Genomic DNA, 278491 nt, shown 5'->3' with positions numbered 1-278491 from the left:
TTGGTGCTCAGGTGAAGATGAAGGTCCTTGTATTCAGATGAAGATGAAGACAAGGGTCCTGGTGTTCAGATGAAGATGAAGACAAGAGTCTTAGTGTTCAAGTGAAGATAAGAGTCCTGGTCTTCAGATGAAGATAAAGACAAGAATCTTGGTGTTCAAGTGAAGATAAAGGTCCTGTTATTCAGATGAAGATGAGAGTCCTGGTCTTCAGATGAAGATGAGGATCCTGGTCTTCAGATGAAGATGAACAGGAAGACGAGAGTCCTGGTGTTCAGGTGAAGATGAACATGAGAGTCCTGGTGTTCAGATTAAGACGAGGGTCCTGGTGTTCAGATGAAGATAAAGAAAAGAGTCTTGGTGTTCAAGTGAAGGTGAAGGTCCTGGTGTTCAGATGAAGACGAGGGTCCTGGTCTTCAGATGAAGATGAGAGTCCTGGTCTTCAGATGAAGATCCTGATCTTCAGATGAAAATCGGGTTCCTGGTCTTCAGATGAAGATGAGAATCCTGGTCTTCAGATGAAGATAAAGACAAGAGTCTTGGTGTTCAAGTGAAGATGAAGGTCCTGGTATTCAGATGAAGACGAGGGTCCTGGTCTTCAGATGAAGTTGAGAGTCCTGGTCTTCAGATGAAGATGAGAGTCCTGGTCTTCAGATGACGATGAAGATCCTGGTCTTCAGATGAAGATCGGGTTCCTGGTCTTCAGATGAAGATGAAGAGGAGAATCCTGGACTTCAGATGACGATGAGAGTCCTGGTCTTCAGAGGAAGATGAAGATCCTGGTCTTCAGATGAAGATGAAGACAAGAGTCTTGGTGTACAAGTGAAGATGAAGGTCCTGATATTCAGATGAAGACGATGTTCCTGGTCTTCAGATGAAGACGAGAGTCCTGGTCTTCAGATGAAGACGAGGGTCCTGGTCTTCAGATGAAGACGAGGGTCCTGGTGTTCAGATTAAGATGAACACAAGAGTCTTGGTGTTCAAGTGAAGATGAAGGTCCTGGTATTCAGATGACGACGGGGGTCCTGGTCTTCAGATGAAGATGAAGATCCCGGTGTTAAGATGAAGATGAAGACAAGAGTCTTGGTGTTCAAGTGAAGATGAAGGTCCTGGTATTCAGATGGAGACGAGGGTCCTGGTCTTCAGATGAAGATGAAGATCCTGGTGTTCACATGAAGATGAAGATCCTGGTCTTCAGATGAAGATGAACATGAAGACGAGAGTCTTGGTGTTCAGGTGAAGATGAAGGTCCTGGTATTCAGATGAAGATGAAGACGAGGGTCCTGGTGTTCAGATGAAGATGAAGACGAGAGTCTTGGTGTTCAAGTGAAGATAAGAGTCCTGGTCTTCAGATGAAGATAAAGACAAGAGTCTTGCTGTTCAAGTGAAGATGAAGATCCTGGTATTCAGATGAAGATGAGAGTCCTTGTCTTCAGATGAAGATGAGGATCCTACTCTTCAGATGAAGATGAAAAGGAAGACGAGAGTCCTGGTGTTCAGGTGAAGATGAAGACGAGAGTCCTGGTCTTCAGATGAAGACGAGGGTCCTGGTGTTCAGATGAAGACAAGAGTCTTGGTGTTCAAGTGAAGATGAAGGTCCTGGTATTCAGATGAAGATGAGGGTCCTGGTATTCAGATGAAGATGAGAGTCCTGGTCTTCAGATGAAGATGAGGATCCTGGTCTTCAGATGAAGATGAACAGGAAGACGAGAGTCCTGGTGTTCAGGTGAAGATGACGATGAAGACAAGAGTTTTGGTGTTCAAGTGAAGATGAAGGTCCTGGTCTTCAGATGAAGATGAAGACGAGGGTCCTGGTGTTCAGATGAAGACAAGAGTCTTGTTGTTTAAGTGAGGATGAAGGTCCTGGTATTCAGATGAAGATGAGGGTCCTGGTCTTCAGATGAAGACGAGGGTCCTGGTCTTCAGATGAAGACGAGAGTCCTGGTGTTCATATGAAGATGAAGACAAGAGTCTTGGTGTTCAAGTGAAGATGAAGGTCCTGGTATTCAGATGAAGATGAGAGTCCTGGTCTTCAGATGAAGATGAGGATCCTGGTCTTCAGATGAAGATGAACAGGAAGACGAGAGTCCTGGTGTTCAGGTGAAGATGAAGACGAGAGTCCTGGTCTTCAGATGAAGACGAGAGTCCTGGTGTTCAGATGAAGATGATGATGAAGACAAGAGTCTTGGTGTTCAAGTGAAGATGAAGGTCCTGGTATTCAGATGAAGACGAGGGTCCTGGTGTTCAGATGAAGACAAGAGTCTTGGTGTTTAAGTGAAGATGAAGGTCCTGGTATTCAGATGAAGATGAGGGTCCTGGTCTTCAGATGAAGATGAGAGTCCTGGTCTTCAGATGAAGACGAGGGTCCTGGTCTTCAGTGAAGATGCGAGTCCTGGTCTTCAGATGAAGATGAAGATGAGAGTCCTGGTCTTCAGTGAAGATGAGAGGCCTGGTCTTCAGATGAAGATGAAGATCCTGGTCTTCAGATGAAGATGAACATGAAGACGAGGGTCCTGTTGGTCAGGTGAAGATGAAGACGAGAGTCCTGGTCTTCAGATGAAGACGTGAGTCCTGGTGTTCATATGAAGATGAAGACAAGAGTCTTGGTGTTCAAGTGAAGATGAAGGTCCTGGTATTCAGATGAAGATGAGAGTCCTGGTCTTCAGATGAAGATGAGGATCCTGGTCTTCAGATGAAGATGAAGAGGAAGACGAGAGTCCTGGTGTTCAGGTGAAGATGAAGACGAGAGTCCTGGTCTTCAGATGAAGACGAGAGTCCTGGTGTTCAGATGAAGATGACGATGAAGACAAGAGTCTTGGTGTTCAAGTGAAGATGAAGGTCCTGGTATTAACATGAAGACGAGGGTCCTGGTCTTAGGATGAAGATGAAAATGAGAGTCCTGGTCTTCAGATGAAGACGAGGGTCCTGGTGTTCAGATGAAGAAAAGAGTCTTGGTGTTCAAGTGAAGATGAAGGTCCTGGTATTAAGATGAAGATGAAGACGAGGGTCCTGGTGTTCAGATGAAGATGAAGACGAGAGTCCTGGTCTTCAGATGAAGATGAGAGTCCTGGTCTTCAGATGAAGATGAAGACAAGAGTCTTGGTGTTCAAGTGAAGATGAAGGTCCTGGTATTAAGATGAAGATGAGAGTCCTGGTCTTCAGATGAAGATGAGAGTCCTGGTCTTCAGATGAAGATGAAGATCCTGGTCTTCAGATGAAGATGAACATGAAGACGAGAGTCTTGGTGTTCAGGTGAAGATGAAGGTGCTGGTATTCAGATGAAGATGAAGACGAGGGTCCTGGTGTTCAGATGAAGATGAAGACGAGAGTCCTGGTCTTCAGATGAAAATAAGAGTATTGGTCTTTGGATGAAGATGAAGATCCTGGTCTTCAGATGAAGATGAAGACGAGAGTCTTGGTTTTCAGGTGAAGATGAAGGTCCTGGTATTCAGATGAAGATTAAGACGAGGATCCTGGTGTTCAGATGAAGACAAGAGTCTTGGTGCTCAAGTGAAGATAAGAGTCCTGGTCTTCAGATGAAGATAAAGACAAGAGTCTTGGTGTTCAAGTGAAGATGAAGGTCCTGGTATTCAGATGAAGACGAGGGTCCTGATCTTCAGATGAAGATGAGAGTCCTGGTCTTCAGATGAAGATGAAGATCCTGGTCTTCAGATGAAGATAAAGACAAGAGTCTTGGTGTTCAAGTGAAGATGAAGGTCCTGGTATTCAGATGAAGACGAGGGTCCTGGTGTTCAGATGAAGATGAAGACGAGAGTCCTGGTCTTCAGATGAAGACGAGGGTCCTGGTGTTCAGATGAAAAAAAGAGTCTTGGTGTTCAAGTGAAGATGAAGGTCCTGGTATTCAGATGAAGACGAGGGTCCTGGTGTTCAGATGAAGATGAAGACGAGAGTCCTGGTCTTCAGATGAAGACGAGGGTCCTGGTGTTCAGATGAAAAAAAGAGTCTTGGTGTTCAAGTGAAGATGAAGGTCCTGGCATTCAGATGAAGACGAGGGTCCTGGTCTTCAGATGAAGACGAGAGTCCTGGTCTTCAGATGACGACGAGAGTCCTGGTGTTCAGATGAAGATGAAGACAAGAGTCTTGGTGTTCAAGTGAAGATGAAGGTCCTGGTATTCAGATGAAGACGAGAGTCCTGGTCTTCAGATGAAGATGAGGATCCTGGTCTTCAGATGAAGATAAACAGGAAGACGAGAGTCCTGGTGTTCAGGTGAAGAAGAAGACGAGAGTCCTGGTCTTCAGATGAAGATGAAGACAAGAGTCTTGGTGTTCAAGTGAAGATGAAGGTCCTGGTATTCAGATGAAGACTGGGGTCCTGGTCTTCAGATGAAGATTGTGGTGTTCAGATGAAGATGAAGACAAGAGTCTTGGTGTTCAAGTGAAGATGAAGGTCCTGGTATTTAGATGGAGACGAGGGTCCTGGTCTTCAGATGAAGATGAAGATCCTGGTGTTCACATGAAGATGAAGATCCTGGTCTTCAGATGAAGATGAACATGAAGACGAGAGTCTTGGTGTTCAGGTGAAGATGAAGGTCCTGGTATTCAGATGAAGATGAAGATGAGGGTCCTGGTGTTCAGATGAAGATGAAGACAAGAGTCTTGGTGTTCAAATGAAGATAAGAGTCCTGGTCTTCAGATGAAGATGAAGACAAGAGTCTTGGTGTTCAAGTGAAGATGAAGGTCCTGGTATTCAGATGAAGACGAGGGTCCTGGTCTTCAGCTGAAGACGAGAGTCCTGGTCTTCAGATGACGACGAGAGTCCTGGTGTTCAGATGAAGATGAAGACGAGTCTTGGTGTTCAAGTGAAGATGAAGGTCCTGGTATTCAGATGAAGATGAGAGTCCTGTCTTCAGATGAAGACGAGGGTCCTGGTCTTCAGATGAAGACGAGAGTCCTGGTCTTCAGATGACGACGAGAGTCCTGGTGTTCAGATGAAGATGAAGACAAGAGTCTTGGTGTTCAAGTGAAGATGAAGGTCCTGGTATTCAGATGAAGATGAGAGTCCTGGTCTTCAGATGAAGATGAGGATCCTGGTCTTCAGATGAAGATAAACAGGAAGACGAGAGTCCTGGCGTTCAGGTGAAGAAGAAGACGAGAGTCCTGGTCTTCAGATGAAGATGAAGACAAGAGTCTTGGTGTTCAAGTGAAGATGAAGGTCCTGGTATTCAGATGAAGACGGGGGTCCTGGTCTTCAGATGAAGATTGTGGTGTTCAGATGAAGATGAAGACAAGAGTCTTGGTGTTCAAGTGAAGATGAAGGTCCTGGTATTCAGATGAAGATGAGAGTCCTGTCTTCAGATGAAGATGAGGATTCTGGTCTTCAGATGAAGATGAAGAAAAGTGTCATGGTGTTCAAGTGAAGATGAAAGTCCTGGTATTCAGATGAAGACGAGGGTCCTGGTCTTCAGATGAAGACGAGAGTCCTGGTCTTCAGATGAAGAAGAGGGTCCTGGTGTTCAGATGAAGACAAGAGTCTTGGTGTTCAAGTGAAGATGAAGGTCCTGGTCCTGGTCTTCAGATGAAGATCCTGGTGTTCAGATGAAGATGAAGATGAAGACAAGAGTCTTGGTGTTCAAGTGAAGATGAAGGTCCTGGTATTAAGATGAAGACGAGGGTCCTGGTCTTCAGATGAAGATGAGGATCCTGGTCTTCAGATGAAGATGAACAGGAAGACGAGAGTCCTGGTGTTCAGGTGAAGATGAAGACGAGAGTCCTGGTCTTCAGATGAAGACGAGAGTCCTGGTGTTCAGATGAAGAAAAGAGTCTTGGTGTTCAAGTGAAGATGAAGGTCCTGGTATTCAGATGAAGATGAGAGTCCTGGTCTTCAGATGAAGATGAGGATCCTGGTCTTCAGATGAAGATAAACAGGAAGACGAGAGTCCTGGTGTTCAGGTGAAGAAGAAGACGAGAGTCCTGGTCTTCAGATGAAGATGAAGACAAGAGTCTTGGTGTTCAAGTGAAGATGAAGGTCCTGGTATTCAGATGAAGACGGGGTTCCTGGTCTTCAGATGAAGATTGTGGTGTTCAGATGAAGACAAGAGTCTTGGTGTTCAAGTGAAGATGAAGGTCCTGGTATTCAGATGGAGACGAGGGTCCTGGTCTTCAGATGAAGATGAAGATCCTGGTGTTCACATGAAAATGAAGATCCTGGTCTTCAGATGAAGATGAACATGAAGACGAGAGTCTTGGTGTTCAGGTGAAGATGAAGGTCCTGGTATTCAGATGAAGATGAAGACGACGGTCCTGGTGTTCAGATGAAGATGAAGACAAGAGTCTTGGTGTTCAGGTGAAGATGAAGGTGCTGGTATTCAGATGAAGATGAAGACGAGGGTCCTGGTGTTCAGATGAAGATGAAGACGAGAGTCCTGGTCTTCAGATGAAGATGAGAGTATTGGTCTTTGGATGAAGATGAAGATCCTGGTCTTCAGATGAAGATGAAGACGAGAGTCTTGGTTTACAGGTGAAGATGAAAGTCCTGGTATTCAGATGAAGATGAAGACGAGGGTCCTGGTGTTCAAATGAAGACAAGAGTCTTGGTGTTCAAGTGAAGATAAGAGTCCTGGTCTTCAGATGAAGATAAAGACAAGAGTCTTGGTGTTCAAGTGAAGATGAAGGTCCTGTTATTCAGATGAAGATGAGAGTCCTGGTCTTGAGATGAAGATGAGGATCCTGGTCTTCAGATGAAGACGAGGGTCCTGGTGTTCAGATGAAAAAAAGAGTCTTGGTGTTCAAGTGAAGATGAAGGTCCTGGTATTCAGATGAAGACGAGGGTCCTGGTGTTCAGATGAAGATGAAGACGAGAGTCCTGGTCTTCAGATGAAGACGAGGGTCCTGGTGTTCAGATGAAAAAAAGAGTCTTGGTGTTCAAGTGAAGATGAAGGTCCTGGTATTCAGATGAAGACGAGGGTCCTGGTGTTCAGATGAAGATGAAGACGAGAGTCCTGGTCTTCAGATGAAGACGAGGGTCCTGGTGTTCAGATGAAAAAAAGAGTCTTGGTGTTCAAGTGAAGATGAAGGTCCTGGCATTCAGATGAAGACGAGGGTCCTGGTCTTCAGATGAAGACGAGAGTCCTGGTCTTCAGATGACGACGAGAGTCCTGGTGTTCAGATGAAGATGAAGACAAGAGTCTTGGTGTTCAAGTGAAGATGAAGGTCCTGGTATTCAGATGAAGACGAGAGTCCTGGTCTTCAGATGAAGATGAGGATCCTGGTCTTCAGATGAAGATAAACAGGAAGACGAGAGTCCTGGTGTTCAGGTGAAGAAGAAGACGAGAGTCCTGGTCTTCAGATGAAGATGAAGACAAGAGTCTTGGTGTTCAAGTGAAGATGAAGGTCCTGGTATTCAGATGAAGACTGGGGTCCTGGTCTTCAGATGAAGATTGTGGTGTTCAGATGAAGATGAAGACAAGAGTCTTGGTGTTCAAGTGAAGATGAAGGTCCTGGTATTTAGATGGAGACGAGGGTCCTGGTCTTCAGATGAAGATGAAGATCCTGGTGTTCACATGAAGATGAAGATCCTGGTCTTCAGATGAAGATGAACATGAAGACGAGAGTCTTGGTGTTCAGGTGAAGATGAAGGTCCTGGTATTCAGATGAAGATGAAGACGAGGGTCCTGGTGTTCAGATGAAGATGAAGACAAGAGTCTTGGTGTTCAAATGAAGATAAGAGTCCTGGTCTTCAGATGAAGATGAAGACAAGAGTCTTGGTGTTCAAGTGAAGATGAAGGTCCTGGTATTCAGATGAAGACGAGGGTCCTGGTCTTCAGCTGAAGACGAGAGTCCTGGTCTTCAGATGACGACGAGAGTCCTGGTGTTCAGATGAAGATGAAGACGAGTCTTGGTGTTCAAGTGAAGATGAAGGTCCTGGTATTCAGATGAAGATGAGAGTCCTGTCTTCAGATGAAGACGAGGGTCCTGGTCTTCAGATGAAGACGAGAGTCCTGGTCTTCAGATGACGACGAGAGTCCTGGTGTTCAGATGAAGATGAAGACAAGAGTCTTGGTGTTCAAGTGAAGATTAAGGTCCTGGTATTCAGATGAAGATGAGAGTCCTGGTCTTCAGATGAAGATGAGGATCCTGGTCTTCAGATGAAGATAAACAGGAAGACGAGAGTCCTGGCGTTCAGGTGAAGAAGAAGACGAGAGTCCTGGTCTTCAGATGAAGATGAAGACAAGAGTCTTGGTGTTCAAGTGAAGATGAAGGTCCTGGTATTGAGATGAAGACGGGGGTCCTGGTCTTCAGATGAAGATTGTGGTGTTCAGATGAAGATGAAGACAAGAGTCTTGGTGTTCAAGTGAAGATGAAGGTCCTGGTATTCAGATGAAGATGAGAGTCCTGTCTTCAGATGAAGATGAGGATTCTGGTCTTCAGATGAAGATGAAGAAAAGTGTCATGGTGTTCAAGTGAAGATGAAAGTCCTGGTATTCAGATGAAGACGAGGGTCCTGGTCTTCAGATGAAGACGAGAGTCCTGGTCTTCAGATGAAGAAGAGGGTCCTGGTGTTCAGATGAAGACAAGAGTCTTGGTGTTCAAGTGAAGATGAAGGTCCTGGTCCTGGTCTTCAGATGAAGATCCTGGTGTTCAGATGAAGATGAAGATGAAGACAAGAGTCTTGGTGTTCAAGTGAAGATGAAGGTCCTGGTATTAAGATGAAGACGAGGGTCCTGGTCTTCAGATGAAGATGAGGATCCTGGTCTTCAGATGAAGATGAACAGGAAGACGAGAGTCCTGGTGTTCAGGTGAAGATGAAGACGAGAGTCCTGGTCTTCAGATGAAGACGAGAGTCCTGGTGTTCAGATGAAGAAAAGAGTCTTGGTGTTCAAGTGAAGATGAAGGTCCTGGTATTCAGATGAAGATGAGAGTCCTGGTCTTCAGATGAAGATGAGGATCCTGGTCTTCAGATGAAGATAAACAGGAAGACGAGAGTCCTGGTGTTCAGGTGAAGAAGAAGACGAGAGTCCTGGTCTTCAGATGAAGATGAAGACAAGAGTCTTGGTGTTCAAGTGAAGATGAAGGTCCTGGTATTCAGATGAAGACGGGGTTCCTGGTCTTCAGATGAAGATTGTGGTGTTCAGATGAAGACAAGAGTCTTGGTGTTCAAGTGAAGATGAAGGTCCTGGTATTCAGATGGAGACGAGGGTCCTGGTCTTCAGATGAAGATGAAGATCCTGGTGTTCACATGAAAATGAAGATCCTGGTCTTCAGATGAAGATGAACATGAAGACGAGAGTCTTGGTGTTCAGGTGAAGATGAAGGTCCTGGTATTCAGATGAAGATGAAGACGACGGTCCTGGTGTTCAGATGAAGATGAAGACAAGAGTCTTGGTGTTCAGGTGAAGATGAAGGTGCTGGTATTCAGATGAAGATGAAGACGAGGGTCCTGGTGTTCAGATGAAGATGAAGACGAGAGTCCTGGTCTTCAGATGAAGATGAGAGTATTGGTCTTTGGATGAAGATGAAGATCCTGGTCTTCAGATGAAGATGAAGACGAGAGTCTTGGTTTACAGGTGAAGATGAAAGTCCTGGTATTCAGATGAAGATGAAGACGAGGGTCCTGGTGTTCAAATGAAGACAAGAGTCTTGGTGTTCAAGTGAAGATAAGAGTCTTGGTCTTCAGATGAAGATAAAGACAAGAGTCTTGGTGTTCAAGTGAAGATGAAGGTCCTGTTATTCAGATGAAGATGAGAGTCCTGGTCTTGAGATGAAGATGAGGATCCTGGTCTTCAGATGAAGAAAAGAGTCTTGGTGTTCAAGTGAAGATGAAGGTCCTGGTATTCAGATGAAGACGAGGGTCCTGGTCTTCAGATGAAGATGAAGAAAAGAGTCTTGGTGTTCAAGTGAAGATGAAGGTCCTGGTATTCAGATGAAGACGAGGGTCCTGATCTTCAGATGAAGATGAGAGTCCTGGTCTTCAGATGGAGATGAAGATCCTGCTCTTCAGATGAAGATGGGGTTCCTGGTCTTCAGATGAAGATGAAGATGAGAATCCTGGTCTTCAGATGAAGATAAAGACAAGAGTCTTGGTGTTCAAGTGAAGATGAAGGTCCTGGTATTCAGATGAAGATGAAGACGAGGGTCCTGGTGTTCAGATGAAGATGAAGACGAGAGTACTGGTCTTCAGATGAAGACAAGAGTCTTGGTGTTCAAGTGAAGATGAAGGTCCTGGTATTCAGATGAAGATGAGAGTCCTGGTGTTCAGATGAAGATGAGGATCCTGGTCTTCAGATGAAGATGAACAGGAAGACGAGAATCCTGGTGTTCAGGTGAAGATGAAGACGAAAGTCCTGGTCTTCAGATGAAGACGAGGGTCCTGGTGTTCAGATGAAGATAAAGACAAGAGTCTTGGTGTTCAAGTGAAGATGAAGGTCCTGGTATTAAGATGAAGACGAGGGTCCTGGTCTTCAGATGAAGATGAGAGTCCTGGTCTTCAGATGAAGATGAGGATCCTGGTCTTCAGATGAAGATAAACAGGAAGACGAGAGTCCTGGTGTTCAGGTGAAGAAGAAGACGAGAGTCCTGGTCTTCAGATGAAGATGAAGACAAGAGTCTTGGTGTTCAAGTGAAGATGAAGGTCCTGGTATTCAGATGAAGACGGGGGTCCTGGTCTTCAGATGAAGATTGTGGTGTTCAGATGAAGATGAAGACAAGAGTCTTGGTGTTCAAGTGAAGATGAAGGTCCTGGTATTCAGATGGAGACGAGGGTCCTGGTCCTCAGATGAAGATGAAGATCCTGGTCTTCAGATGAAGACGAACATGAAGACGAGAGTCTTGGTGTTCAGGTGAAGATGAAGGTGCTGGTATTCAGATGAAGATGAAGACGAGGGTCCTGGTGTTCAGATGAAGATGAAGACGAGAGTCCTGGTCTTCAGATGAAGATGAGAGTATTGGTCTTTGGATGAAGATGAAGATTCTGGTCTTCAGATGAAGACGAGAGTCTTGGTTTTCAGGTGAAGATGAAGGTCCTGGTATTCAGATGAAGATGAAGACGAGGGTCCTGGTGTTCAGATGAAGATGAAGACAAGAGTCTTGGTGTTCAAGTGAAGATAAGAGTCCTGGTCTTCAGATGAAGATAAAGACAAGAGTCTTGGTCTTCAAGTGAAGATGAAGGTCCTGTTATTCAGATGAAGATGAGGATCCTGGTCTTCAGATGAAGAAAAGAGTCTTGGTGTTCAAGTGAAGATGAAGGTGCTGGTATTCAGGTGAAGACGAGGGTCCTGGTGTTCAGATGAAGATGAAGAAAAGAGTCTTGGTGTTCAAGTGAAGATGAAGGTCCTGGTATTCAGATGAAGACGAGGGTCCTGATCTTCAGATGAAGATGAGAGTCCTGGTCTTCAGATGAAGATCCTGGTCTTCAGATGAAGATGGCGTTCCTGGTCTTCAGATGAAGATGAAGATGAGAATCCTGGTCTTCAGATGAAGATAAAGACAAGAGTCTTGGTGTTCAAGTGAAGATGAAGGTCCTGGTATTCAGATGAAGATGAAGACGAGGGTCCTGGTGTTCAGATGAAGATGAAGACGAGAGTACTGGTCTTCAGATGAAGATGAAGACAAGAGTCTTGGTGTTCAAGTGAAGATGAAGGTCCTGGTATTCAGATGAAGATGAGAGTCCTGGTGTTCAGATGAAGATGAGGATCCTGGTCTTCAGATGAAGATGAACAGGAAGACAAGAATCCTGGTGTTCAGGTGAAGATGAAGACGAAAGTCCTGGTCTTCAGATGAAGACGAGGGTCCTGGTGTTCAGATGAAGATAAAGACAAGAGTCTTGGTGTTCAAGTGAAGATGAAGGTCCTGGTAGTAAGATGAAGACGAGGGTCCTGGTCTTCAGATGAAGATGAGAGTCCTGGTCTTCAGATGAAGATGAGGATCCTGGTCTTCAGATGAAGATAAACAGGAAGACGAGAGTCCTGGTGTTCAGGTGAAGAAGAAGACGAGAGTCCTGGTCTTCAGATGAAGATGAAGACAAGAGTCTTGGTGTTCAAGTGAAGATGAAGGTCCTGATATTCAGATGAAGACGGGGGTCCTGGTCTTCAGATGAAGATTGTGGTGTTCAGATGAAGATGAAGACAAGAGTCTTGGTGTTCAAGTGAAGATGAAGGTCCTGGTATTCAGATGGAGACGAGGGTCCTGGTCTTCAGATGAAGATGAAGATCCTGGTGTTCACATGAAGATGAAGATCCTGGTCTTCAGATGAAGATGAACATGAAGACGAGAGTCTTGGTGTTCAGGTGAAGATGAAGGTCCTGGTATTCAGATGAAGATGAAGACGAGGGTCCTGGTGTTCAGATGAAGATGAAGACAAGTGTCTTGGTGTTCAAGTGAAGATAAGAGTCCAGGTCTTCAGATGAAGATAAAGACAAGCGTCTTGGTGTTCAAGTGAAGATGAAGGTCCTGGTATTCAGATGAAGATGAGGATCCTGGTCTTCAGATGAAGATGAACAGGAAGACGACAAACCTGGTGTTCAGGTGAAGATGAAGACGAGAGTCCTGGTCTTCAGATGAAGACGAGGGTCCTGGTGTTCAGATGAAGATAAAGACAAGAGTCTTGGTGTTCAAGTGAAGATGAAGGTCCTGGTATTAAGATGAAGACGAGGGTCCTGGTCTTCAGATGAAGATGAGGATCCTGGTCTTCAGATGAAGATGAGGATCCTGGTCTTCAGATGAAGATAAACAGGAAGACGAGAGTCCTGGTGTTCAGGTGAAGAAGAAGACGAGAGTCCTGGTCTTCAGATGAAGATGAAAACAAGAGTCTTGGTGTTCAAGTGAAGATGAAGGTCCTGGTATTCAGATGAAGACGGGGGTCCTGGTCTTAAGATGAAGATTGTGGTGTTCAGATGAAGATGAAGACAAGAGTCTTGGTGTTCAAGTGAAGATGAAGGTCCTGGTATTCAGATGGAGACGAGGGTCCTGGTCTTCAGATGAAGATGAAGATCCTGGTGTTCACATGAAGATGAAGATCCTGGTCTTCAGATGAAGATGAACATGAAGACGAGAGTCTTGGTGTTCAGGTGAAGATGAAGGTCCTGGTATTCAGATGAAGATGAAGACAAGAGTCTTGGTGTTCAAGTGAAGATAAGAGTCCAGGTCTTCAGATGAAGATAAAGACAAGCGTCTTGGTGTTCAAGTGAAGATGAAGGTCCTGGTATTCAGATGAAGATGAGAGTCCTGGTCTTCAGATGAAGATGAGGATCCTGGTCTTCAGATGAAGATGAACAAGAAGACGAGAGTCCTGGTGTTCAGGTGAAGACGAGAGCCCTGGTCTTCAGATGAAGACGAGGGTCCTGGTGTTCAGATGAAGACAAGAGTCTTGGTGTTCAAGTGAAGATGAAGGCCTTGGTCCTGGTCTTCAGATGAAGATCCTGGTGTTCAGATGAAGATGAAGACAAGAGTCTTGGTTTTCAAGTGAAGATGAAGGTCCTGGTATTAAGATGAAGACGAGGGTCCTGGTCTTCAGATGAAGATGAGGATCCTGGTCTTCAGATGAAGATGAACAAGAAGACGAGAGTCCTGGTGTTCAGGTGAAGATGAAGACGAGAGTCCTGGTCTTCAGATGAAGACGAGGGTCCTGGTGTTCAGATGAAGATAAAGACAAGAGTCTTGGTGTTCAAGTGAAGATGAAGGTCCTGGTATTAAGATGAAGACGAGGGTCCTGGTCTTCAGATGAAGATGAAGATGAGAGTCCTGGTCTTCAGATGAAGATGAGAGTCCTGGTCTTCAGATGAAGATGAAGATCCTGGTCTTCAGATGAAGATGAACATGAAGATGAGAGTCTTGGTGTTCAGGTGAAGATGAAGGTGCTGGAATTCAGATGAAGATGAAGACGAGGTTCCTGGTGTTCAGATGAAGATGAAGACGAGAGTCCTGGTCTTCAGATGAAGATGAGAGTATTGGTCTTTGGATGAAGATGAAGACGAGAGTCCTGGTCTTCAGATGAAGATGAGAGTATTGGTCTTTGGATGAAGATGAAGATGAAGATCCTGGTCTTCAGATGAAGATGAAGACAAGAGTCTTGGTGTTCAAGTGAAGATGAAGGTCCTGGTATTAAGATGAAGACGAGGGTCCTGGTCTTCAGACGAAGATGAGAGTCCTGGTCTTCAGATGAAGATGAGGATCCTGGTCTTCAGATGAAGATAAACAGGAAGACGAGACTCCTGGTGTTCAGGTGAAGAAGAAGACGAGAGTCCTGGTCTTCAGATGAAGATGAAGACAAGAGTCTTGGTGTTCAAGTGAAGATGAAGGTCCTGGTATTCAGATGAAGACGGGGGTCCTGGTCTTCAGATGAAAATTGTGGTGTTCAGATGAAGATGAAGACAAGAGTCTTGGTGTTCAAGTGAAGATGAAGGTCCTGGTATTCAGATGGAGATGAGGGTCCTGGTCTTCAGATGAAGATGAAGATCCTGGTGTTCACGTGAAGATGAAGATCCTGGTCTTCAGATGAAGATGAACATGAAGACGAGAGTCTTGGTGTTCAGGTGAAGATGAAGGTCCTGGTATTCAGATGAGGATGAAGATGAGGGTCCTGGTGTTCAGATGAAGATGAAGACAAGAGTCTTGGTGTTCAAGTGAAGATAAGAGTCCAGGTCTTCAGATGAAGATAAAGACAAGCGTCTTGGTGTTCAAGTGAAGATGAAGGTCCTGGTATTCAGATGAAGATGAGAGTCCTGGTCTTCAGATGAAGATGAGGATCCTGGTCTTCAGATGAAGATGAACAAGAAGACGAGAGTCCTTGTGTTCAGGTGAAGATGAAGACGAGAGCCCTGGTCTTCAGATGAAGACGAGGGTCCTGGTGTTCAGATGAAGAAAAGTTTCTTGGTGTTCAAGTGAAGATAAAGGTCCTGGTATTAAGATGAAGACGAGGGTCCTGGTCTTCAGATGAAGACGAGAGTCCTGGTCTTCAGATGAAGACGAGGGTCCTGGTGTTCAGATGAAAACAAGAGTCTTGGTGTTCAAGTGAAGATGAAGGTCCTGGTCCTGGTCTTCAGATGAAGATCCTGGTGTTCAGATGAAGATGAAGACAAGAGACTTGGTGTTCAAGTGAAGATGAAGGTCCTGGTATTAAGATGAAGACGAGGGTCCTGGTCTTCAGATGAAGATGAGGATCCTGGTCTTCAGATGAAGACGAGGGTCCTGGTGTTCAGATGAAGAAAAGAGTCTTGGTGTTCAAGTGAAGATGAAGGTCCTGGTATTAAGATGAAGACGAGGGTCCTGGTATTCAGATGAAGATGAGAGTCCTGGTCTTCAGATGAAGATGAGAGTCCTGGTCTTCAGATGAAGATGAAGACAAGAGTCTTGGTGTTCAAGTGAAGATGAAGGTCCTGGTATTCAGATGAAGACGGGGGTCCTGGTCTTAAGATGAAGATTGTGGTGTTCAAATGAAGATGAAGACAAGAGTCTTGGTGTTCAAGTGAAGATGAAGGTCCTGGTCTTCAGATGAAGAGGAGAGTCCTGGTCTTCAGATGAAGATCCTGGTCTTCAGATGAAGATAAAGACAAGAGTCTTGGTGTTCAAGTGAAGATGAAGTTCCTGGTATTCAGATGAAGACGAGGGTCCTGGTCTTCAGATGAAGATGAGAGTCCTGGTCTTCAGATGAAGATGAGAGTCCTGGTCTTCAGATGAAGATGAAGATCCTGGTCTTCAGATGAAGATGAACATGAAGACGAGAGTCTTGGTGTTCAGGTGAAGATGAAGGTCCTGGTATTCAGATGAAGATGAAGACAAGAGTCTTGGTGTTCAAGTGAAGATGAAGGTCCTGGTATTCAGATGAAGACGAGAGTCCTGGTCTTCAGATGAAGATGAGAGTCCTGGTCTTCAGATGAAGATGAAGATCCTGGTCTTCAGATGAAGATGAACATGAAGACGAGTGTCTTGGTGTTCAGGTGAAGATGAAGGTCTTGGTATTCAGATGAACATGAAGACGAGGGTCCTGGTGTTCAGATGAAGATGAAGACGAGAGTCCTGGTGTTCAGATGAAGATGAAGACGAGAGTCCTGGTGTTCAGATGAAGATGAGGGTCCTGGTCTTCAGATGAAGATGAGAGTCCTGGTCTTCAGATGAAGACGACGATCCTGGTCTTCAGATGAAGATCGGGTTCCTGGTCTTCAGATGAAGATGAGAATCCTGGTCTTCAGATGAAGATAAAGACAAGAGTCTTGGTGTTCAAGTGAAGATGAAGGTTCTGGTATTCAGATGAAGATGAGGGTCCTGGTCTTCAGATGAAGATGAGAGTCCTGGTCTTCAGATGAAGATGAAGATCCTGGTCTTCAGATGAAGATAAAGACAAGAGTCTTGGTGTTCAAGTGAAGATGAAGGTCCTGGTATTCAGATGAAGACGAGGGTCCTGGTCTTCAGATGAAGATAAAGACAAGAGTCTTGGTGTTCAAGTGAAGATGAAGGTCCTGGTATTCAGATGAAGACGAGGGTCCTGGTCTTCAGATGAAGATGCCAGTTCTGGTCTTCAGATGAAGATGAGAGTCCTGATCTTCAGATGGAGATGAAGACAAGAGTCTTGGTGTTCAAGTGAAGATGAAGGTCCTGGTATTCAGATGAAGATGAGAGTCCTGGTCTTCAGATGAAGATGAGGATCCTGGTCTTCAGATGAAGATGAATAAGAAGACGAGAGTCCTTGTGTTCAGGTGAAGATGAAGACGAGAGCCCTGGTCTTCAGATGAAGACGAGGGTCCTGGTGTTCAGATGAAGAAAAGTTTCTTGGTGTTCAAGTGAAGATGAAGGTCCTGGTATTCAGATGAAGACGAGGGTCCTGGTCTTCAGATGAAGACGAGAGTCCTGGTCTTCAGATGAAGACAAGAGTCTTGGTGTTCAAGTGAAGATGAAGGTCCTGGTCCTGGTCTTCAGATGAAGATCCTGGTGTTCAGATGAAGATGAAGACAAGAGTCTTGGTGTTCAAGTGAAGATGAAGGTCCTGGTATTAAGATGAAGACGAGGGTCCTGGTCTTCAGATGAAGATGAGGATCCTGGTCTTCAGATGAAGACGAGGGTCCTGGTGTTCAGATGAAGAAAAGAGTCTTGATGTTCAAGTGAAGATGAAGGTCCTGGTATTAAGATGAAGACGAGGGTCCTGGTATTCAGATGAAGATGAGAGTCCTGGTCTTCAGATGAAGATGAGAGTCCTGGTCTTCAGATGAAGATGAAGACAAGAGTCTTGGTGTTCAAGTGAAGATGAAGGTCCTGGTATTCAGATGAAGACGGGGGTCCTGGTCTTAAGATGAAGATTGTGGTGTTCAGATGAAGATGAAGACAAGAGTCTTGGTGTTCAAGTGAAGATGAAGGTCCTGGTCTTCAGATGAAGAGGAGAGTCCTGGTCTTCAGATGAAGATCCTGGTCTTCAGATGAAGATAGAGACAAGAGTCTTGGTGTTCAAGTGAAGATGAAGTTCCTGGTATTCAGATGAAGACGAGGGTCCTGGTCTTCAGATGAAGATGAAGACGAGAGTCCTGGTCTTCAGATGAAGATGAGAGTCCTGGTCTTCAGATGAAGATGAAGATCCTGGTCTTCAGATGAAGATGAACATGAAGACGAGTGTCTTGGTGTTCAGGTGAAGATGAAGGTCTTGGTATTCAGATGAACATGAAGACGAGGGTCCTGGTGTTCAGATGAAGATGAAGACGAGAGTCCTGGTGTTCAGATGAAGATGAAGACGAGAGTCCTGGTGTTCAGATGAAGATGAGGGTCCTGGTCTTCAGATGAAGATGAGAGTCCTGGTCTTCAGATGAAGACGACGATCCTGGTCTTCAGATGAAGATCGGGTTCCTGGTCTTCAGATGAAGATGAGAATCCTGGTCTTCAGATGAAGATAAAGACAAGAGTCTTGGTGTTCAAGTGAAGATGAAGGTTCTGGTATTCAGATGAAGATGAGGGTCCTGGTCTTCAGATGAAGATGAGAGTCCTGGTCTTCAGATGAAGATGAAGATCCTGGTCTTCAGATGAAGATAAAGACAAGAGTCTTGGTGTTCAAGTGAAGATGAAGGACCTGGTATTCAGATGAAGACGAGGGTCCTGGTCTTCAGATGAAGATAAAGACAAGAGTCTTGGTGTTCAAGTGAAGATGAAGGTCCTGGTATTCAGATGAAGACGAGGGTCCTGGTCTTCAGATGAAGATGCCAGTTCTGGTCTTCAGATGAAGATGAGAGTCCTGATCTTCAGATGGAGATGAAGACAAGAGTCTTGGTGTTCAAGTGAAGATGAGAGTCCTGGTCTTCAGATGAAGATAAAGACAAGCGTCTTGGTGTTCAAGTGAAGATGAAGGTCCTGGTATTAAGATGAAGATGAGAGTCCTGGTCTTCAGATGAAGATGAGGATCCTGGTCTTCAGATGAAGATGAACAAGAAGACGAGAGTCCTGGTGTTCAGGTGAAGATGAAGACGAGAGCTCTGGTCTTCAGATGAAGACGAGGGTCCTGGTGTTCAGATGAAGATAAGTTTCTTGGTGTTCAAGTGAAGATGAAGGTCCTGGTATTCAGATGAAGACGAGGGTCCTGGTCTTCAGATGAAGACAAGAGTCCTGGTCTTCAGATGAAGACGAGGGTCCTGGTGTTCAGATGAAGACAAGAGTTTTGGTGTTCAAGTGAAGATGAAGGTCCTGGTATTCAGATGAAGATGAGAGTCCTGGTCTTCAGACGAAGATGAGGATCCTGGTCTTCAGATGAAGATGAACAGGAAGACGAGAGTCCTGGTGTTCAGGTGAAGATGAAGACGAGAGTCCTGGTCTTCAGATGAAGACGAGGGTCCTGGTGTTCAGATGAAGATAAAGACAAGAGTCTTGGTGTTCAAGTGAAGATGAAGGTCCTGGTATTAAGATGAAGACGAGGGTCCTGGTCTTCAGATGAAGATGAGAATCCTGGTCTTCAGATGAAGATGAACATGAAGACGAGAGTCTTGGTGTTCAGGTGAGGATGAAGGTGCTGGTATTCAGATGAAGACGAGGGTCCTGGTCTTTGGATGAAGATGAAGATGAGAGTCCTGGTCTTCAGATGAAGATGAGAGTATTGGTCTTTGGATGAAGATCCTGGTCTTCAGATGAAGATGAAGACAAGAGTCTTGGTTTTCAGGTGAAGATGAAGGTCCTGGTATTCAGATGAAGATGAAGATGAGGGTCCTGGTGTTCAGATGAAGACAAGAGTCTTGGTGTTCAAGTGAAGATAAGAGTCCTGGTCTTCAGATGAACATAAAGACAAGAGTCTTGGTGTTCAAGTGAAGATGAATGTCCTGTCATTCAGATGAAGATGAGAGTCCCGGTCTTGAGATGAAGACGAGGGTCCTGGTGTTCAGATGAAGAAAAGAGTCTTGGTGTTCAAGTGAAGATGAAGGTCCTGGTATTCAGATGAAGACGAGGGTCCTGGTCTTCAGATGAAGACGAGAGTCCTGGTCTTCAGATGACGACGAGAGTCCTGGTGTTCAGATGAAGATGAAGACAAGAGTCTTGGTGTTCAAGTGAAGATGAAGGTCCTGGTATTCAGATGAAGATGAGAGTCCTGGTCTTCAGATGAAGATGAGGATCCTGGTCTTCAGATGAAGATGAAGACAAGAGTCTTGGTGTTCAAGTGAAGATGAAGGTCCTGGTATTCAGATGAAGACGGGGGTCCTGGTCTTCAGATGAAGATTGTGGTGTTCAGATGAAGATGAAGACAAGAGTCTTGGTGTTCAAGTGAAGATGAAGGTCCTGGTATTCAGATGGAGACGAGGGTCCTGGTCTTCAGATGAAGATGAAGATCCTGGTCTTCAGATGAAGATGAACAGGAAGACGAGAATCCTGGTGTTCAGGTGAAGATGAAGACGAGAGTCCTGGTCTTCAGATGAAGACGAGGGTCCTGGTGTTCAGATGAAGATGAACATGAAGACGAGAGTCTTGGTGTTCAGGTGAAGATGAAGGTCCTGGTATTCAGATGAAGATGAAGACGAGGGTCCTGGTGTTGAGATGAAGATGAAGACGAGAGTCCTGGTCTTCAGATGAAGATGAGAGTCCTGGTCTTCAGATGAAGATCAAGACAAGAGTCTTGGTGTTCAAGTGAAGATGAAGGTCCTGGTATTAAGATGAAGACGAGGGTCCTGGTCTTCAGATGAAGATGAGAGTCCTGGTCTTCAGATGAAGATGAACATGAAGACGAGAGTCTTGGTGTTCAGGTGAAGATGAAGGTCCTGGTATTCAGATGAAGATGAAGACGAGGGTCCTGGTGTTGAGATGAAGATGAAGACGAGAGTCCTGGTCTTCAGATGAAGATGAGAGTCCTGGTCTTCAGATGAAGATCAAGACAAGAGTCTTGGTGTTCAAGTGAAGATGAAGGTCCTGGTATTCAGATGAAGATGAGAGTCCTGGTCTTCAGATGAAGATGAAGATCCTGGTCTTCAGATGAAGATAAACAGGAAGACGAGAGTCCTGGTGTTCAGGTGAAGAAGAAGACGAGAGTCCTGGTCTCCAGATGAAGATGAAGACAAGAGTCTTGGTGTTCAAGTGAAGATGAAGGTCCTGGTATTCAGATGAAGACGGGGGTCCTGGTCTTCAGATGAAGATTGTGGTGTTCAGATGAAGATGAAGACAAGAGTCTTGGTGTTCAAGTGAAGATGAAGGTCCTGGTCTTCAGATGAAGAGGAGAGTCCTGGTCTTCAGATGAAGATGAAGAACCTGGTCTTCAGAAGAAGATCGGGTTCCTGGTCTTCAGATGAAGATGAGAATCCTGGTCTTCAGATGAAGATAAAGACAAGTGTCTTGGTGTTCAAGTGAAGATGAAGTTCCTGGTATTCAGATGAAGACGAGGGTCCTGGTCTTCAGATGAAGATGAAGATGAGAGTCCTGGTCTTCAGATGAAGATGAGAGTCCTGGTCTTCAGATGAAGATGAACATCAAGACGAGATTCTTGGTGTTCAGGTGAAGATGAAGGTCCTGGTATTCAGATGAAGATGAAGACGAGGGTCCTGGTGTTCAGATGAAGATGAAGACGAGAGTCCTGGTCTTCAGATGAAGATGAGAGTCCTGGTCTTCAGATGAAGATGAAGATCCTGGTCTTCAGATGAAGATGAACATGAAGACGAGAGTCTTGGTGTTCAGGTGAAGATGAAGGTCCTGGTATTCAGATGAAGACGAGGGTCCTGGTGTTCAGATGAAGATGAGAGTCCTGGTCTTCAGATGAAGATGAAGATCCTGGTCTTCAGATGCAGATTGGGTTCCTGGTCTTCAGATCAAGATGAAGATGAGAATCCTGGTCTTCAGATGAAGATGAGAGTCCTGGTCTTCAGATGAAGATGAGGATCCTGGTCTTCAGATGAAGATGAACAAGAAGACGAGAGTCCTGGTCTTCAGATGAAGATGAAGACGAGAGTCCTGGTCTTCAGATGAAGATCAAGACAAGAGTCTTGGTGTTCAAGTGAAGATGAAGGTCCTGGTATTCAGATGAAGATGAGAGTCCTGGTCTTCAGATGAAGATGAAGATCCTGGTCTTCAGATGAAGATAAACAGGAAGACGAGAGTCCTGGTGTTCAGGTGAAGAAGAAGACGAGAGTCCTGGTCTCCAGATGAAGATGAAGACAAGAGTCTTGGTGTTCAAGTGAAGATGAAGGTCCTGGTATTCAGATGAAGACGGGGGTCCTGGTCTTCAGATGAAGATTGTGGTGTTCAGATGAAGATGAAGACAAGAGTCTTGGTGTTCAAGTGAAGATGAAGGTCCTGGTCTTCAGATGAAGAGGAGAGTCCTGGTCTTCAGATGAAGATGAAGAACCTGGTCTTCAGATGAAGATCGGGTTCCTGGTCTTCAGATGAAGATGAGAATCCTGGTCTTCAGATGAAGATAAAGACAAGTGTCTTGGTGTTCAAGTGAAGATGAAGTTCCTGGTATTCAGATGAAGACGAGGGTCCTGGTCTTCAGATGAAGATGAAGATGAGAGTCCTGGTCTTCAGATGAAGATGAGAGTCCTGGTCTTCAGATGAAGATGAACATCAAGACGAGATTCTTGGTGTTCAGGTGAAGATGAAGGTCCTGGTATTCAGATGAAGATGAAGACGAGGGTCCTGGTGTTCAGATGAAGATGAAGACGAGAGTCCTGGTCTTCAGATGAAGATGAGAGTCCTGGTCTTCAGATGAAGATGAAGATCCTGGTCTTCAGATGAAGATGAACATGAAGACGAGAGTCTTGGTGTTCAGGTGAAGATGAAGGTCCTGGTATTCAGATGAAGACGAGGGTCCTGGTGTTCAGATGAAGATGAGAGTCCTGGTCTTCAGATGAAGATGAAGATCCTGGTCTTCAGATGCAGATTGGGTTCCTGGTCTTCAGATCAAGATGAAGATGAGAATCCTGGTCTTCAGATGAAGATGAGAGTCCTGGTCTTCAGATGAAGATGAGGATCCTGGTCTTCAGATGAAGATGAACAAGAAGACGAGAGTCCTGGTCTTCAGATGAAGATGAAGACGAGAGTCCTGGTCTTCAGATGAAGATGAGGGTCCTGGTGTTCAGATGAAGGTGAAGACAAGAGTCTTGGTGTTCAAGTGAAGATGAAGGTCCTGGTATTCAGATGAAGACGAGGGTCCTGGTCTTCAGATGAAGATGAGAGTCCTGGTCTTCAGATGAAGACGACGATCCTGGTCTTCAGATGAAGATCGGGTTCCTGGTCTTCAGATGAAGATGAGAATCCTGGTCTTCAGATGAAGATAAAGAAAAGAGTCTTGGTGTTCAAGTGAAGATGAAGGTCCTGGTATTCAGATGAAGATGAGGGTCCTGGTCTTCAGATGAAGATGAGAGTCCTGGTCTTCAGATGAAGATGAAGATCCTGGTCTTCAGATGAAGATGAACATGAAGACGAGAGTCTTGGTGTTCAGGTGAAGATGAAGGTCCTGGTATTCAGATGAAGATGAGGGTCCTGGTGTTCAGATGAAGATGAAGACGAGAGTCCTGGTCTTCAGATGAAGATGAGAGTCCTGGTCTTCAGATGAAGATGAAGATCCTGGTCTTCAGATGAAGATGAACATGAAGACGAGAGTCTTGGTGTTCAGGTGAAGATGAAGGTCCTGGTATTCAGATGAAGATGAAGACGAGGGTCCTGGTGTTCAGATGAAGATGAAGACGAGAGTCCTGGTCTTCAGATGAAGATGAGGGTCCTGGTGTTCAGATGAAGATGAAGACAAGAGTCTTGGTGTTCAAGTGAAGATGAAGGTCCTGGTATTCAGATGAAGACGAGGGTCCTGGTCTTCAGATGAAGATGAGAGTCCTGGTCTTCAGATGAAGATCGGGTTCCTGGTCTTCAGATGAAGATGAGAATCCTGGTCTTCAGATGAAGATAAAGACAAGAGTCTTGGTGTTCAAGTGAAGATGAAGGTCCTGGTATTCAGATGAAGACGAGGGTCCTGGTCTTCAGATGAAGATGAGAGTCCTGGTCTTCAGATGAAGATGACAGTCCTGGTCTTCAGATGAAGATGAAGATCCTGGTCTTCAGATGAAGATGAACATGAAGACGAGAGTCTTGGTGTTCAGGTGAAGATGAAGGTCCTGGTATTCAGATGAAGATGAAGACAAGAGTCTTGGTGTTCAAGTGAAGATGAAGGTCCTGGTATTCAGATGAAGATGAGAGTCCTGGTCTTCAGATGATGATGAGGATCCTGGTCTTCAGATGAAGATGAACAGGAAGACGAGAGTCCTGGTGTTCAGGTGAAGATGAAGACGAGAGACCTGGTCTTCAGATGAAGACGAGAGTCCTAGTGTTCAGATGAAGATGAAGACAAGAGTCTTGGTGTTCAATTGAAGATGAAGGTCCTGGTATTCAGATGAAGATGAGAGTCCTGGTCTTCAGATGAAGATAAGGATCCTGGTCTTCAGATGAAGATGAACAGGAAGACAAGAGTCCTGGTGTTCAGGTGAAGATGAAGACGAGAGTCCTGGTCTTCAGATGAAGACGAGAGTCCTGGTGTTCAGATGAAGATGAAGACAAGAGTCTTGGTGTTCAAGTGAAGATGAAGGTCCTGGTATTCAGATGAAGATGAGAGTCCTGGTCTTCAGATGAAGATGAGGATCCTGGTCTTCAGATGAAGATGAACAGGAAGACGAGAGTCCTGGTGTTCAGGTGAAGATGAAGACGAGAGACCTGGTCTTCAGATGAAGACCAGAGTCCTGGTCTTCAGATGAAGACAAGAGTCTTGGTGTTCAAGTGAAGATGAAGGTCCTGGTATTCAGATGAAGATGAAGTCGAGGGTCCTGGTGTTCAGATGAAGATAAAGACAAGAGTCTTGGTGTTCAAGTGAAGATGAAGGTCCTGGTATTCAGATGAAGACAAGGGTCCTTGTCTTCAGATGAAGATGAGAGTCCTGATCTTCAGATGGAGATGAAGACAAGAGTCTTGGTGTTCAAGTGAAGATGAAGGTCCTGGTATTCAGATGAAGATGAGAGTCCTGGTCTTCAGATGAAGATGAGGATCCTGGTCTTCAGATGAAGATGAACAGGAAGACGAGAGTCCTGGTGTTCAGGTGAAGATGAAGACGAGAGTCCTGGTCTTCAGATGAAGACGAAGGTCCTGGTGTTCAGATAAAGATGAAAATGAGGGTCCTGGCATTCAGATAATGATGAAGATGAAGATGAGGGTCCTGTTATTCAGATAAAGATGAGGGTCCTGGTATTCAGATAAAGACAAGATGAGGGTCCTGGTATTCAGATGAAGTTGAGGGTCCTGGGATTCAGATGAAGATAAAGATGAAGATGAGGGTCCTGGTGTTCAGACAAAGATGAAGATGAGGGTCCTGGTGTTCAGATAAAGATGAAGATGAGGGTCCTGGTATTCAGTTTAAGACGAAGATGAGGGTCCTGGTATTCAGATGAAGTTGAGGGTCCTGGGATTCAGATAAAGATGAAAATGAGGGTCCTGCCATTCAGGTAATGATGAAGATGAAGATGAGGGTCCTGTTATTCAGATAAAGATGAAGATGAGGGTCCTGGTGTTCAGATGAAGATAAAGATGAGGGTCCTGGTATTCAGATGAAGACGAGGGTCCTGGTGTTCAGATGAAGATGAGGGTCCTGGTTTTCAGATGAAGATGAGGGTCCTGGTGTTCAGATCAAGATGAAGATGAGGGTCCTGGTGTCCAGATAAGAAAAAGAGATAAAGATAAAGAGACTTTGTTGTAATTGTGCCGAAGTACAATGAAATTTGTTAGGAAGAACACGACAATTAGCAGCAGTGCAAATCGGAGTAAAAAGAGATAAAAACACAAAAAAAAAGTAAAAAATAGAATCAAACAAGGTACTTGTGCAAAGTAAATGAAGATGAAGACAAGGGTTCTGGTGTTCAGATGAAGATGAAGACAAGGGTTCTGGTGTTCAGATGAAGACAAGGGTTCTGGTGTTCAGATGAAGATGAAGACAAGGGTTCTGGTGTTCAGATGAAGATGAGGGTTCTGGTGTTCAGAACTTCAGATCTTCCTACAGGACCCTCGTCTTCATCTTGATCTTGACATTCTCATCTTGATTGTGACAACTGTCGAACCCATGGAACTTCTGTCTGTCCTTCAAGGAAGAGTTTGGGATTTTTGAACCTTGGCTGTATTTAGGGTTGTCCTGGGGTGAAACTGAATGATTGGAACCAAAATCAGGCAGATCCATGCTGTATTCACCGAGTTTCATTTTTGCCTGAAACCATAAGTAAGTTTGAACGGGGAATTCATAGTTTATTTCTGAAGACATGGCTGAATATTTAGACGATTCTGAATACTTTGATGTAGTATTTGAATTTGATTTGTGGATTCTCTCCATAATGTTGTCAAATACTTAAAACACTATGAGTAACAAAAACTCCTGAGTATCACAACAGCATGGCTGGCTGAAACTCTGCAGCCTGTTGCCCCTCTCCCTGTCCCTCAGAGAGTAATATAAACCACCTTTTGTCAAATTTTGACAGGTCCCAATCAGAAGCTGCCACGTCACAAAGTCCCGCCCACCACGCCCCCAACCGCTGTTTTTTAACCGGAAGTCCCGCCTTCCCACGCCCCCCAATGGCTGTTTTTACCGGAAGTCCCGCCTTCCCGTACCCTAATCTGCGTAGCAACCCTAATCTGCGTAGCAACCCTAACCAACTGGAAGTCCCTCCCTCTTTAACCGACAGAACCTTATCTCAACGGAGCAGACGTCTCCCTACCCCTCCCTTTTGTCCTATGACAGAGCGTTTTAACGGTCTTTGAGAGAAACCCGGGAAATTTGAAGTATAAAAGTTGTGTCTAGCATTATCTGCAGCTTTTTCTCTAGCTTTTTCTCCTTTCTCTCTCCATTTTGCATCCTCTGAACCAAAATGCTACTGTCCAGTATTTCTCCCCACACCTCTCACCGGGACCAGAGGTGTCCATGTAAACACAAGAACCCTCTTCCTCTTTACCTCTCCCTCCCACCGGAAGTCCCTCCTTAACTGACAGAGGTTTATCTAAGCAGAACCAGAGGTGTCCATGTGAACAAAATGATGCTGTCCAGCTTTCCTCCCCTCCCTTCGTCCTCTGAACAAAAAAAAAAACAATGCTACTGTCCAGTGTTTCTCCCCCCATCCCCACACCTCTCACCAGACCAGATGTGCACCCGGGAAATTTGAACAAAAGGTACATTGGACAGCTTTTCTGTTGAGGGACGATATCTAACTGGCTGAAACTCTGAGGTGCTTTACAGGCCCTGAAGTAGGCCTCTTGTTTGTTTTTTTCTATAGCAACTTTATAAAATTCCTTGGGTGAGGCCCAACTTCAAGTACTCTGCTTCTCTTAAAACCAATGTGACAGAGCAGCTTCAATAAGGACATTTCACTGACTACAAACTCATGTTTTATTACCAGACGTATGTCTCAGTAACGGAAACAGACAATAATGTGATGTTTGGTCTCATCTGACAATTTTCATGAGGAAGATAAGAAGTATGCAAGAATCAGCGAAAATATCCAAGAATTAACTAATGACGAATCTGAGGACAGGACTCAAAATAAAACAAAGCAAAAAATTTAAAAAATAAAACGAACAGCACCGGTCTCTTGCTTTAGGTTAGCAACAGTGACTTGAATGCCTCTTGACTCATTATTCTCTAAAACTGGTCACAAATGATTCAATATGCAAGGCTTGAGCTAAACAACACATTGGAGGAACGACAGAAAATACATGTAGCATCACATCATTGCTAGAAACTGCTGCAGTGGTTTTATATTAGTACATGGCACTTGGCACTGCCACATACAGAGGGAAACAATGAAATGGGGATACTGACAGCAAAGTAGGTTTTTTTTTTACTATACACAATAAATATTAAAGAATGCATACAAACTTTTTGAAAAATTCTGTAATAATTAAATGAGGAAGGAAAAGAAGGTTGTTGGATGGTACTGAATGATAAGTCTCCTCTTTGATGGCATAGAATGACATGAGCTTCCTCTTATAGATAGCATGGAGTGATGTTCACACTCCTGCATGTAAGGACAGAAGAGAATATACGACTGATCAGTGATTCAACTAAAAGATGTTTCACCATCATATTCAACGGAATAAGCCGGGACATTTTGAGATCCTAAGAGCGTTCGTGTTTTTTAACCTTTCTTTTAGTTTAAACTTCTTAATGAACTTGTAAATGCAAGTTGGCTGATCGACTTAAGTCTCAGGTGTTTTTTGAGGCAGATCAAAAATGTAAACTTCAACACACTTTGAGATGAGATGGTGTATTTGACGGGTTATTTATAGAATCAGTATCTTCAAACATAACTGGATTTCATGTTTTTGTACTAATATACTAAGGTTCAACTTCACTGCGTATTCCAACCATTTTCAAACTTTTATATCTGATTAAACGCTATTTAGGAGCAAATGGAATAAATATTTTTTAAGGAAAAATGCAATAAAACAGTAAAAAAAAAAAAACAACAAACGCACAACTACAGGATGTTCAGTGAACTCAAGTCAATGCTTATTTAAAGTGAAGCTGAGTCCACATACACTCCTAAACTGAAGGTTTGTCACTGCTTTTGCTGCACTCCTGACAACAGTAATGTTGTTTTTTTCTACATAATAAACCATCAAGACAGTTCATCACATAAAAAAACTCGTAAGGTCGCTAAAAGAGTTGAGAGATGTAAGTATTTTTCACAATCTGGTTTGCCAGGGATCTTCATTTCCTTGAGGAATCTCTTAAAATGACAATCAGGGATGACCCTTTCTTTCTTGGGGCAGAACCTTTTGGGATTCCCTACAAAAAATGAATTAAGATTTTACTCAACTGAAAACACATTTTGTTATGAGACCGCAATCATTTCTTAAAAATAAATGTCGCAATGTTCCATGTCGTTAATATTTTTTGTACTGTAAATATACGTTTTGGATTGAATGGCAATTTCTTGGTGTCTTCAATTTCAACTTCAACTCTTGAAAGAGTAGCCCTTTCTTCAGAATCCTCTGCGTACAAGTTTCTTGAAACCACTTGTGTAGAAACAAACAAAAAAAGCACTTATTTAAAGCAACTGAATGAATGAAAGCCACAGATATTTTTTTTCTATTAAAATACTGCATGAAAAACTTACCATCCTCGTCTATGGAGGCAGCCTGGTCTCTAGACTGAATATCTTCTGTTTCTGAATCAGGGAAACCTGTGGTTCTATTTAATGAAATACAGAAAAAAGAGCAAGACAATGAGTGCTAAAAAATATCTTGCAACATTTTTATTGTAGTTTCTGCACATAGTTATAATTATTATTTACTAGCCCTGGCCAAAAAAACCAAAAAAGAATCCATAATTACCATTTCAATGACAGATATATCATCTTCAGTGTGAGAAGATGATATATCCCAGACTCCCTGGCTGATCACTGTCAGCACTGTGTTGATCTTTTTAAAAATAGTTTTTGTGTAAAATAGTTTGTATAAAATGTTTTCTATAAAAATGTTTTGTTTTTTTCACAAAATATTGTTTTCTAAAAAAATGTTTTTGTGTAGAATAGGTTTTTTTAAAATTTTGTTTGATTAGGTTTTACCGCTTGTTTTCAAAAATTATAAAATATTTTTGTGTAGAATAGTTTTTATAAAATGTTGTTTTCAAAAAAATTGTTTCTGTGTAGAAAAGTTTTTATAAAATGTTGTTAGTACTTGTTTTCTAAAAAGAAATTAAAAATAAAAAATGTTTTATTTTAAAACAAATAAATAAAATGTTTTTAGTACTTTTTCCAAAAAAATGTAAAAATGTTTTGCACTGAATAGTTTTTAGTACGTTTTCTTAAAAAAAAAAATGTTTTTAGTACTTGTTTTATTTTTAAAAAGTAAATAAATAAAACGTATGGTGCAGAATAGTTTTTAGTACTTGTTTATAAAATGTTTTACTACTTGTTTTCAAAAAATTACTAAACATTTTGTTTGAATCACAGTTTAAGGTATCGTGTTTCATGAATGGTAACTCTATGAATGTGTTGTTGCCCAATTGCAGGCTGGACTCTCAAGGCAAACTCGACATTTTCCTCCTCTGTTGTTTCAGCTTAATTTATTTGATGGTGAGACACAGCAGGCAAAAGTATAGATGTTGTGTTGGCAAATTTACAGGCCTAATCACTGGAGGTAAAGCGAAAAAACTCTATTGCCTGTTTTTGGTCAGCACCCAAACCCTCGAGAGTTCATTTGAATCTCTGTGACAATGTGGCATACATTGTTGAACTTTTCTTTTCAGTTCTTGTTTGAAAGTGCATTTTATGTTATGGTTGATTGTCTTATGATTCCTCTCCTCACAAGTTCCTCCGTACGGCATCTCCTATGCTGTTACCCTTAAAATGTTTAGATGGAAAGAGACAATCGGACCTCAAAGCTCTGCAGATACAAAAACATGACGACACCCAACCTTCCCCTATTTTTTCTTTCTTTTCTTCTTTTTTTCTGTCAGTGTTCGGTGTGTGTTGTGTAGTGTGACTCCAATGAGTTGTCCTCCCTCCCCATGTGTAAACTGGCCTGTTGAATCCTGCTCTGCCCAAACAATCCCTGCTGTGAACTCAGCACAGGTTCTGTTCAGTGGTGGCTAGCCCTTCTTTCTTTGCCTTTTCTCACCAGAAGTTAGTAGCTCTTTACAAAGTAGAATTTGTTTTTATTCAAGTGAAATTGTTAAAGGGCACAGCGGTGTGACATGATGTCACGAGTGCACATGTCCAGAGTGTGAATGTAAAATGTACATAAATTGTACACAGAGTGTGCAATGTAGCACCGGGTGCGTCCGTCTCCTCCATGGGCTGTGTGATTGTGTAAAAATGATCAGTCGTGGCGTTTTCTGAAAGATCAGTGGGAGACATTTGATACTTTTCATCCTGCTCATCTTTATGTGCATGACCTGTTTTGTCGTACGCTGAATGTTGTACAATACATGCAGCTGCATGTTTAAAGAAAATCCTTAAAGGAAAATCTTTTGCATTTTTGATTCAAAAAGGCATGTCATATCTACTTTTTAAATGTATTACAAATATCTGTATGTTTGGTTTACTGCCTCGTCACTGAACCGTTAAACTTAGCATGTAGAGAATACAGCTTGCTTTGTGGGAAAAGTCCTGCATTTAATTTGAATCATGACATTTTTTCTGCTGAAAAACAAGTCGTGGTAGAACCAGTGTTAAGCCATTTTACTTGCTATTTGTGCCCAAGATATATTTAAAATGTTTAAGACATCTTTTGTTGTGTCAGGCTGTATGCTATTGTAAAGTGTACAGACAGTTACATTGAATTTTGGAAACAAAGTTAAAAACGTCTTGCATGCTCGTTTGTTTTTTATTCTTCTTTTCTGTCTGACACGATGCTGAAGATGTGGGACGAATCAGAGAACAGAGGAACGGCACAGTAAAATTACACTGAAATGTTAGGAGTGTACTAGGAATAGATTCACCTCAGTGATTGTTGTAGTATTTAAAGCAGACGTACAAACGCAGTACTTATTCTCTCTGTTAGAGTTGGAGCCGTGCAATGTTAATTCATTGTATTTTGTAATTTGTGAAAAGGTAGCTTGTTATTTTTTTTGTCCTATAGCCCACAACTGATAACGGTTACGTTTTCTAAAATGAGATTTTACGTTGGATCGATTGCATTTGACGGCTCTCTGTTGGTTTTCAAAGGAAGAAAACATAAGCTTTAGAAACTTTATATTTAAATCACCCCTGAATTTTTAACTTCAAGTATTTTCTCCATTTACCCTTATAAAAATGAAGAAGCAGCAAATGTATTAATATGTAGAAAACCATTAAACATGATGTGCCATAATATATTTACCTCTATTGATGATAGAGTTGTGTTGGTCCTTGCTTCAGAGTCAATTGCTGAGTGATAACTTACTGTAAGCCTCAGGTTAAACTTTTCACCTATTTTAGGTAAATCCCTTTACAAGATACAGCAATGACAAAAATTCTCTTCAGATGGTCCCATCTTTCTTTACTTCACAAATTAAGTGTGGGTGGGTTTTTTTGGTTTGTTTGTTTGTTTTAAGTTTTATTCCTACTTGCTGCAGAAATGCAGAGCAGGACATTTCTTTACAAAAACAAAACGGATCAATACTTGTTGGACAAGAACTTCTGTAAAAAGATTCCTTTCTATCACAGCTCTGTTTGTATGTTCTTCAGTCTTTGTAAATTTGCACACTTAATTTGTGATCATGTTTAATGGTTTTCTACATATTAATACATTTGCTGCTTCTTCTTCAAGTAGTAAAACATTTTATAAACAAGTACTAAAAACTATTCTGCACCATACGTTTTATTTATTTACTTTTTAAAAATAAAACAAGTACTAAAAACATTTTTTTTTAAGAAAACGTACTAAAAACTATTCAGTGCAAAACATTTTTACATTTTTTTGGAAAAAGTACTAAAAACATTTTGTTTATTTGTTTTAAAATAAAACATTTTTTATTTTTAATTTCTTTTTAGAAAACAAGTACTAACAACATTTTATAAAAACTTTTCTACACAGAAACAATTTTTTTGAAAACATTTTATAAAAACTATTCTACACAAAAATATTTTATAATTTTTGAAAACAAGCGGTAAAACCTAATCAAACAAAATTTTAAAAAACCTATTCTACACAAAAACATTTTTTTAGAAAACAATATTTTGTGAAAAAACAAAACATTTTTATAGAAAACATTTTATACAAACTATTCTACACAAAAACTATTTTTAAAAAGATCAACACAGTGCTGACAGTGATCAGCCAGGGAGTCTGGGATATATCATCTTCTCACACTGAAGATGATATATCTGTCATTGAAATGGTAATTATGGATTCTTTTTTGGTTTTTTTGGCCAGGGCTAGTAAATAATAATTATAACTATGTGCAGAAACTACAATAAAAATGTTGCAAGATATTTTTTAGCACTCATTGTCTTGCTCTTTTTTCTGTATTTCATTAAATAGAACCACAGGTTTCCCTGATTCAGAAACAGAAGATATTCAGTCTAGAGACCAGGCTGCCTCCATAGACGAGGATGGTAAGTTTTTCATGCAGTATTTTAATAGAAAAAAAAATATCTGTGGCTTTCATTCATTCAGTTGCTTTAAATAAGTGCTTTTTTTTTTTGTTTGTTTCTACACAAGTGGTTTCAAGAAACTTGTACGCAGAGGATTCTGAAGAAAGGGCTACTCTTTCAAGAGTTGAAGTTGAAATTGAAGACACCAAGAAATTGCCATTCAATCCAAAACGTATATTTACAGTACAAAAAATATTAACGACATGGAACATTGCGACATTTATTTTTAAGAAATGATTGCGGTCTCATAACAAAATGTGTTTTCAGTTGAGTAAAATCTTAATTCATTTTTTGTAGGGAATCCCAAAAGGTTCTGCCCCAAGAAAGAAAGGGTCATCCCTGATTGTCATTTTAAGAGATTCCTCAAGGAAATGAAGATCCCTGGCAAACCAGATTGTGAAAAATACTTACATCTCTCAACTCTTTTAGCGACCTTACGAGTTTTTTTATGTGATGAACTGTCTTGATGGTTTATTATGTAGAAAAAAACAACATTACTGTTGTCAGGAGTGCAGCAAAAGCAGTGACAAACCTTCAGTTTAGGAGTGTATGTGGACTCAGCTTCACTTTAAATAAGCATTGACTTGAGTTCACTGAACATCCTGTAGTTGTGCGTTTGTTGTTTTTTTTTTTTTTACTGTTTTATTGCATTTTTCCTTAAAAAATATTTATTCCATTTGCTCCTAAATAGCGTTTAATCAGATATAAAAGTTTGAAAATGGTTGGAATACGCAGTGAAGTTGAACCTTAGTATATTAGTACAAAAACATGAAATCCAGTTATGTTTGAAGATACTGATTCTATAAATAACCCGTCAAATACACCATCTCATCTCAAGTGTGTTGAAGTTTACATTTTTGATCTGCCTCAAAAAACACCTGACACTTAAGTCGATCAGCCAACTTGCATTTACAAGTTCATTAAAAAGTTCAAACTAAAAGAAAGGTTAAAAAACACGAACGCTCTTAGGATCTCAAAATGTCCCGGCTTATTCCGTTGAATATGATGGTGAAACATCTTTTAGTTGAATCACTGATCAGTCGTATATTCTCTTCTGTCCTTACATGCAGGAGTGTGAACATCACTCCATGCTATCTATAAGAGGAAGCTCATGTCATTCTATGCCATCAAAGAGGAGACTCTTATCATTCAGTACCATCCAACAACCTTCTTTTCCTTCCTCATTTAATTATTACAGAATTTTTCAAAAAGTTTGTATGCATTCTTTAATATTTATTGTGTATAGTAAAAAAAAAAACCTACTTTGCTGTCAGTATCCCCATTTCATTGTTTCCCTCTGTATGTGGCAGTGCCAAGTGCCATGTACTAATATAAAACCACTGCAGCAGTTTCTAGCAATGATGTGATGCTACATGTATTTTCTGTCGTTCCTCCAATGTGTTGTTTAGCTCAAGCCTTGCATATTGAATCATTTGTGACCAGTTTTAGAGAATAATGAGTCAAGAGGCATTCAAGTCACTGTTGCTAACCTAAAGCAAGAGACCGGTGCTGTTCGTTTTATTTTTTAAATTTTTTGCTTTGTTTTATTTTGAGTCCTGTCCTCAGATTCGTCATTAGTTAATTCTTGGATATTTTCGCTGATTCTTGCATACTTCTTATCTTCCTCATGAAAATTGTCAGATGAGACCAAACATCACATTATTGTCTGTTTCCGTTACTGAGACATACGTCTGGTAATAAAACATGAGTTTGTAGTCAGTGAAATGTCCTTATTGAAGCTGCTCTGTCACATTGGTTTTAAGAGAAGCAGAGTACTTGAAGTTGGGCCTCACCCAAGGAATTTTATAAAGTTGCTATAGAAAAAAACAAACAAGAGGCCTAGTTCAGGGCCTGTAAAGCACCTCAGAGTTTCAGCCAGTTAGATATCGTCCCTCAGCAGAAAAGCTGTCCAATGTACCTTTTGTTCAAATTTCCCGGGTGCACATCTGGTCTGGTGAGAGGTGTGGGGATGGGGGGAGAAACACTGGACAGTAGCATTGTTTTTTTTTTTTGTTCAGAGGACGCAGGGAGGGGAGGAAAGCTGGACAGCATCATTTTGTTCACATGGACACCTCTGGTTCTGCTTAGATAAACCTCTGTCAGTTAAGGAGGGACTTCCGGTGGGAGGGAGAGGTAAAGAGGAAGAGGGTTCTTGTGTTTACATGGACACCTCTGGTCCCGGTGAGAGGTGTGGGGAGAAATACTGGACAGTAGCATTTTGGTTCAGAGGATGCAAAATGGAGAGAGAAAGGAGAAAAAGCTAGAGAAAAAGCTGCAGATAATGCTAGACACAACTTTTATACTTCAAATTTCCCGGGTTTCTCTCAAAGACCGTTAAAACGCTCTGTCATAGGACAAAAGGGAGGGGTAGGGAGACGTCTGCTCCGTTGAGATAAGGTTCTGTCGGTTAAAGAGGGAGGGACTTCCAGTTGGTTAGGGTTAGGGTTGCTACACAGATTAGGGTTGCTATGCAGATTAGGGTACGGGAAGGCGGGACTTCCGGTAAAACAGTCATTGGGGGCGTGGGAAGGCGGGACTTCCGGTTAAAAAACAGCCGTTGGGGGCGTGGCGGGCGGGACTTTGTGACGTGGCAGCTTCTGATTGGGACCTGTCAAAATTTGACAAAAGGTGGTTTATATTACTCTCTTCCCTCTCTTCTTCTGTTGCAGCTTCTCATCAGTTCAAATACATAATATAGGCCACCAAGTTCAAATACCTCATCCAACTGTTCAAAATCTTCTAAATATTCAGCCATCACTTCAGAAACAAATTACAGGTTTCTGTGTCTGTAGCTCCACACACACTCCCCTGCTTCAAATGACAGACTACATAACAGGATGTAAACAAGGGCAAGAAGCAACATCACGTAAATAAAAAGGAAGCATTTGTCTCCATAATGTTGTCAGATACTTATCATAGCAATCTGAGCTGGTTAGTCACAAAATAAACACTTTTATTGACATACTTTTGATGCAAGAAAGATCCCCACACAACCCCGTTCAGACTTAGTTTTAGTTCCTATCATTGAGTTGCAGCGCTGGACTACCTACCTTAAAGGTACCGAGGAGCCGGCTACAAGCATGGAGAGCAAAGCTTAAACAAAACAAAAACAAGAGGACATGGGCCTTGACGGTCACCTGAATTTTTGATGTCGTCAGTTTTGCTGTTTATGGAAAAAAAATATGAATCCATGTTTTGAATGGTATACCACTTAACTAAATCAATTTAGATTCAACAAAGTTTGTGACTTTGGGATTTTCATACAGCTACAGTCATATCAGAAGCAAACACCCAGTGCTTGTAGGTCGGATTTTTTCAGCTCCATCATAGATTAAGCCAATGTTTTTAATTCAGAGCTCTTTCAATTTTTAGAGAGGTTTTGCCACCACTTAAGCGGCTTCATTACTTGGGGATTGAATGCAAACTTCACAAGCTTATCGAGACCTTAATTTCTACAGCATCAAGGTTAAGATTACTATTTTTAGATAAACTTTGCCCACTCCCTACGAGGAAATGTGAAACCCTAGGGCCTGGACTCTTCCATCCACAAAGTGTATTTGATTCTTCCATATCTGGATGTTACGAAGATCTTTGAAATTTGTAATTAATTAAGGTCTTTGACTTTGTCTCAGGTGACCTAATAAAAACTGTCTGAAAGTGGTAAAAAAAAATTGTGGTTGCATTAAAATACACCTCATAGTCAGCTATGCATTTATTGTGATTGACTTATGAAGTTCAGCAGTCTATATCATCATATCACACATTCTCTTTTTAAAACTGCCTATCAGTTAATTTTAAAACATTTGAATTGCCAGTAAGTTTTGAATGATGTAGTAAACGAATGAAAAAGGTTCTGCAATGTTGTGGAAAAAAGGCATGTGTGCTTCTGTTTAAAATGAATACCAGTAAATCTCGTCAATCATTACTATTATATAAACATGTTAATATATTTTCTTACATCACACATCCTGATGATCTCTGAAGTATCCTCCGAGAAGAAACGTGGAAGACCAAGAAGGGCAGCTGTCCTATTCTGACTTGTGTCCTACATAAAGTTAGACAAAAGTGAGCTCATGCAATACTACAGTTCTTATGGAAGTTCACATTGACAAATTCACACTATACATACCTCTTTATCAAGGTACTGCATAACACTTTGAAGGGTCAACCTCCTGCTTGATGAAATGACTGCTTTATACAACTGCAAGAGAAAAAAAAACTAAAATGAGCTGCATGTTTTGAAAAGGATAATGTGAATCAATTTTTAACCTATCTGCATCATCTTATATCACGAGTGACTAAGAGTGAGAGAAATAGATATTTTGGGTTCTTCTACGTGAAACTGCATTTACGTTTTTAAGTATTTCTACAAAGAACCAAAAAATCTAGTACATTTTAAAAAAGACGCAGGGATTGGATCTAACAAATATTTGACATTATTAGATAAGTCGTATAGAAAACAAATTCCAGTATTTCAATCAATAAAAATAAAGAAAATTAATTTCCCCAAATTTCCCTTTTACAAGCTTCCAAATTTAAAAAAAAAAAAAAAAAAGTGCTCCAATGTTTTGTTTAATGTGAGTGAAAATAATCTATTTGGGACAAATTTGAGGGTGTCACCATGCACTTAATGAAGCTGTGATTAAGAATTTTATCAATATTATTCAAGGATCAAGGAATCTTTTATTGTCCCCGTGGGGCAAATCACTCTACAGTCAGCAGAACAAGAGTCACAACAATCGCGGAGTACCAGTTACATAAAGCACAGACGACAACAATAAATAGGACGAACAGATTAGTCAGTCACTTGTTTAGCAGGACAATTGCAGCAGGGACAAAAGAATGCTTGAGTCTATTTGTCCTGCATCTTGGCAGGATGTACCTGCGGCCTGACGGGAGCAGCACAAACTCACCAACTATTTTCTGACCTTTTATGGAATATTCAATTTAATAACCACCAGATTGAATGAAAAATAAAATTAACTGTAGATTGTAGGGTCATTAGGAAAAGCAGAATAAACTCGACAAGTCACACACAATTCAGACAGTGCTGCAACCTGACAACGATGTTCATTCACAGAGCAGCTGCGGTCTCGAGAGGGAGCTCGGTTGTGATAGCGCGAGCAAGAGGATGAATAGAGAGCGCGCGCGGCGGTGGATAAAAAGCGGCGCGTCAATGCAAGAAATTAACGGTATTTCAGCTCGTTTCATTACGATACGCCGTACAAACACAAATGCCTCCCCTCAAACACTCGGACCATCGACAAATACGTTGACTATATGCAGTAAATATAAGCGTCCAAGTCTTTAGACTTCATTAAAGTGCTATTTCATAAGTTAAAACTTATGGCGCCGACGGCTAAAAAGCGAGCCCTGACTCTAGGTGGGGGGAGGGGTGCGTGACGTGACTCAGCTTTCGCGGGCATACCAGAATATATCCAGCACTATTTTACCGTGACTGTGTCCAAACTAGCTAACTAACAAATGGGTAACGTTAGCCAGCAGTTCCTTGCAGGCAAATGTTGAGTTCAAAAGTTTTTTTTTAATTGCTCCTGTCACGTCGGAAGCATTTGTAACCTAAATGAACGCCCGTCAACTAAAATATGTCCCCCATGGACAACAGTGGTGTAATTTACTAATGCGCCATGTCAAACTTCGACTAACGGGATGGATTAGCACAGAGAAAAACACGAAAATGTAGTCATATTCGCAAAGCTCTGTCAATGTGCTGACTTTACTCCATTTTATCACAGAAGAAAATGACATTGTTTTTAAATTTTATCGACAAAAACTCAAATGCACTTTCAGAAGATAACTTACCTCCTCGCCGTGTCTCTTCTCCCAGCAGAATGACGTATCCCTCCGCCCTGGTCAGTTGCATTCTGCTGCGTCACTGCGTCTGATTGCAGCTAGCGGGGAAAAGGTGTCCCTCCGCCGCTGGAAGTAGTCCACGCTGTTTTCTATATTGTTTGTCAATAATTAAGTTGTGGTTGAAATACGATGGTTTGTCCAATTTAGAGAACTGGTGAGCACGATAATTATTAGATATCATAGCTTTACAGTTTTATTTTTGACTAATCCCAAAATTATGGTATTTCTTCTGCAGGACCCTCCTCTCCCTCCACCCAGCACCCCGTTTCTTTTTTCAAGGTATAACTTACAGAAATAAGTTAAATCAACACTGAAGGTCCTGATAAAACTTACAAATAGTTAAGACAATTAATTACTTTAACTTTAATTTTCTAAAACTTATAAACTTGAGTTCAACATTCAAAACTTACCATGACAATTTGAGATAAAGAACACAAACAAGTTCACATAACTTAATGGAGCTGGTAAAAAAAACAGCCCAAAACCTGTCCTCCCCAGGTAAAACTGCCGCCCTAAACTTGCCTTACCAAGTAAAACTACCCCAAAACCTGCCCTTTTCGAGTAAAAGTACCCTTAAACCTGCTCTCCCTGGGTAAAACTGCCCCCAAATCTACCCTGACCAAGTAAAACTGCCTCAAACCTGCCCTCCCCTGGATAAAAAAAAAAAAAAAGGGGGGGGGCAAAATTTCACTCCTAATTGACACTTACCTAGAAAAACTACCCCCAAACCTGCCCTCAATGAGAAAAATTACCCCCAAATCTACCGGCCCCGGGCAAAAGACAGCCCAAAACCTTTCCTCACCAAGGAAAACTGTCCCCAAATCTACCACCCTGGGTGAAAAGTAGCCCAAAACCTCATATCCTCTTGTAAAACTACCCCCAAACCTGCCCTCACCAAGTAAAAAAAGCCCAAAAAATGCCCTCAACAAGTGAAACTGCCCCTAAACCTGCCCTCAACGAATAAAACTGCCCCCAAATCTACCCCCATCAAGTAAAAAATAGCCCAAAGCTTGTCCGCATCAAGTAAAACTGCCCCAAATCTATCCTCACCAAGTAAAAGACAGCCCAAAACCTGCCCTCAACAAGTAAAACTGCCCTTAAAACTGCCGTCCCTGAGTAAAACTACCCCCAAATCTGCCCTCAAAGTAAAACCAGCCCCAAACCTGCTCTCATTAAAACTACTCCCAAAGTTGCCCTCCCCAAGTAAAAAAAAAAAACCAAAACCTGCCCTCCTCTAGTAAGAAACTGTAAAAACAGGAAGATTGTCACCTTTCAGAAGGTTCGAAAACATCAAAATTATAACATTTATCAGGCAGAGATTCATCCTGAAACCTGCAGAAAGATGCTAAATTTAGAGGAAAAACTGAGAAATTACACCAAAACCTGCAGGAAGACATCAAGTTTAGAGGAAAAACATGAAAATAACAAATTTTATCAGGTAGAGATTCATCCCAAGAGCCCTGAAACCTGCAGCAAGATGGTAAATTTAGAGGAAAAACTGAGAAATTACACCAAAACTGGCAGGAAGACATCAAGTTTAGAGGAAAAACATAATTATAACATTTATCAGGCAGAGATTCACCCTGAGAGCCCTGAAACCTGCAGAAAGATGCTAAATTTAGGGAGAAAACATCAAAATTAGACCAAAACCTGCAGGAAGATGTTAAATTTATTAGAAAAATATCAGAATTATGACATTAATCAGGTAGAGATTCATCCCGAGAGCCCTGAAACCTGCAGGAAGATGCTAAATTTAGAGGAAAAATTGAGAAATTACACCAAAACCTGCAGAAAGACATCAAGTTTAGAGGAAAACATCAGAATTATGACATTTATCTGGTAGAGATTCATCCTGAAACCTGCAGAAAGATGCTAAATTTAGAGGAAAAACATCAGAATTATAACATTTATCAGGTAGAGATTTACCCTGAGAGCCCTGAAACCTGCAGGAAGATGCTAAATTTAGAGGAAAAACATCAAAATAACAACATTTATCAGGTAGAGATTCATCCTAAAACCTGCAGAAAGATGCTAAATTTAGAGGAAAAACATGAAAATAACAACATTTATCAGGTAGAGATTCATCCTGAAACCTGCAGAAAGATGCTAAATTTAGAGGAAAACATCAAAATAACTTTTATCAGGTAGAGATTCACCCTGAGAGCCCTGAAACCTGAAGAAAGACGTTAAATTTAGAGGAAAAATAGAGAAATTACACCAAAACCTGAAGGAAGATGCTAAATTTAGAGGAAAAACATCCCAATTATAACATTTATCAGGTAGAGATTCATCCTGAGAGCCCTGAAACCTGCAGGAAGTTGCTAAATTTAGAGGAAAAACTGAGAAATTACACCAAAACCTGCAGGAAGATGCTAAATTTAGAGGAAAATATCAGAATTATAACATTTATCAGGCAGAGATTCATCCCGAGAGCCCTGAAACCTGCAGAAAGACGATAAATATATAAGAAAAATATCAGAATTATAACATTTATGAGGTAGAGATTCACCCCGAGAGCCCTGAAACCTGCAGGAAGATGTTCAATTTAGAGGAAAACATCAAAATTATAATATTTATAAGGTAGAGATTCATTCTGAGAGCCCTGAAACCTGCAGGAAGATGCTAAATTTAGAAGAAAAACATCAGAATTATAACATTTATTGGGCAGAGATTCACACTGAGAGCCTTGAAACCTGCAGAAAGATGCTAAATTTATAAGGAAAATATCAGAATTATAACATTTATCAGGTAGAGATTCACCTTGAGAGCCCTGAAACCTGCAGAAAGATGCTAAATTTAGAGGAAAAAAATCTGAATTGTAACATTTATCAGGCAGATTCATCCCGAGAGCCCTGAAATCTGCAGGAAGATGTTAAATTTAGAGGAAAAACTGAGAAATTACACCAAAACCTGCAGGAAGATGCTAAATTTAGAGGAAAAACATCAGAATTATAACATTTATTGGACAGAGATTAAACCTGAGAGCCCTGAAACCTGCAGGAAGATGTTAAATTTAGAGGAAAAACTGAGAAATTACACCAAAACCTGCAGGAAGATGCTAAATTTAGAGGAAAACATCAGAATTGTAACATTTATCAGGGAGATTAATCCCGAGAGCCCTGAAACCTGCAGAAAGACGTTAAATTTATGAGAAAAATATTAGAATTATAACATTTATCAGGTAGAGATTCACCCTGAGAGCCCTGAAACCTGCAGGAAGGCATTAGACAGTATGCCAGCAGGCAAGGCACCTGGTCCTGATGGTTTCCCTGCTGAATTTCTTAAACATTTTTGGTCAATGTTAGCACCCCTTTTCTTCAGGACAGTGACAGAGATTAAAAATAATAGTTATATCAGTCCGCACATGAATACAGCTGCGATTAAATTATTATTGAAACCAGACAAAGATCCTACGCTTCTCTCTAGCTATCGACCTCTGTCACTAATCAACACCGACATCAAAATTATCTCAAAAGCTCTCGCCTCTAGGCTGGAGAAAATCATCCCGTCAATAATTCACAGCGATCAAACAGGATTTATAAATGGCCGACACTCCACCAACAATATCAGAAGACGTCTAAATCTAATCTCTTTGACGCAACGCCACAACAAAGAAGCTATTGTTATGTCACTGGACGCAGAAAAAGCCTTTGACAAAGTTAATTTGTCCTTTCTCTTTGCTGTGCTCCACAAATTTGGCTTCGGAGAATCGTTTATCCAGTGGGTATCAGCTCTGTACAACTCACCCAAGGCTACAGTCACCACTAATGGGATCACTTCACAAAGCTTCAGTCTGCAAAGGGGAACGAGACAGGGATGCCCACTCTCTCCCTTATTGTTTGCGATCTTTATCGAACCATTAGCAACAGCTGTACGTCAGAACACCGATATCAAAGGTATCTGCGCTCTGGAGTCTGAACATAAAATTAACCTATACACAGATGACATCTTACTTTATCTACAAGAACCCAAAACTTCAGTAAAGGAAGTATTTAACCTCATCACAACCTTCTCGCGTCTTTCAGACTACTCTGTCAACTGGTCAAAATCAATTATATTACCTTTAACAGAAAACTCGTTGAATCCCGCAGTCCAAAACTCGCATTATTCTTTTCCTACTGGCAACATCAGATATCTGGGCATAAATATTTCCTCCAAACTCTCAGAATTAGTTCACTTGAACTTCACTCCACTTTGGACAAAGTCTGTGATGATCTAAGGCGTTGGAACAACCTCCCCATCTCCCTTTTGGGACGAATAGCTACAGTCCAAATGAAAATATTACCTAAAATCAACTACCTCTTCTCCATGATTCCATTTAAACCCACATCAAAGTGGTTCCAATCGTTAGACTCCGCTATTGGTAAATTCTACTCAAAGAATAAAAAGGCTAAAATCAGTTTGACTACCCTCCAGAAGAATAAATCCGAAGGGGGACTGGAGGCTCCCAACTTCATGTATTATTATTTATCCAACCAAATACAGTATCTCACCAAATGGATACATCCACATAAAGAATATAACTCCTGGCTGGAACTAGAACAGTTAGATTGTAACCAGATCAAAATCTCTGACCTTCCCTTTATCACTTCTGCTCTTAAACATCACTCCTGCTTCAAGAACCCAATGATCGCTTCCACCTTGTCTGCTTGGTGGAAAGCACTGGAAATCACAGGCTCCCAATTAAAACCCAGTATACTCTCCCCAATCTGGCACAACCCTGATTTTGCAAACAACAAAATAGCTCTTTATTTCAGCACATGGGCAGAGAGAGGAGTCACTCACCTCCATCACCTTCTGGATGATAACACATTTAGGACATATATAAATTTATTCCAAACATTTGAAATAAGAAATGGAAATTTTCTTCAGTACCTACAGGTAAAGAAGACGATTACAAGTAGAATTCCATCGCTTCAGACTACTTTACAGCCAACGGATTTACAGCCACCTGAATTTGTCGAATACATTGTGAAACTGTCTCCAAGAAATAAGAAGAATCTCTCAAAAATTTATAGTTTACTCTCAAAGACAGACTCTATACACCTACCAACTCAAAAATGGGAAAAAGACGTATCCAAATCTTTTGACTCTGATTTTTGGACCCAGATTTGTGAAAACACATTTAAAATGACTAAAAACACCAACTTACAATTGATCCAATTTAAGGTGCTTCACAGAATCCATATAATGCAATATAAACTGTATAAAATGGGCTTCTCGCGGTCAGACACATGTACGCAATGCACCCAAAACATGACGGACACTTACTTTCACGCTCTGTGGCTTTGTACACCCGTCTATCAGTTCTGGGTAACAATCACACAGAAACTCTCCAATATTTTGGACTGCGGGATTCCGCATTCCCCGAACGTTTGCCTAATTGGTGATCTAACACAAACAGCCCTTCCAGACATTCATATCCAACCCACACTTGCAGCTATCGCCATTGCCAAAAAAAATATTTTAGTTAACTGGAAAGATAAGAAAGCCCTCACCATAATCCATTGGCTGAACCTCCTCACAGAATACATTTCATTAGAGAGAATATCTGCTATCAGAAAAAAACAATTGGACTCCTTCAAAGAAAAATGGTCTCCATTTATTAAATCAATAAATATTAATCTATAGCCTCCGCTTGTATGTGGGCGTATGCCACTTCCCTCATAAAAATTGTAATTATTATTATGTCTGTGTGTATGGTCTGACTTCTGTCTGCTTTATTTCAGTTTATTAACCCTCTACCTTTTTAAGTAGGATGGCACCATGGACTTCAAGGCTGTGTGCATGCACTGGTGGTGTCCCTTCCCTATTGCTCTTGGGGTCGCTCTCTGGCTCTGCGGGGCCAGCGTGGCTAGGGCCCCTCTGCCTGGGGGTGGGTGTCCCCGGTGTCTCTCCCTTTGAGCCCTGGGTCTGCTGGGTCTGTGCGCTCTCCCGGGGCCTTGGGGGTGGTGGCGGCTGGTCTCTTCTGGGGCGCCCTGGCTGGCCCTGGGGTTTGGGGTGGGTCGGCCCTCCGGTCGCTCCCCTGTCCCTTCCTGCTCTGCTTCCCTCCTCCTCCCTCCTCTCCTGCCTGGCCGCTCGTCCTCGTCCCTCTCCCTCCCCTGGGGGGGCTGGGGGCCCTCCGCTGCCTGGGGGTCTGGCATGGGGGCCGGGTGGTCTCTCTGGGGGGGTGGCTCTGGCTCATCCGGGCACAGGCCTTGGTACTTGCCTGTGTGCCGCCACTGGAGATTAGTTTCTGCTGGCTGGGGGCTTCTGTCCGGGCCCGGTGCTGTCCTGGGGAGTAGTGGGGTGGGTGGGGTCTCGGTGGTGCTGCGGGGTGGGCGCCCTTCGTCCTGGACGTGCCGGCTCCGGGGTGGGCGTGGGGGCTCATGGCCCTTGCTTCCTGGTGGTGCGGCCTGGTCCTCCCTCTGGGGCAGGGTGCTGCGTACGGCTTGCCCGTGGTGGGGCTACGGCGTCTGCCAGGGCGCTGCTCTAGCACTGCGACTTCTGGGGGTTTTGGTGATGGCTGGGCCGGTCGGGTTCGTGTGGGCCCACCTTGGCCTCTTGCCTCCGGGCTCTGGGGGCCCTCTGCATCAGTACCGGTGGTCTTACTACCTGTCTCCCCCGCTGCTCTGTCCTCATGGGCCGGATCCACACCAGACTGCCTCTTACTGTGCACTTCACACACTCCACACGTCACTGTATATAGTTACTCTTAGGCACATATAGGGACACGACAGTTAGGGCCCCAAGAGCAGGTGGGGGCGTGAACGATGGGCTCTGTGGTGGGGCGGATGGCAGGGCTCTACGGCCTTGTCTCTTCCCCATCACCCTCTTGTTTGCCTCCCCTGCTCTCTAATTTCTTTTTAATGCACCACATACACTCACACCTTGGGGGTAGGTCTGGGATGGCTCGGGGAACTTAGGCCAGGGTAGGCTGCAGAGTAGCCATCCTCTGCGGTCCTCTGGCCTGCCCCCTGGACGCCTCGCCCAGCCTCTCCACTTTTAATGCACCACATGACACTCAGGGTTACACTATCATGGTGCAGGGACAATGTCTCCAGTCTGGGATCGGCTGTCCTGGTGGGCGCTGTGGCTGTACTGCGGGCTGGTGGCATGTGGTGGCTCTGTCCTGGTGGGTTGTCAGGGCGCATTGTGGGGTGTGGGGGCCCTGGGTGTACTGCGCTCGCCTGGGGCCTGGTGCGGGGGGTATGCGGGGTGCCTCCCTGTCGGCGTCGCCAGGCCCCACCACACTGTCCATTTTTACCCTCTGGACTTGCATCGGGTCCCGGCTCCGATTTCCTCTGACCGGTTCCCGGTGGCGGCCTGCCTTGTGATGGGCTGGTTGCCATCCCTTCGGTGGGCCGCTCAGCCCCTGTGTCTGGCTTCCTGGCTGCGTGGGGCCGTTGGCCCCCTCGGGGGAGGGGGAGGGGGTGGGGGTGGGTGGGTCGGGTGGTGGGGTGGGGGGTTTGGTGGGGACTGGGGTGGGTGGGGTTGGGGTTTGGGTGGCGGGTGCGTCCTCGTGCCCTGGGCCGCCTGGGTCGGTCTTGGCGCGCTGGGGGTGTCGGTAGCTGCTCCCTCTTGTTCTCCGGGTCCGCGTCGTTCACGGTGGCCCCGGTGGCTCTCTGGGGGTGCCGCCCTGTGGCTCCTACGGCCCGGGGGGAGGGGTGCCCTGTTGGCTTGGCCCTGCCTTGCCGTGATTGCTGTTCTGGGCTTCGGGGTTCTTCACACTTGCATGTTTGATCAGGTCTCGCCAGCTACTGCCGAGTCCCATTTCAGCGAATGATGGGTCCCGCCAGAATGTGCTGAGAATCTCTCCAGAGTCTCTACCCTAAACTCATTCTCTCTTTCACTAGTATCCTCTTCTGGCCTATTCTATTCTATTCTATACTATCAAGACATCCACAATTATGGTGCTCAGTACCATTTGTTTAATTATTTATTTATTGAATCTCTTTTTCTTTTGTGTTGGTTTGGTTTTCTTTTCTTTTTTCAAATTTTTTTTTTTAATTGATGGATAGTTAGTAGTTGGGAATAACACACCACCTTACAATCTTTAATTGCAATAGCTCCGCCTGTTAATTTCTATCCCTGTTCGTCCTGTTTGTCCTGTTCGTCCTGTCCAGTCTTTGCAACATGACTGGTCCAGCATAAACATGGCAGGTCCAGCAACTCACCCAACCACCCATGGCAACAGCAGTCCTTGATGCCAGATGTCACCCTCAGCAGGACAATGCACCCCAACACACCACAAAAACTGCTCAGGAGTGACCCGGGGAACACAACAGAGCTAAGGTGGTCACCCGGGTTCCACACTCCCCAGATCCAGATCTTACTGAGCATCTGTGGGATGTGCCAGGATAAGCCTGATCTAGTTAGGTTCCACCCTGCAACCCATAGGACCCACAGAATTCACTGCCACCATCCCGGTACTACAGGACATCCCAAGAGGTCCTGGGTCCATGCCCCACTGGGTTCAAGTGGTCACAATGTTATGCCTGATTGGTGTATAAAAGAATGTGCAAATCGTGTTGGTTGAAGAAAATGTAATAAGGTGCCAAAAATGCAGGTATTTATAATAAAATAGAGTATTAGAAAAGTCCAGAAGCTTAAAATGTGAAGATAGAAATAGAATAGAAATAGAACATACGCTAGGATATACAGACAGCTATCACTGCATTACTTTGACAAAGATGATAGTTTAAAAAAGATTTAAGACAAGTCTTGAAGATAAATATACTTAATGTTCTGATTTACAAGCGCAACAGACATCATAGACAATGATATCTTTGGAAACTACATCACATTGAACCTAATGATACAATATCTTTGAAAGCATTTATATCCTTATACTTTTTGGACATTTTATTGCATCCTAATTGTATTTTAAATTAATGAAAATGGCATTTTTCTTCATCAATTAACCCTAAATAGCCTATAATGACAAAATGAAAGCATATATTTTTTAATTTTACCAAATTTATTAAATATCAAGGATTTTCCATTTACAAAACTATTCAGACTCTTTGCTGTGGCTCTAAATTGCAGTCAGCTGTGTCCTGTTTGCTTTGCTCCTCCTTGAGATCTTAGCTGCCACCTGTGGCCGCTTGATTTGATTGGACAATTTAGAAAAAGCTCACACCTGTGTATATAAGGCCACATTCAGCTATGGAGTCCAGGGAACTGTGGTGAGATTATAAACTATACTTAAAGCTTTCAGTATTTCCTGGAGTAAACAGTTTCTTAATAACTGTGAAATGGGATAAATTTGAATCAGATGAGCAACATCTCTTTTAAACTCTTAAAACATTCTTTTATCATAAAGCCTTTATGATTGCATGATCATAGTGGTCTCTGTTTTCATGCTCTTCAGCTGTTTATTTTTCACAGATTTTTTTTTTTTTTATCAAGAGTTAATAGTCTTCTTAAATGTTTGCTTTTGTAAAGAAGGTTTGTTCAGAGAAGTGCCACATGAATATAATCTAAATTACTTTCATTTTGTCATTATGGGTTACAAATTGTAGAATAATAAGTAAAAAAATCCACTTTTATTCATTTAAAATTGAATTTACTACACAATAATTTCTGGAATTGAGTGAATGCTTTCTGAAGAGACTGTTAAAAATGGACTGATTTACTGAATGTGATTTAAAAACCTCTGACCTGAGAAGGTTTAGATAAACTGCTGGTAAAAACAAGTATCATGGCAGCCATCAGCTGATTTTATGAGCACCAGTAACTGATACTTCAGGAAACTTCCAGCTGATTCTCGTCCAAAACAAGTGAAGCTACTTTCATTTATGAGATTATTATGGCCAAGTTCAGTTTAACACCTGGTAGAAAAATTAGCAAAAAAAAAAAAGACAGAACGCTTGTCGAGCTCATCGGTAGCACAATGAGTAAAACGGTGATCTCGTAATTTTATCGCTGGATTACGTGGGTTCGAATCCTCTCACCGTACTTGAAAAATACGTGTTTTTTATTTCGGCCCGCACGTTTCTTTTTACTGTCTGTAGATGATATTTACATGGATATAGACTTTGTTAAGTAGTGATGCCGACGTTTTTCGGTGAGGTATTCTTTATCTGGTATCTTTATTTCACGTAAATCCAGGTCTGATCGTGACGAATCTGCGGACGAAACATCTGGAGACGGAAACTATCGCCATTTAACCTGATCACCAGTCAAACTGGAACACCTGCACTGCAATGGCTTCTTGTTGCTGCAGGCTGTTTTTATAAAAGTGCACGAAGTTACTTAAATAAGGATCGATAAGAAAGAACCTGTGATCTAACACTGACTGACTTCTACTAAGATTTGCACAATATGAACAGATACCGACGAAGTTTCTTTTAACTCAACATGCAGCAGAGTGAAATGCAGCTTCTGTAAGTTCTCTGGAGGTTGTCAAACAGTTTGATGGTGCACTAGTACCACCTGCTGGATGGGGTTTGATACTAATCTGCAGAAAAGAAGATAAAATGTGCATGTGTACATAGAAATATTACTGTTTTCTATTAATTAGATAGAAGATGATATGATTTGAATACAAAATACTTGTTACAAATGCAGAATCACATAAAGAACAACTTCTATTATTGTATTACGCTTTAAACGTAGGTTATCTACCATGTTTTGTTTTTTTAAAGATAATATGCTATTAGAGCAATTTTGTACTCTCAGTTACCTACTACATCTAGACCCAGTGTTATCATTTTCCTTTCTTTCCTATGCACTTTTACATGAATATAATACTAACACTTTTGCATTTTTATCTCAACTAATACACAACTTTTACACAACTTTATTATTTTAAAGTTTAAATGACAAATAGAATTATTTGACTTGCTCACTATAATTGCTCTAAAATATAACTAGTATTTCCACCTTGGTGAATTTGGAGTTGTAATATCGTTTTTTTTTTGTAATCTTGCTATTTTATATAATTACATGTTTGCCAAATGTTGCATTGATTTTTTTTATTGTCCCTGTCTACTTATATGTGTTTATTTTCTCTTTTACACATGTTAATGATCAGTTTATTAGCAAAAACTAGCTAAAACTAGCGCATATATAATGATCATTATATATGCGCTATGATAAACCCTTCCTTCATTAAGGTTAAATGTTATATGTTTGTAAAATGAGGGGTTGTTTTAGAGAGATGCTAGTTTCACTGTATGGACAATTTGAAGGCTGTGGTTTAAGATGGTGTTAAATTGTGTCACGTTATACTGTGTGGTGTTTCTGATTTCTAGTTTACTCTTATAGATAGAAATGAGGTAGACAAAATATAACAAACACTTAGATTCCAACAGTACTACCAACGTCAGCATCAGATATAGTTCTTATTTTAATAGATAATCAACAATAAAAGTAGTGCAACAGAAATCAACAAACACTGAGTATATTAAGAGTACAAAATATAGAAAGAGCTCATATTACATGAGAAACTTTGGTCTGGCCAGAGACCACCGCTGGACAAGAACTTTCCTGTGGGAAATGTGGTGACTGAAACCAGGTTATATACTGTCTGTCTATGTTCATTTAATGAGGATGTTTATCTTAAAAATATTGACATCTGATACAGTTTCTACTACTTTGGGATTCAGTCCATTGTCACTTGTTCTCAACAACACTTAAAGGTCCCAAATGGTGAAAATCCATTTTATTTGGTCTTGTGGTTTAAGTAAACCTGGAAGAGTAAAATAAAAGCTGTTAAGATATGAAGATGTTTACCTCTCACATTCCTCAAGCTCCAGCTGTCAATCACACAGACAGACAACACATTCTTCCTGACTGGCCAGGAACAGCAGCACCTCTTTGGTTTTCAAGGAAAAACAGCCCATTTAGAACAGCCTCAAAACAATTGGTAATACACTGTCATGATATAATGAGCCATCTTTGCAGCTGAAAAATGGAAAGACACACTGTGGGAACATATGAGACTATAATTACTTTGCTGAAAAGAGGCACTCTATGGGACCTTTAAATTCTTCTGAAAATATTTAATACATTTTATGCTGCTTTTGACTGACTAACAAAATGCCTTCATGCCATGTTTCCTTGCATCAAAATTAGAAATCATTGCTTTACATATTTCATTTTGAACCTCTTATTCTCCAGCCACCTCCTCCACCCTCTGTCCCTCTCCATCCTCTGTCCTATCTGCTGTTTCCTCCTGTGTCCTCGAGGGATAAGTCGAGCTCCCTTCCTCTTTCTCTTCTTCCTCTTCTTCATCTTTGTTTGCCTCCCTTCCCTCTGCTCCTCTTCTGCTCATCCTGCACCACATGAGGAGAGCTCCTCTGCATCTCTTCCTAAATGTCGGGTCACAGGCGGCGTAGAGGACAGGGTTCAGGCAGGAGTTGAGGTAAGCTAAACAGGTGACGTAGGGGTGAGCAGCCAGTAAAATCTGGTCTAAAGAGCAGGAGTATGGGACAAGCCCTAACTCCAGCAGCAGGGACACAGTTTTATTAACATGCAGAGGTAACCAACACAGGAAGAATGCCATCACTAAAGTGACAATGACCCTGAGGAGTCTGCGTTGGCGTCTGCGGTCAGGACGAGGACCCCGTCCAAAATGTCTGTTGAGGAGTTGGGCCAACGAGCAGTAGCAGACCAGCAAGATAACAAGAGGAAGCAGGAAGCCAATCAGAGTTGATTTTAGACTCAAGGCAGCAGACCACCACATCTCTGCCCTCTCCTTTTCAGCCTCCTCCACCTCTGCTCCAATCAGCATGGAGTAATCCATCTGACAGGAAAGGAAGATAGATGTGGAATCAGCAAGTTCCAGATGCCAGTCATCCTCAGATTTGGGGTCAAACTCCACCTCCCGGACGGAGCGCAGCAGCAAACCAGGAAGAGCCAGGACACCCGCCAACACCCACACCCCTCCAAGGATCCGCATTGCCCTGCTGGAGCAGCTCTGTGGGGCGTGGTGGCTGGAGTGCCGGCGCCCGGTCAGAACCCAGTACCGCTCCACACTGAGCATGCTCAGACTGAACACGCTGGCATACATGTTGAGGGCAGTGAGGAAGCTGCTGATCTGGCAGAGGGGCTGCCCAAAAGGCCAGTGGTAGCCCAACGCTGTGTAGACGGCCCAGAGGGGGAGAGTTACAAGAAAGCAGAGGTCAGCCAATGCTAAACTGGCTATTAGAGAGTCTGTCAGGGAGTGAGAGGGACGGGGGATGGAGGGAGGATAGGAGGAGGTGGAGGAATGGGAGGAGGGTCTTTGTCCTGAGGAATATCCACAGTTTGCTTTGGTCGTCTGAGGACAAGTCCCACGATGGACTCTGGCAGCACTGTTACCATTCTGCGGACTGGTCCTGAAAATGTTACTACAGCAGAACTGTCCAGCTCCAGCCAGTTTTTTGTCCCTCGTTCTCCTCCCCTCAGCTCGGTCCAGGTAGGCCCAAAGCACCAGGCTGTTGCTGAGGCAACCGACCAGGAAGGCCAGCAGGTAGACGGACGGGATGATGGAGAAGGAGGGAGACCAGTCGCTGTAGTCGCAGTGGAGGAGGGGAGGGGGGGTAGGAGTGGGGGAGGTGGAGAAGTCGGTTTCTGACATCTGTCTGTCTGTCCGTCTCCGTGGTTTCTAGATAAAATGGTTGGCCATTGAAACTCACTGGAGGTTTCTGCTCCTTTCTGGAAAGCTGAAGTTTGACAGATACAACCTCTAGAAGCAGAAAAAACAAACTCCTGCACTGGCGCAACTGTTTATGATGAAATCTCCTGGTCAGTTTACTTCTTCAGTGAACTGGATGTCTGAAAACTGAATGAAACACAATGATATATTACTGCTTTACTGTGAACACTCTACACGCACAACTCATGACAGGGCAATCTTTGACTACACACATTTTTGTACAAATTTACCAAAGATTTTAAAAATTATTTACATGTAAATTATAATAAAACATCATACTTTTATGTGTGTTTGCTGTACACAGATCTCTGTTCAAAAACACATTCAGCTCTCAACCAGGTAACTTCAATAAATAAAGGATAAAGTCAGACTAAAGCTGAGCTCACTTTTTCCAGTAAAGTAATTAAAATACTTTCATCAACAGCTTAAGGCCTTTATGACACCATTTAAACCCCTGTAAGACAAACCAGAATCAAAAGTGTGCACAGAACTATCTCGAGGGTTCTGAATTAAGGGTTCTGAATCCTGTGCATCTTTTATATCTGTCTGCTTTTATTTTTTTTTACAGAGTTACCGGTGCTCAATTTAATGAGTCAATACTGTAAAATTGGATTAAAGCCCTCATCTGCACGTTTGGCAAATACAAAAGTTGCATCCTGGCTATGCTGAGTGAGGCCTCGTCCTGAGGGGAATCCTGATGAAGCTCTCAACAGACACTTACCTCAGGCTACTTCATCAGCTTGGATAGAATCCATTCACAGATGCTCATAATGATGTGACGATCGGTGCTGAGCCAAAATCAGCCTCCGTCCTCCGCTCCTGTCCTCTTTCATTTCACTTCCTCTCTGACAGTTCTCTCTCAACTTCTACACTTGTAACGTGCACAGTGAAGAAGGTGCATCTTCCTCTTGAGTCTGAATATATATCAGCGTCTCCTACAAACACACACACACACACACACACACACACACACACACACACACACACACACAAGGGAAAGCACACCCACAGCCCTCCTTCCTCTCGTCTTCAAACCAGACCACCCCAGCAGAGTTACAAGACCGGCAAACATCACCCACCCCCCCAGCACAAACACACACACACACACACACACACACACACACACACACACACACACACACACACACACACACACACACACACACACACATACACACCTCCCGTGAGACACAATTGTCTCCCCCTGCCATCCTCCTCCCCCCGACAAACACACACACAAACCCGAGAGACACAAACAGACTCACAAACAGGGTCTCCAATCCCCAAAGCTGCTCAAATTCTCTATACACAGGCACAGACACATCCAAATGCGCCTACAGTACACAAATATGTGCAAACACAAACACACTCTTTGTTCTGGGCGTCGCACATATTCAAACACACACAGAGTATACAGCAGTCAAATGTGACAACCCACACAGAGGGCAAACAGCAACCAACAGCCCTCGCATTCAGAGCCAGACCCCAATATCAGGATAGAGACAGCCTTCATGAGTACACTGAAAAGGCCTTTAAACCATTGATCTGTACATACCCGCTGTGAACCACAACAATATTCACAGTTTTCAGATGACAGTAGATCCCAACCAGCTGTGTTGTTTTTTGCTTGAAGGAAGGAAAAAGTCCACGGAATGATACTTTATTTGTCCTTGTATGTGTTGCACAGAGTAAAGGCTGTTTCTGAGGCCTTTAATCCCTATCAGGTTCAAGAAATATTATAATTATGCCGCTTTATTCAAGAAGACGCCTTTATTAGAGTAAGTAATGCAACCAACAGAGCACAAATGGGTATGAAAAAACACCATTTACTTAAAATGAAATGTAAAATCTTAAAACAATCACGGAAATAAAATATCAAGGACAAAAACCTTTGTGTGATTGATTATAGTTACAGTAGCAATGGTAGAAAGTCAGTATATTAACTCATGCAATTTTGAGATGATTTACTTGAGTAAGTTCATTTAATAAAACATCATACCTTAACCTCACTATGTTTTAGAAGGAAATACTCTCTTTTTAACTCCACATTTATCTGACAGCTGTCTCTATCGGGCTCCAGACGAAGGTTATGAAACTTTGTAATGCCCATATAAAATACCATTCCTTGTATTAACAGTAAATAAATACATTTCTGTAAATTTTACTAACAAACAATATAAAATATAAGTAAAATTTGTTCTACTGCAGCCAGCTACAATATTATAATGGGCTATACATGCTGGATAGTGAGTACATTACCTTGAACTCTTCCCATGGCTGTCAGATAGATGAGACTGGGTTGTTGCTACTTTTGCTTTAGTAAAATGTCTTTACTAAAATGTGATTACTTTTGGCCTAAAAGGTTATTGGGCCTATAGTTGTCAACTTTACTGTCTATAGATGTTTTTCCATTTTTAACATGTGCAGGCAAGTGTACTAGTATGGCGACTACAGGAAGGCAATTCATGAATTAATTATTTTTATGTCATGCGGACATGCAGAGGAACATAAATTAACTTAATAAATTATAGTCCATGAACAGTTTTACTCATCAATCGCAGCAATCTTTTTTAATACTTAAATGTAGTGCGATTAATTTCCTATAATTAAAAGTTTACTAGAAGCGTCGACACTGTGGTCTTAAGTGTAGTTTAGGTATCAGCTGTTCCCTTTATTTGCAGCCACCACTGTCTTCTGGTTTATAGTCTCATAATAGTTTTGCTCACAGCTGCAGCCTTTATAGCGGCTCCACCGTGACAAATCTCTCTGCTTTAGAAAGACTTTTGTGTGTCCAGCCTGCAAATCGTACTTGGATTTGATTTTGTGGAGACATTTCTGTACATATTAGTCATTTGATTTTGAAGCAAACATTGAATTTTTACAGCGTTACTTAAAATAGTAATTTTTTTTGAGACCAATGGTGACTGACGACACAAAATAAGAAAAAGAAACATGAGACAGACTGGAGATGCTTCTGATTGTGGTTTAACCTTTCAGCCTTCACCGAAACAATGCTGTGTTTCGACATTTAATACATCATTGAACTTCACTTAAAATTTCTCTGCAAAGTCAATGTCTACATGCCCCTGACTTCACCTTTAGACATGAAAATGAAGGGGTTTTTACAGACATTTCAGCTTTTATTTTTGCTGTAAGTATTGTGTTGCATCTAAACCTATATACTGGATGGATGGATTGACGGACGAGCGGGTAGTGCAGGTCAGCATGGAGCTGCAGTGTCAACAGCGAAGACGTTCAGATGGTAAACAGGAAGCGTTTGTTTCCACAGAGGTCATACTGCCATCAACCGGTTGTTATGGGAACAGATGTTTCTAAAAAACATTCCACAGTCTTTTCTCTCACTAGAAAACCCACACATACAGACACACACACACACACACACACACAGCTTTACTTGCTGAGGAGGAAATAAAGGCAGAGTAAATACAACCATTTCCTTGAGAAGAAAACTGTAGGCTGAGCATCACAGTGGGAAACAACAGGGTCAGGAGGGCGATTCTGCTGCAGTGTAGCGAAACAACAGATCGAAGGTGCACATCTCATCAAACTTCTGCAAATGGTTGACATTGACACAGTATATTTATACATTAAAGTAACTTTACTGATACATGCATACAGACATAGCAAGAATTGTTAAAGTAGTCCTCAGTGGACAGTGTTTCTCTGATTTCATTGTACTTGGCACAGATTCAAATAACTGAACACAGCAAATGTGAAACATAACTACACTCCTCCATGTTTCACAGCAGGGATGGCGTTCTTTTCTTTGTAAGCCTAATTTTTTCTTCTGTGCACACAGAGCTGAGGTGATTTACAACAAAGCTGTAATTTTGTTACAACATTCTCCCAAAAGCTTTGTAACAACTTGAGTTTTACCAAGCTTCACTCAGGCTTTTATAAGTCTATTCAGAGTTGTTTCTTCTTTCGTGGAGCCCACTTTTATTCAGAATGTAACTATAGTGTAACCAGATACTGTTGTACCTTGATCTTGAAAGAGAGCTTGTATCTGTTTTAATCTTTTCCTTGGTTCCTTATCCACCATTCAAACTATACTTATGTTCATTTTGTGGTCAATGTTCCTCTTCCAGACACATCCAAGGAGGTTGGCTACACTTCCATTGAGATGAAACTTTGTAATAATAAAAGCAGCTGTAACCATTACCTTCAGCAGCTTGATGATTATTTTCTTCCTTATCTTCACAGACGGCTCTCTTCCTGGTGACAATGATAACCAAACAGTACAATGACAACTTGCTGATGAGAATATTTCTTCTATCAGCTATGAGAAAGTTGCTGCTATTGTGGATGTGTTTGGTCAGTTTTCATCCAGACAGGCCCTTAGTTTTTTTGTCTATTCAACTCCCCAACATTCACTCCCTCGCTTTAAAATTTTAGGATTGCCACAAAAAAAGTAATATTCTTCAGGTTTAAACATAGTTTGGCTGCAAAGCCTGAAGTTCTGCTGACATTTATTTTACTGTCATGAATCTGGCTTCTTCTAAAATGTAATTGTTTTGTGTTTATTGTCCAAAGTCAGAATTAATCAGTGACACCAAACCAAATTTACAGAGATGTGAGCAAGGCAGAGATGCTTTCAAATTCTGTATTGTTTTTTCCTTTAACTCTGACTGAGGATAAAACCAGTTGCTGCATGTGCATAGGAAGTTCACCGAGTTGGCAACATCGCACAGTTCCCAGCAGCTCCCAGAAATGGTCTTTGAACCTCCTGTACTGCCTGTAAATGAAACTGGGTCTGGTTAGTGGCTTTTCAAACGTGGCGATGGTTTGGCTACTTGAGAAGGGAATGAGATAAGGATTTGCATAATATGCCTGAAATGGTACGAGCCACAGAGCAGGCAGAGATCACACAGCAGGAGAGCATTTCAAAGGGATTAAATGCACTGTGGAGACGTACATGCAGCACGTTTCATCATGACTGTCTACAGAATAGATCAAGCATTCATCTGTCTTCTTATTCTTGTGATGACAGGAGCAGAGGTGCAGGAAAACCTTTCACCAGAGTGTAAGCAGTTCCTGTACATGGGGACGCTGCCTCGAGGGCTTGAGGAGCAGCCCTTTAAAAAGATCTGTCAGTTCTACGAGGGCAAAGCAAGATTTATCACCCTGTACGACACCTTCAGCCACATACCTGTATACTCCGCATACACCTTCAAGCGCTCGGATGGCTCTAAGAAGGTTGATGTGCCTTGGATGTATGAGCCACAGGTAGGGATGGCTGTTGGATTTGCTGTCTTACCCTTCTAGGATTAAAAGGAGCAGAATTTCCAATGTTTAAGGGAAGAGATTTTGCTGTGTATGTTCGTCTTTTTTGTTTTAAATAATAGCAATGTTTATCCTGTTAGCTCTCTACAGTGTCTGGCTCAAGAGAGATGCAGCACTTCCCTTCAGAAAATGTCCACAGCAGCTTTGAGGACGCTCAGGCTGTGCTGGACGACTACTCCGACACTGTGATCTTTGAACGTGGTCAGCTGAATCCAGACGAGCACCAGGCCAACCCCAGTGACAAAGCAGCCACCTACACGCTGACAAATGTGGTTCCTCAAGTCCGAGAGTTCAACATCGGTCCGTGGAAAAACTACGAGCACACCATCCGCAGGCGGCTCAACAACTACTGCCGTGGCACCGCCTTTGTGATCACTGGGGTCACCACCTCAGGCCACACAATCCGCCGCCAGAACATCAACCGCCTGGCCATCCCCACGTACCTCTGGTCGGCCTACTGTTGCATCGATTTTGACCACAATGCCCCGTACTCCGAACGCTCAAAGCTCCCTGTGTTTGCAGCTTATGGGCTCAATGACAGGGAGAATAATCGGGTTCAAGAAATGACGGTGCAGCAGCTGGAGGACTTCCTGAAGAGGGTAACTTATGTTGACAGCTCCTTCCAGATCTTCTATGACAACTGTGTGCCTCCTAGCAGTGATAACAGTGCCCTGCATGTGCCTTGAGAAAAAGAAATTCAGATGGTCCCAACAACATTAAGCAGCTGATTAGAAGTGAATCATTAATTTGACTGTATTTATTCTATAATTCCTCTTTGGGTGCTTGATTGCTGCTTTAAATGTTACACTTTGAGATAAAATGAGTAAATAGGGAACAGTTTTCGTGTGGTGTCCCAAGTGTCCTTAACTTCATTAATCTTCCTGTTAAATAATCTGTATTTATTATAGAATCTTTAAATATACACAGTTAACAATACAGTATGAAATAGTTGTAGGGGTCCGCTTACTAGCTTTTCGGCGATTCCTTTGCTAAAAATAAACCTGAAGATGTGGTTAAAAGCTTAAAAGCTACTATTTGGACTGAGCCTCAATTTTAAGGCACAGTGTTCCCAAATGTCAACGTTTATCATCCACTGTAATAACTGTTAAACATTTTTTGAAAGAAGTAACGATCGACCACTTGATTTTACAGATTTCAAATTAAATACACTGTAGTATTACTGCAACTGTTTCTTTGATGGTGCATTACCAAGCTTTGGTTATGTATGAAGGCATCATAAAACAAGTCATAACCTATGTGGTTGTACTCTTCATTCACTGTATCTCAATGTCACCTGATCCTCTACACCTGCCTCTGTAGGCCTTTTTTTCAGCACGGATAGATTAGACTAACAGTTTTACATTTTCCTCATACAGCCTTTTAACTGCAGCACTGCTATGCATTTGTCTTAGTAAAGCTCAGGCATTCAAATACAGCATATAACAGGTCTACTCAGAGCTGAATGATAATGTGTTTCTCATTTGGTTAGAAAACAGTAATTACTTGGGTTCAGCATTTTTTAGTGCTGCAGTTTGAGTGTAGTGGCTGGCTCTAATTGCTTGGCCTGGCTTTTTGCAGTGGAGGGTACCTTTTGTTTATACTTTGATCTCAATTTGTTCCATTAAATGTGAACCACAAAACCTAAATTTATTTTACATCAAGTAAGATACAAAAATAAAAATGGTGTATCTACCAGTGCCTTTTCCCATTGTTACTAGTCACATACGATACAGTATTGCAACAAAAAAACAGAAATCACCTAAAACTAGTAGGGCAGGCATAACCCCAAGTTGAACGATACAATTAGTAACCGCATTTGGTTTGAGAATGCAGCTGTATCCTGCCAGCTGGCATATGCTGCCACACCAGATGGTCAGCTCAACAGTGCCTGTTTTGACCAGCAGCAGACTGATAAGAGCCCAAAATACATAAGTCTGAGGATATTTTGCTGTGATGACCAGTAGAGGGAGACAGTGTTAATGCCATCTTAATCACATTACGTTTCCAGATACGTTCCTATTGGAAGATCTCAAAAAAGTGATATACCAGCTTCATTATTACATTAAATAGTGCTAAAACCTTCTTTAAGGAATGAGGTAAAACTAAATTCAGACACCATCTGATCATGGTGTCGTCCCTCTGATGGTATGCTTTCATGCAAGAATTAGAAACAACATATATAAGACTTCTTAATGGTTTTAATTTCTCTCTTTAAGAGTTTTTCCAGTTCACACTGTTAGCTAAAAGCTAAAAAAGCAAAAATTAATCTTTCTGTACAAACCAGCAGCAGGGACTACTGTATGTGTGAGCACCCTGACAGCTAAAGGTTTACTTAAATCATGTCAAGATATGCTGCATTACTGCAGAAACATTTCAGAGCAAGTAAAAACATCGTTTAAAAAAAAGTTGAATAATGATAACTTGTTGCTCTTTGTACTTCAAAGAAATGACCTTTGGGTTCATATAGAACCCAACAGCATTCTCACACACATACTGAACACATTATACTTAAAAACACTCACAACAGTAAGTAGCCACAAAAGGCAGGTGCTGCAGCCTGCAGTAGCAGTCCAGTTCATGCCTGAAAGTGGTTTCAGTTGAACCAGGTGGTGTTGAGCTGCGTCTGTTTCTTGATGCTTGTGTCCAATTTGAGGACCTCTCTGATTGCCATAGTAGCGTAGGTCGAGGAGGGTAGAGAGAACTCCATCCGCAGAGCCCGATACTTCCCCTCTGTCGGGAGGAGAGAGAGAAGTAGGTTGTGAAAGAAAGCATTCTCATATTCTGGGTATTTATTTTGTCATAAAAAAAAAAATCTTCATTTGTGCCCGTTAGTCCACTATATTCTCAGTTTCCCAAATTGGCATTTTAATCTTACGCTGCATTTATCATGGTGGGAAAATTGACAGAGCTTCAGGAGCCCAGCTACAGTATCGTCTGAGCTAATCATTTTCAGTTTACATTTGTAATCTGTGTTCACGCTGAAATTGCAAATGCAAGTTTATCTGCAAGTGCTCAGAATGGGGCTTCCAGAGCATTTCAAATGAGCCCTGGAAATGGCATATTGCTGCACAATAAGACTGCTTTGAAGGGGATCACAGTCAAGTTTCTATTAGGTGTGATTTCCGCTTTTTATAGGTGCAGCCTTGATGTCCATCGTATGATAGCAATAACTATACAGGCCTAAAACGAACTTACCTTTGTTGAAAACAGGGGCAGGTTTGTTCTCCAGTTTCTCAAAATCAGTATGCACCAGAGAGACTCGAGGGTCATCGTATTCAATCACCTCCCTGTGCAGAACAGCCAGAGATACCACAACATACCAGTCATTAAGGGGGCAGCTGTGAAATGTGGTATTGCAGTAAAGAGCTCAATGGTACAACAAAGCATTCAAATTGGTGTCATATATGATACGTATATCATCATTTTAACAGTATTGGTGTGTAACTATAAAAAGGTCCAAGCAGAACATTAACGCTGCCTGAAGATAAAATATTTCATGCTAACCAGTGGACATCACTGGGTCTGATGATGATGCGTCTGTAGGCTCCAGCCAGAGAGTAGTCCTTCACTTTATGTCTCATGTTGTCGATGTCCAGCCCGTCTGCAGACAGCAGCTCTCTGTAACCTTTACCAACTGACAGAAACACAACCATGACTGACACTGCAATATAATCATCACCGATTCACTTTAACTATTTTTTTGGTCATTTATTTCAGATTATTTCTTCCATGTATGTTTCTTCATCAGGAATTTAGTCATTTTAAAATTAATCCAATTTAAGATGGGAGTTAAAAAAAAGTTGTAGTGTACAAGAAAGAGAAACAGGTGTTACCACAGTTGCATACATTAGAGTTAAAACCACAAAACGTTATTTTTCACAGCTACCTTATGCTACATGCAAATAAAAACACACACAGAGCCAGTACTTACTGTGGTGAGAGGGGTAAATGACGTCAAACCCAGGGAGTGGCATCACAATGTCGTGGATGGAGTGGGTCTCAGCCTCCTCTGCAGTCAGAACGTGTGCTGCAGCTTGAAGAACACACAATGGAAAATATCACAATCCAACATGTCCTTTCTAACATTAGGAGACCTGAAATGCAGTTGCTCACTTTTAAAACTGAGGTCCCATGACATTAAGTGCATTTTCCACGACTAATATTAGTCTATTTAAATAATATAAAACACTGACAGTTGTTTTTTCCTCTGCAGACACCATGTGGGGAGCAACAAAAGAAAAATGAGGAAATGATTTGCTTTGGTTGCTTTTAACTGGTGTCAGAAGCACTGCAAAATAATCCATCATGGTTTGAAAACATTACCAGTTTAACACCTAAAATGCTCTTCATTTATTCTTAAAAGAAACTATGGTCAAGGCAAAAGTAAAATGCACTGTCTGCACCTGGGTACAGAGCTGGATGAGCAGACGCCACTCTCATTTCTGCAATTTCAGCTTAGCATAAAACAGCTATTCCAGCTCCGTTCAAAGGTAACAAATGCCACATTTACATCTGGGAGTAATGGGTGATTTGTGTCTGGATATGTTGTTTACAAAATGACCATCTCATCAATGGGATTTACATTTACACCTGGTATTAAAATGCGTTCTCGTCATCTTGATAGTTCCCACAATTTAATCTGATTTCAATGTGCAAATTAGTTAAGTGGTTGCCTGGCCTGTCACTAAACATGGACGGATGTACTATATAGCATCTTTGACAAAAAAAAGGTTTACTTTGTGTAAGCTGGCTAAAAAAAAAAAAAGTTAAAAACCCAGTCAAAGACAATGGGTATCAAAATGGTAATCGTCAACTTCATCATGAGTCATGTGACTTCTTCTGAACAAAATGAGGTGATGGTAAGCGGCTTTCTTTAATCAAGAGGAACAGATCGCTATAATGGAGAAATATGAGGAATATAAAAAATTATTAGGACAAAAAGTGCTGGTACGGTAGATGAAGCAAAAGAGGAATGCTGGCACAAAATACTTTAACTGTGTAAGCAGTTAGTACAGCCCACAGGTCAATTAGAAGCAAATGTGACTGAAAGGGCATTAATTCTTGTTCCATTGCTGATCTAACATTATCGTTACAACCTGTACCTTTTGTCGGGCTTGCCTGACAGGACTAGGTGGATAGGTGAAACTTGAAATGAACAACATTTTTCCTTCAGATTATGGTCACTCAAAAGTGTTTAAAGACACTATATATCTCGTTTGATTAGCCTGTGCGAAACCCAAAATGTAAAAGCTGCAATCTGTCTTTCTTTTTCAGGTAAGAAAGCAAACAAGCACATTTCTCCCAATGCTCACATATTCCTTTAATAATCAATGTCAGGCAGCTGAATAAAAAGGTGAATTACTTACTTCCTCTGAGCACCAGATCCCCTTCCACAGCCTTCAGGCCAAAGGCTTCGATTCTGCGGCTGACCATGGTGTTCCACACCACGCTTTGGTAGCTGTGGATGTACATCAGGCGGTTGTTTCGGGGGATCTGGAAAAGAGAATGGAAGCTGTCTGAGAGAGCACAAAATCGGACAAAGTGATGCCACTTTAACAAGCTCAGACCTCTTCTCTGCTTGAGGCTTGACCAATATGTCAATAGGTAAGTTGCTTTACGGATAACATAGACCTTGGGTTTTGTCAATAAAGATGAATTTGTGGAATTAAAAAAAGATATATCTGCTTGTGTTCTATCAATTTTGATGCCTTATTTTTTGTTGTGGGTTCAGTAATGTTATAGAACTACAATACTAAATCAGCAGAGTACTCTTACATATTTGTAAATCTGCCCAGAATACTTGTATTTTAGGGATAGATTGGTTATAAAGCACCCTGGCTCGCTACTGAGCAAGGGAAGAGTATGTAATGTGAAAAAGTTATATTCTCCCTATCATTTTGAGCCTAGCAGCATTAATGATTGAAAACCAACCTGTCCAAAGGCAGTGACAATGTTTTTTTTGCCATACATAGACAGGCCTCTCAGCAGCTGTCCTTCCACGCAGCGTTTATTGGGCAACTTCTTCAGTGCTGCTTCTGGGTCCTGAGTCTTTGCCCACTCTTCCCTGCAGCGGACCAGAAATTCTTTCTCTGCTGCAGAAAGCAATCAAGACAAGGGCAAGTTTGAAATCCTTCTGAACCACTTAACAGACAGAGGAATAGAGAGCGAGACATTTTTATTACCTCCAGGACGAGGTTTCAGAATTAAATCCACCACCTCATTCCAGTCGTTTTTCAGAATAGCTCTGTCCCAAACAAGAGAAGGGAAAAACACTTGCGTTTACAATCCTGTCAAATTATGTTGTGTAATAATTTATACCATCTTGTCAGAATTTATGCAAGTGTTTCCACGTCATGACCTCCTCACCTGCCAACATGTTGTGTGGGCACAGCTGTAGTGCCGAAGCGCTGCATGCCATAGTAGTTGATGAAACCTGTTTGCTTGAGGGATGTCATGGCTTGATGGACCTGCTCATCTGTTCCTGAGATGTTCCTGATAAGCAAATGCATCAACAAATAAAACACAAAGCCATTCGGTCATCAAAAATTTAGTGATAAAGTACACACTGGATACCTTTCACTCTGACTATTTTGTATAACAAAAATATTAAAATGAAGACCTGTTGCATAAAAAAAGGACTTTTAAAATGTTAACAAAATCCATGGGAGTACTAGAGATGTGAGGGTTCATGGTAGTGATTATTAAGTTAGGTATAAATATGGCAGTCTCTGGGATGTAGAGTTGAATCTATAAACAGCTGCTGACCTGATGACCACAGTGAAATGGTTTCCCTGCAGTTCCCCCAGTTTTAGAGGATGGTTTTTGTAGCAAAAGTTTCCAACCTTGAGGTTCATGAGGCACTTGTTGAGGTGAGCCAACCTCTCTGCTGTGATCCTAAGTGAACAGTAAAAAGGTTGCTTTAATTACTGATTCTGTGCAAGAAGTTGCCCTACCAGAGATCATCTACCTAGTAACAACAGAAACATTGATTTACAGTCATCTACAGAAACTTACAGAATGCATGCAGACCGATTGTTGTAGTCATTTGCTTACAGCATTGTACACTCACTTTAGCACTGCTATCTCCTGCACAGTGATGGCCCTCTTGTCCTTAGTTCCCATGTAGGAAAACATGTTGGGTCTAAGCCTAAACAAATACACACACTATTATTTATACAGTATGCCAGTCTCTGACTAAAATGACATTGTAGTAAAACTGTTAGAATGTTCACGCGTCTCTTAAATGATGATTACTTTTCACAAAACTAATTTAAAGCATTACATTCAGACCTGAGGAACTTTGAAAGCACATTGATAGCATCCATGGTGTCTTTGTTCTCCTTGTACAGGACAAAGTGGCAAAAGCTGCCACGGTTTTTGGGCCAAAAGTGTTTCCTTGGAGCTTTTATGGAGACAGAAAAAAAAATGTTGTGATGAGAAACAGAGGAAGAATTGTTCATATAGACACATGAGTTTTAGCCTCAGTATTTCAGCAAGACCCTTAAATGTTCTGTACTTCCATACATTTGAGTGCCATATACCGCAGGTTTTAATCAACTGCCAATTTTTTTTTCACTAACTGATCAATTCAATATATATCAAGACAATATGGAAATAAATTTAAACTGATATTACAACAAAGATTATCTTAACCGCTTCTGATTACCAACACCTTACTCTGTATTAGTTTTAAGCCCTACCTCTGTGCTACGTGGAGAATTGTTTCTTACCTGCAGTCGTTTTGACTTCTATCCACCAGAGAAGAGCAAAAGGAGGATAGAATAATGTTACTGAGAAAGAGATTCGTATTTACTGTGGGACGAGCTGTCAGGGGTGAGATCTCATGCACGGGCCTCAGAGTGGAGTGTGGTATTTAAATAGTTTATGCAACAAAGTCTATAAAAACGGTGGCTCTGCTAATCTCTGCTGTCTTTCAGATTGTTCAGTCAAACCTACATTAAAGCATTCCTTTGAACTAAAAAGTCAATCCATAACCAAAAGGATGCTACTTTAAAACCCACTACGAGTAAAAATCTGAATAGATTCATGCAGGTGTGTTGACCATGCATATGCACTGGTGCATCTCATGCATCATAATTTACTGCTCTGGACTACATGCATTGCAGTAGATAATATAAAAGCAGAAGTAAGAAAGACATGCAGTAAATCTTTTCTCTGACCATCAAATTAATTTATTAGTCCAGAATTCTGCCCTGACAGTGTACGGCTGAGATCTGGCTCCGATTCCTCTCCACATACCTGCTAAAGCCTTCTTCCCAGCAGCGTGGTAGGCCACTATAAACTTGCGCCCGTCCTTCTCTTCTGTCTTTGTTTCCAGACCAGGAAACTGAGTCTTAATGGCTTTGTGGACCAGCGTTCGTTTTTCTTTTGTATCATCCATTATCTACAGATGTTAAACAGATGAGGGATAAAATTACGTAACCGCTTTGAAAAACTTTTTTGTGTTTCAAATGATGCCATTTCTTTCTCAAAGGGGCACTGCACTCCTGTAAACCGACCTCAATGGATACATTTCCCTCTTTATTCTTGAAGAACTGCAGCTCCCCAAGCTGCTTTTTCTGCTCTTCAGTTAGCACATCACATTCCTTTGGCTGCGGTTCAGCCTCTGGGACTTCCTTAAACACCAGAAACACAACATAAAAAAACTTAGAAAGGATTATGTGACCAGGTTAAAAGGGTCCTTGAACTACTCATAGGTGATGTGCATGTATGACATGTGTCCATTATAAAACGCAACCAAATTTAAATTTTAAATCATGATTTTGTTTTTCTTTATTCTACATGTCACATTTATATATTCACAAAAATGAACGGTTGGGCAAACCATAAAAAAAAAAAACTTCACTATTTTGCATAACTTTAAAGCAATCAGTGACTCAGCTGTGATCAAAAATCATATGACTAAATTTCAGGGACTTTTCAGCTGTAAGTAAATAAATTCTCTATAGTACAGAGATCTGTGGGCACTTGAAACAATGTTTTACACAATAATATATTTTTTAATTTTTTTTAAAACAAAGAAAGAATTTTTACTTTGTTTTTTTTTTGGATTCATGGCATTACAGCAGGTAAACTGCACAGAAGACAAGTTGAGTTATTTCTACATCTACATAAGGTTGTGCAGTTTCCATAGAGGAAAAGAACTTAAATTGCAGTGAAAAATTAACCCTCAGTGAGTAAAATGTGACAGGAGAAAAAAAAAACATCCAGAAACTGGTTGGGCTTCACTGAGTCTGTTTTGCTAACAGTGTCAGCATCACATTTACAAACATTTCTGTCTATACGTGTATGTGTATGTTACATCTGAGATTGCTACAAAGTTTAAAACAAGTTTGTCTCTTGCCATACTCAACAGGTCAACAAACAAATGGTAAATGCAGGCAGGCAGTTTCCTCTAGTCCACTTACAAAGCTTGTCATATTAATGAATCTTAATTAAAAAGATAAGTCATGTCTTACCTCAGCTTCTGCTGGGATAGAGAGGTCGTCTAAATGCACTACCTTGCCCTGTTTGTTGATTTCATGCACAACAAAATCAGAATATCTGTGCACAAACCACAAGAAATCATCTGTTAAACAAACCAAATCAAATAATTTTAAGGCAAACAATGCAAATCCTTTACTTACTCCGTAGGATAAACAAACCTTTCCTTCAGGATTCCTGAGAAGCCCTCGTGGTCACTGACATACTTCAGGATGCCCACATCCAGCTCAGTGAGGCCATGCTTCATCATGTCAGCAAAGGTCTCCCCATCCTCCTCTCCATCACTCGCCTCCCCTTCGGGCTCTTCTGACTCATCTTGGTGGGGAGGACCCCCATTTTCGCAATCATTCTCAACTTTTGGTTTCTTTGCCGGTGCGTCTTCCTCCTTATCCTCCGAACACCCTCTCTTTTCTCCAACTTGGACGGGGACAGGCACGAGCTCTGACTCTGCCATCAGAGTCAAGCTGTGAGGGACAGACAGAGAGAGACAGACAAATCCCCAGCTGCTATTTAACCAGGGACCTGGATACTTCGACTACACTGTTGACATCTAAAACCCATTGATCACAGGTACACCTTAAGACATCAAGTTTACATGTTATTTTAGGGTTTTAGCAAGTCTGCCATCACTAATCACTCCTATAAAATGCCCCTGTGAAGTTGCCAATACAGAGGAATGTCATGTAGACATGATGTACCAGTCAGATTTAATACACAATCATTAGCCACATACTACTACTGTTGTACTTGTTTCTATGTAGTAATCTAAAATTGCTACAACGTACAGCTGCTAAGATTGCATTGCTTTATCTGCATGAGTAACGACAACCAAACAACTCATGTAGTATTAATGGCCTAGAAAATGATGGCTTACTGTTGGCTGTGCTGAGGTAGCAGGAGACCGATGCGGACCTGAGAAACACTTCTCGTCTTCCACCTGCTAAACACTTGCAGAGACTTCTTAACAGACCTGAGCTGGACGCAGCCACTAAAAGACAAAAGTGAACATCAAACCCGTGAGTCAAAACTTAGCACAGCCGCTAGCAAATCCGCCAGGTCAACATCAAGCTAGCTAACATCGCCGGCTAAAGTTAGCGTTTCTGGCGGCAAAAGTGGACTGAAACGCTGGTGAAAACAAAGCTTAAAACGATGTTGCTTGTAGCTAAGATTCCGATTTAACCTACCTGCGTCTGGTGATATTCAGAAGAGAGCGGACAGCATTGAATGCCAGCTTTTCTCACACGTGTGTATTTGTGTGTGTATATGGCTGGTTCCGGAAACAGATCCGACTCTTAAACCCTCCCACTGTAAATGATTGGTTTAAGAGCTGTCAATCACAACGCCGCGCTGCATTCACGTACTGCCGGCAGACTGTGAGATACAAGACGCACACTTTGCAGTCTTGTAGTTGTGTAGTCCCTACACTTTCTGCCTCCTTTTTTCTTTTTACTCCTCTGAATCAATCAAACAGCCCTTTTTAAAAAACTGTGCAGAGTAAATTTGTTACATTGTTGTAAATATATATTATAAAAAGTTTGTTACATTAAACCACCTTACCGTGTATACATGGAGACGAAGTGAAAAGTTGATTACTGTCAGTCGCCTGATGAACAATTACCTGACAACTATTTTAGTAGGTGCTATAAATAAATAAATAAATAAATAAACAAATAAATAAACTGTTATTATTATGCTAGCATTACAAATAACTTTGCGATTTATGTTTTTTTCGATTCTGAAGATTGGCCGTCACCCTAACGGTCGGCGGCGCCGTGGCTTAGTTGGTTAAAGCGCCTGTCTAGTAAACAGGAGATCCTGGGTTCGAATCCCAGCGGTACCTTTTCTGTGCGAGGAGGTCCTGTATATGAAAACATGTAATAAGCCAGCCACATTGACAATAATCCCAAATCAGATAACTACAAGCATTATCTGTCATACAATGTAAAGCAATATTTGCAAATGTGGATATAAAAGCAATAAATGCTGTCTTACTGATTTGCCTCTTGTTTAGGAAGAAAAACATTCGGTCAGAAATTAAATTCTAATATTAGGGAGCTTATCCATTATTTTAAACAGTTTAGAAATTAGGAAGTTATTTCAAGAAATATATGATGTAATGTGCATTAAACTGCTGTTAAAACTAATGCTATTCAACACTACATCCTTAAATTAAACACTACCTTCACGGAATGTTAAATTTTCAACAAAACTGTTTCAGATAGCTGTTCAAGAGTGGTTTAACAACCAACACAAAATTCCAAACACCACAACAATTTCACATTATTTATAGCCCTGAGATGCTATTCCTCATACTAACCAAGAGTAAATGAGCTTGTGTATGCCATGAAAGGCTAAAGATGAGCCCAAGTAAAATATATCAAACTCTGTATGAAAAGTCCAATTAATCTGGATGTAATAGCACAGGTAGGGAGTGAACTGTACCCAATATTACAAAAAATAAACAGCTAAGTCAAAAAATAATACAGAAGCAGAATCCTGGCCTTGCTATAAACTTTTTGGATGGATACAGTACATAGATACAATGAAGAAGTAGCATAGCTGAGAAGGAATATCTGATATTCATTGCTAAACTACCACATCAAATGTTAGTGCTTTATTTCTGCCTTGTTTTCTTGTAGTAGTAATACAAGCTTTCAAGTCATTAGCCTATTGGATTTTTTGGTATTTTGTGCAAAGCAGGGCCCTAGCTGGACTCGCAACAGGCAATGGGGGTATTGTAATGTATTTTATAATTTTTTTAATAATATGTATAATATTGTATAAAATTAAGTAGTGACTATAGGTGTGTGTGTGTGTGTGTGTATGTGTGTGTGTGTGTGTGTGTGTGTGTGTGTGTGTGTCAGAAATACTTGTTACAAAATCTACATTGTATATCATTTTTAATTAATTAGAGTTATAGATGTAAATTTTCTCTACTTCCTTAAAAATTTTCAGTACTTGCACTTACTGTAGGTTAACTGAACAATTTTAAGTCATCTTATGAGCTTGAAATTGTAAAACTAGCTGAGTTCAGTTAGCTGAACTTCAGAAAAACAGCTAATTTACCTTAAAATATTAGGTTCAATAAACTGTTTAGTGACATGAACAACTGTGTAAGTAAATTTGCATCCCTTTCACATTTCTTGAGCTTAAAAACTTGTTTTTCATTTAACATGGCTAACTCAAAGTTGCAGCTGTTGAAGCTTTTTTTTTTAAACTAACTAACTTTTTTATCAAGCCTTTCTTTTTAAAAGGAAAACAATCTCTAATATATCTCTAATAATCTCTTGAGAATGCATCAGTCTTATGCATAAGTAACAAGTTTGTATTGCTCAAAGTGACTTGTGAGGATAGATCAGATTAGATTAGATAGAGCTTCTTCCCCTTGAGGCATTTCACATTTAATTTAATACACAAAGCTTAGCATGCTGCTAGCACTTAAGCATACTTCCTGTGTGCAAATTGCATTGATTTTCAAAAAAATCTATATTTTAAAAGAGAATCTGCATTGTTTTGAGGGGGGCGTCTGTCCTTATAATACTTTATGCGTTTTACTGTGTAAGTACACCCAGAAGAAGAGTGGACCAATAAACACATCACAGTTAAACACTGCTAATGTATAAATGTATATATTGATGTTGATTCTTGTTCAGTGGGGCTGGTCTGCACGCGACTCCCGCTTCAGACGACAGAGGGAGCGCGTGTCATCCAGAGGCAGAGGTGAGGCGGAGAGGGAGAGATCCGGCTGCTGCCGCCGCGCTGCCCGCTCCTGCTGAGGGAAGAGGAGGAAACATGAGCTCCAGGAAAGGTGCGTATCCCTCACCCTCCAGCCTGGCTACGCTACCCCACTTGTGGTTGTATTTAATGTGAAAGGTGGCAGAAGTCACGGGTGCACGTAGCCTAAACAGGGCACGCTAAACGACGCTACATGACCCGTGGCAGCCAGAGCCTGACGGTGATGTGTTTGTTCTCTCTCTCCCCGTCCCTCCTACACCCTTCCCCGGACTCGGACGTCGTTCGCTGCCCGTCAATGAACGCCGGCAGTGATGGCCATCCAGGCCAGAAAGAGGAGGCCGAAGGGGAAGAAGGATAAAGCCGGTCACCATCGCAGGTAAGCGGAGCGGCTTGGTGGGTGTGAGGAGAGATTGGACGTGAAGTGTTTGTTTGCCGGGGGTTGGTTTGTTGACAGCGGGTCTCTCTCTCTGTGTGGCGCCGGCGCTGCTGCCGGTGCGTCGGCGGTGTAGACTGCGTGCACATATGGCAGAAGGCGTGTATTTTCATCAGACGACAGGCTCCTGTGGAGTGTGGGAAGTTGCCATTTACGTTGGAGAGCTCAGGCTGGGTATGTGGTCCCTAGCGGTCCCCACCTGACTCCCTGTCTCCAGCAACATTTACAGCCGCAGTAGCTTTCCCTTCTCCAGCTTTGTCCCTTATTTTGCCCCTCTAGGCTTCCATTAGTGATAGATTTGGGCTGGGGGTTTCATGGAGAGGTTTGACAGATGTGGCAGCTCATTTCCGTGGTCCTTGTGCAGTAGTGATGGCAGCACCAGACGGCTGAGGAGTAAAACGCCTCCTTGCATCGCCTCGTAGGCTGTTTGGGAATCTCTCACATGGTGTTATGTAACTTTTCTTGGACGTGTCAGGGTATTGTTTCCTGGTTTGTGCCCGTGGTTCTGTTCGGCTGTTTTACAGGGTAGATGCACGGGTATTTCAGCGTGATTTCCCCGGTGTGAGTGGCTGCAGAGGGCTGGCGTGTGCGCAGCGCAGTGGCTCTGTAAAGTGCATGCGAATTGGAGTGGAGAGAGTGGGGGGCTTTCTTCATGGCATGATGCTATTGGAGCGACGTCACGGGCAGCCGAAGAAGGCATCAGTTAGGTGATGCCAGCGGTGTGGCCACCTCTGGACTGCTGGGTGCAGCTGCTGAAATGTGCTGGATCTCCCAAACACCACCACACTTAAATACAGCAACCAGATGTGTGCATAAAATGTATGTCCATAAACCAAATGTTCTGAAAACATGAAAAAATCATGCCAACATTAAAATAAGTGCTGTATGTGCACCTATTTCAGTTATTTTCCAGGAGCAGCTAACTTGTAAATAAGAAATGACCAGGATAGTGGATATATGTTTTGCCCCCTCTGTACTGAGGAAGGGCCTATATACAGTAGGATTTACCAGTATGGTGGATCAAGCACACAAAACAACCCTTGATTTGAATCTTAACGGTTGTGAAGGTTATTTACCAGAGTAATACATTTCCTCCCCAAAAGCTCCAGAGCACAGTGAAAGAAGCCCATTTCCCTATAACCCATGAGTTTGTCATATGTAGCTGTTGTTTTTTTTTTTTGGTCAGATAAATGTGTTTTCTTACTGAGTAAAACAAGGAAATGTCTCATATTCTGACATTTGAGATACCAGAACAATGAAATGTTATCATTTTTGCCTGATAAACGACATAAACAAAGAATCAGTGATCAAAATGCTTACATTTTTTGAATGACTGATCAATTAATTCATGTTTTTTCAACTTCACAAGGAAGGTTACAGTTTTTTTTAATTGAATGTCTTCGAAAAAAAATAGACTCAAATTTTGACATGAATTTCTGAATGGACTGAATTTAAATTGTGTACTGTCAGGAAGACGGATGACCAGTTACCCCAGTTCATTGATTTACATGGGTTAAGAATCAAAGTCAATGGAGAACTTACAATTTGTAATGCACCTTTTGTCCATGGTGCAACCTGTGCCAATCAATACTACCTTTTCAGATGTATGATTTGAAATTTTGCGCGATTATATTTATTGCCCAACCCAACTTTATTTTTAAGGTCTCTAATCTCCCTGACAATTGACGTCAAAACAATCTATTAATAGTATATTCATGTTTTTTTAATCACATACACACGACATAACATTACTGCTTGGTAAGAGCTCAGTGACATGCAGCAAATCAAGTTTGTCATGCATATCTGTTCAAGAATTGTGATAGCGCATGACATTCATCAAAAAATACTCAAAACAAACTCAACTACCTCAAAAATATTTCTGGCATTTTTGTGCTGCTGTTACCTGCTAATATAAGCTAATACTAACTGATTTACTGGTGGGGTCAATTTATTATTCAGAACCTGGTCATAAAAGCCCGAAAAACATGTATTTCACATAATAATAATTCAAAATATTGTTATTAATAATAAATCCTGTTCATATCCAAGAAATACTGATAACAATAGATATGTGAAATTGGCTTAAGTGAAATTGTCAACATTGATGCAGTTTATTGTTCATAGTTCAACAGAAGAATTGTTGCTTTCAGTCGGAATAAATTCATATTTACAAGCTAAATATAAAGTGAAGAGGTTTGACAACATACACTTCACATTGATGAGGGTGTAGAGCAGCACATGACAGTTGCCACGGCCTGGAGTCACTTGCAAAGGGTGAGGCATTCAGCCTGTGGAACCACATTGCTGCATGGAAATTGACTGTTTTGGTGAAATGACACATGAAGGACCCAGTCAGTGATGTATTCATATATACTAAACGTATTGTGTAGTTAATTCCCAGAAGATCTATACTGCAGCAGATTTGTCTTTGTCTCACTGACTCTGTCTTGATCTTGAGCTTGTTTTCCCACATAGTGACAAATAAATAGGTCAGAGATTCCATCCATTCATCCATCCAACCATTTAGCCACCATCATGACAAACAGACAACACCCACTCACACAAAAACTCTAAGGCATACTCATAGTCTCTCTCCATCTCTTGTTGATAGTTGACTTTCTTTACACATGCTTTTAAATAGAGAGTTCATTTCACATTATTATCTGCTTTGATCCAGCGGAGCAATGCCTGGCCTCCTCCAAAGAGCTTCACACTGCTGAGGTGGGCTTTGTGTTCAGAAATCCCAACAAACAGACTTACATGGACATTATCACACACACCACCATCATCCATCATTCCACCACAAGCAGACCTTCGAATCTATTATGTACCCGGGTGAATGTTGGTATTTAGATTATGCATGGTCACTTGACTTTGATGTTTTCTCATTTAAACGGATACCACTTCCTATGTTTGAACTAATTCATTCAGAAACCCACAAGAAAACAGCCTGGTTTGCTTTCGCATAAAAAGGCCCCAGCTGTAAGAAGTGCCTGTCTGTCCTCGCCCCCAGATCTTACGTGACCTCGCTCTGTCTGGTCAACACATGCTGACAAACACAGAGGGGCAGAGATTTAAATGGAGCTTAGAAGAACAGATCATGGTGCCTTGCTGAGGACTGTATTAGGCACACATGGGACAATTTGTTGTGCATGACGTTGGTGACTGTGTCCATGTAGTGTATGTCCAGTGTCAGCGTTGTATAGCATAACCAACTGTCATAATTAAGAATTTAAAGGCCCTGCATACCCTTATAGGTGGTATTTTTTTACCTTCACTAAGGTAGCATTTAGCCAAAGATTATCTGAGGTCACCAAAGTCTGCACAAACAAGATGACTAAAGACAAAGTGGCAAATGTACCAAATAGAAAATGGGTTTTTAAATTGTTTACAAAACTATTTGTTGGGCATTTTAACTGCGTTGCATTTATTAGAAAAACTTTAATTATTCAAATTTAAAAAAAAAAAAAGTGCTCATGCAGATTTTTGTTGCCTTCAGTACTGTCTCCAACTCACTAGTTGCACAGAAGAACATGGTTTGTTGGCTGAGGCATCTGCATAGCGCCATAGTGCTTTGAGTGCTGCAATTTGAATATTTCACTTCACCATATTGTGATTTCAATGTTTTGATCAATAGCTGAGCCCTTATTTATATAATAATCTCTATAGTCATGGTGCCTAGAGGATGGATTCTGCTGACTTTGGTGGCCCCTGACATTTTTCATTTTAACTGAACTATCTTGACAACCATTTGATGGCGTGTTCTCACATTTGATTTCCAAGGTTTCTACAGGAGAAGTGACACAATCAGTGCTAATCATTGTTGTCTTGATGACATTTATGTTGCAGTCAAACATATTGAAGATGTATATCTGCAAAACTAATGACATCCCGATCCACTTGAGCTTATTCTTTCTTTGCAGTTTACCAAATGTTAGTTTGCTAGCAGGTTAATCTAAGATGGTGAAGCATTTAAGTGACAGCAGTAAATAACATGTTGGTTCAGCCGTTGGGAGCGTAGTAGCATGTGATTTCAGCATTAAGCTTAAAGCACAAATGTATTTAAGTACAACCTCACAGAGCTAGTCTTTTTTCTAACTGACAATAGAGAATAGCAAAATGAATAGGTCATGTTATGTTTAATATTTGCATTACATTCTGAAACCAACGTGCCATTATTACCTTACCTAGAGGCGTCATTTGTTGGCAACCGCATTCTCAGTGTTGTCTTGACATTTAACATCATCAGCACAACAAATGGATCAGTCACATGTTTGAGCGCAGCTACCTGAAATGCTGAGCAGAGCATATTTGCTCAAACCAGTGTATTGGCCTTGCAGCTACAAGTCTGGTCTTCAAAGCCTTTTCCCAGCTTTTATCCTTTCTGTTCAATGTGCTGACTACACATCATGTACGAGGCTGGGCCAATGCGAGCACAGCTGTGCTTTGGTATTATTTATTGGATTTATCCACTAACATAACACAGTATTGACTCTGTGTGTGTCTGTGTGCATGTAGATAAAGATGTGCAACATCTGTGGGTGGATTAGTAGGAGATACTTCCATGCTCGTTGTGGCCTAGAAGAAGTTCACATCAAGTTCACTTTACTTTTCATCATCTAACTTTTGCTTCTGTTGTGCTTTGAAGTTCACACAGGTTACTGCCTGTATAGAGCATTTTATTTCATCACTAGATTTGCCTTGCTTTTGGTGTGTCTCACTAAATTTGGCTATTAGTACTTTGAGTGTGAATGAGTCAGAGAGAGAGAGAATGTGTGTGTGTGCGTGCGTGCGTGCGTGCGTGCGTGCGTGCGTGCGTGCGTGCGTGCGTGCGTGCGTGCGTGCGTGCGTGTGTGCATATGTGTGTGCTCCATACTGGAGTTGATACTGGAGCTCAGGTGTTAAAAGCTTGTTGGTATTGACTATTCAGTAAACTCGCTCTTACTTACTCAGGGCCAAACAGGAGAACAAAAGCATGGAAGTGGCTGTGCATGGTTCAACAGGCTGCGGAATTCATAATTTAGATTTTAAAAATTCCTGAGGCATCTCTTATACTCTTTATATCAGTCAACAGCTGCATACTGTACATTCTTATAGGACTCCAACCACTGATTATTCTCATTATCGATCAATCTACTGATGTTTTTCCTCAAGTCCCTGATTTATTGTCTTGGCTGTAGAAAGGGAGAAGATAGTGATTAGTTTTAAAGCGATTCACAATTTCCTGAAATGACTTATTTCCAGTCTACACTCCAATCTAACATTACTGAGTTTACTGCCAAATGATTCAAAAACAGCAAACCTTTTCAAGTAAGTGCCTGAAGCTATGTAATGTTCGGCATGTTGGATGATTTCTTGTCACAATAGCTTAGAATTAATTTATTGTCAATTAGTTGATGAAATAATCAGCTGAATGTTTTAAATCTTTCTTACTTCTGTCTCTACCTTCCTCTCTGTGCTCATTGATTCCATTATCCACGTAAAAGGTTTTGATCTCTTTGTCATATGCTTACAACAAACTTTAGGAAAAAGGGATACAAGCAAAACATGCCGATATCTGCTTCTAGTTTTTTTTTTTTAAATCAAGAAAATCTTGTGTCTTTAAAAGAAATGAACCAATACAAATGTCTGACATTATACTCAAATAATTTTGTTAGTGGAATTATATCTTTCAGTGCATGCTTTGCAGTTTGTGCTCTTATTACTCGTTCTTTAACTAATTGCAGCCAAAGCATGAGAGCTCTCAAACTTGCACTACAAATATTGCTCTTCCCTCTGTCTGGTTTTGCGCACTAATGGGTCAGAGCTTATAACATCACATTTATTTTTCCCACTTAAGTTTGGACTTTCACTTAAATTAAGGAAGCATCGTGCCCTTTGTTGTGCATGTTGCCATAGAACCGCTGGCTGTATGACTCTAATAGACCAGTAGTAATAACACCAGAGCACGTCCGTGTCACTATGATTACAGGCACAACAATGATGCAGTAGTTTGTAGAGGCGGCTGAGTGGAGTTGGCACCTGTGTCTGACTGCAAAATAATGAAGTCTACTGTACTATGGCCTTTTACTGACCTTTGACTTGTTGTTGGTTACCAGTCAGTGCCAATACATCCTCTGGGGTAAGCTGATCACACAGTACAGACATGATTGAAAGGTCAAAGATTGTAAATGTTTCAGCTTTTCATATTAAAACATGACAGGTCCTTGCAAGTTGCAGTGGCTGAGGCTTGGTCTAAATTGCCTCAGAAATTAAATGGATCTGGATTAGCATACCTCAAAATGCTGGGGTTGTGAGTGTGAAACACACATAGAGCAAATCCAGTATAATAGCATTCATTAGTCATAACTTTTCCAGACAGAGCACCAGTGAGTCTAAATGCTAATATTCTTCTTGGGATATATATCTGTCAGCCTGCAGTGCCCGTCGAAGGACTACAGGCCCTTCTGCATGAAATGAGCCAACTCTAACCTGACTTATGATCCCACACATTGCACTGTAAACTGCATTGATTTTTGTCTGCGCTTTACTCAGCCTGGAGTCTTTGACTTAACATCAGAGCAAGTACCCGGCTGGAACCTTATCTAGAATATGAAAAGATTTATTCTTTATTTTTATTTAATTTGAAAAAAAATCATTGAGCAAGATGAATATGGAGTCTGTAAAGACTTTAAGTCACTTTCTTTAGTTAAAGTTATGGTACCACAGGAAGATTACATTTTGCTTTATCAACATGCAGATGTACACTGATCAGTCAAAACACTAAATTCACTGAAAGGTCAAGTGAATGGTATTTATCATCTCATTAAAATGCATTTTTTTGCTGGAAACACTGGGCCTTGAAATTCATGTAGATGTTACTTTGTTATGTACCACATAAACAAAGTTGCAGACCAAGACCATCTTCCAATCGCAGCAGCCTCCCCCAGCAGGATGATGTGCCCCAACACACCTCAAAAACTGTTCAGGAATGACTGGAAGAACACAGCAAAGAGCCCAAAGTGTTGACCTGCCCACCAAGCTCCCTATATTCCAATAGGACTGAGCATCTTTGGGATGTGCCTGAACAAGCCTGATCCTTATAGGTCCTACCCAGTAACCCACAGGGCTGGATAAAGGATCTGCTGCCAAGGTCTTGGTGCCAGACACCACAGGACACCCCTTGAGGTCCTGCATCCATGCCCAATGGGCCAGAGCTGTTTTGTTGGCATAAAGTGTATCTACACCATATTAGTCAGGTGGTTTTAATGTTGTGGCTGATGGGATTATGCACAAATAACCATCACTAACAACACCTCGAAGAGCACTCAGAGAATGCACACCTCTGCCCAGGTCAATAATTTGCGCTTCTACAAGTAGGATATGCAATTTCATCAAAGAAACTACATGAAATCAAATTTTGATAATGGAATTTTGAAATTTGAAACACCCTGCCTTCATCCCACATCAGCCGGGATAGACTCCAGCCCCACTGCGACCCTAATAAGGATTAAGCGGTGTACAGATAATGGATGGATATTTGAAACCTATATCGACAGTGTGTAACAGAACTGAACAACTGTGACTTTGAATACAAATCACAATTTCAAACAATGCAATTAACTAATCACAATTATTGCAATTTGGGATTCACGAGGTATGGCTTTTTAGTAATGAGACCAATACTGTAATTTCGGTAGTAAGGCAAATCAAATTGCAGTATCAACAGAAAATTGCAATTTTCTCTAAATTATTCATCCTATAGTGTGTGAGAAGTGGGCGCTACAGCCCATATTGTATTTAATTAGGCATTTTATTGTTCTTCAGGCACTGTGCTTCAGCCTATTGGATACAGCTGTTTTATGCATGGCAGCCAAAGGTTAGTGGTTCAACAGTGAATGGGCAGCCAACCAGAAGCATCATGTTCAGTTTTTGATAGAAATTCCATTACGGTCAATGCCTGTCTGAAATCTTCATCCCACAGACATCAGCAGACTTTCTACAAACAAATGATTTTCTGCTTTTCGTCTAGACTTTGATGTGTTAGACAACCTTGTAACTTTCAGAAGTCTTTGAACAATTTTTGCTTTTAATTGACAAATTGTTTCCCATCTTTATGCTGAGCTAAGCTGAACAACTGCTGGAGTCAGCTTTGCATATTATGCATGACATGACAGTGGTATTGATTGTCTCATGCAACTCTTAGCAAGAAAGTGAGTAAAGTGTTTTTGAAAATTTTTAAATATTGCGACCTTTGAATTTGATGTCTAAATATTTAGAATTGATATTTTTATGAGATCAGATGGTTGTGGTGATAAATTATCTTTATTTATCTCAAGGTGATAAAGTCAAAGGTCTGGACCGGCTTCCTTGGCAATGAATGACTCTCAGGGGAGGGCGGGAGACCATTTGTCTTTGGGTGAACCTCAGTGACCCTGTGTCGAAGAGTTGGCCAGATGTCCCAGTTTCGGGAGCCATTGTGGGTTGATGACTAGTATGTAATGCATTGTAAAGATGTGTGGAAGAGCTCAGTGATTCGATCGTTGGCAAGCAGATTTGTACGGCTCAGCCAATAACGCTCCCTTCATCAATACTGCAGCCTGCCTGGATGGAGCTGATGGCAGGCGCTGAAAGCTGAGCATGTGAGCTGCATGTAGAAAGAAAAGGAGACGAAAAGAGGGGGGGAGAGAAACGGTGAGAAGCATGCTGAAAGCTAGAGAGGTGGAGCAAAAGATAAAGAGGGAGAATAAGAGCGAGGGAGGAGGATTGAGAGGGTGAAAAGGAGGGCCTGCTGTGTGTGAGCTTGTGTCTGGCCAACCGATAGCAACAGGAAAGCCCAGGATGGAGAGAGTGAGTAAGGAAAGTGGAGAGAGGGAATTAGAGGATGCCACAGGGCAGCTGCAGGCAGGAAATGAGGGTTTGCAAAAACTGCTGTGTTGGACACATAGGGGAAAGCACATAGGTCACTGCATGGCAAGCAGCTGAATGTCGAGGCAGAATGGAAAGTGTAAAATGCCCATTTATGTACTAATATTCCCAATGGATACTGCTGCTGTAAAGTCCCATGTGTTGTTTATGTGACGTCGTTTATCCAGAGTCGTCGCCACAGACATTTGAAATGTGTCACTACAAGTCCAACCTGAAGGACAGCCATTTATACAGTTTCCCTTAAGCAGCTCAGCACAGGTAGGGAAAGAGTCACATTTGTGTTTTCTGTGTTCATTGTCAAGACAGTGAAGGAGCCGTCCACACCCACTGCCTGTAATGTCAGGATTGTGAGGCGAAATTAACTTTGTGTCAGCCTGCAGCGCTAAATTTTACAGTGACAGTTGAGCAGAATTATTCACCCTCTGTCCATCAAGGCTCACGTGGCTGGTAAACATACAGAAACTTGGAAGAAGTACAGATTTCAATAAACCCCGCCTGTGTGTACATTTCATTAAATGTGCATTAGATATTTTTGGGCCACTTAAGAGCAGCACAAGCTGTAAACAAAATATTGCCACATAATGTCACATTTGATAAGGATTCAAATTGTTGTTTAATTTTTGTGTGTATTTGAGTTTTTTTTTGTCAGTATCCCAAAGTCTTATACAAATATGAATAGAGCTGTAATGTATGGACTTGGACTTGGACTCATACTGTGAAAGAGATTGGCAATGCACCTCTTAGATCATTCATTGTTACATACTGAAAATGTAATATGATATTGGCTGTTTCCTCTGTGGTGTCTGAGTTGGAATGATTTTCTACCTGATGGCTACAGTGCCAGTATTATTGCTGGCTGACAGGCTAATTAAATATAGAAGCAGGCCACTCCAGTAGGCATTACAGTAGCATCTCCTGAAGAGAAGCTGCCTATTTAAATTCACCTTTCAACAGCTATTAGTTAGTGAGCTTTGCTGGGTTTGTTGCCTCTGAACTTAACACTTAATACGGGTAGAGTTGAGTGGTTGTTTTTTTTTTTTTAAGCTGCGACAGAAGGGTAACACTTGTTAAGCCTTGCCAGTACTATAATCTGTTGTATGAACCGCTTCTTATCCAGTTGCTTGCTTCAGGGGCACATAGTGTGAATTTTCCTGTTGGATTTTGCCTCCCTTTAGAAACTAAGCGTTTGTTTGACATGGGGAAAGTCTATTGAGAATTTTCATCCTGCTTTCTTGGAATATTGGCCAGGAAAGCACAAGAGCCTGGCAAATCTACTGAGCTGATCAGTCTGAGCGAGAAGAGTGAATTAGAAGGAGGGATTCCCATGTTACGAGTGTGTGTGGTCCAAATAGGATTTGTTCAACATGGAACATGAAGAAAAGATTTGCTTCTCTCACGTAATGCTTGTGAAGTGTAGTCCAGTTCTGCAGTTGCAGGCCAGTGGGTCATCACGGGAAAAGGAAGGGAAGGCATTAATAGGGCATGTAATTCTGAAAGGGCAGGAGCTTATCACAGTCGGGGAGGTTGGACAGGCACAGTCGCCCTCCGCTGCCACCTTCTGGTGAACAGGGAAGAAAGAATTCCCTCTGATGGATGTACTTTTCCATCTTTCAAATTATTTCTGTATTTTCTGCCTTAAAAATGTTTTCTATGAACAAATCTGGCTAGAATTTTAAAATTGGCATTTCTTTGTGAACATTCTCCTTTATTATCAACCTAATTTCTGTTCTTAATGTTTTTGATTGGAGACATAAGATAAGTGAGTTTACAGAAGACAGAAACTTAGGTGGTGCTGGCAGCTTCATTTCCACTCTTTTTAAGCTTAAAGTGCTGCTTTGTCAGTGTCATGCAGCTTTATTGAAGTGTGCAGCCTATACATTTACACTTTACAGTCCCTCAATGTGCAGTTATATTTTAATAATACTTAAATTCTCAGAGCTATGTGTTGTGCGAGATTTCATTGCACTTACAGGAAACACAGTTTTGCAGGATTTTAACATGCATGTTGTTGCTGCAGCACACTCTGTCCTCTGTATTCTAACGACTTCGTGTTGCTTTTCATTGTAGTTTCAACCTTTGTCTTGTTTCAGTTCTTGCTGATGTCCCTAAGGATATAGGAACTATAGATAAATAAATAAATAAATCTAATAAAATCTATATAAATATAATAATAATAATATAATAGATAATAATAATAATAGATAGATAGATAGATAGATAATAATAGATAAATCTAATTTTGATTAATTTATTCTTCTAAAACACATGTAGAAGAGTTGAAGGGGCATTTTCTTAGTATGCATTTGGCCCCAACAACTCTCTCAAATTACTCAGGACAGCCTGCATGTAGCCTGACAATCAAAAACCCAGGGCAAATCAGGTCTGCACATTATTTGCTGCTGCTAGCTTGTTACAGCAAAAGCATTGCTGTAATTGAAGGCATCTCAGATGAGTGCATAAACTTTTTTCCACCGTCTCTTTTCTATGGTCTTGATTTAGTATATGGACAGCAAAATGACACTGTTCAAAGACATTTTCGAGACTGAAGTCATACTGTTGAATTGCGGGGGCTGAAATCTGATTTTGTCGAATGAGCAGAATATCCCCAGTGGAAATTACACCCTTGAATATCGCTGTCTCTCATCTCTTTTGCACATTCCTCTCTGTGTTGTCAATCTATGGTTATGCTCTGGGCACGTTGTGTGATACTGCAGTTCACTTAATGCCCATTTTAAAATTATTCTGGTTCCCCTCATGGCTTCTTAGCTCTTGATGGTTAATAGCTTCTGCACAACGTGAACCACTACCATTGATTTAAAGTAATTCCCCCCTTTAAAAGTAGGAAAAGTTAAACAAAAACCCCAAGCCACATGGAAAGACTAGATACAGTTCCAGTTAAAAGAAACTGCAGAAAGCCTGTGATGATGAGATACCAAGATGCTGCTGATGTCGACAGTGTGGTTCAGTGGTTCAGAGTGCAACACATTTTTCCCATTCGTTCACCAGTAATTACACATAATATGATGAATGCAGACTCAGGTACAACAGACCAGAATCAATACTCATTCCTATGGTATTGAATTGCTTGTGTCGGCTGCTCATGTTTGCAGTCTAGCCACAAGGTATTTGTTTGTCTCGGTATCTCTTCCGCACACTAACCCATGTCTCCTGAGAGTGTGCACATACTCAGTGTGCATATGTGTGTCCTTCACAGTCTGTGCATCAGCTCCTTTCTATCAAGGCTGCTGCTACTATTGTAAACACTGACTAATTGGCCACACTGAGCAGTCTGGTGTCCTCATTTAACTGTCTCCAAAACCTCCAAATCTAAGCGTCTTAGGGTACAGCTTCTCTCTAGCGGCATTGTGAATAAATAAAATGATGAATTTGGTCAAATAAACCATACAATGTATCAAAAATGATGTCAAACACCATCTTCAACTTTATGACCCCTTCATCAGTTTGACAACACAATTTGATGTATTGCCCCCACTGTATCTGGGATTACAATGACAGTTGCCTATTTAATATGTTGTCATTTTCTGTCTAAATGCTAAAGAAAAAATCTGTATGAATTTATGGCTAAAATTGCCACTTTTTGAGCTTTTCCATTGCCTGTAGGACTTGGCTGATGATATAATGCCGCACAGACCATTTTCACGTTAAAATTAAATGTTCTATATCTGTCTTTCAGCTTAGGTCTTATTTTCATAGTTTGTCTCGTTTCATGCTGCTTTTCATATCGGCATCATGCTTTCGTGATTCATATTTTTCCACTCTTCATTTATCCTTTGACTGCCTTTTTGATGTGACGACTGTTTGACCCGAGAACTTGAAGGCTGTAATCTCACAGTCAGACACAGAGAGACATTTAGAGGCTATTTCAGTGCCATTACAACAACAGTTCTGCTAAGTGAATTATCACATTCATTGTGTTGACATAATGCTCACTGGTGACCACAGGCCTGCCTTCTCTCCCTGCTGCAGGGTTGTTATCACAATACTGTGTGGCTGGAAACACAGGGTGCTCATTGTTATACACCCCCCTCTGCTTGTGGCCAAGACTATTTTCTCTGCTCCCTACGCTTTCCAACAGTAAGTGGAAAAAGTACCGTCTGTTTATCCTTGTTTGGACTCCCAAAATACTGCTTTTTACATCTCCCAGATGCCCTGTATGCTATTATGTCTGCCTTGTATCGAGTCAGAAGTGCCTTGTGTGCAGGTTTGAGAATCAAGAGTGCAGTTCTCATTCTGTCCAATAGATGGTAGCCATGTCCTAATTTTTGCTTTTTGGTGAAAGGACTCCTTGTAGTGATACTCTCCCCTCCGGTTTTTGTCATATTGCAAATGAATGCATATTTTAACTTATACTTTTTTTTTTTACCTATTAAAATGAATTGTTTTCATTTTCCATATGCTTGCTTTGGTGATTACAAGACTCCATATGTGTTTCCATGTGTGGACCATAGAGTGGTATTAATTCTAAAATAGTTCATTTGTTTGTTTAATTAAACCAGCATGTCAATATTATGGTTAATGCACATCAGTTAAATTAATTACATTTCTACTGAATTAGTTATTGACATTAAAGTAACATTGTTGACCTAATAGCCCTCCACTCGGTCAGTAGTCTTTAAAAACTTTTATTATGCTTTTTATATTTTATTACAATTTGGTAGTTGTTTTTCATATACTCATTATTTTACAAAGCTAGGTGTTAAGGGGTGCTTAAACGTGATCTAACTTTTCTTCTCTGCCTTGTACCTACTGCTCAGAGAGTGGTGATTGTAGGTTTGAAGAATTGCAGATTTCTCCTTGCTATGAGACGTGAAGCAGCCATTTTAAATGCATAGAATTATTACTTGATTGTTTCATTTTAGACTATGGTTGAAAAAGAGACATTTTGGAAACTCCCCATAATGCAACTGGGTTAGGTGTCCAAAGTAAGAACTTTGTAGTCTTACTGGAGTTTTTAGGAATCAGGTTGTGCCGTAATAGATGTAAATTTAAGTTTAAGTTGCATGTGAAGTAAAGAACAAATGTGCTTATTTTGTTTGAAGGACTATTTAAAAATAAAACTTGGAAATAAAATAAAAATGGAACAAAAATCAGTTGATCTAACAGTAGATTCCCTCTTCTTCTGGATGATTGCTTGAGACTAAAAAGCTTTTCTGGAAAGTTCTAATGTTTTCAAAAGATTTCATCAGAGACTTTTAATTTGATATTTCACCTACACCGACAGCAGCACACAGACAGCACACTCATCACACAAACACTCTCAGTTTAGTGTCATTACTGGACCTGTCGTTTCCTCCATTAGTAAGGTGAGGGGGCAGTAAAAAACATGAAGCCGACCATCTTGTGGGTGAGCTTGGTGTTAAGTGTTACCCAACCTCATGTGTGATAGAATCTATTTAAACGTGTCAGCCTGGTGAAGCAGCTGAGGTCAGAGTGCAGGAAGAGAGGGCACAGGTCACTCATTCATCAATTAAACACACACCACTTAGTTAATGAGCTCTCAGTCACATTCACACTCACACACACTCAGAGAGTTGTGTTTCCATCACTTTAGAGAACATTCAATGACTTATATGAATTTCCTGGAGACTTAGCTGAGCAGACTATGTGCCCAACCCTAGCTTTAATAAAATGAAGCCAAGTCCTCATACAAATGTTTATTGATTTATGTGATGGGAATGTTCTCAGAAGGGGAGACAAATCCCCACAATGTGGAACAGATTTATGTCGTCATAAGTATTACAAACACACACACACACACACACACATACATGCAGGTAGAACTAACTTTTGGTTGTAAGGGCTGTGGGTAATTTTGTATATATACCGTCCCGCCCTTCTTACCTCACTCACTTACTGTACACACACACACACAGCACACACTTGGTCTAACTTGCAAAGTGCACACATTCAACATATCGCTTTAGAGTGTGTTCCCCAGGGTAATGAGGCGAAGAAAGCGCAAGATGCTTACCTGTGTATGTTTGGATGAATTACGAGCACTCAACTCTGACCAGTAACTGTGCCGTGCTGTGTGTTTGTGTTTGTGTGTGTAGTGCGAGGAGTTGTACACTTTTCCGCTTAGCTGGAAGAAAGTAGAGTGAGAGGAAATGAGTGAGAGGAAGAGGCTGGAATGGTTCAAGAAAAAGCAAGATCCAAACGCATTGAAAAATCTAAATATGTAGTAACAGGAGTTCATAAGAGCAGACATCTGGAATTGTGCATGCTATGTCATTGACATGGCTCATGAGGACACTTAAATAGAACAAATCTTGTAAGTGAGTGCAAGATCCAGTAACTACTTAGCCTTATTTCATATGGATGCATAACCTTGATAGAACTGGTTTATGCAAATTTTAAATGGAATGAACCACTAGCTGCCCTTAAGCTACATTTTTCTTTGTCATTTACTGTGGCTATTTTAAAGCTTGACTAGTTTATGTCTTCTGTGGCTCCTGTAATTGTTTTTATATATGTGCTTTTGTATTTTTTTTATTTGGATTGTTGGGTTTTTGACGTGTTCATAGTACATATGTCTGAATATAAAAGTCTCTTGCCCTCAGATCATTCTTGAAAAACAGATCTTGATTTTAAGAGGCCACCTGATTACATTACAGTTAAATAGCAAAGCACTATCATTAATATCAATTCTTCTACCTATGCTTTACATGCTAGATCAAGTTGAACTGTACACTGTGATAAAAACGTTCATGTTTATATCTAGGTCATAATGACAACTTTGAAGAATCAGGTTCTTTTCTACTATCTGACTCTGAATTAAATGCTGAAAAACTCAACAAAACTGATGCCTTGTGTCATTTGAAGTTCACTATTGCAAGTAATTACAGTCAAATTTTATGTAGAAAGTACTCTAGGCGGCTTTTCTCTTCAGGCATGAGGTGGCAAGAACGTTTGTTTTTTGGCCATTGGTCTTTGTGTTTCCATTGCAGTGTAGCATCTGTTTTGCTGCAATAGAGGTGCCATCACAAATTGTAGTTACTGGACATAACTGCAGTTCTATGTGCAAGCAAAAGAAAAAACAGAGTGTTTGTTATGTTAGCCGATATGGTGATTTTTATGTTGTTTGTGGCAAGATCAGAGAGGAGAAGACTTCACAAGGACATTAAGAGAGACAGGAAATGGCCCTTGTTGTCCTCTCCAAGTTTACCCGATCAGTGTTTGTTTTCTGCAAGTTTAACCAATCGGCGTTGACAACAGCATGGTAGTTTTTTTTCCGGGATGCTCAAAGTATGCCCTGGAGTAGGTACTTTTTCCTGTCCCTGAGAGCAGTCATGTAATTGGTTCTACAAGAGCCGTTCCTGCAGTTGGAACTCACACAAAGGTTTGGGCAGCCCTGAAACAGTCCACAAGTTCCTGCTGTTCAGAATGATGCAGTTGAAAGAGTATTTTCAACCATCACATGGCCAAGTTTACAGTCAAACAAACATCTTGAGTTCTCGAGTGATGTGAATATCAGCGTTTTACATGCTGAATGCATGCTTAGTTTAAGTCATTAACAGGAAATCTTATTCAACATAAATGCAATCCTTGTTGTTATCGAGAGCCACAGAAGACAATATACAGCTGTTTTCACAGGCTATACAGTACTTCCTTTGACTATTAAATTCAGTGTGACTCAAAGATTTGGCTTTTGTCTTTCTGAAAATGTTGCGATTAGTAGCCTGTATGCCTCCATTGTATTTTCTATATTTACACTAACCTAACTTGCTGCTTTCTGTACATTTGACAGCAAGAAATTTGCCACAAAACTTGAATTTATTTTTGTGTCCTGTGTCTGGCAGATTTATGTTAGATGTGATGCAGTTTGAGTTGTGCTCCATATGGAAGTCTAGCAGAAAGAAGGAACTGCTGAAAGGCAGACCTAAGGCTATCAGTATGTATATCAATCTGCATCCTAACCAGTCTAAACCTGGCACAAATTCCACACACACTATAGAGCTGGCCTCTTTGTGTGTATGTGATTGTCCATGTATTTCCACTTGGGGGCAGTGTTTTCTCTGCAAATGGAGACAACAAGGCTGCTGACACAAAGAGCAGAGTCACTGTCAAAGTAGCAGCACCGTACTCACCTGTATTAATGCACACACACGATGTACATACATGGTGCAGATTGTTTATGCACCTGCCCTCTTGGATATGTGGTTATGCTTTGCTCTGTCTTCAGCCTGTGGCTTTCATTTTTTGTTTAAACGCACTGTATGTCCACGAGCAGTTTGCAGCGGGACCTATGTGTGTCTCCGTCTGAGTGTGTTTGCCTGCATAAACCCCTTCTCTCTCCCCAGCATCCACCAGGCAGTGAGGAGAAGTAGGCCGCTTAAAGATAGCTCCCGGCAGCCTCAATACCAGCTCCCAAAATATATCTGCTCATGAGAGTCATCATCTCGCTCCCTCCCTCCCCATCTTTCGTATTCTTCTTTTGCTCCTTTTCCTTTTGAAAATAGAATGAGAATCAGCCTTTGAATTTGAAAAATGATACCCTGGATGAAATATCCTGAGGCGCGTGTGTTTGCACGTGTGCATGTCTACTTTATATGAATAAGGTATTCCATTTTTGATGCTCTGAAGTCTCAGGGAAAGGTTGTCCCCATGAAGAGGTGACAAGGTGACATCGGGATTGTACCACTGCTGCCATAAACATCAGGGGATTGATTGTGGAGTGTAATCACCCATGGTTTGACTCGCTGGGGAAGCATGTCCTTGTACACGCAAGAAAAATAGTTCCGTGGTGCAAAATAGAGAAATAACAATTCATATTTTTTTGGCCTAATAGTGATTCCAAATATCTGCAAGTACTGATACAGATTGGTGGAGTTCTGGGACTGGTGTGGCTCTAAAATGTTGTGTGTAACTTGACTAAATCAATATGAAACTGAGGATGCAAAATTTCATAAATACCTTGACAAAAAGTCTCTGTTTAAAATGTATTGGTAACAACAATGCTGATACCCAGTCTTCTTTTTAAAAATATAATATTGAAGGAATATTTTTATTTAGGGCTATTTATTAGCTTAATTAGACCACAAAAAGTGTAACACCCATTATAAGAGTCCAAGTTATCTTCTTCCACTTTTGTACACATTTTGTATCGGCAACAACCCTACAGCCCAAAGCAAATGATGTTTTTGAGAGGCAGCTGGCTATTATCTTTTTTGTGATGTAACATTTTGATTTCATTCCGATTTGTCAATTAACTGTTTAGTCCTCAGAATGTCAGACAACTGTGAAATTTTCCGAGCACTTGGTTTTATTTTCAAATGTCTGGTTTTGTCCATAACTCAACAAATTTTCAATTAAATATCTATTTAATTTGATTAAAGCAAATATCTGTATCAGAGTGTTTATTAGTAATAGATATTTAATCTCTAGAATAATCTTGGAGATGTTTTTTCTGAGTTGCAATCAACTACGGCAATACTCTAAATCTGACTTTTTCCATGCTCTCCTATCACCTCACTTTTCTTATGCCATCCACTAGTGGAATGCAAGTCAGGTAAATCGGTACAATAGATATAAATGTGTTCATCCCACTAATAAAGTGGTGATTTGTCCAGTTGTTTTCCTGCACTGCATCCAGTTTGTTGTGCGAAAGGCTCCAACCCCCTCCCCCCACCTCCCGTGACCCCAAAAAACTGGATATGGAATATAAACAAATAAAAAGTTGAGTGCATTCTCTCACATTAGCTCAATATTGTTCCTGCTGTCTGGATATACTGAGACCGAGAGTGTACTTTACCCCCCATTGGCCCACATCCACAGAGAATGAGGACAATAGTTTGGCTCAGAGACATGTGTGTGCCTAATGTAGTCCTTTTATGTGGGAAAGTGGAACTGTATGGAGATAGGAGAGAAAGAGGATCATTGTGTTCCTGTTTTCTTTCTGTCTCTTTCTCTCATGCCTCTGATAGCTCTCAGATATGGCTGTAGCAGTTATGCGTACCATGAAAATGCATTTGTCAGACATATTATTAAGATAGGGCTGACAGCAGCAGGTATAAAATCAGTTGTGGATTGTATAATGATTTTTAGTGGAATGGCACTGTGATGGTGTGATCTTATTTTGTTATTAGTTACACAAGTCTGTGTTACAAATTGAGAATTTTAGGTTACTTCTGAGGCTGTTATAAAACAGTAAAATTAGATCTAATTTAAAATTAGAGTAACGCCAACTGACTATGAGCAAAATGCTAATGTCAAAAAAACAAAGAGATGACCAGAATATTTACAGTTTATCATGGGGTGAGACATGAATATGAATACTAACTTTCATGGCAATCCATGAAAAGTTAGTATCCAGCTGATAGTTTTTGAGTAATCTCCTTAAAAACTGAAGTTGACACCCTCATAATGACACTTGAGTAAAAGTCAAGGGATCCCCAAAGTCATTGCAATTCATCCTCTGGTCACCATGAATACATGTAGAACACCTCACAGCCAGCCATCCTATAATTGTAGTTGGGATAGTTCAATCTGGCCAAAGTAGCGACTGGACAGATGAACTCGACAAACAGCCATCCACCTCGCATGCCTAATAACCAGAAAAAAAAGTCTTTTTTTTTGGTTCATCCATTAAATAAAATACCTAACAAAGCAAAATATATCATCGCACTGATTTACAATCCATTAAATCCATTGACATCATAAAGCAGCCATGCTCATTAATTCGCAACGTTGCCTGCAATGTCCTAAAAAGCACTGAGATATTAAAGAGCTAGCTACCTTTTCATAAGCAATACAGCCAAATCTCTTGTGGCAAATATTCTCATGGTGGATACTGCTGAGCACTACCCCCTTCTATTAATCCATATACCTTTTTCGATTTTTATCTATTAGTGTAATCTTTTGGATGTCCTGTCAGCCATTACCAGCCATTTGCAAAATCTGTGCTTACTGCAAACATTTTGCAATCCACGTTCTCCTACTGTACACTCCCCGGGTGACTAGTCAGTCACATTAACCTCAGGATACCCCTTCAACCTCTGCTGTGCATTTTCACTTGCACATTCAAATGTATCTGCTTGTGCACACATAGCTCTGCACACCCACACACCAATATTGAGGTCAGATTGAGAGATAGACACAGACCCCCCATCATGGCACACCCTCTGGCTACCTCTCCGTGAGCTGTTCACTCATGTAGAAGCAGGCCCATCTGCCCCGAGAGATGGTGAGTAAAGAGAGACAGACGGGGATGTATGCAGGAAAGTATGGGACACGTACATGCACGCGTACTGTATATAGGCAGTAGCATGCCAAAAAAGACAGAGGTGGATATTGGGTTCAGAGAAAATGAGGGAGGATGCCAGATAGAGGAGAAGAGGGGGTGAGAAAGCAGCTCTGTGCGGCGTTGCCCTGAGATACAGGATGTCGTAATAAGGCAATTGGGAGAGAGAGAGAGGGAGCGAGAGAAAGAGAGAGAGAGAGAGGGAGGGACTAAATCATAGGGGAAAACAGGGGAGGAGAGTGTGCCTCAAGGAGAAATGCATCAATTTTTCTGTTGGTGTAACAAGCCGACACCCCTCTGCCTGCGCAGAAAGTGGAATGCTCCAGCTTGCTCTGGGCTCTGTTGTTGTGCAGAGCTGCAGAAGGCCTGACAGAGCCAGCTAGACAGAGAGAGAAGGAAGGGTGAGATACATAGACAGAGGCAGACACACTGTGGATCGAGAGCCTGTGAATTCATTTCATCACCCAGTTCAACCAGCGACACCAGAGAGGAAGGAGACAAAGGGAAGAGGGAGACGAGAGGCAGCCTCAGTGAAAGCAGGGAAAGTGAGAGAGAGGCAAGGTGAAGGAGAAGAAGGAAGGAAGGAAAGGGAGGGAGGGAGGGAGGAAGGAGGCTCAGGCATGAGGAGGGGCGCCTGACATTGCTGCTCTCGCTATCAGCTCACACACACACACACATCGACACAGGCACACACACTCTCAGACAGATTGTGCACGGCACAGAAGCTGCTCTTTTATTATCCTTTTGTGGAGCCTTGCCCTCCATCCTTTCATCTCCTCCAAGCAGGAGGACAAGAGAGACACAGAGAGAGGAGGAAGAGGAGGAGGTAGAAGGACGAGGAGGAGGAGAAGGAGGGGAGGCAGTAACTCTCTCCTCTCCTTTACTCAGACACACAGCTGGGAGAGATAGGGGGAGAAGAGTAAAAAAAAGAGAGAGAAAGCAGCTTTCTGTTCTATTTCGCCGTCTCCTGTGGTCCCTCGGCCAGAGAGCGGCTAACAGGCACCGCTCATGTCCGTGAACTCGGAGAAATCCTCGTCCCCTGAAAGGTAATACCTCATCTTCCTCCTTGCCTCTCTCTTTATCCTCATCATTTTGTCTCCATATGACTGCGTGCATGCTCTTCTTCTTGTTATTTTGTATTCTTACACCACATCCTTCTACCGCCACCATCCCCCTCAGCACCTCCATGTTTTGTCTCCTGTCTCTTTCTCTTTCCGTTTCTGTCTGTGTACCCTAAGCTGGTTTCTTCTATTGTCTGGGTCACGGCAGTGAGACTGTAGTGGGGGGAAAAATGCAGTGGTTCATTGTTGCATGGTGCTTAAACATTTCTGGCGGCTGCTGAAACAGAGCATCCCTACCTACATACAAATAGCAGCATGTACAGTGCACAGACATCATCTTAAAACATAATCTCTTTCACACACTTCGACACAGATGCACACTCGAAGTGATGCTGCCTACCAAGGCTATAACATCTCCTATGACAACAGTAACAAGAATACATTCATTTGCACACGCCGACACACACACATACTGCACAGAGCTTACACAGCAAGAGTGTCAACACACGTCAACATTAGCACAGCCAGCAGCAGCAGCAGCAGCAGCAATGCATTTCAGCAGCAGTGGAAGACCACAGCTCACCACATGACGCACCTCCGTGCATAACATTACTGAACAATGGCACCTCTGAACGCTACACAACTTCTTGACAACACAAACAGGCAGTTTGATCATATTTTAGCCAACTGTAAATAAAGTGTGGATATGCATACTGTGGAATATCCAATGGTGGTGTTCAGCATGAAGAGCAAGGTCACAAGGCATTATCAGTCACATGGCTCACTGTGGCTAATTGAGTAGACACACTCACATCATACCAGACAAAGGCACACCAATATTAGCTGTGTTCAAATCGTCATGACAGGATATATCACAGTAAATGATGAGCATGTGCATCAAGGCAGGCTATATGTTTCAGATGCCAGTCCTCATCTCACCTTTGTTATTCAATGGAGATTAATGGACTCCTTAATAATTTGTATCTATTTATGCCAAATTAGATCCTCCCAAGTAGACTTACAAGATCAAAGTGAGCACAGTATTTTATTTTTCACAGGGTTGCTTGTCCTGATTTAGAAAGTCTGTCTTCCCTTAGTGTCATATAATTTTGGGAGTTAAGTTTGTGGTTTTTTTTTTTATTGAAGAAGGGAAAAGAAAGCAGGAGACATGTTTGAGAACAAACGCTCTGCTGTAGGTCGTTTCCGTATCAGTTTTGAAGCATACAATCTAAAAATGAATCCATGAAAGTCATGACGCGTGTGTGCAAACCTCTTCACCAAATGTTTAAGAACCCATATTCATTCAGATCTAATCGGACGAAGCACACATTCCTATTTCAGTGTGCAGAAAAGAGTGGAAGGAGCTCGATTTGACGGGTGCTGGAGGGTGAGGAGCGGGCAGACTGGATGACTCAGGTAGCCACTGATGCTGTGCCAAGTACGATCAGGCAGAGCTGCTGCCATCCACCAACCTAGTGCCAGGCCCCAGACTGGCACAGTTAAACACACAGCGCAGTGGGCACACAGATAGGCAAAAGTAAATGGGCGCTAACCATATTAGGCATTAATGCATGGACTGTTGGGCACAGAGGAGTGTGGTGTTATATTGGCCTCACAAAGTGAAGTTTAATTTGGAGTAAGAGTCACTGGCAGGGAATACCCTCATACAGTGAACAGATAAAAGAGGTGAATATATTGAGGAAAACAATCATACTTACGTATAGCATCTAAATAAAGAAAGTGGTATCATTGGCCAGCCTTGCTGTGGTGATGTTTGTGGATTTCATCACTTGGCTTGTTTCCCTTTCCTCTAGTGTTTGGGTTACAGCAGTCTGCCTGTAATTAAGAATAATGCAGTGGTCCCTTGTTGCATGGCAGCTTACACTGAAGACTTACAGTCCTACATGCACTGCTGCCCCCTTTAACTTCTGCAGCATCTCATATGACCACAGCAATAATACAGCTGACTGCCTGTTTTCCCAGGTGAACCCCTGCAGTAGACATTTCAAGCAAATTTGTCAGATAACTAGTCATGATGTTTTATCTCTTCAGCTATTAGAATTAACAAATAAATACCTAATAATATCCCTATCAACTGTGAATCTCAGGAGTAAAATACTGGCATGCTCAAAGCTATATTTGAATGCCACAAGCTGAACAGTGCAACAAGGATAAGAGGAGAATTTGCAGCTTTGTGAGTGCAATGTCGACAGCTGTGCTTGCTTTTATTAAAAGAAGTACATGATTATATCATTTATTTGCAAGAGTTGGCAGCTGAATGTAGAGATCGATATGGCAAAGGACATGTAGGAAGGATCAAACTTATGGAGACTCAAGTATTGTATGCTGTATTGTAAACTATAAACTTATACTCATGTTTTTCAATGAGCAATTAATTGTAGCTATTTATCTCACAAAAATTAGCAATTATGTGCCACTTTTAGCTTCTCAAATATGTAATATCCTCATTTTTTTGTTTTGGATACCACTCTAAATTGAATACTTTTAATTATTTGGCTGTTGGTTGGTCAAAACATGCTAATTGTAGCCTGTAGAATCAGTAATTTCATCATTGATAGAATTAGTTTATTGCATAGCATGAGCTCATGTGGAAGTTTAAACTGTTGTTGAGTTTTATTAGTGGATTGTATTTGAGTGTGAATTGAACTGCAAAATCTATATTGGGCTTGTGTTTTGAGACAAATCAGCACATTTTCTCCGTCTACAACACCATCTGGACCCGAGACACCATGCACACAGACACACACACAGACATAGACACACAATTCTGGAGTGCTTCATTTTGGATGTGCAGCGACATGTTTGTCAGCAATAAGGCAACGAGGATTGGATGTGTGTTAAAGTAAATGGATGGATGGATTGGGCCTGAAAAGAGCAAGAAGTGGCACAGTGACAAACTTCTTGTGGAGCACTTGCATTAGGAAGACGATCCCCGTTGTGTAACTTGGCACTTGAGGCATGGTGGACATGAATGAGGACAAGGAATGTGTGTGTGTTTGCGTGTGTGTGAGGACATTTAAGTGTTTTAACATCCTCTTTGCGTGTGAGCAGCTTAAAGCTTCCTTGTGAGGGGTAACAGCACGTCATTTTAGGTCATAACCAATGCTGTTGGGTAGAGGGCTTATGTCCTTTGAAGAAACTTTCTTCAGGGATTAAACAAAAGTTGAATAAACAAATACCCAGAGGTCAAGAGTTTACAAAGCATGACTTTGTTGCAAAACAGGCTTTAGCTCATGTAGTTTTTGCCATTGTCGAGGGGCAGGAGTACTAAAACATGTTGAGTAAATCATGTGATTGTCTTGTCCTCAGTCTGTCTGTGTTCTGTCAAGCAATCTTTCTGTGTTTTTAAATCACTGTCGTGCTTAAGTGAGCTCTTCTGTCTCGTGTTGGTCACTGATTGAACGATGGGTTCCTGACTTCATCGAAATGCAGCCTCCTTCCTTTCTCTCTGTCTGACTGTCTGCTCTACAACCAATTTACTGGTGATTCTTTTATTTCTTCTTTATTTGTAAAGTTCTGCTCTAATTGGATAATTCTTCCAGCTCTATGAAAAATCCCAACAAAGCTGGAAGAGATTAAACTAAAGCAAAAGAAAAAGGGAGAAGAAAAGAATAGGACAGACAGAGCAGCAGAGGTTATTGGAAAGTGTCCAGTCAGTCAGCAAGCCAGGCCCATGCAGCAGACCGCATCCTATCCAACAGCTTTCACATTCACGCAGTGTATGCAGCTTCGACTGGCCTGTATGGCCTCCACCATCTTCTGTGGTTTGACCCAAATCACTAAAGGCACACATGGGCACACAAACACACACACAGCCATGATCAGCCCCAGCCATTCCACAACATGACAATATCTAATGAAGCGTGGCAGCAAGCTAGCTAGCAAACTAGCCGGCCTGCCCTGCCTGTCTGGCTTTCTGGCCTCCATTATCCTCACCATGCCACCAGCCCCCCTCTCATGTCTGAAAGGAAACAGAGGATCGCCTTCACTTTTTCTCCTGCAGTCTCTTTTTTTTTTTTTTTTTTTTGTCGTATTTTGCCTCCATTTGGGACAGATGGGAAAGGAGACACCTCATGCATGCCATCTCTTCTGTTCCTCTGAGGGCTTTTGGTGTTGTAGCAATGGTAAATAGAAGGGTATGCGGGTGTATGTGTAGTCGAAACTGCTGTGAAATTGTTCAGGCTTTGCAAACTAGTTTAACCTGACTGCACTGCTGTGTCACCGCAAAATAACTCTGGGAATTTCCACTCTGTTCAATTAAATCCTATGTGGTTAATCAGTAATAGGAATCACTGAGTCAAACATCCAGCCGCCAGGAACAAGACACCTCACGAGTAGTGTGGCAATCGCCATGGCGATGCCCCCAAAGGGTTGTCATAGGATCCGGGCCTCAGGCACCTGATCTGCTGAGGGTGCATCTGTAGGGTTGAGGTGTCAATATGTGTAGTATGGGGTCAAAGGTTGTGCTGATGTATCAAAATGAAAAATCCATGCGCTGTAGGCTGATACTGTTGTAATGTGATGAAACTGGAATCACTGTTTGATTATTAGCAATTCTCTTGTGCATGGAATTAATAGCCCCGTTAAAAAAAAAAAAAAAAAAAAAAAAAGCCCAGTCACTGTTTACCCTGGCAACATGAAGCTACACCGCTACTAAACTGGATTCAAGGGCACAAACTCTTCCACATTTGTGTATCTTCACCAACAAAGTGGGAAAGCAGTTTTCCCCTTCTGTGCACTACTGCATTCCACAGTAAAAACTTGGTTTTGGCAAAAGCATTTGGGAAATTACCACTAAAACTGTGTTGTTTTGTGTGAAAAAGTGAAAATTTTGCTATAGAATTCACATGACAAGCAGCAAGAGTTGTCATTTTATCTAGTTTGACTTTCTATTGCTCTAGATTGTGTATGTTTGTGTTTCTGTGTGCGTTCAGTCCCAGTTGACTCAGTGTGTTTACATATACAACATTCCAGCCTTTCCTGCGGTGCTTTAATTGGTCATTTCACATAACTCACTCTCTCCCTTTTTTTTCTCTTTTTACCACTTCACCATCTGCTTCTCTTCTATTCATCTGTTTTACCTCCATATCTACTGCTGTCATCTGGTGTTGGTTCCATTTGGGAAGTTTTTTTTTTTGTTTCTCTGTTGGGGTCGGACCTCATGCAATACCTGTCTTGTAATTACTGTATTAGTGAGGTTCATTGTTGTTTGCTCTGCAGCTGTGAAGTCATTACACAAGAGTTTAAAAATACTACCAATGTGAGCAATAGGCACTATTCTGCAGCATTGATTTTGTTGCTAACTTATAAAATTAGAATAAATCGATAGAGTTATGATTTCAGCAGCACACAGTTTACTTTTACCGCAATCATTTCCTTTTTGAAAACCAAAAATACATTTAAACTAGCCTTTCATATACCCATAAAAGTACATTTTTGCATTGTTAATTTGTTGTCAGGCAGCAGGAGTGCTCCAATGGTGCTCTTTGTTTCTAAAAAGCAATTCTAACAATGCTAATAGTACTCAGTACTTCCATCATGCAACAGGACTTTGATGAAGAAAAAAACAAGGAAGTACGTTCTTCTCTGGACTCCGTCTCTTACTTTGTCATGTCCTTAGCTGCAGTGTAGATGGTTAGCATGCAGCTAGGGCCTTTCTCTCTCATTACTTCACAGCTATCTGCTATCAGCATAATACTCTTCCTGGAATCCTTACTGTCACAACATTGTAAGTTATACTCAGCAGAAACCGGGAAATGGAGGAAGAGTGAGAGAAGCGGAAGATGGAGAGGAGAGAGGGGGGAAAGTTTGAAATTTTTGGTGGGGAGAGGACCAGAGGAATGTGGTACGACGATAGCCCTCGGAGAGAGAGATGATCCCACAGAGGAATTGAGAAAGAGATGATAAAGAATCCTGTGAGAAAGACAATGAGAAAGACCAAGATAGAGACAGAGAGGAAAGAACAGGAAAGGACAGCAGAAACCTCAGGAGAGAGCTCCAGATAGACAAAGATAAAAAGCAGGAGAGAGAGAAGGAGAGGCGAGGCAAGGAGAGGAGGGAAAGTGAGGGAAGATGGAGGGAGAAGATAGATGGCTCTCTGCAGACTTGCGCAGTGTGTTGGGTAATGCTAGGTCACCGGGGGACTAATCTCTACTGATGCTGCAGCAGCACTGAAGCAGTGGAATGATAATGGCTTGTTTGTGTTTGTGTGTGTGGGACAGCATGTGTTTGTTTGTGTGGCTTTGCATATGCATGTGTTTAAAAAGATAACGTTTTGATTTGAAGGTACCATTTTTTTGGCCTCCTTTTGTCTGCTGCTACAGTCAAACCTACACAAAGACATAAACATGCCCATGCGCTCCCAGATTACCTCTGCTCAGCGCCTTATGCCCTGTAGGACTGAATCACCAGCCCGCTGCATAACTGTGAACAGTATTCATCTGTTGTGTCTGAGAACACTGTTCAGCTGTTGTGGCTCTTCCTGCGTCATGGTCATGAGTGCATGTATGTGTTTTTTTTCCCCACATCAGCCCCAAGTGGGTGGGGTTTATTGAGCTGGGTCCATGAAGGTCTTCCAACATGCCAACTCGACATGCTCTGCTAACACCCAGGCCTCAAGTCTGACAGCAGGGATCTGGCAGTAACAGCCAATATCGCCACAGTGGTGTGTAGGGATGACGTTTGACAGCATTTGATCCAATCCAAATACACTATCAGACCCACTCATCCATCCTGTAAATCACCTTAAGTTTAGCTTTCATCTATTGCCACTAGCAAAAGTTGTAAATAACTGCAAGACAAAGATTTCCTTTATAGCCAAGCTGTGATCAGCTGCTGTTAGATGAAAGCCAGAAAGACTAGTTTTTAGACAGCACTGAGTAGCTATTAAATCAATCAACATTAGTATTAAACAAGCTTGTCTAATTAATTTGCATAACCTGTAGGTAATAACCTGAGTAATAGCAGTGAGATAATCAGTAGATTAGTGACTGATAATTATTGTTCTGACGCTGGAATAACTTCTGTACCATTTTTCATAAATTACTTAATCCAAATTACGGAGATCTTGGTTCGCAACTATAAACTTAGTAACGGTAAATATTGTTATGTGCGTACTGCCATGAACTGATCATTTCAATCAGCACAGAACAAAAGGCTAAATTTTAATGGAGCCATTACATGATTAACATTAACTAATCTCAGCTGGTATGAACTAACAGTGCCAACTGTCAGTGTGAAAAACTGGTTCTCATAACCCAACCCTGGTGGTGTGTGTGTTTCTGTTGTTCCTAGCACACACTGCTGGGCTTAATGTGGCAATCACAATGTAGTAGTGTTATAAATACTGTTCCCTGTTAGGTGGACATGTAGTATCTGGATACAACAGTTCCTATAATAATATGCAAATACTTATATAACAGGAAATCCCAAAATACCAATGTATTTTTTTCAGGTTTGATACCAATTATTAGTAACAATAGAGAGCAATAACCATTATTAAATATTAGATTAAAATACATTAATTTATTAAAATAAATTAATTTTAAAATGGCAGTGGTTTAAAAAAAACAAAAAACCCCATTACAGATAATTAGAAAAATGCTGAATACTGTATTTGTGAAACGACCACGCTGACATTTGTTTCACCTCTGCCCCTTATGCTGATGAACAGCATGACATGGACATACAAGCTCTTGGAGTGTCCTTTGGTGTTTGTCATCAGGGTGTTAGAGGTGGATTGCGGGTTGGAAGGTGGGATGACCTTGGAGGCCAGGCTGACACTTCAGGCTCTTGGTTGTTTTCCTCGAGCCATTGCTGAGCAGTTTTTTCAGCTTTGGGTGGCGCATTGCCTGCCTGGTGAAGACGGCTACTGGATGTGGTGATACTGATGCGGATAGTTACCTGGAAGTGGAGCTACATTGCATCTAAACAAAAACTAAATTGTTCAGTCAGTTAATCTGTCAGGTGATCAACAGAAAATTATTAAACAACAATTTTGATTGGTTAAGCTTTGAAAGCCTTTGAAATAACTGTTTTTTTCAAACATCTCTGATAAAAAGAATATCTTTGGGTTATAATTTGTGACTCAAACAAAACAAGCGGTTTGAAAATTTAAATTAAATTTGTGTAAATTAGATTTGTGTAAATTAGATTTGTGATGTCCAGTGTTGAGTTAATTTATTACTCAGTAGTGGCTAGTAATGTATTTCTGTCATCACATTACATTTGTCTGTAATGCAGACATGTAATGGATTAATGTACCTTAATTCAGTGGTCACATTACAGTTACTAGTGCGTTACAGTTGCTGCTTTTCTTTTGAGACTGTATGGCCTGCAGCCAGTGCCACCTTGATTCTCTTTGACATGCAAATGAGCCTTGATCTCGCCACAGGATTTTTCTGGGAAGTGGTCTTTGGGCTGGTTTTCACCAATTTGGCTGTTGGCTTTATGGTAATTCTTTATCAAAGAGCATGAAAGACAAATGTTGCGTATGTCCTCCTTAGGGATAGGTGCTTGTGCTGATATGTGGACATGTGTAGGGTTTGACGTGATGTTGTTAACTGGCAATTACGTGACAATGCTTCTCATGAGATGTTGTGAAGTAATGCAAAAGTAAATCAACAAGTAGTACAACAAATCACTTTCTGCAGGGAATAAATAAGTAAAGGGATGCATCACTTTTTTAATAAGTAATGTGTAACATATTCCTGTTTAGAGTAACGACCCCAACACTCCGGTCTGCCTGGGAGAGGGACAATCCACACAGGTCATTATTTTTAACAAGATCCACCTTTTACCACTGGCCTGTACTGGTAGGAAACTAGAAGTCCCAGTTTTACTCTGTCCTAACAGCAATATGTAAAACTCTGACTGCAGACACACTGGTATGCTAATGAGCTGACACTCAACTCATATTACCAAGTATTTTTGGGAACATTGCTGTCTAGGAGCTTAATTGAGATTGGAGAGTTTTCAGTGTATTTTTGCTGGTTTTAATTGTCATGCAGATAGAGATGTGCTAATGAGTTGTGGGTGTTGCATTTCTGATCTGTATGTGATATGTTGTGTGTGTTTGTTTGTGTTGTCTTGAGTATTATATACACACAACCGGATCTATGTTGTAGTATGTTTGTGTGCATTACTGCCTACACTCCAAACTCAAATGGGCATTGAGATATGGCCTTAGCAGGTGGGTGTCACAGCCCCATGTGACTTCTGCTGGAATTCAGGGTTGGGTTCGTCTTGTGGGTCCGCTGCTGTATCCGAGAGTCTACAGTAGAGAACGGGAGTTGTGCTCTCTGTTCAGTCGTCCGTCCCGTCTCATGGAGTTAAGCTCGAATTTGACGACTAAGAAGAGATGGGGTCTGGCTTTGTGTGTGCTCCGCCTGCGCCACAGGGCCCTCCGAAACAGGTAGAGGGGGGAGAAAGATAAGAAATGATGGAAGTAAAGTGTCAATGAGGTGTTGGATTGACAGGGCTAATAGGCAGGGTTCAAGGCAATGTGTGAGTTCTTGTTTTCAACTGATAAGGCTGGGTTTCAGGATTGCAGTTTGTCATTTAACAAGGAAGCCCCATTGAGATCAATGAATTTCTGTCAGAAGCTATGCAGAGGAAAAAGAATGAGCAATAGAAGGTGGCAAAGGCCGTCTGGATTGACAGGATTAATAGGATAAATAATGATTTTGATCTGTGGACGAGCTGCAGGGCAGTGTGATTTTGGTTTAGCATTACCATTTTTGTTCACCAGGAAGTACAAAAATACATTTTTTTTCTCCACAAAATGCAGATAGATGGATGACTGACAAGCAGATATGGGAACACTGCAATGGTATCAGACTGGCAAGAAGAATAACATGAAGACAAAGAGATTTCATGTAGAGAAAGCAGTTCATTCATGTGTAACTGGCAGGATTTGCATCTATGTATTGATAAAGTCAAGAGCAATAGAATTTTTTGAAAGATTTTACATGTTTTTTACAGTTACTAGTATAATATTGATCTACTGTTTTGATAAATATCTGAATTAATTTAGTCATTTAATTAGCAAAAAATACATTCTGCTGTCAAATATGAGTTTTGGCTGCTTTTCTATCATAGTAAATTATTTATTTGGGGATTTTTAAATAATTGGTTATACAAAACAAGACATTTGGAGACATCATCTGGGACTCTTAGAAAATATGATGAGATTTATGATTTTTTAAATCTATTTTTGACATTTCATAGACCAAACAATTACTGAATAATCAAGAAAATAAAAGGTAGATCAATTGATAATGAAATCCAGATTGTAAATGTGTTTTTTGCTCCATCAATTTATTCCCCATTTGTTGGAACCAGATTAATGCATTAACGCACCACAATAACCATAGTGTATGAAGTGTAGTCTGAATATGTTTTCCTCTAAAATAGGTTAGTAGCACATCTTTGTAGAGGGATACAAACATTATTAAAAAAACAAATAACCTCTCCTAATAAAGGTGGATGTTGGGTAATGCAACGTCTTGGTCCTGTTCAGCTCTGTGTTTGGTTTTAATCCAGTGAAATCATGTCTATATTCGCATTCATGCTGATTAACTTTAATTTCATGAGCTGAAGACAACAACCAGTCTTTGATATGTCATGCCAGAGAGAGTGTGATGATCGCTGCTGTTTATGAGACATCCGTCTGATGTTAATATGCAAATCTCATCAAGGCAAAACATGTCTATCTGTCAAACAAGCAATTTTAACTTTACCATCACAGTTTTTGCTTCTTTTGCATGGAATAAGATAAGAAAATATGAGAAATTTAATTTAGTGGAAACCTCTGCAATTTCACCATTCACTATTGCCAAAATTGTGATTTTGAGTAATGAGTAGAGAGATGTCTGTCCACAATAAACTGAAATAAAACAAACAAAACAACCTTTCAAATTGTTCTCTTCATTGGATTGACAGGTCTATATTATAGATATGTATATAAATATATATAGATGTTATTAAAGGTGACATCCTCTTTTGATTGGCAGTGATTAATAGAATGGATTTAGCGCCTGCTTGTGAAAACTCATAATGTTGTGTTGCTTTTCAGGATTATTGTTGCCTAGCTCCACATGGGGCCTTTGCTATCAATGAAGCCCCATGGGAGTGATGAGCAGGCTGCAGCCGCATCGTCAATATCAAGTTAAGCCAGTTATTAATACACAGGATTTTATGTGGCTGTTGTTTTTTGCCAGAAGTTTAGTAAAGAGAAGAAACTTGAGTAAAATGATATTACAAGACAGTTCTCACAGCCGATATGTTTGAGCTTTTTGCCACTTATATGCATTTGTGAAAAGCACAGATTTGATTCATAACAGTAAAGATGACTTAACTTTATTTGAGTGTTCTAGTAAGCAGTGGCAGCTCACCTTTGTTAATATTATCAGTCCTGCAATACCTAAAGTGTTTGTTGTTCAAGAGACCTGTAGGCTTTTTGAGGATGTAATTTCTGTAAGTTTTCTACTGCATTTCTTTTGGCTGTCGTCTGACTTCTTGTTGTGAACTTCTGAAAGTCTTAATAATAACCCTAATGTAAAAAAAAAAAACCCCAAAACAAAACAGAACATGAATGGGGAAAAGAGATTCAGAGTTGATTTCCTTGGAAATGGTAACAAAAAAAAAAACAGTCTCACTGAAGTTAAGAATTGGTGTAGTGCTGTTGTGGAATCTTCTCATTGTATCAACTGATCTTTTTCAACTTAAGTTGGCATGAAACTTGCTTAAATTTCAACTTTTTCATTCTGAAGTCGAACAAATTCTTGAATGGCAGTGGGGAAAGATTCAGATTTAGCAATTCTGTTCGGTGTATTTTCCTCTCTGAATCAGTTACCATAGTTTATATGATAATACAGCAGAATGCAGGACAACAGCAGTTTCGGCTGAGCTTGATTTAATAATTGCGTAGGACTGCAGCTAGCAACAGTATTTATTGTCATCGCATCTACTGATTGTTTTCTTGATCAATCGATGAATGTTTTAGTTAACATGATGTCAGAAAATAATGAAGAATGCATTGAATTATAGTTTCCTGTAGCACAAGTCCAAATGTTTACATTGTTTGTTTTGTTCAACCGTCACTCCAAAATCCATACATACTGAATTTACTGTTCTATATGACAAAGACAAGCTGCAAATCATCAGATTTCAGAAGCTGGAACCAATGATGGGCAATATGTCAGCTATATTGTTAACTTACTAGTTTGATGCAGCTCTGAATCTATATCAAGATAAATCCTCACATTTACTTAAAAAACAACAAATAATTTGTTTGTAATATATTGGGGCAAGATGCTTTCTTTCTCATGTTTTCTTTTTAATGATTTTCTTTGTCCATAATAAAATACACTATGACCATTGAAAATTCTGTACTACTTCTATGCTGGACTGGTTACAGTTCTGATTACACATCGGAGTTGTAGCTGTCCTCATTTGGTTGGTTGGAGGTGGCTGTGGCTGATGTGCCTACAGTATGTTTATTGGCATTTCACATACATGCACATGGCTTCTTGTAACGCCATAACTTGTTGTGGGCAGAAGTAACCTCCACAATAAGGGGCTTTGTGGCCAGCTGACGTCATTGGAATGTATAAATACTGAATGCAGTGAATGAGTGCACTAAAGAGACAGGAAAGCACATTGTAAAGCATAAATGCACTGCTCAGTCAAAGATACAGCAGATACCCAGCGGCTCTGTGTGTTAGACATATGGTTGGAGGTTTCTGTACTGAACAGAGTTAAGCTTGAACACCAGACTAATGGCTTTTTGCACAGAACAGAACACCAAAAACACACAGAAAGCACACAAGTGGATGCTGCACATGAAAACACACAAATACGCATGTTATTATCTTGCTGTGCATATTCATTTTAATGTGTTTGGGGATGTGGATGTTGTTATTTGTGTTTGGAATATAAAAATGCGCTGGTACAGCTGGGTTTTTGCAGCCAGGTCACTTGACATCCAGTGTTATGTGTACACAAGCGTGCACATGCCACCCCACCAGCCATGTAGAGCAGTGTTCCTGTTTTCCAATGCAAATTTTATTCCAAGCCAAAGCGTTTTCCATGCAGTCACAGATGTGTGTCTCGCTGCTGCCAGTTTATTTTAGTGCACTAGCATCGCTATGTTTGTGCATGCTATAGGGCTTTTGTATAGATTTTGCTCATTGCCTTTGTCTGCTCTCATCTCGTATTGCATTTGTGCATGTATGTGTATGTGTTAACCATTCATCATATATCTACTGTAAAGTTCTGTCAATACAATGTAGTGTGGACATGTATCCATTAGTTGCCTGTGGGGGATTTCACCAATAGTGAATTCAGTGTGTATAAATTGGTGTGACACACCAATTTAGCCTCTAGCATCAAAGTCTGAGGTTTTATTTACAGGGAACTGCAGTGTTTAGATGAAACATGAAGAACTGCACAAAACTGCATTCTTTTTATAGTTGTAACCAAATTGTGGCTTACATCTCATGTTATCGCCTCTTTTAGTAGACGTTTTTTTGCCCAGTGTGACATATGGTGCACTGAGTTCTATATGTCACACAGTGAGTGAGCATCTAGCAGCATCATGACGTGCGGTTGTTAATGAAACACATATTTATTACAGTAACAAAAACGGATTCATTAGACTGGATTGTGTACTTTTTAAATTTTACTAGAGCTAGCAAGGGGTGTGTTTATGAAGCCACTTTATTGATTCCTGTGAGGCAAATTTACTTATTACAGCAGCTCTGGGAACAACGGGTGGATGCAAACAGACGATCCAAATCTCAGTGAGAAAAATAAGTATGAGATGGGAAATGGAAAAGGAATAGTTTACATCCATGAAAAACAAATCAAATTTTGTACAACTGCACACGCAAAAGATCATCATGAATAAGTAAGCTCTATTATTTGATGATCTAATGATGCTTTTTCTTGATTTGTGGTCTCAGGAGCTTCAGGGATACCTTATTATCTGCTACTTACCACTTACTGATGGCTGGTAGAATCCTTCAGAAAGTTTTTTCTTCATTAAGAACCATCATAGAGTCAGACACAGTGCTGGACTTATGGACAGAATGTTAAAAATGCAGGATTGCACTTGGGTCTGTGTGACAGTAAAATCAACCATAACTTTTTCGGTTCATGTATTTAATATGTTAATTATCTGTTAGTGATTGGATATGTTTATTCATTCTCAGAGAAACAGAGTGTTCATATGTTTCCAAGTTAGATTGATCACTGATTTCAGTGACTAGATATGTGTGTGTTACAAGACTAGTGTTATAGATTTTAAGTTTTCTAAGGAATGGTGTTCCTGAAGAGGCTTGTTTCTCAACTTAAAGAATTTAACCTGGACTCCAGATCCATTTCTGAGAAGCAGCTTTCTGTCTGAAGAATGTAGGAATGCAGTTTATTACAAGGCATAGAAAGCACACCATTTAGTTTAGACTTACAAGCTATTAGAAACGAGTCAATCAGAAAGGAGTTTTGTCATATTTCATGTTTTAAAGAAGCTGTGGTTCTTGAAAGAGAGAAATGCAAGACTCGGTCTGTCTCCCCATTGCAGTGAACTAAATTTACCAACAACACAGAAAGCATTTGTTTTATTAATTAAGGTAATAAGAGTCATGGCTGTATTTCCACAACAGCTGCCATGAGTGGCCTGCGGCTATTACTTTTGCACTTACAATAGAGATAAACTTTTTATATGGTGTTTTTATATAGTCATGTGAATGACTATTTATCTTTTCCAGCTATTTATGCTCACCATAAACAAGTGCTGCCTGAACTTCTCATCCCTGCTTGCAATGAACCAGTTGAAACTACATGAGTTGCTGCTACCATAATCGAATGCTCCTGAATCTCCGACAGAACTGTCTGCAATCATGTTGCAGAAATGCCAAGAAATAAAAGTGCAGAAGACAACATTTCTGGTTCTGAGGGTTGCATCAGCTGGCAGAAGCACAGCGCTAAATTGGAAGAGTACTTTTTTAAATGCCTTGGGGCTGATGGGCCACTTGCTTTGTGCCTTTGTTCTGTTGATTCGCCATGTTAGCTGGTGGAAATCTCTTTGAAGTCAAAGTAGAAGTTCAACATTAGGGCAGCAGGCACTTGCACACTGAATGCACCTTAATATATTGAATGGATGGATGATGGCAGGAAACAGGATCCTGCAGAGCCATACTGTGCAGCTAGAGATTGTGCTGTGGGGGCTGTGCAGCCAGTGACGTCAGGCTGCATCCTGAAAATAGCGGTGAGATCTAAGTTGTGCACACAGACAGATCCTCCGGAGGAGAGGAGAGAATGAGTCAGCTGTCTTGCCGACACGAGCCGAGATGCAGAGAGTGAAAGATGAACGATGAATCAATCAGAGGTAGAGACACCTCCATTGGAATGGAAAAGCGGAGCTGAAGGACACCCGCGGTCTGAAACCCACGCCTTAACATTGAGAGTGGAGGACGATGCTCTTGTTGCTAAGGAATACCTGTTACCTTGGTGATAATGAGATATGTTAAAGGGATGAGTCATCAAGTTTGAACTCGAGAGCGGTCAACTGTTCTGTATGGCCTATCGCTGGTCGTAGATGTGTTCGCAATGCTGTGTGACTCTGTCATTAACACCAAGGCACATTATTAGACCTAATCAATCAAAAGGCAGGGGAGTATAGAAAAGCTTAAAATATCCAAATGCCAATTATGTATTTTTGCAATTATGTTTTGCAGAGGCGAAAGAAGTACTCAGTGTAGAAATAGTCAATGTGAAAGTCCTGCATTCAAAATTTTACTTGAGTAACAGTACGAAAGTATTAGCATCAGAACTTACCTAAAGTACTAAAGTAGTACACATTATGAGTGCACACATTACAAGTACATATTATGTACAATGCTCCAAATGGTACTGTAGTCAGTCATGCATTAAAGTGTAAGTCATTTTAATGTTGCAGATAGTAACAGTGGCACTGATTATAATGTCATACTACTGGCTTAATCAATAATGTAGTATAATTTAGTTGTTGATTATATTTTGCATTAAAAATCTGAATCTATGAAGTAACTAACAACCACAGGCTTTAAAATATATGCAAAACATTCTCACACAACAGCAGAGACTGATTATATTCTAATGATGAGGGAATCTCCATGCATCATCCAACTTAGTGCTCAGACTGATGACTCAACACACAGGATCTGCAGTGGGGAGATCTGAAGCACACAGTTGGAGCTTTTCAATAAGAGACAGCAACATTTTGACATAAAGCATCATCTGGGTGACTGATTATTTTCTGTCTTCAATAGTGGAAAGTAACTGAGAATATTTACTCAAGTACCGTACTTGACATACTTGTATGTTAGTGCATTTGCCTGTTCAATGCTGCTTTTTAATTTTACCCACAAAAAATGAGAGAAAAAATATGAAGCCAAAGGTACTGTGGTCAGAATTCTGGGATTTTTGGCTGAACTGCAGGCTGTGCTGACAAAGAGCAGACAGAAGACATGGAAACAATTTATAATGTAAGTCACATTATATCTATAGTATGTGGAGTCATAACATTTTTCCAGTATTTATAACATCTGTAGATACAAAATGATGTACATATTGATCCCAGCTTTTTATTTATATTGCAATGAAAAATGTGTCCATTGTGAGTAAAAGTCTAATATGAGCAAAAAACACCCAGAAACTGCTTGGAGCTCAGTGGGTTAAACAGGAAATTTCTGATTATTTCTACAAAGACAATTAGACATCAGACCTCCGTGGTGAAAAAAACAACTATGTAATGGTGACATATCCATGAATCCGCTACAAATTAACATTGGATGGATGTTGACTGACCGGTCCAGTGACAGTGCTGTCCACAATCTATCAACCAGAGCTCAATATCCACAACTCTGCTAAGTTCAGCTGCAGGGGATTGAGTGAAACTGAAAACAACTCTTGACAGTTGATTCTCGGGGTTGTAGGCACCAAGGTTTATTTATATCAAAATTAATGTTTGTTTAGAGGATAAATCTAGAAATTATTTTACCTCTACACTGATATTTTCAGTCCAGTCAACTTAAAAGTTTGCAGCAACAAACGTGTTCAGGCACATTTACAAAGTGTGGTATGATGGTGAGTTCACTGGTGGGAAAAACTCCTTCATGAGTGGTTAAGATTCCATTTTTTTGAGGGTGTCTGAGTTTCAGTCTCTTTCCTGTTGATTTTGTTATTTGAAATCATATTATGTCTGTGTTCTGTTTCAGTTAAGCCCTTATTCTTCAGCACAACATTTCCACTGTAGTCATGATGACAGAACTGGTTTTCAAGTGTGAATGATGGAGCTTGGACACTGAACACGCGCATCAAGGCCGGCCTTTCAAGTTGGCTTCAGGCAGCACGAAGTTTGAACCAATCATATCGTACTGAACATGAGCGATTGTACGCGGGAAGAAAAATATTTTCTTGAATAGCTTTTTTTGTGAGCTAATTGTCAGATAAAGCATGCTGGATCCACAAATGCATGCCGGCCTTTTGCAAATTTAACACTGTGGCTACAGATGCCGTTGCAGGGCGTGAGAGTGGAAAAGCTGAGGTTGAAAACGGGTATGCATGCGTTGGTGCGTTCAGATTTGTCCACACACTTAGATGAGGCTGTTAGAAGGCCGTCTGGGCATGTCCACACACATAACATGTTAAGGGGTGGGAGGGACATTCTGTAGTTATTTAGCTCCGCAGTGCAGGGTAATAGGCTGAAAGACTCCTGCCTCAACCTGCGCTCGACAATCACATGTACTGGAACGTCACTACCAGTTTCAAAGTAGTGTCTTACCACTGTAGTATGTTCATAAAACAAGTAAATTCCATTCCAATATGCATTTAATGTCCTATTTAAAATGAGCATGATGGCTGGATTGCAGTACTGCCTCTAAAGGCTCAAACACACAGTCTCTTTTATATAAATACTTATACTGTACACACAGGACATTCCTGAGAGTTGCGTTTCCCACATTGCACTGAGGCAGTGCGATCACATGCATACATAGAACACACAAACACAGCCTTGTCATCCTGATTATCAGGGTGCCGGTGTTTATGCCATCCTGAAAGTCAGCACAGCTTCTCCAGTATACCCATTAAAAGTTAGCTTTTGGCTTGTTTTGTCTTCCAAACAAGTGAGTGGTATGCTTGCGATGAGGAAAATTACAATGATCATCTGTTAGAGTCATGGTTGTAAACCTTTACGGTGCTGTGGCACACACATGCGTGAAAATTGTAGGTACCAGACTCAGAAATGAAGACTTTGTTTAACACTGTATGGCTTTACCTGTTGTTTTTGGGTCTTTATTTTTTTTAAATAATTAATTTTCATTTCCATTCCATGCCTAACAGTAACACCATGACTACAAGACATTGCTAGTTATTAAGTAATTACAAAAAACATAGATAATCCAACAAATAGTACATGAAGCCAAAATCTAAAATCTATTTCAAAATTATATGTACCTAGAGGGATTTTTACTGAATAGAGGGAAATTTAGGTGCTCTGCCCCTAGCAGCAAATCAACAGCAGCAAAATGATAAGAACTGAGAATTTGAAAGATAGAGTTCTTGTGAAGTAGTTCTTGTATTTGATGTTTCATTTACTCAGAAATAACAGAAGGATACATATATTTCTGTCAAATAAGATTACACAGACTCATTGCCTTTACTGTACGCATACCATATCGTGCTTAGTTTCATACATAGTCATCTCCCAAGGGCACATTCTGATCCAGAAAAAACACTGATATTCTTTCAAAAAAAAACATGTTTTCATGTAAAAAAACAAACAAAAAACTCTGAATAGCAGAAGAAAGATTTTTTTGTTTTTTAGCTTGAGTTATCTTAGAGATTTTCCAGAGTATATGGCTCATGTAGAAGTATAAAGCCAACGCATTATTTGTGCATCGACACAACCAGTTTCTGTTATAGTTAAGGTTTCCCCACAGATGTCTAGAAATATAATTTTATGCTTAAAACATACAAATCAAAGTAAACCCAGAATCAAATTAGCAGGGTAAAAAAATATAAATAATGAGGGCTAAAAAGTCAATAGCTGCTGTTTCTAAGTGAGATAGATTCACAGGTTGAGGAGCAAATTGATGCTCCTAGTGAGCCAATTAGTGCCAATTAGTGGAGTGAATTGATTAGTACTCCTTTAACCAGTGGGGGAACTAATCACGGCTGATTGGTTGGCATAGAACCCTGCACACTGGACTCTCACTTTTAGTGTCACTGAAGGAATATATAAATTACAGTAAGGAATACAATCTACAGTAAATCTGTGGATATGTTTGAATTTAGTTCATCCCGTTTTTTGTTGTTGTTGTTGGAAGCTTATTTACGGTGTCATGTTTGCTAACACTGAAGTTTTCCTCGTGCTCAGCAGCATAATCCTTTCTCCACCTCCATCTGTTTTTCAGTGTAATTGAGGGTGTACAGTGTACTGTATGTATCGGTATGGATACATTCATTCCTCATGCTTTTTTTTGTCTTTCCTCTGGGCTGCCTTCTTCTCTCTGTTTTTCCTGTGTCTAGCCTCTGTTTTTCTCTGTTTGTGTCTCCATTTTGTCCTGACTGGTCTCTCTGCTTGTCAGCCTATTACTCTCTTTCTACCTCTATTTTTTCTGACTCAGCTCGTGTTTTTGTGCTGTTTTTTTCTCTGCGTACTGTATTTGTCTCTGACTCCTGAACTCTTTCTTTTTCTTCACGTCTGCTATCTTTCTCTCTATATCAATCTTCTGTTTTGACCTGAACAATATGCGTTTGTCTGTCCTTCTGTCAGTCTGCCTCTCGCCTCTCTCTTTAGCTGTCGGCTTCATCTGATTAGGCTTCTCCATTTTTCTTTTTTCCTCTTTCCTTTCTGATTCTTAGTCTTCCCCTGCCTTGTTTCTCTTCATCTCTATCACTTTGTATCACTTTTCTGTCTGTTCCCCTGCTCGGTTCCTTTTCATTCTGTCACCGTATCTCCTCTGCTCGCCTTTCAGACTGCGGCGACTGTGCTGTCTTAATGTTTTTACTGCTCGGCTTGGGTCCAGAAAGTTATGAGGGGCTAAGTGTTCGTACAGCCAATGGCAAGATGAGCCGTATAAAAGCACTGAGCTTATAGATGTGATGTATGACACCCTACGTGACTGCTTTGGTAAAGAAGTAGCATCCTACTGCAAGGACACAGTCCTCGACTGCCTGTGTGTGTGTGCGTGCGTGTGTGTGTGTGTGTGTGTGTGTGTGTGTGTGTGTGTGTGTGTGTGTGTGTGAGTTGTAAAACAGCAATGAAATCTCAATGCCAAGTTATCTGCCGCCCTTAGCTGCTGCATTGTGTGTGTGTTGAGCTTGCCGCCACGTTAATGTTTGGAGTCCTGGATCCCCCACCACCACCATCACCACCCCAACACCCCCCTTGCTCTGCAGTTGCCATGGCAACGCACCAAGAGGCTCCATCATGTGTCTGCGCCTGTGACCGCAATTTTATAACAGCTCACAAGCTCTGGCTTTGTGTGCTTATGTGTTTCTGTTTTTTTTCTGGTCTATGTTTTAGCATTTGATCAGGCTGTGAGGTGGCGCTGAGTAGAAAGTATTTGTCGACCTCTCTTAACCTCTGCTTTGTTGCCGAATTCATTCCCACAGAGACACTTTTGAAATGCACAGTTTTTTTTTAAGGTGCAGATTTGATTGAGTCATAATAAGGAAATGCTGGACTGATAAATGTGAGAGCCAATCAGATCACATGTCACATCACACGTCTGTTTTATAGAACAATGAGTTCACAAATTGCTATATAAATATGTTTATTTTTTCATAACTTATATATAAGGTTGTGGGTTAACTCGGCTGAGAATAATATTATAACTGTGGAAAATGTATATTTTTTACAATAATAATAATGTGTCAATTATGAAAAGAGTTCTGTAACAAACCTGCAGAGAATTATCGCCTGAAGATCCAGCTCCCTTTGACTTTACAAAGCATGATAGTTCCAGTTCTTTGTTTTGCTATCCCACCCTCAATTTTATTTTTCTGGTTCACTGTCACTGCTTTTTTTTTTTTTTTTTGACCATAGTAAGCAGCAGTTTTCTACAAACCCACTGTACACTACCTACCCAGCACCAAACAACAACATGGAAAATTTAGTTGCTTAAGAGCCAGATATTTCCACCAGGAGACGCTAAAGGCCAAAAACAGAATGGAGATGTCTGACTTATGCTTATTAAGTGGCCAGAATAGTAAATAACTCTTTCTGAACAGTCTGTTTTGTGTGTTTGATTGTGTTTTGTACTTGTGTACGTTTTCTTAAGTTAGAGTAAGTTAAGCTCAGTCCCAGCGTAGTGGGACTATGCGCTAATTACACCAGAATAGAAGAACTACATAAAATGTGGTCAGTCTAAAGAGCTATATGATTGTTTGCAAAGACTTGAAACAAGCAGCAAAGTGGCAGGTTGGTGTAGAGGGTTTGGTGGGACTGTCCTAAAATAGAAACATTACAGACATGTTCCCAGAATCCACACAAATAGCCATGTGTGCCATGGCAGCCTCCTGAAGCAAAACGCTGAACCCCCTGCCTGATCAATCATTGTACGTCGTCCTGAATAAGAGTGCCAGCTAAATGCTCAAAATGTGGCCAGGCCAGGAGAAAGAGTGTGTCTGTGCTCTGCAGCCTAGTTAGTATTTTCCCTCTCATGGGCTCAGTTCTGTTTTAGACAAGGGAAAGGAAGTAGAACAAGGTTGTTAGCTGAAAGGACTGACCGTGGAAGTACACCCTGAAAAGCAAACGTTGTCTGATCTATTGATTATTTTACATTTCACCTCATTTTTTCAGGGTTGAAAATAGCCTGTTTTTTTCTCTCTGAATTTGGATGGTATCCAATTATTCTGCTGATTCATGTCTGAGGTATTGGGTAGGTGTGGATTGGTTCAACCTGACCGTCTCTGGTCTATAAAAATAATATCAGTCCATCGAGCAACTGCAGCTCTTCTTTGGACTGGGTGATAATTTAGTATTATTCTTTATGGTCACTCTACTACTATTTAATTACAATATTACAAATGTCTCATTTTAAGCTTATCTTTATCCATAAAGACAACAAATTATCTATCACAGCCTTCGATCTTAAGTCCTTAAGATTATATGCAATTAAAAAAACACAATATATAAATCAAAACCCATGTAACATTTTTCATAATTTGAATGTAAAAACTTTAACGTGACACCATTAATAATGAGAAAAACACTCAGAGAGTGTAGTACTCCGCCAAGGCTGCTCAGCCATATGATTTCCGATGGATAAGTCCCGATAAGTCTGCAGCGATGGATTTGTAGTAGGATCACAATCATGTGATCATCAGCAAACAGCTGACGTAGTGTTCGCTTGATGTCATAGTTACAGTGACGCCGTGCCGTTGTCTTGCAATGATATGGAAATACTTAACAAATCCGTGGATCCAGACTATAATCCGCATCACTGCCAAGATCCAATCAGGTGGTCCTTGTGTCATTTCTGACCTTCCCTGAAAATTTCATCAAAATCTGTTATTCTGTTTTTGAGTAATGTCGCGCACAGAAAGACAGATAAACGTTCGCCAATTGTCACATAACTATTGAGCCATGGACCAACTTATAATGAATTAATATCTCTTTAAGCATGTTCTTTCAGTGGGCTTGCACTTCTGACAGTAGAAAACTTTATATTGAACATCTAACTAGTTTGGTTTTATCGGTTTGTATACAATGAGCCCATTTCCCATTTTTGCATTTTTGCCTGTTTTTACTTTCCCTGTCCTTGACCAGAGCTCAAATGCCTTACATTGGTTTTGAGTTTGTGTCTTTTATTACAAGTTTTCTCGATTAAACATGAGTCACTGCAGACAGTATGTTATTCTTTATTTGTTTAGAAGCTTTGACTATTGATGGCCATGTCAACTGCAGTTCTTTTCTTCTTTATTTCTTCTTTTATTTATTTCAAACACAGATATGCGTCACTCTCTGAGCTTTCTTTTTCCCCCGGGACAGACCTGTCTGACACGTTGTGCTCCAGACAACAAATGTAAAAGATTTCATTAACTCAGGACTGATTCCAGTCAACCACACACTTCAAGAGCTGACATTTATATCTATGAAAATGTCACAATTTATTATTTTGATATTACTCATCTGCACTTAAAGCCCAGTCTGCAGTTGCATTTGCTGTGAGTCACAGCTAGAACCACCAAAAAAATTTAGTAAAATGCTCGGACAGGAGGCTGATTTCTAGTCAAAAGTTACTTAACTTTTGGCCCGTTGTCATGTTCACAGGCCTGAGACCCAGCAGAAAGCCCCGGTGAGTGCCCCTCCTCCCCCGCCGCCCCCTCCACCTCCCCCTGAACCGGCAGGGCCACCAGAGCCGGAGGAGGAGATCCTGGGCTCCGACGATGAGGAGCAGGAGGACCCCGCGGACTACTGCAAAGGTCAGACCGGCGCACAATCACATGCACCCATACTGAATTCATCTGTCCCACCCCATTACTTCCACTCTCTACATCTGTCGTACAGAGCTCAACAATGGCCGCCCTGTCCCACGCTGACTCTTTACCCTGTTTCTCTCTGTATTTGCTCTTCTTCCTCCCTCGTTTCTCCATCTATCCTGATCATATTTGCAGCAGTGTCAGTATAGCCATCAGTGTTTCAAGAATGAAGCAACAGCCTAGTTTCCTGCAGTGGCTCGGGACAATAAAGGCAGTTTTAACATTCAACACTTTCCTTACAACACAGCCAGAATTCAGAGTGGTGCACCACTCTTTTAATATGAAGATCATTACACTGACAATATATAATGTACAAGCTATATTTTTTTAAAACTGTGATCAGTGCGTCAGTAAGTTAGTATTTTGTATTGATTATTTTGATCTGATTAGGCTTCTCCATTTTTCTTTTTTCCTCTTTCCTTTCTGATTCTTAGTCTTCCCCTGCCTTGTTTCTCTTCATCTCTATCACTTTGTATCACTTTTCTGTCTGTTCCCCTGCTCGGTTCATTTTCATTCTGTCACCGTATCTCCTCTGCTCGCCTTTCAGACTGTGGCGACTGTGCTGTCTTAATGTTTTTACTGCTCGGCTTGGGTCCAGAAAGTTATGAGGGGCTAAGTGTTCGTACAGCCAATGGCAAGATGAGCCGTATAAAAGCACTGAGCTTATAGATGTGATGTATGACACCCTACGTGACTGCTTTGGTAAAGAAGTAGCATCCTACTGCAAGGACACAGTCCTCGACTGCCTGTGTGTGTGTGCGTGCGTGTGTGTGTGTGTGTGTGTGTGTGTGTGTGTGAGTTGTAAAACAGCAATGAAATCTCAATGCCAAGTTATCTGCCGCCCTTAGCTGCTGCATTGTGTGTGTGTTGAGCTTGCTGCCACGTTAATGTTTGGAGTCCTGGATCCCCCACCACCACCATCACCACCCCAACACCCCCCTTGCTCTGCAGTTGCCATGGCAACGCACCAAGAGGCTCCATCATGTGTCTGCGCCTGTGACCGCAATTTTATAACAGCTCACAAGCTCTGGCTTTGTGTGCTTATGTGTTTATGTTTTTTTTCTGGTCTATGTTTTAGCATTTGATCAGGCTGTGAGGTGGCGCTGAGTAGAAAGTATTTGTCGACCTCTCTTAACCTCTGCTTTGTTGCCGAATTCATTCCCACAGAGACACTTTTGAAATGCACAGTTTTTTTTTAAGGTGCAGATTTGATTGAGTCATAATAAGGAAATGCTGGACTGATAAATGTGAGAGCCAATCAGATCACATGTCACATCACACATCTGTTTTATAGAACAATGAGTTCACAAATTGCTATATAAATATGTTTATTTTTTCATAACTTATATATAAGGTTGTGGGTTAACTCGGCTGAGAATAATATTATAACTGTGGAAAATGTATATTTTTTACAATAATAATAATGTGTCAATTATGAAAAGAGTTCTGTAACAAACCTGCAGAGAATTATCGCCTGAAGATCCAGCTCCCTTTGACTTTACAAAGCATGATAGTTCCAGTTCTTTGTTTTGCTATCCCACCCTCAATTTTATTGTTCTGGTTCACTGTCACTGCTTTTTTTTTTTTTTTGACCATAGTAAGCAGCAGTTTTCTACAAACCCACTGTACACTACCTACCCAGCACCAAACAACAACATGGAAAATTTAGTTGCTTAAGAGCCAGATATTTCCACCAGGAGACGCTAAAGGCCAAAAACAGAATGGAGATGTCTGACTTATGCTTATTAAGTGGCCAGAATAGTAAATAACTCTTTCTGAACAGTCTGTTTTGTGTGTTTGATTGTGTTTTGTAATTGTGTACGTTTTCTTAAGTTAGAGTAAGTTAAGCTCAGTCCCAGCGTAGTGGTGGACTATGCGCTAATTACACCAGAATAGAAGAACTACATAAAATGTGGTCAGTCTAAAGAGCTATATGATTGTTTGCAAAGACTTGAAACAAGCAGCAAAGTGGCAGGTTGGTGTAGAGGGTTTGGTGGGACTGTCCTAAAATAGAAACATTACAGACATGTTCCCAGAATCCACACAAATAGCCATGTGTGCCATGGCAGCCTCCTGAAGCAAAACGCTGAACCCCCTGCCTGATCAATCATTGTACGTCGTCCTGAATAAGAGTGCCAGCTAAATGCTCAAAATGTGGCCAGGCCAGGAGAAAGAGTGTGTCTGTGCTCTGCAGCCTAGTTAGTATTTTCCCTCTCATGGGCTCAGTTCTGTTTTAGACAAGGGAAAGGAAGTACAACAAGGTTGTTAGCTGAAAGGACTGACTGTGGAAGTACACCCTGAAAAGCAAACTTTGTCTGATCTATTGATTATTTTACATTTCACCTCATTTTTTCAGGGTTGAAAATAGCCTGTTTTTTTCTCTCTGAATTTGGATGGTATCCAATTATTCTGCTGATTCATGTCTGAGGTATTGGGTAGGTGTGGATTGGTTCAACCTGACCGTCTCTGGTCTATAAAAATAATATCAGTCCATCGAGCAACTGCAGCTCTTCTTTGGACTGGGTGATAATTTAGTATTATTCTTTATGGTCACTCTACTACTATTTAATTACAATATTACAAATGTCTCATTTTAAGCTTATCTTTATCCATAAAGACAACAAATTATCTATCACAGCCTTCGATCTTAAGTCCTTAAGATTATATGCAATTAAAAAAACACAATATATAAATCAAAACCCATGTAACATTTTTCATAATTTGAATGTAAAAACTTTAACGTGACACCATTAATAATGAGAAAAACACTCAGAGAGTGTAGTACTCCGCCAAGGCTGCTCAGCCATATGATTTCCGATGGATAAGTCCCGATAAGTCTGCAGCGATGGATTTGTAGTAGGATCACAATCATGTGATCATCAGCAAACAGCTGACGTAGTGTTCGCTTGATGTCATAGTTACAGTGACGCCGTGCCGTTGTCTTGCAATGATATGGAAATACTTAACAAATCCGTGGATCCAGACTATAATCCGCATCACTGCCAAGATCCAATCAGGTGGTCCTTGTGTCATTTCTGACCTTCCCTGAAAATTTCATCAAAATCTGTTATTCTGTTTTTGAGTAATGTCGCGCACAGAAAGACAGATAAACGTTCGCCAATTGTCACATAACTATTGAGCCATGGACCAACTTATAATGAATTAATATCTCTTTAAGCATGTTCTTTCAGTGGGCTTGCACTTCTGACAGTAGAAAACTTTATATTGAACATCTAACTAGTTTGGTTTTATCGGTTTGTATACAATGAGCCCATTTCCCATTTTTGCATTTTTGCCTGTTTTTACTTTCCCTGTCCTTGACCAGAGCTCAAATGCCTTACATTGGTTTTGAGTTTGTGTCTTTTATTACAAGTTTTCTCGATTAAACATGAGTCACTGCAGACAGTATGTTATTCTTTATTTGTTTAGAAGCTTTGACTATTGATGGCCATGTCAACTGCAGTTCTTTTCTTCTTTATTTCTTCTTTTATTTATTTCAAACACAGATATGCGTCACTCTCTGAGCTTTCTTTTTCCCCCGGGACAGACCTGTCTGACACGTTGTGCTCCAGACAACAAATGTAAAAGATTTCATTAACTCAGGACTGATTCCAGTCAACCACACACTTCAAGAGCTGACATTTATATCTATGAAAATGTCACAATTTATTATTTTGATATTACTCATCTGCACTTAAAGCCCAGTCTGCAGTTGCATTTGCTGTGAGTCACAGCTAGAACCACCAAAAAAATTTAGTAAAATGCTCGGACAGGAGGCTGATTTCTAGTCAAAAGTTACTTAACTTTTGGCCCGTTGTCATGTTCACAGGCCTGAGACCCAGCAAAAAGCCCCGGTGAGTGCCCCTCCTCCCCCGCCGCCCCCTCCACCTCCCCCTGAACCGGCAGGGCCACCAGAGCCGGAGGAGGAGATCCTGGGCTCCGACGATGAGGAGCAGGAGGACCCCGCGGACTACTGCAAAGGTCAGACCGGCGCACAATCACATGCACCCATACTGAATTCATCTGTCCCACCCCATTACTTCCACTCTCTACATCTGTCGTACAGAGCTCAACAATGGCCGCCCTGTCCCACGCTGACTCTTTACCCTGTTTCTGTCTGTATTTGCTCTTCTTCCTCCCTCGTTTCTCCATCTATCCTGATCATATTTGCAGCAGTGTCAGTATAGCCATCAGTGTTTCAAGAATGAAGCAACAGCCTAGTTTCCTGCAGTGGCTCGGGACAATAAAGGCAGTTTTAACATTCAACACTTTCCTTACAACACAGCCAGAATTCAGAGTGGTGCACCACTCTTTTAATATGAAGATCATTACACTGACAATCAAATGCAATGACTGTCACTAAGAGAATCTTTTTTCCACATGGTTTGTATCGCTTTGTGTAAGAAAAGACATCATTTTTGATGTTTTGGAAAAAACACACCCAGGCTATTAGATCTCACTCCAGTGAGATGAAAGATGAAAAGAAAAGAGAAAAGTTCACATCTCTGTATGTATCTTGGCTTCTTTTCATTCACTTTCTCTTTAATTATTGTCTCTTTTATCTCATTCTGGACGTTTCAAGAAATTCCAAACACTCAAAGCACGTTTTGTAACCCTTTAAGGGAACGTGCATACACTGATCAGGCGGAACATAATGACCACTGACAGGTGAATTGAGTGACACTGATTATCTCTTTGTCATGACACCTGTTAGCGGGTTGGATATATTGGCAGCAAGTGAACATTTTGTCAGGGACCAAATTGTGATGGCTGGACGACTAGGTCAGAGCATCTCCAAAACTGCAGCTCTTGTGGGGTGTTCACTGATGCACGTGTGGAGCGAAGGCTGGTCCGTGTGATTTAATCCAACAGACAAAATACTGTTCCTCAAACTGCTGAAGAAGTTAATGCTGGTTGTGATAGAAAGGTGTGCAGACCATGTACACCCTTTCATGGAAACGGTATTGCCTGATGGCTGTGGCCTCTTTCAGCAGGATAATGTGCCGTGCCACAAAGCAAAAATGGTTCAGGCATGGTTTGAGGAGCAACAATGAGTCTGAGGTGTTGACTTGGCCTCCAAATTCCCCAGATCTCCATCCAAACAAGCATCTGTGGGATGTGCTGGACACAAGTCCGATCCATGGAGGCCCCACCTCGCACGACTTGAAGAATCTGCTACTAACATCTTTGTGCCAGACACCACAGCAGACCTTCAGGGCTCTAGTGGAGTCCATGCCTTGACAGGTCAGGGCTGTTTTGGCAGCAAAAGGGGGACCAACACAATATTAGGTATGTGGTCATAATGTTACGCCTGATCGATGTATATACGCACAGACATACATATGACCACATGTTACAGATGGATGTGAAAACTGCTTGCTAGCTTACTAGCTACATCTACCTGAACTCTCTTTCACTCACTCCCTCCCACTGACTACGTTCAGTCAACAAAAGGCGCCACCACAACAGGGATGGTCGATGGCTAGACTCTTCTCCTCTGTGGTTCCCCAGCGGTGGAACAAGTTACCAGACTGTGTTCGATGTGCAGAGTCCTTCTCAGTCTTTATGGAAACACTAACAACCCAGCTCTTGCTGAACACCTTGGCACGTGACAGAAAGCAAAGAAAAGTTAAAAATCCTGTTACGTCCCCAATGCCTGTAGGCACCACAGTCCTACTATCACACGAACTTGTTTCATGGCACTTTTCCAGGTTGTTGTTTTCCTGACTAGATCCTTGCTTGTGTTGCATCTACTTTCAGATGTACGTCGCTTTGGTTAAAAGCGTCTGCTAAATGAAATTGTAGAATTGTAAAAAAGTAACATTAACTAACAAAACGTAAATCATTTTGTCAGTGGTAGATGATTTTAAAGAAATAAAAGCAGATATTTATTTAGTTACTCCCATCAGTTTCCATGTGAGCAGTTTTAAAGATCAGTGTGATGCCTCCTGCTCAGCCCTACCTGTCGGCCTTGCAGCTGGGAGGTTTACCTGGAAATTTAGATTCTAAAGCTTAGTTTCCTTGAACTTCTGTTTTAGTTGCTTTGCTCCTTGTTTCTGTTTGTTTCTCATGTTTTTGTTGGCTTTTGGATTTGTAGTGAACCTTTGCCTGCTATTTTGTTGCTAAATCTTGTGTACTGTAGTTACCTTTATATCTCATTGAACAGCACATACATCCTTCTGCACGGTTTTACATCCCAGTAAATCCACAAAAAGAACATATAACATATACTGTATATGTAACATATTGCTGAGCGGCAGTTTGCTTCTCTACTCTTTTGAGAACATGATGGGCAGATTTCATTTAACTTATGCTCTGTAGTATTGTTTCATCCTTTGTCAGTGACATAAGCAACCAGTACATTTACTCAGGTAATGTACCAGAGTGCAACTTTGAAGTATTCCTCGCCTATGTCCATTTAACGCTTCTTTTTCCTTCTACATCACTACAATGCAGAAGGAAATATTGCACTTTTTATTGCATTACATTCATATGAGAAATGTGGAGACATTTTTCAAATGAACTGGTTTTTTCATTCTGTACAGTACGATCTGTTGTGATTTGATGAGATTACCCAAAAGTATATTAAACCACTCCACTTAACATCTACTAGCTGCTTAGTAGTTTCAGTGTGGTATTTCTACTTTATTTAAAGTTGGAATGTAGTACTTTTCCATATAAATGACACACAGTTGGTCAGTCCTGTCAGCAGCAGGTAATCCTCATGTGTGTCACAATGAACCAGAGTTTTCTGTCCGCTGTCTGTGGTGACAATCCCACACTGTTCACCAGCAGTGATGCAGATTTCTGTGAATTTCATCCTTTAGTTGGGTTTTTAAACTTCAATTTGGATTGAGAAATTGAAGTTATTGAGGTTTTCCGGGAATCACTTGTGTTTTACATGTTTGACCATATCTCTAAATTATTTTTAATGTATTCATACCCTGATGACGAAGATGAATTAATCAAACTGCTTAAATGCAATGCTAAATCACATCTGTCTGTTACCTTAAACTGCTGCTTAAAGTACAACACAACTGTTAATTCTGCAATTCAAACCACTGCCGATACTCTGACTGCTTTTCCAGCTGACAGTCGGCCCACTCAGGACATTTAACGCAGTTGATGTTTTTGTTTATTTTGCAAGGATTTGCAAGGATTTGCAACGATAAATGAAATGAAAATGAAATGGTAATTAAATGAAACAATAAATGATAAATGAAACAATGAACAAAATAATAAACAGTAAATGAAATAATAGGCGATAAATGAAATAAACAATAAATAAAATAATAAATGAAACAGTGAATGATAAATGAAACAAATAACTGAATCACTCCATACCTTGTACAGAGCAACAACAGCACAGAGTTCTAAACACTCTGCCAAAAAATCTGTGGACTCTTTTCAGAGGCCTCCTCAGGACATTTCTGGTGTCATGAACTTCACCCGTCACTTCGTCATTAAGTTCAGCAGTTGAGGGCCTTCCTGCTGGACCTTGATGACCTGAAACAGCATCATGAATTTCAGGCTGAATGTTGACGGCTGAAGCAGAGGGGAGCGCAGCCTCATTCAGTGCTGCTGCTGGAGACTCCTGTGCACCTTGATTGTCTGGTATGACAGAGCTCTGTGATGCCTCATCAGCAGCTGGAACGTTGTCATTTCTGCTAGCATCATCTGGAGAGGAGGGGGCTTCATCTGAGGCGTCATGATTCCAGCAAACAGCAGGAACATTTCTGAACACCTGAGCAGCCGGCAGCGGAGTCTGCGTTGGCTGAGGCGTCGCCTTCCTCTGATGATGCTGCCATTGGAGAGACGCTCACAGAGGGAGCTGAGACCATGTCACTGGATGAAGAATGACAACAGGTGAATGAGTAAAGATTGAACAAACCAATCAACTAGTGGAACATTCCATCCAATAAACCATCCAGCATCCTTCCAGCCATCACTTACTGAAAGATGCTGTCATTGTAGACATCGTTGCTGAGGGTCACAAAGGAGTGAGTCAGAGCATCGGTCGGTGAGATCCTTTTGTGAGGATTCAGATGCAGCATCTTCACCAGGAGACTGACAAACTTCCATTTGTCATCACAGGTGTCAACATCTGGATACAGCTGCATTTGGAAAAAGAGTTAAAGGTTGTTCAGAACAGCACAGATGTTTAAAATCAGCATTTCCATGTTGAGACCATCAAGGAGCTCCTACCTTCACCAACTCAAGCAGACTTTTGAACCTTGTTGAGTAATGACTCAGAATCTGAGGTGGGAAACCGGTCGTGGCTTCGTACTCAGGTGTCTGGGAAACAAGAGAATGTATTTGATATGTTAAAAACAACCGCAGGAATGTTGCCAAATGCGAAGGAAATGTGTTTAGGACAGGCGGTCATACCTTGTGTTGTGTGCGGAGGTAAAGTACAACCGAATATTGGTGCCTTCACTCAGCAGCCGATCCTCTGGCTGACCCAGAGTCTCCACCAGAGTTTTCATCTGAGCAGAGGATATCAGCTACATCAGCATTAAAGATACTTCTGCATTTATTTGAGTTTCAACATCAAGCTGTGCTATTAAATCCTAGAACAGTGGAGGACATACCAGGTGATACTTACACCTCTGAGGGAACAGTGGGCTGCCCAGGTACATGGTGGACAGAACAGCACCCACAGACCACATGTCTTCTGCCTCTGAGATAGGAAGGCCCAGCAGAACATCAGGAGACCTGGAGGACGGAAGACAACAGTCAGTGATTACAGTGACTTCCTGCACAGTTTTACACGTTCATGATTGTTGGTGACATCAGATGAGATCAGTCAAAGAAGTGAAGCTGGAAGAGAAATCTTCGAACCCACCTGTATCCAAAAGGCTGCACAACGGAGTTGCCCTGGACTTCAGCAGTCGGGACGGCTGAACCGAAGCCGACGAGTTTTACTCTGAAGGTCTGCTGGTATCGCTGCTTCACCAACATCACACTATGTAGAGTGATGTTTGTATGAATGATACCAGCAGTCTTCAGAGAGTGGAGTGCAGAGAGCAGCTGCAGGGCAAGAAGAAGAAACAAAAGCTGAATTTTATGTTCAAATGTTGGTGATATGTTGGTTTGATATGTTCTGTATAAGTGTAGACGTTTGGTGACAGAATCATCAAATCCACGTACCTGCTGTGTGATCGGTCTGATGACTTGAAATGAGAGAGGTTCTCCACGTCTCTCCCTCAAGAACTCATGAATGTTCTTGTCTAGGTTTTCAAGTATGTCCTTTGTATTCAAAGTTCTCGGAGAACTGAACAATGTGGACAGGGTCAAGGCCTCAAATCTTCTGCAGAATATCCAGCTGGAGAGAAAACAGAAGACATCAAACATAAGATGCAGCTCTGTACCAGTTCATGTTAACAATGTGATGAAATGTGTGAGACTAAGACTGAGGATCTACCTCTCTGTTGGGCTGCTGGGAGTCTCTGGTGGTCTTCTTGTAGATCTTGATGGCAAACAAACATGTAGAGAAAACTGTGTTCAACATCAGGGACAAACACACAACTAACACTGATTATTTGTGGACCATATAAATGAGGAGCACCCATCAGAATGTCACAAATATAACAGTGATTATTAAAACAACAACAGATTCAAAGTACATCGTTATCAGTTTTTAATTAAACATAGTCTAAGGTCTGTTATTTTCAGACTGCCTGACTGAGTTGATCCTCAGCTGGAGTCTTTGTTTTCTACTTTGATTTTGTGTTTAGTCTGCTCTTCAACTTTACTGGCATTTGTTTGTGTCAATCAGTTCGTCCTTTGTGCTGATTTTTGTAAAAATAAAAATAAAGGATAAGAAGTTAAAATGTGGATCAGAGTGCTCCTTTATAGGTTACAGTTCACTGCACAAAAGCCCGTTGCACACAAACTTATCCTTAGCAAATACACCTGCAACCCCATCTCATTAAACTGGCCATGTGACCAAGTACTCCAGCAAATCTACAATGCATTTCCTGACCCGTAAACTGAATGTCCTTTGTCTTCTGCCTTTTCAGGTAATACATTTTCACCAATACATTAGCATCCCTACAAACTGCATGCTTCAAAGTAGTCAAACAGTTGAATTCCCAATTGTCTAAGCGAGTGTCAACCAATAAACTGAACGTTACAATCTTCATGTAGTAACCATTTACTGTAGTTTGTATTTCTTAGGTCTACATAATAAGCACGAAAATGATGATATTCAATCAACTCTTTATTGAAATGTTTTCATTTTACACGTCTGACATGCAGAATTCAGTAAAGCTTTTTACTTCTCTCCTTACTGTACAATTCTATAACGCTTCACCAGATACTATTTTCGTCTAGACATTTTTATTTTTTTTACTGTGCTTCCCAAAACACTCTGCTGTCTTATATACTGTCTCTTTGACCTCCCTCTCTTTCTGCTGCAAGTCCACCTCCACTTCCTACTCACTAATGGATTTCATGTCATTGCCGAGTTATCACGCCTGTAACCTTCATCGTCTCTCTCTTTATCTCTCTCAGGAGGGTACCATCCGGTGAAGATCGGGGATTTGTTCAACGGGAGGTACCATGTGATCAGGAAGTTGGGGTGGGGCCACTTCTCCACCGTATGGCTGTGCTGGGACATACAGTGAGTCACACACACTCCCAGACATACACACAGACATTATAGCACAGTACAGGCTTTCAAAACCTGCTTCATCTTTCTCTCATATGTGTAAACATTAAAGATGTACACATGCTCACCACAAACACGTCATGACCCAGAAAGAGCACTCAGACACTCAATACAAGCTGTCACACACGAACACAAGCTCTCTCACACACACACACACACACACACACACACACGCATGTCAAGGCTCCTGCTGCAGTCCTTCACTTCACCTTGCTCTCTTGCACACACATCACATAAACCACACGCGCCACACATGCATTTGTTGACAGGATCTAGCATGTCACTGCGATGACAGCTGCAAATAACACCACTCTGCACTGGTACCAAAGCCATCCATTTGCACTACGATGTTGTTTGCTGTGTTCACGTGGCAACCAGGGCGGATGGATGACGGTATCGTCAACCTAGTGTCACCTTTCACTGGCTCATGCACACACATACACTAACTCATTTACTCATGTCGCTGGTGTTAATTACACTAATGGTGCTCATATCCTGGCAAGTTAGAGTTGGGTTACCGTAGGCACACTGTACACTTAGTCACAATCTGTGACAAAAACTGGCTCTTGGTTATCTTCACCATGCCACTATTCGGATGTGCGTAGTCTTCTGCCATTCCTCGTCAAAAGAATAATCACTGTTCATTTTCTCATTCTCCGTTTTTGGTTTTCTTTGACTTCTTTTTTTCTCCTTACTGTATTAGTTTTTGTCAATTTTGATTGCTGTTTTACATTTACATTGCTCCTCTTATAGTTTCTTTTGTATTGTTGTTATTGCTGAATAATAGACAAAACAAAGATCGTTTTGATTTTTTTGACAGCCATTGAATGAATGAATGAGAATAACTTTTTTTGCATTTCTTTTACACTGAAACAAATATAGAAATAATAATGTGATTTTTGCTGTAATCTGTACCAAACAAACATGTTCCCTTACCTCTGCAGAATTTGATTTGTAGACCGTGTAGCACTGCAATGCATTATCTAAATGTTGTGACACATTTTACATTTATCAAGAAATTTCAGCTCCTGCAATTTTTGGGTATTGGACTTGACCATATTCCAATCTTGTTAATATTTATTTATTGCCAACACTAATTGTTGATGTGTTGTTCTACGCTTTATATTATTATACTGTTTGACTTAGATTGTGTCATGTACATATTGTGTATTGTGTACACATGTTGTTTGCACTAAGTTTAAAAATGCATATTGTTGACAGATGTTAGTATTTATTTTTTAGGAAAGCAAAATGTACATGATTCTTCACTTCACTGTACAGCAGACAAATATTTTTATTTTATTTATTTATCTTATTTATCAATCTGTAAATTGTCCAGAAATAGAAGATCACTGTATCTTTCTCAATTTCTCAAGTGTTCCCAAATATAGCCATGAAGCCAGTTGAAGTATACCATGAACCTAGTAGTAACAGACACGGTTACGATGTAATAATGATTATCCTTCATGGTCACAGACAATATTAAAGCGTGTATGTGTGGGACAAAGACGTGTGTCAGTGGTGTCCTATTTCGTAATGTTAAGATAATTTCTTTGTAATAAAATGCCAAACAGCTCATACATATGCGTTCCCAGCAGCAGTGTGGGCAGTGTGAACGACAGCCAGCGAAGCTTGGACTGTCATTGCTAGTTTATACTGGTTCCCGTGGTAATTCCTCTTTTTATATCTCTTCCCATGGCTGCATTAATAAGCACTGACGGCTTTAACAACCTGTTGGTGTGTGTGAGTCAGTATATAAAAGAAAAAGATGTGTTTAATTTGTTTGTGACGTTACAGAGTGAAGAACTTTGTGGCGATGAAGGTGGTGAAAAGCGCCCAGCATTACACAGAGACGGCCCTGGATGAGATCAAACTGCTGCGATGTGTGAGAATCTGATTAGTTTGACATTTTGCTGTTTGGGATTTTTCTCTAGCCTGTCTTTGTTTGTTCCTTTTGATTTTGTAAGTCCTTCTCTTCATAGTTTTTATTGTCATATCTCTCAACTCTATATTTAATCCTTTCTCTTTTCCCAAATTTCCCTTATCTCTTCTTCTTACTGCCTTCCCCTGCCACTGCTTTTCCATTTCCTCACCTCCTCTTTTGACACCTCACATTTTCCCTCTTTCTGTCTCTCTGTTAACAAGAGGCACCAAAGATATACTGGTCATTTATCTTGCATGGTGGCTACAGAGGACAGGCATCTCACAATCAATTTTTCAGCATCTTTATCTCCCACATCCATCTCCGTTTGTCCTTTTCCATTCCTCAGCTCCTTTTCCTGCTCCTTTTTCCACATCTTTTACGAACTGACTGAAAGAGTCACACGTTTCCTCTTCTGACTCCTTCAGTCCTCTCCTTCCTTCTTTGCTCTGTTCTTTTTTTTATGTCTTTCTTATCCTCTGGCCATGTTTACTGTATCTTACTGTCCATCTTGTGCGCCAGGTGAGAGAGAGCGACCCCAACGACCCCAACAAGGACATGGTAGTTCAACTGATAGATGACTTTAAGATCTCTGGAGTCAACGGCATACGTATCCTGATCAGAAGTGTGTGTTTGTATGTGTGTGAGTGGCAGATATGATAATGTGAGTCCTTGACTCCCCCATCCCAGATGTGTGCATGGTGTTTGAAGTGCTGGGTCACCACCTGCTAAAGTGGATCATTAAATCCAACTACCAAGGTCTGCCGCTGCCATGTGTCAAGAGCATTATCAGACAAGTAAGGACACGCGCACAAATTTGGATAAAGTGTACACCTGACCACTGCAATCCAGCATTTGTACAGTTACACAGATTTCTCCAAGAGGTCAAACAAGAGGACAAATTCAACACATATTTGTCCAAAATTAAATGGCACCAGTATTCACAGATCTGTTTACCATTTGCATGTTTTATCCACATTTACACATGAGGTGTTTTGCTTTTTGAATGACACCTTACATTGTAAACATTTTTCATTATGTTGAAGCATGGGAATTCATCAAGGAATGAAATGGGTCTTAATACTAGTCACAAATCCACTTGCACACTGCACACATTAAAAGCATATTAAATTCTACAGTGATGATGATAAATGTATGGTCACAAAGTTCTTTCTACTAGCCCTTTTCCCTGCAGAGGTTTTGGCCTGTCTTAGTGGAAAAAACACTGGTGTATTTGTTAGCATTAAAATATATCTGGATTCCAGGGAACTAGTTTTGTGCATGCTGGCTCAGTGTCCTGGCTCACTGGGATGCTTGATGGGACCAAGCAATTGTTCGTGAAATTTGTTTCACTTGTGCTTTGGATTGCTGTGAAAATTATCCATTTCTAAAGGGCAGTTTAGTTTCTGTTGTATGAGTCCAATAACACATCACAAAAAAGAAAATTAAACCTATAAAATTACAGATAAAAAGAACAGTGAAATGGTACAAGAGAGAGCATAAGATCAGAATTAAGTAAAATAATGTATCACTTCAAAGATCTGCTTAAAATTACAAGTGTAGGAGTAATAAACAATGTGCACTAAATGGGATGACCTTATAGCAGAGGATTTACAAATTCTCAAAACCAAATCTTAAAAAAAAATAAATAAATGAAATATTTTCAACTTGGAATTCTTACATCTACCAGCATTTTAATTTGAAATACTTTATACAAATCTGTGAATTTTATTCAAAGATTCACATCAACATTGGTTTACATTTTTTCATGAAGTTCTGAAGGCTTTCTCCAGTCAAAAATTCACATTGTGTTTAGGTTCTTGTGGAAACGTACTGGGGTGTAGACAGTATATAATTCTGTGTATTTTATATGGTACAGAGTAGTCTCATATCTCCATTATCAAATTGGAGTTTTACTGATGCTACAGTACCATTGTGTCAGTTCAAGCATGTTAAACGCTATGTCTTCAAGGATGTCTTCAGATTTTTGCATGTCAGTACATAAACCTTTAAAACTTTTTCTTCACTCTGTAAGAGATGAAGGAAAAAATGTACAGTGATTTTTTTGTGCAAACACATATTCCAAAGTTTATTTGTAGCTAATGTGATTATGCAAGTTTAAATTTGTGTAAAACACATTTTCTTATTCCACAGACAATGCTTCTGTGCTGACTGTCTGTGGGGCGAGAGCTACACAAACAAGGAATTTTGTTGTAATTTTACAAGCTCTCTATTTGATTTGACTGTACTAGAAAGCTGATGGAACATGTCAGTTTAAGCTAAAGCTTAGAATGTATTTTTGCACGGGATAAGGATATAATACAATTTTATCACCTGCATTGAAATCACCAGAATGATTATAGCAAGAAAAACCTGTTTAAATGTCCATATGAGGGCTATGTTTGTAGATTAGTCATGAAAAAATATGAGTATATCATTTTAGCCTTTCTGTTAAGCACTGACTTAACTAAAGCAAACTTTTAATGTGTCTCTCTAATATAATAACAATGTGAGAAGGTCATTTAATGTTACTATAGCTGGAGAGTTTTTGTAAATTGGTTGAAATGATAAGCAACAGCTTCTGCCTTGTAGTTCCCTGTGTGAATCCTAAATAAAACAGTGATATTACTTTACTAGCTTCTTTATGGGCAAAAATAAACCTTGCATATCATGAAACGTGTTAATATACAGACTTTTTCTATCCATAAATAAATAGGGGTAAAGGTTAAGAAAGCTTTGTAGCTTGTTTTGTTTCCATATCCCAAATATTGCTTGCAATAGATGGACTGAAAGGCTGGTATAAAAGAGCAAAATAAAACTGCAGATAAAGTAATCAAATATATAAATGCACATGCAATAGTTAGGCCAATAAATGTATGTGCATGCAGTTGTTCACTTCACACTTTAGTGCCACTGCTATTCACAGACGCAGGACTTGGAGGCATTTTCCCCTCAGCCACCTGATCAGCATGTGAAGTTGTTTAGCCATCTCAGCCACTGCCAGCTTCTCGAAAGCTGAGCTGAAGATGAGTAGAAATTAAATGAGGCCGTTCTCTGCTTCAGTCTCGAGGCCTCTAGACAGAGACAAATGAAAGAAACAGTGAAACAAAAACATCAACAGTCTCTCCTCTCTGCCTTCAGACACTGACAAGCATTGGAAGAATGGGTAATTTGTCTCAGAGAAAGAAACAAATGAAAGGGAGAGGCTCAAAGAAGGAGATCTGGACAGGGAAAGGGCGAGTGTTTGCATCTTTTTGGCTGTGTACATGGCTGAACAAGAAGTATGAGCGTGTTTTTTTTAGGTATTAAGTGTTTTCTGTTTGTCCTGATGTGCTTGCAGGTCCTGCAGGGTCTGGACTACCTCCACACTAAGTGTAAAATCATCCACACGGACATCAAGCCGGAGAACATCCTGATGTGTGTGGATGACGTCTTTGTCAGGCGTATGGCCATGGAGGCGACCGAATGGCAGAAAGCCGGAGCCCCACCACCATCTGGATCAGCAGGTAGGGACACGCAAACATTCTCACTGTGTGTAAAATGAGAAAGCTTTGGGAAATTTCCTGCAAGACTTACTTCCAGACATTAATACCACATTTACATCTGCATGTACTGTCTGTTACTTTTTTTTTTTGCTTTAGAGGTGCAACCATTTGTATTTCCCCCAGTTTCTAGTCCATACTACAGGTTCCTTATTCCCCACTTGTCACCAGAGGCTCTCGGGGCCACTTGGCTTTAACACTGAGAATCTCAGGCATCTATTAAATCTCTTTTTGTAACTTATTTTTATCATTTGACTTTTTTTTAGCAGATGATAATTCTTGTTTTCATTTCAATTATTTTATCTTATTTACATTTTAAGTCTTGATTCTTTTTGCTTTTCCCATTTGTTTGTGTTGTAACACTCTTTGTGACTTTGAAAGGTGCTATATAGACCATACAGAGAACAGACTGGTGCCACTCTTATATCTAATTCTGAGCAAGAAAGCCAGAGTATTTCTCAAACTTAAAATCTGTAAAATATACTTTTTTCCCTGAACTTTGTAACCAAATTTAGTAAAGAAACCCCAAGAAACCTAAACTTCGTGGAGGAGAACCTAGCAGCAGCCTAGTTCCACAATATTAAAGTGAAGTCTGTTAGATTATTGCATTCATGTCAGACACACAGATTTTTAATCTTAATTTAGATTTCGGCTAAAAGGTGACATCTGCAATATATGTAGGAGGAAAGCGGCTCATATTCCTGATTTGAAATGGTCATTTGCAACAAATTTATGGTAATAAATTGTACGCCATAGGAACAGTAACAAAGCCTCTTTTTTCCCTCCAAAAGACCATGTTTAATTTTGAAGTACTCGTCACAAGAAGGATTCTCAGAGAAGCCTTTTGTGCCTCCTCAGCTGCTTCCCGTTTGGTGCTTCACAGAGACATTTCTTGTTTTTTTTCATCTCTTGTCACCAAGAAAAAAAAAACTCAAGTTCTTGAAACATACTCTTGACGAACTCAATATGAACCCTGTCCCCTCGGTGAACCCCCCAATGAGCTGTCAATTTCTTGCATCAGCCAATGGAGTCTTTTTCAGCCTTAGGGTAACCAATTATACTGCTTACATTTCTGCACGTCAAGTGGGGCACAAAACCATCAGCTGTCAAAACACGAGGGCCTGGTGGTGACAGAATCTGTCTGGGGTTGAAGATACAAAATAAATAAATGTTTTATTGACATTATAATGAGTGGAGACATGTGCTTCAAAGGCAAACATCTTCTATTTCTGTTGTATTTGAAAAGACATATTTGTGATGTATTTCAGAGACGACTGACGCTACGGAGGACACAAATGGCAACATACCATACAGACTGTTAAAACAGGTTCATTTAGACATATTTTTGGGGTACAGAAAAAGCAGTGTGAAGGTGGAAACCCTTGACCAGTCAACAAAAATCTACCTATCAATCCCTAAATTAATGGTGTGTGCACCGCTTTCAATGCTGACTGTGCATATTACCAGAAAATATGAGAAATCGAACCTATTTAATTTGCAAATATGTTTGGAAATGGGCAACATTCAAACCTGAAACTGTTTGTTTATATATGAAGAATCGCTGGACTGTAACTCTTTCAAGGTTCGTTGCCTGAAGAGATGAAGCCTTGAGAAGAGCAAACCAGTATTAATATAGATCTGGAATGAGCGAGTTAGGTCGTTTTAGTGTAAAAGCCCTTTTTCTGAATTGGTTTGCAATCTTTTCACCTCAGATTCTTTGTTAAGTTTTTAAAGGGAGCGTGTGCAACAAAACTTAGTGATCTAAAACGCACTGTCAACTGTTAGCTCGGTGGTGTGATGGATTGATGTCGGTGAAACTTTGAAGCTTCTGATTGTTGTTGTTTTTTTTTCTGTCTGTCAGTTAGCACAGCCCCCCAGCTCAAACCGGTGAGTACAACTGATGTGAGTATGAAATGAGAGGAATGCACACACACACAAACATACGCAATACACAAACAAGAAGCGTCTTTAAATTTCTTGACAGCTTATCACCTGCTGATATTAGTCTTCCTATCGAAGCATCTACCATTCTATATTAGCAGGAACATACGCTTAGTTCGTTCAAAGAATCTTAATTAAATAGGATTACCATTATTTTAGATTTCTAAGCTTAATGTACAGATCAAGTAGTGCACTGTTCTATGAAAGTTATCTAACTACTAAATAAAGCAAGTAGAAATATCCCTGTTTGTAGCCTTATAACTAAATTTCTTCATCTAATTCCATGAGATTTTAACGTGTTAACATAGCTTAACTTTGTTCATAATCTGTTACTTCTCTTTAAGTCAAACATTTATGACAAAATTGGCATCAGTTACAGTTGAAGTTCAGAAAAAGACATTCACAGTTATTCATTATTTAGAATTTATCACTCCAAACTCAGCTGTGTCATCAGGATTGGATGTGGCATGTTAAACAACTGAAAGTGTTCTAACTTTTGTAGAAAACCAAATCATCGTGTATTAAAAGCTCACGGAGAACGCTAATTTTCTCAGCCCATTTACTAACCAAAAAATGCGTATCCTATTTAAAATGTACTGATAGTTTGTATACAGAGAAAATGTTAGTCGACGTTACTTAGAAATCACAACCCACCATTCAAATATGTATCAAATGTCAAAGCCTTTTTTTTCCTTAAATACCTACTATTCATTTGTGTTTTTGGCTTCCTTGTGACTCTCCCTCTCCTTCTCCTGTCCTTTTTTTTTTTAAACCCAGGTGGGAAAGATCTCCAAAAACAAGAAGAAGAAGCTGAAGAAGAAACAAAAGCGGCAAGCCGAGCTGCTGGAAAGGCGCATGTTGGAGATTGAAGCCCTGGAGAGAGAGGCGGAGAAAAGGGAAGAGAGAGCCAAAGAAGGGGGAGAGAAAGGGGCACTTGAACACAACCTGCCTTCAACGCTGCAGCAACCACAACCACAGCTGGGTCCCAGCATGGCCCTGGGAGAGAGCGACGACGACGACGATGATGAGGAGGATGGCGAAGACGAGGAGGAGGAGGGAGGAGAGAGGGACAGGCCCATCCGGTTGACTAATCATACATGTGAGTCATGTGATTATGAGAGCTTGACCCAAAGGTGCTGTTTTTTGTGAAGATAAATAGTTTTATTACAATCAGACATATTTTGGCCTTGGACCTTCCTCCACAGTTCAAATGAGTAATGATTTTTTTTTTTTTTTTTTTTTTTTATTAAAAAAGCCAAAATATCCAATATTACACAAGAAAAAAAGTCACTGTACAAACTAAACTATTATTATAAGCAGATCTTTTTCCTTATCCCTTTGATCATTTGATGACCTCTCAGATTTATCCTGGCACCTTGTGGGATACCAACAAATAACCACTTACGCAGAATTTAAATGTAATTTTTTTATGGCTGTGCCGTGAAATATCTTGTCTTCTAGACTGGGTGTTCTTATACACAGTTCTCAGAATTAAAACTGGCATATTTGGTATTTTTTGTTTTTTAAATAGCAATTTTACAATGATGTTTGTGCTAAGCACACTGTGTATTCTTATTTGCTGAGTGTACATGTTTTATTATCATCATTTTAAATACATTATTTGGTCTAAATACTGGTTCAGAAGGTTGAACTTAAGTACAGTTCAGTATAAACAAACTAATTTCAGCTTGTCCCTTATTGACACTTCCTGTCACATCTGTTTTGCTTTTGTTATGTGGTTTTATGATGTCATATTGGCTGTTTATAGGCTGTGTAAATAAGTGTCCCATTTGTGATGAATTTGTTCCATTGCATCCTCGTGGCCTCTTTTCAGACCTCTAACTCATCACCAGCATCTCTGATTTGTTCAGCAGAACTGATATGAGCTTAATTCCCATTCCATCTCATTTTAAGGGAGACAAATTGACAATTCAATCAGATTATCTGGTTAGCATAGAGAATTATTGTTTATTGAAGGCAGTCTGGTTCAGAAAGCTCATTTTGGCTGAACTGGATCTCTATAATGCAAAGCAGAACGCACTTTGTCACCTTATAAGAACCTAAGTGTATTCCACTTTGCATTCATTGACAGTCAGTAGTTTATTATAGTTTTTGTTATTTTCAGGTTTGTTTGTTTAACCTACATCTTGCTATAGTGTTTATTATTAATTAAAAACAGTGTAATGTATAATCTTTTTAGATCCTTAGAGTTTAATTTGAGATAAAGGAAACATTTGCTGCAGTCTAATGGTATATTTTCAGTGGAATGTACCTTGAGTGAAAAGTGAGCAATATATTTAGTTCACACAACGTAATCAGATTGGCAACAGCTAGAACAGAATTTTTTCGAAAACAGAGCACCAGCTTTGACAGAGCTGCATCATGAGTGAACATGTGAGTATGTGTGTGCAGGTTTGTGCAGTCTGTCTGTGAATGAATAGGATGTGGATTGGCTCCAACCACTCGGCCCACGCTAGTCCCGCTGTGTATGGGAGGCTAGGCTGATTCACAAAAAAAAAAAAAACGTCTTTCTCCGTCTCCCTCCTCCACCCTCTGTCTCTGCACCTTTTGTCTCTTTCATTCTCGTACTCTCACTTTTGCCTCCTTCTCTCTGATCTTTTTTCTCTTTTCACACTCTTTTTCTCTGCCTACACTGTCTTTGATTGCGCTTGCTGTATATCGCCTTCCCACCCACTTCCAGTCTTTACAGTTTTTTATTTCTTCTCTCCGTGTCAGGTGCAGCGCCTCCCCAGGAGCAGAGCGAGGCACTTCACATCACTGATGATGACCCTGATGAGGAGGTGGAAGAAGAGGATCAACCTACGCCCATTGCTGAAAAAGATGTCACCATTCCCCCCATCTCAGAGGAAGGTAATGGAGATCCAACACAAAGAGAGCAAGAGGAGCGGGAGGAGCAGGAAGAGGAGGAGGAGGGATTGAAAGGGACAGAGAATGAGAACGAGGAGGAGGAGAGGGAGGAGAAAGTAGAGGAGGAGGTTGAGGAGGAGGAAGAGGAGGAAGAAGAAGAAGAGGAGGAGGATAAAGAGACTGAGACAGAGGAGCATGAGACAGAGGAGCCAAAGAGTGAGAGCAAAACAGAGGAGGAGGCAGTGGTGGAAGAAGAGGAGTTAAAGGAGCAGGAGGGGGAGGAGGATGAGGAAGAAGGGGAGGAAGAAGATGAGGAAGATGATGAGGATGATGACACGACCGCTGACCTCCTCACGGACAACATCTCGCCCATCAAAACCCACAACAATAAAACCAATTCGGCCAAAACCAATGGCCATGTTTTGTTGGGCTCTGAGGGATTGAAACCGAACCCTGGCACAACTCTGCCTCCTTCGCCCACCCCCGAGCCTCTCCTCTGCCCCCTGGTGGAGTCCGAGCTCAGCTACACAGACAGGGACAACTCTCTCAGTTCAGGCTATGAGATGTATAACGGCGAACTGGGCGAGCAAGGACTGACCAACGGCTCCAGTGAGCGCCATCTGGGCGCACTGCCCATTTTCCCTGACTTGCCCTTGGATCCTGAGCCAGGAAACCCCATTTCTGTTGGGACAGCAGACATCGGTGCAGGACCTTTACCAAACAGCCCCACTGCAGACCGCAGCCGCACTGTGTCATCCTCCAGCACAGGAGACACACCCAAAGGTGAGATATGGTTGTCCAGTATTTACTGAGTTACACACACAAAATGATTAAATTCAGGAATAATTACAGATTTCCAAATTCAAAGGATCCATAATGGAGCCTCAAAGTGTTCAATAGATCAGGGATGATACCTAACAATTAGTACATACCATGATTTAGGAACCGCTCAGTACAGGTATGACGAGAGTAATCTTGGGCATATTCCAACAAAATGTCATATGTAATCAAATTTTAAAATATCTGTAGCTGTAATTATATTTGTTTTAAGCGTCATAAAACACTGATGAGCCAAAGCATTATGACTACCCATACTTAATATGCTGTTGGTCCTAACGTGACACCAAAACGGCTCTGACCTGCTGTGATGTGAACTCCAATTTTAAAGACCTCTGAAGGTGTCCTAAGGTGTCAGGCTCTAACACTGTAGCAGCAGATCCTTTCAGTCCTGTAGGCTGCAAGTTGAAGGCTACACAAGTTAGAATTGCTGATCTAGTACATCATACAGATCAACTAAAGATCCCAGGCACCTGGATGACATGGCAACACTTTAAACTCTTTGTCATATTTTTCAACCATTCCGATACCATGTATGATACTCGGGAAATGAATGATGAGTTGTTCTTGGGCTGCAGCAATGCTTCGATAGGTGGCATGTACCCAGGGTTTCCCAGCATGCTCAGAACATCACATTTTCTCCACTGGTTTGTCTTTTTCATACAGTGCTTCCTGGTATCATGTCTTTGCCAGGTAACCAGCACATTGTGTGATGTAAGAGAGCCCTCCAGTAGCCATCATTGAATTAACGTGATTTCAGCAGGACAGCCTGTTGTTACAGCTTCATGGTTTGTCTGTCCTCAAACCACTGATGATAGGTACCAATCACTGCTGACCAGGAGCACTCCACAAGCCTTGTTGTTCCACTGATGCTCCTGTTAGATCATCTGGCCATAACTGGCCCGTGTCAACATCTGTCCCACATCCAACATGTTGACTAATACAATCAAATGTTCACTTATTGTCTAATATATCCTTCACTTTGACACCTGCTATTGTTCCAAGATAATCAACAGTATTCACCTCATCTGGAGGCAGTTATAATGTTTTTGGCCTATTAATGTACACAGATCAGCCACAATATTAAAATCAGACAGGTGAAGTGACTAACATTGACTGTGTCATTATAATGACAACTGTCAAGGGGTGGGATATATTAGGCAGCAAATGAATAGCTAGTTCTTGAAATGATGGTGTTGGAAGCAGGGAAAATGGGAAAGCGTAAACACCTGACTGACTGACTGACACAGACCAAATTGTAATGGCTAGATAATCAGAGCAGAGAATTTATGGTGCTTCTGGTATACAGTGGTGAGGAGCTACTAAAATTAGTTCAAAGAAGGACAACTGGTCAACTGGAGATAGGGTTATGAACGCCTTAGGCACATTGATTTTCATGGTGAGTGAAGATTGGACAGTGTGGTCTGAATATACAGAAGAACTACTGTAGTGCAAATGGCACAAAACACTGATCCTGGTTACAATAGAAAGGTTTCAGAACACATAGTGCATTGCAGCTTGTTTTGTATCTAGCTGCGTGTCACCAGTCAGACTGCCCATGCTGACTCCTGTCCATTGCTGAAAACGCCGACAGTAGCCATGTAAGCGTCAGAACTCAACCAAGCAGCAATGGAAGAAGGTGGCCTGGTCAGATGAGTCATATTTTCTTATACATCATGTGGATCACTGGATGCATATGCGTCGTTCACCTGTGCAAAAGGTGGCAGCAGGATGCACTGTGGGAAGAAGGCAAGCTGGCAGAGTGAGAGCGATGCTCTGGCCAATGATTTGCTGGGAAATATTGGGTCCTAGCATTCATACGGATGTTACTTTGACATGTAGTACCTTTCTAAACATTGTTACAGACCACGTACACACCTTCATAGTTACAGTTTTCCCTGATACCATCGGCCTCTTTCACAATCATAACAACCCATCAACAGAACCAAAACTGTTCAAGAATGGTTTGAGGAACATGACAAAGACTTGAGTGTGATTACTTGGGCTGTGAGTTCCCAAGATTTTAATCAAATTAAGCATCTGTGGGATGAGCTGATCCATGGAGGCCCGACCTTGCAACCTCCAGGACTTAAAGGATCTGCTGTTCACGTCTTTGTGCCTGATATCACAGAACACCTTCAAAGGTGTTGTAGAGTCCAGGCCTCAGCAGGTCAAAGCTGTTTTGGAGGCAGGGGCACCTATACCCATTAGGGTCGCGAGCATGGCTGGAGTCTATCCCAGCTGACTCAGGGTGAAGAAGGGGGCACCCTGGACAGGTCTCCAGTCTATCACAGGGCTGCACATAGAGACAAACGATATTCACACCTACGGATAATTTAGAATTACCAATTAACCTCAGCATGTTTTTGGACTGTGGGAGGAAGCCGGGTACCCGGAAAAACCCACTATGCACAGGGAGAACATGCAAACTCCATGCAGAAAGATCCCAGGCCCAGGCCTGGATGCAAACCGGGGATCTTCTAGCTGCAAGGAAACAGTGCTAACCACCAAGTCACTGTGTGAATTGCTGTCATTTGTGTTGTTGCTAGGCAACATGTGATAGCTGAATAGAAAGGGGTTCACAAGGAGCAGCTCTGAGTTTTAAACTCAATGTCAAGTTTTTGAGATGGTAGAAAAAGAAATTTCGTGGTTGCTGTCAATGTCAACAATAGCAAATAAGATGGCATCCACCTACATGGTATCATTAAAAGTGTGGTTCTCTGAGAGATAGCATTATGTAGCCTTGCACAGGCAGCTTCTCTCCTCTTCTTTGTCAGAAGAACAAACCCTCATTGCTAATTTGCTGTCATTCAGTTGTCCATGTCTCTTTGTGTTTGTTGCAGTTTAGATTTATTTTCTCTCTGGATCGCTGTCTCTTACTCCTTACCCCTGCAACCCCCACCTCTGATGCATGCTGCAGCGTCATTATGGCTAACAATATTTAGGACCTCATTCAAAGTCCCTCTCCAGTTATTGCCTCTATTATAACCTCTAAAAACTCATCTCTATGTATCAAAGTTACAAATTCAGAAACGTTTTTTCCATGACAAAAAGGCCTTCCTGCTTTAAAATGCCTTATCTGTTGTGTGCTGTAGAATATATGGATCAGTGAAGTTTCCCCCCTTTTCCCAACCATTGTTCCACTACTTGATGTACCTCAAACACACCATCTCATTCTTGACTTGGTTCAAACACAGTAAAACTACTATAGAGTACACATTGGCAAGTACATTGAAATATTGGAGTAATTCAGCCATATATGTTGGAACTAGAAACTAATTCTGAAGAATAATGATGCAGACGTTTGTTACGTATGAAACCCTGAAAATCTGAATCAGTGTTTTTGAGACTGTCATTACTCCACCAAGGAGGCAGTGCCTCAGTGGAGTTATGTGACAATCAGCATTGGTCTATCTGTCTGTCTCTCTGTTAGCAACATTGCTCAAAAACAGATTCATGGATTTTGATGAAATTTTCAGAGAAGGTCAGAAATGACATGAGGACCACTTGATTAGATTTTGACAGTGATGCGGCTTATAGTCTGGATCCACAAATTTTTAAAAGATTTAATCCATCGGAAATGATACGAAAATTGAGCAGCTTTAGCGGAGTTCTGCGCTCTCTGAGTTTTCTAATTTATACACTGCTGTTTTTATGTGGAAATGCTGAGCCATGGCGTTGACAGCTTCCTCATATGGACATATTAGCAAGACAAAAAAATTAGGAATCTCAATTTTCCTACAGTCCGTTGACGTTAGTATCCAGTTTCACTAAATGTCAAATATGTTTCAATTTGAGTTTGTATGATTCCTTCTGGGCTGCACAGTGGCGTAGTGGTTAGCACTTTCGCCTTGCAGCTAGAAGATCCCTGGTTCGCGTCCCGGCTTTCCCGGGATCTTTCTGCATGGAGTTTGCATGTTCTCCCTGTGCATGCGTGGGTTTTCTCCGGGTACTCCGGCTTCCTCCCACAGTCCAAAAATATGCTGAGGTTAATTGATTAATCTAAATTGCCCGTAGGTGTGAATGTGTGAGTGCTTGTTTGTCTATATATGTAGCCCTGCGACAGACTGGCGACCTGTCTAGGGTGTCCCCTGCCTTCGCCCGAGTCAGCTGGGATAGGCTCCAGCCCCCCCCGCGACCCTAGTGAGGATTAAGCGGTGTATAGATAATGGATGGATGGATGGATGATTCCTTCTGAAAAGTGTTTATGCTTTGTTTTTAGTCTTTGTCACAGTTAAATAACACTTAGTATCACTCATTATTACAATTTCGTGTCCAAATATCTCCTCTGGGTATTATTTATGACTCAGCATCACCATTACTCATCCACCTACAGCATTCAGTTTAGTATCAATAACTTGGACTGCAAATTCTTAGCTTTGGGGTTACTTCAATGATCACATTATAAGAATTAGTTTCTCATGTTTGGATTTCTTGTTAAACGAACTGAAGTGACCCTTGTCTTGAATAATTGGCTACTGGTGCGTTAGAGTGTGTAGACTCTTCTCTGTTTTCTGTGCTAACATTATACTGTTCCACTTTGTCCACTTTCAGTCAGGGCCAGAGCTGCAGACCTCCTGATCAACCCACTAGACCCTCGCAACGCCGACTCTATTCGAGTCAAAATTGCTGATCTTGGAAATGCCTGCTGGGTGGTAAGAAACAATACCTGGGATTTTGTTTAAAAAACTGATGAGATTTAACTAGAGCTAGCAGTTCACAGAAAAGCAGCAGGTACAACACAGTACACACTTGCTGTTGGCATTGGGGTTTGAAACTTGTGTGAGAGTTTTAGTTACAGTCTTTGAGGTGCAGATATTTAAGTAAGGGTAAGGAGGAAGAGCAGGAGAACAAGCATGACATTAAACACTGATTTCCCTTCTGTGCTAGATTTGCACTGCTGCTTTCAATAGGATCTCTTTTCGCACTGCAAAAATTATTAGAGACAAGCAGCAGTAGCTAGCGGTGTACCGGCTGGTTGTTGAGAAGCACTAATCTCACACCGAAGCCTCACACAATAATTACACACAGGCAGATAAAAGCATAAATTAAAGCACCACACACATCCGTGGTGTTCAGGTTATTGACAGAACAACACGTCTGTTGCAATGGTCAGGCCAGAGTTGCACACACGTATTTAAAATGACCAATTACAAGGTTATGACAAGGTTTAATTTTCAAAGGCGTAAGATTAATGGACTTTAATTAAACAAAAGCATTGGTCAAGTGTTGTCTCAGTGTTGACTGATTAAAATAATACTAACACAGATTCAGAGAGTTTGTTTTAGCTGTAATTTCCAGTGTATTTGACAAATTTACAGAAAGCCATTCTCCTCTCTTCCTTTCTCTTTTTTCCTCTCCTCATTAGCATAAGCATTTTACGGAGGACATCCAGACGAGACAGTACCGTTCCATTGAAGTCCTGATAGGAGCCGGTTACAGTACTCCTGCTGACATCTGGAGTACTGCCTGCATGGTGAGGAGAACACATGCTCATTAACAGTATATTACATGCATGTACAGTACACTTCCATCTAAATATACACACATATGCTGTGTACATTCAGTGTTAGACTGCTCAGTTTGTCCTCTTGTAGGCGTTTGAGCTGGCCACAGGAGATTACCTGTTCGAACCCCACTCTGGAGAGGACTACTCCCGTGATGAGGGTGAGTATTTAAACCTTTTTGACATATTTACAAAATGTCATTTGCAAATTTATAAACACTGTCAGCTTCTACAGTTGTCTGTTCTACGGGGAAGTCATCACTGGATATTATGCCTTAAACATGTAATGTGATGTTGACTTAAAGATGTAAAATTGATTAGTAATGAGGGAAAATACTCAGTGTAAAAGCAAAGTGTCTTCATTGTCAAAATTTAACTGTTACTTAATGGGTTTCAGTTTTCCTCCATTGTTCACACGGATTGTGGTTTTAAGACTGCAAATGCATTTAAGTATGTATTACAACTTCAAATAAATTCACCTAACATTTAATAGTGAAGTTTATGAATATAAAAAAAATATGGTCCATGCAAGGCAAAATGAATCAGACAACAAATGGGTTTGAAACTTTCATTATCCATTTTTTTTTTGATTACTTTACAGATGGATAATTTTCTCTCCGTTTAATGTTTAGTGGTTCATGTTTGGGTTGTTGCTTCAGAATATTCTAACGTTCTATTTCTGTGTCTTGCGCTTGTGATTGTAATGTACCATTAGCATGGGGTGGGGGGTGTGTCCACAGGAACCCACAGACTCAATAGCTCACTTGCACTATGCATAGTATGCAGCACATCTCTCACTCATTAAGTGATTGGTTATTCTGTTTTGGCAGGTTTTGAGAACATTTCCCTGCATTAAAGCCATTACTTAGAGTATTGTTATTATTGTTGATGTTCAGATTAAACATAGAGTTGCAGCCTTCAAATACCTTTTTGAGTGTGCCTCTCCCCTCAGCCCTCTATATCTGACCCAGAGGGATTGTGTGTGTATGTAATGATGCAAATCCTTAAATATAGCTTACAGGTTAATGAATGAATAAAGGAATAGACACATAAATTAATTAAGGTAAGGACAACTAAAATTTTTTGCAAGGTCAGATGCGCTAACTAATAGATCTGTGTCTGGTCGTGGACTACTCCCCTGGGTGTTAATGGTATATTCCAACCAGAAACACAAAACAATGGACAAAAAAAAAAAGAGGACCAATTTGATCCTATTTCTCATTTGATTCATTCTGAAGATGTAAACAAAGAACTGCAAAGTGTTACGCCTTAGTATATAGTATTTTTATTACTCGTCTTAACATTTTCAGTATTTGACTCTTAGTTTTTAGTATGTAAGACAGTTTCAACAATGCGTTTGTTGTTTTGCTAGCACACTTCCTATTCTCAAAAGTGGAACTACTATTTGCAACAATGTGTACTAACAGTGGAGAAAAACTGTACAAAAAACAAGGCTGACTGTACTGTATAAAATAATGGATAAAAATGCCCCAATCGTGGCTTAGTTTTTAAGTATAGCCATCCCTCTCCCCAAATCCTCCTATCCACTGTCAACTGTAAATCCTGTCCTTTAATTCTGCCGCTATGCCTCCACTCATCTTCATCTACTGTTCACAAATCCTGAATGGTTCAAATGTTATAGATACACACAAAGCTCACACAGCTTAATATGTAGACTTTTGAAAAAATGGAAACTTTAATAACTTAGTCAGAGCAGCATTAGCCAGTTATCCTGTGAGTATGTGTGTATCTATATTTAGATCATATGTTACTCTGTCACAAGAGTATATCTGCATGTAGACTTCAGTCAGCAACCACACTCACTTTTCTTACTTTAATTCTTAGAAAAACACAACACATTCCCAAAGTGTTCACCCTCATATTCACCTCGCTCCTTCATCTCCACTGTTCTTTGATCTCACTCAGCTCATTGTGTTATTTTTCCTCATTGCACGTGACACACCGTTAACTCCCCGTTGCATGTTTTGCACAGGCGGTAAGCCAATGTGAGTTTTATCCTGATATCCTGATTTACAGAGCAGTACCTTTGATCTCCCAACATTGAGGCCACATTGATAATCCAGCTCATTCATTTCTGAATCTGAATGCATGTCACTTTTATTCATTTCATTTCCTCACCTCTGCTGTGGAGGCACAGCTCACTAACACAGGTTTTTCTACTTTACTATCTGTGACTGTCTCTTTTTTCCTTCCTCTTCCCTCTCTTTTGATCCCATCCTTACCCCCTTGTGGTCTTTTATACACCTCACCCCCTTTCTGTTTCTATTTTTCTCACATTTAATTTCTTTCTCCATTAATTCTCCTCTGTTTGGCGTCACCATTTCTTTCTCTGTATTTTTGTCTACATTTCCTTCCCCATCCTCGTCTTTTTCGGCTTCCTTTCTCCCTCCCCCTCTCCTCACTCCCACCTTCCTCTCTCCTCCATAGACCACATAGCCCACATCATAGAGCTGCTGGGCTGTATTCCAAGGCACTTTGCGCTCTCCGGAAAATATTCCCGGGAGTTCTTCAACAGAAGAGGTAGCGCTGGCCAGAGAGCTGGTGGGACTGGGACACACAAATGTCTAAGAGGGACAGAAATGGACACTAGCAGAGTATTTGGTCAAAATGGAATCTTTTAATTGAAAGTATGAAGCCGGCAATGAGAACCTAACTGTCTGTGAATGTGTCCATGCAGTACCCTCGGGCAGCTGTGTGTGTCAGCACCGTTCAGCCAGTGTATGTGTGTTGATGTGCGTGCATGCTGTAATGCTGAACCGTGCCTGTTCCCTTTGTGATGTATGTGGTGGTGGGCAGACCACATCGCTCTGATCATGGAGCTCCTTGGGAAGGTCCCACGCAAAGTGGTCGCTGCCGGGAAGTACAGCCGAGAGTTTTTCTCCAAGAAAGGTAATCGACACCGTGGTTAGTTAGTGGCTGGTTAGGTGAAGCGTAGGCCTCATCCTGAGGGATAGTTGTAGAGTACGCGGAGCTCAGTAGTGGTACCAAAAGCTGGATCCAATAGTGATTGTTGCGTAGTGACGTTTGCACACATTCTGCATTAAGGCAGGTCCAGATAGCCTCAGGTAAGTTGTCAGTCACAGCAAAAATAAATAATGAAGTGTACAACTGCACAACAATTCAGTACAATCACAATTTATCCAGGGTTAAGGTTTTCTGTCTCCAATGAACGTATATCTTAGTTTAAAAAAAAAGAAATATATAGTTTGATTAATTTTTAAGTAATTGTTCAAATTCACGAATCTAAGCACATTGTAACTAAAACTAACAAAATTAGTTGTTGAAGAGTTTTATCAAATCCAAACCAATATGATTTAAATGTCACTTGGTCTCGTCGTGACATGATTTTATCAATTAATAGAAAATATTTGTGATGATATGCTGGTACTGATTTCAATTTTGTTGCCCATTTCTGCTAAATGAACATTCAAATACTTTGTTGTAGTTGTCTTAATCTTTCTGTCTCTTAAATAATTAGAAAATGTATTATCTTCACACAGACTGGAGCAAACTAGCTTGTAGTAGAACAGACAGCAGATCAGTCAGATGTTCTGTGAAATATTGTCCAGAAGAAAGAAATAACGACAAGTGTTTTATCACTATATGTTATGTATCAAACATTAGGAGTAATAATTTACAAATTTGTGGTGAGCAGAAGTCAGCAAAAGTAACAGAACTAAAAGAAATAATGATGGTTAAGTCGCATTCCCAGCCTATGCATACTAAGGCTTCACCTTAGTGTGTCATACACCTTTCTGATTCTGCTCATCTACGAGCCTGGTAAGTGTGTGGATCTGTGTTTGATACAGCTGATAACCCTTGCACTCTCTCATTTATTCTCTTTTTAGTTTCTCTCGATCTCCTATCCTTTGTGCTCATATATTCTTCATAATGTGTCATGAGACCTGAATATTCCGCCTTTGATGTTGTCTGTATCTTAGGTCTGAGCCTGCACTTGATGTCTCAATGTTCTCCCTTTTATCTCTTGGTGCTCTGTTAATCTGGTCTGACTTTCTTGCTCTGTCTCTCTGGGCTTCTCCTGTCTGCCAAGAAGCCTTCGCGCAGTGCAGTCGTCCGGCTGCGTCACCTTGTTTCCATCATGCACACTGATTTTTGTTTAAATTTAAGGAAAGCAGATGCATTGATTGGAGATGTAACACCTGGAAAAACATAATTAACTTTTGTAAGAATGTAGACCTAAAGATTGTTTCTATTATCACCAAACAAAATAAAAATAACACAGCTGTAAAGGTTAATGTTGCCGTCAGAAATCACGTCAACACAGGGTCTTAATTAATCCCTTGCACAATGTGAGAGAATTCTTGATAAATGGTTTCCATTCCCCCATCTTGTGTACTCCAGTCAGTGCAGAGGAAAGAGAGGTTACCATGGCAGCCGTGGTTTGAACTGGACCTTCGGTCTTGATCGCTTCCATCATTAATCATTCTCTCACACTTTCTTTCTTCTCTGTCAGACTTGTAGACTCAGCCAACCGTTTTCCTCTTCTCTTGAATAATGAACACCTTCCTCTCCTTGTCGATTTCCATTACCTTTCCATCTCTGTGTCTATTTCTATCCATCTCGTCTTCTGTTTTAGTGGTTTTCAGCCAAGACTCTGCAGGTTTTCACTCCATTGTTGCAGCACCTCACTGATTAGCAAACCTTCAAACAGAGAGAGGTGAAGTAATTAGTGAAATCAGCTGCTGTCTGGAGTTTGGAGTCTGCATAATCATGGCTTACCATGGCATCTGGTTAAATGGCCAGTTCACCCAGATACCTGAATGAAATAGTGGAATCTATCCATGGAGATGGTTTGGAGACATTTTCACATATTTATATAGATTGTCGTTTGTGTCCCGAAAACATCAGACATTTAAATTTAAAAATTCAGCAGCAACATTTCTCTATGAGAACAACTAGCTTCACTTGTAACAACAACAGAAAAAATAAGTCTTATATTGGATGATATTCTTTTCCTGTTGTAATATGCACAGTAATCACCTTGTCACTTTCTGAGAAATCAAATTATATTCACAATTTAAAAATAAGTAATTAAGAGATAAATACAAAAAGAAATTCCTCTTCACATAGTTACACTCTGATGATTAAAATGTTGTCATTATAGGGTTATTGGTGCATTTATCATTTAAATCATGACACATTGTTTTCCTCTACATGATCATATATTGTCTCTTATACTATTTAAAAAATGGCCACACTGTATTTGTGTGTTTATGTCCTTTGAATCTTTCAGAGTAATTTTGATTTCATAGTTTTTAGAAACATGTTGCTGCTGAGCCGTCAAGATTTCAATGCTGTGAGAACCACAAATTACTTCTGATGTGGAAATAGAAACCTCTCATAGTAGAACTACACTATCTGCATGGCTAGACACCACTAGAGTTAAACTATTAGGCTGATGATGTTCCATGTTTTTCTTATTATCAACATATCCCATGATAAGATCAAACCTAACAATACCACTTTATGTACTTTCTTACTTCCTATTTGTTCCAAATGATGACGTAACGGTGGCAAGTATTTTTTTTAAAGGCAAAACTTCCTACAAAGGTTACTCAAACAGGAGTTTGTAAAGTATACTAATGGTAATTTCAGCTGCAGATGAAAAACTCATTTTGTGCAGGACTGAATGTGGGATTGAATCAAAATTAACTACAGCGCAAACAATAAGAAGAAACACATCAGCATTGTGGCTTAATGATGTGTTTTTATAGGTTTTTGGACAATAAAGGAACTACATAGTCCAAAGGTTTAAACGTCTGACTTTGGCATAAGATCCATTCATCATTATTTTAGTTTTAATTCTTGGGATTTGTTGAAAATGAGAAGATTCATTTTTTTGTAACCGTGAGGACCAACCCCTTTAACACCACTGCTGTTTGTCTTCACACCATCCTGTGCCATCATTGACTCTGCTCTGTTTGACCGTCTGCAGGTGAGCTGCGGCACATCACCAAGCTGAAGCCGTGGTCCTTGTTCGACGTGCTGGTGGAGAAGTACGGCTGGTCGCACGAAGACGCCGGACACTTCACTCACTTCCTTCTGCCCATGCTGGAGATGGTCCCCGAGAAGAGGGCCTCGGCCGGCGAATGCCTCAACCACCCTTGGCTCAACTTGTAGCCACAAACTCCGATTAATCGCCCTCCTCCTTTGCCCCCCCCACTAACCGTTAGCCCAAACATCCCCCCCTGGTGGCAGCCTGTGGAACCACAATATGGAGAGAAACAGTTGAGAAAGACTCCCTTCCTGCCCAGTCGCACACATCCATTACATGCTTACCTGACTAGGCTTAACTCCCACACATCTTTTCCCAAAAGGAATGTAAAGACAAGCCTTGGAGATAACATGATATAGCAGCTGTGTCTTCCTACACATCTCCCAAAAGGAATCAGATCATTTGAGGATGGATGCTGGCCACGTCCTAAAATGGGAGAAGTCAGGGTCTGTGTGAAAGAACCGTGCTTTCTTCTTCTCCTCTGCTGTCACGATGTCAGCCAGTCTCTTTCATCTGTCTACCTATCTCTTTCCAATTCTCAGTTTAACCTGCTTGGATCCAGTCGCGGCCCACTGACAGCTGCAGATCTTTTCGGCAACGGGAAAGAAAAGTCAACGAGTAGCCTTGCTGCAGCGCTGACAGTCCAGAACTCCATCTGCCATGACCTTTACGTAGCGAGGCCCTCAAACACACATGGGTGAGAGTGTTATCGTGTGTGAGAATGAGTGGGTGTGCCTGCGCTCAAGATCTGCCTACATCGACCCTTCTTCTCTTTTTCCAGCCCAGCTTTTCCCCCCTCCTAACCCACATCAGACTAAAAGTTTACACCCTGATTTTCACCAAGAATCTAATCCCAAAAAGCCTTTCTCACCTGTTTGGTTCCCCACATCACCCCCTTCTAAATGAGCTCCTACCTGGGGGCCACCACATGGAGCTGGAGGGCAGCCAGTCCTCCAGGGGGCACCACACTGACATTCTAACAGAGACAGACAGAATAGGTGCGGGACAAGCAAAAAAAACCAAAACAAAAAATGCAATCAGTTTCACGTGGAGGAGGACTGCTTGGTCTAAAGACTATTTTTAAAATGCATGGAGAGACTGATGGATCAGCATGAAGGGATATGACAAACGAACGATGGATGCCTTGTTTTGTTTGTACATTTCACTGGTTTCTTTCCAGTTTCATCACATCTCTTGGACGTTCTGTTAGAAAGAATTGCGTTAGGATATTTTGGTGCCCCCTCTGAAGATCACTATTTTACATACCCCTTCTCCGTCAGCTTTTGACATTCCTAAACTAACTGTTGGTCCTCTGCCATCATTCCTGACTTTTACTCCCGAGAACAATTCCGTTGATTCCTACTGTGGCACGTTTACCAGATTTGATCGGTACTATCCCCCTCCCCCACCTTTAGACCTATAGAGGAACCCTTTTATCCCTGAGCTTCTCCAGAAAGGGGATGGTCACATGGAGGTTGCACTTGTCTTTGTAGATGTCCTTCAGGGATTTGAAACCTTTGTACATAGAACTAAGATTTGGCAACGCAGACAAGCGATCGTGGACAAAGTTTCAACACACAAGCATCATTCCAAAAAAAAAACAGAGGCTGTTGTTGGCAGAACTTGACTTCCTCTGATGTAGTGGGGAGGCAGGGTGGGCTGCCATGGCTGGACCCCAGAGGAATGTTCAGACTGAACTGTGCCACCTGGTGGCTGAACGAGAGTACCGCATCGCCACACACCGCTGCTGCTCTCAGTGCCAACGCTCCAAGACGTTCCACTATATCTCTCCACTTAATCTCTATTTCTGTCGCACACACACACACAGACACACACAAGACTCGCATCGTCACAATTAGTCCAGTTGCCTATTTTTCGCAATAAATGAAAAAAAGATGACTATAAGTAAATGGTGAGATATTTTTAAAAACTATTTAATTCATTAAAAAAAATAGGAAAAAAAAGAAAACAACTTTTCTCTGGTTGTTGTGACCGTGACAGAATCTCGTCTTATACTGAGGTGATTGTGTTTGTCTATTAGAGATGTTTTTATTTCTTTTGTCATTACTATTATTATTATTATTATTATTATTATTATTATTATTATTATTATTAATAATTATTGACAGATTTTTTTACACAGTTGTCACCTCTCCCCTCCCTCCTTACTTGAACAGTGCTGCTCTGTCTGGGCTCTTGATGGTGATGAAAAAAAATCAACAGTTTTGCAATAAAGGGTATGTGATGAGTTTTTTTTGCACCAAAACCTCCTGATCTCACTCTTTCAGCCATGCTGACTGTTCTTCCTGATGACATTGACAGAATCGCGTCTTGTCTGTGTTTTTCATTGACAGATTTAATAAAATTGTAAATTAATGGATCCTGTGCCCTCGATGTAGTTAATTTTCTGCTTTGAAGTTGCAGCACTGTCTTAAAAGGGTTAGAGAAGTTAAAACAAGTGACTACGGGCAGCACGGGAAAGAAAAAGAAGATCAATTTGCATTGATTCCCTTATTTATTGATACAAATATTTCATATTGTGTTCCCACTATTTTAATTCAAAGTTAAAAGTAAAAGATCAGTTGTGAGTACAATCAGCCAAAGGATTCACATTGTTCATGTAGTGGATAAGAACAAACGTTACAGTACAGTGTGATTCACACTAGAGCAGATATGGTCCATTAGACAACATTACCTAAGATGCAATAAAAGACAGAGTGACAAAGGACATCCTGAGATCAATATTAGTCATTAAAAGGTAAAAATATGCTTTTGAGTATCAACTAGGGATTCCAAAACTATTTTGTTTTCTATCTTAAATCACTACAAATGGTCTCTGATGCCATCTGTGTCTGCCAATGTGTCTGGCTCATCCATTAGCACTCGATAAACTACAAGGGGTGCTTTGTGTAAAGCACATATACTCTCATTCATTATGCTGAGCTGTAGGGGCATGGGAGTTGATTTCATTGTGTGAAATGTTCGTACTTCAGTTAGACAGCTGATAATTCGAGAGTAAGAGTGATCAAAGTGGAAACACCCACTAATATATAATGCAATGAGGCAATACTGGCATCAACACGACTGAAATGTAGAGAGGAGACGGTGATTTTGTGATCCACAGTGGAATCTTGCATTGTGAGCATGAAGACAACCCTTCATTATGGCATTAGGAGGATGTACACATGAAGTGTATCTATAGATGGACCGAATAAATATAATATATAGTCAGGTCCATAAATATTTGGACATTGACACAATTTTCAGCATTTGGGCTCTGTACACCACCACAATGGATTTGAATTGAAACAATCAAGCTGTGCTTTAAGTGCAGACTTTCAGCTTTAATTTGAGGATATTTACATCCAAATCAAGTGAACAGTGTAGGAATTACAACACATTTTAGATGCGCCCTCCACCTTTTTAAGGGACCAAAAGTAAGTGGACAAACTAACAATCATAAATCAAATTGTCACTTTTAATATTTGGTGGAAAATCCTTTGCAGTCAATGACAGCCTGAAGTCTGGAACCCACAGACATCACCAGACGCTGGGTTTGGTCCCTGGTGATGCTCTGCCAGGCCTCTACTGCTGCTGTCTTCACTTCCTGCTTCGTGTTGCTGAGCTCACCAGTGCATTCTTTCTAAGAATGTACCAAACTGTTGATCTGGCCACACCTAATGTTTTTGCCATCTCTGATGGGTTTGTTATGATTTTTCAGCCTAATGATGGCTTGCTTCACTGATAGTGATGCTCTTTAGACTTCATGTTGAGAGTTGACCTCACCAGATTCCAAACGCAAATACCACACTTGAAATGAATTCTAGATCTTTTATCTGCTCCTTGGAAATGAAATAATGAGGGAATAACACACACACCTGGCCATGGAACAGCTGAGCAGCCAACTGTCCAATTACTTGTGGTGGAGGTCACATATTAAATGTGTTGTAATTCCTCCACCGTTCACCTGATTTGGATGGAAATGCCCTCAAAGCTGAAAGTCTGCACTTAAAGCATATCTTGATTGTTTCATTTCTAATCCATTGTGGTGGGGCACAGAGCTGAAACACTGTAAATAGTGTCAATCTCCAAATATTTATGGACCTGACTGTAGGTCTTACTACCCTTGCATTCACCTACTATACAGGTGCCTGTCTGTGTGTGATACGCTGTCCTTCAGCTGTGTGTGCTTATGTGCGCATCAGAGCAGTGAGGCACAGTTCTTTAGCAGCAGGGGTTTGGCCAAATCCAGGATGTCCAAGTTCGGATCGAGTGACCTGCCCAGACCTTCTAACACCATGATGGCAAACACAATGGAGGCAAAGTTACTCTCCAGCTTGACCTAGAAAAAGGAAAATCAGGAACATCATCAATGAGCAATTCCACACAATCATCGGTTTCAGTTCAGTTTGTTACTGGTTCAGATGGTTAAGTTTGAAAAATAGGCAAGGGAATGACTTTGCACCTGTTGACAGGAACTATCACACTGTTACTGTTTCTGTCTGGAAGCCTTTAACCAGGGAGTAACATCCTGTTTTATCTGACAATGAGCAGGCAACAGTGCTGTAAATCATCACTTCAATGCAAAAACCTACCGAGTCAATCAGCGAGTCAGTTCAGCCTGAAAATTCTATGTTTGTTCATACATGCACAGAATATACACTGTCCGTCCAAAAAGAAAAAGTCGCACAATATTTCGTTGGACCACCTTTAGCTTTGAGAACGGTACACATTCACCATGGCATCGTTTCAATAAGCTTCTGCAAAGTCACAGCATTTATTTCTGTCCAGAGTTGCATTATTTTCTACCAATATCTTATGTTGATGGGAGAATCGGACCACGGCGCAAAGTCTTCTCTAGTACATCCCAAAGATTCTCAATGGGGCTGAGGTCTGGACTCTGTGGAGGCCAATCCATGTGTGAAGATGACGTCTCATGCTCCTTGATCCACTCATTCACAATGTGAGCCCCATGAATCCTGGCATCATTATCCTACAATACCCTCATGCCATCAGGGAAAAAAACTCCATTGATGGAAAGACCTGGTATTTTTTAGGATACTTAGGTAGTCAGCTGACCTCATTCTTTGGACACATAACGTTGCTGAACCTGGACCTGACCAAATGCAGCAACCCCCGATCACAACACTGCCCTCACAGACTTGTATGGTAGACACTAGCCATGATGAGTGCATCACTTCATCCACCTCTCTTCTTACTGTGATGCGCTCATCACTTTGGAACGGGGTAAATCTGAACTCATCAGACCACATGACCGACCACATTTGTTCCTCGAAGACGATGGTTCACCACTATCCTTCCAGGTTTTAATGATGCGTTGGATGGATCTTAATCCAATTTTAGTAGTTTCAGAAATCTCCTTAGTTGTTTTCTTTGCTTGATGGAGGCCAATAATTTGATCCTTCTGAGACAGATTAACATATTTTCCGTGACCACAGGATATGTCTTCCAACATGGTTGTTTAAGAAATGAGAAGCTCCTCACTGCATCATCTAGGGTTAAATAAGTTGTTGCAGCTGAAACATATTCATCACTGCAGTAATTATTCAATGGAAGGCTCTTACCTATTTGCTTAGTTAGATCCAGGGAACAATGTTTTTTTTGGACAGACAGTGTACCTAATAACAACGGGCAAACTGACATTATAAACAAGACAAGTTTTTCCTGCATTAGATGAAAACACTAAGTACAATGGCACCAATTTGTTATGTTTTTCAGATCATATGAATATAGATTTATAGTTTCTTATGTTTTTTTTAATTAAAACATGAATCAGACGTGTCCAAAGCAGCAGCCTACCGAACTAGACCTTCCTGATAGCAGCATGAGGCAAGTGATTTAATCTTCCACTTCTCTGACATCACATTTCTTCATAGTGTTACAGAAATCAAAGAGAAACACTGGCAGCAATGGATCAGTCAGGACTCCCTGTTGTTATTAACTTAGTTTTTTCATTGGACATCTTCCATGTAACCTGGTAGTATGGTACCTTGTGTTTGATGAGAAGACTGAAGACTCTGGAGAGCAAGTCAGCCACTTGGATCTATGAGCAAAACAAAAACCCAGTAAAAAAAAAAAAACAAACAACAAAGCACGAATAGTAATAAGCGACCAGTATTTGTTAAGGTTACTGTCTGCTTTCACCGGATAATAGGACATTTCAAATACCCCCAGCTCATGGATGAAGAATGTTATACTGGTGGTTTGTGTTCACTGAACTCCTTGAAACCAAGACATTTATAGTATATATATAAAACATAACTTCACAAGACAGTTTTCTGATTAAGAATAGTCAGGGCTTAAGGCGGCACCGTGGGATTACACACAGGCAGATTTGTTTAATTTGCACATTTCATCCTTAACATGGACAGTGAGAACAGGAAAGCAAGCAAAGATTACAAAAGCACATGTTTTATTAAATCACACTAGAACACACAAGAACAACAAGCACAGTGCACGGCAGGAAGAGAAAGTAATACAATCCCACGTTGAGGGCCAAATTGAAAACGTGCTTTTTTCCCAATGTTCTCTGCACTTGAATGTAATAACAGAATAATCACAGCCTTCATCGTGACCATCATCACGTATCAGATGCAACAAAAAAGCACAATTGTCAGTTCCTACCTTTCCCAGAGCGAGGTGTTGCTGAGGGCATGATCCACCAGCTCGGCCATCTCCTTTTTGAACCGAGGCACATCACGACACTCGTTAGCTCGAGCGTGATGCAAAATCAAATCTGCCACTCGCTCACCCTGAAAATCAAAGCACAGCGCTGGTTAGGAGTTTTCCTGTCACCTTACAGATTTCATTCATTTCTTGCTTGGTATTTTCTTCTATATAAGAAGCATTTTAAATAGTAAACAACTGGTTAAATTCATTGTGAAAAGGAGGAAAAATGTGTCAAACAAGTTTTACACATCCTATAATATTTCTTTTTAGTTCTCATCATATTTCTTCAGATATTTATTTCTGAAATCAATTATCTGGAAAACACCAATGAAATTCTTTGTCATATTAACCCTCCTGTTGTTCTCATTTATGGGCACCAACAAATATTGTTTCCTTGTCTAAAAAAAATCCAAGAATTCAACAAAAAAATTCCCCAAATTTCTGCAAATTTGCAAAATCTTCAGGAAGAAAATTCCAATAATTCCTTAAAAGTTTCCCTTAAAAATTTTATTAAAAAAAAAAAAAAATACCCCAAATTTGGCAAGAAAATTCCTGTAAATATTTTTTTTAAAATGAGCAAAAATCTTCCAAAAAAATCCTAAAAATATCTAAAGTGATTACATATATATCAGTAAAACTTCTAATGTTTTCTTTAAGAACATTCACATAAAATTCAACCAAAATCCAGCGAAATTCACTGGATTTTGTTAAATTTTTTTTGTGAATGTTCTCAAGAAACATTTTTAACATTTCTTTTTTTCTACCAAAAAATGTTCAAAGATTTCCCAAAAATGTTGAAAATGTGGACATCAGAAGTTTTACTGTGAAAATATTTTTTTTTTCCACATTTTCAAACTTTAAAACGTGTCAATTTTGACCTACAGGATGACACGAGGGTTAAAGAAAGTAAACAGCTAGTTAACACTTTGTTTTATCAGAACATACCAAAAATAGTGTTTTAGTATCTGACTTTGACATGACAAATTTAACACTAAACAAAATATTTCATTAAATTAAACAGAAATGCTACAAACTGCTTACGCCAACAAATACTTCATATATGTTTTTAAGCAATCCAGACCATTCATCATAAAAAAAAAAACACCTAATACATCATTGTTTGAATTCCTGCCCTGTACATGAAGGACAGTGTTTGGATCCACCAAGCTATCAATCCACTACAGATCAACAATGGAAACTTTATGTACAGCCGTTGCATTCTTACTTGACGCAGCACCACAGCTGTGAAGACGGCCTTGAAGTTGGCCAGGTCGTGGTCGCTGAGCTGGGCTACGATGCCAGCGTCCAGCAGCACCAGCTGGAAAGGACACGGGTCTGGTCTGACACTGACCACCACTGTGTCCCACAAGTCGGTGAGGGTGGTCTTCCCATGCTGCTCCCCTGAGAGACCTTCACTGGAACCAGGATGAGGCCCAAGACGCTGGACAAGAATGTTGCCGGGATGAAGATCCCCGTGGACAAAGTTATCCACAAAAACCTGGAAGACAGATGCATACATGTAGATAACTCAAGAAAGTTAAAGTTATGAGGTAGGAAAAAACATATAATTATCTGGTAACATGCAGTCAAATTAACATGTCTTAAAATTTGTATTTAAAAAAAAAAAACTAACGCAGAATAGTCACATAAACCAATGCAGTAACTTCAGTAGCAAAATCTGACCATTTTCAGCAGGGTGTCTACTCCCATCCTGGCAATCCTCTGCTTCACCTCCTTGGGAATCTCAGAGTTCAGGTAGGTAGAAATGGGCTCACTCTCCTGACAAAAAGAGACAATGTTGGCCTCATTTAAGGATTTTAAAATACATCAGCTCAACTACAATACTTGAATATTGCTTTGAAATCACACACAGTAACCTCAATAGTCTGTTTATTTTTAAAATTACTTTCAGATCATTTTGTACTCACTTCAAAAGTTTCCACTAAGATGGTCCTGGTGACAAATGGTCGTAACGGAGTTGGGAACTTGACATACTCAACATCACGGAAATTTTCCCGGAAATGCTCGATGTTCCTTGCCTCAAATCGGAGATCAATCTGGAATAAATGTTGAGTCAGATCACTTAAATAAGTAGATATTTCCAGCTCCTTTTCTATGATGCTATTTTAAAGTATAGCGGAAGTGTAATTTGGTGTCTATAAATGTAGGAAGCCTAATTATTTAACTTTTGCTGCTTCACATGTTCCTAAAGTCTGACTTCAAGCATACGGTTCGTTTTTGTGTAACACCGACACACCAGCTCCCTTGTAATGTAACAAATAAATTAGAGACAAAGTCAAACAATTTTCAATATCTAAATGCAGATGAATACTCTTACTGTACCTGTTTGGTCATGAGCTTCTCAAACTCCCCTACGATCTCCCACATACTGAGCCATTTGAGTCCCGGCAGGCAGTGCAGAAGCCAGCTGCCTGCTTTCATAAGTAATAAATCCATCTCCACCTGTCTCCTGACGCCTGGATGGACCACCTAAAAACACCAAAAACCATTTATTAACATCAGCCGCAGACGTGAAAAACATATTACGCCATGCTCTAGTTAACATACAATTCATGGAGGCAATGTGGGGTGAAATAAGCTATTTTTTGATGGTGAGACTGACCTTGATAGCTACAGGTATCAGGCGTTCCTCCTCATGCTGACCCTCTGGAAGATTTCTCTCCTCATAGCCCTCCTCCTCTCTGCTCCCCCTCCAGAGTTTCCACAGAGTGCTCGCTGCACCTCCCAGACCAGGGATCTCCCAGGCTTCCAGCAAGTCTTCTTTCTCCATCTCCTCCACCAGCGACTGGAAGGCTGGGTCGTCCACCTGGTCCACCCTGGCCCAGCCTCGGTACACCTGGGCCACGCATCCTGAACCCACCGGCTCTTTGCTCTCAAACACCAAAACCCTTCTCCAGCCCTCCCCGAAAGCCCTCCGGAGGCACTGCTTGGTGTGTGACCAGGAGTGAGGACGCACCTTGACGTGGAGCCTGGAGAAACGTTCACAGAACTCTTGAGGGAAGATGTCTCGCCTGGTGCTGGCCCACTGACCCAGCTTGATGAAAGTGGGTCCAGATGTTTCAGTCACCCACAGCAGAGCGTCCAGCCAGCAAGACGCCCAGCGGGTGGACAGCAGAGCCAAGGGGGAGAGAAGAAGCAGGGGACCGAATTTGAGGAGCAGAACCAATGCACGGAGGCTGAGACGCAGAAAAAATATTATTTTGTGCACTTGGAGTTTGGCAAGAGACTTTCTGTCAGAAACCTTGAATGGAAGAGCTGCTTCCTGACATCTGGCTGCACATGATGACACACTGGCTGCACCCCAGCATAACAGTGCAACCTTGGGTATGTGGGTTAAAATCTGGCCTCTTTTAACAAAACATGGCCTGGTGGAGGTCTGGAAGAGTCTGATTCTGGCAAAGGAGCCTGCTTTCTGGAAGGTGTACCTCAGGTTAAGAAGGACTCCTCTTGCCGCAAAGACCATCATGGTCATCATATCAGAGGTCTGTTATCTCAGTCAGTCCAGGAGGTGACTTGGTCCACATGGGCTCGTCTTGTATTGCGAAACACCCTTTTGCAAAATCATCAGTAAAGAATGACTCCAAACTCGGAAAAAGCTGTATTCTGCACGTAAACATCCGCAGGTTTATGGCGCGGATTAACAGAAATATGCAACCTGGATGAATTCTACGACAAATATTGAATCTATTTGGCACAAATTCGTGAAATTACCTTAACCTATAGTCCTTGGCAATTTATTGCAGCTTCATGTACACTGGAAGAAAGAGAAAAGCTTCTTCTCTCACTGTAGACTGACACGATATTCCACGGTACAGCTGACGTTATTTCATCCAATACCACTGAAAACAGAACACCGATGAAAACACTGCAATGACAGACTACTTCCGGGTATGACGGTAGCATGGAGAGATCACGTGGCTGCGTCTTGAAGTTGCGCATAAAAAATGAGGAAAAACTTTTAACTGTTCGATACAAATCAGTTTAGTGGACATTGTGTGTGTTCGTTTACCTGTTTCCACGGTTCATGCAATGTGTGTCCGTCTTGTGTCGCATTTCTGGCTATTTTTTTTTTTTTAAACTGAGGAAAACTGTTTTCTTTAAACTAATTTAACAAGCAACGCTTTAAATTACCAACCGACGAAGCAGGTGGAGTGTATTGAAGACATTTCTTTCTACGAGGTAAGTACAAAATGTTTTTAAAACCATTAAATACTAAGACTATTTAAAATTGCTTTGACGTCGACTGGTCTGCAGATGGAGACATTTTACATATTATGCGGTTCAGTATGTCTTTCTCCTTGTACCAGTAGGAAGCAAAGGAATGAAGGGAGGAAAGAAGGATGCACAAATGCACGCAGTGATTTAGACAGCAGTTTGAATTTATTTCCTTGTCATAGTGCATTTTTTTTTAATTAATAGAGGGAAAAATACACGTGGAAGTAATACCATTAAGATTACTTTAGCTTCAGTGTTTCAGAACTTGCATTTAGGACCCTACACCTGGCTCACCTAACTGAAATGCATCTTTCATTAAAAATTATTAGCAATAATTAAACCATAATTTTACAATTTTGTTTGATTTCGTGTAATTATATTAAAAGCTGTCTCTTTTTTTCACATCTGTGTTCATTACAATTAAAATGGGCAAATTGAAGAAGTTTGTAATGAAAAAAAAATCTAAAGTCTAATTTTAGTATTCAAAAGGAAAGCAAGCAAACTTTTTCACAACGCTTTTCCAAACTGAAATTAGGGTTAGTGCTTTCCAGGACCAAGAAAGAGTAATGAAATTATAAACATGTGTTTTAAGATGCTTATTATGTGTGCTGAAGTGGCTTATCTGAGACTTTTTGGAAAGCTGAGAAGCATTAAAGAGAGGAAGCAACTCTTTGCACGAAGGCTGCAGCCAATGACTTATAATTTCTTAAAAATAAATAAATAAGTGAAACATAATTTCCCAAACTCAGTGTCACATCTTACATTTACATATTTTATCTAACCAACATGAAGAAACCGAAGATGTTCAGTTTGCAGAAAAGAAGACAAAGAAAGGCAGCATATCTTCACATTTCAGAAACAGTAACCAGAGGAATACTTTGCAAAAAAAGTCTTCAACAATCTATTAATGATCAAAAATAGCTGTCAGTCAGTTTTATGTCTATGAACTAATTGATTATTTTACTAATTGCTAAAGCACAACAAAACAGAGTCAGCAAAAAAAGTATTTCTAGCTGATGAATTAGAAGTTGTTGATGGGAACGCCAGTGTACAGAGTATGTTCTGGACATTAATGAAAGCAGCATTATAAAGGACTTCCAAATAGAACATTCTGTGTTTTCCTGAACAAGGCTCCCAAGAGATTATAAGGTGCTGCTTTATTATTTTTTCTGTAGCATTAGGCCAGCAAAACCAGTTACTTTGCCATAAAGGAAAGGAGGAGGCAGGGAACAAAACACACCCTGGGTGTGATTTCATTGTCATTTCCTCTCCTTAAACCAGAGGCCTTGCAAACAGCCTACTGGGCACCATCAAGGACTGAGAACTTGTCCGAGCCACGTTCCCAGTCACGGTGTGAGTCCCCTGGACAGTGGGCTCAGAGCGCTCCCAGGATCCCAGCTGTAGGCCCGATAGAGGACTCAGCGATACAATAAGGTGGGATAAACGCAAAGCAGATGTTACTAGCCTCCACCTCCCACCCTCATCCCCCCACAGCTATTGATGGACAAGCCAGGCTTTTAAGATCTCTCTTGCATTTCAAAGGAGAGGTCAGCGTGGAGGCTCAGAGGTCAGCAGGATAGTTGCTGTGCCGAGGTGAGGCTGTTAGACATTTTAAGAGGGGTGCTCAATGAAGTGACTATTGGAATGCAGTCTTTGCATTTTTTTTGTGTGTCTTACAGTTCTGAAACTGAACAGAATCACAACATTCAACCACATTGTTTCCAGTTCCCCTTATTCTAAGTGTCAAGTCAAGATGAAAACATTTTTCCACGCTTGTAGTCAACATCAACACAGGGTGGACACAATATCAAGAACACATCTACAAGATTTGATGGAACTGGTCTACAACAAACTGTTTGTAAAGCTTGTAAAAATTATGGTGCATAAGCTTTGACCTTAAAATTTGAATTTAATTTCTGACACAACATACACTACTGGTCAAACATCTTAGAACACCCAAATTTTTCAATTTTTTTAATGGAAATTATGCATGTTAATGTCTCACTGTACTCTGAAATGAAAGCATAGAACAAATAAACAAATGAAGTTAAAAAAAATCCATTTAGAAACCAAAATGTATTCTAAACTTTTCAGTCATCAAAGTAGCCATCTTTGGCAGATATAACGGCTGAACACACTTATGACATTCTTTTGAAATCAAATATTCTTCAGAAAATTCTTCCCAACTCTGTTGCAGAAGTTCCCATAAATGTGTGGCACTTGTAGGTTGCTTTGCTTTCACTCTTCTGTCCAGTTCCATGGGGTTTAAGTCTGGAGACTGTGCTGCCACTCCGTGTTTTCAAGCTTACCATCTTGTTCTTTTTTCCTAAGGTAGTTCTGGCATAGCTTGGACTTATGGTTTGTGTCATTATTTTGCTGTAGGATGAATCACTGACCAACTAGGAACATACCAGAGGATACTGCATGGTGCTGCAGAATGCTGTGGAAGCCGTTTTGGTTCAGGTTACTGCTCACTTTGTACAAGTCACTGACCCTGGATCCAGCAAAACAGCCTCAGACCATCACGCTTCCTCCTCCATGTTTGACAGTTGATGTCAAACACTGAGGAACCATCCTTTCTCCTACTCAACGGCGTACAAAGATCCTTCCTGGTGAACCAAAGATTTCAAATTTTGATTCTTCAGTCCATAATACCTTCTTCCAGCCCTCTGTAGTCCATTGGTGGTGTTTCATGGACCAGACAAGCCTCTTTTTCTTATTCTGACGTCTTAGCAATGGCTTTCTTGCTGCAACTCGACCTGTCATCCTGCAGCTCCAAGTCTTCTCGTCACAGTTGAAACTGAGACTTGCTCACTACAGCCACTATTAAGCTGTGGTCGAAGCTGTCGCCCTGTGAGCCATCTGTCACGCATGCTGTTGACTCTCAGAAACTTGTCTTCTCATTCTGAGTTTCCCCTAGTTTCTGAGTGCCTTTTGATGGTGAAGAAAAATGTTTGTTGTTAATTACTTTACTAATTGCTTCATCACTAGTTTTCAGTCTCTTAGCCCCAGTTTCACTGAACTGCTTTACAGTGCAGTACTTTTGTGTGAAATATTTAAATCTAAGATGTCACTTCAGTGACTGTACTCTTTCATTAGATGGAAATATGAAAATGTCTTGAACTTCATTTAGCAACCATATTCCTACAAAAAAAAAAAAATAGATTGTAGGCTTGTTTGCACATGTTTCCAATAATAGACCTAGCAAAGACGGCCCGTGGGCTTGAACAGGTTAATTGTTAATCACCCTGGTCATCAGTATGCCTGTCCAGTCTTGTTTCCTGCTCTCTCACTTTCTTTTCCGCTCTTTCCACTGGACCTTTGAGTTGCTCTGCAGCCCAGGGCCTGATGGTGAGCTGCACTCCACAGTTTGTATTTTCTGACTGAGGAGAAGTCAGTAGTAATCAACTCAAGCGCTGCCAAACCATTTTCTCTCTGAAGTCTCACCACAAGCAGCATTTAGCGCACACTACTTATTCTTCTACACTACTTGTGGTTGTTGTTGTTGTTGCTGCTGTTTGGGTCATGTGAACCCGTCAACAAAATCTTGAAGAGATAAAATAGATGAACATGTTGTCCCCACAGTGAGATAGGAAGAGTGGCCCTTGGGCTTCTTTAATTGCCTCCCAGAGGAGGCTTTTATTTATGTGTTCAGTTGTGCTCAGCTTTGCCCCTTCCTGCTCCATTCCTTCATTTCTTTCTTTTTTTTTCTGAACAGGACACTTGGTTTCCCCAGCAACTAGGGCTCCAATCACCCGGCCAGCTGCAGATTAGTTCAGCAGTGGGGGGTTTAGGTGGGTGGGAGGGGATGTGGAGTGGGGCGATGATGGAAAATGGAGAGAGAGAGGAGAGAGAGAGATGGGAGAAGGAGGGAGGAAGGGAGAAGGGATGGGGGGCTGGCTTAAGGGAAGGAGGGGTGGGAAAAGTTTTGAGAAAGGGAGAGAGAAAGAGAAGGAGTCAGTGTCATTGAGAGATAGCAGTGAGTCAGAAAGTGTGTGTGTTTGAGAGCCAGAGTGGAGAAAGAGCTGTAAACATTGTAGCCCGGAGGCTGGACGGGAGGAGGGATATCCCTGACTTTGTGTCTTTTTCAAACTTTTTGTGCGCTCGGAGCGGTGTCTTTCTCTGTGCGCTTATGTGGGAGGTACTGGCAGGAGCAATGCAAAGTGAGAGAAGTCAGAGGCAGGGGTAGGGGTGTCCACAGTGAGGGAGAGAGAGAGAGGCAAGAAGACAAACTAAACTGAAGGAAAGGAGCCATGCAAGTGGATGCTGTCTTCTGCGGGGTCAGGTTTTGCAAAATGAGAAACTACTCCCAGAGCACTTCAGCAGGGCCCACCCAGCTCAGAAAGGTAAGGTTATTTAAAAGATTCAAAATGTCCCTGTGTTTGGTGTTGTGTGTTTTTAAATGGTTTTCTTTTTATTTACTCAAAAACAGCATGAGTGAAAACTTTTTCCATACCTACCTTTAATCTTTATCAGCAATGAGTCAACTAAATCAACTTACTCTCTGTTTGAAATTAATTTATATCCACCTACCTTTCTCATATATTCTCCACAGTTCAGATGTGCTTTTGCCAGACCTTGGTTGTGTCAACAGGGATGTGTTTTTGTACAGAATGTACATCTGTGCTTGTTTAAAGCCGTATGCATAGTCGATGTTAGGATGTGGTTTTGTATATGTTTGTATTTCATGCTGTGGCTCCGGTTAAAGTACGCTGAGTGTTTCTCAAGTAGGCAGTCACAAACTTGTCTGCACCAAGTCCATTAAAGCTGCCCACGAGAAGCTCTTCTGTACCTCGCAAAGTTGTCTGTGCACACGTGAGCACACAGCAGACATGCACACTCATTGGTTGTCAGCTCTCAGCGGACTATTAAGATGGAAAGAAAGATACATGGTCTGGTGACAATTTGGAGAACGCTCAGAGAGTACGCTAAAAGCATCACATTCCTAACTGGCTTGTTGAGGGGGACAGAGAGAAAAGAGGATAAGTGAGATGAGCATTCTTCATGGTGAACAAAGGCACCTCTTCATGCATTCTCTATATTGTTGTGAGGAGGCAGCCAGGGGTGGAAACCTCCCCAGGGTGGACTGAGGAGTCAGCTTCAGGTGGCCTTAAACAAATCATCTTTCCAATGATTGGAAGCAGCGTTTTGTAGGCAGATGACCAGGCATTACTGAGATTGTGTAGTTGGGTTTGATTAATGCAGGAGATCATGCAACTCGTACAAGTCTGTGTAGTTTCGTAAATGATAGAATTGTTGCCTGTGATTATTTTACTGTAAAGTAGTCACTCAATGCATTTATGCTGCATTACACAGTTTATATGTATTCATTTAACTACCTACAGCTTTCAGACTTTGAGGATCTTCTGATGCACAGGACAGAATATATTTTAAACGTGTGTGTTACCTTCACCAGAAGCAATAGCTGTTTTGAAATTGGAATGTATTTTGGATCAACTTCTGTTTTTTTTGAATGTGAAATATAAATAAGGATAACTTTACTTGACTTTCTGGCTTCATTTTAATAACGTGGACAATTAGAATTGAGTAGCAAAAGTCATAATAGGTTAACAGATACAGAAAACAGCATCTCCTACAGTTAAATTCTTATGAATGTGAATGAATAAAAAGGCCATACTATTTGATTTGATTGAAGTATATCAGGAATGACTACTTATCACTTCAGTTCTATTCGTATATTACCAAATCATAACATTAGTCACCTCAAGACACTTTGCATTCTAACTTGAAGACCATGCAGCATTATAAAAAAAACACACAGAAAATAGATGAGCATTTGAGGGACAATAAACAATGGTCTGGGACTAGTAAGCACCGATCAGAAACCTGCAGCTCTGGAGCCACAGAAACCTGCAGAAAGGTACCGGTACAGAAAAACACAAAGTTAATTAATGACATGCATTGGTGGAACCTAAATGTAGGGAGAGTAAAGACGGTCGGTGCATCATGGGATGGTTTCCACTTGCCTATAGCAGCATTACTATGGGATGGTTCATTGTTATCTGCCAGCCCAAACTGTGAGCTTTTAGCAAAAAAAAGAATGTTTCAAGTCATGTCTTTAAATGCAGAGGAGGTGTCTACCTCCTGTAAGCCTACACTCTTAGAGAGAAGTGTTCCATTGGGATAATATGGCAAGATGAAGTCTTATTAAAGACTTTGAGTGTGATGAGGATTTTGAATTCTATTCAGTATTTTACGGGGAGCCAATGAAGAGATGGTAATATGGGAGAAATATGAAATCTCCTGCTAGTTCCTGTCAGAACTCTGGCTGCAGCATTTTAGATGAACTGAAGATTTTTCAAAAAGTTGTTACACATACTAATATGAAGGAATTACAATATTCCAGCCTAGAAGTAACATATACAAGAGCTAGTTGTTTAGCATCTCTCTGAGACAGGATGTTCCTTTTTTTTTTTTAGAATACTGTGCAGGTGAAACAAGGCTGCCCTAGAGACTTGTTTTATGTGTGAGTTAAAGGACATGTTCTGGTCAAAATAACACCAGGATCCTCACAGCTGTACTGGAGCCCAAGGCCATGCCATCCAGGGTAACTATACTGTATTTTTAGATAGTGACTTTCTGAGTTTTTTCTAAAATTGATGATACACAAAACTAAATTAGTCTGGTGAATTATTGTTTAAATGTAGTGTAAGAAGTTTATATGCCTCATATATACTTATATAAAACTCTGTTAAATGCACCTTGTTGATGATTTTGCAGCCTCAAGGCCTACCAAGCATCTTGAATGCATTTCCTACCTCATAAAAGCATTTACGAAGGTTTAACTGTTTGGAAATATTGTGAAACCTGCAAGACAACACATTTTCTTAACTACTGAATAGTTACCTTACTACCACTAACTAACAGTATTTTAAATTGCTTACATTTTTTTTTAGCTGAAATAGAAAGGTCTCCAACCTCTCAGAGGAAGCCAGTCATATATCACACTTTAACTTGTGGCATGCACCTACAAACCTGTGCTCTACAGTGCTAGTAGTGGTCAAAATCTCCGTAAGGCTCCTTTAAGTTGGACTTGCTCGGTTGCTTGTCATATCACAGTGTAACAGGAATGTCTGTTGTGTCCTATAAGCAGTGACCCGTAACAGATGGTTATCAATCGTTCGACATAATCCATTTCAGTGTCTTTCTTGAGTCTTTCACAGCACTTCAGCCAGCTGGGCAATCACTAAACACAAGAACAAAATCTGTGGAACATGCAACACTGGGACATTTGATATAATATACGTTCTGCACGTAATGTTCGTAGTGGAATGAATGAACAGCTATAGCGGGTCAATAGGAGTTTTACTGAGCACAAATCAACATTCCTCTACTCTGTCTCCTGTTTCTGTCTGTTGTGGTGCTCTATTTACTTAAGTGGGTAAGGCTGAGAGTTTATTGAATTGAGACTGCCTGACTCCTTGGCTCTGTGGAGAGAAGGTTTATAGAGTTGGAGATAAAGAGACAGGGACTGTCTGTCTGCTAGTCAGCAAGGTTATAATAAGTGGGCTGCAGTCTTGTCGTGTGGAGCCATCGTGTGTGTGTGTGTGTGTGTGTGTGTGTGTGTGTGTGTGTGTGTGTGTGTGTGTGTGTGTGTGTGTGTGTGTGTGTGTGTGTGTCTGGCACTGGAGTTGCTATCATACGTATAGAGGTCTGGCAGAGTGGGTCAGTTGTTTACATTCTGTGTCAGGGTCAGAGGCTAACTGTCTGCTCGACTGCTGTGCAAGACAATGTGTACTGTAGTGGAAAAATTGTTATTTGTGCCTTTGTACTCATCACTCAGGATATCCACACACTCAATGCATCACTCACCCACTGTGATTCATTGTGTTCTCAGACACACACTCACCCATTCTCTGGACATTTTCTCTAGTTTTTCTCATTTTTGACTCAGTAATTTTCATTCTTTTGTGTTTTTTTTAACACCAAAATATGGACACACTCATACTTATGGCATTCTCAGTCAGTGCATATCTATCTAGTCACACTCCATGACTCATGATTTTTTATCATACCCACCAACTTAAACACATGTTGACACACCAACACATGCAAAAAACAAAGTCCTCAATCCACTCAGTAGAGGTTTAGAGAATGTTTTATTACTATGCATGCTTTGTACAGAGGAAAAAATACTGAAAACTCAAGCACCAGATGTTTAATATCGTGACAAGTCTGTCATCTCTCACAACTGAGTCAGCTTGTTATTTTTTTTTCTTGGAAGCACAATGAAGTGGAGAAATCAGTCTTGATTGATTGGTATGAGTCACTGGAGTCCAAATTCATCCAGGAAAGCAGTGCTCAGCTTCACTTTGACGCTGCATTTTCAATTTACAAGAAAATTAACTAGTACTTGCCTGTTTTGCAGGCAGATAAAGTTTTACACTTTCTACAAACTTGTTGAAATGGTGTGAGCACATTTATGAATGTGTATATAAAGCCTGTAATTATTTATGTACCATTGCTTCAGTGGATAAAAAACTGTATCTTCATTCTTTCAGGAAGTTTTCATAAATATGTGTTTGATAGAAGTTGCAACCAGTGACATCTGTCTTTTCTATTGTTTTCTGCTCCAAAAAGTGACAGCAGGGCTTCAGGAGGTTACATCCCGTCCACCCCTCCTCTTGTAGGAACTAGCTTTTGACAGGCGCTCTGCAGGGTGGCCTGAAACTTAAAGAACCCACCGGGCCAATCTCCTGCCATCTCAGAGCTGCTGTGGTTACTACGGTGACATACTCTGAAAGAATGTGCCCTGTGGTGATGGTCAAAGAATTCCTCTTGTTTGCTAGTTATGGTGGAGGGTATTGTCTGTGATGTTGCTCGATGGCCATGGGTTCAGTCATGATCAAAAACACCCCTAACCCCCTCCTCACACACACTCATACACATATGCATGGGTAATGCATACCATCTTTGACACCCGTAACCCTGTCCTTGCAAGAGTCAAACCAGCCCACATAAATGCATTCATGCATGGATAATGCATACCATTACACTGGATACTGGAGTCATCTATCCATTTGGCAGCTGGCCATATATTTTTCATTAAATGCACCGTTAACCCTGATGCACATATGTGCATACTATTTCTTCAGTCGGTCGCTTGCAAGCTGTTGCTCTGTCTGACATTCTGCTACATGACTGAGTAGAAGAAATCGGATCATGCCTTGAGAGAAAATGGTTGCTGTGACTCTAATTGGGACATTTAACAGGACATGGCAGGCCAAATTTCTATCCTGCTGTGTTGTTTACACTAACCACAGTACAGAATGTGAATCTCTCGTAGGATTCAGTCTGGAGAGAAGAATATAGACAGAGGCCGCTACAGTTAAATGGCAGGGTGTTGGATGTGGGCTTGGAGTATCATCATGGGAAACCAATGCTGATGAGCACCATCCAAAACCCCAGTGTTGCCAGCTTTGTGTGGCTTTGCAGCTTGTGCCCATTGGCAGCTTGTGGCATAGACCCGAACACACACGCACTCCACAAAACACACAAACACATCCAGGAAAACAGGCACACACAGACCCAACAAAGGCATGGAAATGTAGAGCAGAACATGCACAGACAGACGGATACAAAGACATATCCACACATCGACAGTACACACACTGTATTTAAGCATGAATGTGAATTTTCTGTTTGCTTAACATCCCCAGTCTTCTGGAAAGGAATGTGTCCATTTGGGTTCAAAGTGTAATTCTGATGTTGCTGTGCAGATCATTGATTTCATTTTTGCCTTGTTATAATGAGCATTCCAAGCAAAATGGGAAAAGGTTATTGCATGCTTTGTTACTTTGCTTGTGTGTAGTGTGTGTGTCTACGTGTGTAGTATTTGAGATGGAAAAGAAGTAGCAGGAATGCCCTTCGAATAATTCAAGTAGTTTCAGTCTTTTTTTCTTCAAGCGTTCTCTCACAGACATAATTCAAAATGAGAAGAATGTTGTTTACCTGTCAATTTGGGGATTGACTCTCTAATGACAATTAAAACAATGGTGTATCTGGAGGTTCATCCAAGTGTAACAACATAATGAGTAGATACTCCAGACACACTGCAGACACAGAGGAGCTTTGATCATACCAAATCACATCTAAACACTGTCTTGCTGGGTCCTAGAGCAGGGAAAGTAGTAGTTTTCTCTTTGTCTGTCTCCAGTGTAATTATAGTTGTGATAATCTAATTCTTTATCATACTGCTATATAATGTGAAGTTGTGTCTATGAGAATTGTGTCAATATTACATGAGTCATTTAGAATTTTGTAAAAGTGTCTAGTTTAGAAAGTTAGAAAGCTTCTCATTGTTATTGTTATATTGCTGGAGGTTTCTGCAGAAATGATAAATCAGAGCAACAGAAATGCTGTTTGCTATGGGCAGTCTGTGAAATGTGCAGTGACTATCTTTTGTTTCTTTTCTTTGGGATATGTACATACTTAAGGGTCTCTCAGACTGATCAGCTTTTGTTAAATAGCTTGCTTTTGGATCTTTTCAATTCAAGTCTTTCTTTATAATAAAATTACTGAATGAAACAATAATCTGTCAGCAACAAAGTCAACAAAGATGTACACAACAAAGAACTTATTAACTGCTTAAAATACAAACTACAAAGTATTTTTTCTTGTGTTGAGTACAATTTGTCCTGAGTTTCCTCAAGAGATAACAATGGAAATGCGCGTTGTTACATCGATTTGGTTTGGCTTTCTTCATTGGTGCAAAACACCGCTCTCCATTTTGCTCAGTTCATCATCCACTGGCGGTCTTGGCCGAGGCTTACAGTTGTCGGTCAAGGGGTGTGTGGAGGTCAAAAACGTCGGCTCTGACTCTGGAGTTTACACTCCGGAAGAGCACTTTCCCAAGCTCTCGCCTTGTTCAGCTCCCCTGGGGATCAGCGGGTGAATTATAAAAATCTGTTTCTGTGCAGGCATGCAGAGGAGCAGGGGAGCAGGGATGGGCTGGGGGAGCTCTGGTGGGAATTCTCAAGTGGAACCCTTAAAATATGAAACAAGGAAAAAAAAACAGGAAGGAGAGGGAGAGGAGAAGATTTTGACATTGAAGCTCAGCTCAAAGACTGTGGCTTGGAGGAGAAATTTGATCTGGGGCCCAGAGAATAATGTTAGTGTGCTAAAGAAGCCAGATTATTGTTGAGAGGATGTGTAGCTCCACTCACTGTGGCTGAACCTGTTTGAGAGGGGAAAGGTTTTACAATTGGTCTTAAAAATCCCGTATTGTGCGTCACCAAAAAGTATCAGATAGCTGTAAATACTGCTCACTGTTAAGAGTTTTTTCCCCTATGAATGATAGTGTATAAGGTGGTACGTCCTCAGTTGTTTGTAAAATCCAGGCCCTGTGGATGTTGTTAGCAGCAGAGACAGGTATTGTCTCTGGTGGGAAATGTGCCATGGTTATCTCCTATGTTTTAGAGTTTTGTGAAATAGAATACAGCTGTGGTTGCAGACAGCAGAAAGTGTGCGTGTCCATCACCTGGCATATTACTCTGGGGATGTTAAAAAATTACCCCATCCATTGAAATTCATCACTACCTGCCAAATATTAAGGCTCATTGCCAAGACGAGCTCCATGGCTTCTTTTACTTTGATGAGGTTTCCTGTCAGTGACCTTACTTACTCTGTCAGTGATGATTTATATTTGCTGCAACCGCAGTGGTCCAACCACAGGTGCATCTAGACCAAAGTCTTCTTTCATACTGCACTGTGAGTCCACAGCGATTGCTCGTTTTTCTTTAGAATGAAAAGAGCTAAATACAGAAAAATTTAAAGGGGTAGCAGAGTATTAAAATACAGAATACCTTTATGGTACAACATGAATAAAATCAAAAATACCTTCAAAAGAAGGAGGAGTCTAAAACCTTTCTAAAGTAGCTGTGAGGCTATTCTTAGGCATGTGGTACTTATGGTAATAGATCAAGTAGATGCTGAGATATTTTACATGATTAGTCTAAACTTTGATCTGCTGGCAGTGCTAGAGGAAAGCTCAGGGCATCAGTAAAGTCATAAATCCTCAAGGGAAGATGGATATCTGTAGAATTCTTTTTTGCCATCTGTCCAGCATCCATCCGCTTATCCAGAATCGGGTTGCAGTGGCAGTAGGCTAAGCAAGGCATTCCAGATGTCCCTTTCCCCAACGATTTCCAACTCATTCTGGGGTTCTTAAGGCTTTCCTAGGGCAGATGAGATATGTAATGCATCTCCTTTGAATTATGGGTCTACCATAGTGTCTCACCTCAGTTGGACGTGCCTCCCAAGTGAGATACCCAGGAGGTATCCTAATCAGATGCCTCATGTAGCTTCTTTCGATGCAAAGGAGCAGCGACTGTACTCCGAGCTCCCTCTTGATGTCTGAGCTCCTCGCCCTATCTCTAAGGCTCAGCCCAGCCACCCTACAGAGGAAACTCATTTCAGCTGCTTGTATCTGCGATCCATCAAATAGTGGCAGAGATATATATGTCTGGACTAAAGTGGTGGACAAACTGTGCAAATGACCATGCGACCAGCTGAGCAACAGATTGGTGTTTCTATCCCTCAAGCCATGTTGCTGGCATTGCTAATAAATTATGAATAGAAACAATAGAAATTGGCTGTGCATCTTTTGTAGTCATGCTGATGCACTTGGTTGCACAAGGGAGCCGTCTCAACGGTAGCTATGTGAAGAATGGAAATAAAGAACCTAAACCCCTGCCTGCTTTCTAACTTTCTGCCAATTTGTCAGGCTGCTGTAACTGTCAGATTGTTTTTTCAGAAAGTTATGAAAATCCCCCCCCCCCCCGCTTACACCACATCACATTGGGGCTTAGAGTCTGTTGTTGGACCAACAAGCACTTTTGTTTAGGCACACTTTGACCTTCTGTAAAACTAAATTTTTCAAGGTTGGCTGGAGATGCAATGGTGTTTCAGCGGTAAAGGTACCAAATGTGGATTTTTTGATTTGACACAGGCAGTATTAGATGGAGTTATATAGGCCAAAGTCAGAGCTGTTTAAGAGTGGGCCTAGGGATGTGTTGGCATGGCACTTGGTCTGTGGAGCCAGCAGGGTAATTGGGAGCAGACTGGGGATGAGTCAGGAGCTCTGCTGATGGGAGCTTTCTGTCTGTGGGGAGGAGGGGCTGACATGTCCATGGGAGGGAGTTGGACGACAGATGCTCCACCTCTGCAAGGAGAAGAAACACAACACCCAACCTCTTCTAGATGGGGGGAAGATATAGAGAGATTTGTTTTCTCTGCCTCCAAGACGGGTTCACCCTCCTCCCCTCGCTTCTCATTCGAATGATCCTGTCTGTGAAGCTTCACTTCACTGAGGCATCTCAATACACCAGTGATAGGTAACTTGTTGACATGGAAGAATTCATGTAATATTCAGTTTTCCACTGGCCAGGAGAGGTTTAAAAAAAGACTCGTCTTTATTCAAAAGCTCCACTTGATTTTCATTTTTTGCAGGCGAACAGTATTGAAATCTTTCTCTCCAAACTAGATTTTTTAGAAGGGCCTATTACATATAAGTCTTTAGTGCATCGTTAGCCTGCAAGCCACACTGTTTGCAGTCAGTGGAATGTGGAATGGAAGCCACAAACTCCAAAGGAAAGGGAGGCCTTCCCCATTAAAAGCCTGTGGTTAAACTGTTAGGGAAGGGTCATTTGTAAACTCTTGACAGGTGGAGGGAGTGAGAAGGACTTTTAGGAGGATTTTGCTGAGTTTGTGTGGCGTTTTCCTTCCGTTTTTTGCCATTTTAACCTTGTGGCCGTCGGATCTGTCACATATATCAGCAACAAACTCAAGCTCTTACTGTAGTTGGTGAATTGTTAAGAAAGAAAACTTTATGTGCAAAAGACTGATGACTTCATTTCAGGAGGTTACTGTTACTTCCTCTTCCTGCAAATCACATCGCATTTCCTGTGTGATATATGTGTAAGACAAACAAGAAAATAAATATTCATTTCTTGCATAAGAAGTCTACCAAATGGGGTAGCATTTTGTCCTATGGTTGTGTCTGTGCACCATAATTACATCCATAGTGGCTTTCTTTGTGACCCCAGTCATAATTAAGATTTGTTTATGCATTTTCTGAGGTAATATTTTGGCCCATAGCTCCAGCTCCCAGCGGGACACACTGTAGACACCCAAGCCGTCAGCAGTCTCTGTTGTAAGCGACAACCACAATAACAAGAAATGCTATATGTGTGGCATTAGAATTACAACAATGGATACTTGTGTTATATTTAGAATGGATTGATAAGCAAAAAACAGGCAGGGAGAAATTAATTGTTTGTGGTATCCCCCTTCAGTTCCTGTCTGGTTCTGTGGCTAACCTAGTTTCAATGCTGTCTCACGTCCATCCTCCTCTTACAATGGAGAGAAAAGTGAGACAGGAGGAAGTGGAGGGCCAGTGGGACACAACACAGCAGGCCAAGAGGACTGTCAATGGTTTGGACAGCACGTTGGGCAGTGAGATGGTCAGCAATTGCACTGTTTGTGTGTGTGCGTTGATGAGTGTACTACTTGTAACACATTTTCTGTCTGGCAGTCACGTGCACCGGCAGATACATACACAGTCCCAGAGTCGGCCTGTTTGGCTGAAGTCCAAGGCCTTGCTATGAAATCAGCTTGGGAAAGCAGCAGGGGCCCTGAACAGGACACAAAGACAGAAACAGTGAAAGAGACTGCACAACCACGATAAAATTCCTGTCTTTATTTGTCCGGCCCTCTCCTCCTTTTCCTCTCCATACATTCTTTCCTTTACCATCAAACCCTCCTTTCCTGCTTCTTCAGGAACCAGGCATAACCTCCAAAGCCAGGTCAAGGCAGCATGTCAGTCATGGTAAAATCCCCACGTCTCAAACCATACGCTTCATGTTAGACATGATAGATGTGACAGCCTTACTGTGCTTGAAACAAATTGGCTGTACATCAACAATCTCTGCTCCAGATCTGCAGTATGTAAGGCATAGTACAGTTGTGAAAGAGAGAGGCAGAAGTTTAAACACCAGTTCCAGTCCTTCCTTCCTTCCTTCCTTCCTTCCTTCCTATCCTTCCCTCCCTCCTCTGTCATACTTTTCTCCCCACAACTTCAAGACTGAGTGGGAATGAAGGAGAGAGAATGAAAGGGAGAAATTAGAGTGAACGATGGGGAGGGGAAAAAACAGCCAAGTTTGCCATTCCAGAAAGAGTTGGCTAAATGTGCAGTGGTGTGTTAAATTGATTGCAGGCAAGGCTTTGGCACATGCTACACTGAACCACATCTTGTTGGGGATAGGGTCCTCAATTCTGCCTGGGTGCAGAAACAAAGAGAAGAAAAATAATCTTCCTTTTTTGCTTTATGTAGTTCACATTTTGAGCTATCGTGTTCTCTCCCTTTTGAGTCAGGTGTGATGTAAAACCCAACTCAAAAGATAACAAGTGGTTTAAGGACGTTCATGTTTTTGCTTGCTTTCTGTATTAAGTGTAACTTCAAGTCCTCATAACTATGAAATGCAGTGTGTTCTATGAGTGGCTTTGTCCTTTTTAGGTATACTGAAATGACAGACCCAAAAAAAGGTCAGTTTAGGGAACAACAACCATGGGATGATGATGTCATGGTGTTAGCTGTTCCTCCAGGGCTGGACAGAGGGATGGAGGGGAGGATGAAATCTTTATGAGAAGCAGCTGTAGGGAAAAGGTAGACATGCCGGCCTCTAGAGCACTATAAGAGCAGTGAGCCCGCTGCTTGCTGACAGCAACCCAAAAGTCTGATAAAGCTAACTATGAAAAATTGACAGCACCTCCTGCATATAGTATGATAAAATTAAGTCCACTCCAATAGCAAAACTTTGTCGCATTATCACCAAACATTAACACTTGAGATAATATCCAGAGTATAAGAGCAGAAATGATCATCTATGAGGCTACAAACTAAAAAGGCCAGTTGAATTTATCGCCGTTGAAGTCCACTGCCCTGCATTGTATGGTAAGAAGCACTAGAAAGAGAAATATAGAATGTTGCAGTTTATCACGGACGATGGAATTCACACAAGTATTGATAAGTGGTAGCTGTTACAGCATAAGTCAATTCATAACTGACCCAGCTTGTGGACCACCCAAATCTTTGAGTCACTGTGGAAAGAGTAGCGTCCCTTGGAAAGTGGCTTGATGGCAAATAGTTACAATCATTCCAACCCATTCTGACATCTGAAATACTTGCAACTTTAACCTAACAGTAACTCTTTTTTTGTCATACTAGGGTCATAGTGCTACTGATAATTTTGGCAGTCATCTGGGCTGTTGTTCCAACAATTGAGATCTTTCCAACACTTCAGCTGATTACGTATGTGTGGCAGTTTGCTTCTGGAGAAAACCTGAGCCAAAAATACTGCTAAAGCCAGCAAAGCAGCTATGCCTAAAGCTGTATGCCTCACCAGAAGCACACTAGGTGTGCTGGGTTGATAAAGTGAGCAGGATTCAGATCATTTATTTCTAGCTCTCTTTTTACAATATTTCCACGAATGTTTCACTTTGGACAAGGACAAACAATTGAATACTTTCTAAGAAAGACTTTCTGAAATTGTACATCATTATCTCCCTATTTAATTGACTTTCAAGTCTTACCCCTTCCTGTGATGATGTGTTTTTCGTCCTTCTTTCAAATGGCCATGTGGAATAGTTATAAAAACTTTACAGCCTATCGATATCACTGGACAGCACATCTTTTGAGCATAACCTGTTCCTTAGGCTGACAAACTACAACATGAGCCAAAGGTTCTGTAAGGAGCAATGGTAGCTAGGCAGTTAAGGCTTTGGGCTACTGGTTGTAACGTTGGGGGTGCAAGCCCCAGCACCTCCAAACTGACAGTTTGGCCCTTGAGCAAGACCTATAACCCTGTCTGCTCCAGGGGCGCCATAGTGCGGCTGACTCTGACCCCAGCTTCCAAACAAGCTGGGATATGTAAAGACTGCATTTCTTAGTACTCTGCGCAAAGACACTGAAAATAAATGTTATTTTCTCTACTGAAGCTTAGATGCACAACTGTAATCTTCTGTAATAGCCACTGTGCAAAACATACACTTTTTTTTGTACACATGTAGCATCGTCTCCACATGTGCTACCCTTGGGTGCACCTGCTGTAAAATAGCAAATTTATCTCGACTTAATCGATTAATTAGCATTGTTTTCCTCTGGGTAAGTGAGCTTCTCCAGGCCTGTGGCTATAGATTTCTTTTTACAAATATATTGTACTTGCTCACATACATTACATCACCCCTTCTCTCCATTTCCCTCTTTACTGTACATTCTTAGAATAGACAGTGTTAGTCAATAACTGAGGTACTAGTGATGACTGCATCACAACACCATGCTTCAACTGTTGGGCGGAAATAAGCAACATTCTTTTCTCAGTAGTATATTTCAGTGCATGTTTAGAAGAATCTGCCCATGCCCAGATATCCAGTGTCCAATTGCTGATAGAAATCTCTTTAGGGCTTGTTATGCAACTGATGCTTGGCTCTGATGCCCTGCCACTGACCCCACTGACTGTTATCTCTGTCTAGTAAAGTCTTCGTTTCATCTGTGGCCAGGACTGGAGTTTGACCTTTATAAAATTTATTTGTGTCTTTTTTTTTTTTTTTTTTTTTTAATCTAAAAGTCTTCTGAGAAATACTGTAAATGCTATAACCCACAGCTGACAATAAAGTCAACAGGTGATTCCAGTAGTAGGAGTGTTCTTTTGGTTTTTTTTTCCCAGGACTTTTCACAGTGTTTTAGTATAAATATGTCTGAGTGGCGAACAGATATATCAGAAACATTGCAAATCATTTCCATTCTGAAGAACTTTCCACTGCTATCCCCTCCACCCAGCATCAATCCATCCAGCTGCTGATGAACAATACTACATCCATTTCCTCTGTCGTAGCATGTATGGCCTGTTGCACCTCACAGGACACAGGCTGAAGGGGGCGGGGCAGGTAGAGATCTTTTGGGTTGCAGTTTCCTGTGATGTTTTTATTGGCCTCAGCAGATGGCTTCCCTCAGCCTCTGTATTGTTATGGTGACCATCTTGCTCTGGGGGTCAGTGTTAACAATAGTTGCTAATAGCTGTAGGAGACAAAAGCCTTTGCTTCCTCCCGAAAAGAGTTTCCTCAGTAACTGAACGCTGTAAAACTAGCAATGCTGTCAAATTTACTGCTTTTACAAGATGCGAATCCACTACTGCTTGTCAGGTTCAGGCGAGTGCTGGGAAGCACTCTCTTGTTTGTATTAGTCTAGTTTCAGACATGTTCAAGCCCAGTAAGTCAGAATTGTGTGAAAATACCAAGTTACCTTTTAAGGCACTAGAATCTCCACTGAGAAGCACTTTCTATTTTGGCCTTGGGGCTCCAAACAATGAAGTGGGATAGCCTAAAAGCCTGCACTGTTTTCACAGTGCAACAGTATACTTATATTATTCTTTGCAATATCCACTTTCCTCTTTCGTTTTGACAACCCCTGTCTGCCCAACCCCCCTACTCTGTGCTTTGCTCCCTCTGTTCATATCTCCCATCCTTCCTCTCCCCCGTGACATGCAACACCCTTCCCAACTCAGAAAAAAAATTAAGCTGTAAAAGTTATACAGTTTAATTATTGTAAAACTAGAAGACTCTATACATTTTTTAGAGTCCTTCTTGCCCACCCTCCTTTCCACGCAGGGTTTCTGTTCTTCATTTCTGTGTTAGGTTTTTTTGTAAGGAGAAAATCATCAGGGGGGAGGACGAAAAAAATCGGTTGATGTTTCCCCTCAAACATGTGACCCCCGCTTGGCTCACATCTGAAAATAATTTAGGGCTACAGGCCAGTGGATGGCTGACGCAAACCTTCCTCCTCCTCCTTTCTCTTCTCTCTGGAGGGTTAGGCCTCGGACTGATGTGAGACTAAAGACAAAGGAATGAATGGCTTGAGCTATGAGCAAAACTAGAAGCTAAAAAATGACATATTGTACTTGTTGACTAATTCTTGTCAGACGAGACCACAGTTTTTCCTTAGTGTCCATTTGTTCTTTTATTCTCAAAGAGAAGAACATACAAGCCCAGAATCATTCCAAAACACTGGACCCAGAGGGCCAATTATGTTATTAGCCCAGGGAAGAGTTCAGCTCTTTAGCCAATTTTTTTTTCTACGTAATCTACTGAATTTGTGGCTTTTTTCTGACATTTCTGCCTCACGGCCAGTTAGGACAACAATTTATGGAATTTGGCTGAATTAGGCTCACATTTCCTCGTCAGGGGCAAGGAAGAGAAGTGTCAGGGTTAGCTAATGCAGGGTTACAGCGAGAGGGATAGAGGGGGGAGTTGGGCAAGGCAGTGCTCAGGAAATGTTTAACGGCCTGCGAATACCCTAAAGTATCCCAGCACATCTGGTAGAAGTCACACACACAAATCCATGTGTTGGTCTGGCATATGAACTCTTTGGCAGGATGTGTAGGTCTATGTAGGTGTGTTTTTATAGGAGGTTTCGTGTTTGAATATGCAGCAGGGTGGCAAAGCATGTATTAGTGTCTCTCTGAGTTGAATGTTGTATGAATACAACAGAAGCTGACCCTGACCTATCCCTCTTTGTTGTGTTAACTACATTTTTGCCAGACAGAGGCAGGGCCTTTTGCTGCATGCCAGCCCTCCACCGGTGTTTAGGGTCCAATACATAAGCATTGTGCACCAGCGGCTCTAATTCGATGTTTCATATGGATGGTCTCGCTACGCTCCAAGTGGATCTGGTTTCATTATACTCTGACAAATGGACAAAGTATTAATTTGAAACTGGTAGAGCATGTCCTGTCACACTTGCCTTGGCACTACTTGTCCATATTAAAGGACAGAGATAAATGTCTGGCTGACGGATACACAGCAAATTAAGGAAGCTATTTTCTGGAATGAAAGGAAAATTTGCAGAGAAGAACAGACATGCGAAAACAAAGTTTAATCTGGCAAGTGGAAAAAGACAAACCCTAAGGACAGCCTAAAAAACTGAACTGAGTGCCCCTCTCTCTATACCACTGAGGTATTTCTAACGGAGCTTAATTGTATTACAGTGTGGAGTTTTTTGTATTTTCCATACGTTTTTTCCATAATGCCACATGAGTGATGGAACCTAATGCATGTTTATACCTGTTGGCAAGCTGGTTAAGCTTTGTTTTCAGCTGTATCCTCCAATTACTTACCAAGTGGGGAATGGCAGTTTGGTAGGATGCCGTGCAACCTGTGAGGTCTGCTTCTCTGCAGCTCTCTTTTAAAATACGTACTAGTAACCACAGGAATAAGAGGTTTGTTTGAGCCATTTGGTAGTTTACATTCACACACTAGAACTCCCTAAGGAGTCCTGGGGAAGCAGTTCTTCCTTTGACCCAACCCTTGTTTGTCAGTCTTCGTGTCTGCCAATTTTATATATTATCTTCATATATTTAGTAGAAATATACCAGCTGAAATACTTTCAGTTATGTTCTGTAACAGTTTGACTTGTTAATGTTTTTCTTTGCAACGTCATAATCTGTAAGTCTGCATGCATGTTTCATCAAGCTTTTTGTCCAAACAGTGGGCTCACCCTATTATACACATATATTCTACTAACTGACTCTGTCTCTTTGTCTGTCTGTGCAGGATGCCAGCTGCTAGCACCATGACTGGTGGGAGGGCCCTGCTGCTCTGTACAAACACTGACAACTGTATCTACCAATCAGTCAACGGGTAGGTGCCTCCAGAGCAAAGGAACTAATTTACCATTTTTTCCTCATGAAGTTTCTTATAGTAATAATTTGATTCTTACTTGTCACTGTCAGCTCTACTTTGGCATTGGTAATTTTTAAAATCGCACTGTTGTTGTCTTAAGCAAGGCACTTTTAATATGTAGCATTTTCAAACATTCACCTGTCATTATAAGGTGAACTGTGACTCTTAAGTACTCAAAAGAAGCCAGGGTCATTGCCTTTTCTTCAGGCCACTGTCACTGCTTGCAGTAGTGGACCTAACAAGCTGGCTATAACTTGTCAGAAATGTAAAACATGTTCCCATAGCCATCATTCAGCTCTGTACTGCTCTTAAGCAAGCTGGAGACGCCCCTTTCCATTAAGGTCAACAGTATAACAATAGCAGGGCGAGAGAGCAGAACAGGGCAAAGTTAGCCATCTGGCATCTGGATACTGTTACTGCCCCCCTGCTGCCACCGTCTAATGCCTCCATGACCACTCTCTAAGGTCCCTTCTGTCATCCTTGCAATATTCAATAGTGCTATTTAGATTATAATGAAGGGATTCTGATTCATTCCAATAGCAGGGATTATCTAGTGGAAGATTTCAGAGTCTGTTGTTTTGAGAATCTCTCATGTCAGTTACCATCGCTCACAAGCCAAATATATTTCTACTGGGGAATTGTCCATTTCAAATGCTGTATTTTATATGCCGGCCCTGTGTTTGCTGAGTTGTTCAGAAATGCTTTTGTGCCTTCATACCCCCTCCCTCCTCCATCCTCAATGACCCAAATCCTCTACCCATCTATGGCCATAGATGATAGGCAGGATTTCTGTAGCATGCATTTTTTAAAACCTTCAATTTAGTCTGTTCTACTTTTACCACAACAAGTGTGTTTTGAATTGATGAGGAAAAACAGTATTGATTTCCTCCTCTGCCTGCTCCACTTTTTCTATAAACACTCACTCGAACCCTTTGCCTTTTCCCGCTCTCCTTGACTTGGCTTTTCTGTTTGACCTAGTTTTTCCCCTCTGTTGCTTCATGCTTAATAAATACTGCTGTTTCACCCGAGGAACACGAAGGGAGAAAGAAAAGAGGGAGGGGCCACACTAATAAAACCCAGAGCAATTTAGAAGATAATTATTCAATTTCCTCGGCAGTTACAACATCCAGTTTTGCCTTCTCTTTAAAACTCTGATGAGACTTGAATCCATAATTCCTCATGAGATTTCATCTGAATTGCATGACTGTTGGTTTTCGCATCCAGCAATGTCATCAGAAGTCGCGTTTCCTGTTTGTTGGAAATTCAATCATTTGATGAATGGGCTTTGCGCCAAAACAGAGTTTTGTGGGTCAGGAATAGAAAAGAAAAGATGCACGTCCACACTTCGGCCTCTCCCCTCATTTGTGTATACTTGTACCTCCTCTCCAGAAATAGCTGTGTGTAGCTTGTAAACTTTGACCCCCAAACCCAGAGTTCAAACAGTCATGACCCAGTAATGTTCCAGGAGTGATTCACAGCTGAAACAGAGGCACCAAGCAGATGTCTGAGCTCTTTTAACAAGAATTCTTGTTTACCCCATAAAAAAAAGATCTATTTGAATGTAATTGTTATTCCTCAGAATGCGTGGCCAGTTTTAAGAGGTGTGGGATGCATAATGCTCTGCTATGTGCACTGAAGGCAGCAGCGGACATTTCTGTCAAAATAATTGCACAATAAATTATTGGAGTTGACAACGTGCAATGTGCTTTCTCCCTCTGTTATTTTATGTGCACAGTTAGCACTGCCCACTCACTAAGAGAAAAGTCTTTGCATAGTTTGTCTGTCTCTTTGCTTTCGTTGCTTCTTCACCGTCTGTGTACATCTTGTTATTGACAGGTGATGTTCGATCCTTTTAATCTTGAAATATTCTTTAGCTCCACCCCAGACTGCAATATCTTATTTAAGAACTGCCATAGCGAAGTTGTAAGATATTGATCTATGGTGAGCCAGATGTTGAGATCATCCTTTCTAAACCTTGGTTGATTTGACTTTCTGATTTTTTTTTTTTCATTTGATATTAAATACTTTTTCCCTGCTTTAAGAGCAGATAACATTTTTGAGTGGGCCTGAGTTTATTGAAGTAATCTTTGCCTCTCTAATTGGCAGGTTGCTTTCTAAGATTTTTTGTTGTAAGATTATCATTAATGTTTCACAGTATTCTATGTTTAAATTTTAGAGTTTAATTATATTATGTCTGATCATGTGTGGATACAGCACCATGTCTTTTCTTGCTTTATTTTTGTTTTATATTTATATATATCCACTTGGCTCCTGTGGTTGCATGGCACTTAAATAAAATTATATTTTTTCTGTGCATTTCTTTTCTAGTCTCCAGTGCTGTGGCTTGAAGGTCGGGGAGGCTCCATCGTCTACGGTGCCCCAGCCCCAAGAGGTGTGTGGGTCACCAGGGGACAGAGAGCGGAGGGGCACTCCTGTGTCCATCAAACCGCCCCTCTCCCCTCTACTCAGCCTGAGCGACAGCCCAGGTCCCCCTGACACCATGCTGACTCACAGGAGAACTACCACCACCACTGACCCGCGGACTCCAAACATGGAAAACGGGATGTGTGGTAAACTGAACCACAGCAAGAGCCCAGCAGGAGCCAAGACTGCCAGCATCCGTGATAAGATATCACAATGGGAGGGCAAAAAAGAGCCTGTCCCAATCACTCTTACAGGGACATGTCCGCTAAGTGCAACGCAGAAGGAAGTTGAGACAGTGAGGAAAAAGGAATCCAAAGCTTCAGAGGTGCAAAGGACAGATAGCAAGAGGTTTGTCAGCTGGGACAGACAAGACTCAGGGAAGGAGAATGTTGGAAAGCTGGGGGATTCAAGGCCTAAATCTCCAGAAGGCCTAACAAACAAAGACAGAGAAGTGATTTTGGAGAGGGGGTTTCGGGCTTCCAAGCCAACAGAACAACCCCAAGACAAGAAGTCAGTTTTAACTCATGTCAAGAAACTGGAGAAGGCAACAAAGGAGGTTCCTGACAGACCTTCACTGGCATTTCCAGGGAATTACTTCTGCCCTCCTTCAAAAGAGGAGCTGGAGGAAACAGAAAAGAGGGCCAATGAGCCCATTTTTGGAACTTTTGACATGACTCGACCAGGTGGGTCACGGAGGAGAAGGGAGGGGGATTTAGAGAACGTATACAGTGAGCCAGGTGCTCCATCTATAAACCCCCTACCTAAACCTCAAAGAACCTTCCAGCACCACACACCGCCCACTACCCCATCTTCAGGGCCTTGTTTGGGAAAAGGAAAAAGGAACTTGCCTCCTTTGCCCTCCATTCCTCCTCCACCTCTACCTACGTGTCCACCCCCAGGAGTTTGTAGGAGACCTTGGAATGACAAAGCACGGGACAGTAGTAACAGGTAAGAAGAAACTGAGAGGAAATAACAAGAAATGTAGGCAGCCATGATTAGTTTTAACCCTCCGTCCTGCAGTAGACATGCAACCGAGAACTGACATTAACATATGTTTTGGGTGATGTGGTCACAAGTGAACAGCTCTAAATATGTCAGTATACACTTGGCCTGAATTGCCTACAATTTCTGATGCATTTTTTATATACCTCTGTGGGTTTTTTTTTTAAATTTCAGACAATATGGACCTGAGCAATAGGATACTAATGCATCTAATGCGTCTCATATGTATTCATACTTATGACAGTGCACTTGTGATTGGATCGCTCAAGACACTTGTTATTGCCAGGTATGAACAGAGCCAAAGACCTTTACTGAAATGCTGTAAGGTATAGATAAAGTACAGAAAAGACATGGAAAATAGAGTTCACCCAAGCTCCTCAACTCCAAGGCTAAAAATATAACTATGCAGTTTAAAGTTCTCTTGTGGAATCAGGATTAACTACTGATGGTCCAATGTACATATCCTTTAACCCTTCCCCCCATCACCACCAGTCAAACACTGAGGTGCACAACATCTCCCACATCTGCTGTAAATCAAAACCACCGGTGACCTCATTCTGTTTCTAAGTATCCCACAAAATGAGCTCATTGGCTGGAGCTGAGGAATGTACACATCAACTCAACTCATTCCTGCTTCCAAAACTCTACTGGAAAGAGAGAATAACATGAAGAGAGGTCTGAGTCATGTCAAAGAGGCCCTTTTACTTTTTCAAGAATTTCAGCCTTGACAATATAGGTCAATGTGCAAGACCTTTGGCTCTCACAAATGAATTCTCAGGAATTCATCTTGCAGAGTTAGATTTTTTTTAATGTAAAGATGGGCAGAATTATAAAGTGTAAAATCTGATCCAGAATCTGAAACACTTATGTGGCCACGGACAATGTCCTGTAAGTGTTTCAGATTAAATTCTCAGTAGTACTTGAATTCAGATGGTTGCAATCAAATAAACAGGGCTCTGTAGGGAAACCAAAAAAATGTGAACTCTGCAGTATTGGAGCACATCTATTGTTCACTTTCTCCAGTGGTCTGAGTTCTTGTTTGGAGCTTGTGTTGGATCCGTACATTCCATACCATATGTGGAGGCCTCACTCTGCTCAAGTGTGCTGTGTCAAGCCCTTTGTTTAGTCAGGCTGTCTCCCTTTTGAGTGTCTTTCGCAGGGTGTATTTTTGTCTGTATGTCTATGTGTTAACAAACATACTAAGTTACCAGTTAATTAAATACAGCTTCATCCAGCACTGTGCAGCATCTCTGCAATAAACCACACTTTTGCAATGTTAGCACTGTTTGGTTTTTGCTCAAACTGTGCCTGAGAGTTGTTGAGATGTTCATCAACTTGCTTGCCTTCATTTTATGTATTGGAAACAATCCACAATAGTTAATATCATTAGGATGTACATAAGCCAGGTTTAGTGAGACGCCTAGTTTTCAGATGCAGTTACAAGGAAGGTTTAAATGGGCAAAATACAACAAAAGGCATACATCTAGGTCATAGATTCAAGCATAAGGAAGCTGTTGTGTTGTTGCAGTTGCATGTCAGTGTGGAGAAAACATTGTTTACTATTCAATTCAGTTCAATCAAGCAAAGGTGGAATTAATTGCAGGGCTAGTGTACTGCATTTAATGTAGCAAGATGTGCCAATAAAGTCGCAGCTCAGCTTAGCTGTATGTGAATACATGTGGGAATGTATACAACCATGGATGTTCTTGTGCACTTTATTCTACTGGGCTGCAATCTCTGGCAATGATAAAATACAGATGTGGTCATTTTGATGTTGCAACTCGTATATGAAGATCAATTTTCCTGCTTAACATATCAAATACTTTTAAAAACATCAACATGACATGTATTCACTCAGACGAAAAAAACAAAAATCCTTTCTTTCTCTGCATCTTTGCATTGGGTGTGCAAATCTCTTGAATATTTCTGCTGCTCTGTCCATCAGGAAGTCCTATGAATTTGAGGATCTGCTACAGTCGTCCACAGAAAGCTGCCGGGTGGACTGGTACGCTCAGTCCAGACTGGGTTTAACACGCACTTTATCAGAAGAGAATGTCTACGAGGACATTATAGGTAAAGCTTTCTATGCTGTGCAATTTTTTTCTGTTAGCAAAATGTGAAAACGTGTCCTGTAGGTTTTATGTTGTCCTATTTTCTATGCCCTTCATATGCTGCATGACCCCTGAGTTTCATTTCTCATATGAGTGTGTGTCATGGAGTTCAGCAACAGAGTTGATGAGGAGGACAAACTGTCTTTACTGTGCTCTGTTTTTTCAGCTCCTATTTTAATTTAGAGCCACGCTGCTCCACTTTTATTAAAAATTGTGCATAGAAACCTGAACTGCGTTCCTACCTTATTGTCTGCAGTGTTATGCCAACCCCACCTAGAGCCCTTTTAATTTCATAACGTACAATACTGGCGTTGTGTGAGGTTGCACTGTAGCTGAGCTTGGCTACTGTGATTTTCAGTGCAGCACGAGGCATGTGAATGGCACGGAGCCATGGCACATTACTGGCAAATGCACTCAGTGTGTCTTTGGTTTTCATCTGAGAGGCTGGTGTATAATGAGGGCTGCTTGCTTGCAACAATCAAATTAAGTTTAATTATACTTGAGTAAGGCCACAGCTTATTGTGGATCCATTTATAGATCCCTGCTTTCGTACAGTAGTATTGTTCAGAAAAATACTTAGACATTGTTCACCAAACACTTACCAGCATCCCATGGGTGAATCGTCATCCAACTCACTATAGCTGTCTACTCAGAAAACAGCTCAGGGAGGCAGAGATATACATAGTGTAGACAGTGATGAATTGTTGTCATGGCCTCAAAGTCTTGCCTTCAACCTCTACCCACAAACCTCTCATAAACACACTGTAAGCACACAATCCAAATGCCTGTCAGTATTTTTCAGCCTGAGAGGAAGGCAACTGTCATCAGTACATGTGTTCAGACTGATGCAGACTCACATGTGCATAGCTGACAGCACACACAAACACACTGTAGAGATTAGTCTGACGGTCTCATCGGCCATCAATGTAAGAAACAGTACACTGATCCTTTGTTTTCTTCAGTGGGAGAAGGAACAAGGAACTGAACGTCCCTCTGTATTCGCCTACACCTACAGGTCACATCTGGCGGATGGATTGACAAAGCAGAGAGAGATTCAGACAGACAGAGACAAAGAGGCACAGGTTTTTGGAAAGCTACCTCTCTTCTTATGTGCAGGGGAGGACTGGTGGCTACATTTAGTTTTAGCTGTGCAAAAATCTTATCACAGTGAAATATGAGCGAGATGAGCGCATTGCTACTTCTGGTAGCTCTCTGCACATCTGGACTAAGGATCATCTGGCAAAACAATCATGACTGATATGGAAAAAATACTTATCTGTTCTCAGGAAGGAGCAGTTTATTGAGGTTATTATATAACCTAGGTGACAGTGATTTCTTGATTTTGAAAAACTATTTTTTTCTTTTGAAGATCCTCCATCCAAGGAGAACCCCTATGAAGATATAGAGCTGGAGAGAAGTTGTTTGGGAAGCAAATGTGTTTCACCTGCCTCCTCGTCTCCTGTCCCTGACACACCAACTAAGGTACCTGATCATCAGTGCATCAGCATAACAACTACTACATTCAGCAGAATCAATTCTATATACCACAGCGACCCTATAATATGTCTGTTCCCATCAGCTCTCCTCCAAGCCTGGCTTCTTCAGACAAAACTCAGAACGAAGAAGCTTTAGAGTGTCGGAACTACGCAAGGCCAACAGAGACACTGGCATGTCCTCACCCTCCCGTATCAGCCCTCCCTCAACACCCAGCAGCCCTGACGACACCCCGTGTCTCTCTGGAGACCCGTACAATCGCAGACGAAGGAAAATCCCCAAGGTATGGTAGTCTAACAGGCCTCTCACAGAGCTCATGCCCTGTGATTTATGGTCCAGGTCACTGCTCAGGGAGGTTCAGAGCTGGTCAACTCATGCTGCTGCCTGGAAAGGAGTAAGACAGAGGAAAATTTCTGACTGATATTTCCTGCGAGAAGTGTGCCTAGAGAAAGGCCTCACTGAAACTCTATTGAAATGATCTTGGATGATTTTGTTGATTAGCTTAATGACTTAAAGTTAGACATTTCTTTGCCCTTAACCCCTCCAGATGGTGGTGAAAATCAACGGCATCTTCGAGGCACGGAGAGGGAAGAAACGCATGAAGAGGGTTTCTCAGTCTACTGAGTCCAGCTCAGGGAGAGGTGAGGATGTGTATATAACAGCTGGCTACAAACAGGACTGTTGTTTTTATTTGTTGCCCTTCACACCTTTTTAGCTTGTAAACGATCGTGTAAACTTCTGCAGTGCTTCCATCAAGGAGGTTGTACTTTTGTTTGCGTTTGTTTATTTGTGATTGGCACGATACCTCAAACACTTGTTTATTGATTTCGATAACGTTTTGATTGTGGTGTGAAAGCAGATCCAGGTGTAGGTCCTGGTTTGGATCCAGAAATTGTTTTCTTAACTTAAGAAGGCTTTCTTTACATTGCAGGACAATCTTTGTGCACATGAAATCAGTGACTGTCTTATACTGTGTCTAATTTTTCATGCAAATCTTGACAGGTAACCTTGTTAAATTCCAGAGGAGATACTAGGTTGATCGTCCTGTACAATACAAATCAGGAAGATCATAGACATCGTATGAAGACACAATGCTGCTATATACCGCCACACTAGTGCGCATTTTTAATTTAGTTAATGAGAAGTGTTTGAAATTGCTGCCATTGCACAGCTTCGTTTATCATCATTTTACAATAAATTCCTATTTGTAAAACTCCTGTTCTTTTATTTTTATCATACTTCAACTGAGATGATATATTTTCATCAGTACCATCAGCACTTTACCCTTTGTTGTTGTTTGAAGCTTTTAGTCATGATCTATTATGTATGAAACTTGGTTTTTCAGAAAGATTTTGCAGATGTACTGCATGGTCATCTCGTCTCAGTACCTCATTATATGTATTCACGTAGATTGGCAAGGTTACAGTTTTGTTCCAGAGGACTGTGTGCTTTTCTGTGGTAGTGGCTATGGCTGGAATGAAAGCAATGAGAGCAAATTCCATGTGCCTTGAGTTTCCTGTGATTGTTGTTTGCAGTCTCATCACACTCTTTCTTGTTCGCTCTGTCTTCTTTTTCATGTAGTAACAGATGAGAACAGTGAGTCGGAGAGTGACACGGAGGAGAAATTGAAAGGTGAGAACACAAAAGAAATACTTACACACACGTACATACACATATACACTTTAGTGACATAATGCATGTCATAGCAGGACAAGTACAATAGGCTCATTGGCTCACTTAAATGCAAGTTTTATTTTTTTCCATTGTGTATCTAACCTCTACAATAGACACAGGTGTAATTGCAGACGTTACTGTACATTGTGACCTCGCAGTGACATATTTGCATGTGTATATGTGTGGCATGGATGTATTTGCATGAAATTTGTTTCTCTGTGCCTCAGCTCACAGCCAGCGGCTTGTGTCAGTTCAGTCCATGCTGAGGCAGGCAGGGCGTTACCGGACCTTGGAGAGGGATTTGATGGAGTTGCAGGAGAGGAAGCTCTTTGAGTATTTTATAGTTGTTGCGCTCCACAAGACCAAGGCCGGAGTTCCATACCTGCCAGAGGTCACACAGCAGTTCCCTCTTAAGGTAAAAGAGGACAGAAATATTACTGAAGCAGAATAAGACAGTAAATGTACATTGCTGAAAAGGAAACATCATTTTAAATATTTAGCAGAAATAGACATGTTCTCTTATCCAGCCAAAAGTATAAAGAGAACTTGTTTACACCAGTTTTGAAACACTAGTTTTTGCTTTAGAACTGAACAAAGAAAAGAAGACACTTAAGTTTCATCAAGGATAAAGACAGTGGTTTTATTTATTGCGTTGTGATGTTGTAGGTATATGACTCAGTGTGATGTGAAACATCTGGATTTCCATGTGTCTTATTATCTTATGAAAGCCAATATCACAGTTTTAGCATATTGACTGATAAGGACGAGGTCCTCACAAATTGAGACTACATGATGGCTATACAATAGTCTTTATTTCCTCATCTGTGTCCAATGTACAGGTGTTTATCTCTGTTCTATATTAGTTTTATGGAGTCTAATTTGAAGGCTGTGATGGTTTGATCCTTTTAGCGGTATATGAGATATATTTGTTGACACGTATTCTCTCTTCTCTCATCCAGCTTGAGAGGAGCTTTAAGTTCATGCGGGAGACTGAGGACCAGCTGAAGGTCATACCACAGTTCTGTTTCCCTGACGCTAAAGACTGGGCGCCTGTCGACAACTTCCCCAGGTCAGTCCAAGTCTGACTGCTGCCATGACACACAAGAGCAAAGTGAAACAAAACAGGGACACAGGAATTTCCCCGCAGAGTGGTAATAGCTCAGCTGTTTTCCTTGTTAAGAACACTTGGTAATGAGCAGCTAAAAGCCCCGGAGAAAATGACCTAATGGCTTGTAGAAATGACTGCTCTTTCTTTAACTACAAGGCACTGAAAATGACAAATTCATACAGTGACAAAAGGTGGATTTAGCACTTTACACCTAACTTGTTATTACAAAATCACATCCCTTTGTATGCTCTTTGAAATTGGCTGTTACCCAATACCTCCTCTCAGCATTGACATTGTTCCGAGAAGTGATGATGTGTGTCTTGATGGTGATGGCTAATAATTACCTGCGAGCAAATGTTTGATGGGGGAGGGGCCACTGAGCACACACCTGGCTGACTCTCTCCCCTGTCGAGAAGGTCATCACCAGTCAATGAAAACCTGTCAGGTAGAACTTACAAGGTTTTATGTGGGTATTTTCCAGAGCAAGCCTGTCCTGAGGGTCTTCCTTGTCAAGTACAAAGTTAGGTTTTGTTAGTAAAAATCAAGACCAGCTTTTTTTGTATGATTTAAACTTTAAATAGATTCCACTTTGTCTGAATTACCTTTTTCTCTCTTTTACATCCCCAGTGAGACATTCTCATTTGTACTGACTGGTGAAGATGGCAGCAGGCGGTTTGGCTACTGTCGACGTTTACTGGTATGCTCAGAAAATGTTTCAGTAGCTTCTTCTAATTCATTTCAATAATGTTAATCCCCCTTCATAGATTTGTTCGTCCAGTGTCTTCTGGTGCTTTTAACCTTCCTACATGTCTTCTGAATTTGGTTTAATGCAATTCACATTTTTTTTTTTGCCTGTATGTTCCTGCAAAGTCTCTGCAAAACAAAGGCTTTGATTTGCCCCACTGCTCTAATCCTCTGGTTGTACTTGGGTGAGCAGTCTTGTGCTCTGACGCTGTTTTTCTTTTCTTTCTGGCTGTTCACAGCCCAGTGGTAAAGGCCGGAGGCTCCCTGAGGTCTACTGTATTGTCAGCCGCCTGGGATGCTTTGACCTCTTCTCCAAGGTAGACATAGTGACTTAAGCATAGACACAAATGCACAAACTATATTCAGATCCATTACTTGCATTCAGCTGTGAATATATTGCTCAGAATTGTGCTTATTGCAAAACTCTTACATACAACCTCACCCCCACAAAAAAAAAGTACCACCCTCGGTGCCCACAGAACCCCACCCACCCTCTGCCCAGTCCACTTTCCCACAGAGCCTTGTAGTTCTGGCTCCAGTACAACAACACATATGAAATGCAGCTGATGTGGTTGCTGCAGTGGAGTAGGTTCCCTGTAATGAGCCCAAGATTTATCTATATGTTGACCTTGTGTAAATGTCTGAGCAGCGTACATATGTAACTGCTAAAATTAAATATGACAGGATGCACACATGGTCATAAAAGGGTTTTCAGCATGTTTCTTCTGTATCAGATCATCTACATAATGTTTAATACTACACAGATGTGTGCGGTAGGTTTGTAGAGGAGTACATATCATTGATCCAGGCTGTTATTTGTTTGTTCTATTGACCTTACTGTGTTAGGCTGTCCACACTGCACCATGGCGATAATAAATAAGTTTGGGATAATAATATCCAGTGCTGTTGACCAAAATCAAAGGAGGCGTGATTTACCTCACCCTTAATTACTTTATGACTGAACATGAATCCGCTGCCATTTTAACTGTTTGTTTACAGAAAGAACAGACTAATCACAATGAGGCTTTTACTTGATTAAATGTAGGAAAAGATGGAGAAAGGAATTCAATGATAACAGTTTACACTTCCATTGACATACATATCTAGAAATCACATTTATTACTTTTAAAAACAGAAGCAAATATAATTCTGAATTTGGGTTCTCATAATGAGTACTTTAGCTTTAGTACTTTAAGTGAGTTTCAATGCTTATGCTTTTTGAAAGTTTCAGTAAATGTTGAATACAAAACTTTTAGAATTTATGATTCTTTTCAAGTACTTCTTCTACTAAATTTGAGTGGATAAGCTAGTACCTAATATACCTGACATGAAGTAGATTAAGTTGTTCATTGTGTTTATTATAGCTATTATATATCTCATCTTATACACTGTACACTGAGTTCCCAGTTTGGGGTAGAAAGATGAAGTACCAACACTGTGCCTACAGTATACATATTTGTTATTGCCAGTATTTAAATTATAGACTCTCCTTCTCTGCCTTTTCCAGATCCTGGATGAAGTGGAAAAGAGGAGGGCTATCTCCCCAGCTCTGGTGCAGCCTTTTATGAGAGGCATCATGGAGGCTCCCTTCCCTGCTCCAGGAAGGACCATCACTGTCAAAAACTTCCTACCTGGCTCTGGGACAGAGGTAAGGTGATGCGGAGTTACTGTGGAAAACAAATTTCCAGATTCTCAGTATTCTTGGAGGCAAAATTTGTACAAATATGTAAATGATCACATTAGTGTCTCTGTGCAGCCATGCATCATTACTTTGCTGTCTGAAAGTGTTTTTCTTTTCATTTAGACCCAACACACTTTCTCTCCTACAGGTAATAGAGTTGTGTCGACCGTCAGATTCCCGCCTGGAACATGTGGACTTCGAGTGTCTCTTCTCTTCCTTGAATCTACGTCTCCTCCTCCGAGTTTTTGCCTCTCTGCTGCTGGAGCGCCGGGTCATCTTCACTGCTGACAAACTCAGGTTGGTTCCAGCAAGATATTGTTGCACAGCATGGTGGTTAGTTTAATCTCAAAGCCAAAGATCACATGTTCAGCCCTCGCAACAAGCATTGGTTCATGAGTGGGTGAAGTCGTTACAGTATTTTAATTAATCTTTTTAATAAATCTTTGCTGATTAAACTAATGAAGGCATGGTGAAAAGAGTAAACAGTTTGGAGGATATGACAGAGAGACCTCAAGTCGACAAGCAGTCTGAGAAAAAGAAGATCCCAACCAAGTGTGAAAGGAAGGAATGCTGTTGTGTTATACAGTCGCTTGGGGAACAATCAGTTCTCTGGAAAACTGTCATGGATGCCAGATAGAAGGAGTTAGACTTTAAAGTACGACTGCAAAGCTAACACGTGTGCACATTGACGTCATCACACAGACAGTGTTCACTCAAACCTTTAACTCTTAAACCATTATCACAGTGGTGAGTCCCCACAAAGGGTTTTCTTAAACTGTCCTGGTACACCTTCTTGACACGTGGGATCAGTAGAAACAGTCGATTCAAGAACCACTCTGAGGGTTCCCTTTGTTTAAATACAACACAATATGTAATTCTCAGAGCCATACTTCAAGTTTTTAATATATCTTCCCTTTAAAATCCATGTAACATGGTTTAAAAGCATTTCTCACCGCAGCACTTAAGCAGAGTGCTTGCACTTTCTCTACCATTCAGTGGAAATTTGGCCTCGTTAATCTTTTTTTTTTTTAATGAATTAACTGTGAGCAGATGCACACCCGCAAGAGATTAAGTTAACAGCGTGAGTGACTGCGTCTGCTGCTGCAGTGTAGTTTTTAATAGGTGTTACATCACACTCCACCAAAACATTCCTGTCAGGGTGACTGTGGGTTTGTTGGAGTAAACACAATTAGCTTTTCACATTATGTTCCACAATAATAAATGGTTGGCAGATCAAGTTTTTTTTGGAGGAGCACGCTAGCACCATCTTGTGGCAGGAACTACTTTTGTATTTTAGACTTTAACAGAGCCTGCTTTTGGGGGTATGTTCTGCGTTTTGCAAGATTTTTTGTGGCATATTTTCCTACTTGGGAAACTTGGGGAATTTTATTTATCCTGGTACAGTATATTTGGAAATTTTAAAAGTTGATTCCTGACAGTGGAAACAATTGTTGTCTTTTTAGTGTCTATACTGAAGCTTTTGTTTGTATCGCATAATCTGCATTAGACTGACTTTAATGCACTCTCATTATATTGTATATTTTCCTTTTTTTTGAAGCACATATCCATGCTGACTTAAGTGCTGAGATTGATCCAAAGGTTACTCATTTTAAAGTTAATGAAAGGATTTGAAATCAGTGATAGGTTTAAAAATTTAATGGACCTTGGACCATGGTAATATTGTTTATTCAACAGATTTTAAAGTCCATTGTTATTATACAGGTTTGATGCATGATTTCATTCAGATTGTTTATCTATCACACTGTATTATCACACATATAAATCATTAGAAAGTAGTTTCCATTTCTATAGAAACATTACCTTCTTTTTCTCTCTTTCCACAGCACATTGTCTCAGTGTTGTCATGCAGTTGTGGCTCTACTCTATCCCTTCACCTGGCAGCATACATACATCCCTGTGCTCCCACCATCCATGTTGGATATCGTCTGCACTCCAACTCCCTTTATAGTCGGCCTCCTCTCCAGCTCTCTACCTCGACTCAAAGAGCTGCCCATAGAAGAAGTAAGTTGTATGTTGTTTTCTGAAATAATGCCTGTGGTGCCTTTGACTCTGGGCATTTCCTCCACTGAACAATAGTTCCAGGAAATGACATCACTCTCTCTCTCTCTCTGCTCAGGTCCTGGTGGTCGACCTCGGCAACAGCCGCTTCCTACGACAGGTAGAGACTGTAGAAGCATAAATAGCACAATGAAAATCTGTCTGTTCTCACAGTTTTCATCATGTAGCTCCATTACACGTATAGTGATCTTACCAGATGTGTGGATACAATATGTTAGTTCACTGCAGTGTTTTTTTTTCCTCCACAGCTGGATGATGAGGACTCCATTCTTCCTCACAAGCTGCAGGCGGCACTGGAGCATGTGCTCGACAAGAGGAGGGAGTTAGCCTGTGAGAAAGGAGATCTGCCCAATGGTGACTCAGCACACTTACTCATGTTTTTGTTGTGATGCATTTTTATATCTCTGTTGATTTAGTAGAGACACCAAATATACTTAGGATAGTGATATAAACTGGTCTGTGGTTCCCACTCTTACAAAGAAATTAATTTCAGATTATTTAGCTGACCTAACCCTACACTAATTAGAATTGTATTGCTCAAAATAACACACATTTTTTAGTTGTTTCAGTTGATTTAAAAACTAAAGCTAAAAAAGGTTTAGATCAAATTAAAACCTTCTTAGCATTATAGAGTTTTCAGAGTATTATAACAGCTTCTCGCCTTTTATTTCATGTAACTTTTCCATCACCAAACAGATCCCTAATGTTAGCTGCCAAATGCTTTTAATATAAAATAAATTTGAGGCACTTGAAGCACCTAAGACTTATCATACTGCAACTTGATTATAGTTTGGTGGCACATCCAAGTGAAATTTCCATGGGAACTTTCCAGAACAACTTTATTATTTTCAAGGACTGTTGTGTCTGACTGGGTAGCTACATTCTTGTCTTTCAAATTTTTCAGGTTTTGTCCTAAATAATGAGCCTTTACTGAAGTGTCCTTACACTCTTTTAAAGGGGCATTAAAGGGCGATGAAACTCATAAAAGGAATGTAGTTGTTAAAATGTGACACCACAGAAGAAATGAGGCTGTAAACTACTGCAACACTACATCACTGCTTGCCTGATGTTGTCACAAAGACAGGAAACCTTAAAACTGACAAGAAACCTTAAGTTTTCAGCGCAACACTGCCATTATGCTTATATCACTGCTGTTGTATAACGGTCAGAAGGTTTAGTTCATACGTACACACATGGGTCAGGTTCCTTATGAGGCTGCCTGTACATGGGGAGTTGAATTTATTAATTTTAATGAAAAAAAATGTAACAGGTATGACATATATCCCATTTTTAGCAATACATTTAAACAGTATTTTTTTTGCAATTAAACAAATAGTTAAGATACTGTGCAGAACCCTCAAACTCCAAGGCTTCTGGTAAAAGCTTGAAAAACACAGCCTCCTCTTAGGGATGATATATACACAGAACTGCCTTATATTCCTTGATCCTTGAGTTAGAGCTCTAACTGGCCTTGTGAGGCAGTGATATACTGTAGTGCAATATTTATGGCTTGAGAATACAGATTTTGGTCTAAAAAAAAACCCCTTTTTTTAATGTGTAAAAAGTATTATTCATGAAGTTGGACGTATCTGGGATTTTCAGTGAGTAGGGAGTTTATTTTCCTACATTCTGAGTACGAAAGTGTGATTGGAAAAACTTTTACCAGACACTGATTGAGTCAGTGGCACTGATCAGTTCCTTTGCAGATGCATCAATCATTCTGTCATATAGAACAGTTACTTAATCTTTTCTATTTCACTTACTTTTCCCCCTCTTTTCCTGTTCTTTTCTCTCCTTTACGTCCTCCCAGACTCCAGCTCCCTCAGCACGGTGGTGTCGGAGGCCTTTGTACGTTTCTTTGTGGAGATGGTGGGTCACTACTCCCTCTTCATGGGTGGAACAGAGAGGGACGATGAGTCTGTCTCCTCCCCTACACTGCCCAGCCCTTCCTCCTCCTCCTTTCAGCGGGAGGCCTTCCGTAAAGCGGTCACTTCGAAGAGCTTGAAAAGGTTTCTGGAGGTGTTCATGGAGACCCAGATGTTTACTGGCTTCATCCAGGAGAGGGAGCTGCGCAGACAAGGCCTAAGAGGTACTGAGATTGGACTCGTTTTGCAGGGAAGTATAGAGTCTTTTAAATAGAAATACTAGTTGCACCACTTTAGCTTCTGTATAATTTTGAAGATTGATTTATACTTTTTAGGAATGTCTATCTCATTTCTAGATAAGAGGGAGTTTCTAGGAAGTTTTCCCTTAGACCTAGAAGAAATGTTACACAAATTAAGATATGTGCTGATTTATTTAGTTGCTTTTTGATCTCTGCAGCTTTTAACATTATCACATGGTTTTAATCAGCAGAAGAACTTTGTTTACAGCAGCTGTTGTGGAGCTTTTAATAGAGAGAGAATACTTTTTATACAAGAAGTTATAAAATAACTGAAAAAATGGAAAGTAAACTCTGCTGGCAGGGACTGTGATCCAGTCAAAAGCTTTAGCACAAAATGGATCATGTTTTATCACCTACTGTTTTCAAGGTGAAGAATTCCTCCGTGATATAGTCATAGTTTTTGAGATCTCTATACAAATGTAATAAATAAGTTGCAGTTAAATCTTGACTAGTATGGCAGTCCATAAATACCCACTCTGTATTAGTTAAATACTACTCCAGTGGAGGGCAGAAAATATGTGACTTCATTAATGAACTCATTATTTTGTCTCCAGGTCTCTTTGAAGTCAGAGCCCAAGAGTATCTGGACTCGCTGCCTGGAAGCGAGCAGCGAGGGGTCAACAAGTTCCTCAAGGGCTTAGGTGCGATTTGTTGAACATCCTCAGTCAATCAGCTGATCTCTTGAATTAATCAACTGTACTGTGAAACTTTCCAGTTATTATGGAAAGACGTTGTCTCTGTTAAACATGTCTTGATGTGGGTCTGTTGCCTTTTCCAGGAAACAAGATGAAATTCCTTTCCAAGAAATGAGACTTGGTGTCAAGCTGTCATCATTGAAAGCCGGGAAAAAAAAGGTGACACACTCCCTGGACGTGGAAAACATACAGATGGAGATGTGTCATTAGGCCAGAACAAAGGGAGAGTCCCTGAAGTGAACTGGACTTATAGTTTGTGAACACGTGGGAATCTGGGGAAAGTTAGGGTTTCGCTTTCAGCTTCATTAGCCAGTCATTCCATTAGCTTGGACCAAAACTTCCCTCCAGCATGATAAAGCAATGTCTAACAGTGTCTAGCATCACGCTGTAAATGTTTTACAGGTTACAGTCAATCCTTACAGTGTATTACTGAATAGCACAGCACAGTGTAAATGTTTTAGGAACAGTGTTCTCGGTCACTAACTTCACCTATGGACCTGTTGGGAGGAGCATCACTGAAGTTTCAGTTTGTACAATCTTATACATTCCAAGTATTTCTATAGAAGCTTTTATAAATACAATAGTACAACTTCCTTGTTGACAGGAGGCTTTTAAGTTAATTTATATTCCTTTTCTAGATAAACTTAATCTCTTTTTTAAAAATTTCCTTCAAATGAGTGCAAAAGAACCTCCTGTAGTTTGTAATACGCTTTATTTAACAGAGTCTAGTCCAGACTGTTTGTAGACCACTTTGGGTTGTCAGGTATATGTACCACTGTTTTAAGTAAATGTACTTTTATTGGAAAAGTAATGAGCACAGAGACTGAGGAAGGAAATCAATGTGAATGTCTCTCACTTGAGTTTCGGTAGCGGATGTGGGACTAGAACTGAAGAATGATGTGTATGTTAGGCCGGTCAGTATCAATGTGTTTCACAAAAACAACTAGGGCTGCCTAAACTTGATTGAAAATGCAATGAAACTTCATAAATAAAGTGATTTGATTTAGACTAATGACTCCTCTTTCTTTCAACCAATATGACATATTCCAGAATTTTAGAAACTATATTAACTTTAGGCATCATTTTCAATCTATAATGTCACTTTTATCAGACAAAGTTGTAAAGTTGGTATAAACACCAGGTGATCAACATTTAAATCTACACCACTGGCCAACAAACCACTGTAATTTAAGAGAGGTAGTTTCACATTTGTTCATTTAGAGATAGCTATAGGTACAAGTTTGGTATTGGTAAAGTTATGGTAACAATTTGATATGAATTTAAATGCTAAACATGCTTTGTGCAGAATACACTTAAAGACCAAGACCCTTAAGTCCTTTCCTCTGTACTTTCTGGTAAAAAGGGCAGGTGAAATACAAAATAAATCTTACAATATTAGGCAACAACTTTTATTCTGGAGCAACAGGTCACAAGAACAGAAAAACAAGATAACAAATCAGCGAAATGAGACTATTTTAAGACAAGATTAAGTGCTGGAGACTTCAATAAAGAAATTGAAAACACAGGAGGAACAATGAGCGATTTTATCAGTATCAGACAACATTTGTTGTTTCTGCATTTTATGAATCTGCAGGACAAAATTTGAGCAGAACTGTGAATGACAGATAAATAAAGCTAATTACTTAAAGAATAAATAACTGGAAAGAAAAATCCCAGGTTACGACATCACCTGTAGAAACTAATAATGAACTGAAACCAACACTCTGCAATACCCTCAACATCCAGTGGGCGGCTCTGTTACCCAGTTCATGTTGTCCTGCACATGTTGCAGGGTCCAAAGTTGAGAATTACATCTGAGACAATTACTCCTCCAGGCCTTTAATGACTTGCACAGCCTGCCCAGGTCCAAAAATATTATTGATTTTGTCTGCTCATGTGAGGAAAGAAAGGGGGAAAGTGGAAGTGAAAAGAGATGACAGGTGGCATTCCCATAAAGAGTTTTCGAAAACCGATATTTTGTGTAACTTATATTTAGCTCTTTTTTCAAAAGTAAAAGCATTATAGTGAGAACCTTTGTAGTTTCTAAAACACCTGACGAGAGGCAGCACGGATGGATAATTGAATTAGATTCACTCTCAAAAGTAGTTCAGAGGACCTGCTTCCACCAATTTGAATAAAGGTAAGGTTGCAAGACAAAAAGTCACACTTACTGAATTTTGATAAACCTTTTAAGTCACAAACGTTGTTTTGATGAGCTGTGTTGACATAATGTTGAAAATTACACCAACTTAATATTCTGTGTAATTTAAACTAAAACTTCTGCTTCACTTTGTTTTTTAACCCACATTGTAGTAAAGGAACTGAGTTGGCTTGATTTCTGAAGCATGAAGCTTTGAATAAATATGTTTATTCTACTAATTATTAAATAACTGATCATTTAAATTATCACTGAAGAGGAAAAACAAAATATTTAATTTGTTGAACATAATTTCATTTGAGGTTTAAGCATTTGAACATTCAAATCTGTGGAAACTTACTTCTCTTGTTTGGTTTTTAGTGTTCTAACATATTTAATGTTGTGTATTTAACTTACTGTGACATAAGATAAGAATTTTTTCATCTTGAAAGAAATTCTTCTGATATTGCTCTGAAAAACCTAATGACAAAAATGTGTTTTTGCTGTACCTGCCTGTACCTAAGAAATGCAGTGCCTAAATGTAGAAAGCAATACGACATGAAGCCTGATTCTTTTTAAACAATGAGACACTACCATGCCCAGCTTTATAGCAGTGTCTGTTCAGATAAAGTGGTATAAATTGGTTAAAATATCAACACCTATTGTTCAAATCCAATCTAAAACCATTCCTCCACACATATACAATATTTTAGAACAGTATTCTCTGCTTCTCTCTGTCATTTTGCACTACTGTGTATATACACTACTGTTCAAAAGTTTAGGGTCACTTAGAAATGTCCTTATTTTTTCAGTGAAGATAACATTAAATGAATCAGAAATACAGTCTAGACATTGTTAATGCGGCAAATGACTAACGACCCCAAAGTTTGAATGGTAGTGTGTATTCTTTTCTAGATGTGTAAATATCTGTATATCTATATACACTACCGTTCAAATATCTGGGGTCACCCAGGCAATTTCATGTTATCCATGAAAACTCACACTTTTTTTCACGTGCTAACATAACTGCAAACGGGTTTTCTAATCATCAGTTAGCCTTTCAACACAATTAGCTAACACAATGTAGCATTAGAACACAGGAGTGATGGTTGCTGGAAATGTTCCTCTGTACCCCTATGGAGATATTCCATTAAAAATTTCCAGCTAGAATAGTCATTTACCACATTAACAATGTCTAGACTGTATTTCTGATTCATTTCATGTCATCTTCTTTGAAAAAAACTACTTTTCTTTCTGAAATAAGGACATTTCTAAGTGACCCCAAACTTTTGAACGGTATCTAATATATATATATATATATATATATATATATATATATATATATATATATATATATATATATATATATATATATATAAAAGTAATTTTTTTCCCCTATAGTCATTTCTATAGTCTCTTTTCCTTTTCCTTATTCCTAGAGTGACACCAACAGCCAAAACCAAATTCCTTGTATGTTGTGTACACACTTGGCCCGTAAAGTTGATTCTGAAACCATATATTGTGCATTTTACACATTTAATAACTGGGTCAGGTTGTGGTTGAACTTGAATAAACTTTATTGCCATTAGAAATAAGACTGTAAAGGTCATTTTAATCTCGTTTTTGTTACTCAGTCTACTTGCTGAGTGCTCTTATAACCCTGTTTGTCCCTTTTCCTCAGTGACAGCTTCCTCAGCACTGTTGTTTTTTATTTATATATATATATATATATATATATATATATATATATATATATATATATATATATATATATATATATATAAATAAATAAATATCTTGATGTTATTTCCTTTGAACCCCCCTCTTTCCTTTCAGAGCCCTCCTCCCTCCCTCCCTCCCTCCCTCCCTCCCTCCCTCACCCACCCTCACCCTCCTCCCTGTCGTCATTACGTGTTGACCGGTCAGACCTCCTCTCCCCTCCTCTCTCTCTCCCCCCTCCTTCCCTCCCTTGCTCTTTTTCTCGGGCTTTTTCCAGGCTTCATGTCATACCACGGCTAATTCCTGAAATTCTTGCCCTCCTCTCGCTTCAAACAAGCGGCTCCAGGAAGGAGACGAGGCAGCAGAAAACAAACAAAGAAAGAAGAAAAAAAGAGAGAGAATAAATAACAACCCTGCAGTCACTCTTTAAATGTAAAAGAATAATTAAATTATATTGTGTTTTTGCTGTACCTGCCTGCCTCCACGCCTGCCTGCTAACAGAGTTCCTCCAGGTAAGCTAGCAGCACAAGTGTTTGACTTTTTAAAGTGTTGTCCAGATATTAACCTGCGCCTCCAGTCGAGTCAACTTCCAGTCTTGTTGAGTAACGTGGATGTGAAGTCACTGTTTCGCCGCCTTCTCTTTGAATCACCTCTGTCGGAGATAACATTCCTCAAATGTCTCACATTTCTTCGCTCAAATTCCTACATTTTTCCTTTTAACTCCAGCGGTGCGCTGAGCGGAGCTTCAGCCGGAGCCTCTCTGGCGTTTTCTGCCGGATAACGTCACTGCCGGGCGCTCAAACATTAGCGCCTATCCGGGTAAAACTTTTACACCGGGATCATTCAAACCGTGTATTTATTAACTCGCGGGATTAATCCAGAGTTTATTTCCACACCTCTCCTCCTCTCTCAACAAGTGTGAGTAGACTGGAAGTTGTCTGACAGAGCGGTTTGTGGCTGATTTAATGTTTCTCTGTTGGTTTAATTGTTTTTAACGTGTGTTTTAATAATGCAAAATGCCAAGAGTGGAGCAGGACACATCTTTAAGTCAGTGTTAAATGATGTAAAGTGAAAATAGTACCAGCAAAATAAAAATAAAAGTACTTATTATATATCCATACATATATTAGAGTAGCTTAGTAGATTCCATTCAACTTTATTCTCATTAAAGCAGTGCAGTGTAATGTTAAATGTATAAATGCAACAGCTTTAAGTGCCTAAAACAGTATAAACAGTGCACATAAGTATGCAAAATATAGGAATATCCAAGATATATAAGTAATGCATATATAGTATATGCAGTACGGGTATGGTTGATGCATTTCTATCTAACAAACTGGGTTGGTGACGATGCTTCTTGCTGTTTTATGTAATTTTGCAACATGTTTTTCACCTCTCAGATAAATGTAGTGCAGTGAAAAGAACGTTTTCCTCTGAAATATAATGAGGCAGAAGTATAAACAAGCAGCACAATGAAGAAAAAAGAGGTGTAGGTTAAGTAGGGCCGCAGCAAAATGTTGTTTTCTGAATTAGTTAGTTGTTGGGGTCTTTCAAATGTCAGAAAATGGTATAAAAAATGTTAGTCAGGGAGGACAACTGTCTTGTTTTGTCCTCAACCCAAAGATTTTCAACTAACTGTCGTGGAGAAGAAACAAAACCAGAAAATAGTCACTTTTAAGAAGCTGTAATCAGAAAAATGACTTTTTTCATAACAATTCCTCCCAACAGATGAATTTATTATCAAATCTGTTGATCATTCATTTAATAGTTGACAAATTATCAGTTAATAGCTGCACCTCTAAAGTAAAGTGCAAGTAAATTGCTTCATTTCTCTCACTATTGTGTAAACATCTCCAGCAAAGTTATTCCTTTTGCAAAGTGGCTGCTTCATAAACATTAAATCATTATACTGCATATATTAAGTTATTGAATTATTAGTGTTTATGCATTAAGCTGGAAGCAATGTTTTCATACTGTAGCTGACTGGAATAGTTAATTTCAACTCTTTTAAGTTGATTACATGTTTTGTTTTTAAACTCTTTTTCTGCAGAGTAACTAAAAAGAAGTAAACCAAGTAAGGAACAAGCACTTCAGAGTTGTACTTAAATCAAGTATAGAGGATGAATGTAATTAGTTCCTTTACACTACTGGATAATGTATCATTGCTGTCCTTCTGCCCTGCTGTTTATTCTCAGTGGTAGTAGCAATATGGACATTTGCTGTACTTTGTAATAGTTTGGTAAATGTACTTTACTTGAGTATTTTTGTTTTCTGCCACTTTATGTACGTTTCCTATGTCCTTTTTATCGTGCTTCATTTATTTGACACTATAGTTTGCGGATTAAGATTTTACAAACAAACAGCATGTGGAGTAGTTATCTAGTAATTATTATTTAGCTACATGTCAGCCAACTGTATCTGTTTACACCTTAATGGATCAGCGGCAGGAAATCGATCACTTGCGTGTCTGAATACCACGACTGAAAGTGTGACAGCAGCATGGCACGTCTGAGAAGTTATAGTACACTGCTAGAAAGAACAGAAAGTTAACCACAATAAAAAAAAATTGTTGCTATTGAATTTTCCCATCTCTGACTCAGCCAAATCTGTTTGTCTAAAATTGAGCTTCATTTTAGAGGTTATTTGATAGTTCCCACAGTGATGTGTTAATCTGCCCTGTTCTGTGAAACCCCCCAGAGACAGCTCCGACATGTCAGAGAAAAAAAAGACACAAAGCGACTTTAAGTAGAGCTGCAACTAAAGAATATTTTTTCCATCAGTTCATTTAATGGTTTTCTCAGTTAATGGGTGAACACTGCAAAAATACTTGCCTAAAAATACCCATCACAAGTTCACAGAGTTGAGATGCAACAGCCCAAAACTTAAAGATCTCTAATTTAATTTGATAGAAGACCAAGAAAATCAGGAAATATTTCCATTTAAGACACCGGAACAAGGGTATTTTTGGCGGTTTTGCTTTCGAAAACAGACCCGAAAGACTACCACAACTGTTGCAGATACATTTTCTGTCAATCAATCTACAGTTTCAGCTTTGCTTACAGTATACTTTTTGATCTCATAATCATGACATGACATATTACCAAATGTGTTTCTCCAAATGATAGAAAATCTTCAAAATTCCATGTTACGTATGATTGTGTAAATGCAGTGAACAGGCAGAGTGAGTTTTTTTGATCGATAGCTAACAGAAGACTTGTCGGTGTGTGTCTGTGTGTGTGAGTGTGTGTGTGTGAGTTAGGGTGTCCTGTAGGGCAGCTGAGCGGAGTGTGTTTTCCAGAGGAGCAGCAGGTGGATCGGAGCAGGGTGACAGTGTGACTGTTGGGTAGAAAACACACCTGTCAGAGCCTCCTGTGAAGTGTCTGACAGCCAGAGGAGTTTGGGTTTTTTCCAGGCCTTGGCTCTTTTGTTTTCAAGGCTTTGGGTTCACTGTTGTCTCAGACAGATGAATTACATTGTAATGTGAACTCTGAGGTTGTGTTGTTCGCACCGCGGTAGCGTTTGTGTGTGTGTGGGTGGATGTGGCTGGGCCTAGAGGTGGATGTGTTTGCGTGGGTGAGTGAGTGGAACAAGCGGGGAGGCTTAAAGTACGTAAAGGTGTGTGAACAGAAGAAGAAGTGTGTTTCATCCTTGTTTGAGTCACAGTGTGTGTTTGTGTGTGTGTAGAGCTGCCCTGAGACAGGTCCTCTCCACAGCGGAGGAGTTTTTTTTTCTTTTTTTTTGCTGTGCTCATCCCACATAGCGATCATTCCTCCTCCACTCTCACGAGAAAACGAATAATGCCTCAGATATGAGCCTTGTAGAACAAAGACTTTGTGCTCCGCCCTCCCCTCCTCTTCCCCCGAGAGAGCGCTCGGCTCTGTGTAGTGTGTGTGACTGCGTTGTCCATTGATTCCGGCCAGTCAGATGGATCTTTATGTTTGGATTATCTGGAAGGGATCTTAAGAGACTCTCTGTCCTGTTTGTCTCCAGCTCTTTTCCTAATGACATTCAGAAGGGACAGAGAGGAGTTGAGGCTGTAGGATTAGTATCTTAGTGAAATATGAATGACTCAGGAGAAGGAAAATTCAGAGTCTTGACTGCCCCGCTTCACGTTGAAGCATCACATTGTGTATTAATAGTGTTACTGGTTTGTTTACTAAGTTTTTCTCCCAGCATTTCTAGCCCTTAGGCAGCATGCAGCCAATAAAGTTATATTATATACAAAGAGATGCTGATAAAAGCTTATGAAGCAGCATTAGTTTAATATTTGATCCCTTTTTTCTTGATTTTAACAAATATTTGGGCCCCTTTAACACTCAAGTTTGACACTGACTTATTATCAGTGTTAAAAAATCTGTTTCTTCTAGTAAACATTTTACATTCAATATTATACACCCAGCAATTGCAAATTTATCTAAAAAAAGACCAAATAGTGCAGGTGCTGTTTTTTTTTTAGCTTTCCCACTGTAACCAGCTGCCTCCTGCCTCTGGAAACTACAGCTAGCAGCAGGCAGTGGAGTTGTGGGCCGTATAACCAAAACACTGAGCTGAAAGATGTAGAGTTGAAGGCAGCTGCAGTCACGTTTTAATTCTCTGCTGGTCTGTTACTGCAGGTGACAATCAGTTGACTAAATAATCAGCAGGTTAATTGATAATGAACATAATCTTTGGTTGCTGCCCTACAGTCGTGCTGTAGTGGTTGTGTTTTCAGCATGGGAATTAGAAGAGGTGTTTGCTCCCTACAATATCATATAAACATAAATCTGTAACATCTCATTTTCAAGGTCCATTGTGTTATGTCTGTGTGTGTGTGTGTGTGTGTGTGTGTGTGTGTGTGTGTGTGTGTGTGTGTGTGTGTGTGTGTGTGTGTGTGTGTGTGTGTGTGTGTGTGTGTGTGGAGCTTGGAGGCTCCTGCCGGTGCAGCCCAGCAGGACTCAGTGCCAGAGAACACGTGCTCTCAGCAAAGAGCCGACAAAACAAACCCGTTCGTCGCCGCGGTCTCTCACTGCGACTTTATTTCCATCACATAGCCTGATCCCATACCGCTGCCTTATTTTCAAAATGTTTCCTGCCTTTACATTCCCGACCTGATTAGTGGAGATTGTGACCACTTGAGTACACACACATGCTCACACACTCACATGCATACCTACGCTCCATTAGTGGTGGCAGGTACTGTTGCTTTTTCAAATATGTTTTTCGGTCTCAGTGTGGCTGTAGTGAGGTACAGCATCAGTATTTATATGCTGATGTTTTACCATGTTCACCATCTTAGTGTAACATTTTAGCATCCTAACATTTAAACACATTTTGTGAGGTTTTTTTTTATTTCTTCGTAAAGTTATTTTTTTGGCCTCTTTGGCTTTATTAGATAGGTACATTGTAGAGGCAGACACGAAAGTAGGGAGAAGAGTGGGGGCAAGACATGCAGTAAGTGTCCGTGAGCGGGAATCGGACTCGCCCCTGATCATGGGTCACCCACCCAACCAGTTGAGCTAACCGGGCGCCCCCATTTTGTGAGTTTGTAACAGACAAACAGACATATTGACCTGATTATGGTGCAAAATGAAAAGTCAAATTCAACCAGTGTTTTTTACATTTTCATCCCATAGCAGATTAGCGTTTCATGTCAGTGGTGGAAAAGGAATAGTCGTGGGATTACGAGAGTCATCAGGATGCATCATCTGGGAACCACGAATGTCTGTCTGTGCAAAATTTTCCAGCTATTCGGTGAATAGTTGAGAAATTTCAGTCTGGACCAAAGTAGTGGATTCTATGACCGACTGACATCTTCATCCACCCACCTGTTCATCTTTGGTCGAGGGCAAAAGTGAACTGAGGCTGAGCTACCTGCAGCTTCTTGTGGGTTTTTCCTCTGCTTGGTTATTGGCCTGTGTGTGTGTGTGTGTGTGTGTGTGTGTGTGTGTGTGTGTGTGTGTGTGTGTGTCAGAGAGAAGACTTCATTGTTTGACTCCTGTGTTAAAGTTTATGTGTGTGTGTGTGTGTAGGGGGGTTGTTCTTTGTTTCAGTTTTCCTGATAATTTGTTGCCATGAGGGTGTTTGTCTTAGTTAGTCAGTGTGTGTGCAGTTGTGTTACGGGGTCTGGGGGGGAAGTTGAGGCTGGGGGTTTCGTGGCCCCCTGACTGCAGCACCAGCTGGGGGATTATCCTGTCGAGGCAGATCCAGGGAAGAAGGGGCCACGCTGGGGGTGGATGAGGGACGGGGGCTGGAGGGGTGAGGGAGGCAGGGAGAGGGGGGAGTAGAAGTGGAAGGAGGGGGGGGTTGTTTTAAGGCATGGCTTAGGTTAATTAACCTCCTGGACGCTTTGAGTGAGGCACGGAGCTGCACAACTAACGGTTTATGGCCGCCGCAAATCTCACAGTGACCTACAGTGGCCCTGAGCTGGAGCTGCACTCAGTTCACAATCAGTTACACAAACAGTACTACTGTCAAATTTGACTTGTGCTTGTTTATTTTCCCAAAGATTTGTTTTGTTGCCAGCTGCCAAGTAGCCGGTCGGCTCGTGATCAAGATTAGGGTTTATTGGAAGGTACAGCAGAAATAACTATGTAAGATTTCAAACTAAGCTTGTGGTGTTACATGTAGAATTTCATTCAGAAAACCTTTACTATATGTTGTCTGTAATTAATCTTAAATTAAACTTATTTGCCTCGGTTGGTTGAATGTTTTCAGCCATTTTCTTATGTTATAATGCCAAGAAACAATTCAAATATTGACATAAATTTTATTAAGTATGGGATAAGTGGCTGGCAGAACTTCTGAATAATTGTTTTTAGCGTAAGCTGGTAAAGTAATCACTTACTTAGACCTTCACAGTCTCACAAGAGGAGACCTGTTAACTAGTTGATTATGAACTATGTCACACTTTCAATGTGGTGTCGCTTCAGATTTTTCCTTTAGGGTTATCCAGAGTTCAAAGGTTAGACTGTTCAGTTCACCCTTAGTGGAGACTTTGCAGTGCATTTAGTTAATTATCCAGTCTATAAAATGTGAATCATTGCATTTGAAAGAGGTAAAACCAGGGGATGTTTGGCTCGAAAAGGTTTGGTGTTATGCACCTGTTCACTTTGTAGATTGATTTTATACACAAAATAATGTCAAATGTGACTTTTCAAATGAATTCTCAATGTCTTCCTGAATTCAGGGTATCTTTTTTATCTTAAATATTATTTTCAGAAGCCCTAACACTATAACCATTTTTTATACCTTTGCGGAGGAACACCGGTACCAACACTGATAAAACCTTTTAAAAAAAAACAATCTATCTTTATGTGTATGGAGATTTGTCAATATGTTTGTGTTTGTCCAGTCTCCTCTTTTAGCAAATGTGCACTACTGCTGTGCTTCTGTGTTGGTGTTTGTGTGGGCATGTGTTTAGTTTATCCGTGTGCATCTATATGTGTACATCTGTGCATACGCTTGTGTATGTGAGAGAGAAAGAGATGGGGAGAGGAGCCGACTGGCCGGACGTTTTACAGGAAGCGCTGTGGAACATCAGGGGGCTCAAAGGAAGCACAAAGGGGGGAAACAGACAGGCTGGAGAATCTTACTCACTCCTTACAACACATTAATTGACTCACTCTCCAATCTCCTCTCAGCCATAGCCTCACATTTATAACCCTGTACTTCCTCCACACGTAACACACTCTTATGTTTGGGATTAAAACTGACGCAATGGTCACAGCTTTCCTCTTTGTTGCCCTAAATGGACATGGAGGTGTGTGGCTTCCACAGCGGCAGGAAGACAGTCCAAAAAAAACCCAAAAACGAAACACTGTATTGACTCATGACTTTACGGGGGCTTTCTTCACCGAGTCCTACCATTGTGCCCGTTTTCCATTTTTCTGCTGCGCGTCTGCTGAGAGGAAGAGGTGGAGCAGGCGACTGTCTCATACTCTCCACCGAGATGTATAAGCGCTGTGTGCACATCCTAAACAAACTGGTGCATTGAGAAAACAGGATGTGAATCTGTTTCAAGTCAAACATCCCCACTCTGTCACCCTGCCCTGTGGATCTCACTGCTGTTTGGATGTTGTTGTTTTTTCTGTCATACAGAGTCAATGGAATGTCAAGTTAATCTGCTGGTTATTGTCGTCCCCTCCCACCCGAAACAATGCATAAACAAATTGATTAGAACCTCAGCTGAAGATTTTAATAACACAGTCAGTTATAGCACTGATGAAGAAATGGGCAACCTAAAATGCCCCCTGGCCTTAATATCCTGGTATGATCCTCCTTGGCATGTGTGTCTAAGTGTGTCTGAGGACAGTGATCCAACTTTAATGTGCCTCCTCATTTATTGACTGCCCCTCCTGTACGGCCCTCGCTTCCTCTAACACCAGGGTGCTCCTTGCTGTTTGTTTACACGTTGACACTAATCTAATTAATGATCTGAGGAGCTTTTACCAAGTCGGATATTGTCTTGATGTGATCATGTACTGTAGTCACTGTAGTCATATGAACTTAGTGACATTGTCTTTTATGTGTCCTTTATTTTATTGTTCACCATGATGCATTATGTGGGCGGCTAAATGTTTGACTCCTTGAGCTTTTAAAACCCTGTCAAACACCAGCTTAAGCTCAAAAAAGTGCACAGTCTACAAGTGTGGAAAGGATTACTCCGGTAGTGAAAAATATGAATATGTGCCAAATTGTAGCACGATTAAGGAGTTACAACCCTTCTTCTTTTTTAAATTAATGTATGGAATAATAACCTCAGGAAGTGTAAGTCAAACTGAATCTAAAAGTATCATATCTTTGTGTACAGATTTATCAGAGTTAGGAAAGAATTATAACTCTTAAGGTAGCAAAATAAAGTTTTAAAGTACTTTAATTTCCTCTATCAGCTGTGTGTCACAGCCATGGACCATACATTAAAGATGGATGTAGCCTCCTGGTTCTAAAAATGAAACCGACGTGGAAGTTCCTTAAACATGCATTCTTTCTCCTCTGGTTTCAAGCTAAATACTGATTGTACAGAAGTCTATAAGAAAATATTCCTACTTCTTACTTGATTAGTTCCCTCTGGAAACTTTTTAATCATGAGTTTTGTTGTGTTAATCTCTATTTTTTAGACTTCTTTAATACATGATGTTCATTTTTAATAGTATGGTCTCATCTAAAATTAAATAGACAATAAAGCAGGCTTTAGGGTGTGGCTACTTTGTGATGATTCTCAGTCAGATTGGCCCCTTGCTTATCATGTCTGCTTTCAAAACCCAAGATGGTGACGGCCAAATTACAAACTCGATGCTTCAAAATGGTCCACAAACAGCTGGCTGATGTCATCGTTGCTACAACCGTCTTTTATCTAAAATATGTGGCCACTGTGACTGCAGTTATTCGGTACTGGTAGCGTGCAGGTCAAATTCCAATTAGATATAAACTAAATGTGAACAGTTTAATTGATAATACTAAATAAGTTATAATTGCAAGCATTTTCTCTTTTCTGTTTCTGTCATTTCCATCCATCCATCCATCCATTATCTATACACCGCTTAATCCTCACTAGGGTCGCGGGGGGGGGGGGGGGGGCGGGGGGGGCTGGAGCCTATCCCAGCTGACTCAGGTGAAGGCAGGGGACACCCTAGACAGGTCGACAGTCTGTCGCAGGGTGTTTCTGTCATTTCTGTTTTGAAAAGTCTTATATCAGTGTTGTTTGCTTGCTTACTTAAATATTTTTTTAAAATAAGTTTCTACCCAAATTTGCACTGTGGGAAAGTAATGTACAATATGTTTGAACATGATATAAATTTGCTTTGTATAATTACTATTGAAATAACAGTATAAATCATAGAGAACGTACACAAGCATACTTAGTGTACACCAGTTATTCTTTGTCAGATTTAGGTTTAATTAGTATTTCCTTTTCCACAGTAAGTTGGTAGGATGAAATTTTGAGGAGAAATTTGTAAAATTGTCTTGATTACACGTCCACAACACATCAGTTTTATCCCTTTCTTTCTTTTCTGTCCTCCCACCTCCAGATCCATCATCACCGTCTTCATCACACCTGTGGATTGCATACAGGCAGGTCTGCTCCTGCAGCAACCTCCCTCTCCTTCCACCACCATTAACCTCAACACTCTGACCCTCCACCCCCCGCTCTGTGGTCCCCTTCCGTTGTCCCACCACGTCTGCGGAGTGGGTGCCGGCTCCCTCCCCCAGGGGTGGGAGTGAGGAGCTGGGGGATGGACTCGACAAACCCCTGGAAAACGATGCCGAGGGTGTGTGGAGCCCCGACATCGAGCAGAGCTTCCAGGAGGCCCTGGCCATCTACCCCCCCTGTGGCCGCAGGAAGATCATCCTCTCTGATGAGGGCAAGATGTACGGTACGCCCATCTCTGTTGTCATACTATCTGTGTACCTTTGTCTTTTCTAGGGCATGATAAAGTTCACCGGCACAATGGGGTTGAGGATTAAAGTCTAAAGTCTCGCTTAGGAATGTAAATTTCAGATTCAGCTGAGACCATTAGCACTGTTCTATTAGCAAGATCCATAGTTTGCGTCCTGGGCTGGGGTCTTTCTGTGTGGAGTTTGCATGTTATTCCTGTGCATGCGTGGGTTTTCAGCATGCTCTCCGGCTTCCTCCCACAGTCCATAAACATGCTGAGGTTAATTGGTGATTCTAAATTGTCCATAGGTGTGAATGTTAGTGTGCTTGTTTGTCTCTCTGTGTAGCCCTGTGATAGACTGGTGACCTGTCCGGGGTGTCCCCTGCCTTCACTATGAGTCAGCTCTGATAGGCTGCAGCTCTCTTGCAAAACTACTGAGGATAAATCAGTGTATAGGCGATGGATGGTTAAGACCTAAGCTGTGACCAACAGAACAATAAAAATCTTTTTCAAGAAACTGCTGAGTCAGCCACAGTTCACCTATATCTTTGCAAACTCCATGAAGTGAGTCCACCCTTATAAATTATGTTTAAGTTACATTACTTAGTTATCCCCCCACTTCAGCTCTGCCTCCTGAGCTGGAGGGAAAGGTGCATTTGGCAGACCAGATGAGACAATGGATCATACTGAATATAATACTGGCTACTCTGCGGTGCTCCAAAAAAAATGGACAGGGAGGCGCAAACATTCGGCTTACTCAGCGATTGCAAAACCACACCTGATCATTTGTTTTTTGATGTTATGTAGTTTGAAAGTTTTAATTAGTGCCTCTATTTGTGACATGTTGACTTGAGGTGGGAATCAGGTCGAGAATTCTAAAACATGATGAAGTCTGCGCAGATCAGCTGAATTTGTCTAACTTCTAGTATTTAGCTCATTATCTCAAGGACATCCTGAGTACGCTTGCTTTGCTGTCAGACATATTGATCTCATAGTGTCATCATTGACTATAAATATTTAGTTCCTGGTGAACAAGTTGTTTTGAGAGTAAATTGAAGAAATCACAGCAACGCGCCTTTTCCGTACATGGCAAATTGGTTCTGTGATTTCAACTACAATTTTACTGATATGTCACAGAAAAACAGAACTCGAGATGGACCTGAGTGACAAAGAAGTACCAGGCTATAAACATGCGAACTGTGAGCGTCTTCCAATATAAAGAATATTTTCTGATTTTGTGAGGCACAGTCAGACAAATATTCACCGCTGCACACTTTTTTAATATGATCTGTACTTAATATGGGCAAACAATTTGTTTCACATACTCTCTCCCACACTCACATTCACACATTCATCAACGCTCCTTCTGTTCATGCTTCACATCACTCTTGTTTCCTGTGCAGCTGTCAGCTCCACTTGGTCCCCTAATACAGAGCATGATAGCATGGTGTGTCAGAAACAGGCACATACACTCGAATCACTTATTCTTCTACACATACTTTGCACAGAATATGTTTTTAAATTTGTTGATCATCTATCAGAAGCTATATTTCCATTTACAATATATGTTCAAATAAAAAATTCACCGAAGTAGAGAAGCTGCAGTTCTATATTTTAGCTCCACAACAGTGACAACAGTCCCTTCCTACTCATAGTACACTGTTTGTGATTCACCAGCACGGATGCTAAATTTGTTGGGTTATTCCCTCAAGTAAACAGAGCAGAAATTTTGCTTGGATTTTCTGCGCTGGAGCTGAACCATATCCGATTTGCTTTTTGCTTTCATTCGATTGTAAAATAATGATTTGAGGTTTGCAGCAGCAACATGAGTATAGTGCAGATCTTTCCCCAGCGAATCTCTGGATAATGTCATTTCCAAACAGGTGCTGGGAAGGTGAGGTGACATTCCTGTCCAACATTTTGCTGAAAGATGTTTGGTGACAGATGGTTTGGCCGTCGTGCGTCCTCCTGACTGTTTGATAGTGGATCTGGTCGGTGGAAAACAGAGCGGACGGAGGTAGTGGCGCTTTCAGACAGCCTCTGTCATCGCCTTGTTTTGTCACCGTGCCAGACAGCTCCTTTAACTGTTAGCTTTGCCTAGCCTAGCTTAGCCACCTATTGAGGTCATGGCCATCCTGTGATCAGCACTTAAACCCTTATAAAGACTGTAATAATAGTTGGAGGGGGGCGCAGTGGCGGGAGGGGCAGGTGTCTCATTCTGTATCACGGGGATGGTGGGGTACTGGTGAGGCAAAGGTGGTGGGGGTGGGGTTTTTGACAAGGAAGGCACTGAGGTACCCCTTCCTCCCTGTGGGGGTCAGGGGCAGGTGATGCGCGCCAGGGAGTGCGTCGGCTTGCCAGGAATGGCATGTGTGCTTGGGAGCCGGGGGGTTCAAGGCAGCTTGGCTGTAACCCTAAACCAGAATAGACGTTTACCCTTTGAGCGCCTGAGGGGGAGGAGGAGGGGCGGACAAATAAACACCAAGGTGGGCAGTGGTGCCTTGCATGGCCTGGAGGCACAGCACAGCTCTCTAACACCTGTCCACACTGTGCATGTATCTATATGTGTGTCTGAGAGTGAGAGAGGTAGAGGCTGTTTTTGTTCCCTTCTCTGTCTTCTGCGCTATCTGATTTACTACCTTTATATCTCTTTGTCTCACACAATCTCTCCTTGTCCTTTATGAACAATCCTTTCTCACTCTGTCAGTCTGTCAGTTGGTCTTTCTGCCTTTCAGTTTGCCTCCAGCTGCTCTCTGAGTTCAACCTGACAGCCTTGCGGCAAATCCAGATTTATGACTTAAGAAATGAGGCAGGACTGTGCATGGCCCGCTTTGCCCTCATTGCCCCTAAACAGCCAGCGCAGCCCTTCCCTAACAGCCCTTATAGCCCCTGCATCTCCCCTTTTATCGCCATCCCTGAGGTCACCAGTGGCCAACAACTCAAGTCATTCAAGCAACCGCGATCAATGCAAAGCCACTTTGAAGGTCTTTAGTGTTGTTAATGCTGTTAAAGCGCTGATGGGGGGGTTTAAATCAAGTCGGCAAATCAAATATCAGCTGAGAATATCTCTAAAGGCATACATGAAATTGTAAAGTGATGACTTGATGGTTTTTGAATTGTTATTTAGTCTTCTTGCACAGGCTAAATATGGACACAGACAAAACACACTCCTCGCAAAAAAATGTGTCTGTTGGCTGAAAGCGGCATAGTCAGAATTTCATGTTGAATTCCCCTCTGAGGAATGAATGCCGTTCATTGCTAAACAATATGATACTGAGTCTCCAGGCAGCGAAAGAGAAGGAATGTGTTCGGATCATCTTCTGCATTGTAAATTCCTAAATTGAATGGAATGTTTTTTACCCCATATTCAGCATATATTCACCACATTTTTTCCCATAATGTTGTGCATTGTGCTGGCCCTCATGCCCATTACTCAACAGACCTATTAGCTCGCTTATTAGGGACGGTGTCACGGATATTGTGGCGGTTTTGTGCTCCAGCAGTAATTCGACATGCATCTGCCAAGGAAAACATTTCCTGCCTTGTGTGGATCTCAGCGAGAGACATGCCCTGTGGTCTGACCGAAGGCCTCATGCTGCAATAATGGAGAAAAATTCCCAAACTTGTACCAGTGTGCTGACAGCTCGCACTAAAAGAATGTGGCCCTGGAAACATGATTATCTTCCCTATTTATTTGCTGCCATATATCTGCCACATTAATTTATGGGCCGCTTTTGCAATTGTAATTGTTTTATTTTATGACGCCTTTTAAACACTTTTTTTTTATTTAGCAGCATTAACTCTTGCATCACACCATGTTGTGTGCAGCTGTTTGGTTTCGTCACATTGGATTTCCTAACATCTGTGTGAGAAGCACATTTCTCACATTTTGATGCGTCTTACTTCCAGCGTAGAAAAAAAACAGAAAGAAAGATTGCTTGTGTTAGTGAAGTGGATAAAGTCAACAAAGCTCCCCTCAGTAGTGGCATATTTTTCTGTCAGTACAGAACAAAGAACCCACACAATGAATCATGCTCCCACTGAGCTCTGCTTGTGCAACATGTCAACCCAGTGTCGGTTTTTGTCAGGCGATGCAAATATGTTTTTGTCTCAAGTCATTCTCATTAAGGGTATGATGTAAAGGTCGGCAGAAACCAACAGCGAGTCCTCACTCAGGTCCAAACTTTGGCAGTAAAGTGAGAGATTCACTAGTGACCTTGACCTGTTGAGGTTTATAAAAGCCTCTTGAGCCTGTTTTCAAGGGCTTTTCTTTCAGAACTATTAGGGCGACCAGGGGTCCCACTTTATGCAGGACTCCACAGCATTTTTATCTTAAGTCCTGCATCCCAAATATTGAGTCCTGCATTTTGATGTGCAGTAGTTCTTAAAAGTCAACCCTGCAGGAAAGACACTTTTCTATAATCTGTCTTTCATCCGGCGGCTGTAAAGAAAAGAGGGAAGGCAGGCATTCAGTCTCTGCATACATGGGTCAAGTGCAGGTTAACCTGTCACTGTCTCTACTGACTGCATGCTGTGCCTAATGGGGAAAATTGTGAGTCACCACAAAGTGACAGCCGAGGCCGGGTTCGGAGGAATATGTCAGAAGCTGCCGCATACAAAGAAAATACAGCTACAACAAAGACTGTAAAACTGGGTGAGGGCAGTGGAAGGCGATTCTCATGTTGTTTTTTTGAGAGTTATTTTTGAATTTCACACAGGGGGAGAGTACAACATGAAGTGGTACAGTACATGTGAGTCTCAGAGGAAACATGTGACTCAAACATAGATGTGCCATGTGTACTTTATACATAGCAGTATATCAAACTCTAAGCTTTGCCTCTCAGCATACAGACATACTCTTTGGCCCACATTTGGTGTGTTGGGATCTCGTCAGATCTAATACTCGTGCCATTTCTGTGCTTGAAGAAACACTTGTACCTACATATGTTTAGCTAGAGATTGTTAGCAACATTCAAATTATTCTCATTTTCACATTCTTTATTGTAAGTTTCTATTTGCAGTTAGTTGAAAACTGTTATTATAAGCAGCATAGTAACACAGAACCACTTAATGGAGAGCAGTAATTGATTATTACCAGCCCCATGTATAGCTGATGCCCTGATACAGTGCGATATAATGTCAGTGAATGAGGTAAGTCTGCTGTTTTTCTGGGATCCTATTCTACTGTCTTACCTGCTTTCTTCCAAACGGATTGTGATTTTTGGAAACGTGTTTTTTCTCTTGTCCAGGAAACAAGCATCAGTGTTTTCTTTAGCCAAAATGTTGAAATGCACTGTTGTATAGTTACTGTAACAAGTGTTTTTCCTACAAATTGCTCTCATATTGGTACTAGCTGTTAGTGTTTCATGTGCCACTGGTAGGGGATATCCCAGATCATATATTGTGCTGTTTTTAGGGGAGAGTCCCTGGGTGGAGGGGGGGTTTCATTTGAGCGGGAATAGCCCTGTCTCTGAGCTTCAGCCTCTCACGGGATTTGATGCTCTGTGGAGGGTTTTTGAGGAAACCCCCTGCGGATGGCGACTTTCTGGAATCTTGACACTGCTCCCTCCATCCCTGTCACTCTTTTTCTGCCTGTACTTCTCCCATCTGTGTCTCACAGTGTAACCAACAGGACAGCCATGTAACAGGTCTCAGATCAGCAAGGTGGAGGGATCCAAATAGGTCAGACACCTGTTGATCTGTCTATGCATAAGTGGAGATATGCTCAAAGTACCCTGCATAAACCTCTGCAACTGTGAACACACTTGTGGCAGGTTATGCAAATATACCATGACATCAGTGAAATGTACTCCTTTCTTAGATTTAATGTGCTTTGCAAGAAATTCAAAACAAACTCAGCTTTTCCTGTAAATATGAGTCACCCAAAGAAATCCATTCTTTATCAATAATCCATTATTTACTTGAAATTTGTGAATAAGTTCTTAAGAATTTCCTCGAAAGAACCATGTAATATGCCACAGTATACTTTAAGCACTTTATATTAAAAAGACCTTGAAAATTAAACAAAATTACATTGCTCTAATTGAAGTGTAGACAAGGAATTTTTGTGACACAAAAACATAGTTTAAGAAAAATTCTAAAAATTGGTTAATGCTTCAAATAGTTTTAAAAGTTTTGGTTTGGGGGAAGAAGAGAAAAATGTGAAAAACAGAATATGTAATTGTACATGGATAGTTTGAATTTCAAACCCACGTGTTTCTCTGACTTTAGTCTGTTGATTGTTTTACTTCATCAACCCCCATATCCTGTTATGATGAGCTCAAGTATTTCCTTCACTTATACATGTTTCACATTATTATGTTTGCACACTTATGGTGCCTTTCCTATTTTATGAGAAAGGAATGAACTTCTCTTACTCAGATTTTGAAATAAGCATTCAAAAATAAATAAATAACTAAATAAATCAAATCAAAAATTCATACGACTTTAATGCTAGTTGTAGTTTCTCTTTACTAACACATACGGGACCTGTTGCTGGAAGCAAGGCTTGATAGAGATTATTTCAGAGCTCAGCAAGCTGCATCAAGGCTCTATCGGAGGGGAAATGACACCCAGCCAAGACATTCCTGCAACCTAAAAGTGACCTTTGTTTTCCCGAGCAGACCCGGTGGGGCATGTGTGCTGTGCAGAGAAAATGTAATGCTGACAGATGTGCCTGCAGAGACTGTGGGAGGTTGTATACAGTTACACTTAAACATGACCTCAGCGATTAAGTAAACATAATTCAAGCCTCGATTTGTGAATAAATCTAAACAAGATGATGTTCACACGCACACACACCCACATCCGGGACATGGGATAATGTCGTAGCAGCAGATGCAGCACCCAGTGTGGACCAGTCAGTAAATAGGAATGCCAAGAATGCACTGAGCTGAGAGAGAGACACCGAGAAGAGGAGAGAGGGAGAGATCAGGCCAGGCCAGTGATGACCGCAGATCCATTGGGGAAGGGCAGATTTATGAGCAGCCAGGCCCAGGGGTTGACTTGGGAAGGGACACTGCAGGCCTCCTTCACTAACCCCATCCACCTCTCCCTGACCTCTGCCATCAGGCCCAAAGAGGAGGAGAAGAGAGGGCCGACTGCTGAAGCAGTTATTGTCATGTCTTTCAGGATGATCTCTGCTCCAGGAGTGATAACGATAAATAGTTTTGATGTTTTGGATTGTGTTAAAACTTATGCTCTCTATGAATATGGAAGTAATTTAGGGATATTTGTAGGGCTTTTCTTTTGTACGTGTGCAGATTTGTGGCGTTCACGTCTAGTAATCCTTTTCAAATCCACCTCCTGACGGGAAGCTGGACTAACCAGTCAACTTGCTTGATGGACTGATTTGCGCAACAGCTTTTGATATTTATTGTGTGTCTTGACAACAACATTTGCTATGCATATCTGCAGTTACATTCATAGATATATTGATTTACAGAAGTTGTTTGGGTGTGATTTGCGACCATTGTGAACTGATCAGTGTAGATTTTGAGGAAATGCGGGCGATACATCCACATGAGTCATCAAAATGTGTGCAATAAAAACAGAAAAGAAGTAGAGGAGATTTATTTTGAAAAAATGCTATAATGTTACTCGAAGATGCAACAATGCCTCTGGGGCGTGTCTTTTTTCTTAAGCACTGTGTGATTTTACATTCATAAATATATATCAAATGAATTATGAGCTCATACAACCACTGAATCTTTTGTGGCAAATGTAATTATCTCCACCCCACAAGCACACACACACACACACACACACACCCACACACATACACACACACACACACACACACACACACACACACACACACACACACTCAGTCAGCGGCTCCCCTCCTTGGGCCCCATGCAGGCAGGTTAATAGTCACGAAGGGGCCAAAAGGTAAAAAGAAGAGGAGGAGGCAATTGGGTATCATTTGTTTTGTTGTCGTTGTTGTTTTACATTCACTTTTAGAAGTATTGTTTTCCAGAACTACTTAGTGGCTCTAACAAGGTCTCATTCTCTAATGAATTTGATTGATGTTCTAATCAAAGTTTCCTAAAACTCATCCCAAGCCCAGATCCGTGCATATCTGTTTTGAATGTGCAGTAAGTTTTGAAACTCATTCAAACACATATGGAAGTTCAGGGGGTTCTAATTATTTTTTAAATTAATTAAATGAATTGATTTATCATTAAATAAGTGCCACATGCACATTTAAAGAGATCACTCCCCAAAACAAAAGACAAAAGAGAACAGAAGAGCGATATTAAATCAGAAAAGCTGATCGAGAGAATAAATATTTAGAACAATAGAGAATACTATTCTTGCTTTGAATTGTTACTTAGTGCGTGAATTATGTGTTTTCCTATATATGAAGAAGGACCTTTGCACTATAAATTGATGCAGAAAAAAATGACTAGAATGCAGGAAATGGAGTCTCTGACACTTCAAGCAATCCCATTGAAAGTGTAGCCACATGTGAGTTAAATAAATGTTGTATAGCTAACAGTTCCCCTTCGGTTTGCTGTAGGGGTGCACAGGATGGTTTGATATTGGTAGCTTAGTATCAGTTATGATATAAACAAACCAAATTAAAGTTACTTCATTTGCTAATCCAGTTACATTTTCAAGAAAAATCTCAAGACGTACACGTTTTCAATGACTTTTGGGTTCTTCATGGTTTTCATGTTTAACATTTTGTATGGTTTTTCAATCTTAAATTTTGTTCTTATAACTTGTTATTCTGTTTTGCCTCGTTTATAATTTTGTACAATTTTATTCACTTTTACAAACTGAGTACTTGCACTTTTCCTGTCAAGATGCGCAGCAGTTTGGTCAACTTAGAAACATGCCAGCCAGTTCAGTGGTGTTTTATGTAGTAGCAGTCTGTGAGCAAAACTCTTTTTTGGATGTTTTTGTTGTAGTACAAAATGGGTAGTAATTGTGATTCTGCTTTACAGAATCATTTCTGACTTACACTCGTCATTTGTAATATTGTGATGACATTTTTACAAACTCACAACTTATTATTTTTCCTAAGTAGCAAAACTCAGCAGTATACTTGAACTCTGGAAAACCCTGGCTTTGCTTCTACTGCGTCACCTTTCAAGCCCTTAAGAAATTTTTCCAGAATCAAATTCCCTCCAGACACGTCTGTGACTGTAGGCGGTGTGATAAACAACATCAAACTGTGGACCAGTGGGTAATGGTATAATGTTCCTGCTGACTTTCCTGCAGCCTTGGCTGGCACAAGTTCTCTGTCTGTGCTACTCCCATTGGATATCATGATCTCATCGCTGTGTGACTGAGTTGCCTCTCTGATCTCATGGGTGTGTTGGAGGGTATTTTTGATGGGCCCTTCCCCAGGCACTCACACTAGGAGTGGCGGGGCATCTGATACGAGAACATGAAGCAAAGCCTTTTTGACGACTCCTTAATGAACTTGTTTAATGCTTGAAATACGTACCTGACCAACTTTGAAGTGTGTCCTTTTCTTCGTTGGTGGCAGAATACTTTCTAAAATCATCAACACTAAGATGAAAAAATGTTTCCTTTCAATATAGGAAGCAGTAATAGAATTGTTTTGTTTCCACCGTGCTTGGCAAAAATTTCCATCTTTTGATTCAACTTCAACTTTGGTGCTTGAAGTTGACTTGCAGCTGACATGATGACTTACAGTTTGATCCAGTTTGACAGCAGCTTGGGTCCGGGAGAGTCTTGCAAATCCATGTAACTGGTTCAAAAGAGTCTGACTATGAAAGTAAAAAGATGGTCTGTTTTTCTGAATTCCTGGAAAGAATTTTATTCATCTGTAGGACATGCTCATACATCTGTGTCTGCTACTCTGTAAATCCCTATTGGATACGCAATGTACATCTAACTGTACACTGAGTGAAGATAAATCGCTGGGAACTGGAAAGGCTCGCTGCTGTAATGTGAGGAACTCAATACAGGCAACTTAATGTTCATTTGAGGTCAAGTACTGTGAGGACTTTTACAAAGCTCTCTGTTCGTCTTTTCAAGAATTTGATTGCGAGGAAATGTGGAACACTTTCTTAATCCCCGGGGAATTAAAGAAATATGCTTTTAGGGGCTCAAACAATCGGCGGGCGAGTGCACCTCCTGATAAACACTAAACGGTTGAGGAGTTACAGCCCTGAAAGGAAAATAAGATTGAGACGGAATGAATGCCGCAACTTGGGCTGAAGTGTGTGTGTGTGTGTGTGTGTGTCAGTCAGTATACGTCTGTATCGGTGTGTGTGACTGTGTGTATAAACTGGAGTGCACAGCATTTCACAGCAGGGTTTAGTCCACAAAAGCCTCACACAAAGACAGTCCTACAGCTGGGTAATGTGTGTGTGTACTGTATGTGTGTGTGTGTGTGTGTTTCCTGAAGCTTTATGCGGAATAACATTGACTACTTTCCCTCGTTTTGAGAGCTAAAAGAGGGAAAGTAGTCAATGTTATTCCACATAAAGCTCCAGGAAACACACACACATTACCTAATGAAACCATAGCGCCGCATTATAGAACATAGTTATGTTTTGACAGTGATATGTTTTAATTATGTAATGCTCAGACAAATAATGTTCACAAAACAGAGGATCAACATGTTTTGTTGTTTAATATGGAGGGTTCATTGGTTCAGCTGATTCCATCTAAGTAATTCTGTCAGATCAGGTGTAAGAACAATGTGAGTTCAAGTCTATCACATCTTTGATCTAATCTTGATTCTAGTGAGCATGTCATCATTTCTGTAATTATTTATAACATTTTACTCATCAGTGTCATTCCTGATATCTGTAGATGCAGTAACACAGCATCACTAAAATGTCTGACAGAACAAGAAAGATGTATAGTCAGATAATCACTCCCAGGATTTCCAAACAAATCTGTAAGAAAAAACTGAAGTTGACAGTGACCAAGATCTATCACACCTTATAATCTTACAACACTCTTCCCCTGCAATGACTGTTTGTGATCAAGAGTTAAGATAAACAGACTAAACTGTGGGCTTGGTTTTAACCATTTTTTCCCTGTCTGACTTCATGTTATATTGTTGCTGAGCATCTAGATTCAGCAGTTGCTTTGGCGAGCGCAGTGGAAGTATTATTGCAAACTATTAAAACGATTCCCAAGCTGTGATAAAAATGGGATTTATCCCTCCGTCCAACATACAACTCACTGTGTAATCACATGCATTCTCTTTGGGTAATCCATCTTAGCTCTAAAGAGGTTGTGCCCAACACTTTACTGAGGCAAACGTCTGGCTGAAAGTTTATATATCCAGCAGCAAAAATCTAAGTTCTTTAATGACTTTGCAGCAGAACACAAAAGCTTTCAAAAAGCATTAAGTGGAAACCTGTGCCTGAGCAAACTGCGAGGCCTGGAATGACCATTTCACATGAACGCTGGGTCCAAACTGCTTTTGCATTCCACGCAAAGTCTGATCACTTTTATTGGCTGACAAAATGTCTGATGGGGTATCAACCAGGTATCAGGTTTCCTATTTTCACTGCCGGGGTCACCCGACTGGCTGCTTTGTGGAGCGCTGTGAGGTCTGACCCAAGCATCACTATGTGAGGGAAAATCTGACGGGTTTGTACCAGGTTGTGTGTCGTGACTGATCTGTGTGTTAATTCACATGGAGACGTGGTGCCAAGGGAAAAATGACCGTGTTTAAGAGGTGGTGCAAAGTCTAGCAAACTCTTGTATGACTTTGTGTGTTTGTGTGTGAGAGGTCCTTTGGGTGTCAGAGCTGTGATTCACTGTGCACCTGATCTTGTGTGTTTTTCTCAGTACCCAAAATATGTATGTGTGCTGATCTCCACGGGTCCCATTAATGATTATTGTTCAGGTTTAATTGATCTCTTGGTAATTTCCAGCAGCATTCTGCTTCATGTGTAGTCTATTCAGTGTCAGAAAATTAGAAAAAAGTGCTTCTCACAATTTCCTAGTGCCCAAGGAGACATCATTACATCGCTTGTTTTGTCCTACTGATACTCCAAAATACAAAGATATTAAATTTACAGTAAATACTCACATCTGAGAAACTGCAGCCAGTGGATATTTAGACTTATTGCTCAATTAATGACTATAATAAGAGTGTTTGCAGATTGATCTTGAACTTAATGCTTAACTGTTACTATAATATCATATGTAGTGTGTTAATAAATTTGTGTCCTTCATGTATAAGCTTTTACTCTCAGTTTGAACACACTGAGCACAGAGACACCCAAGTATCTTGTCAAACCTAAACACATTCTCAACCTGTTCTTAGGTTTCCTGTTTTAACCATTAAGCTAGATTTTTAGTTGGGAAGACGAGGGTGCAAGAAGCCACATGACCGTTGCCCTCCACAGCAACTGGAGAGTTTAGGTGAGGGGGAGAACAAGCTCAAAATTTACTGCAGGCGTAAAAGCATATTCCATAAACATTGACACACACACCAGCTGCCTCGCGGCCTCACCAGACCGGCCCCATCTGGTCACTGGCCTGTACCGTGTCTGTCCTGAGTCCGGTCTGAGGATCGCATGGCTGCAGCCTCCACCTGCTCTGCCAATGTGACCTGTCTGTCAGCAGTGGCAGCACACAGACGCACACTCACCGCCGAGATATGAGCTCAGTGTACACTCAGGGGGTCAGCCTCAGACTGATGCAAGCTCTCACACAGACAGAAGTATATACTTAGTGATATACTTACACTTGCAGCTTTCAGCGTTGACACACTTGACAGCCTTGACGCTTTGCTTTGTGCACGTGTGTTTGCACTCTCATCCATATGTGCATGCGTGCAAACGCTTGCAAATATGTGCGAACTAAGGCATGAGTGCAAAAATATTTTAAGCTGTTCATTTAGCTAATGGTACAGAACTATTTGTTCAAATCTGTTCACACAAATATACATTTCGTCATTCTTGCCTCTCATGCTGCCTGCTTTAGCCAGGCATTCAGAGCAGACTCTCTGGTGATGAGTTAAATGCGGGTGCTGCGTCACGTCTGTTCAGTCTCCTCAGCCTTTTTCAGGTCTCTCCTATTAAAACTTAATTTAGTAAATAAATAAATAAAACTAAAATAAAAATTAAATTAAGTTGCCTTTTTCCTATGAACTGTCCCGATGTCTTTTTTCCTACTGATTTTATAACTGACAAGTGGAAGTGAAATGTAGCTGAAAGAGCTGGAGTTTTTCCAGTAATTGGATCTTGTGCTAATTAGTGCAGTAAAATGATGTTTTTTGGCCCCTTTACAGGACGAAATGAGTTGATTGCACGGTACATCAAGCTCCGCACGGGGAAGACGCGGACCAGAAAGCAGGTGAGTTCTCTGCAAATGCCATTTGTAGCAGCCCCTATTTTTGAACCCCTCCAGAAAATCCTCTCCTGTTGAGTGATGTCCCAACACCCTGTGTACACCCACCCCGCCGGACCCTCAATCCCTCCTGTTTGGAGGGCTGGACATGACGATTGATTTAGGGCCAGGGCCCAATGCACAGATGCTATAGGATCATGTGTCGGTGTTGTTTCTTCACCACCTCATGGATCCGGTGCTTGTTAGAAGGGGAAAGAAGCTGGGGAATACAGTGATCTGGATGGGAGACCAAGGTGGGACGGAGAGGGATTTGGAACTCTATCCTCACTATGGTATCTGATATGGAAGAACTGATGTATGGGGCAGTGATGGATGTGAAGAGAAAGCGTCTCTAAGTCATCTGGCAGAGTCAGTGTGGAAATGAAAAGAGATGAGTGGGGATGAGAGGAGAAGGAGGGGCAGTGACAGATCACACATAGATAGTGAGACAGGTTGGAGGCATAGAGGGACACCTGCTGGTTCTTTAACAGTAAACTGACTGCTGTGTCATAGTACAGCTACATAAGACAGTTGCTGAGAATGTGGATTTAGTGTTATCTTGTAGCAAATGCCATTTCTTCTGTATTTGTAATGCATATTTAATACAGATTGTGATATAGATTGTGAGATAGGGAACCACAAAGTGAAAATAACACAGCGCTTCATTAAAATAGTCATAAACAGTTCAGTTTTATTTAAATTAGTTTATGAATTTATAATTTAAAGGTGAAAACTCAAACTCGCATGTTCATAATCTCTATTTTGTCCAGATTTCAGGCTATTGATTTACCACATTACTTCACAATAAGCTTTTGAGCAAAAAAGGTATTTTTTTTGACTGCCTTTACTCTTCTTGACTGACTGACCAAACAACATACCAGCAGGCTGAGGACAATTTTTAGTATAGTTTGCAATTGTTTCATAATTTTTCATTGACTCTGTGATGCAAAAAAAAGTGAAATAAACCAAAAATCGAAACCAGCTTAAACCCAGGCATGTTTCTCAGTCGCAATGCCTCATAGAGCTAAGTGATTTTAGCCGTGTTGTTGCTAAAGCAGCTATACTCAGAGGTTAAACTGGATCTGAGCTCACCACAGTTCTGCCACTGGCTCCTTAAAGCTTTGATTATACTCAAATATAGACCACATATGCAAAGTTGTTGTTGTTGCACTACAATTAAAATCCCAAATTTACAATTTAAATATGATAAAATACTCAAGTCAAGTTATGTCAAGTCAAGCCTAATAATATTAATATAATAAATTACATATTCGGGATTAAACCCTACAAAAATTATATAAAATACTACTTTACTTTAATATGTATATATTAAAGCTGACATCCCACAATGTTTGTAGTTATAGAGAGCAACCTAACTAATGTGATAATATAGCTAATACTCCACAGTATTATAAACTACAGAACTTACCCTGACTCATATAAATACTATGGCTAGATGCCCAATAGATCAGCATCTGTGCATCTTTGCAGCATGGCATCTACTCAGCTAGAAGTTTGGATGTCCGCAGATGGGTCTGTGCAGACTTGGAGAGATGACGAAATTTATACCATAGAGGACCCTCGCATGCTCACGGATAGTGAAGTATAAAGTATAAAACTGGCCTTAAGCCTGACATATACTCCCTTGCGTGCATGCACACAGACAGCTGCAGACACCACAGATGCATTGTTGTTGAAATACACTGATTTCTATTCTGAGTTAGGGTTTTGGAGGTCTTGGAGGCTACTGGGAGGAAGTGCAGTACTTGTGCCATAGGTTGTATCTTCATATTCTGCACATACACACTCCCGCTGAGCATGCACACTACTGCTTTTGTGGCGTAGCTGCTACACAGACACAAATTTGGGCTTCATGTTGAGGGGTCCCTGTTAACTCTTGCCAACTTTGGAAGATGATGAAATTTACATCACACAACTTTTGCATATTCACACATCCAACACTGGCCTTAGTTCCAGGGCGTTACCAACTTGTATACAACTTTTGAAATCTGCTTTCGTACAACGTTTAGACCTGAATAAAAAAAAAAAAAAAATGTAGTTTTGACTTATTTTCTTTAACTTTTATAAACAGCTGTAGCATCACACAGAAAAAGGTTGTTCACTGTCTTCATGCTGAGAAATTGGCCTTGCACAATTCACACCAGTTGCACAGCAACAGGAACTTCATTTATTATTTACACCTTTTGAGATTTCCCTGTGATCTTATGTAATCAACCTACACACTTTTCTGCAAAGCAAACGTCAGAGCTGTCCATAAATATTTATTCACAGCAAAAGTCCAAATATTGTTTCCTGTTGAGAAAATACAATATGTTTTCACTGTCATATTAAGTGTATTACTACAAGAGGAATTTCGGTTTTACTGCTTAAATGCTACATTAATTGCAGTAGTGGCATTACTACAAGCATGAAATGTATCCGATCACTAAGTAAGAAAATAATTACAACAATCTACTGTTACTATAAACATCAGCTCAGTCAGTGCAAATATTGGTCTATTTTCATATATGGCTGGAATGACAATGTTTCCCGAACCACAAAATAATGCAAATAATGCAAGTAATTTATTTTCTTGAATAGAATTTTTAAAATGGCATTTAGAAAATTCAACTACAACAGTGGAATTTTTCAGAAACCATTTCTTGGTTCCCTTATCTAAGTCACATCCAGAAAATACAATGTGTACAGTTTTTAGTGGAACTCCTGTACTAAATAAACAGTTCTATTTTTACTGTCAGCAGTGTGACTGGTGAGCTACGACCTCAGTGAACAAGGGCTTCCCTCCCCACAACTCCCAATTTAACACCTGGCAATATCCAATATTTTTATGATGACAATGTAGCAGACAACAGTGACAATGGGATAGGGGTCCTCGTAGTGAAACATATACAGACAATTATCACCTGAATATGCAGCTTCCCCCAATTTTCACAGAACTTTACAGTTGTTTTGTCTTTATAGATGTTTCAGGTCTTAGTTCATCTATCCAGTCCCCAAATATACTGTTTTGATTCACCATCACCACCCGACATAGCATTTTTTTTTTGCCTGGAGTAGGCACCTGTTTTCTTCAAAATAAAAGCTCTGAAACTACCTAATAAAGAGTAAACAGTAGACAGACAAAACAGGAGACTAACTGTTAAGCATAGTGCAACATTTAGTGGCTCAACAGACATGTTCAGAAGTGTTGGAAGAGACCAAAATTGGAGCTAAAAGGTGTGTGAAAATTGGACTGCAGTATAACTCCAGATGAATGATAATGTTGTTCCTTAGCTACTGGATGTTTAAATAAGCTGCTGTTGACTAACAGGTTCACTGTGCCAACCTAAAAGCGTTCTGTTCTGAATTTGTTTCCACTGCCGTCAAGTCACCAAAACAACAGTCTCTGCAAGTTTAAGCTAATGTTGTTTGAGCTTAGCTGTACATTCGTGCATCCTCTAAACCTGTGTAGGGCTGCAGGGGCCTTGAATATATTGCGTCTTGAGTCTTGGGTGTGAGGCATGGTCCCTCATAGACAGGTTGTGACACCTGACTGTATGTAAGGATGGACAAACCCGATGAATGATGTCATTATTAGGTTTCCTGAAGAGCAGATTTAAAGCTCAGTGTGATGGTTTTGGATGTTGCCATCTTGGCAGTGGCTTACTCTGCTTAACTACTAACTTATCCAAACATGAGTGCAGCTAAGGAGGGCCATGCAAACACATATGCTTCATGAGCTGTCCTATGATGGCCCCACTTGTTACTCAAAGCTCCACGTCCTTTAATATCCCTTTAAGCCTGAAAAGAATTTCAACCAGGAAGTCATGCAAAAAATTCACCTTCTGTACTGTTGTCATGAACAAGGAAATTAGCTATAGGGACCAAAACAGTTTTTATCACCAGGTGATAAACATTTTTATTTCTGCTGTACAGTTCACATGAGGCTCTGTGGGGATTGACTCACTTTTGGAGCGAGCCTCAAGTGGCTATTTGAGGAACTACAATTGTTGACACAACGTCGGCTTATTTTTCAACTACAGAAACTGACACTTGGTTGCAACACAAACATTTCTACCTTTGAATAGTTTAGAGCCTTTAGCTCACCTGCATGTTGTTTAACTGTGGGATAAATGGAGCAATGGAGAATATGGAGCAGAAGGAGATCCACGCAAACACACACATGCAGGGTTTAACTACGTTGCATTGCTTGTTTTCTGTGTCTTCCAGGTGTCTAGTCACATCCAGGTTCTAGCCCGACGGAAGGCCAGGGAGATCCAGGTGAAGCTGAAGGTACGCTACGTGAGTCAACTTCTATCTGCTTTTTTATCTTCCCTAAATGTTTCTTATGAAGTGAAGTGTTGTTCTTGTTTAATGTACGTTGAAATTCTTGGTGTGTCTGAATTGTCGAAGAGTTTTGGTCTGTGCATATTGCCAGAAAAAAAAACAACAAAAAAACAGGCGTAGTCGAGTTAAAGGTGTGATTAGTATGCTGCATTTCTTATTTTATTTGAGACAGACTCATAGAGGTTTTTAGACTGTAATCAGACCAAGGTGCTTGCATTCAGCTGTTATCATGATTTCAATCAAGTTGAGCAGCAACAGACGGAAAGGAGGTGAAAACATTATTACCCTGTATTATTTCCTGTTATAATGAAGTTTCATGTTTTGTTAAAGGCATTTCAACCTCCGTGGCCCCCGCACGGCCATGTATTCACATTCCATTAACACAAAGACACAAATGATTGGCTATTTTAATTGCAGCCCATAATTGATGCAAGTTTTAAATGAGATACTGACACATTTCGATGAAATGTGAACATATTTTACAAAGCCCGGGGCTTGCTGTGCATGGTTATGAATGAGATGAACCAAACGCAATTTTCAGGAAACAAATTAATCCCTGCATTATTCCTTCCAGGTATTACATCTGGTAAGTGCCACAATAAAAGTTTTCCTGTGTGGTACGCTGAGAGCTCACACATCCCTGTCCCCCCAGTACTTTCTCAGTTTACATTTCTCATCCGCATACACTCGCATACTCGCGGTCACAGCAGGCAACAGGACTCTCCCTCACCTTGGACGGTAGCCATGAGGGTTCAGCTGGCAGGGCTCTGCACTGGTCACAGGGTTGGCCCCTGTCACAGGCCTTTTTAAATACGTCTTTGGTGTAACTGAGATCCCTGCCACATGTACCCCCCATATTTCAGCTATGCCCTTGTGTTAGCCAGTTCTGGGAAGAAGAATGCACCGTGTGGCCTTGCCCATTTGGGCTGGGCGGCAAGTGCTTGTAGTCCTCTGTGGTTTGGAAACTGCTGAAGGAGTGGATTCAAAAACAAGAGCTGTATCAATTTACAGTGTAGCACAGAGCATAGACTTTTTTAAAATCTATCTCCTGTTTTAAATCTTTTTAATGACATTAGCATTTTGCAAATTTGATATTGTTATGATAACCATATTAACATATCACCCTGTTGCCTGCCTTGACTTCCACTATGACCTCCAACAGAAGCTAGTTGTCATCACTGGCTTGCCCCTGCCAAAGCAATAAACTTAACTCTTGACCCAAAGGCCCTTGACTATAATATCACCTTCTCTCCAGCTCTCTGGCTGGCAGGGATTCACCGGTGATGCAAGCTGGCCTGAGCCTTTCATTTCCCCTTTTAGGGCTCTGCTTGTGTTAGTGGTAAAGTGGGGCGCTGACTTAAATGGAGTCTGATAAGTGCTCTCCCTTTGCATGACTGTCTGTTTTTCTTGCTCTCTGTCCCTCTCTGTAGGACCAGGCTGCCAAAGACAAGGCCCTCCAGAGCATGGCCACCATGTCCTCAGCTCAGATCATCTCACCTACGGCCTTCCAGAACAAAATGGCTCTCCAGGGCCTTTCTAGACCGGCTTACCCCACTACTGGTGGGGTGAGTCTCTGACCAGAGTGCCCTACATCATCTTATTCATAATAATCTAAAGGGCTGAGCAGTACTCATATCTGTAGAACAAATTCTGTGACTTAATGCCAGTATTTTCCTGACCTTATGAACTGATACACGTCTGTCATTTTCCTGGACGCAAGGTAGTTTCATCTTGCAACCATTCATTTGTCTTAAAATTACATTTTTTTAAACTTCTTGCCTTATTGATTTTTGTTGGTTTAGGTTTTTGAACTTCCAGTTTGGCTATAAATAATTTGATCTGTTTACAACTGATCAAGAAATGTTATTTTTCTTCAATGCTTGCATCATACATAGTGTATATATGTATTACTTTTATATCTTTTATTATATTTTTTATGCAACACATTTCAGCTGGAAACTTCTTGTGAAACCACCTCTCAGTCCGGCCTTGCATTTTGAATGCATAATAGACACAGTTGTTACTGTTTTTGTTGAACAATAACAATTTAACAGGATTTCCACCTTTTTTCCTCAGTTTTGGCACGGGGCACTTCCAGGACAGCCAGGAGGCCATGAAGAGTAAGTAGCCATCCCTTCTCCTCCGTAGTGCTATCCATCACTGATTTCTCATTTGATCAGCTTAATAATAATCAGATAAATTTCAAGTCAGAGAATAGATCTTAAATCAAATTAAAACACAGTGCAATTATAAAGAAAAGTCTTCAGCTGTCTGACATTCAGCATACCACTCTGCCCCCTGCGTCTTTAGAGGTCAGGTGGTCCAATTAGTATATGAGATGGGGTCATGAGGCTGAGATGGTGCATAACATGCCTCTCTCCCTCTTGTCTGTCTCTTCTCTCCAGCATTAAGCCCTTCTCCCAGCAGAGTTATGCCATGCAAGGGTCCGGCCCGGCCCCCATAACAGGTGGGTGCTCTTTGTCTCCTTTGCTTTGTTGACAGACGGCTGTCATGTCAGCAACGTGATGTGACAACCCGGGTCATCATGAAGAGCTTACACACAGCTAAGAGAAATAGCTGCATTTTTGCTGCATTCTTGAGGTTTGCTTTGTGACACTCAAACAACACAATTTCATGCTCGGCGCCCTCTTCTCTGCAGGTTATGAAAGCACAGCAGGGCTGTCCATGTCTCCCGGTGCCCCCCCTTGGCAGGGCAGGAGTATTGCCAGCTCCAAGCTGCGAATGCTGGAGTTCTCTGCCTTCCTGGAGCAACCTCAGGACCCAGAGACTGTGAGTTTAGAGGAGACAACTATTTTCATCCATCAGTGACTTAGTATGATTCATCGTTGTCAATGTCGAATCAAAAACAGACCTAAAAAAAATATGAAATAATGCACAATGTCAGCTGTTTCTACACATTTTATTCACAGTATTTTGGTTCTCAGGCCTTGATTGAGTTTACCCGGTAAAATTAATTGAATTTTTACACAAATTTCTTTTATTGAATTCACTACGATAAGAGTGCAATTATGCAAAAACACATTTTTATTAAACAAAAGGGTCGTTTTCTACTCTGTATAGCCTATTAATGATATGTCTTTATTTTATTTTAGTCTTGTATTAGCAAAGCAAATCTCTAATCTGTTCTAAGCCTTTGCTTCGCACCTAGCTTCATTTTTAAGGAAAAATAGTGTGGCACAGACTTGAACACAGAATGATCCATCCATCCATTATCTATACACCGCTTGATCCTCATTAGGGTTGCGGGAGAGCTGGAGTCTATCCCAGCTGACTTGGGGTGAAGGCAGGAGACACCCTGGACAAGTCGCCAGTCTATTGCAGGGATACACGTAGAGACAAACAATCACACTCACATTCACACCTATGGGCAATTTAGAATCATCAATTAACCTCAGTTTTGGACTGTGGGAGGAAGCCGGAGTACTCGGAGAAAACCCACACATGCACAGGGAGAACATGCGAACTCCATGCAGAAAGATCCCGGGATGGTTGAAGATGATGGGATAAGCTGTATTAATACATTTACACAACACCTCATCACATGTTCATGAATGGTGCAAGAGGAAGGAAAACAGTGGAACCTCTGAGAGAAATGTTACAGTAAATGTGATGAAAAGGAGCAGCAGGTTTAATATAACAGATGTTTTACAGTTTCCAGCAGCACGCTTGCCATTAATGGCAATTCAGCAAACTGGACATTTCATCTCCTGATACATACTTTTGCTTCTCCAGTTCAACAAGCACCTGTTTGTGCATATCGGCCAGTCCAACCCGAGCTACAGCGACCCCTATCTGGAGTCCGTGGACATCAGGCAGATCTACGACAAGTTCCCAGAGAAGAAAGGGGGCCTGAAAGAGCTGTTTGACAAAGGGCCACACAACGCTTTCTTTCTCGTCAAGTTCTGGGTAAAACATTTCTGTCCATTTCTTTGTTTGTGTGTTTCTTTTACTAGCTCTTCATAGAAGGCCAGTTCAGTTCAATTCAGTCACTTCAGTTTCCAAGTTCACTTGAGGCAATTTAATTTAATTTTAAAGGATACATCGCTAATTTCATTTACAGTGCTATTTTCATAAACATTATGTAAAGCCTAATTTGATATCCTATGTTTTGTGTATTCAGTACATAATCCTCCTCAAGTCATGAAGGTGAAGTGAGACTACAGGGAATTCTCTTGTTAATGTTTTGTAGCACCTGTTGGCTGTTAATGGCCTAGCGGTGTTAACTGTGTTGAGAGAGCTTAAGCGTCGGAGTTAAAGGAACTTAAGTGCGATTTAAGGCCAGAATGAATGGAAAGTCATTGCTCCTATGACCTGATTGGTGGTTTATATGCCTGCAAAGAGGGCATCGCTGCGCAGCATTTGCCATGGCTGTATTTGTATATGTCTGTGATATGCGTGCGGTTGAGTGTGTGTGACAGCAGCCTTGGGGAGAGTGGCAGGCCTGATCTTTCACTAGGAGAAATGTGATCCCAGACACCTGTCTCTGCACTATTAGACTGACTTCAACCCTGATGCCCCCCCATATTCTTATTTATAGATAAGCCCCCCCAAAAAACACAGACACACACACACACACACCCAGACAGCCACGCAACACTCACCGTTACACACTGAGGGCGATAAGAGAGTAAAGCATGATGGCAAAGTCAACATAAGATTCAGACAGGTGGAGGAGACTGTGGGACATCCGTTGGAAAGTTGAGTAAAATCCAAGTTAAGGACATGAAAATGCGCACAAAGAAGAGATTGCAAGAGAGAGACAGAGTGTAATTGGACACGTTCACTTTGTTCATCCCTCTGATCTGACCACGCTGCTTTACTTCAGGACAAGACCTTTGGTATTTGTATCATGCGCAACACGTACACAGTTACAAACCCACCCTCCTCTTACCCTGCCTCAGGCCACCTCCCTTTACACATGTCAAATAAATAAACACATCTTGACAAGGAATTTAACTCTGAAGTAACATAAACACTAAAGCTCCAAAGAGGTCAAGTCAACTCACATGTGGCCAAACTGTTAACTAGTAGGACTAAGTTAAATGCTGTAGTCATATCATTCAAATATGAGCATGTTGACTTTACAAGAGATGGAGGAATGATGTTAAGGTGAAGCATGATTAAAGTGAGTGATTTTTAATTATTTTTTTAGTTGGGATGAAGTCATAAAGTGGAAGCAAATAGCTACCAAGTCAGAACTATAATAATTTATTTAAAACTCTATTTGTTTTTAAGCAGAAATGATGTGCACTCCCACTAGACTTCATGGGAGTCTGGAGAGGTTGTTTTAGGCAAGGCATCATGCCGATCGTGCTCTGCTCAACTCAGTAGCTAGATATATGCATAGTTCCAGACTGTTCTAGAAGCACAGCGGCATATCAAACATCCTGCACTGCTGCTCAGTAAACAGACCAGCATCAACCTGCCAAGCAGAGTCCAACTCTGACACACAGTGTTGGAGACCAGTCTTCACTCTTCAAATGGGGCATCACTTTTAATCTTCAAATCAGCCAAAGTAATTTGAAGGTCTGCAATCTATGGCACGCTGAAGGAGTAGAGGTGGATACAGTCACAGGTTTTCTGCAGTAGTGTGAATTATTTTATCACTGTGGTGTGGTACTGTGTTTGGTTGTCGTTGGTTGAGGCACACTATGTTGCCTTAGTGAAGAATGATGTCAATCTGTTATTTTCATCACAGTGAAAATACATCATCATCATGAAAGGTAATAAAAGTAACAAAAATTATTGAAAAATGACCAACTTAAGGATGTACTGTGTTGCATTGAGGCCACTTGTGACTTGCAAAGCAGTTATATACCTTTAACTGCTGTGGTTTGAGGTGCCAAAGACTGTAAATGTCAAGTTCAAAGTGCCGCTTGCCTCATATGCCACCAGATGGCTTTGTATGTATGGCATTACCCTTCTCACAGGCTCAGCTTCCACATTATTTATTGTAGAGAGATAAAAGACATTGGTGAGTGGCACCATATTGGAAGTAGTCATGTCCAGTCCTTGGGAAGAGCAGCTGGTCGAGCCACGGCATTTGATTCAGGGGTGAGAGGAAGGAGGAGATGAGTAACCCTCCATATATCATAAAGGAAAAGAGAGCAAGACAGCAATAAAGCACACGAGATAGAAATAGAGACACGCAGTGTGAACAAGAGATAGGGATGGCAAGAGAAATGTTGTGTGACACGTAACCAATAAGTCATTCATCGGTGAAATATTACTCTCTTGATTCATGTCAGAGCCTGGTGGAGTCAACAGTTATGACATATGCAGCTCCCCACTGGAGGAAAACAAGCTCATAACACTGTCCCCCCTCAGTCTGTTCATCTTATCATATCCCAAGGGGGTCCTCCAATTCTCAAGGCATCCATGACAAAACACAGAAATGCTACAAAACAGCTGGGCATTTCAACACCCACACTCGCGTAAAGAACGGCAAAGATGCTCTCGGCCATGAAAATAAGCAAAATGAAATCCTCGACACATCTGAAAATACACTAACCTTATTTACACCACTGTAAAAGATGGGGAGAGCCTAATCGATGTTGCCACAGTGACACAGCCGCGTGGCAGGTCGTGACTTGGGGGTGTGCTGAGGTGCACGTTGGCATGGCGACGGTGACAGGCGGCTGACCCACCTCCAAAGCTATGGTATTCTAGATTGAATTTCCAGCAAACCCCCCTGTCGGCCACTGGCTGCCCTGCGCCGCTCCCCACCTTCCTCCTCACCCCCTCAGCGCCTGTGGCCCTGTCCTAACGGATTGTCTCACGCCTTTGAAGTGCAGAGGGAATCCGATTTGAGCTGGCTCTGCTAAATTGTTACACAGCCAGCCTGCCCACCATGATCTAATCAGCCAATTGTGCGCTGCTGATTGTAATTGGATGAATTCCCTCGCAGGCTGTTAGGGAAGCAGGGAATGGCGGTTCGGGGAGGGTCACTAGGCCCCAGGGATGAAGACAAATAGAGGAATTACATGGGCGAGGGATGAAGATGAACGGGGTGATGAAGAGATGAGAGGAGGCTGAGCGGTGTCTCAATGGCCCATTAGAAGACAAGAGCCCGACAGGGGAAAAGGTAAAACAGCCCAGCTGTCTGACAGAGGAGATGGCACCTCAGTCTGATCTGAAATCTGATTATACTCGCCTCAATTCAAACTTGAACTAGCAGGAGGATCAGAGATGGGTGAATGTGCTTCCACCTGAGGATAAACAAACTGGGCTGCCTTTAAGTTGAACTTGTAAAGTCATATTTGTTGTCTTATTGTCATATTTGGCATTACATTAGTTTTAGTTGATTAATATTATTATTATGACTAATACCAAACTGGATGCACCGTGTTAGTTTTCACAAAAATCGTTAAAGATTTGTTGATTGTTGATTTAATTTCACTATCATGTTTAGCAATGAAAAGAGGCCAAAAATATAAAAAGCGACTTGTGCTCTGACTGTTGGCTCCAACATTTTTTTTCAATGCCACCATACCTCCGTTAAACTTGTAATCAGAGAATTTCCAGCTTCGAGATAATGAAACGGACCTGTCTTGTGAACAGAGTAAACCTGATGCCACTCGAATGCTCCGTAGATCAACAAAATCTTCTGTATTATCATCTTACAAGAACATACACATAGAAAGAGAGTATCAGCATCTTGGGAATCTTGACGCTGGATTTGATGGTGTTACTCAAGGCAAACAAGGATCTGTCCATTGGATACCTCCTGGCTTTAACGAGAATCACTCTCAAGCTTTGCTTAGCCGTAACACCTTTGGTGATGTGTCTTTGCCAGACAGACGCACATGTTCACCGAGATCCATGTCAGTGCGCAGAAAGTAAGACCTGGTATTTTGTTATAGATGATGCAGCAGACTGTGTATTCTCCAGATTGTGACTGCTCAGTGTGGAGTATGTGAAGTGCACATGTCTCCAGTTAAAGAAGGGAATGCTTGCATTGAAAGGGAAGCAAGTCTTTATAAATTCACATACACAACCAGGCTGCCTAACTAACCATGATTCCTTGCAGTCAGACAGACAGGTGTACATTAATACTGAGTTGACCCTGAGGTGTTATGTGTTTCTTCCTATTAGGCGGATCTCAGTGTAAACCTACAGGATGACAGCAGCTTCTTCTACGGTGTGTCCAGCCAGTATGAGAGCTCTGAGAACATGATAATCACCTCGTCCACCAAGGTCTGCTCCTTTGGCAAACAGGTGGTGGAGAAAGTGGAGGTAAGACAAGGTTTTCAAGAACCACTTTTTTTTAATCTCAGTTTTCAGTAGATGGTAACAGTTACCCTACATTTATTATGAGAGATTATTGAAATTGTTGTGGTGTGTTGCATATATTATTACACTAGATTTTCTTGCCTTTTTTATTCTTAGCTTTTCCAGCCGGTGCATCTGAGTGCCTACTGGGCAAATCGGCTGAAAACAATTTATAGTCTTCCTCTGACTTCTTTGTTTTAGGAGCCCAAAGACATTAAAGTTCTTATCTAGATGCAGCTGACTTCCTGAATGAATGACTCAGAGTAATGCACTTTTCTTCAAACTTCATTACAGAATATTTACAACACTACTGAGATTTTGCCATTTTTACAGCTGTTCCTTTTGTAAGAATTGTGTTTGGGGGGAAAAGTGTTTTTGGACCAGTAAACATCACATAACTTGCATTCCGAGGTGTCACCATCATGGCAACACCATGACAGCAGACCACTGTTTTTCAATCAAAGGTGAGGCAGCTAAAGGCAAGTGCTTCTAAAAAAACATGAGGTCGCCATAAGTAACCTAATTTTCAGTAGGCGATGGTAACAGTGACAGTAACATGAGCACAACATTAAATCAGATTTGGTGGCTTGTTTTAGTATTTATTTGCTTGATTATAATGCCATCATTTTTCTGTCATAGTCATGTAAATGCAGGACATAGTTTGTTTCAGTTTATCTATTTTCAAACCCCTGATAATGTGCGCTTCACATTTTGTGGAAACCCTGCTTGTTATTTTTGGATAGCTGAGTTCCTGCAATTATCAACAGTAAATGATATATGTGGCTACAATTCAAGAAGTTTACATCACCGATTGAATGATGGACCAGTGATATTTCAACATTAAGAGGTCATGACCACATCAAAACATTACAATTATCACCCCGAGGAGTGAATAACTGCTACTGGTGGAGATGAATTCCAGTCAATTACCGCTGATCTGTGGTCAGGAAACTGACGTGATTCACAGATCTCCCCAGCATGACTAACTGTTATGTTTCCCGTTAACTATACACAATAGTCGCCCTGCCCCCACCCGCTGCTGATGGATTGTACAATATAAACACATACACACACATCCCTAGGTAGAGCCAGCTGCCTCCATAGACCACAAGATGATATTTAATGGCCTCATCATTTGATTACAGTTGTCACAAGAAATATGTTTATTGTCAAATCAGGCATGCCATACGCTGCATTAGGTATATTAGATTATACACAATAGAGCTTATCACATAGATGCTCACATCCAGTGTATCCATTTGAGCTTCAGTGGAATATGTATGCTTGTGGGTTTTTTTTTGCAATAGGTTTCACATCATAATGTGTTTTAAATCCCTTTCAGGTATAGTGTATGTTCTTTATTGTATTATGGGATCACACACTTATGTGTTTGTTTTCCCTAGACGGAGTATGCGCGCTTTGAAAATGGACGCTATGTGTTTCGGATCCATCGTTCCCCGTTATGTGAATACATGATCAACTTCATCCACAAGCTCAAACACCTGCCGGAGAAGTACATGATGAACAGCGTACTGGAAAACTTCACTATTCTACAGGTACACATAGGAACCAGAGATTTATCAGGGACTTGATTGTTTTTGTATGCATGTTACTCTTCTGGTATTATATTTGGTCATCTGATCTTCATTAATGGAAAAATGTTGTATTTGTGAAATAAGAGAACCACTTTTTGTACCTGGCAGCCAGTTATCTTATATTAGCACAAATACTGGGGGAAAGGGTGGGGGGGACAAGCCCCTTGCTTTAAGCTGCATTCATATTATATCATCCAGACTGAAATTACACTGAACACCAGAATGGGATAAAAATATCATTGCCAACCTCAAGAATCATGAATCGCAAACAAGGACAGTCTCTCACCTGTTGAAAAGAACCACAGAAGGCACTGAAGGCCACGAATCCACCATTTGCTGGCAGTTACGTTAAATAAAATCCAATATTTACACTAATAGAATCCATTCAGCTCATTTGAATGGATCTTTACAAGGTTTGCTCATGTTCGGATTCACTTGTGAAGAACCCGCTACAAATATGTACCGCCACAAAATACAGTAATTGAGGATATCTGGTGTGACAACAAGGTTAGCAGTGGGGTCACTTTCGATGAATAGGGCTGTGGCTGGTTAGTATGTTACTAGCATTCATGCTAAGCTAAGCTAACCAGCTCCTGACAGCGGCTTCATATTCAGCATTGGGACATGAGATGGGTGTTGGCAAGATAGAAAATGAACATATTTAACAAAACTACTGATTTAAGAATTATTTTTCAGAATCTTAATACTAGGAACCGAGTATGTCGACGCTGCCATTTACTGTTAGCTGCCTTTATTAGCTCCGTGTGCATAGATCTGAGAACATTTTCTGTCCTGTGTAGGCATAAACAACGTATCCACTCATTCATTCTTGCATTATAATGTACTTATTTTCCATCATTCACGTTGTTCCATTCACACCACTCAGATGTGATGAAGCACGCAGAACCACATGGATGTTCCACATGTGCATAGATTTTTCTTTCAGTTTTAAAGTGCTTTTTGCAGGCATCGTTGCACAATAGCAACAGGTGTGAAATGGGACAACGGTGGTCTTTAAACAAATATGGCAGTGCTGTGATATTTCCAGTGGGCAGTCCATTAGCAGCCGCTAGCGTTTTTTCACTCCCTGTGAACAGCATGTTATTATGGCTTCTTGCAGTCTTAAACCATTTTGTCCATTCTGCGCTAAGCTGGTCTTTTCTCAATGAGCCGATGTGCTCCTCGGAGAACGGACACAGAGAGTAAAAGTGAATAGAGTGCAGTGAATCACCATAGAAACCAAGTGGTCCTCAACAACAGGGTTCAAAGAAATTTGTGTTCCTTCTTCTGGCGGCTGCATTCCTACAGTACCAGCCAAGAGACAATGACCATATTGAGCCCACACTGACGACTGCATGGTAGCATGTCATTAGGCTTCTCAGTGGGCTGATTTAGCTCACATTAACCATGAGCAGCTCATAAACAGATGTTCACACGCATATACATGCACTCACACTGCACGGCTGGACACAATGGATCGATGTGGCTCATGTGATAAGCGTTGCATTCAGTGCCGCGCAAGTGAGGCTGATGAATCGCTCAAATTGTGTGCCTGTGTTGTGCTTGTTGCCACACTCCCGCTGTTTTTCAGACAAACATTGCATGTAGAATAACATCACTTTCACCAAAGAGACTGTGTATTTATTGTTCTTCATGATTAGAGGTGTCTTGTGTAATGAAGACTTGACATTTCTGTCATTCTTCACATTTTGTCGCCATTTCCAATTCATTACCGTACAGAGATCCAGTTCGTGAAACCGAGCATCACATACACCGAATGTGTTAAAGACTTGTTTAAGTTATTTAAACAACTAACTGCATTACATTTGACAGCAAGAAAATAAACCATGTAATTAAATTATAATGAAATTAACTGAAAAATTTCCACTTGCTAATCCTTGTTTGTTTGTTTTTTACATTTAAATGCAGTTAAAGGAATGTATTAACAAGGCTCACATTAATTAAGTACTGGTGGTGTAGCAGAAGGCCAGGGCTCTGTCAAAACCACAAACGTAAGGTGTGTATGAGATAAAAGTTAAATTGTTAAACACCAGTGTTACAGTTTCATTGCGTATTTATTTGCAGAACTAAAATGAATGTTGCTGAAATGTTGGTATTAGTAAAATCATGAGAAAGAAAGCTTGACTGAAGGCTTTTTTTGTGTTTGTCTGTAGGTGGTGACTAACAGGGACACACTGGAGACCCTGCTCTGCATAGCCTACGTCTTTGAGGTGTCCACTAGCGAGCATGGCGCACAGCACCATATTTACAGGCTAGTCAAAGACTGACACAGTCACACAGTTGGAACTTTCCAGCTCTAGACCCATTGTAGCACATCAGTGAGCAACAACACTAAACAATGGACTACTTCCTCCGCAAGCTTAAAGCTGAAACCATACAACTCGGTCAGGAGCCCAAAGAAACACTGGCTGCGTCAGCGTGTGCAGGAACACTACTACTGCTGAAGAAGAGGTGGAGTTGGGACTGTGGAAGCTGAAACATGCTGTGTGTGAAAAGCGGCAAGAGAAAAAAAGAACAAAAAAGCACAGAGGAGGACCATGATACACTGTGGTCTCTATACCAAAGGAGCCAAACAAGACCTGCATGAGAGAGTTGTCATTGGTGGTGTTTTTCATCTCATTTTTACTAGAGCTTGTGTTTCATTTAGATTGTTTTACACACATGCATGTGCAGGGGATGTTTGCTACAGAGGAGTTCAGCTGCCTCAGGGTGCCATCTAGTGACTTAAATATATACAACAATGGGGTAAAAAAATAATAAAAGTAGACAGAATCCCTCTTTTGCACATCCATGAAATATCACTGTTTTTTGTGCCAATGTTTTGTGTTATTTGAGCATTTGAATAATTATGTACAGTGCCACATCCATCTCCTCATAACAGAGCTGTGACGATAAGTGGCTAAAATGATTTAAGAGAGCTATTGTATTCACTTTGTTTGATGTTTAATGTTCAATGTTTCTTGTATTGTCTTACTGTTTTGATTGAAAACGATCTGACTACAACAAAAGGCACATAATAACACTGCTAACTTGAACCAGATTTGGATCTGTAAGTTGATCACAGAAGTTGTCTGTATCTGTAACTTGCCCTAAAGTGTCAGATGAAAATACAAGTGTTTCTTACATAACTGCTCTCTGTTGCCGGGTTTTGTGAAGTGCTGCTCCTCACTGCTACATGTGATGTAAACCTACAGATATACAGTATAGCATCCAATGTACAGGATTTAATCCTACATTCAAATACACTGAGTACAAATCAGAACAATGCTTTCATTTATGCTTTGAAACATCTCTGCAATCTTGTTTCGACACAAAGTTACTTAATAAATATGGCTAGATACATAATAGAGATTTTAGTGTGCATACTAAAGTGGCTCGACTTTGGAGGAAATAGGTTTAAAACCATTTGGATTTATTGTAGAGCTGCACTTTGTAATGACTTTTGGCATGATTCCAATTTGATTCGGTGAATCCATTCATTTTTACACTATGTTAAAACTGTTAAATAGTTTTTAAAAAAGTAACTTTACTGAATAGGAATCTGAAAATTATGTGTTTTGTTTGATTATAAAGTCAAAATTTGAAGAGTATTATTTGGGAGAGTGGAGCCAACACATGTTGATAAATGACTAAATCTGCTGAATTAACCAACTACTTTTTTAAACAACAGTTTTATATCTTTCGCAACATATTGGTTTCTCTGTCAGGTTTAAAACTCATCTTTAGTCATTGATTAAAGCCCTTAAAACTCATATCTGTGAATCAAAATGCATATTTAAAAATCCCATCTTGCCTTAGAATGGCTTCGATGTAACTCTAAACTGTTGCTTCCTCTAAATTCTGCAGATCTATGAAGTCTTTGCCTCTTTTCCAACCAACCCCTCCTCCCAATTAACTGCAGCTCGTGCACACTGGCTCACCTACAACGTTACTCCAACACTGTAAGCCTACTCTACACTACATAATGGCAAATTGTAAGATTAGAGCAATATAGCCACATGTCTTTGAACTGGAAAAAATAATGATACAAAGAACTTCACCCTGCAGGTTGATCGGATTGGTTTATTAGGTTTGTTCAGTATGAAACTACAGCAGTCTAAACTCGTGTTTTTGACATTTATATGTAGACGGAACTATGTTGCTGATGCTCATTTCACTTATATATCTTGTGGTGCATTAAAAAACAATACATGGACACGTTAACCCTCCTGTCGTCATGCGGGTCGAATTGACCCATTTTAAAGTTTGAAAATGTGGAAAAAAATATGTTTTCACAGTGAAATTTCTGATGTCCACATTTTCAACGTTTTGGGGAATTTTTTTGTACATTTTTTGATGGAAAAATAGAAATGTTAAAAAAGAAGTTTCTTAAGAACATTCACAAAAAATCTACCAAAATCCAGCGAATTTCGCTGGATTTTGATTGATTTTTATGTGAATGGTCTTAAGAAAATATTCTAAGTTTTACTGATATATATGTAATCACTTTAGATATTTTTACTCATTTTTTTGAGAAATTTTTACTATTTTTTGAAAATATTTACAAACATTTTCTTGCCATATTTGAGGGATTTTTTCTTTATAAAACTTTCCTGGGAAACTTTTAAGGAATCATTGGAATTTTCTTCCTGAAGGTTTTGCAAATTTTATGAAATTTGGGGATTTTATTTTATTTTTTTTCTGAATTTTTAGATTTTTCTTCAAACAAGGAAACAATATTTTTTGGTGCCCATAAATGAAGACAACAGGAGGGTTAAAGTAAAAGACTTGACTTTTACTGGAGGGGCTCTTTAATTGGCACAATCATTGCAAATTTACAGTTTTAACATCCATCTGGTCATGCATTATTTTTTGTTGGTTCAAAAGTGCATTGATTTCTGTAATGCCATTAGATATAATACATTTAGTGAACTGTTAGTGTGGTAGGAGTTGAGACACAGTTGGTGTTTGCTAGAGGTGACTGTTGCCATCCGGTGGTAGTGAGACATCATTACACTGTTTCTGTTCATGGAATGAAACTTTTGGACTGGACTTACAACTCTGATACTCAGGCAAGTTATTTGACTGCAGTAACATACATCGAAACTACACTCTGCTGCTTGGAGAGCAATGCCTCCAAGTGCCAATTTCCCATTTAATCCACAGGTGTCTGTTTCAAACCAAAGAATGCGTTTTGGTCTAAAGTTCCCACTGCTATGGGACAATAATCCAACTGGGACAACAACCAGATATTCTACTGGTGAGGCTGATTAGCTGATTTTCTAAGTAAAGCTGCATTCTGTATAACAGCACAGATGTGTTGGCATCTCTGTAGCTTTTTAAAAAAAAAAACTGGAGTAAGATGTAATAATATCCATTTTGAAGAGGTCAACATAAAATATGTAATCTGGCAAAACAAAATGTGCTGTTTTTGGTGTCATCTAAAGTGCTCATTAAGTTTTTTTGGGGAAAGGCAATCCTCAGATTCAGATTATTTCTTTTTCAAATCATTATCTGGCCTAAGGTTGAAGCTGACGTGCCCTGCATTCCATAAGCTCTTTATCCAAAGAGGTGCTTTCAACTCCCAAGTGTAAACTGAGAATGTGGCACTGTGATAGAGAGACAAGCTCACAAAAGGTGAGAGAAATGTAGCAAATCCCAAACTGCGGAACAAAAGGCTTATTCTGATAATCCCATTTGAAAGAATTCAGGCAGATTGCTGCAATTATGGCAATCCACTCTCAGATGTCTGACCTCAGGCTTGTTTTGTTTTTTCCTTTTTTTTGTTTTGCAGCCTAGTTCTTGCAACAGCAAAAAAAAAAAAAAAAAAAGAAGAAGAAGAAAAAAACTGGAGCAAGATGCCACGTGGTGAAATAATACCTGATTCATCCAATCCCTCCTGAACAGCAACTCTCAGGCCTGAATGATGATTGTGTTAGACAGACATTCAGCAGGTTGGAATATAAAATCAGACTAAAAATACAAAGAACAGAAGTGTTTTCTCTTCAGAAATTGTACTCTTATGCCAAAATGCACCCATACACCTGTATGCAGAGGATGGACAAAATAAGAACAATTTCTTGTAATCCAATTTTGAAGCAACATTGACAATAACTCTGGAAATTCCACAGAGAGAAGCCAAACACTTGTACTGAGCAAAACTTTTCAACTACTGCTTCCTAAATCTGTCTGATTTTTTTTTTTTTTAAAAGCATTCTTGCACAGTTGAGAAGTCAGACTAAAAGGAAAATCCTATTTTGCTGTTAAAATTGAGCAGAAAAGTTGTATTTCATGACATTCTGTGCATTAATCCTTGTGTTGTCCTGTGGGTCAAAATTGACCCGTTTCAAAGTTTGAAAATGTGGAGAAAAAAATATTTTCACAGTGAAACTTCTGATGTCCAACATTTTTGGGAAATCTTTGAATATTTTTGGTGGAAAAAAAGAAATGTTAAAAATGTTTCTTAAGAACACTCACAAAAAAATCAACCATAATCCAGAGAAATTCGCTGGATTTCGGATTTGATTTTTTTTTTTTTATCTGAATGTTCTTAAAGAAAAATATTACAAGTTTTACTGATAAATATGTAATCACTTTAGATATTTTTTTTTAGGATTTTTTGCAAGATTTTTACTCATTTTTTTAAAATAATATTTACAAGAATTTTCTTGCCAAATCTGGGGACTTTTTGAAAATAAAACTTTTGAGGGAAACTTTTAAGGAATCATTGGAATTTTCTTCCTGAAGGTTTTGCAAATTTTCAGAAATTTCAGGAATTATTATTTATTTATTTTTTGCTGAATTTTTTGGATTTTCTTCAGACAAGGAAACAATATTTTTTTGGTGCCCGTAAAAGAGGACAACAGGAGGGTTAAGCTGTTTCTGTTAACCCCTGTTTAACTAAACTGAATCTGTGGAAAGCAGACAAAGCTTCAAGTATCCTTTACGGTCCGTGTATTTATCTGGCAATTGGATTTTCCGTTCTGAAACGGATATTGAAAAACCAAAAACAAGTGGTTATTTGATTTTCGTTTTAAAATACAAAATTAAAATTGAAATACAAGGCGTTTTTCCTTTTCATGATCAAAAAGGGATTTACGAAATTTTAAAAATGGTTTGATTTTCATTTTATATTTAGAATAACAAAAAAATAAAATCAGTAAGAGACAGAAACGAAAAAAGGTCAGTTTTTTTTAATTTTCTGTGACAGGAAGTGGTCATCAGCAAGTGTGGAGCCAAACGACAACAAGATTCTCAGAGGGCGGAGCCAGAGAGCAGTGACTGGTCAGACCATAGATAATATAGAAGACAGCGCGCTAGCGTATCTAGTCTATGTATATCTATGGTCGGCACGTCTGGTAGCATCTTTGGCTGCTGTTGATCTTGTTTTTGCAGTAAAACACGGTAAGAAGATAAATACTTCTAACCAGTAGCGTTGTGTTGTTGTACGTTAAGTCAGCGACTTGTGAAGAGTTGTGTTTTGTCGTGTTTGAGCAGTTGGTCCGGACGCGTTAGCTAGCTAAGCGGCTAAGTTAGCTAGCGGGCTAATTAACACAGGTGGCTAACTTACCGCTGAACACCTGTGTTAGTTGCTGCTGCAGCTGTCCGTCATTATTAAAATCATATCCATATACAGATTTTTATTAATTCCGGGGCTGGTTCAGTAAAGATTATAATAATAACTACATCAGATAATTCTTGGTCGCAATTGAAATTTTGCAGCCTGAGAGATGATTGAGAAGGTTTGCAGTTCTTGTTTTAGCAAAATATGTTAGAAGATCTTTATTGTCATTGTACATGAAAATATCTGTAAACCAGCAAAGTGTATCAGTCTGAGGTATCTAAAAATAAGTAAGTAAAGAAAAATGCTTCTAAAGCCAATAATAAACAGAATATTTTGAGAGAATATTCTAAAAAGTAAAGAAAAGCTCCGTTCTCACTCCTCTCAGGATAAACTGTCATTAAAATTGACTTTAAATTTAGCTTCAAAACAAGATAAAAACATTTACTTTCATTACTGATATTGTCAAGTTTTAATAAAGTTCATGCTACTTTTATAAAATGATGAAAGTGAATAAATTGTATTTCTCTGATCTGTGTTTGATTTCTGTCTTTTCTCCTGTCATCCAGATGTTCAGAGGGAGATGATGCCACATCTGGTCCAGCTGATGGAAGGTCTTGAAGTTCTCTGACTTGCCTTGACTGAAGATGGTCGTCTCACTGGATTTAAGGTTCAGATGCTCAGTAACAAACTCCACCAATGTGCCAACAGGGAAGCTTTAGGTTTATTAAATGTTGCTATGAAGGTATCGCTGTTTTTCTTTGTGAATGCAATGGGCTCCAACTGAAACTTGAATTAGAACTTAGAAGTAAATCCTTCCATCTGAAAGGATTTAGTTGCATTAATAACCTCATAACATTCTAATTTTTATTCCAGTCTTGGCTGGAAATAGAATCTCTGTATTGATTCAGGTAAAAACTGAACTTCACAGCATGTTGGAGCAAAACAACCAGATGAAAACTGTGATGGTGTTGGATTGTCAGACCGTAATGTTGCAGCTCAAAGCAGCTTTTCTATCTCAGTTCATTCTGACATTCAGCTATGAATCAACACAGCAGATGGTGATCCATGCTGTGGAAGTCTCACATCTCCTGATTTAATGGAGCTGCTTTGCACTTTTTACACTGTTTATTCACCAACACTTTATTTAATAAAAGTCCCATCTAGTTTTTATGAGGAATGTGATGTTTTAATTTCTCTGTGAATAACTGCAGTCTAATGCAACAGCTGGAGTTGTAACATCTGTCCTGATATTGATCATGAAGTATTGATCAGAATACTTATGGTCAGCAGTCATCCCTGAAGTTTTACATTAAAATCTTTACTTGTGTTGTGAACTTTGGTAAGAAGCAGAAACGTCAGCGTTGCCATGGATACATGAGTGTTAAATTCTGTTCATGTTTCCATTTTGGGAAATTCAGTCCAGTTCCAGAATGTGGAGGAATTTAGTCTCACAATCACAGACAACAAATATTATCTGAAAGTCGGGTTATTGTTGTTTATCAGCACAATACAAAAAGATTGTTAGAAATATTCCAGTTAAGACTCTAGAATATCATGATTTATGTAAATTTACCTCAATAATATGAATGTTCAGGTTAAGATTGTGCAGTGATATTATGTAAGTGATTAAAGTTTATGACTCTGCACTAAAATATTATTTAAATTGACATCATTATTATAATATTTAGGGTCAGACCCTACAGTATTGAGATTAAGAAATCAAATATTCTATAAAATGTAAATACACTGAACTCATTTGGATATATTTCAGTGAGACTCTACAATATTATTTGACACAAATCTATCTAAATCAAAATTTTAATAATTTTCACGCCAAACATTTACTGGACTGATTTAAATATTAAAATCACTCCTTTCTAATCCTCTGCTGTACGTTCAAACCTGAGGCCTTAAATAGAAACACACAAGTATCTGATTGAAGGAACTTCTGCAGAGTCCTGGTTCCAGAACATGATGATAGAATTATAGACAAACTTTAACAAAAGCTGCCTGAGAGTTTACAGGTTTTTATGTTAAATTTCTTCAGTAATTTAATGAGCGTTATCAGCAATAATCAAGTGTTCATTTGATGAACTTCATTTCCTAAAACATCCAGAATTGAAGCTCATATCTTTGGCAGCTGTAAAGTTTCTGCTCCTTCAAAGTTCACAACACAATGAATGAATTCCTAAAACACTCTCAATGCTGGAGAGCGTTTGTGATGCTGAAGCAGTGATCAGTTTTTCTGTTTTTTCTCTGGAGATGCACAATGAGGGACGTCAGCAGAGACTGAGAAAGAGTCTCACCACATCCTGACATGAGGAAAAAGACTTTATTGAAGACTACAATAAGAAAAACTATCAGACAGCAGACGGCTGAATTCAAGGTGAGCTCTGAACATTTGATCTGGAACAGGAATTCAATAACGGCAGCATGAGCTTCATTTCAGTCTGTAGCTGCTGAATTCATGGATGAATCATCTGGCACTAGAGAAGAAGACCATCAAACATCCACGTCAGCTGATGGAGGTCCAAGAGTCTCACCAAACAACCAACCTACAGAGTGAAGACCTCAAATCTGATTGGACGGCCTCCTATTCAGCCACGTGTGAACAAATGCCTCTAAGTTGATTTGTTTTCTAAAATAAATCTAGTTTGAGTCCTAATCTATGCCTGTGTGTTTGCTTCTTTACACCGCTGTTAACGGTTTAGGCTGTTAGATTGTTCCAGATAAGACAAGTAAAAGATTCTTCAGAGCCGTTCTACCACAAGCCTGACAGGAAGAATTCCAACAGCTACTGAATGTTCCTGTGGTTCCCTCAAGGCTACAGGAGGAGTCCTACGAGGACGAGCCGGTCCACCTGATGGAGTCACTAAAATACTGTAGAGTACAGACCACATCAGCATGATTATAAGCATCCTCTGGTAAATTAACAACCAGATACTGATGTCTCTCACCATATGGACTTCAGGAGATGACTGGGGGATGATAAACTGTGACCTACTGGTTGGGTTCTCTCTGTTCTCATGTTTCTTACATGTTTGTCCCCTGACAGCCGGGTCCTAATGTTTTTTGAGCAACACACCATACTATGATGTTTTTACAATGATAGTTCTACTATGGAACCAGTTTGACATGTTCAGGTGTTCTTTGTGTGAAAACTCAGAGATTTCAGGTATCAGAAGGTGGTTTTCAACTTTCTTTATTAACTTTCTGCTTCAACTTTAAACTAAATTTCCTTCACTAACCCCGCCCTCTGGACTTCCAGTAAGCTGTGTTCCTATTGGCTGTCCAGGTGGCTGCTTGGTGTTATCAGGAACACCTGAGCAGCTCAGTGTCTTCCTGCTTTATTTAGCTGCAGACAAACATTTCCTCTGCTTCTCTTCACCACAGAACCGGGTTTGGCTCCATTGCTTTAGTGTGTTCTTTAGGCGTTGGCTTGCAGCTTCCAGCAGTAAAATCGTCTTTAATGTGTTTCTTGGTGTGTTTTAGGGCTTTGTACTGGATAGTTGTCTTGGTAAATGTGGTTCTTTAGCCACAGTTAGCACATGGTGTTAATGTGTGCAGTGATTAGTGGATTTGGTACAGCTGAGTTGTGTCTTTATCTTGGCTGTAGTGAGTCTTTAGAGGTTTTTGGTCAGACACATTCTGAATTCTTGTTTGTGAACCAACGTTGGTTGTCCAGAAGGTAAGAGTTCCTGTCCTGATTCTCTGTTCTCAGAGGTTCTCTGGTAGGCTGCAGGAGACTTTAGCGTTTGGGTTGTGCTAGTTTGGTTTTTGTACGGTTTCATTTGGATGACTATCTTGAGGCCCCTCCATGTGGTTTAGTGAGGTTTTCTGCAACAGTTCTACAAAGCAACCTGCAGCAGAAGAGACTGAGAGTTTTTAGGAAGTTCTGGAGACCAGACTTGAGAGCAGCAGAAACATTTGTCAGCAGTTTGAGCAGGAGAAGGTGAGCTTCAGAGTAGAAATGAGATGGAAACCTTCTTGACCCGTGTGGTGAGGTCCTGTACCAAGAGTTTGAGCAGGTTGTGAAGAGTCTGTAGTTCTTTGGTCTGAAAGCACAAGAAGAGTCGACTCATTAAAGGAGAAAACAGGAGATATTGTTGGTTCTTCTGTCGCTCTGCAGTTTCCTTAGACTGAATATAAAGTTTATATTTTAAATGATTTACCATGTGAGCCCAAGAAGACTTCAATAAACTCCCTCCATCCCCTGGACACAACAGATTTTAATACCATGTTAAATCTTTTTTTTTTTTTTTTTTTTTTTTTTTAATGTTTTTGAGTTTTAATCATAGTTTTAGCATAGTTTTTTCTCTTTGCTTGTTTAGTTTTGTTATCTGTGTGGAAGGTGCAAAACAAATAAAGTTGAATTGATAAACAGAATAATTGACTAACTCATGATTGTGACAACAGAAGTATTTTCATTATGATTTAAGGGTTTATTTCATTTTTAAGGTTGGGGTTAAAATCTTGACAGAAAAAGAAGATTAAAGAAACAAACTACATAACAAAGAGCAATTAAATCAAAGGAAAAAAATTAATACAATAAAACTTTTTAAAGTTTTATTGTTAAAAAGTATTTTTTTAAATGTTTAATATTCTTCTTAATTGTATTTTTTAAATGTTTAATTATCGAAAATATTTTATTTGTAATTTTTAATATTTGTATTTTTAAAATTTTGTTTAATTTCAGAATTACGTTTTGTATCTTGTTTGATTATCTGTTTCAATATTTTGTCTGTTTAATATAATTTAATTGTATTTAATGTTTAACTATATTAAACAGACAAAATATTGAAACAGATAATCAAACAAGATACAAAACATGTAATTATGAAATTAAACAAAATTTTTAAAATACAAATATTAAAAATTACAAATAAAATATTTTCGATAATTAAACATTTAAAAAATACAATTAAACAAGAAGAATATTAAACATTTAAAAAAATACAAAACATTTAATTAGATTATTAAACCTTTAAAAAGACAAAACATTGAATTAAAAAATTTATGTTTAATTAGAAAATTACATCTTAAAGACGATAAAACTTCAAATAGGAATTAAACAGAAAATACAATGAAGCATTTAAAAAGAAAATTAAAAATTAAAAGGTGGTAAAACATTTAAAAAGAAAAACCTTAAAGATTTAACCGAAAAATTAAATATTGGGCAAGAAAAAAAAATTCAAACAAGCTGATAAAACATTTGAAAAAACAATTTAACATTAAAAAGACAAAACATTTGTAAATCAAATCAGACATTAGAAAAGAATAAAAGGTGAGAAAAGAGCAAAACTAAACGTTTAAGAAGAATCAAACTAAAGACAATACATTTGAAAAGACACCAGTTAGACTTTAGAAGATCAAATTAAACAGAAGAGACAATAAAACGATCAAAAAGGGCAAAAACGGATAAAGGTCCTCAAGCGTTTTCTAGTCTGAAACGAAAACATCAAGTTGTTTCTTCAAACATTTCCTTTTTCTATGTTCTTGGTTTGATTGTGGACAGATTTACTAAGAACTCATTTCAGAAAACTGCTTTCCAGATAAAGTCTACTAGTAGTTGAAGGCATTTATCAAACTAATGTTACCTTCTGATCTCCACAAACTTTACTGTTCAGTGAAGAGAATCAAAGTTTGTTGAGGATTTCTAAAAAACCCGCAGGTGAAGGTCTGAGAAGAACTCAGATGGATGGTCTAAATGTGAAATCAAGACTCATGGTCACAAATTTTAAGGCTTCTGTTAACCAGTAAGTTCAAACTAACAGAGAAGTAGTGAGAAACTTTAAAAACTTCAGTCGTCAGACTGTCTGAAGGTTCAAACTAACAGAGAACTACTCAGGAACTTAGAGGATATCAGTCCTTGGAGTGTCTGAAAGTTAAATCTAACAGAGAACTACTGTGGGACTTAGAAAATTTCAGCCCTCAGACTGTCTGAAGGTTCAAACTAACAGAGAACTACTCAGGAACTTGGAAGATATCAGTCCTTGGACTGTCTGAAAGTTCAATCTAACAGAGAACTACTGTGGGACTTAGAAAATTTCAGCCCTCAGACTGTGTGAAAGCTCAGGTCCTGAGGACTTGGGAGGTGTGGAGGCTTTGGAAAGTCTTGGAACTGAGGGTTCCACCCTCCAGCACAAAGGCTGAAGTCCAACCTCCTGAGAAAAACGGTCGAGTCGAGACTCGAGTTAAAAAAATCTTGAAAAACGACAAAAAGTAGATGACAAATGCGCAAAAAAAAGAAGAATTAGTATCTGAGCGAATAGCTCAGGGGATAAGGAGACAGACTGCCAAGCAGAAGGTCGCAGGTTCAAGACCCGCCACTGGCAATTTTCTTTCTTTGTCTTTGTCAGGATTTTGATAAAAATTTAAGAAGGGTCTGGTCTTGAACCAGCGACCTGCAGCTCCACAGGCAAATCCTTAACTCACTGAGCTACAGATCAGATGAAAAGAAATAAATTCGTCGTCCCTTTGGCATCGTAGTTCGTGAAGTGACCACATGGGCAGAGCCAAGGCGGAGTCTGGGTGGAGTCAGGGCGGAGAGTAGGTGGGGAGGTGGGTGGCGGCCTCCCCCCTCTACTCCCCCACCTTCCCCCACCGCCCACCACACCTTCCCCCGCCCGACGAGTTCTTCGAGTCGCCACGAGTTCTTCGAGTCTCCACGGGTTTTCCCGAGTTTCTGGAGTTTCCACCAGGTCGGAGGCAGAACAAGCTGTCTTGAAGAGGTGTTGAAGTCGGTCAGGATGGACTGACTTTTTACAGCCACTAGAAAGAAGAGCAGGTCTTTAACCACCATCCATAAAATCCATGGAGTCGGCTCCAGAGAAATGAAAGGTCAACTTTTGTCAACCTGCATCCAGATGTTCAACTTGATATCTTTACTCTGACATTTTTAGCACCATAAACCTTTAGTATCACATTTTTTTTTTTTTTTTATCATTTATTAGGATTTTAATGAAATCCACCAGCAGATTTTGTTTTTGTTGACAAACTTTATTCTTGTCGTTGTGGGACTGCAGTATTTAAAACTGTTCCTTCTATTTGACCTCATGTTCATTAGTTTTAGTGGAGAAAGTTTGAATTGTCAATTAGTCTCTTAAAAACTAAATAATTAATTGGATTAGTCAAGAGGTTTAAATTTCTTACTTTGTCATATTTTAAATATGACAAAAAATATAAAAATAAAGTTTCTTGAGACAATTTGACCTGTATTTGGTGTAATATGAATAAAATTGAATTCAAATTGTATGTATCTTGTAATGTTGGAGTAATTCAGCCATATATGTTGGAAAACACATTTTCTTTGTCCATTAATCTGTTGATTGTTTTCTCCAGTAATTCATTTCTTGTTTTGGTTAATAAAATGTCAAACCCAAATATATTCAATTTACTGTCATAAAAACCAGAAAGATTTACATTCATGATGCAGGAATCAGGCAGTTTTTCACTTTTTATCTTAGTTTAGTCAGAAAGATAGTTGATAATGTGTGAATTGTTGCAGCTTGTGAGCCGTACAAGGTTTTAATCTTTGGGGCCGAGTGTCAGAAAACATTTAGAAACCAACATCAACAAAACACTCAACAAAGATTTGAACATCATTAAAGGGAAATCCAACTTTTGCATGACAATGTCAAACTAAAGGACATTTATTTCCAACGTAAATGTGTGATATTCATCCTCTGGAGCTTTCTCTTCACATCGTGTTCCACCTGGACTGGTTTGGTCGGGAGCATGTGCAACAAACATTTGAAAAACTGCACTTTAACATCAATGAATGACACTGAAGTTTAATCTCTACAGAAATGAGATGGAGTCTGGATGTGCTGCTCTGTCATTAACTCCTAAGTTTAGGGAAAGTTCAAACAAAAGAGGACAGTTCAGATAAGACTTGAGAATGAGCTTATTTTGAAAAACATCTCAGACTTTCTGAGCTTCAGCACCTACAGCAAGATATTTTAACAAGCAACTCAAGAGATCTAGAAGTTGGAGAGAGTTAGCTTTAGCTGAGCCAAAGAACACGTGGGACGCTAACCTAGCAAACATTTCAGACTTTCCTCTGTGAATTCAGAGAAATAATTTACTATTTAATGACAGAGCTACATATCTTAACTCAGTCTCCTTAAAACAGACTCTAATTCAGTGTCATCCATCCATATTAAAGTGCAGTTACCCAAAATGTTTGTTGCATGAGCTCCAACAAAACCTTTCCAGGTAGAAGGCCACTTTGACAAACAGGAAGTGGACGATTCCAAGTCGATTTACAGAAGGAGGAACCGGACTGTACTAAGTGTGGTCGAGTATAGAGGGGTGTTTTGTGGGTTTTTAAGGCTGATAATTATTATTAGTGAGACATTTGGAGTAGATATTCATTTGCAGTAAATGAAAGTATTTAAAATCTTGGAGTTAAGCTTAGAAGAACACAAACTCTAACAGGAAACTTTGTTGATACGTTTTTGTTTTGTTTACAGAATGTTAAGTTAAAGGAGTTTTATTCATGACGTATAACCAATCAAATCACTCCAGAAGACAGAGCGACCACAGGTAGATAAAGGTTCAGAGCCAAAGTAGCACCATTTTTAAATGTATTTATTACCGTAAATCAGTAAAAAATAAAATACTGATAATCAGTAAATCAGTCAGCCCACAATTACTACAATTCTACAGTGTATGTCTCTTTCCTTTGACTTGTTATTTGTACAATATACGATGTATATGATGGCGTTTTTTCATACCAAAGGCTATACTATGATGTTTTCTAAGAGACATACTCTGGTTGTTCTAGCTGTGGGCCACTGCACTCCTCCTCTGTTGTTTTCTGGATTGTACTCAGCTGCATGCCTTCGTCCACCCGGCCTCCGTTGACTCGTCCCGCCTGCCGTCTCTGGAGCTGAAGCTGGATTGGAACAGACCAAAGTACAGTCCAATCACGATGCCAGCTGCCTCTCAAAAGGCTCCTTCATCTGGTGGAACTTCTTCTGAGGGGAAGCTGAGCTGGACCGGCAGAACTTTGGAGATGTGTTCCAGTGGTTGGTGGATGTGTGGGGAGATAGAGAGGGACCTTTGACTTGTTCAGAAAGGAAAACAGGAAACCCATTGGTAGTTTTAGTTTAGGGTGCTACTGCAGTGTGTTTTTGGGTTTTAAGAGGTGAACAGGAAGAGTTTTTTCTTCGTATTGATTATCTTTTACTTTGTTCCTGGTTGGAATGCCCATCAATGTCAACATGAAGTTCACTTTTAGTTCTGTTTATTTATTTTTATTTTACTAACACCCATTTGCTTTTAACCCCCTCACATGTTGTGCTGTTGTAAACTTCCTCTTTTAAATAAATACTCGTCTAACCCTCTGGAAACCAGCATTTGGACTGTTTTGGTGTTGCTCCTCACCTACTTCAGACAGCAAGGACAAAACGTTTTGTGGACCAAAGGCTATACTATGATGTTTTTAGAGTGACATGCTATACGGTGACGTTTTTAGAGCGACATGCTATACTGTGACGTTTCAAGAGTGACATGCTATATGATGACGTTTTTTGGACGACATGCTATACTATGATGTTTTTTGGGGTGACATGCTATTCTATGACATTTTTAGAGTGGCATGCTAAACTATGATGTTTGTTGGATGAAAGGCTATACTATGACGTTTTTAGAGCGACATGCTATGCTATGACGTTTTTAGAGCGACATGCTATACTACGACGTTTTTTTGGGTGACATGCTAAACTATGACGTTTTTTGGACCAAAGGCTATACTATGACGTTTGTTGAGCGACATGCTATACTATGACATTTGTTGGGCGACACTCTATACTATAGGCTTTTTAAATTGACATATTACTATGACTTTTTTTCTTTTCTTTTTTTTTGTTTTTTAGCAACATATTATAAGAATTTAAACAGTTTTAAAAATTACTATACTTTTACTTGTGCAATGAAATATTATTCTATGGCATTTTTTAGACGACACATACTCTGATGTTTTCTTGAATAACATACTATTTTGACAATATACTGGACTATGACATTTTTTGAACCACATATCATACATGACAATTTTAGGCAACATCCTATCATTTTGCACTTTTTGAATCACATAATAATCAGTTGGGGGTTTTTTTGCCAACATGCTATACTATGAACTCCAGGCCATACTATGTTATTCTTGAAAAGTATACTATACTTTGACATTTTCTGAACTACATCCAATACTATGGCATTATACACAGTGCTTTGGTTACATGTTGATTTATAATCTAGATTTTTTTTGTTTTGTTTTTTGACAGGACTACCACAGACTTGACCGTGAACACCGTTGACACCCACCCGAGGGAGACGCTGCCTAAGATCTCAGGGCTGCTTGGTCGTGTTCTTTCTGGTCCTGCTCCAGAACGCCTTCATCAACTACGTCTTCTTTTGAAGAGGCCCTCAGATGCTGCAATCTCTGACCTTAAGGAGGAACTGCTACTTTCACTCTGTAACGAGACAGCGGTTATTTTAAAGACCCAGCTCCTGGCGGCTTTGAGTGAAAGTTTAACACCCATCAAAACGGAACTACAGACAGTTAAATCTGAGCTGTCGGTCAGTATTTCAAACATCAAGTCCGACCCGGCTGCCCTAAAGCACACTGTGGGTGAAACAGAAACTTCACTCTCCACATCACTGACGACATCGTCACACTCCAAAGCAGAGCACCTGTCTGCTGAACTTTTAAAAGTGGACTATAAATGTGAAGAATGTGAGCAGCAGCAGACTGTGAGCAGCGGAATGTGATCAGAAAGAAGTCATTTTCTTTTTTCTTTTCTTTCTGGTTGACTTGATGCTGTCAGATGCAGATGTTGGAGCTGATTCTGATCTTTCAGGACAAAAAGCTGCTTTTCCTTCACAGACTTTTCAGGAAATTATTCTCTCAGGTTTTCTCTGCTATTTATATTTTTATTATCTGTGATTATTTCATTATTTCTTTATTGTAAAATAAAGTTTGAGGCATAAAGACTCATTTAGTTATTTTATTCCTGAAATCTTAGACGTAGCAGAACTAGACTTCCAATTTCCTTCTTGTGCTTCTGATACTAGAACTAAACATATCTTCAACACAGATCATCTGCTTTTAATGAATCAGCAGCATCACAACAACAAATGAGACAATTTTCAACAAATTAATGAAACTGATGTCATTTAAAACTATCAAGTCTGTTTTAGTGTCAAATTAAGGCTGATTACTGACAACTAGAACATTAACGTTACTGTTTTAATCACATTTAAGTTTCCTGAACGTTACATTAATGTCAACCAGCCACAGTTTTATGAACTTAATGAACCACATTACAGGAACACAACATACTTCAGCTGTTTACATGAAACTCAACACATTAGCTTGATGCTACGTTAGCTTTAATCATGCTACGACTGAGCAGCTAGCTCGGTTAGCATCGCTAACATTAAAGCTAATATTTACTATGCTAACTTTCTTCTCTGGTCAACACACACTGAAACAAACTCCACCAACATCTGGAGTGCATGGCACACATTACATCTGACACTAAAGCTGCATATAAAGTGCATTAAAAGCGGCACCGATACGAAAATAAACATTTACTTACCGAACTATTAGAGTCCTTTCAGTGTCTGCTGGTAGAATCAGCCGAAGGTAGAAAACTGGTTAAAACAAGCCAACGGGCAGGAAAACTGTCTGTCGAAAATGTTCTGCTGCTCCACCGATAAACAAACCAACAGTTATTATATCAGAATTAATCCAAAGGAGGAGAGCAGAGTCTCTGCTTCCTCCATGGGACCTGTCAATCATTCCAGACCAGCCTGTCAATCAAGTAACCCCGCCCCCTGGCTTCGCAAAACTTTAACGCTCTATATAAAATTCAATATTGATTAATTTTAGGATTGGCCACCTGATCTCTCATTGTGACCATGAAAACTAACGAAAGAAAATCTATGTACAGTCTATGCACCGTACTCTGTTTGGCTCCACACTTGCTGATGACCACTTCCGGTCTCAGAAAATGAAAAAACTGACCTTTTTTCGTTTCTGTCTCTTACTGATTTTACTTTCTTGTTATTCTAAATATAAAACGAAAATCAAAGCATTTTTTTAAAAAAAATCGTATATCCCTTTTTGATCATGAAAAGGAAAAACGCCTTGTATTTCAATTTTAATTTTTGTATTTTAAAACGAAAATCAAATAACCACTCGTTTTTTGTTTTTCAATACCCGTTTCAGAACGGAAAATCAAATTACGAGATCCGTACACGGACCCTCCACCCATGAAGGCTTACAGACTGTGCCGTGGCTCAGCCTTGGACGCCTTACGCACGGCTGGGTCTCCACCTCCTCCAGATGCGTAACTGTGACACTCCTGGAGACGGACTGGCACCAGTAAAACCAGACCACTGGCTCCCGTCAGCTCCAAGCAACCAGCCTCCCAAATATGTCTTTGCCTCGTCCGGATTGTGATCTAACATGGTGTGATTCAGATTACGCGCAATGAATGTCGCATGGGGTTCGCTGACGCTGGTTCTGAGTCTGGTGAGCCACACAGAGTCCAGGTGCTCACCGACCTCCTATTATAAGAACTGCTGGATCCGACGGTTCCCGGGGATTTTCATCGACATCGAGGAGTCTCAGAGGAGAGGAGCTCAGCTTTTAAAGTTTTACCAGGAGGAGACGGCGCTGAAATGCAGCCGCACCTGCTGCCTGACCAGAAACTGTGAGTTATTCTCCTGTCACCTTCTCTTTCTTTAATCTGTTAGAGGCTATACGTTGATCTGCTGTTCTCACGCATTCCGGCCTGACGAATCATCTTCCTTTTCCTTATAGTTTCCTGTAATCTGGCCATATTTCACTACGATACCACTCAAGAAAACGTGAACTGCTTCCACCTGCACTGTCCAACCCTGGAGAGCTGCATTCTGAGTCACAGAGGCAACGTTGTTCTCTACAACATCACAAAGGGTAAATCACTTCATTGTGTAAATATTTATATACACTACAGACAGATCATATTACAGTCTTAATAATTCGATATGAATTTTGCTAAATACTGAGCCTGCACCTCTGTACTAGTTTTAGCAGCAGTTTAAAGAAGTAACTTGTTACAGAAGTACTGCACCAAAGTAGAATTTTGATGCATTTGTGCATCACTTTTTGCTACTTTATACCTCTATGGCTCTATTTTTCAAAAGGAAATACTGTACTTATTACTCTATTACATCTATATAACAGCTATAGTTTGTTTATATTTTAAAAAATCCATATTGATCACACTATAAAACATTAAAAGCATCACCAACCAAGTGTATTGGCAATCATCTGGTAATGTAATGTATAACAATATAACTCCAAGACCTATATTTTCTGCAAAATACGTATTTTAAAGTCTGTTTTGAGCATTTTTTTCAGGCTTATATAGCCATTCACACATACATTCAGTGAAATAGAGGATCCAAAACTTTTTCCAGCACTGAGACCTTCTAAAAGTAAAAGCTGTGTAATATTTGCAATTTGTACTCATTTGTTGCACAAAAGTAAAAACTGATTAACCAATTGCTCAGTTAAAATCCAGTATATTATTGCAGTTGGGTGATAAATTAAAAGAAAAACCTGAACTCTTGATCCCTACAGTGAGGGGATCTGGTAGCTCAGTTATGCAGTAGGAGACATTTTGCTGCAATGGTCTGATGCAACTTGCAAAAAAAAAAAAAAAAATATAGTCTGTATACTATTATAGATAAAGCCAAAAATCTCAGTAATGAATATAATGTTACTACTGCTACTATTAAAGTACTACCTAATGGTTACATTTCTACTTAAAGCGATGAAGAAGGGTCCACTCTTCCCTTTTGATGTTAGAATCACTACAAAATAAGTTGTTCTGCGTGATCACCTATAATCAAACTTTTGTTTCTGGATGAAGGGTGTTTCCAGGATGATCATCCCCAACAATAGGACATGAGGGGTCACGCAATGATTTGATAAAAAGGATGTGAATCAAGTGCCAATTGTACACCTATGGCAGATTTTTTTTGTTAGATAGCATTCTTGACCACCATCATCAAACATCAAATGAGGGAATATCTTTAGTTCTTGACGTCAAAGACCTGAAGAACCAATGCCAGGGAATATTAAAGCTTTTCTAAGACACTTCATTTTTTTCCGACAAGAACAAACAGGACGCTCACTTATTTCTTAATCTTCCAGGTGTGGATCCTGATCTGTTGGTGTTCGGAAAATACTTCACCTCTAATGTCCGTGTGCTGCCCCACCACTACAGCCGAGTCAACGCCTCAGAGCCGCTGCCTTCAGACAAGCGCCAGTTCATTCACCCTCCTCCACCCGTTGCCCTGCCCCTGACTTCTGCACCCTCAGTTAAACCTCCCACTACAGCCAGCGAGGTCCACACCACCACTGCAGCGCCGCAAGAATCCAGTCAGCTTGCTACAGTTCCAACAACCGCCTTGTCTTCTACTGAAAAAACTCCACCAGCTTCAGGAAACTATGTACAAACAACAGCCCCAGCCACCTCCACCACTCCTCTTGCACCTAGCTTTACTACGCCTCTTTCATCCACCCCAGTTACCACCCTTGGCCAGTACAACTCTGAAACCCTTCCTGCTTTTTCTACAATGACTGCACAACCCTCCAAACGTGCCTCTACCCATCATCCCACCACCACCAGCTTCTCTCAGTTAGCCCCCAGCCCTCCGCCTTCTACAACTCTTATGGGCAACATGGAAAGCAGCAAGCAGCATCCCAATGAGACCAAGGGCAGCCTGGGGAGGAACCACACTGCAGGCAGTGATGGAGGCCAGGAAGGCGAGGAACCCCTACCAGGGTTGGGACCTGGGTGGCATGTGGCTGCTCACACCTTGCTGGTTGCAGTGGCTATCTGTATCTCAGTGCTGCTGAGCTGCTGCTGCTCTGTTCTGCTGGTGGTGAGCTGGAGGGGTCAGAGGAAGAGGATGGGACGCTACCGGACATCATGGAGAGGGAAGAGAGGCTCCATGCGTCTGATTAAGTATGCACTGGTCAAAGAGAACTCCTGAAGGTGAAAACAAGATCAAAATGAAGATGGAACTGACATTTTTCTTGTCTTTCACAGTATTTAATGAAAGAATCCCAGATTAAGGGACAACGGACATGAATAGAATTTGTATGATTATATTTTTGTAAATTTTCACACACTGCATCATTTTAGCAGCAAATATGTTGCTTTCTATTGCTTCTTTGTCAGTAAATGGGGATGGAAAAAAGTAGTTAGCAAGCAGAAACACTAGTAAAGCTAAGAGGGGAGCACCAAAAACACAAGCGCTCCAATTTTTTGTCAAGAAAGTCAACAGATGTCTTTTTGTCCGGCCTACATTTTGATGCACCTCAGTGACTTTAAACTGTTGTTGATGCCAAACCTCAAAGACATTAGCCACTTTTCAACTCTGGTCTTAAGTGCGACTTCGTGGGCACTTCCAAGCAATTAACGGCTACAATTCAAGAGTGGTTCAGATCATCCGTATGCTGACAGACTGTAGATTTGCCTCGTGGCTCTCAGTGTTTTGACCTTCCTGCCATCCAGCTCTCGGTGTACTGGGTTGCTCCTGACCTAAAAGCGCACACACCAAAACTCTTTAAAGAAGACTGAAGTACTTTTCAACAGCCTGCTGCTCAAAGTATCCTTTCACTGGGGAGCTGCTCCTCGACCTGATAGTGACGAGAGTGGGATGGGAGCCGAAGCTGGGCTGGGAAGAGACTGAATGGGGCTTTTATTTCATTAAAGCTTTAACCATCACGCACACAAACTCCATACAGCTTCCTGACTTCAAAGACAACGCGCATTAACAACAGCATACTTTACACTTTTATTTGATGTCAACGCCTGCATCCTTCACCTCATAACAGTACATTATTTTGGAATATAAATATTACTAACTACAGTCTTGGCGTTGTGATATCCTGACGCAAAACGAAACAATGAATATCTAAAGTAACTCCTGTTTGTGTTACTGGTTCAATGTTGGAGTCCAAAATGATATCTGAGGCTGCAAGTGTAGGTCCATGTTGCTCTTGGTCACTGTCTTTGTGTAAATACATTTCTATGTTCAGTGGTATTAGAGGTTGAACACTTTCTTGACCGCCTCCTTATACTGCAGCACGCTGCTCTCGTTATCTCCTTCATTCTTCAGCCTCGTGACTGAGTCCTTATACTCCTGCACCTCACTTCTAGCCAGCAGCTGTTCTTGCACTTCTTCGCCTTCTCCCTCTCCGGCCACTTTCATGCGTAGCAACATATCCATGATATTCTTCTGGGACGGGCTGCCCTCCCAGCTATACTCCTCCATGTCTGCCACAGTCTTCTCGGCCTCCCAGGCCTCGGTTTTCTGGAGAATGAGAGAAACAGAACATTTGCCACCCTTATGTGCAGGTGGAAAATTTACCCCACCTAACTGAGAAAGTAGTAGCGACTATGCTGAAGTAACTCAGGCAGAATTTTGTCTGCAGGATAGCAACAAAAATATAGGTTCAAATAATTTTCAGTTATGTTGAATATGGGAGGCTGTTATTCACCCGACACCCTTTCTTTGATGCCCCTCTCACAGAGATAGTATTTCTCCATATGTAGTTCTCCGTCCGCCGCCTGTCTAGCTGTCATCACATTCACTGGAGAACAATACATCCCATTGAGCAGCAGCTTAAAGCAGGGCAGCGACGGAGCCTCAGTTCTGCTGCTGTCCAGGTGTTTGAGGTTAATGACCATCATTACCGCTATACATATCTGATCCGCATAACATCCTGTCTGGATCCAGTCCAGGTCCTATAGTGAAGAGCACCAGATACTTGAGAGTAGATCAGTAGCTTCCTTTGAAATGATGATCTACTGAATTGAGAGCAGTAGTAGTTTTAGATCATGTTTTGCAGTGTGCCTCACTAAAACAAAAGACACAATGAGGCTGTCACATTTTATCTGAAGGATTAAATTTAGTCGGGCAAGTTGAGTGTTTAGTACGACATACAACATGAAATAATGCCAAGTGTTGACAGTAGTGTCATGATGTCTATTGTTGCATCCATAACTAAGCAGTCTGGTCAACAGAACTTGGCAGTAAACAAGTAGCCACCTGTTTGACAGATGGAGTTCATCTACTTTCCAAATAACATATTTTTTTTGTGAAAGGACAGGTGCTAGGCACAAAGGCAGAAAGAGAGCCTGTTCGCGGTAAATGCCTCTCCATGTTGGAGGCAGCCTTGAGCAGTCAGCACAGACGCTGGCCTGGATTAGCACCCACTGGAATTAGCAGGCCAGGTCCGTCTCCCCGAGTAGAGAGATAAAATCACCTCAGTGGCTGCTAACAATTGGCCTCTTTGTGGGCTACCGTTACAACCTGATCACTACGCCACTCTCACAGCTTCCACAGGCCTGCTGGACAAGCACTGTGCCTTCCATTGTGTGTCCAAAAGGGCAATGGACAGTGTTGTGCTTCCTGGCTCGAACACCTTTCCCGACCGAGAGATTTTTTTTTTCAGTGTGACTAAGCCATGACGGGAAAAGCTCCTAAAGACAGAGGTTACACAATAGGGGGAGTTGTTTTCTTTTATGTGGCTGGCTGCAAATTTATGCGAACAGTGCCTGGGCTAATGACCTGGTGGCAGACTTCTCTGATGTGGCATGGTTGGCTTAATGTGAATGAGTATCAGGGTCAACACCTGATAGGGGAGTCTGTTTTCCCCTCATCTGTAGGGAAATGTCAACTGGACAATGCTGCTGTTTGCCATCCTTCTGCCCATTCAACTCTGATACCTCCCTAATGGGCTTAGTCGCTCAGATCGCCGAGCAAGATGGACACGAATTCCCCTGGTGAGAGGTACTGTGCCATGCTGCTAATTATATGTAAATGTCACCAATGAGGGCGGAATACAAATCTACAATCTATTTTGTACTATAATATTCTACTAGTATAAAATTTCACTCAAAATATGATTATAAAATTCTAATATACACCATTGCGGCAAAATCAGTGTCTTTGCAATGACACCTCTTCTTAAGTTATGACTTTAATTATCTGTAATGAGCATCATTCACCACCCAGATAAACAGATATGTACAAAATAAAAGGAAGAATAACTTAATTAGAAAACAATTAAAAGCTGTAAATATTATATGAAATTGGCCAATTACATTAAATAATTAAGCTCCGAATGCATTATTTTGACTCATACTCTTCATAGAACTTTCATGGTTTAGCTAATATCTTTGCTTACAGTAGCTTTACGCTGATAGGCAAGTGAACTACAAGTCAAGTAAGAATCCTGCAGTTAACGCTGTGTGATTGTGATACTTTTTTTTAATGTTGCAAAGTGCGGTGAGATGCAGTGAGTGCATGAGATAAGGCATCACGATGCATCTGAGCTAAGCCTTCTCAAAAGGGTAAAGACGCTGAAGGTGACAGTGGGTCATAGCAGGCACAAGTAATGCCAGAGAGCAGGTGGCCTTTAGATGAATGGATGCTTGTTGAAAGAAGACAAAAGGTCAGACAACAAAAAGAGAGAGCTAAGTGGAGGAAGAAAAGGCACAAGTATCCCAGATAGCAGCAGGTATCGTTGGTTAGGAGTAAAGACTTTCTTATCCAGTCACTCAGGTTGATGTATAAAAAAACAAAAACTAGTTTAGTGGACACAGAGGAGTGGAAAAAAATTGTTCAACTTACCCAAGACTCGTGGTAGAGAACAGTTAGCAAGTACTGGGCATAGTCATAGTTCTGCTGTCTCAGTGGGCAGCTGGGAAAGAGAAGGAGTAAATCCAAAAGTGAAGAGACTTACAGGAATTTGTTTAATCTTCTTTCCACCACGTGCTTTCAGGAAGCAGTGTTTACCTGTCAGTCGTGATGGTGAGGACGTCAGTGTCTTTGCAGTATCTCTCCCCGACAAGTTTGAGCATTTTCTTGCGTGCATGGTCGTCCAGGTTCAAAATGGACAGCTTTACCTAGAAGGGCAATCGCACGATTCAATCATCGTAAGACAAACTAATCGAATAGTTTATGTGACCCACATAAAGCTTAATGATGCACAGAGAAATAAACAAAACGGATCAGGCCAGATGTGGCGTCATTACGTGTCATATCTCCAGCCAATATATCTCTCTATAGGTTTGGGAATAAAAACACAATCTAAACAAGAACGTTGTTTGTTTTTTAACACTGGCAGAGGCTTTGACTGGGTTGATTTAAACACTAGACTTTCTACAGATAAAATCACAGCGTTCATACTGTGGTCCAGAATCACCTCTAAGCTCTTTGCAGAGATGACTGATGGAAAACAGAGATTATTCCTTGATGTCATAGCTTTATGGCTCTCACTTGCATTATTTTTGACAACACGTTGAAAATGTATTGGAAGGTAACACGAGATACACGTGTCATTTATCCTGTGTGCTACACTGATGTCTAAGGTCAGCATGTATCGGATGTACAAATGTGCACAGAGACGGCAAAGTGGTTGAGTCTGCTGTCTCTGGAAGCACGTGTCCAGTCTGAATCAAAATCTGCATCAGATTTAGTTTCAAGGATATTCCCGTCTCTCTCTAAACAAAAAAAATAACTAAAGGCAAACCTCCTGCGTATGTTCATCATTTGAAGATTGATTCATTTTTTCAAACTAAAAATAAAGGGCTTAGTCCACTTGTTCTGGATTTGGAATTTAACTGTGTGAGATTTGCTCTCCAATCTATCCTCCTGCTTAATCCACCTGGATTAATGTCTAATTCCTACCTTGCTGATATAATCTAAGGCAATGTGTCAGGGGAGCAGATGGCCGGTGATTAATGGCAAAAATGACACATTTCTGCCTGTGAAAATTACAAATTTATCAAAGACGGTTTAACTTCATAGCTGTGTTTTAAGGTAGGCTTTCTTTTGACATGTTTTACAGTTAAAAAGCCTTGACAATTTACACGTGTAAACATGTGACAACATTCAAGAAAGAAGAAGAGGTTTTAGTGAGCAGAACAGTCTTGTTGTTTAGATGTAAACGACAATTCAAGCACCATAGAAAAAAGTGAAAAAGCTGACTTCAGGTTCTGCCAAATGAGGGACTTTTCAGTCATCAAAGAAATTGTGTATTGTTCTGCTTTGCCCTCATTATCATCCTGTTCAAATAGAAAACACAACTTTTACACATGTGTAATGTCACAGTTACAACTAGAAAAAACGATTATGATCCCAGTGATGGATCTGTAATCGCCACTTATAAGTCAGCTATAGTGCTACATTTTAATTGACCAATTATATAATGCAGTTAAAAGTTTCTTTTGGGTTTTTTGGATGGACTTCACAAGTTTATTTTTTTTCATGGGTTCTTACTGTCATGTATGTCACATGTGTTTACATGTAAGGTTCTGGTCTGAGGGGAGGATTGCATATTGATGGATTAGTGGTAGGGGGGATTAAGAGGAATATTAAAATGTCCCAGCAAATATGTCAATGCCAAAATGTTTTCCTACTTTTTTCAGTGAAAACAGGAAGTTTGCAAAAGACAATAGGCACATCTAAAAAAAAAAAAAAACACTTAAAAGGCCTTACACTAACACAAAAATAGTAACTGAGCTTTAGCAAATGTTTAAATGTAAATTTATTGTCTCACACTAATCTCTCTGTGCACTCTCCGTGCCATAAGTTCCTGGGTTTGAGGTCATTGGACAACGGACGCCTCTCTAGATAAGTCACAGACATGATGTCAGCTGGTGATTACACATCCCGGCAAATCTCTAATCTCATTTTACATGACAGGTTTCACCACTACTCGATGCTATATAGATTGACATAGCAGTAAAAGTCAGCACATCGAGCAAAAAACTCAGTTTAAGACTTCCTCAGAGGAACTGAGAAGAAAAAAATAGAATAGCAGGGAAACTCACTTTGAGTTGAACAATACGTGCTGAAGGATTTCTGACAGACAGCCCGGAAGACACGTAGTCTGTGCATTCTACTTTAATGGGGAAGTGTTCATCACATTTGGCATCAGTGTCCAAAGCAGAGGGCCACTCTGTGCAGAACGCTGCCAGCAGAGAAAGACATTTTTACATCCATTAAACAAGTGAGTATTTTCAACGTAAACAACATGCTAACATGCAAAATGACCTCTTGCTAAATAACACCACAAAACAAGGAACAGCTGTTGTCTTGATAATCAAACCGAGAACTTACGTTTAAGAGCTTCACAGTGTTTCTTGATGGCTGCTGGTGTCAAATGCAGGAAGTTTGGGATCTGAAACAGATAATGAGTGAGACCACATAAATGCTTTAATGCATTAGATTTCAAATGTGTTGTGTCACAACCTATTCATTAGACTCTACTCTCTAGATGAAATAAAATGTTAAAACATCACTGTACAAAGCAAGGACTTGTGGATATTAGGACTGGACCCGAATATCTGGATATTAATTTTGAGATCCGAATATTTGCACCAGATGGCACAAATAACATATGCACTGAGGCTTTAAATATGGCAAATTTACCAATAATCCATTCATCTGTACAATCTGTCCTCGTAACATATTTCATTCCCCTCTTCTCCTTTGAGATTTTTGTATTAGTTGCATATTTGTCTGTAATACATACACAAATACATATTCCAGTGTATAACACTGGTCGCTGGAAGCTGGGCAATTAAAAATCAACAGGACTAAATGAGAAAATACATGAAAACATGCTGCAGATACAGTAAAAAGTACATTCTAGAAAGCACTTGCATATCAAGCACAGAATTTTAATGATGATCTGGATAAAAACTACTTAGGGCTAGAATTCAGAAAACACTGGTTTTAAAAGGCATGGTAAACAAAGTGGAACACAAAATCCCATTGATCCAGTGAGTAAAGACTATTATGTAAGGCATACAATTATACAAAATATTCTATAATGACTTCAAAATAAATTTCTCATTGGTCACATTAGTAGCATGTGATTGGGCAAATTACATTCATGAGTTGTGATTCCATTTAAAGAAAAAAACAGTTTGGGAGACTGAGAGAATGAAATCAATATCATCAGGTTGCAGGGCAGAGATCCAGCTGTGACAAAGTAGTGGATCTGCAAGTGGCTTGGGTCCAGATGGAGCAGCTGGTGTCTGGACACAGCAGCTCGGTAATCCGGGCACAAGGACACAGCCATGAGAGCCACGCAGCAGAGGAAAAAGTGCTCCATCAGTACTGCAAGAGCACTGGGCAGCTGCAATTAACTCAGCTAGTCTTAAAGAGCACCAGGGTGAATATACCAAGATATACAAATGTAAGACATACAAATACAGCCAACAGTCAACTGTACATTATCTGCAGATTTTTTGAACCATATACAAATAACCCTTCAATTTACCACATCATCATTTGTAGTTCTTTGTTGTCAATAGAATTTGTAGCTTGCGCATATTTATCATTTTGTATGAGGTGGTAACTCCCTGTTAGAGTTAGGGTTGTTTTTGTCAGTCAACCTTAAGTTTGCAAGCCCCTCTTTATAAGTAATCAGGTCTGACCTTGATTAGCTCCAAGTTGCCCTTCTTCTCTGGAGGAACTCCTCCCTTCATAGGGTATCCCATCCTCACGGGCAGGGGGACGGAGCCTGCTCTGAAGGGGGTCGCTGCTGGATAAACTGCAGTCCAGTCCTGATCCAACGGCATCTTTTCTGTCCTGGGCTCCCCTTCCTGTTTACCACAACACGGAGGGAAGAGGGCAGAGAAGCTTTTTTAATAGGCAACTGTGAGAAAATTATTGGTATTTTTTTTTCTGGTGACAGAACAGTGATGGCTGTTTAAAAAAAAAAAAAAGATCAGTTTCAGTCTTGTTTCAATAGAAATGTGTGCATCATGTTGTATTCAGATTGGAAATAGACACAAAAGCTGCACACTTACTTCTCTTCTGGGTTTTCTGCTACCAAATTCTCTACCGCTTCTCTCTGGAGCACCTACATTTGAAAGCAATTCAAGGTTAGTCACACACATACACTTAATATTAAAATGTCTTAAAATAAGGGTCAGAACATTGCACGTAATACATTAAATAAATAGTTTATACAGGAAGATGATAAATTATGGGTACAGCATGAATAAACGAGCAGAGAAACACAACAAATGTAAATGCTCCCACACCGTTATAATCTATGGCACAGTTTCGCAGTTAACATCCATCCATGCTCTGTACATGGATAAAAATGCTGAGCAGGCCCAGCTGATTCTGATTTTTTATAAAGATGGTGAGAGGAAAAACTCTACTTGATTTTGAAAGAGGGGTCATTTTGGGGGCACAGATGGCAGGAGCTTCAGTCACAAATAGCACCTTTCCACCAACATGAAATGGGGTCTAGTTCTGGATTGGTGTTGGTTCACAGTTGGTTTAACTTGGGAACCTTTTTTTAAAATTTTACATAGGATATAGAGCATTAAGTCAGTGTACATGTTGGTGCTTTTCCAGCAGTGCTATAACCAAGCAAAACAAAAATAATGGCACGTTAGGGTTAGGAGGCAGTTTATCTCTTATGCTGCTTTGACTTCACGTCCATACCATAGACTGTACAGTCTATGGTCCATACCGAAGCTCTGGTTTTTCTTCTTCTTCTTTAGATAATGCACAATTATACCACACCAGCCCCTGATGTAAGTGGTTCTTGATTCTAGACCAGCAAAACATCTTTCCCTTTCTTGTACCAGTTTTGTTGGTAGAGAGCCAGCTGACTGGCTGTTAAAAGGAAAATAAATGGTTTAAATAAATGGTTTGAGATTAGCTACCAGTTCAGAGTCCCTGATGGAAACTGCTCATTGGAATAGTGTTTCAATAGGAACAGTGACTCAGGTGGCATCTGAATTTAGATCTATTACAAAGGCATTAGCAAATATCGGCTGATATTGGACATTTAATGACCATTAGATTTGTGCATTAATGTGATATGTAAGGAAACACAAAGAAGCAGCTCTCCCTCAGGCAACTGAGAATGCAGTCGCATGAGGGATATCCATCCATCCATCCAGCCATCCATCATCTATACGCCGCTTAATCCTCATTAGGGTCGCAGTTGCCTAAAGTCTAAATCAGCTGACTTAGGGTGAAGGCAGGGGACACCTGGACAGAGCACTAGTCTATCACAGTTTAGAAAGAGAAAAACAAACACTCTCACATTCACACCTACAAACAATTTAGAATTATCAGTTAACCTCAGCAATTGGACTGTGGGAGGAAGCTGAAGTACCCGGAGGAACCCCAGGGATAACATGCAAACTCCACGCAAAAAGATCCCAGGCCAGATGCGAGGCAACAGTGCTAACCACAGAGACACTGTGCAGCCCTAATGCAGGATGTCATTTTCTGATATTTTACAGACCAAACAATCTGAGCACTGCTTGTTAGTTACAGCCCTAAATTATAAGGAAAGAAATTAATTTGTTCATTCAGTTTGTCATCCTACAATAAAAACAATCTGTCATAAGACATTTTATTAATGTTAAAATTACTGTTAGATAAATGTGATCTTATTTAATGTTATTGATGTGTCCTTATTTGAATGCAGCAGATATAATGGAAGGTGACAAATTAAGTAAGAAAATAATCCTTTCTCTACAGTCCTATTGCTGCTGTGCCAACATTTTTCTGTCTGAGCTCACGAAAGGCTAACTGACGTTGTAATGCGACTCAGAAAGTGGTTTTAGGTCGCAAAGCACTATCTCATCTCTCTTTAGTCTATTGTAATGTCTTTTCTGACAGTGATTTGAGAGGAATAGAGGTAATGACATCTAAGTACTGACATAACGTACAGGAAAAAGACACAGGAGCCCCACAAGAACCCCTGACACTTCGAACACACACAGCCCACAAATGAAAACAAGATCAATTATAACAGCTACAATTCCACAACTTTGTGCAACTAATTAGCTGAGTTTATATGCTAACTTCAGACCAAACAGCACATGACCGTCAAAACAGGAGCTGCTTGAACTGGCCCTTGTCACAGCATTTCCAGCATGTAGCTTAGCACACAGCTCGGAAACAGCGAGTTCTGCTTCACAGCGACACTGAAACTCACCTTTTTTCCCAGAGGAAGAATTCATGGACAAAGCCGTTGCGTATGTGACCCTGCTGACTGCATTATTAAGTCCAAAAGCAGGAATATTTAGTCGACCTAGGGACAGAAGCGTCTTGCTTGCGCGCGACGCCATATTTTCCCAGTGACTATGGAAAGCGGGGAGGGACAATCGACTCCAATTGCGAAATTAACGTAGAGAGAGCGTGCAGTGCCTCCTGCGGATGAACGCAGGTGTGGAGTGAACTCACGGTATGTTTGGATAGTTTACTGGCATATGAAACACTTTTGCAAAGCAGTTTTAGTTAAATGTTGGATTAAAACTAATATCAGCAGTTCCTCTTCGTTTGTCTTTAGGGTGACCAGATCTCAATAAACCAATTGTGGGACAAAGAACATATTTGTGTGGGACACCTTACCAAAGCTGAGAGGGGGTCTTATTTTTTTATATAATGTCTATCTAACTTTAAAAAATAACAAACTTTGACGGAGAATAAAGTGCTTTTTTATTCATATAACATTTAACCAATATTTTCACCAGCAAAAGATGTACTGTGTCGCTTCACGTCGTATTCCCCACCGTGTGAAACGGAAAACGAACTCTGGCAAACTTCACAGAAAACTCTCTGAGAATCACCTTGCACCGGCTTCACCTACTGATGGTCCTCTGATACCTGAGGCTTCGACACATGCGCTGTAGCTCATGAAGCAAACGTATCGAGCCACTGTGCCGAGGCGTGGTTTGGTCACGTGACTCGTGACGTTTGAATCACTTCAGTGACGTTTGAAGCACTCAACTGCTTCGAATCACCTGATTGGTTCGGTTTGTTATGTGAATCACTCAGCGGGATCGAGTGTTCCGGGATAGGAGATCCCTAGTGTTGTTCATTTGAATTGTTTTTCGCAGAATAGATTGGTTTTTTTGCTGTTGTTTTTGCTTTGAGAGTTAGTAGTATGTCAGATTTCGTATTTCGTAGAGAATATATATATATATATATATATATATATATATATATATATATATATATATATATATATGTATATATATATATATATATATATATATATATATATATATATATATATATATATATATATATATATATATATATATATATATATATATATATATATATATTCCCAACTCACCACCCCCATGCTACAACACCTGGCACAGAACCTTGTCAGGTGCTTAGCTGACAGACTACAAACCAAAGAAAAGAACAGTTCACTGACTGTTGCTACACTTGTGGCTCTGCAGTTCAAAACTTTTGGATTCACCAATCAGAGTGGCAGCCAGTGTGAAACAACGTTTAATAACAGAATGCACAACAATTAACATAAAGAATACCAAGCAGCAGTCATCTACCTCACAAGCACCACCACAGCCTCGTCCTCCACCACCAGCAGCACCTTCCACGGGTATTCTTTTTCTCTTCTGAATAGGGAATGACTGACATTTCTGGTGATGATGATGATGATCTTCAATATTTTTCAGTTCAACTGTGGAGCCTATTAGACGAAGATGCAAGTAGAGCCTGGCAAATGCAAAGCGCCACAGCGAATGCAATTGTAGAAAGAACGGCAGACCCACTGGCTTACTGGGCAACCCACAAAACTGTTTACCCAAACTTGTACAATGGAGCCAAACATTTCCTGTGTACCTCAGCCTCATCTGTGCTGTGTGAACAGGTTTTTTTTTTCTAAGGCTGGGGAGATAGTGAGTAAAAGAAGGAACTGCTTGAGTCCCAAACAATGTTCCCTCTAATTTTTCATGAGTCTGAGCAAACACACAAACTCCCTGAGCGTCCCTTGGACCACTGTGAGCAACATCAGACGTGTGCACTGTGGTCACACCAGCATCGCATCCATTCAAGTTACATGGTTCATTAAAAGAATCAAATTACAGCATTTACATTTCTGTTAAAACACTTTGTCAACAGGAGCCAGTTGAAGGCTGCAGTGATTTTAGTGACACTACAATGTATAAGAGTGAAGTTATTGAATATTTGTCTCTCTTTACTGTTGCAGCGGTTCTTCAAATTGCAGACGGACCCTGTTCACTCCATAGACACCAATGTTATTCCTGTAGCTTGAAAGACAGCTACTTTTGATAAAACTGGGCTTGTAGCACATTGTCTGCCTTGCAACAATGGGAAAGAGGCACCGTTTATGTTTTGACAACCTATATCTAATGAGTTATTTATGCTGGAAGTCCGAATCTGTGAATATCTTTCCAACTTTACTGAACTTGGGACCACTACCACCTAAGGAGTGATATATTTAATTCTGAAAAAAGCATTTAGCCATACTTAAAGCTTTAAGTGCTTTATTAACACGGAACTAAAAATTTTGTATTGTTTTATTATCACAGGTTCTGTCTGAAAAGAGGTGGCATCATTTTAAACAGTGAAATCAAACTAACAAAATGTAATGACCAACCAGTGAGTAATACTGGATTCTGCAAAAACATAAACAACTTTTTTTAAAAATCTGAATCTTATCTTAACACAGTTAATGTATTAACTTATTTTTGTGTGTATGCATGTATTTATTGATTTATTTAGTACTGTTAACATATCAGAGTTCTGAGTGAATTTTTCTTAAGATAGGCAAAGGCCATTTATTGATTACATATAGGCTGTTAAATGTTTATTAAAAAATAAAAAGTATTAAAAAAAAAAAAACAACTTAGGCATTTATTGAGTCACTAAAATACTGTAGAGTACAGACCACATCAGCATGATTATAAGCATCCTCTGGTAAATTAACAACCAGATACTGATGTCTCTCACCATATGGACTTCAGGAGATGAGTGGGGGATGATAAACTGTGACCTACTGGTTGGGTTCTCTCTGTTCTCATGTTTCTTACATGTTTGTCCCCTGACAGCCGGGTCGTAATGTTTTTTGAGCAACACACCATACTATGATGTTTTTACAATGATGGTTCTACTATGGAACCAGTTTGACATGTTCAGGTGTTTTTTGTGTGAAAACTCAGTGATTTCAGGTATCAGAAGGTGGTTTTCAACTTTCTTTGTTAACTTTCTGCTTCAACTTTAAACTAAATTTCCTTCACTAACCCCGCCCTCTGGACTTCCAGTAAGCTGTGTTCCTATTGGCTGTCCAGGTGGCTGCTTGGTGTTATCAGGAACACCTGAGCAGCTCAGTGTCTTCCTGCTTTAGCTGCAGACAAACATTTCCTCTGCTTCTCTTCACCAGTGAACTGGGTTTGGCTCCGTTGCTTTAGGTTGTTTTTTAGGCGTTGGCTTGCAGCTTCCAGCAGTAAAATAGGCTTTAATGTGTTTCTTGCTGTGTTTTAGGGCTTTGTACTGGATAGTTGTCTTGGTAAATGTGGTTCTTTAGCCACAGTTGGCACATGGTGCTAATGTGTGCAGTGATTAGTGGATTTGGTGCAGCTGAGTTGTGTCTTTGTCTTGGCTGTAGTGAGTCTTTAGAGGTTTTTGGTCAGACACATTCTGAATTCTTGTTTGTGAACCAGTGTTGGTTGTCCAGAAGGTAAGAGTTCCTGTCCTGATTCTCTGTTCTCAGAGGTTCTCTGGTAGGCTGCAGGAGACTTTAGTGTTTGGGTTGTGCTAGTTTGGTTTTTGTACGGTTTCATTTGGACGACTATCTTGAGGCCCCTCCATGTGGTTTAGTGAGGTTTTCTGGAACAGTTCTACAAAGCAACCTGCAGCAGAAGAGACTTTGAGAGTTTTTAGGAAGTTCTGGAGACCAGACTTTAGAGCAGCAGAAACATTTGTCAGCAGTTTGAGCAGGAGAAGGTGAGCTTCAGAGTAGAAATGAGATGGAAACCTTCTTTACCTGTGTGGTGAGGTCCTGTACCAAGAGTTTGAGCAGGTTGTGAAGAGTCTGTAGTTCTTTGGTCTGAAAGCACAAGAAGAATCGACTCATTAAAGGAGAAAACAGGAGATGTTGTTGGTTCTTCTGTCGCTCTGCAGTTTCCTTAGCCTGAATATCAAGTTTATATTTTAAATGATTTCCCATGTGAGCCCAAGAAGACTTCAATAAACTCCCTCCATCCCCTGGACACAACAGATTTTATTACCATGTTAAATGTTTTTTTTTTTTTTTTTTTTTTTTTTTTTTTAATGTTTTTGAGCTTTAATCATAGTTTTTTCTCTTTGCTTGTTTAGTTTTGTCATCTGTGTAAAAGGTGCTAAACAAATAAAGTTGAACTGATAAACTGAATAATTGACTAACTCATGATTGTGACAACAGAAGTATTTTCATTGTGATTTAAGGGTTTATTTCATTTTTAAGGTTGGGGTTAAAATCTTGACAGAAAAAGAAGATTAAAGAAATAAACTACATAACAAAAAGCAATTAAATCAAACAAAAAAAATACAATAAAACTTAAAAAAATTTTATTGTTAAAAGATTTAAGAAATTTAAGATGTAATTTTCTAATTAAACATTTAATTTTTTAATTAAATGTTTTGTCTTTTTAACGGTTTAATAATCTAATTAAATGTTTTGCATTTTTTAAATGTTTAATATTCTTGTTTAATTTTATTTTTTTAAATGTTTAATTATGGAAAATATTTTATCTGTAATTTTTAATATTTGTATTTTTAAAATTTTGTTTAATTTCATAATGACATACATTGTATGTTGTTGAATTATCTAATTCAATATTTTGTCTGTTTAATAGAGTTAAACATTAAATACAATTAAATTATATGTACATATACCACCTTTTAATGTTTAGTTTTCTTTTTAAATGCTTCATTGTATTTTCTATTTAATTCCTATTTGAAGTTTTATTGTCTTTATGATGTAATTTTCTAATTAAACATTTAATTTTTTAATTAAATGTTTTGTCTTTTTAAGGGTTTAGTAATCTGATTAAATGTTTTGCATTTTTAAAAATGTTTAACATTCTTCTTGTTGAATTGTATTTTTTAAATGTTTAATGATGGAAAATACTTCATCTGTAATTTCTAATATTTGTATTTTAAAAATTTTGTTTAATTTCATAATGACATACATTGTATGTTGTTGAATTATCTAATTCAATATTTTGTCTGTTTAATAGAGTTAAACATTAAATACAATTAAATTATATGTACATATACCACCTTTTAATGTTTAGTTTTCTTTTTAAATGCTTCATTGTATTTTCTATTTAATTCCTATTTGAAGTTTTATTGTCTTTATGATGTAATTTTCTAATTAAACATTTAATTTTTTAATTAAATGTTTTGTCTTTTTAAGGGTTTAGTAATCTGATTAAATGTTTTGCATTTTTAAAAATGTTTAACATTCTTCTTGTTGAATTGTATTTTTTAAATGTTTAATGATGGAAAATACTTCATCTGTAATTTCTAATATTTGTATTTTAAAAATTTTGTTTAATTTCATAATGACATGTATTGTATCATGTTGAATGATCTCATTCAATATTTTGTCTGTTTAATAGAGTTAAACATTAAATTACATTAAATTATATGTACATATACCACCTTTTAATGTTTAGTTTTCTTTTTAAATGCTTCATTGTATTTTCTATTTAATTCCTATTTGAAGTTTTATTGTCTTTATGATGTAATTTTCTAATTAAACATTTAATTTTTTAATTAAATGTTTTGTCTTTTTAAGGGTTTAGTAATCTGATTAAATGTTTTGCATTTTTAAAAATGTTTAACATTCTTCTTGTTGAATTGTATTTTTTAAATGTTTAATGATGGAAAATACTTCATCTGTAATTTCTAATATTTGTATTTTAAAAATTTTGTTTAATTTCATAATGACATGTATTGTATGTTGTTGAATTATCTCATTCCATATTTTGTCTGTTTAATATAATTTAATGTAATTTAATGTTTAACTCTATTAAACAGACAAAAATATGGAATGAGATAATTCAACAACATACAATACATGTCATTATGAAATTAAACAAAATTTTTAAAATACAAATATTAGAAATTACAGATAAAGTATTTTCCATCATTAAACATTTAAAAAATACAATTAAACAAGAAGAATGTTAAACATTTTTAAAAATGCAAAACATTTAATCAGATTATTAAACCCTTAAAAAGACAGAACATGGGTGCCCATATAGCTCAACGGGTTAAGCAGGTGACTCGTGTACAGGGGCTGGTCCCCGACGCAGCGTCCCGGGTTCGAG

General features: G+C 40.5%; 9 protein-coding genes, 1 long non-coding RNA gene and 1 other non-coding gene across 23 annotated transcripts; 7 read left to right on the top strand and 4 right to left on the bottom strand.

The window, feature by feature from the left end:
- Positions 1-49668: 49668 nt before the first annotated feature.
- Positions 49669-53059, bottom strand: aplnr2 (apelin receptor 2). Its single transcript, XM_023293466.3, has 2 exons — positions 52706-53059; positions 49669-52110 (listed from the first exon to the last, which is right to left on the bottom strand). The coding sequence occupies exon 2, from the start codon at positions 51904-51906 to the stop codon at positions 50455-50457; it is 1452 nt and encodes a 483-aa protein (XP_023149234.2). The 5' UTR covers positions 51907-52110; positions 52706-53059; the 3' UTR covers positions 49669-50454.
- Positions 53060-56878: 3819 nt separating this feature from the next.
- Positions 56879-58527, top strand: LOC111584333 (endonuclease domain-containing 1 protein-like). The gene is made up of 2 exons (XM_023293469.3): positions 56879-57231; positions 57369-58527. Exons 1-2 carry the CDS (start codon positions 56902-56904, stop codon positions 57972-57974), a joined length of 936 nt encoding a protein of 311 aa, XP_023149237.2. The 5' UTR covers positions 56879-56901; the 3' UTR covers positions 57975-58527.
- Positions 58528-59470: 943 nt separating this feature from the next.
- pus7 (pseudouridine synthase 7) lies at positions 59471-68108 on the bottom strand. Of its 2 annotated transcripts, XM_035940586.2 has the most exons (18): positions 67977-68108; positions 67667-67780; positions 66954-67256; positions 66768-66852; positions 65808-65924; positions 65548-65692; positions 65019-65036; positions 64579-64690; positions 64358-64435; positions 64054-64182; positions 63655-63780; positions 63471-63532; positions 63220-63380; positions 62655-62781; positions 61220-61321; positions 60793-60922; positions 60484-60575; positions 59471-60018 (listed from the first exon to the last, which is right to left on the bottom strand). In XM_035940586.2, the coding sequence occupies exons 3-18, from the start codon at positions 67244-67246 to the stop codon at positions 59882-59884; spliced, it is 1914 nt and encodes a 637-aa protein (XP_035796479.2). In that variant the 5' UTR covers positions 67247-67256; positions 67667-67780; positions 67977-68108; the 3' UTR covers positions 59471-59881. The 2 variants fall into 2 exon arrangements, with proteins under 2 accessions (XP_035796479.2, XP_023149236.2); XM_023293468.3 differs by lacking the exon at positions 65019-65036.
- Positions 68109-68558: 450 nt separating this feature from the next.
- Positions 68559-68632, top strand: trnat-agu (transfer RNA threonine (anticodon AGU)). Its single transcript has one exon. It is a non-coding gene; the product is annotated as a tRNA-Thr (tRNA).
- Positions 68633-70521: 1889 nt separating this feature from the next.
- Positions 70522-151445, top strand: srpk2 (SRSF protein kinase 2). Of its 6 annotated transcripts, XM_035940588.2 has the most exons (16): positions 70522-70600; positions 70837-70903; positions 119571-119722; positions 126257-126365; positions 128211-128298; positions 128857-128944; positions 129025-129131; positions 131675-131840; positions 133738-133778; positions 134595-134916; positions 136554-137468; positions 142077-142177; positions 142891-142998; positions 143120-143189; positions 145846-145938; positions 149006-151445. In XM_035940588.2, the coding sequence occupies exons 1-16, from the start codon at positions 70585-70587 to the stop codon at positions 149188-149190; spliced, it is 2628 nt and encodes an 875-aa protein (XP_035796481.2). In that variant the 5' UTR covers positions 70522-70584; the 3' UTR covers positions 149191-151445. The 6 variants fall into 6 exon arrangements, with proteins under 6 accessions (XP_035796481.2, XP_054864495.1, XP_054864491.1 ...); XM_055008520.1 differs by lacking the exons at positions 70522-70600; positions 70837-70903 and adding an exon at positions 91494-92173; XM_055008516.1 differs by lacking the exons at positions 70522-70600; positions 70837-70903 and adding an exon at positions 101518-101621 and having other exon boundaries at positions 133738-133763.
- Positions 151151-159659, bottom strand: adck2 (aarF domain containing kinase 2). The gene is given in 9 exon segments (XM_023293467.3): positions 151151-153407; positions 155076-155129; positions 155711-155724; positions 155727-155838; positions 156981-157253; positions 157439-157534; positions 157684-157812; positions 158099-158245; positions 158379-159659. Coding segments are annotated over 9 exon segments (1839 nt in total). The 5' UTR covers positions 159252-159659; the 3' UTR covers positions 151151-153266.
- Positions 159660-163943: 4284 nt separating this feature from the next.
- Positions 163944-198929, top strand: si:dkey-82f1.1 (DENN domain-containing protein 2A). Of its 2 annotated transcripts, none has more exons than XM_035940596.2 (20): positions 163944-164337; positions 180617-180703; positions 183074-184117; positions 186117-186244; positions 187652-187764; positions 187862-188059; positions 188324-188417; positions 189364-189408; positions 189678-189865; positions 190410-190519; positions 191186-191255; positions 191542-191619; positions 192810-192950; positions 193132-193280; positions 194828-195005; positions 195121-195162; positions 195311-195416; positions 196873-197151; positions 197781-197867; positions 198005-198929. In XM_035940596.2, exons 2-20 carry the CDS (start codon positions 180618-180620, stop codon positions 198034-198036), a joined length of 3168 nt encoding a protein of 1055 aa, XP_035796489.2. In that variant the 5' UTR covers positions 163944-164337; position 180617; the 3' UTR covers positions 198037-198929. The 2 variants fall into 2 exon arrangements, with proteins under 2 accessions (XP_035796489.2, XP_023149228.2); XM_023293460.3 differs by having other exon boundaries at positions 163945-164337; positions 189358-189408.
- Positions 198930-202010: 3081 nt separating this feature from the next.
- LOC111584328 (transcriptional enhancer factor TEF-3) lies at positions 202011-242853 on the top strand. 4 transcript variants are annotated; one of them, XM_023293464.3, is made up of 12 exons: positions 202011-202289; positions 211785-212129; positions 225373-225437; positions 229701-229763; positions 231248-231382; positions 231894-231937; positions 232223-232284; positions 232477-232607; positions 233571-233744; positions 237933-238073; positions 239513-239665; positions 241879-242853. In XM_023293464.3, the coding sequence occupies exons 2-12, from the start codon at positions 212123-212125 to the stop codon at positions 241990-241992; spliced, it is 1089 nt and encodes a 362-aa protein (XP_023149232.1). In that variant the 5' UTR covers positions 202011-202289; positions 211785-212122; the 3' UTR covers positions 241993-242853. The 4 variants fall into 4 exon arrangements, with proteins under 4 accessions (XP_023149232.1, XP_023149231.1, XP_035796487.1 ...); XM_023293463.3 differs by having other exon boundaries at positions 229701-229772; XM_035940594.2 differs by lacking the exon at positions 202011-202289 and adding an exon at positions 202384-202596 and having other exon boundaries at positions 229701-229772.
- A 4375-nt stretch (positions 242854-247228) lies between these two features.
- On the top strand, positions 247229-249933 carry LOC129348585 (uncharacterized). The gene is made up of 2 exons (XR_008601175.1): positions 247229-249654; positions 249718-249933. It is a non-coding gene; the product is annotated as an uncharacterized LOC129348585 (long non-coding RNA).
- Positions 249934-250454: 521 nt separating this feature from the next.
- mrps35 (mitochondrial ribosomal protein S35) lies at positions 250455-272489 on the bottom strand. Of its 3 annotated transcripts, XM_055009223.1 has the most exons (9): positions 272335-272489; positions 270173-270225; positions 269798-269965; positions 268473-268533; positions 268184-268323; positions 266145-266254; positions 265980-266049; positions 251252-251323; positions 250455-251128 (listed from the first exon to the last, which is right to left on the bottom strand). In XM_055009223.1, the coding sequence occupies exons 1-9, from the start codon at positions 272465-272467 to the stop codon at positions 251117-251119; spliced, it is 819 nt and encodes a 272-aa protein (XP_054865198.1). In that variant the 5' UTR covers positions 272468-272489; the 3' UTR covers positions 250455-251116. The 3 variants fall into 3 exon arrangements, with proteins under 3 accessions (XP_054865198.1, XP_054865197.1, XP_023151133.2); XM_055009222.1 differs by having other exon boundaries at positions 250455-251323; XM_023295365.3 differs by lacking the exons at positions 250455-251128; positions 251252-251323 and adding an exon at positions 263112-263654 and having other exon boundaries at positions 272335-272488.
- Positions 259608-266959, top strand: LOC111585765 (MANSC domain-containing protein 4). The gene is made up of 3 exons (XM_023295363.3): positions 259608-259993; positions 260104-260238; positions 261484-266959. The coding sequence occupies exons 1-3, from the start codon at positions 259771-259773 to the stop codon at positions 262326-262328; spliced, it is 1203 nt and encodes a 400-aa protein (XP_023151131.2). The 5' UTR covers positions 259608-259770; the 3' UTR covers positions 262329-266959.
- Positions 272490-278491: the final 6002 nt, after the last annotated feature.

The sequence above is a fragment of the Amphiprion ocellaris genome, chromosome 3 (assembly GCF_022539595.1).
Source record: "Amphiprion ocellaris isolate individual 3 ecotype Okinawa chromosome 3, ASM2253959v1, whole genome shotgun sequence".
Taxonomy (NCBI): domain Eukaryota; kingdom Metazoa; phylum Chordata; class Actinopteri; family Pomacentridae; genus Amphiprion; species Amphiprion ocellaris.
This window is presented reverse-complemented; position numbering and strand designations above follow the sequence as displayed.

Bases quoted from the DNA above. Each gene is read 5' to 3' on its own strand.
- LOC111584328 (XM_023293463.3), top strand. The intron at 225,438-229,700 runs GTGAGTTCTCTG...TGTGTCTTCCAG, and splicing joins AGACGCGGACCAGAAAGCAG to GTGTCTAGTCACATCCAGGT. The intron at 239,666-241,878 runs GTACACATAGGA...GTTTGTCTGTAG, and splicing joins AAAACTTCACTATTCTACAG to GTGGTGACTAACAGGGACAC.
- aplnr2 (XM_023293466.3), bottom strand. From the start codon at position 51,906: ATGTCAGAAACCGACTTCTCCACCTCCCCCACTCCTACCCCCCCTCCC.
- LOC111585765 (XM_023295363.3), top strand. From the start codon at position 259,771: ATGAATGTCGCATGGGGTTCGCTGACGCTGGTTCTGAGTCTGGTGAGC. The intron at 259,994-260,103 runs GTGAGTTATTCT...TTTTCCTTATAG, and splicing joins CTGCTGCCTGACCAGAAACT to TTTCCTGTAATCTGGCCATA. The intron at 260,239-261,483 runs GTAAATCACTTC...TTAATCTTCCAG, and splicing joins TCTCTACAACATCACAAAGG to GTGTGGATCCTGATCTGTTG.
- pus7 (XM_035940586.2), bottom strand. From the start codon at position 67,246: ATGGCAGAGTCAGAGCTCGTGCCTGTCCCCGTCCAAGTTGGAGAAAAG. The intron at 62,782-63,219 runs GTTGGTTTTCAA...TCTCTTTTCCAG, and splicing joins TTGTCACTGCCTTTGGACAG to ATCCCCCGAAACAACCGCCT. The intron at 60,576-60,792 runs GTTAGCATGAAA...TGTTCTGCACAG, and splicing joins AGACCCAGTGATGTCCACTG to GGAGGTGATTGAATACGATG.
- si:dkey-82f1.1 (XM_023293460.3), top strand. From the start codon at position 180,618: ATGCCAGCTGCTAGCACCATGACTGGTGGGAGGGCCCTGCTGCTCTGT. The intron at 192,951-193,131 runs GTAAGGTGATGC...TCTCTCCTACAG, and splicing joins TACCTGGCTCTGGGACAGAG to GTAATAGAGTTGTGTCGACC. The intron at 195,417-196,872 runs GTGACTCAGCAC...ACGTCCTCCCAG, and splicing joins GAAAGGAGATCTGCCCAATG to ACTCCAGCTCCCTCAGCACG.
- mrps35 (XM_023295365.3), bottom strand. From the start codon at position 272,467: ATGGCGTCGCGCGCAAGCAAGACGCTTCTGTCCCTAGGTCGACTAAAT. The intron at 270,226-272,334 runs GTGAGTTTCAGT...TTTCAAATGTAG, and splicing joins TTCTTCCTCTGGGAAAAAAG to GTGCTCCAGAGAGAAGCGGT. The intron at 269,966-270,172 runs GTAAGTGTGCAG...TGTGGTAAACAG, and splicing joins GCAGAAAACCCAGAAGAGAA to GAAGGGGAGCCCAGGACAGA.
- srpk2 (XM_055008510.1), top strand. From the start codon at position 101,533: ATGGAGTTAAGCTCGAATTTGACGACTAAGAAGAGATGGGGTCTGGCT. The intron at 126,366-128,210 runs GTGAGTCACACA...GTGACGTTACAG, and splicing joins TGGCTGTGCTGGGACATACA to AGTGAAGAACTTTGTGGCGA. The intron at 129,132-131,674 runs GTAAGGACACGC...ATGTGCTTGCAG, and splicing joins TCAAGAGCATTATCAGACAA to GTCCTGCAGGGTCTGGACTA.
- LOC111584333 (XM_023293469.3), top strand. From the start codon at position 56,902: ATGCACTGTGGAGACGTACATGCAGCACGTTTCATCATGACTGTCTAC. The intron at 57,232-57,368 runs GTAGGGATGGCT...TTATCCTGTTAG, and splicing joins CTTGGATGTATGAGCCACAG to CTCTCTACAGTGTCTGGCTC.